At 31.4% G+C, this 288358-nt stretch overlaps 2 protein-coding genes and 1 long non-coding RNA gene across 6 annotated transcripts; 1 reads left to right on the top strand and 2 right to left on the bottom strand.

Moving 5' to 3' along the window:
- Positions 1-6061: 6061 nt before the first annotated feature.
- On the top strand, positions 6062-74928 carry LOC142320468 (proton-coupled amino acid transporter-like protein pathetic). 2 transcript variants are annotated; one of them, XM_075358280.1, is made up of 10 exons: positions 6062-6162; positions 33169-33333; positions 43974-44060; positions 46491-46641; positions 50234-50358; positions 54172-54256; positions 59901-60176; positions 64784-64959; positions 70329-70495; positions 74450-74928. In XM_075358280.1, the coding sequence occupies exons 2-10, from the start codon at positions 33245-33247 to the stop codon at positions 74692-74694; spliced, it is 1401 nt and encodes a 466-aa protein (XP_075214395.1). In that variant the 5' UTR covers positions 6062-6162; positions 33169-33244; the 3' UTR covers positions 74695-74928. The 2 variants fall into 2 exon arrangements, with proteins under 2 accessions (XP_075214395.1, XP_075214394.1); XM_075358279.1 differs by lacking the exon at positions 6062-6162 and adding an exon at positions 22940-23126.
- Positions 42968-66732, bottom strand: LOC142320469 (uncharacterized). The gene is made up of 3 exons (XR_012755397.1): positions 66484-66732; positions 52596-52786; positions 42968-43118 (listed from the first exon to the last, which is right to left on the bottom strand). It is a non-coding gene; the product is annotated as an uncharacterized LOC142320469 (long non-coding RNA).
- Positions 74929-95767: 20839 nt separating the features above from the next.
- LOC142320467 (proton-coupled amino acid transporter-like protein pathetic) lies at positions 95768-277901 on the bottom strand. Of its 3 annotated transcripts, XM_075358277.1 has the most exons (11): positions 277773-277891; positions 265748-265867; positions 166803-166967; positions 132485-132571; positions 130273-130423; positions 122093-122217; positions 112014-112098; positions 107248-107523; positions 103822-103997; positions 100515-100681; positions 95768-96310 (listed from the first exon to the last, which is right to left on the bottom strand). In XM_075358277.1, the coding sequence occupies exons 3-11, from the start codon at positions 166889-166891 to the stop codon at positions 96066-96068; spliced, it is 1401 nt and encodes a 466-aa protein (XP_075214392.1). In that variant the 5' UTR covers positions 166892-166967; positions 265748-265867; positions 277773-277891; the 3' UTR covers positions 95768-96065. The 3 variants fall into 3 exon arrangements, with proteins under 3 accessions (XP_075214392.1, XP_075214393.1, XP_075214391.1); XM_075358278.1 differs by lacking the exon at positions 265748-265867 and having other exon boundaries at positions 277773-277901; XM_075358276.1 differs by lacking the exons at positions 265748-265867; positions 277773-277891 and adding an exon at positions 258052-258349 and having other exon boundaries at positions 95769-96310.
- Between the last annotated feature and the right edge of the window lie 10457 nt (positions 277902-288358).

The following is a 288358-nucleotide window of genomic DNA, read 5'->3' as shown; positions in this document are numbered from 1 at the left end:
GTCTATTGATTCGACCCATAATACTTTTCTGAGCAAAACCAGTACCCCATTGGCTGAAATAAGTATAAGTATTTTAGTACAAAGTTATTGCCCATCCCAAACGTGTGCGTAGATGTAACTGCAAGGATGTGGAATTGAAATATTTCTTTGGATGAAGTTGCATTAAATGAAGGTGCAGTTTGCAAATTAAACTTCTGTAAAGGTACCTTAGGTAAAGTCACCGAAGTGCCTAAGAACCCTTAGTCTATTATAACGCTGCAAATCAGAGACTATTCAGATGGCAGGAAAAGATGTACATCACATAAATGTTAGCCAACTTTTAATTAATTAGCACAACTTTTAATCTACAAGCACATCCCATCATACGAGTCCAAACCAAAGGATTTCCTGTTAAGGTTTTCTTTACAATTTTATTAAAAGAAAAATAATTTTTTCTTACAAAAAGTTTAAGATAATTTCTCTTTTACTAAAAATATTTTCTTACTACAGTAAAAAGTCTTTATCTCTTTATAAATGGTTTTATGAACAAAGCAGGGTTGGCTTAGGGTGAACTAATGTTTAGTATGTTAAGTCTACCTTGGACTCAGGGGTGTTCACCTTCTTAAGAGTTAAAAGGAAGTTTGGATCTTAGATTGTGCAATGGAAGAACTGTCAATATTCTGTTACCTCGACTAAAGTTGTTGAGTCCTGCATCAGGTGTCTATATTTTCAAACTGCAGCTGATTTGGACAAAGTGTTAACATTTATTTTTAAAGTGTATTTCCTCTAACATAATGATATAAAAATTATAGCCAAGATTAATAATCATTCTGATAACATAGGTTGGCAAAAGTATATACAGAATTCATTCTCGGTCTAATGAAAAAACAATATTAGCAAAACATATATTGTTTTATATTTTAATTAGGTCTGATTAGGCCAAAATTCCATAAATGTACATAAAGTATTTCTGACCTCAACATTTCTATTGATTAAGTTTGTTTTCAGTGGCAACATTTCTGCTACAATCTCTAAACTTAAAAGGACTTGGTTGCTTATGTAGGTTAGTAGCCACTTCCTTTGCAAAACTACCATCATGCATAAAACTATTTTAACTGTGATAAGCGATTACATCTATAAGAAATTACTTTGCTCACAGGAGGGACAGTTAAGAAATTTAATTTATGCAAGACAAAGTGAAATGAAATGAAATTGAAGTAGATTTCAATATTAATTTATGGGAATTTTTGTGAAATATTGTTTGATATTTTGTATTTTTATGTATTTATTACTAATTTTTAGTATCAACATCATGATATATAGGTAAATACATTCTCACATGGATTTTATTCAAATTTTATTTGCACATATTTGGTTATTCATTATATTTTCAGAAAATTTCATAAAAAAAAGTTACATTACAGTATTAGAAAGTACTGTTCTGATTCACTTAGGTTAATCTGTTGCAACAAAATTAATCTTTGTTTATCATTATCACTTGTTCATTTTAATGCTGTAGATCAATAAATTTCAGTTAGGGAAAAGAGAGTTGAAACAGCTTCAATAAAATAAACACAACTAAGTAAAAATCATAAATTGGCAAAATTGATATAATTATAAAAATAAAAAAATTGGTTGTTTTGTTTACGTAAAGCAGATTAAGGTTAAATTACATCTATTTAATTCAAAAAAAGAATATATTTATGAACAGCAGCATTATTAATACTTTTGGCTTATTATTATTTAAATGAGTATTTTCTAAACATATCCCAAAATGTTATTCTTTATGGTAGAAATACGAGTATTCTATCTAATTTCAGAGGATTATTTGTATTTAAATAACTCTTCTGTTACTTGCTGATTCGCAGAAAAGTTATGATTTTTTTCAGTAAGAGTAATGGAAATAAGTTATACGACTGTGAGATAATGTATTTATTTGTACTAAAAAGTGTGTAGAGTATATTAAACAAAACGTTTCACTATACTACAGTAGTGTAACTATTTTGAACTATTGAACATTTATCCTCTTTATTATTTTGATTTTTTAATTTTTATGATATTTCAAAAGTTGCTATATATCTGTTGCACTAAGGACCCACAGGCATTGATATCCTTGTTTGTTATATCCTTGACCTAAAGCTTGTTATTACCATCACAGAACGTATTCTTGGAGCTCCATAAATGAGCTCCAACACTGCTGGTTCAGCTGGGAGTCAAAACTAATTACCCCACACATGGGAGAATCTATATATATATTTTAAACTCTTCAACAAGATACTTAAAACTTTAAATATTCTGTACTGGGTTATGTCAAGATGCAAAAAAAAAACCAGGTATAAAATTTTAATACAACTTATTATAAAAAAAGTTTTACATTATAAATAAAATTAAATTTATGCAGTTTAGTATTATTGTTACAAATTTATTTTCTAACAATACTGAACTGCACAAATTAAATTTTTTATCATGTTTAGGTTCTAGACAGATTCTCACCAACTCAGTTTCTTTGGTAGAAAGCAATAGATTCCACTTTTGCACCATTCCTTCCTTGGAATTAGAGGAGAAAATTAACATCACAAATATTAAATAGCATATTTGGAAGCTAAAGTTTCCAATATCAGAAAACAAGCAATATTGTTTTATGCCGAGGTTAACCATTCAGTTTCGTTATTTACGTTGACTTTTATAATTTGTCAAGTTTGTTGTATGTTAAATTAATATTTACTTCCTATTTTATGAGACTTGGATAATCATCAAAGACTACTTCAGCCTCTTTTTTCTCCATGCTATCAAACTATATATATTATATTGTGGCTGAATGTAAACATGTGCAGTGGTTGCATTGATATATGGGCAAACTGGATTCCAAAGAATCTCATATTTAAATAATAATCCTCACTCTAAATTAGGTTACAATTTACAATACAGACATGCCTTAATTATTATCAAATTTCTTAAATATTTTTATACAATAACCATATAAACAAATATAGAAAGATCAAAAAAAAATCAAGGGTTGCTGGGAAAATTATCCTTTCCCAGTAACAAAACTTTTTCATTACTACATAAATGTAAACAATTTTCTGTTCTTAACTTTTTTTGAATAAAAAGTATGGTATTACTTTTGGTTAAGTGGTGATGAAAATGAATTTACGTTTTGAGGTAAAGGGAATACAAAGATTCAGTTAATAGGGGTTTCTTATATTTACATGCCTATGTATAACTTATCTGAAGTTGGGCATGTGAAAATTTCATAAAGATTGGTTTTTAATTTGGTTGGTTACTAAGCAAGAATTTTTTAATTTTTGTATAATTTGATAGTAAAGATGAGTGAAAAGTAACTCCATAGTTACACAAAAATAACAGGATTTTCATCCCCATTATTTTTTTCTTGACCTACAAGTATTAAATCATTAAAACACTTATCAAAGAAAGATTTCTGCAGAAAGATTGCTTGTTGGTTATTATATTTTTGTTCAAATTGACATTCATCAACGGTTCAATACTGGCTAATACTGGAAGTTCCAATGTGGAAAGTATAATGATAAAGAAAACATCCATAACTGCAGAAATAGTAATTTTTATAATAGGTTCAGTGGTAACATGTTCAAGGAAATTAAATGGTAACTAAAGTAAAAAAACTAAGAAAAATTAAACCCAGAAAATAAATTATTGCTACTATAGACTTTATGCCTCAATATTTACAAATTTCTTTTTCAAGTTTTTTTTTGTACCCATACATACTAGTTTATTACTATTATACTTAAGTTTAATAATAATCCTTTACTAAATTTCAACATATTATGCGAATGAATTTCCCAAATAACGTCCTTTGATGACAGCTCTTGAAACTAACCTCAAAGACTTTTTCACGTACATGTAAACATTTTATAACTTATTCACATACACATATTCATAATGGAAATTAGTGAGCCCTATTCAAGCTTAACATCTACGAATCTTATAATAAAATTTTAAACATTCACTTAGACAAATAACCTAAATAAAACAACCTAACCTTGGTGACTACCACAGAGCAAATTAATAATACTAATGCAATAATATAAATTAATATTATACAGTAACACTAAGTTCCTGGTAGACAAAATCATCATAAACAAAAAAATGTTTATACTGACATTTAGAACTGTAACTATTGTAGTAATTAATTTGTTAGGGTGGAAAAAACCTAAAAGTGAAAGCTAAAAGAGAATTTCAATATTATCTGGTAGTAATATTTAATATTTTTGCTTTTTTTAATACTTCTCGTGATGTTGAAGAGTAAACAAAATAAAAAATTTAAACAAATCAACAAAAACATTAAATTTTATTATAATTAATTCGTTAAGAATAAAATTGCTTTCATTCAAACCGTAAAGATACGCACACTGATAAGATATGTCAACATTGATTGTATTTATCTCATGCAACATAAGATGTCAGGTTTAATGTGATAATTTTTTGGAATCTTACCACATAGAAATGAAATTAATTAAAAACTTAGCTGAGTTTGATGATTTTATAAAAAAATTCCATGAATAACACAGAAAAATGAATATAAAAATTTAACAAGGAGTAAAAAAACACTTTAGAACAATAAAAAGAAGTGCCAGAGAAATAATAAATAAAAATGCATATTGTTCTTCATTTAGTAACAATTAAAAAATTTATTTTTAAATCGCTATTTCTATGGAACTGGCTTCTATCCTCGGAAATGTTTAACATAAAATTAAAGCAGTTGATAAAGCGTACATTTATAAATCGATTTTAAAGAAAATAATTACATATTTTTTAGGATATTTAGAGTTAAATAAGAGAAAGATTGAAAGTGGAATAAAGGAACTAAGTAGATGGTACTAAGTATAAAAGATCAGTGAAATTTTCTCTAGCTCCATTGTTATATTAGAATGGATGATTTTAAAATATGAATGCAATAAACAGAAATTAGTTGCAAAAATTATTTTATCGTTAATAGAAAAAAAACTTCGTTGTTGAACAGTCTATTGCAGTGATTCTCAACCTTTTTAGCTCCAAGACCCCAAAAATTTTAAAAACTATGTTATAAATATTTCGCGAGCCCCCCAACTTCGACTCAATGAAACCTAGTTAAAACTATTTAGCTCCGCTGATAGCGATGCTTATGAACATGAATATATATAATGTACAAATATGAGCAATTTACAGGTTACAACTTGATGTGTACGTGTTCTTTATAATTTGGTCTGCTTGCAAATATTCGCTGTGAGAACGTCACGTTTGAACACAAAAAATTTAGATGGCGGTGTATATTCCAGAAGATAAAAATGATTTCTCAAAGAAATGGGTACTGAATCTATTTAGTGAAAACATTGTTGCAGCTGCTAAGTTGCCAGTTGAAATTCATAACCAGCTCATCCAAATGTCTACCGATAGAAAGTTACAACCACAATTTACTTCCGTTTTGGCTTGATCGTCGAAGTTAGTACGGAAATTTAGTCACAGAAGCATTGAAAATATTAATTCCTTTCGCCACGTCTTACCTGTGTAAAACGGGTTTTTCGTCTATGGTTGCGCTAAAAACTAAATACAGAAATCGTCTTTTATCACTTGAAAACAATTTAATTTTTTGTGTTTCAGACACCCATGTATGGAGAAATTTTTAAATGAAAAGCAATTGCAACCATCTCCTTAATTTTTTTTTTTTACATGCGTTGCTTTAAATGTAACTAAAATGTTTATAATTTTTTTTTTCTCATAAAATGATTTCATTATTGTTTACGCGTAAAGTTGTAAGCTAATTTTACTATTCCCCTTTCATATCACGTCAGTGATGAATATGAAATATGAATGATATGAAAGGAGCAGCATACATAGGTTATGAATTTTAATTTTTGTAAAAATCTTTTTGTAAACGTTTTCAATCATAAGAACATTAAATTGTTATGCCCTTCCTTAAAAGTTTGTTCAAAGGGGGAGATATCTCCACCCGTGAATCTTTTAAAGATTATTTTTAAAGTCTTTTATCTTGCTTGAGATAAGTTTCATCAACCCAATTTATAAAAGAAGAGTGTGCTAATTCTTAGCAAACAGTTTGAATTGAAGTTGTAAATGGTTTAGATGATTTTAACTTTATTAGGATTACCTAAAAAGAAGAGTTATTTCTATTTTTTACTATTCTTATATTAAAAAATTGTTTTATATTTCGTAAGTACTGTTAACATGTAATTTAATACGTTTATTATAATTCCCTTTTTTCATTTAATTTCTTACATTTACTTTTTCTACAATGCATACGAGTAGGTTTAGATTTTAAGCAAAACCACGATTTTTTCACGATTTTTGGAGAGCAATCTTTTATTTCAAATTATTATTTCAATAACCCTTTAGTAAGCTTTATCTGTTAAAAATTACGGTTCATACAATTTTAATGAAATATTAACTGTCTTTTTTTGTAGAATCCAATTTTTAGTGTAATTTTTAATACTTGTAGGAAATTTTCAAAAACAAAAACCAAGTAATTTTCTTCATTTACGTAACTTATTTTACGTTTATTTTAAATACAAATAATAATCAAATTATGTTTTAAAGAATCTGCTTTAACTTAACATGTGAATACATACATATAAGCGCGCACACTCCACATACACACAAACACACATATTGACTCAAAATATCGTTTGAATTCCAAGGAAGGTGGAGAATTACTTTAAAAGACATTCTTTTAAAAATTAATCATTCTCAAAATCTGGTAGCAATTTTCCAATTTTTTTTTTTAGATTTGATGATTCGAAAAATGGATCTGTAGTTTAAAGATAGGCCTAATCCTCGTTGATGAAGCTAAACATCTAGTGAAGCATCTTTGTAAATACAGAACAATTTTTAAGTCATTTTAATTAAAATAATTTGCACAATTTCATTTAATATTTGTATTAAAAAGAAAATAAATCAGATAGTTATGGTTTTAATAAACAAAATATTTAGAAGCTGATTATTTTAAATATACAACAGTTTATTATTTTGAAAGTGGAAAAAGTTTTTCTTTTTTTTTTTTTGCTTGTTTTTACGGGCATCGACTGCTAGGGTCATTAGCCCTCGTCACATTCTTTAAAATAAATTAGTATCACCATCTGGATCGTCATATGTAAGAGTGTAAAGGGCCCTTACATTTTATTTAAAAGCACAAACTTCACAAAATACATTATGACAAAAACAACAAAGACAAACACAGTGTTGTGTTTGTGTTTATCTTTTTACGGGGTGTAAAGGGACCCGATATTAAAAATTGAGATAAAAATCTCAATGAACATGAAATTAAAAAAAATAATGTTTATACAATACCATACCATATCATTATTCTACCTGTCTCGTTTATTAATTTGTTAAGCACCCTCGGGGCGACAAGTACCGCCGTGAAGCAGCATATTAGTCGCGCCAGGATGCCGTGGCAGTTGACTCCTTATAAACAGGCTACAGGCATCCATTGCGCTTACCCATAGCCTCGCGCCCTCAGTTTACCCTTGAGGGTCCCCCATGCCATCATTGGACACACCCCGACTCACTGCTCTTGAATGCAGACGAGCCAGGATGGCCTAGGCAAGAGGGCTACCTCCCGTCACTACACGTGCCACGCTTCGAGACTCCCATACACATAATGAATTCCACTTAGAGATTCTTTAACACAGCTTTAAAAATTTTTCAACTTTTACAGACTTCTAAGAAGTCCACTGGCGCGTAAAAATGCAACTATCTTTTCTTCATTTCCATTATCCAGATCAGCAGTAATGTCACTTCTTAGACGGAACCTTTTTCTGAGGTCCTCATATGTGGTACACTCTTCTATTAGATGCTTGATTGTCAGTGTTTTATTACAAACACCGCACATTGGTCTCACTTCGCCGGTTAACATATATAAATTTGTTAATCGCGTGTGACCGATTCTAAGTCCGGTCACAGCTACTTGTTCACGGCGAGTCAACTTAAAGTCGCTTTTCCATTTATATGGAGAAGTTTTCACCGAGTTTAATTTTGTATTTAAACTCCTCCAATCAGTATTCCATTTGTTTCTTACTAACTAAAAGTTATTAATTTAAATTAAGGAATATTGTGGTATAATACTGAACGCCATATCTATATAAATAAAAATGTAAATGTTCGTTTGTTCAAAATCTTAAATCTCCGAAAGTTCTTCACCGATTACTTTGAAAGTTTGACACAACGTTGCGTTTGTATATGCGCGTGTTTTATGCACCTACTATTTATATACCTAAAATTTCACACCCGTGACAGGTAAAAATATGCTTTTTTTGAAAAACAGCGTTCTCTGTTGGACGTAAAAGCAATATACGCTATACTAAATATTTGATTTTAAGATTCCATTTCAATGTTTCCGATATGTGTGTCCGCTATAGACTAAAAAACTACTGGACCGATTTACGCGTGGGGAAATGTGAGAAAGGGAAAATTGGAAAAGGGAAATCGGGAAAAATCGGAAAAGGTAAAAGGGAAGAAGGGGAAAATGTAAAAAAGAAAAAAGGGGAAAACGGGGAAAAGGAAATGGAAAGGGAAAGGAAACAAAAGAAAAGGTGAAGGGGGAAAGAGAAATAATGGACATATAAAAGGAAAGGGAAGGGGATAAAAAAGGGAAACGGGGAAAGGAATGGGGGAAATGGAAAGGGAATGTTGTAAAAATGAAAATGGGAAAAGGGGAAAGGGAAAGGTTAAATTTTGTGAAGTTCCGTAATTTTCATTTTGTTAATGTCTTATCAAACTTTCAATTGTGTTCATTTAATCTATATATATATATATATATATATATATATATATATATATATATATATATATATATATATATATACTCAAATCTAGCAATAGCGAAGCATTTCCGGGTCTGCTAGTTAGGAATAATAATAATTTATAATGTACTAATAATTTTTTTCCTGGCATAATTCTATTATTCTTATACAGTGTTAAAGGAAGGTATATAAGATCTGTCCAAAATTTTGATGTCAGGTTTTTTAGCGAATTTTGAAGTTTCACGAATTCCTGAGTTTAAAAAAATATTTAAAAAATCAAACAAAATTTCCGGAGACGTACATACGTGTGTTAGCCTGAATTTTGACTAGTATCTTGTAACTGACACAACGTAAATTCTTGAAAAATGGCTCAAAAAATTGCTAAATGTGAGATATTATTAGTTGCATTAATTTTTGGGTTTGGGAAAATTAAAAAAGGGAGAAGGAATAGTTTTTAATTTTGAACTTTTTGTATAATCTTATAGAAAATTTAGTTTTAGTTAGATGAAAGTACTTATTATATATTTAAAATTCCAAAATTTTAATTTTAAATTTAATCATTATTAAGGGTAGGAGGAGGATATTCACCATTATTTCTGAACGGTATTCACATCACGTCTCGAAAACCGGTTGATTAAAAAAGATAAAATTTGGTACAAATATCTGGCAAAATAAATCCCAGTTTTAGCTTGAATTTTAATTCTATCGAATAACGAGGCATCATGATAATCATTTTTTTCTCGACAAGTGTACCGGAGGTGTTAGCTAAACTTAAAGGACTGGATTCACATAAAAAGTTCATTTGAAAAAATCCCCTATCTTGCTTCATTTTCCCTCCGTTAATCATTCCCCCACTCGTAAATAGTTACACGGAGTTTTCTAGGAGATCTCAGTTAAACATAAAGGACTAAGTCAAGGCAACAAAATAAACAAGATGTTTCATAAAGATAAATTGTTCTAACTCGCTTTACTTTCCCCTGTTCAAATTTGGCGTTTTTTCAATAAAAATTTATATCTTAAATTTTAAGATATACATATTAAGACATTAGAATGAAATTTGATTTACATATACATAACAAATCTACAAACAAATTTAATTTGAAAACACCAAAGTGTTCCGCTCTCTGCCAGGACATATGCCGGTTCCACCGGAGTACCGGATCGGACCTCTAAGGTTAGTAGCCCTGGAGTGGGGGTGTACCCCGGCGGCTAGCCTTGCTACAGAAGGGATCAACCGTTCATGAATATTGAACAATCAAACGTGGCAGAGGGTGCACGTAAACACCCTCGTTTAGAATCCTCCGATTCGCCACAAGCGAAGAGGAAAAAGAGCAAAGAGTGTGACAAAATCAAGAAAGATGCTGATAGAATCAGTAAAGACTTACGTAAAAGCTTATTTGGCTATAGTGTACCTAAGCCAAGATTTTTAATTATTACAAAGGAGAATGGAAACTTCCAAAAACTTAGTCCATTCTTAATCGCAGGAGAAATTACAAATTGTGCTGGTGGTCCCGTTAAAGAAATTCGAAAGACTTTTAATAAATTGCACGTCGAAACTATCAACGACGTGCAAAGCCAGAAAGTCCAGGCGTTGAAGAAGATCGGTGAATTTGCGGTTTCTGTTCAACCGCATAGCACACTGAACTCATCCAGACGAGTTGTTGTTTGTCGCGATCTTCATAATTGTACAGAAGAAGAAATTGTACAAGAAATTTCGAGTCAGGGAGTGACTCAATGTCGCAGACTAACCATGCGAAGAAATGGTGAAGTTGTTCCTTCGGCCTTGCATGTTTTAACATTTAATAGGCCTGAAAAGGTACGAGCTGGCATCCATCGGCTTGATGTACGAGCATTTATTCTGCAGCCGATGAGATGTTTTAAGTGTCAACGATTCGGACACACAGCAGCTAGATGTGAAGCGCAGGAAATATGCATGTGTGGAGAGAAAACACATGAGGGGGACCCATGTAAAGACCCTCCAACCTGCATTAACTGTAAAGGGCATCACAATTGTCGTTCAAGAGACTGCCCAACATATAAATTAGAAACAGCGATTCAGGAAGTTAAAACGCTTCAGAAGGTCAGTTATCCTGAAGCGAAGAAGATTGTTAATCAACGTACAACACGACCATCGACTTCTTACGCAGAAGCAGCGGCTGCCCCTTCCACATCTAAAATTAATGTGGAGCAGTTGCTTAACACGATGGCACAAAGTCTTGCGACAATGATTGAAAGAATCATTGATTCAAAGATTGAGTCGACTCATCAGAGAAAACAAACTAAGATGAGAAGGCTCATCCCCGGACTGACGCCGTTGTCATCAGAGACGCACCAGCGCAGTTTAAATCACTAGCTAAACCTGCGATTACTGAGCCACCAACTGAAATAAGAATAAAAAATCTTGACTTATGTAGCAAAGAGAAACGGATCACTCCGTCGTCTAGTCACAAGCTTAAAGAAATTGTGACAAGAAAATCTGAATCTACTGAAATGGAGGTGCAAGTTATTATTGAGAAACCACCAGACGTAGAGAATACAAAACCTGTACCAATAGAGCCTCCAAAAGCGCAAAGATCAGCTTCGGTGAGAGCATCTATTTCAGCTGGACCCAGTACTGCAGTAGAGATAGAGTCCAGCTTATCCGCCGCGGAGAGTGCATCGCTTGTTAGTTTAGATTCCCTAGCAAAGATGCTAACAGCACCGTCGAAACTTTCATTAACTGACGTCAGCCGCAGAACGTCACTGGCATCCGAAAGAGAGGAAGACGATGCCATGTCTGAGGCCTCAGATACGCTGTCATCAGAGATTGAGGCCGTCAGAAGAATGGAGAAACGGTGCAACAAAGGATAGCCGAAAGGTAAGCCTAGAAAGTAGTATTCTGGATTCGAAGTTAGAAGAACGTAAATTTTTGATTCATAGAAATGTGAATAATTGAACCTTTTTTTATTTTTTTATTTTTCATTTATTATTTTTTTTTTTGAAGTGGAATGGGGCTAATGACCAAAGTAGTCGATGCCCCTAAAAACCTCAAAAAAAAAAAAAAAAAAAAAAAAAAAAAAAAAATAGTTATTAGTATTTAAAAACGCAATGTTGTATATGAAATAAAGATCCGTCAGTGAAAAAGCCGGAAAAGTTACGTATCCTTTACCAACCTTTTTAATAATAAATCAAAAAGTTAAAAATATAATCGGTTTAAATCGATTACGAACACAATAAAAAAATTATTACCGTAATTTAATTTTCTGCAAGCAATAAATTCTTTAAAAAAGTAACAATTAATAGATAATGACAGAATTATAAAGTGCAATGTCACAATAAAGCACAGCAATTCAAATAAATGACAGCAATAAAACTTAATAACAAGTGTATTTGAAACACGTACGTACGTTCTCAGTAATGAGGCAATAAAATTTAAGCTCAAATTTTACAGTTTAATATTAACATTAAATATTATTTTACATACTGAATTATATCAGCATTTTTATATTTTACTATTTTTCAATAACACTAGCTAAATAATTTTTAACACTAGCTAAAGTAATATATTAAGAGCAGACATCCGTCAGACAACTAATCTCAATAGACTTACATTGTATACTCAGAAAGGTAATATTAATAAAAATTTCTCAAAACTACAAATATACAACTTTAAATTGATTTAAATTAAAAAAAAATTAATATATGATATTATCTATATATATAAATATATATAATATATTTATATATTATCTTTTAGCTGCTGCTATTTCTTCATTTTATCAGTTATATTTATTGATGTTCGACTTAATGTAAGAATATTAATTACATTTATGTTTTAATCTATTTTTACTTGTTTTAATTTTGTTATATCTTAGCTTTGTCTATTACTTAAACGGTTTAAACAGACAAAACTAAAAAAAAAGAAATACGATTACTTTATATCACACCATTCAAAACACAACCGATGTGATTTTATTAATCTTCACTTTGAAATTATAACTCAATCATGACCTCATTATACTGAAAAAGTTTTTTAATAAAACCGCTTAATGCATCCATGTTGTGAACTAATGCGAGAAATAACAGAGTAAATTGTTGTTTATGTTTAGGCTATCTGAGGAATGTACCGGTCAGATATGATATCATACAGTAGCGTATAAAATCTACGTGTGTACGGTAGGTTTTTTTTGTATTCAGTCATTTGACTGGTTTGATGCTACTCTCCAAGATTCCCTATCTAGTGCTAGTCGTTACATTTCGATATACCCCCTACATCCCTAAAGATTTGTTTTACATATTCCAAACGTTTCCTGCCTGCACAAGTTTTTCTTTCAACCTGTCCTTCCAATATTAAAGCTACTATTCCAGGATGCCTTAGTATGTGGCCTATAAGTCTGTCTCTTCTTTCAACTATATTTTTCCAAATGCTTCTTTCTTCATCGATTTGCCGCAACACCTCTTCATTTGTCACTTTATCCATCTGAATTTTAACATTCTCCATTAGCACCCCATTTCAAAAGCTTCTAATCTTTTCTTCTCAGCTACTCCGATCGTCCAAGTTTCACTTCCAAACTTTTATAAAGCTACGCTCCAAAAATATACTTTGAAAAATCTTTTCCTGATATTTTAATTAGGTTTTGATATAAACAAATTATATTTCTGACTAAAGGCTCGTTTCGCCTGTATTTTACATTTCATAAAATTCTTTCCTTTGCATTTAATTACTATTGCACATAATTAATACAGGACAGTACAGTATTAGGGCATAATTACGTTAAATCACATAGACGAAATTATAAAAAATAAGCTGAGAAATTAATTATTTAAAAAAAAATTAGAGGGTCATTTTACCCGAAGAGTCGGTTGAACGTAATTCTAGGGGGTTCGGCGGTCAAGCTGGAGAGTCGATTAAACTGGGGACGGATAACAAGGGAACTACTGTATTGTTTATTGCTTTCTTTCTTTTTCCTGTTTAGCCTCCGGTAACTACCGTTTTAAATAATACTTCAGAGAATGAATGAGGATGATATGTATGAGTGTGAATGAAGTGTAGTCTTGTACATTCTCAGTTCGACCGTACCTGAGATGTGTGGTTAATTGAAACCCAACCACCAAAGAACACCGGTATCCACGATCTAGTATTCAAGTCCGTGTAAAAATAGCTGGCTTTACTAGGACTTGAACGCTGGAACTCTCGACTTCCAAATCAGGTGATTTGGGAAGACGCGTTCACCACTAGACCGACCCGGTGGGTTATTGTTTATTCCTATTCAGTTTGATTATTACGCTGTTCATCGGTTATCAAGGAAGTCTTGATAAATTTAGCAATAGTTTGTAGTCTAATGAGAAAACGTAGTGTCCGTAAAACACGGAAAGTAATGTTAAATACGAGCTCGTACAATCCGAGTTCGCCTACCCCTATTTTGTCCCTGTAAAATCTACCTCCGCCTTCAGAGTGCCGAAAGGAATTTTTTAATTTAGCGAACTTCCACGGTAAAGTTATCGGTAAGATTATTAATATGTTTTTACCAAATCCGCGTTTCTTTTATTATACAAAATAAGAGTTTTGCAAAAGGATAGATGAGAACAGTTTGCGAACCTAGTACCGATCCATCAGGTATGTAAAAAATTACCCTCACCTTTGAAATTAACTAACAGTTTTCAGCTATTTAAATAATTACATAATATCTCCACAGAAATCTAATAATACTAATAACACAAACACAATAAAAATAGAAGGAAGCAAGAAGAGGTCGTTAGAATATAAAGCAAGGGGAGACAAGCGAAAGAATTAGAAAATAAAATATTTAATTGGAAAATGGATTAAGGAAATATTTTGTTATAATAAAGAAACAAGAATATGAATAAACAAAAAGTGGTAATAAATTACTTTCTAACCACTACAAAAACAAAAATGAAAGATAAATAATAAAAGTTAATAATATATAAACGAAAAAGGTTATGTAGAAATTATTTTTAAGAGAAAGTTAAGTGGAAATACCTGTATTTCCTTCAGACTGTTTTTATTATAATTTTATTAATTACATTTTTTAATTTTTTTTTAGGAGAGCTGGGATTTATTGTCAGTTTAACAAAACAACTGAAGTCAGTTTTACTACATTTTATATTATACAGGGTCATTCACAGGAACCGGATGTTTTTAAAATAGTCATAAAAAATTGAATATTTACTTTAAAAAAGTTTTATTGGTACTGAAACACTTGTTAAATCAAAGCATTTGTTACTTACTCGTGAACGAAAAATTATGTTCGGCAAGTGATGTCCATTTTGGACAATACATTGTTGTAGCCTTTCACGGTAATTGGCCTCAATTCTTTGCAGCATGTCTACATCAATCTGGGTGACGTGAAGACGAATTGCGATCTTTAGTTCCTCCAATGTACGCGGTTTATTGCCGTACACACGCGATTTCAGAAACCCCCGCAGAAAAAAATCACAACTACTCAAGTCGGGGGACCGAGAGGCCAAGGAATGTCGCCGAATCTGAAAACGATCCGTCCCGGAAACAAGTTACGGAGAACAGCCATCGTTGCCCTCGCTGTGTAGCTCCATCCTACTGGAATAACACGTTTTGAAAATCGATTCCCCGGTTTCGTAAATCAGGGATGAAAAACATATTCAACATCGCAATGTAACGATCGGCTGTTACAGTTACGATAGCGTCATTTTCTTCAAAAAAATACGGTCCAATAACACCGACTTTTCCTATTGCACAGCAGTCACCTTTGGGATATGAAGTGGTCTCTCGTGAAGTCGATGCGGGTTTCTTTCTGCCCGATACCGGCAATTCTGTTTGTTGACGAAGCCATTCAGATGAAAACGGGCTTCGTCACTCATTAACAATAACAAATTTTCGTTTTCTTCAAAAACGGTAAGCATTTGTCGACAAAATTGTAATCGCTGCGTGAAATCTTGCTCATTTAACTGCTTCACGACGGCTATCTTGTAAGGATGGAAATACAGGTCTGTATGCAGAATTCGTCTTACCGTACTTGTGCTCATTTGAAGCGCTGCTGAATGCCTCTGAATAGAGAGGCGTGGGCTTCTGACAATTGCTTCCCTTACTCGTTCGATGTTCTCCGGAGTGCTAGCGGTTCGTCGGGGACCCGGTGGTTTTTTCTTCAATATTGAACCGCTTGTTCGAAGGTTGTTTACCCGTCGCAATATTGTGTTACGAGAAGGGACGCTTGCATTACGATGGATATTAAACTGACGGCAGAAATCTCGCTGAACCGCAGTTACGGATTCGTCATTTCGCACAAAACTGTCATGCGCGTACAGGCGTTGGTCTAGCGTCCACGGCTCCATCTCAAAACATCCGGTTCTCGTGAATGACTCTGTAGAATGGATAGAGGGAATAACTCGTCGCCTGCGTTCGCTCAACCCTATTAACAAAAAGATTTATTCACATTTCATAAGAAGCGAATTGACCAATTTTAATTTTGACCTCCAAGCATTAAAATATTCAGTGAGTAAATTTAACCATTTAAAACAGTTTACCATTTTGAGACCCAAATTAAAAATTTCGTGACATCACTTTGTATATACTAAGTATGTGCGATACCATTGAACAAAAAAGAAGTTGAAAAATATTGACTGAAACCGTTAGTATTGAATTTGAGAATAATTTTGATATTCTTTAATCTGAAGTACCGTTTGGTTTTTTGAAGTACGCACAATAACTCGATGTACGTCCCAGGTCTCTGGACGTATATGTATTTAATTAGTTTTTTAAAATTAGTATTTATTTATTACTGATTATAATTTTATCAATAAAACCATTCCATTTTACAGAGGAAATTTACACATCCATTTAGATTTGTATAATACGAGGTACCAACTGTTATTTAAATAGAATTTTTATTTACCTTTTAAAATATTGCTTCTGTGGCTCCAAATCAAATCATTTCTCTGCACAAGTTTTCTGCTTCCCAAAATTTTCTAATAGTACGTACACAAAAAGATTTTTTTTTAATCACTAACATCAACCGAAATATTCGCAGAAAAAATGAGATAATTGTGATAGGTTCCCCGTAAAAATTTATTTTTAGCCACTTAAGTTAAGAATTAAACCTAAATATTTCATGCAATTGATGCTCAAGTATAGAATTTTACAACCGGTAAAGTCACCACTAAGTATACAATATTTCTTTTTTTTTCTTTCTTTTTCAATTTTGTTGTAGTAGTGTCGGATTATCAATTATATGAAGCGATAATAAAAAATACGTTACGTAAGCCCCACATAATACACAAATTACGTTCGTTACTGTATAGATCTAGCGAACTTTAATTTCAGAGATTATAAGTGGTAGCGTCTCTGCCTTTTATCTGAATGACCGGAATCGAATCCCGGTCAGGTTATGGCATTTTTCATACGTTACAAAATTCCATTTTCATATTTTCAGGTTTAATGGCGAAATCATAAAGCATAAAAATAAATAAAATAAAAGGAGTTTTTTTATCAATCTCTAATTTAAGGACTATAATATATTTTAACGGTTACAGCACATTATCTCAATAAATGTTTTATTATTCTACTTATTTATGAGTTTATGAGTAATTGAAACCCAACCACCAAAGAACACCGGTATCCACGATCTAGTATTCAAATCCGTGTAAAAATAACTGGTTTACTAGGATTTGAACGCTAGTACTCTCGACTTCCAAATCGAATTGGGAAAGCATATTTGGGAAGACGCGTTCACCACTAGACCAACCCGATGGGTTTTCTTTGGTGGTTGGGTTTCAATTAACCACACATCTCATGAACGGTCGACCTAAGTATCTACAAGACTACGCTTCATTTACAATCATAGATACCATCCTCATTCATCCTCTGAAGTAATACCTTTTGGTAGTTCCGGGAGCTAAACAGAAAAAGAAAAGGGAGAGGTTTATTTTTCATTGTTGTTCCTGTTTTCTCAAAATTACGTATTCACGTCTTAATAGCCTATGCTGACGTTACACGATAGCGATCGCGAAATTCTCTACGCGCAGCGTCCACACTGTCATTTTTATAAAAAGCTTTGATGGCTAAAGCACGTTTGCCCACCTCTCCAAGAATCCATGATATTTAAACGGTAAGGTGGCGTAAGTTGACTTCTATAAGTTATTCAATGCTGCCACTCACCCAGGAATACAAACACAAATTTCTTCAAAATTTCATCGTTTTCCTGAATCACTGTTAAGGCAGCCAGAAGGTTCTGGTTCGAACCCCAGTCATACTTGCAGTTTTCATATGCTACAAAGTCTATCCAAAAAAAAAAAAATATAACTGGACGACAATCTTTAACTGTGAGCGTTAATAAGGAAGTAAATAATAATATACAATCAAAACAAACCCGTTGTTATATGCTTCTGTATCCTCAGATTGTAATTTTACAAAAGGAGATACGAGTTAATCGTTTGTGATAAAAATTAGTTAATAAGACAGGATTTCCAGCAAATAAAAAATATTTTTTTTTTTTTTACATTTTAATGATAATTTTACTGGGGTTCGGAGTCGTAATTTACCAACATTACCAACAAAATTATTTTTTACGGTAGATTTAAATAAAAATTAAGTAATTATAATAAAAAAAAAATATTTAAGTTATTATATATTAATTTCAAAATAAAATTAGATAGTACATTAACAACCAGCTACAAGAAATATTCCACGGAAAAATTATTCCTAGCTCTATGACTAATCTTATCTTTTCAATTCAGAAAATGTTTTTAGAGAAACAAAATCCTTTTATGATAGCAATAAATTACGTATAATCATAAAACAAGCTTAAAACAATAATTAAATTATACTAGACGCGTTTTATTACTTCAGTTGAGTTTGACGTTTAATAAATCTTATTTATAATAACGGTAAAAAATTGAGGATGGTCTTATTTTTCAAATCACTTTCTAACCTAAGAAATGTTATCTAATTATTCAAATTTTTCTTAAAAAAAAACTGAACCAAACAAAAGTTAAATATCCTTTTTAACTATTTTTTACTTGTATAAATAATTTGAATTTAAAAAAACCACGTAAAACGAGTAAAAAATTAAAACTACGCTTTATTAAGCACTTTTAGGGCCTTTCTTGTTGTATTTTTTCAACTAGAACGTTGTTTTTCAAATCAGTCGATGACATGATTAATTTGTAAAATAACTTTTTTTTAATTAAATTAAATTAAATTAAAAATTATGAATTATTTTTAAATTAGGAATTAGGAATGGTTATTTTTCTTTAAATTAAACAAACGAAATCTGATAAGTTCATTTACATAAGTAACAGATATTTATAGATATTATAAACAAAAATTATTCATTGCAGATGAAATGATGTTAGTAAAGAAAAATCTCTTAAAACGTTTGTACTAGTTTGGGCTACACGTAATCACTGTAATTAGAAAATTATTTTCTTATAGCAACAGCCCATAACAAAAATTAAAGAAGAAATAGCATATAAAGTGTTAATTGTCTATTAAAAATATCCACTCCTCAATTAATATCTTTTTATCGCAAAATTGCTAACTGTTGGTCTAAATATGTCGAAATTAGACGAGAAGAATGAGAAAAGATTTTTAATTAGGTATGGATATTTTGTTTTTACAGAGAACTATATTCAAATAATCAATAATCAAAACGAAAAAAATTTCTTGGGGTTTTCTTCAGGTTTCTTTAAAAAAGGATTAATATTAAAACTTTCAGTTTTTCTTTTAGTTTGCATTATGTATATAATACAATTAATGTGTTTAAACGTCAATTTTTTTAAATTTATTTGAAATTTTATCTCGTCTTTAGATTTATCATTCTTCTCTTCAATCTGATCGAATTTGTTCTCTATTATCATTACGTCAGTTTTACTATCGTTAAACACCTGTAAAATTATTTCATTTGTTTTCTTATAATATATTCGTCAACAGAATTTTGAAATTCTTAATCTTATTTAGTTATCGACAAAAATTTGCAACCATATTTTTATTTACCTCATGTCTGCCCGCTGTCACATCACCCGGTGTTTGTAAGTATCAGTAAGTTGAGCGTAATACGAGTAAATCAGGAACCTCAGTTTGTTTATTTCTTTAGTATTCAATTGTTATTCGGTGAGACTAAGGAACTGAGAACTCCCTTAAAAAAACTCTCTGCTAACAGGAGCGTGGTTAAAAGAATTTTTAATGCACTTTGTATATATGTGTGCGTTTGTATGTGCGCGTGCGTATTTTAATAAAAGCTTTTAAGTTACTATTTTTTAGGATAAATATGAAATCATTTATTTACTATAGAAGATACTACAAACAAATACGGTTTCAAATCTAAAATTTAATAAACCGTTAGATTTTTTTACATTATTACACAAAGTGATGTTATCGTAAAATTATGATTTTATGCTCTATTGATGATGAAATTAATTTTACATTGAGCTTTTGCTATAAAAAAAATAATAATAACTGAAGGTTAGATTCACGTTTATTTTACATTTCATTGAACTAATATAATATGAAACCGTCTTACACATGATGTAACCTATGTACATTAGATATTTATTATACGTCAAACATAAAAAACAGGGTTTTTACCCCAATTTATTGGTTCATCCCAAATTTCTCAAAGACCACCGGAAATACAGTTCTGGGACCTATTTCATTCGATTTCTGAAGTCAAAGAGAATAAGAAATTATTAATTCTTCTTCTTAATTAACTTCCTAGAAATTTCAGTACGACCTCATTTCACCGAAGTAGCTGAAATCCGAGCGAAATTTTCACTAACTGTAACTCGCGATCGAAGTTTTTTTTTATATTCTGAAAAATATATACAGAATGATTCAAAGAAACGGGAAATTTTGAAAGTTGTGTTGGTAGCCGTGGGCGATTGGTACTACTTGATAAGTGGCGCAAGCCTCTCCAACCTAACCTGCCATTTAGTTGTCATGGATCCTTGGAGTGGTGCGCAACGTGAATTTGCTATCAAAGCGTTTTACAAAAACAATGACAGTGTGGAGGGAGCGCGTAGAGAATTTTGCCGTCATTTTAATCTGGGACGGCACGATCGTGTTCCATCAGCACGTGCGATTAAAACACGGATATCTAATTTTGAGGAAACCGGTTCGGCAATGAAAAAGAAACCTCCAGGCCGTGAGCGAACCGTCCGTATACCACAGAATGTTCAAGCTTTATAAGACGCTGGCACATGAAGTCCACATCGGTCAATCCGTCGTCTCTCAGCATCTTTACAATCGCATAGTTCAAGTGTTCGAAGAATGTTAGCGAAGGTCACTTGCAATACCATCCGTACAAGTTGCAGATCGTCCAGGAACTGAAACCGAACGATGCGGTTGTGCGAGCACAATTCTGTAATGTAATGCTTCAGAAGATAAATGATAACGAAGAGTTTGTTCACGAACTGTGGATGTCAGACGAAGAGCATTTCCACCTCAGTGGATTTATTAACGAGCAAAATTTCAGATACCGGGCACAAGAAATTCCTATGCAGCTACACCAGCGTCCGTTGCACAGCCAGAAAGTGACTGTGTGGTGGGGCCCTTATTTTTTTGAGGATGACAACGGTCTTGCGATTACAGTGACGTCGGCTCGTTACGTAGCCATGCTTGAAACCTTTGTTGTGGAACAACAAAAGAGATTTCCACCGATTCTTAACACAGCCTGGTTTCAACAAGACGGAGCAACGTCACATACTGCACGAATATCGATGGCAGCTGTACGCCGATTTTTTGGACAACGTGTCGTTTCACGAAATTGTGACATTAGATGGCCTCCCAGATCGCCTGATCTCTCAGCTTGCGATTACTTTTCGCGGGGTCACCTTAAAAGCAAAGCGTTCCACAGTAGACCTGCTACAACGGAAGAACTGAAGGCAAAGATCCGAGAAGCAATTGCGGAAATTCCAGTCGAGATGTTACGTCAAACCGTGAACAATTTAAGGAAGAGACTTCGTGAGTGTTTACGTAGAAGAGGAGGTCACCTGGAAGATGTCATCTTTAAAAAATAAAATAAAATGTATATATCCTAAAATGGCAACATTTGTACAATTACATGAAATAAAATTCATTTTCTAAAAAAAAAGTTTCATTAACGTTATTTAATTTTTTAAATTTCCCGTTTGTTTGAATCACTCTGTATATATTTCTGAAAATGCTGACTTTTAATTTCGTATTTTCTCAAATTTGGGTAGTCTGCACACAAAATATTAATCCATTCAAGTGTTAATTTTTGTCCATCTGCTTTCAATTCTCGTTGCATGGCCTACCCATCGTTATTTCGATTCTTTAACTTTCATGATGATATGTAATTTCGTCTGTTCTCTGATCCATTTCTATCCCGTCTGGTACCTCCAAAAATATTTCTCTGTGCTACCCGCAACTTCTGTAATGATTGAACGATTAATTTTAAAGTTTCACTTCCATACGTAAGGACTGGTAGGATACGCTGAGCCAAACTTTCTTTTTAAGAAAAAGGGGAGTTTGTTCTTGAAAACAATGTGAATTCTCCCGAATGCCTGCCATCACTTAATTAGTCGTTCAACTTCTTTGATTGTATCACTCCCAGTTGACATCCGATGGCCAAAATGTATGTAATGATCAGACTTTTTTCCAGAGATAAAAATCTTTCTTCCCTCCAGAAATTTGTTGAATATAACCTGGTTCTATTAAAGGTTCATCCTTTTACCATAGGGCTCGCCAGCAACCTGCAGTTCCTATATGTTCTTCTGTATCTTGTGAGAAGAGAACTATATCATCTGGGATTTCCAGGTGGTTTAGATATGTGCCATTTGTTCGTATCTCTTCTTCTTCACATTCCAGCTTTCTAAATACCTTTTCGAGGATGGTTGAGAAGAACATGTGCAATGTAGTGTCGCCTTATTGTTTATCTTTATATATATATCAGTGAGAAAAGGGGGAGGAAGAGAGACATTAATAATTATGGTAACAATCATGTAAATTTTAAAACTATTAACAAAAAATTAATAAGGTAAAAACAATGGAATTATTTGTTTTTCTCGAAAATGTTTGATAACTTTAATCAATAATTTTTAATTATTAAAAAGGTACAATCTATTTAAAAAACAAATAAAATATTTGTTTCAAAAAAAAATCAATAAAAAAATAATATTAACAAATATTTATTAAACAGGTAGGCAATAAAGATTAATTTTATGGTAGCTTAAGGAGAATCATCTTCATAAATAATAACAATTTTTGAGTGCATTAATTAGTCTATTTAGCTCACACTTAAATTTTATGATGTCTCAGTTTCATAAAATCATATGCAGTGAAATATTATACATAAACAGCGAGAGGATTAATGATTCAATTTGTATACAACTATTTTAGTGTTAAAAAGACTGTGCAGCAAAAAAAAACTATTCACTATTTTTCTGGTTAGTATTTATTAATTTTTTAAAAATTTATATGTTAATATATTTTTTAGAAACCATTTTTAGAAATATATAGTAAAAGTTATAACTATTTCTTTATAGATTTTCAAGATGTAATCGATCTAAAAATTTCTACTTTCTTTTAATTTGGTTATATTAAAATTATATAACCGTAGAGCCATTGAAATAATTGGTAAAATTTTAATTATTTATAAAAAGGATAGAATATTGCTAAAATTAATTAGATATGACAGACATAAACTGTAACTTGACCTAGAATGAATTTATTTATTAACTAACGAGATCTCTAAATAAAGTAATGAGACTAGATTTTTGGCAGCCAAAGTGACAACACTGTAAACTTACTAGAAAATAAACGGTCAAATGAACAGTAGTTCATTTGACCGTATATTAATATTAGATATTAATATTTTTATACACGTGAGACGTAAACAAATTTTTCGTGAAACGAGTTTTTATTGTGCACTACAAAACTGAGTGATACTAATTATGATCAACGTTGTGCAGTCAAATGTTTATTTAAACTCGGTGAGAATGCTACCTTTCTTCTAACTTTCTTAAACTTCCTCAAAATTGAAAAAGGTGTATGGAGATGACGCTCTGTCACATGCTGAAGCTTTTAGGTAGTTTAAAGCATTTTCAGGCCGAGAATTAGTTGCGGAAGATCCACTCCCTGGAAGATCGTTAACGTCAAAAATGACGACAATGTTGAGCAAATCACAGACTTGATACAATACGACCGGCGATTAACTATCAGATAGATTGTAGAACAATTGAATTTGAACAATAACACAGTTCACATAGATTTGACAAACGAATTAGACATGAAAAAATTTTATGTAGAATTGGACCAAAAAAACTCACTGTTGACAGAAAAATAGCAGGGTGGAAGTGTGCTGAGATCTTCAAGGACGAATTGAAACCGATTCTGATTTTACTGGTGATGAGTTTTGGATATTTGAGTACGACATAGAAACAAAACGCCAGAGCAAGGAGTGGCACACTTCAGACTTACCACGTCCCTAAAAAGCAAAAATTAGAAATCAAAAATCAAAACCGTGCTAATTTGTTTCTTCGATAGTTATGACGTTGTCTATAAGAAGTTTTTACCTACAGGACAGACTGTAAATCAATATGTTTACCAAGAAATTCCAAAAGATTGTGGAAAAGAGTTGCCGGCGTGATTCTCGGCCATCTGAAAATGCTTTAAATTACAAAAAAAACTTTCGCAACTTACAGAGCGTTATCTCCATACGTGTTTTTCAATTTTAAAAATGTTTCAGTAGCATTCTCACCGAGTTTAACACAAAACTTGATTGCATAACGTTGCTCAAAATTAGTATCACTCGTTTTTGTAACCCACAACAAAAACTCGTTTCACGAAAAGTTTGTTTACGTCTCAACTGGCAACAATAGACTAAAAATATTAATTTTTTTTTGTCTTCAGTCATTTGACTGGTTTGATGCAGCTCTCCAAGATTCCCTATCTAGTGCTAGTCGTTTCATTTCAGTATACCCTCTACATCCTACATCCCTAACAATTTGTTTTACATATTCCAAACGTGGCCTGCCTACACAATTTTTTCCTTCTACCTGTCCTCCCAATATCAAAGCGACTATTCCAGGATGCCTTAGTATGTGGCCTATAAGTCTGTCTCTTCTTTTAACTATATTTTTCCAAATGCTTCTTTCTTCATCTATTTGCCGCAATACCTCTTCATTTGTCACTTTATCCACCCGTCTGATTTTTAACATTCTCCTATAGCACCGCATTTCAAAAGCTTCTAATCTTTTCTTCTCAGATACTCTGATCGTCCAAGTTTCACTTCCATATAAAGCGACATTCCAAACATACACTTTCAAAAATATTTTCCTGACATACCTAAAAATATTAATACCTAGTATAAATCAGCTGTTCATATAATCATCTGTTTACTAGTAACTTTACATTGTTGCCACTTTGGTAGTCAAAAACATTTACTCTCATTACTTTATTTACAGACCTCGTATATGTCCTAAAAAAACTTCGATTGCGAGTTACAGTTAGTAAAAATTTCGCTCGGATTTCAGCTACTCCGGTGAAATGAGGTTGTACTGAAATTTTTAGGACGTTAATTAAGAAGCAGAATTAGTTATTTCATACGGTCTATGACCTCAAAAATTCGAATGAAATAGATTCCAGAACCGTATCTCCAGTAGTTTTTGGGAAATTTGTGATAAACCATTAAATTTAGGTAAAAAACCCTGTTTTTTATGTTTAATGTACAATATCTAATGTACAGGTTACCTCATATGTAAGATACGGTTTAATATTACATTAGTTCAATTAAATGTAAAATAAACGTGAATCTAACCTTCAATTATCATTTTTGTTTAACAGTAAAAGGTCAATGTAAAATTAATTTCATCAAGGGCGTAAAATCATAATTTTACGATAATATTACTTTGTGTAATAATGTAAAAATTCTATCGGTTTATTTAATTTTAGAATTTAAACCATATTTGTTTGTAGCATCTTCAATAGCAAATAAATTATTTTATATTTACCATAAAAAATAGTAATTTAAAAGCGTTTATTAAAATACGCGCGGGCGTATTTTAATAACCACACACACACAAAAACACATACACACATATATATAGACACAGTGCATTAAAAATTCTTTTAACCACGCTCCTGTTAGCAGAGAGTTTTTTTAAGGGAGTTCTCAGTTTCTTAGCCTCACCGGATAGCAATTGAATACTAAATAAAGAAATAAATTGAGGTTCCTGATTTACTCGTATTACGCTCAACTTACTGATACAAACACCGCGTAACGTGACAGCGGGCAGACATGAGGTAAATAAAAATATGGTTGCAAATTTTTGTCGATAACTATATAAGACAAAAAATTTGAAAATTCTGTTGACGAATATATTATAAAAAAACAAATGAAGTAATTTTATAGATGTTTAACGATAGTAAAACTGATGTAAACATAATAAAGAACAAATTGGATGAACCCACGTGCATGTACTGCGAACAGGACGATGATTCTGAGCATACGTTTTTAGTATGTAATAAATGGATAAGACTAAGACACGACGCGGGTATTCATGGAAAAACGCCGAAGGAGACCGTGGATTTCATGCTCAGCAATAAGGAGAACTGGAGGAAGGTCACTGATTATATAAAGACAGTACTAAAACAGAAGAATGAAGATGAAAAAAGTATGGGTTTCTAGTATGTTAGGTTGGGTGGACAGCCTCAGCGGTGAGAGCCAGCATGCTTAGGTGTGCTGGTTTCAATGATCCGCTGAGGACTCCTTGGGGTGTGCTGTAGGGACAAGAGAGTATTATAAAAGATCCGGGGGTCACATCACGACTTGCAGGTATGATGTGGTTCCATAAAGGACATAATAGAGAATAAAAAATCTCAAAAGAGCCACCGGTAGGCCTGACCTGCCATGCCGGTATATAGCCGGTAGGCGGGGAGGGCCTATTAGAGTAACGGACACTCCCCTGGGTGGCGTAATACCATCAAGTCGGTCCGGCCCAGGGGAGAAAAAAAAATAAAAATAAATTAAATAAATTGACTTTTAAACACATTAATTTTATAATGTAAACTAAAAGAAAAACTGAACGTTTTAATATTACTCCTTTTTTAAATAAAGAAACTTATTGTAGATTCAGGAGACTAAAGAATCAGTTACGTTGCTGTATCTATCGTAAACTGATTGTGAAGTAAATCTATTAGAAAATAATTTTTTATTTAATTTCCATAAAAAGGAATTAGATCTCTGGGAAACTTATTTTTTATAAAGATATAAAAAATATATTTTTAAATAACGTAAAATAGTCTTTCATAATTAAAAATTTAATAATATTTTTGTTAGTTGTCCAATAAAAGAACAATAAACGTTAATTTTGCCAAAATTTTATTCAGCATAAAATATTTATTTACTACTAATTTATCGTAACAATGTACATAATAAAATGATAAACTAAAGATTAATTAAAAGGTTGATAAATTACTTTATAATTTAAAAATAAATACAGGAATGTCAGCTAATAAATTATCATTTAATAATAATTAATAAAGAAAAAACGTAATAATTTTGCGTATAATTAATTTAATTAATATAATTAGTAAACTGATTAGTATAATAAATGATTTTTGTATTCATACGGTTTATTATAAAAAATACGTAATAAAATCAAAAGGATGATAATGATATCTTCATATGTTCAAACTGTATATATCATTAATTATTATCGCTGTAATATAGAGATTAGATAGAACACGACTATTTTTATTGTCTATGATTCTTTCCGTCTGGTAGAAGCATTAAGGATGATTAATTTCTTTTATACAATGATCTAAATAAAATATTTTTTTAAATATTACTCCTTTCTCGTTTATTAATATTAATAATATAATAATTATTATTACAAACTGTACGCATTTTCAGATAACGAAAATGAATATTAGAAAACAGCGCTCGAATAAAATACTGTATTTATGGTTCTAGAAGTAATGAGAGAAAACTTTATTCAAATAAAAGTAATAGCGTAGTGTTAGATTCAAGTATTAAGCTTGACTCTAGTTTAGTGACAGGCAAGAGAAAGAAATAGCTTGTGCGGAGAACGGAATAATAGAACAAAATACAATTTTAATTTACAAAATTTCTCACAAAAAAATTTTTTTTTTGAATCCTCATTAAAATAAATTAATTAAAAGAACCTTGCCTAGGAAATTATAAGTTTTAATTCCATAAAAAAAAGTAGCAATAAAAAAAAAAACCAACAGGAATAAGGGTGTTTTTTTTTGTTTTTTTTACCGCAGTGTTTAATTTATAATCGGTTCCAATTTACCGGAACAATAAGTAAATATGAATATAAAAGAAAAATGACATGTAAAGAGGGGTTTCCATTGAAATCCCTCAAAGAACTGTAAATTTATATATGTATGCACATGTATACATTATACATTAACATATATTAAACATAAAAATACAAAATTTAGTCCAAAGAACATTGATGAAGTTCAGAACATAAAAAGCAAAGAAACACTAAAAGATAGTCTGATCAATCGCATAAAGAATAACTAATCAAACAAGGAAACGGTAAAATAAATCAAAGAACCAACAAAAGTAAGTGGAAAAACGAAATGAATAATTTTGACGATGCACAACATCCTAGGGTAACTGATGCCCCTGAAACCTCGTAGAATTTACAGATCTAATTTGCAATCTACTTAGGCGCCAATATCCTCCCTGTTATCCAGGAACTTAACCGCGAGCCATTTCAAATGTTTCTTAAATCACATTTTGTATCTTATTGAATCGCCTCTCGAACGATTGAAAACCCCGTATAATAATATTTCAGTGCTTTTCGTAAACCACGGTGCTTCTGTTTTATTTCTCAATAGTTTATTCTAGAATCGCTGTACGACTTCGATGTTACTCTACTATCGTAGAGTTAAGTAAAATTAAAAAAGTTAAAAACTAATTTTAAACAATATAAAATATATACAACACGTAAACTAGCATAACTTGGTGGCCATAATTGTTTTATATCTTCAAATATTGCTTTAAATAATTCGTTGTTTTTTGTTTCGAACAATGAACGGCATAGATGAAGTCCTACGCAAGAACTATCGCGTGAAAATAAACAAGAACAAAACAAAAGTAATGAAATGTAGTAGAAATAACAAAGATGGACCGCTGAATGTGAAAATAGGAGGAGAAAAGATTATGGAGGTAGAAGAATTTTGTTATTTGGGAAGTAAAATTACTAAAGATGGACGAAGCAGGAGCGATATAAAATGCCGAATAGCACAAGCTAAACGAGCCTTCAGTAAGAAATATAATTTGTTTACATCAAAAATTAATTTAAATGTCAGGAAAAGATTCTTGAAAGTATATGTTTGGAGTGTCGCTTTATATGGAAGTGAAACTTGGACGATCGGAGTATCTGAGAAGAAAAGATTAGAAGCTTTTGAAATGCGGTGCTATAGGAGAATGTTAAAAATCAGACGGGTGGATAAAGTGACAAATGAAGAGGTATTGCGGCAAATAGAAGAAGAAAGAAGCATTTGGAAAAATATAGTTAAAAGAAGAGACAGACTTATAGGCCACATACTAAGGCATCCTGGAATAGTCGCTTTAATATTGGAAGGACAGGTAGAAGGGAAAAATTGTGTAGGCAGGCCACGTTTGGAGTATGTAAAACAAATTGTTGGGGATGTAGGATGTAGAGGGTATACTGAAATGAAACGACTGGCACTAGATAGGGAATCTTGGAGAGCTGCATCAAACCAGTCAAATGACTGAAGACAAAAAAAAAAGAAAAGAGGCTACGAGTATTAATATTTAGTTAGAAATCTAACAGTTCCCTCTTCAATCCGCACTCCTTTATTTCAATGCGTTGCAGCCCCCTTCATCATATTTATTCGACTATTTGGTTGAGTGCACTTAATGAAAATTTATGAAGTTCTCCAACTGTTTTGCCATCATATATCTGAAATTCACACCAGATAATAAGATAAACTGCCACAATAAATTATGAATAACATCTAGTTTCTGGTGTACAACCTGCTGAGCATTATATACTCGTATAATGTTCTTTCATGATATATATACTACCGGAGACCCGTTACTAAAATATTCTCTAACAACATTATATTTATATCCTAGAAATAAGAATTATCTACTTCTACAAATACATTCTCCTTTGATTTCTTAAAACAGATTTTGCGCTAAATATACACAGACAATTTGTCCCGTCTTTTACCTTATGTTTATTCATTTTAAACTCACCCGACTAAAATTTCCCGCTTCTCTAATATTTTAACCGGCAGTAAACCAACAAAACAATCGTTTTTAAAGACTTTGTAGAGTACTTTGATGCCATGAACCTTTTTTAATTCGATCTCAGTTCTGCAACCCCTTACATCGTATTACCACGATTACTTTTGTCTGATACACTTTAAGTTATTTCGAGTCCATTATTGCACAAACGAGCATTATGAAGATTATTATTTATAAGAGGAATGTGACTGCTTTCTTACTAACGGGTACAGAGATGTGATACTTTAAAAAAAAAGAAACGTATGTTTAACATAACCCTCACAAGGAATTAATCATTTTACTCAGTAGTACAGTAGAAGTCCATTAGTCCGGCATCCAACAGTCCGGAATGCCCGATAGTCCGGCATCGCTCCGGAAAATTGTAAAAATTTTGGTTTTCTCCAAAAGTGTGTCTTTAAAGCAAATAAAAACGCTCGAGAGCTATTCGGAAGTTTTCGGGGTAGTTCGGGATCATCCGGAAGCGCTCGGTATTGTTCGGAAACAATTAGCGGCCGGCTAGTCTCAGCTGTCACAACAAATTCAGGTGCAGTGCAGCTCCGTTAATCAATCACGAAGCGTCTTCGCCATTTTTTTGTGCGTTGTTGTTTTGTGTCCTTTCACATCGCAGTAAACGTAACTTTTGAAACCGTTTATAAAAAAAAGTGATTTTCGTTCTAACCGTACAGCGACCGTGTTTTCAAAACCTAAGCCTTCGAGTTCAAAAGGAGAGAAACGAAAACACGTAACACTGACTCTCAATCAGAAACTAGAAATCATCAAACGACTAGAAAAAGCCGAGAATAGAAATATTTTAATGAATGAGTTTAATATTGGCTCATCGACTATTTATGACATTAAAAAACAAAAAGATGAACTAATGAAGTTTGCTTCTCGATCGGTAACAACTGAAAAATGGGCTTCTAGACAAACATTAAAAAAACCAAAACTGGAACAGCTAGATAGTGTATTGTTCAAACGGTTTAGTGCAGTACGTTCTGAAGGAAAGCCGGTAACAGGGCCAATGATTGTTGAAAGGCAAAGAAATTCGGCCAAGATTTAGAAAGTGACTCAGATTCCGAAACGGAAGAAAAGGAAAACATCAGCGGGCAGAAGCTGCAGAATCACTAAATAATTTTATCTCTTTTGCTGAGGCTAGTACTAGCTACAGTGCTTCAGAAATTATTGATTTCCAAATCATTAGAAATAAATTTTATACTAAACGCCAAAAGTCAAGAAAACAAAAAGACATTCGTGACTTTTTTAAATCTAAGTGAAATATGTTTTACAGTACGTGTACATACATTATATGAAACGTAAAATAAACTTTGTTGTATGTATTTGTAGTTTAATTATTAACCTAATTGTTCTTATAATTACCGCCCGATAGACCGGAATCTTCGGTAGTCCGGCACCGAGCCGGTCCCGAACGTACCGGATTATCGGACTTCTACTGTAGTATGTAAAAAAATTTAAATAATGTTTTCTAGTGACGGATTTTAATGTACTATAAATTATGGTTATCATTACAAAAAATAAATTTAAAAATAATTTAATTTAAAATTTTAATTATAAATTGATACAACAGATAATAACGTGTAACAAAACATTTCAGTCCATTAAGCTATGACGAAGGACTTGGCTTTTCATCATCGATAAGAACTTAACAAATTACAGTTGATATTATTAAGACCTACCTTTGTTTCATAAGAGATGTGTATACCCACTACAATTCTCACATAACATTTATGGATACATCAGTTCATATATTATTTGTAAATATAGACATTTTAATAAAGTTGTATACTGATGAAATAAATTAAAATATACAATATTTTCATTGCATAATAAAGGAGAAAAGATCTATGGGAAGCTCCATTACCTTTTAATTCTTACTAACAAAATCCAAAAGCTGACTAAAATTCATCAGTGATAATTGATAAAAAATATCATGGATTAATCTTTTTAAATCTTGTTAATTTTTTTTTTCATAATATATGTTTAATAAAAATCTGTAAACCATTTTATTTATAACAAAGTGAAGTGGACTTCAATTTTTAGATCACTTTTTTTTGGTTAATGGACTTTAAGATAACTGAATATATCCAATAAAAGTTATAAGTTGAAGAAAATATTTTTTGAGTTTATCCGGAACTTTCTAGCTTTATGTTGAGGAATTTAGGAGTTTTTTTTTTAAAAAAAGTCCTGTTTTTAAGACATAATGAAATATTTCAAACACGATATTATAATAAAAAAGATTAATTGTTACATCATGATATATTATGTTTTTAATTAAAAAATTAAAAAATAATAATTAATACATTAATAATTTTAATAAAAATTAAAAAAAATATACCAAAATGATTATTTAATCAATAGAAGACAGAATTTTCCATGTTTAGGAATTCATCATCATTTTGGTTCCCCTTTTAATCCATAATTCCTCAGATTGGGACTTCTACAAAATTTCTCCGCTTTCTTAATTCTTAATCCTTGAATCATCTGTCTTCCATTACTCTCACCACATACATCTCTTCTCTTACACACTTCCTCCATCATCGCATTTACCCATTTCATTCTCGATCTACCCGTTGGTCTTCTACCTGTTTCCTCTCTATGGAGCATCCTGTTTGATAACCTTACCTCATCCATCCTTTCAATTCGCCCAAACCACCTGAGCTTTGATCATCTAATCGAACCGACAAAGCTTCCCAATTTTAGTTGATCTCTAACCGTATTGCTCCTTACCCTATCCCTTCTTGTCTTTCCTAGCGTGCTTCTCTTGAATCTCATTTCTGCCGCCTTTACTTCCATACTTACCCCACCTATCCAGGTTTCTGCCCGGTAGAAAAAGATTGGCGCAAAGTAGATTTTCTAAATAACTCTCTTACATCGCAAACGTACCTCCTTCTTCCTTACCGGATTTCTTACACGCTGATAAAATCCACTTGTCTTCTTTACTCTTGTACTTATTTCTTTAACTATTCTCCCATCCTTAGAAAAAAACTGTTCCCAGACAAGTAAACGTTTTTATCCTTTCTATTTTTCTAATGTTCGTAGAAATAATTCCTAACAAAAAAAAAGAAAAAAACTGAAATTCTGAATTGACGGATTACTTTAAGATTATTATTTATAAAAATCCACATATAATGTACATAAAATAAAAATAAAAACTATACGCTATTTTATTTTCACAGGAGAAATAATGAGCGAAGGCGTAAAAGATTTAACGGAAAAATAAGGAATTCAATCTGAACAGAGCTCATAAAAAATATGACAACTATGGATCAACAGAAAACAACACAAACTGTCACAATATCTCAGTCAAACGGAAGTTTAAACGAATTTAATACATCAAGCACGTACGAGATTTATTTTAATACTGTATAGAATATATCAATGTGTTTTTATTTGTTTTTTAATAATATCCATTAATATTTGTAAAATTTATACCAGTTTTATTTAACAGATTCCTTTAGTGACAATTACAGTAAGGTAAAGTTTCAATAATTGGGGGGAAATTTAAAACCGATATAAAAAAATCCTGACTTTTAAAACAAGAATGATACAATTAATGTAACCGACTATTTTTTAAGCCTATAATTAATTGCAATCAATCTTAAGAAAATAATATAAAGATTGTGTCTACTTAACACAACACAATTTTTGTTAAAATTTAGACTTTTTTTTATTTCTAACGCTTTTAAATGGATAATATATGAAATCCTGTTAATTTTTTTTAATTATTCTTAATAATATTGTCATTTAATATTCCATCTAATGAGTATCGGTTTTGACTTACCAATTCTGAAAAGATGAACGTACACTATTTTATTATTATTATTAGTTTTAGATTAAATTAAGATTAAACTTTATATAATTTTATAAAAAAAAATTAAATATTAATATTATAAACAAAATATGAGCTTGTTGTTTTTTTTTTTTTGTTATGAAAGATCGAGCATCGACTGTTATGGTTATTAGTCCGGTTTAAATTAGTAGCGTATGAAAATATTCATGCTTCATCGGGATTCCAACCCGGGAACTTCACACAAAATGCCGAGACGCTACCTACTACTCGGTTAAGAAGTCTGGTCCTTTCTAAGGTTTAATTACGAGAATTAAAACAAGAAGAAAAGTATATCTTTATTAACATAAATCAAGATATCCCAGTATTCGTTGTATGTGTATAATTATATAGAAAATTAATATGTATGCGATGATGCTCCGAAAAAAATAAAGAACTACTGATCCGATTTAAATGATTCTTTTGTTAATACATTTTTAAAATAGTTTAAAGGGAAAACTATTTATACATATTATTCCGTCATTATATGAGCGATAAAACTTAACTAGGAAACTTGTATGTATTTCACATTGTTAATTTTTTTGAAGAAATATTTTGAGTAAACCTTTAAAGGTAGATAAAATTATACATAATTATAGCTTGTGTAAGGTTGTGAGGTGCGAGGCTTTGCTTTTGTTTTTAAAAGTTTGTTTTTCATTTAAAAGTTTCTTTATACGTGGATCTATATTAGAAACTCACAAAAGTAAATTGTTTTCAAGTGATAAAATAAGATTCCTCTATTTAGTTTTTAGCGCAACCGTAGACGAAAAACGTTTTTTCAGATGAAAAACGTGTCAGAAGGGATTAATATTAAGTAGTAATAAATTGTGAAAAAAAAAAAAAATTCTTTCGATTCCTACCGTTGTCAATTAACTTCAGAATCATCATTGTTGCAGAAATCTCTCGTAAAATAAAGCAGATGATATTATATCCTAAAAATTGTAATATTATAATATGTAATCATATCTTAATATATTTTAAAAGTAATATTATCTAAAAATTCGCTAATTATCAGCTTATAATGAAATATTCGGGGAATTATCTCCAAAGATCCGTTCCTTGTTTAAATCTTATTGCCTCTGATTACAATTAAACAAATTTCTATTAGAAAAAGTATAACGTTCTACTATAAATTAGCAGTTACGTAAAAAATTGTTCACGGTGATAGAACTTAATTAGCTAATTTTAAATATATCGAGGTGATCTTACTCATCAGAGAGACTACATAAGAGTTTCAGATTACAGAAAATGTGTGTAATTATTAGTCGCAATGTGTCTAAAAAAAAAGAAAAATAAATGTATACACATTGAGTAAGAAGTGAATCCTGGGTTCTTAAAAGAATTGAAGCAGTCAAAATTAGGTGCCTTCCAATCGATAAATGCTGTACAATACAACGTTATTCGGAAGGAATTAAAAGTTGAGTCTGTATATTGCTTAATAAAACAATCAAAATGAGTATAAGAACATGCTAAGAGAATGGATAAATTTGATTTCCTGAAGCATTTAAGTTTTATTGACCTGAAGGAAAGAGAAGTGTGAGAAGATTATGAAGTCGCTGCATATGAAGTCGGAAAGTGCAAATTGCTTACTGCGTATTTGTCAAGGTCAATGATCTACAAATTTGATTGAATTTATAATATCTAGAATTCTTCGTATTACTGGTTATATTGATAATAATTATTAAAAAGTAATTTATTAACAAAAAAAAATCATTGATATACGGAGGAAAAAGACGCTAGAGACGATAGTTTTTATTTTTTTGGCTTGATGTTATCTTCACATAAGCTTGAAGTTTGTGCGTGGGATATAAAAATGGAATATTTTAGCATATGAAAAATGACTGATCGGTATTCGAACCCAGGACCTCCGGATGAAAGGCCGAGACACTAAAACTTCGCCTCGTATTTCGGCGGCATGTATATATATATATATATTTTTAAAAATTATTTTATTTTCTTCTTATCGTTCCCACGCCCCAACACACACACACACACACACACACACACACACACACACACACACACACACACACACACACACACACACACACACACACACAGAGAGAGAGAGAGAGAGAGAGAGACACACACAAATATAAATATAAAAGAAGCATTGAAGGCCTTTTAAGGAAGTTTTACACATGCAAGCAGTTTTTGTGAAATGAAACATAAAAATCGTTCTAAATTTAATTGTTACTGAAAAAATTAAGACAACGCTAAATATTTCACTGCAGAAAAGGAAAATTACAACTTCTTGTGAACTTAAAAATTCACTAATTTAGTTAGTTTTAAAAATGAAATACATACATATGTTTCAGATACAGAAATTATCAATATACAGTCTTAATAGGTAGGTAGTAGACGGTCGTCACTTCGTGTGAACTAAATTTTTTTTCAATATTTTTAATCATCTAATGTATTGTAGAAAATTTATAAAAACGTTTCTATATATTCGTTTATGCAACAGAAAATAACGAAAAACATTAAAGGTTTTTTAGTATATGTACTTGAATATTCGTAATTTATAAGTATTCAAATTCCGTAAACATGAATTAAGCATTCATTCTGAGGTACAATAGCAACTATGGGAAATGCTTTCTCCGAAAGTAATGATTTGGTATTTTATAAAATGTCCCCGTAATGATCAGAGTTAATTTATATATGTATGTGGTCTGTGAAATCATAAGTTCTTCAACTGTTGATTTTAATCAGCAGTTAATCCCGCCACTTCATTTCTATAAAGAATCACCTCTTCATACATCCCAAGAAAAATAGGTATAATTTTAAAAGGATAAAATGTTTGTAGTGAATATCAACTTTTATAAGTCATTTATAAACTTATAAAGTTTTAAAAACAGACAAAAAACTGTTTTTTTTACTTTTTTGGGGAATTTAATGTTTTTCATTTTTTGAAAATGAAGAATCGTAGGCAATTTTTTACTGATGTACATACTACAATAAATTTTGTTTTCCTTTTAACACAGTAAACGTAGATAAATCAAAATGTTTTCTTAAGAAGTAATTTTAGGGGTGGAGGAACAGAAAAAAGTAAAAAAATAAAGATTTTTTATTCATTTTTTTTTGTCTTCAGTCATTTGACTGGTTTGATGCAGCTCTCAAAGATTCCCTATCTAGTGCTAGTCGTTTCATTTCAGTATACCCTCTACATCCTACATCCCTAACAATTTGTTTTACATATTCCAAACGTGGCCTGCCTACACAATTTTTTCCTTCTACCTGTCCTTCCAATATTAAAGCGACTATTCCAGGATGCCTTAGTATGCGGCCTATAAGTCTGTCTCTTCTTTTAACTATATTTTTCCAAACGCTTCTTTCTTCATCTATTTGCCGCAATACCTCTTCATTTGTCACTTTATCCACCCGTCTGATTTTTAACATTCTCCTATAGCACCGCATTTCAAAAGCTTCTAATCTTTTCTTCTCAGATACTCCGATCGTCCAAGTTTCACTTCCATATAAAGCGACACTCCAAACATACACTTTGAAAAATCTTTTCCCGGACATTTAAATTAATTTTTGATATAAACAAATTATATTTCTTACTGAAAGCTCGTTTCGCTTGTGCTATTCGGCATTTTATATCGCTCCTGCTTCGTCCATCTTTAGTAATTCTACTTCCCAAATAACAAAATTCTTCTACCTCCATAATCTTTTCACCTCCTATTTTCACATTCAGCGGTCCATCTTTGTTATTTCTACTACATTTCATTACTTTTGTTTTGTTCTTGTTTATTTTTTTCACGTATCATTATTTTTCCATTATACTTGTAAAAGGATAAATAACTAATGTCAGAAAAGTATAACAACTTTTATTAATAATAATTATTCAGACACTTAATTAATAGTTTGATGATTAGTGCTGTCTAAGCATGTTTGGGCTTTTCGGCCGTGAATTTAAGTTAATTTTATAAGGATCAACATGAAAAATGGTCCTAGCATCCGATGCAATTAAAACGATTACCTGGGCAAATTGCTTGCTATGTATCGGATAAGGTCAACGATCTATAAATTTGATTGAATTCATAGTATCTAGAATTCTTCGTATTACTGATTATATTGATAATAATCATTAAAAATAAATTTATTAACAAAAAATATATCATTGATATCCGGAGGAAAAAGAAGCTGGAGACTATATTTTTAATTTTTTGGGGTTGATGATATCACCGCATAAGTTTGAAATTTATGCGCGGTATATGGAAATAAAATTTTTTGCGTGTGAAAAATACCATGCCTGATCTAGATTCGAACCCCGGACTCCGGATGAAAGGCCTTTGTATTACAGTACAGTTTTTGCGAAGTGGAATATCAAAAACGTTCTAGATTTAATTGTCTCTGAAAAAATTCAGAAAAGCTAAACATTTCACTGCAGAAAAGGAAAAATTATAACTTATTGTGAGCTTAAAAATCCATTGATTAGTTAGTTTTAAAAATGAAATACAAGTTTGTATTTCAGATACAGAAATTATCAATATACAGTTTTAATAGTTAGTAAACGGTCGTCATTTAGTATGAACAAAGCTTTTTAATATTTAGAATCATCTAATGTATTGTAAAATTGTTTCTAAATATTCGTTTATCCAGTTGATTTTTTTTTTTGGGGGAGGGTGAAAAACGCTTTCGCGTTATCATCGCCCGGCACAAAACTATAACAAAACAGTTCCTTCTCGGATAATAAAAATATTAAGAGAATAAGATGAAAACTATGATAATAACAAGATTAAAACTAAAATAATAAAAGATACGTATCCATTACGATAAATTATACAACACGAATAACAAAATAAAATTAAAATTTACGGTCGGTTAAAATTAAATTTTACCAAGTACATCTATACTTCTTAGAAGATACAATACCCGGTCTAGTATATTCTTATCATTGATAGGATGCAGAAAAATCCCTCATTAATTTAAATTAACGACGTAAGGCCGCATAACATATGTAATCCACAAGGATGTGGCGTACAGTCAAATCGTACGCATCCCGTAAAAAATTAACGAAAACATTAAAGGATTTTAGAATATAGGCTTGAGTATACGGAATTTATAAGTATTCAAATTTCGTAAGCATTCATTCTGAGGTAAAACGGCTACTAGCGAGAGATACTTTCTCTGAAAGTAACGGTTTAGTATTACGTAACAAGTCTCCGTAATGATCAGAGTGAATTTATAAATATAAATGGTTTGTGAAATCGTAATAAGAACTTTTTTTAATGTTGTAAATTCCTTTCTTTCATTGTGAATTTAGGCTTTTCATTGATATCATATTCATGAAATACAGGATTTCAAATAGTATTTATCCGTAACGGAAAAACCTAGGTAGTACTTTGGCGAAACAACTGAAATAGTAAACTCAGTCAACGAAAAATACTTTACATAATAGATTTAAATATGTCTAAGTTCAATTTTTATTAAAAACTGAAAATATTTTATGAAATGGCAACGGTAAAACTTGTATGTTGCATGCTTAAACCAGAGGAATACCAGGAACCTTCCACTTATAATACTGCGTTAGAAGACAGACCTGGTTGTTCATTAGGCTACATCACAACAATGTGTGTGTAAGTGTGGGGCACATTAAACTTCGTACTTTTCTATCTTTTTACGAGTTTCAATTCATCTAAAAATCTTTCTAGAAATTTCGTCAAGTTATACATAAAAAATACGATATTTCTTGCCTCTTTTTGTAATACTGCAATTTCCACATTCATTAACTTTGTTAATAGGTTATATTATTTCAAATATAAGGTTTACATATTTTTTAGAAAAGAGGTTTATTTGTTGTTGAAGAATTTTTTAAAATTTTACCTGTTTTTGGTTTCAAAGATAATCAGATTAAATTGGTAAAGTTAGGGGTTTTTTTTGGTACTGAACTATGAATTCGAGTTTCAAAAACACTATTATAGTTTAAATATAATTTCAATTAAAAACGGGACGGTGTGAAATTATTAAGGAAATAACTGCCATTTTAACCTTCAACAATTGCTACGAAATAACACGGTCACTTTATAAAAACATAAAGTAAAGTATCGACGGTGAAAGGTTATTTCACCATTATGGACTCTTTTCTTTAATAACAGGAAAGCAATATCTCCAGCAGTTTTAATAAATTTTTTCCTTAGAAACAATTTTCAACTCATAGTTAAGTAAAATGATCTATTTATCTTCTTATCTTTGTTGAGATGTGCATTAGCTTTTATTACTACTGCCATACTGAAATATTGTTTTTTTTTTGTTTGTAATTCTTAAGTACCTATAAACCTGTGATTTTAAATTAATTAAATACTAATTTTTTCCGCTAAACTCTTAAAATATTTATACAATGTCAAAAATGCCCTACAACAAAAACGAGGGAAAATGACATAATTTTCACGTAAAATTTGCAATGATTCCACAAAAATAATTAACAAAACTTTAAAGAAATACATAGGAAAGGTTGGCCTGGATCCTAAAATCATAATTTTAAAACCCCAAAAATCAGTAATCCTGGAGACGTGCAGGATTGTACGAACTGTATTAAATGCACCACTGCACTGAATGAGATTTGCCCCAATGGCCTCTCATACTGAAATTCCGAATGTGAAACAAATTCGAGACATTTTAATAAATGATAATAATGCCCCGGATAAATCCAACCCCACGTCAATGCAGAAACATTTATGCACACGTCCGAGGCGGGCAACGACATGGTAGTTTGGTACCTATGTCGGCCAACGGGAAATGCTCTTGCTCAGGAACTCCTTTTGGAGTACGGGATTGACGGTCCCGAGCTATCCGCGCCGGTTGCGGTTGTGCTTCTCGGTTTTGCTGTTTGCAGCAGGGATGGGAGGCATGACCGTGATCCGTTTGCCGACGCTGGGCGGAGTGCGAACGGGGAGTGCCCATCCCTCTTCTCGGTTGTGGAGCCGGGTTGAGGATGACGGGCTGCTGTGAGCTTGATCTGCCGAAGTCTTGCGCCGTCCAGTGTGAGTCAGTCATTTCGACCTTCGGCAGGGATTATCCCACGGGTAAGGATATCGGAGCCCTTACTGCCACGTGCGAACCCTGGGATGTCGGTATCGTGGGTCAGGCAGTAGCTGACTCCCCGGTCCGGGTTAAACTTGTGGGAGGCGGCTGACTGGGGGAATCCAGGCAGGATCATTGATCCGGGGCACGCCCAACCGTCTCTCCGCTCGCAACTTGTGACATATTGACTGACGATATATAGGTTTATGGAAGCAACAACTTCCGTAGCAGAGGATCCACGTAAAAACCCCCGTTCTGGACAACCGCTTTCTTCGGTAGAGAAGAGGAGGAAAAGCGTGGAGTTTAGTGATAAGGAGGATTTTATTGTACTAGAAAGGAAGGATTGAACAATGCTTTGACCTAAGAGTGGAGGACCTATTCCTAGGAATAAAGAAAACGGATGGTGGTCTTTCTAAGATCAAAATCGTGCATAGCCGAACACCAAAGACCACGACATATGCACAGGTTGCTGCTGCTCCTGCAGCCACCGTCAAACCTAAGGACGTGGTAACAGAACTGGCGTCAGTCATAACTATGTTGGTAGAAAGAATCGTTAATCAGCAGTTAAGGAATCGAACACTTAGGGACAGCAGCCCGAAGTTGTCTAAAACAAAAGTAGACCTGCCAAAGCAACAGTCTTACTTCTCCGAAAAATGAGCCTTCAACTAACTCAAAGGCGACGCAAAGTTCAAAACAAACGAAGGAACCTGAAACCAAAGTTCAGATTGAACAAATCCCAATTCCGGAACCCGCGAAAATAGATATACCTATTTTAGAGGAAGATTTGAGGAAAGCTAAAATGGAGCCCACGAAATCACAGAGGCTTTAGCCGAGAGGGCGAGACATTCGATCGCCTCACGTGTTCTTGCAGCGAGCACATCCAGTCTTCTGGCTGTGCCACCGGAGCCGGTGTCATCCGATACCGGCAGCAGGAGATCCTCCACGTTTTCCACCGGAGGAACTGAGGGATCGATGTCGGATGTATCAGACAGTAGAATTTGACATCGAGGCCTTCAGGAAAATGAAGAAGAGTAAGAAAAAAGGATGGCCTAAAGGAAAACTAAGGCGATAAATTTCAGAAAGCGAAAGATCAATTATCTAGATTGAGATTTTTATAATAAATCAAATTTTAATTTTTAATTAATATAGATATTGAGATAATATAAAGGTGTTTTGCGTGTGATGTTAAATGTCAAGGGCCCTTTACCCTCTTTTCATGTTTTCGTTTAATAGATTTTATTGATGAGTATTTCAGTTAAATCACTGACAAGTTTTGTTTTGAGAGTTTTTGATTAAATTTCGTAAGAAACGAGTAGAAATATTTTAAAATGACAAGGGCCTTTACAACCTTGTAATGTTGTGTTTTTGGGGTTTTCATTAATCATTGATAAGTCTTTTTTAGATGCTCTTTTATTTTACTAAGACTAGTCGTTCACTATGTCACCTGAGTTTTTGTTTTTCGGGGGAGGAAAAGGTATTTTGTATTTTGACTATGTCGCTAGAGTTTTCGGTACTTATATATTAACGCCACCGCAGCTACAGCTTTATTTAAAAACAAAGTAGTCAATCGGATTTCGGTGGAAAATGGGCCGACATAGAGTTTAACATAGATTCAAAACAGTCTCTTTATTAATTTTTATAAATGGTTATTTATATTTATTTATTTTATAAATATAATTTAACCAAACTTAACCTACGGTCGTTAATCTTGACTAATTAACAGGAGTGTTTTGATTATTTAAATAATAAATAATTGCAATAATTACTGAATTTATTAAATAAATACTCAAAAAATTACGGTGTTAATTAGTCAAGGTTAGCGAGCGTAGGCTAAGTTTAGTTAAATTATATTTATAAAATAAATAAATATAAATAATCATTTATTAAAATTAATAAAGAGACTGTTCATTTTCCACCGAAATCCGATTGACTACTTTGTTTTTAAATAAAACTGTAGCTGCGGTGGCGTTAATACGTAAGTACCGAGTTTTCGTACTGGGAGGATATAGAATCTTTTTTCTTTTTCTTTTTTGTTGTGGAATGGGCCAATGACCATAGCAGTCGATGCCCCTAAAACTCCAAAAGAAAAAGAAATAATAATAATAATATTAAAAGATTTAAAGGAGGATAAAACTGAACTTCTTTTTATTATATATTTCGTAATTTACAACTTCTTAAATAGCGTTTTGTTTCATGATTACTATAACAATCATAATTGCAGAAGTACACACAATTCAGTATACCATTTGTACGCAATGACCAGAAACTTATCGTCTGAAACAAAAAAATCTTTTAATAAAATATTCAATTGTTCATAATCTATACACAAAAGTTTGCTAAATTGATGAAAAAAAGAAAAGAAAACATTCATAAATTAACAATAATTTATTAAACATAGCCTAAATAATCAGCTAGAGTAGATATATCCTAATTACAAATAAGGGTAAATAACACCAGTAACAACAAACTGTTCCAGAAGATAGTTCACAATTTGATTAAATGAAAACAAATATCATGTTATTGACCAAAGCGGTCTATGCACAGCTGCTGCTTAGGCTTAATGATTTGAACTAACTTACACAGTGTATATTAGAACTTATCATCAATTTAAAACAATTTGTAGCCATCATTATAACACCTTCGTGAAAATATCTTTCAATGGAACATATTTTCTGAATTACTCTGTGAATTAAAGGCGTGGAAAAAGGATAAAATGCCCAGCAAATTTACAGGCAAATTTAATAAACCCCCATTGATCACTCCAATGAAACAATAATGGATGCAGTTTTACTGTGCGCTATTGAAATTTAGTTGTAATTAATGACAGTAGCAGTTGGCGCTGACACAAATTTATAAATAACAAAAAAATATCTGATAAGAAATAATTGAACGGATACATGTAGTTGCATTCAGTTATTACTGCATCAACAAAGAAAAGATACATAGCAAATATGTTATTAAATTTATCTACTTTAACTTAAAAATATGTCACAGTTATTAAAAACAACCTGGTATTATTCCAATTTCTTATTAATATTTAGTTACTTCAAAATATTTCTGTATATGAATATTAAAAATTTGAAATTTATAATAAAATTTGTTGTTTTTTTATTAATTATTATTTAACAGAATTGAGCTTGCCACTTATTCCTCTCCTGAAAACAAACAAAAGGAAAATGAAGCGTATGACCAACGAGATCTGACTAAAGCAACATCGTAAGTATATAAATTAATCTTATTATAGGTACTTTGAAAAGAGTTCACTTATTAAGTTATTATACAATATATGTTTGTATTTTGACTAGGATTTGCCAAAGTGAAAGTTATGGTAATAGCAAGTAGCACTGCACAATCAAAGTCATCTGTTTATCAGTACACAAAAAATGTTTAAAAAACTCACATAAATATATTAATCAAAATCTTTTATAAATTAGTTTCATTTTTAAAAACGGTAAAAGTAATCTATCAGTTCTCTCTATTGTTGCTTTAATTCTCAAGCATAAATATTAAACATAATTCTATGAATTATGTATTTTTTCTGATTAGTATTATCACTTTTAGCTGTACTAAGTGATCATCTTGCAAATTTACTACTTATCCAATTAATGTGAACAACTGGATGTATGGTAAATTGGGTAATAGAAATATCTCTGTCTCTGCAACTTTGATAAATGTATTAATTTATCTTTTGTTAATTCTGTGATTTTATACATTCTTAAACCAAATTACGTTGCATCCATTTATAACCTCTTTTTTTTGAATATCAATTTTTGCAAAATTTCTTTTTAAATTTTGATAGTGATTTCTTTTCACATCTGTTTAATAACTTTTCTTTTTTTTTTAGTTGCATTTGTTGTTTGTGTTTTTTTGGTTGGTGATAACCTTTTTGAATGTTAGCCAATAAAAATTCATCAAATAAAGCTAGTTTTTTAAATGATGGTTGAAATAAGTGTATTATAATTAAGTTGCCTAACAAAGGGACTTTAACTCAAAGTTGTTTTGCATGACTATCTGCAAAAATTTTAATATATTTGGTCTTAATCATTCTTACAGTAGCGTATAAATTAATCTGAACACAGAGAATTTTTTTTTATATCTATATTGTGGCTGCACTGCTTGATCACACCCATTCTTTAAATTGTCTGTTTAATGTGAGATTAATGGTAAGTGAATATAAATAGTGTTTTGTGAAAGTTTAATTTTTTATTACAAAATCATATTTTTTTTATTTTTTGTTTTGTGTATTTTGAATATATATAAAAATGGAAATAATTTCAAGAAAACATTCAAAAATTATTTCTCTTTCTGAACATACCAGAATGACACAACAAATAGCTTTGGAATATGATGTTGGAATAGAGACAGGGAATGTTATTTTAAAATAATTTAAAGAAACCGGTTCCTTTTTACCTCAAAGGAGAGGCAAATGTGGCTGTAAAGAAAAAATATTCCAACACAGTATCAGTTAATAGTGAGAAAAAGTAAACCGATCCAAAATTATCTGCTTTGTACTTAAATTGAGAATTAGCAGCACTGGAAAAGATTTACATGTGAGAATTCTTAGATGCCAACTTCTTGCAGCTGGACAGAAAGCTTGTTGGACAGCTAAAACGCAGCTTTTAACACCGGCAGTGTTTAAAAAGTCACTTGTGGGCCAAGGGATGTGGTAATTAGATCAAAAACACTGGAAAATGTTATGTTTTCTAATGATTTACATTTTTATGTTCAGGGGCAAAAGGTTCAATATGTTAGAAAAGCATCAGATGACAATACATCACCAGCTCATATCCAACAATCAGTTAAACATCCCCAGAAAAAATATTTTGGGATTGTTTCACATTTAAAGGCTCTTGTTTATTATTTCCTGTAGACGGATGTTGAAAAGTGTATATATCAAAGATTCTGAATATAACATTGTAACACAGCTTCAAAACAAATTCCCTCAAGGTAATGGGGTTCTAACAAGATTTGGTACAGTGCCATACTGCCAAAAAAATAGAAAAGGTTTTTGAAGAATAAAACTTTAAAATGTTTCCTTGGCTATGCAACTCCCAAGACTTAAACCTAATTGAAAATCTTTGGGCAATAGTCAAAAAACAACTCTCAAAAATGAATTGTACCACAAAAATTAAACTCAGTAAAGCAATAATATCAATCGGTATGATTTCATGATGAAGAAATCAGGAAAATGTGCATACACATGTGTGTGTTTTAACTTTGCCAAATCATGTATGTGAAGTAATTAAGAATGAAGGAGGACATATTAATTATTAGATATTCACTAATTGTACAGGTATGATTTTTTTTCTAAATAAAGTTACTTTTTATAATACAATCTTTGTGTTTGGATTAATTGGCACAGTACTAGAAAATAAAAAATACACAGTCAATACACTAATCAAATAAATAAGTTGATTCTTGCTACCTCCATGCATGAATGTAAGTATAATTTATGTTCTAGTTTGAATAATGAAATTGAACATAATATTGATTAAGAGGCTCTTTTGTATTTTAGAATTGACAGGCGTCCAATTTTAGTCGTACCAGAGACATAAAGATCTTTATGACAATATTATTACTTCTGTTTGTCGTAAAATGAAATGAACATATATGACTAACTTAGTTTTCTAATTTTAAAATTTTAAGGGATGTTGGAAGTGTATTGCATGTTATTAAAAGCAGTCTTGGTTCTGGTATATTGGCAATACCTAATGGATTCTCACATAGTGGTATTCTGGTTGGAATTATAAGTACAGTTGTTGTTGGAATTCTTTGTACACACTGTATATATTTAGTGGTAAGTAATTTCTATTTTATATCTAACAATATTTTAATACAGTGACATGATTAAGTAATGTAATACAGTTTTTGTGATAGTTTTATGTTTTTTGTAATAGAGTTCCAGTAACTTAATATGTAAGGGTTTTTTGTTGTACGTAAACCATCATCACAGCTATGGCATTTTATGCATTACATAATTCCACTAACATTAGTACATACACATTTGTAAATAATATTTTCTATTAATATTTACGTAAACATAGTTTCTCATAGTTTACATAGTCATAGTTTCTCCGCTCTAAGAAAATACTTTTGAAGAATAGTGTTGTATGATCAGATTTCTACTTTCAGAAAGTGTACAACCATTAGAAATATTCTCTCGGATGACCAGAAAATACGGCAGTAGTTGCATGAACCGTGTGTGTTTTTACGTATGGGTGAAAAGTTTTAAAAGTGGACACAAAAGCACGAATGACAACCACTGGTCCGAGCGTCCGGTAACAGTGTCGACCTCGGCGTTAGATTCTCGTATTGATTCGATTATCCAAGAAGACCGATGACTTACAGTTGAACAAATTTCTGAAAAATACCCAATAAGTGGTGGCACAACTTATTCCATCATTTAAAACAAACTGAACTATCGTAAGACTTGTGCAAGGTGGATTCCCAGAGAGCTTACCGTTTATCACAAAGCTGAGAGATTTCGCATTTGTACTGAACTCAAACATCGTTTCAATAACGAATGTAACGCATTTTTGGACAGGATTTTAACCTGTGGTGAAACTTGGATAAACCATTTTGAGCCGGAGTCCAAGTGTCAAAGCATGCAGTAGAAACGCTCTGAATCTCCTGTCTGTAAGAAATTCAAAATGCAACCATTGGCTGGTAAGGTTATATTAACCATCTTTTGAGTGGCCCATGGTCCGATTTTCTGTGATTATTTGGAGGATCACCACACTATTAACAGCTTACCCTGGAACAGACCAATGTCTGTTCCATAATTAATTATTGGTCGTAATATAGCGACCATAATTTAGTGACAATGAAATGCAAATTGGGGTTTAAAAACCTGAAAAAAAGGTGTAAGATGAATTGGTAGAATTTAGAGAAGCTTGAGGAAGAGGAGGTAAAGAAGATTTTTGAGGAGGACATTGTGAGAGATCTGAGTAAAAAAAGATAAGTTATAAAATGTATAAGAAGAATGGGAGAATGTTAAAAAGGAAATTCTTATATCAGCAGAAGCAACCTCAGGTGAAACAAAGAGAACTGGTAGAAAACCTTGGCTTTCAGAGGATATATTACAGTTGATGCATGAACGTAGAAAATATAAGTGCTAGTGATGAAGGAAGTAAAAGGAACTATCGACAATTAAGAAATACTATAAACATGAAGTGGAAACTAATGTAAAAAGAGTGGAAAGAGAAATGAACATTGGTAAAACAGATGGAGCATACAGGAAAGTTAAGGAAAATTTTGGGGTACATAAATTAAAATCTAATAATGTGTTAAACATAGATGATACACCAAATTATAGTACGAAAGGAAAAGTTGATAGGTGAGTGGAATATATTGAAGAGTTATACGAAGGAAATGAATTAGAAAATGGTGTTATAGAGGAAGTTGAAGAGGATGAAAGGGGAGAAACAATACTGAGATGTGAATATAAGAAAGCATTAAAGGATTTGAGTGGCAGGAAGGCTCCTGAAGTAGACGGAATACCTGCAGAATTACTGCGCAGTGCAGGTGAGGAAGCGATTGATAGATTATACAAACTGGTGTGTAATATTTACGAAAAAGGGGAAGTTCCATTAGACTTCAAAAAGAGTTCTTTGATACCAAAAAAAGCAGAAGCAGATAAATGTGAAGAATACAGAACAATTAGCTTAACTAGCCATGCATCAAAAATCTTAACTAGAATTCTGTGAAGAATTGAAAGGAGAGTAGGAGATGACCAATTTGGTTTCAGGAAAAGTATAGGGACAAGGGAAGCAATTTTAGCACTCAGATTAATAGTAGAAGGAAGAGTAAAGAAAAACAAACCAACATACTTGTCATTTATAGACCTAGAAAAGGCATTTGATAACGTAGACTGGAATAAAATGTTCAGCATTTTAAAAAAAATTAGGGTTAAAATACAGAGATAGAAGAACAATTGCTAACATTTACAGGAACCAAACAGCAACAGTAATAATTGAAGAACATAAGAAAGAAGCCGTAATAAGAAAGGGAGTCCAACAAGGATGTTCCCTATCATCGTTACTTTTTAATCTTTGCATAGAACTTGCAGTTAATGATGTTAAAGAACAATTTAGATCCAGAGTAACAGTACAAGGTGAAAAGATAAAGATGCTAAGATTTGCTGATATAGTAATTCTAGCTGAGAGTAAAAAAGATTTAGAAGGAACAATGAAAGGCATGGATAAAGTCCTACGCAAGAACTACCGCATGAAAATCAACAAGAACAAAACGAAAGTAATGAAATGTAGCAGAAATAACGAAGATGGACCACTGAATGTAAAAATAGGAAGAGGAAAGATTATAGAAGTAGAAGAATTTTGTTATTTGGGAAGTAGAATTACTAAATATGGACAAATCAGGAGTGATATAAAATGCCAAATAGCACAGGTGAAATGAGCCTTGTCAGAGATATAATTTGCTTACATCAAAAATTAATTTAAACATCAGGAAAAGATTTTTGGAAGTATATGTTTGGAGCGTAGCTTTATATGGAAATGAAACTTGGACAATGGGAGTACCTGAGAGGAAAAGATTAGAAACTTTTGAAATGTGGTGCTACAGGAAAATATTAAAAATCAGATGGGTCGATAAAGTGAGAAATGAAGAGGTGTTGCAGCAAACTGACGAAGAAAGAAGCATTTGAAAAAAATAGTTAAAAGAAGAGACAGACTTATAGGCCACACATTAAGGCATCCTGGAATAGTCGCTTTAATATTGGAGGGACAGGTAGAAGGAAAAAATTGTGCAGGCAGGCAACATTAGGAATATGTAAAACAAATTATTAGGGATTTGGGATGTAGGGGGTATACTGAAATGATTTGATTAGCACTAGATAGGGAATCTTGGAGAGTTGCATGAAACCAGTCAAATGACTGAAGACAAACAAAATATATATATATATATATATAAAATGTTTGTAATTATATCTTAATAAGATATAATTAAGCTTCTAACAATTATCAGAAACTGATAATTGTTAAGAAAAATGAAGTAAAATGATTCTGAAATATTTATATACAAGTATTTTCAAGAACTATCAGTAGAAAGAAAAACCAGTAAAAAAGTTTAAAACATATGAAGAAATGGAAGTTCAAAGCAAAGAAATTTAGTAAAATTCATACTGAAATATACAAGAATTAAATAGATTAATTAAATTTATCAGCATAACCAAAAAGGGACAGCTCTGTGGAAAATTTTTACCGGGCTACAAAAAAAGAGATTTAAAAAATACAAAACATTTTTGTATCAAGTGAAAGTAGTAATGTAAATAAATGTGTTGTTACATTTTCAATGTAATTTAACTGTTTTTCTGAAATTAATTAACATACTGGAGGAATAATTTCATGACATGGTTTTATTTTTACTTTTAGGTGAAATGTGCTCAAGACCTTTGTTACATGCTCAAGAAACCTTGTCTCTGTTATGCAGAAGCATTTGAAGAAACATTCAATCATGGAGCTGGTGGTAGACTTCGAAAATACTCAAAACTAGCAAGGTATTTTACAATATGAATGTATTTACACTATGTATTAAAGTATATATATATATATATGTATGTAGTATTATTTCATATATTAACATTAGTTGTGATAGAAACTTTACATTCAGTCCTACTGAATAAGTACATTTTATAGAGGTAATTAATAAACAATCCTCCAACTCTGAAAAATTTTTTTCTTAAATTTTATTTCAACAGTGGTTGAAATAGTGGTTGGCACTTTACAACATACTCTGTGCAATAGTTGCATATTTTTGTGATAATGTTTTGGTTTTTCTCTTTAAATTTAATGATTCTGTAACAAGTTATTTTTTTCAAGTCTGTCAATATACTGAGAATTTAAAAATTAAATTAAATTTATAACTAATATAAAATTACATTTCTTTGATTATACTTAATATTAATTTTTATTTAAAAATTATACTAACAGGTTATTATGTGATTGCCAGTTAAGAATAAGTTACTATAGAAAAAGCAGACAGAGTGTTGCAACTCTTAACTAATGCTAATATGATGGTTATGCTTGGTTAAATGCATTATACTGGATAATTGCAATTTTCATTTTTAACAAATATTTATATGTAATTTATAACTAAACTATTAATCAATTAGTTTTTAATTAAGTAAGTATCTACTGAAGTTAGAACATTTCTAGTGAGGTGATATTAAAAAATAGTAGAAAGTTTTAAAAAAACAATTTTTTTTTAGAATTTCTCTGCTAAAGATAGCAAAGCTAATTTTTCATATGTGCAATAGAGGAATTAAATAATAAAAATTGATGTGTATGAATAATAATCATATCATTTTTTGTCAAAAATTGTGTGAGAAAAAGTTCTTCATAATATGCAACATAAAATAACTGAAATTGCACTTTTATGACAATAAAAACAAAAATATTTCAATATTAAACATAACTATTATTCTAAACTATAAGGTTTTTTTTTTATTTTTAATAATAAACACTTTAATACAAATAATATTTTGTCTTACTTTCTATTTTGTTTGGTATAGTATGGTATTTATAGTACAGAAAAGAAATAGATGTAGTAACAGGTTAAAATTGAACCCTGTAATTTAATTAACACTATAATAATTAACATTATGAAATAATTTCTATAATAATTACATATGTAAGATGATCAAATTTAAAATGAATGAATTAAAATTTAAAAAAAATAGTGAACTATAGTATGAAACCTAAAAGCTTATTTAATAATAAATACAGTAGAGAAAAACTACTAATTATAGGATTAGAAAAAAAGCCATAAGTGAACTTTCCTGTATAAACTATATTAAATCTGACATCAGAACTTTGCATAGTGTTAAGTCAAAATAATAAACAAAATATTAAGGTCAAAAAACAAACATCATAAAAAGCCGACAACACAATTGTAAGACTTTCCTGTCACGCGGCTTTTTTCTGATGCACAGCTTACATACACATACAACTTAATTTAAAATATTTATAGTTTTATTTAAATACAATATTTTTGTCTATAAAATCTGTCAAATAATATGCCGCCTTGGTTCAATACTTTGGTTAGGTTTAATTATTCTAAATATTTTATTATTCGCTAGTTCACTCAAATAAATAAAAGTCTTTAATTCAATTATAATATAGATTATTTTTATTATTATCTTTGAAATTGTAATTGATATTTATAACAATATTGTATTAATTAATTATACATTTGCAATAAACATATGTTGAGTCTTTGAAGGATGGAACGAAACTGACTAACCATAGAGCATTAGACTAATTCATTTAACAAGAGTAACAAAAAAAGTGAAAATTTATAAGAGTAAGAAAAAGTGAAAATTTTTAATTTTACAAATAAAAAAGGAGGAAATGAAACCTACTACATCATGTTTTTCTTTTTACTTACTTTATCACGCAGTAATCAAAATACTTTCAGCCCTGCTGTCTTATATTTCGTTACAAGATTAAAGCAGGATAAGATTGAAATAGTTTTTCAGTTTTTTTTTTTTCTGATGTAATACTTCAGTTCATTTCTTTACTCTGATTAAGAGAAAAAGTTTCGCGATCAGATGAATTATCAGTGCGGGGTGTAACATTATAATTTTCAGAATCAAGGATACTAGAAACATCAACTGACATGTCAGAATCAGAATCATCAGTTGTTAATATCACTTACATCAAATGTTGAATCTCAGTGTGAATTGTCAGAAAAATTTGGATTATCTAATATATTAGGAAATGAAACAGATCTTACCATCTCCTTGATCTCATCCTTCTTTCATTCATTAATTACATCTTCTGTGTGATGTAATGTACTGTAATGCAATCAATGACTTTCTTTGTTTTTTCTGTTGATTTATTCTAGCTTTTAATACAAATAGCAAACCATGAAAATCACTTGGTAAAAGCTTGTAGAATGAACACAAAAGCAGAAGTAGAGCCAACCTGTAAAAGCAGAAACACATGTGCTGCACATGAGAGGTTATGACAGCAGATTTTAGTTATAAACATTTACAAGGTTGTAGAAGTGCTGCTATCTAAAGACTAAATGTAGTATTAACACGTTTAAGGTTCTACCACATGATAATAAATATCTATTAAAACACTTGGGAGCCAAAAACTCAATTTTGAAAAGATGTCACATTCAAGGTTCTGGTTCTTCTCTTGATACACATAATGTAAAATATATATGTATATTTTTTTAATAAATCTTTTGTCTGCTATATGTACATATTGCTGTGTGTGCTCCTGTATTTATATATTTTGTTCTGCAATTAATTTCATAAATATTATATTAAAATAATGTGTTATTTTCTAAACTTTTTGGTGCAAAAATGCACTTATCTCCACTGCAAGATAAAAAATATCTTGTCTTTGAGTCTACATAACTTAGTCTAACCAAGACTACGTTATGTAGACTCAAAGTTCTTGTAGTTAATATACACTATTATGATACTAAAAATGAAGATGAGAAAACCTTTAAAGACAATAAAACTATGGTTATCTGTGTTTATTTGTTACACAGAAAGACTTAGGACTAAAGATACCAAGGCAATGTTTGAAATAATTGTGTCCTGTGGAAGGACAACATTGTGATTACTTGTGATTGATTAGACTGAGGTTGTAACTTATTTAATCAGCAAATTCACAGTTAATATTTAATAATAGTTTATTTAAATAAGAATAGTTTAGTAGTTTATTACTAGTTTGTTTTATTATTCTGATCTTGGGAAGAAGCATTTATACTTATTCTTCAATTAGGTAGATAAAATTAATGAAATTATAAGAAAAAATGAAAAACACTTTCCAGAGTTTCATAAAAAATCATATGAAGCAGTCGAAAAAGAACATTCTAATCTTTAAAATAGCTGTTTAGCAGTTTGGGTGCAGTTCAAAATTTGTAACTTATTTTAAGTTAATCAATTATTTTATTTATATAAATTACTCCCGTATGGGATGGGACTCAAAATATTGTCTATATAAAACTATTTTCAGGTATGTCTGTCATAAATTACACACTATCTGTTTCTGTAGTATAATATTCATAGGAGGACTAAAAAATGTCTGTTTACAAATATTATTAAATAAGAATACTCATAGTTTAGCAATTTCTTTTTTTACATTTGTTTATAAGCTCCTGAAGATAGTGAACTGGGTATCTATTTTGCGATTACACCTTTATAGTAGTGTTTGAACCTAAACATCAGCACTCTTAGTGCTATTAACAAATATTAGTAATACTAATGTGAAAGATAAGGTTCAGAGAGAATGTTTTGTCTTCCATTAATTTATTTAAAAATAATTGTGTAAAATTACTTTTGATTTTACAGGAAATTGCTTGATGTTTTTCAGTTCATTACTTATTATGGTTTGAATACAATCTACGTGATTGTTATTGCATCTTCATTTCAAGAGGTAAACTGATAATTTTGAAATAAACTAATTTATTTTAAAAAAAGTAGTGTAAAAAAGTAATTTAATTATACTGGTTTTTATTTTGCCAGTTCAAAGTTCTTTCAAATGAAAACTTAATGATATAATTTTAAAGATTGCCAATAAGTACCAGTTGACTTAATTTAAAACTAAATAAATTTCTGTCTATTCATTATCTGTCAATCAGTTTTTCTTTCTGTTCCTCTTAGTATGCACTTCGTATATCAGGTCCAGTACTGATTGTGGTTTCTTTTTTTTAAACTTTTGTTGTATGTTATAAGAAATTATTCATTTCTTTTTTGGGGGAAATAGTTAAAGCTGTTTAATTAAAGTTGTATAATTTTAATTAATACTGTGGAGGATGGCTGAGAGGGTTTGATGCAGTTATGGATATATAGAATGAGTAGTAACCTGGGTGGTTGAGCCCACCTGGATGCTTACTTCGCCAAGATAGGTGTTTTGGCATCGAGCCATGGTTAGCTGAGCTATTTATGATTAGACTGATAATTCTGCGATGGTGTACTCTGCACTCTGAACTCTGTGACCGTGTACTCTGGTGTAGAACTCTGCGGTGTGGGAAGGAGTAGGAATTGATCCTGCTCCCGAAAGGGGATGAGAGCAGAGAGAGATAGGGCATGTTTTCATTAGAAGTTTATCAAATGTATGAATTTGTTTCTTGATTTTTGATGACTTTGATGAAGCCTATCAGGGCTAGGAATGGAGGGGGTGGTGTGGTGGCCAGGATTATCATAAGGCAGGTGTCTTCCCCTTCAGGGGTCAGGATGTATAACTTTAATACCTGGTAGGTTTACCACTGACCCTGACTAAACTATATTTCCTTTCGTACTTCAACGTATACTGATCTGAAGTTTGATTAATTGTTATGCTGAAATTTGTTATACAGAGTAAAACAATTTCTGATCATTAAGATGTTTAAAATCAATTTTTTGTAAATTTTCTTCATTTTATACTTGGCAGTATTAGTTATTGTATTATTCTAATGCATAATACGGTATTTTGAATTTTCTCATAAACCGCTGGGAAAACCTTAATAACCTTTTGATCTGAATCATAAATTCATATTCCATTCTGGTATTTGTTTATAATTAAGTATTATAGAGTGTTTTGAAAATTGCTGCAGGCAGATAATTATATATACAGAGTCTTCCGGGAGGTATTAGCTGAATTTCAAGAACTGATTCAGAACACCAAAATGGGCAAAAAAGTTCTATTGACATACGTAATATTTTGCTTTATTTTCCTTCTAGACGCCATTTTGTGCTTTTCAACAAAAAAAAAGAAAGTTTTTCTCGGGAACGGGTAAACTTACATTGATTAAATTTGGCAAATCAAAGAATAATGTCTTGTTCTACAAAATAAAAAAATGTTAAAACATCATCAAAAATTACAAAATGGCGGCCATCTTAATTTTTTAATCTTTAATATCTTTTTAATTATATTTGTTTGATCAAATTTTTACTTATTATAAAATTTATTAAGCATTTTATTTTGAACAAAATTACCCCTTATTTATAAAAACCCGTTGACAAACAATCGAGTTATTGCAGACAATTAACCCGGCAGTACGGTTGTGCACCATAATGTAAGCTGATAATTTTTTGCCTGCTTTTTTCCACTAGATCTAATAAAAATTATTAATAATAAATAATATAGTAAATTAATAAATTATAATACTTGCATTATGGTGCACAAGTGTACTGCCAGGTTAATTGTCTGCAATAACTGGATTGTTTGTCAACGGATTTTTACAAATGAGTTGTCATTTCGTTCAAAATAAAATGTTTAGTAAATGTTGTAGAAGTAAAAATTTGTTCAAACAAATAATTACAAAGGTATTGAGATAAAGAAATTAGGATGGCTGCCATTCTGAAAATTTTGAAGGTGACGTTTTCAAAATTTTTTATTTTGTTGAAAAAGACACTAGTCTTAGATTGGATAAATTTAATTACAGTAAGTTAACCTACTGTAGAAATAATTTTTTTGTTGAAAATCACAAATTGGCGTCCAGAAGGAAAACAAATTAAAATAGTACTTATGTTGAAATGAACTTTTTTATTCATATTGATACCTTGAATTAATTGCTGAAGATTGGGAAATACGTCCGGAACACTGTATACATACATATTTTTTTGTATTTTGTTACCTTATTCTGCTTCTTGATTCATTTTAGTACAATATTACATAAGAGAATACATATACAGAATTAATATATAGATTAATTATTTTAGGATTAATTTATATTTTAAATAAATACATTCATATGAGATTTGATCAAAATTTTTGAAGCACGAATTTTCCATGTTAGGTTTTTTGTGATTTGGTGTATTTGTTTTTGATATCAGTCTACATATAGAATAACTCTGGAGGACATTTTAAATCTTATACTCGATCAAATAAGTTGGGTTACATTCAGTGATTTCATAAAAGGGTTAAATTAAATTGCATAAAAAAAATGAGTTAAATGCATGAACCTGTTGAATATGTTGCAAGAAGTTTTATCGAGTGTAATATGCAGGAACAGTCAGTTTATAAAAAGTACAAATGGTTGTAATGTGGTTATGAATTAGGTTATGATTCATGTGAAACAGTCTTTATTAATGTTTTGGAAATAAGGTGAATTGCAGGAAAATCTGTTTTGAAATTTTTAATTTCAAACTGAAATTGTATAATGAAAAAGATGAACTGAAAGCAATTTATTGATTAAAGAATCAAAATGATTAGTAGTGTAGTCATTGTATATGATGCATTTACTGGCTCACTAACTAGCAATCCTCTCTTACTATCATCTTTAACTTTTGATCTCGACCTTTTTGTACAAAGAAGCACAGGTAGAAGAAAAAAGGCTTAAGAGGAATATTTTCACAGTAATTTGATGTACTGATTTGTAAACACTGTCATTTATTTTATTTTGTACTTCAGTCTTAACACCAACACAGTTTGAAAATCTTATAAATTACTTCAAGATTTTTTGGTACAACTGTTGTAATAAAATATAACAATAATATTAAGTTATAGCTTTTGTTTACAAGTTATAATTCTAAGAGAATAATAGTTATCTTGTATTCAAAGAAATATAGCGACTGTTAATACAATTAATTTTGTTTAATTGTCTTAAATTTATGTAACTTGCAACAAAGGAGTTAGCATAAAGTTAGATCGAATTAATAAAACTCATAAATGAAGTGAACAAGTTAATAACTAAAGTGGAACACTGTAATAAAAAAATGAGTAATTACTTGTAGAATTTACTCAAATTAAAAAATTAAAGATAAGAAAAAATTAAAACTAACAATAAAATAAATAACTAATCAATACCCTACAAAACTGACAAAAGACCTCAGTAAAAATAAAACAATAAATAAATTTTAGAGAAAAAAAAGATTAACTGAACTGTGGCCAAAAATAAGTTAAAACACACGTGATCAACAATTTAGGATTACAAATTTAATAAAAATGATGCACAGTTTAACAACATTAGTAAGAAGTAAAAATAAAATAAAAATTACTCTTTTAAAAGACTCTACTAAAATCATTCCACTTTTCAGTTCTTTCTTTTTTTAAATTAATTTTTAAAACATTGTTATTATATTACTATTAATTACTTTAATTTTTCCAACCAGTTTTCCAGCTACTTCTAGGTCTGTGTGTGTGTCTGTGTGTGTGTGTGTGTGTGCGCGCGCGCACACACATATACACTCGGACCCAGAAAGAACACCAGTAGCAACTAACTGCCTTTTCAAGGATTTAAACCTTAGAAATCTTGACTTCGAAAATCTGCTGATTTTGCGATGATGACTTCTTTAACCAGTAGACTAACCCAGTGTGATACCATTATTTTAGTATGATTTTAAAAATTTCACTTCCCTTAGTATAGATTTAACACTATGTAGATTAATTAAAATCATTTCAGATATTTTATGCAATCAGAAAATTGATTTACTGCACCAGAATATAAATTAAAACCTCCACAAAATTTATACGGGAGGTAATAAAAAAAATCCATGGTGTCTGCAAATGTTGTGTAAAGTATAAATTTATAAATCATACAGCTTTTTAGGATTAAAATAAAGCAATAAAATATAAAACATAGCAATAAAATATAATATAAAATATAGCAATTTAACAAAAGTCCTTACAAATAAACATAAGAAACTCACTCAAAAAGAAGGCAATTAAAGCAATTGTTTTCTTTTCAGGTTTTTAAAAAACATAAAGTATGAAAGTTATATAATTTACCAATATGAAAAAAAGTCAGATAGATTTTTTAAACCATTAACATTCTGAACTAGAAGTCAACATTTTACTTGACAGAGTAGAAATATAAACCAGATTAATCTTATTAATCTTGTCTTTATGAATCCTTATGAGTTTCTGATTTGCATTGAAGAAAATATACTTGGGTATTGCCTGCAACTTCAGTTCGTTGTTAACTACATGTTTTTTGACAAAGTAAATTGGCTATATGAAATTTTATATCATATTTTGAATTTCACTAAGGTGATTTTTAAAGTTTAAAATTGTGATATGTTTTTAAGAAAATAATTAATGATGGAGTACCTCCAAAAATACCTTCACTGAAAAAAAAATTAGTTATTAACTTAAGAACATTTTTACTTTACTAACAGTGTATAAAAAGTCAAATGGTATTATACTCAAGTTAGTGATGTATACAAGTAAATATATATTTATACACAGTGAATTCTGGTTAGTAGAACCACTGGCTTGGGGCAGCCATTTTATTGGGCAGTTTTAAAATGACTTAAAATTCCAACTATAAGCCTCTCTAGTTCATATGTTTCTCTCTATTTTACTCATAAAATAACACCATTTATTAGTGATTAAGTTTATACACTATGTGGATGTTTTAACACATGTTTAAACACTATGTGGATGAAGGTCTCCTTAACCACTCGGAAAAAAATATTGTATGTGCTAGTCTGCAGAGTATGTAATTCTTTCAAGTTGTAAGGAAGTGATGATGAAATAACCAAAAACGTTACTCAAAAACTGGATGAATTTGAAGATGATGAAGACAAATCCAAAGTCAAACTGATCAACACAAGATGCAAAAAATTCAGTGATGGATTTCAGCAGTATTTTATGCAATAAGGTAGTGAATAAAGGCCGTTAGCTGAACTGTGAATCTGTGCCAAATTTGTAGAAAGCCAACTAATGAAAGGTAGATGACAGAAGAGAAGAGTCAACATATTTTTTCAACAACTTCAACCAAGTAAAAGACATTAAGTACATATTTTTCTATTTTACTGACCGTAAAAGACACTCGCCATTTTTATTTTTAATCAAGTTTTGTATTTTTATTAATGATGTAAGTTTGCAAAAACAATTTAATAATTTTGAATTTAATAATGTTGTTTAAATAATGAAACTTTAATAGTGAATTAGAAATAAAATTCTGAATAATAAGATGTGTTAGTGTATATTTCTTCATTTTTTATTAATATCGGTTAATAGAGGCAGTCTTTAATACAGGCATATAGTCCTGTAATGAAGTGATCCAATTATCTGGAATCTGCTGAATATATATATATATATATACATCACGGCTTTGAATGTGCTATTTAATTAAAATACTTTGATTTTTCAGGCACTAGAACATCAGTTACATTACCATCTTAACATTCGTTGTTATATATTAATCTTGACAATATTTTTGCTGCCTTATGGACAAATTAGACATATGAAGTATTTAGTACCATTTAGTGCAATAGCAAATGGTCTGCTAACGGTGGGACTTATAATAACAATGTACTATATCACTCAAGATTTGCCTCCAATTTCATCTAGAAAATTCACTGCACCTATAACAGAACTACCACTATTTCTAAGTCTTTTATTTCTTGCCATGGAAGGTATTGGAACAGTAAGTATTATGAAACTTATGCTGTTACTTTAATCATTATGGCTGTCACTAATTAGTTACCCTACAATATAATAGCATACAATGTACAAATTATAGTTTTATAGTTTCTACTAATTTTAAATTGAATTTATAAATTGACCTCTATAATAAGATTAGATTTTTTATGTGAAAATTTAGATAAATTGCAGAACATAACTGTCATTTGAAATTAATTTTGTAACGTTTAACATGTTCCGAGAACAATTTTACTGTGCATTAACACTGTTTTCTGAAGTAGCAAACTTGAATTTTTATTTTTGTAAATCGAACAGTATTAGAAGAAGAAAGCAATAAAAATTGGTTTACTGAAAGAAAACTGAAGTAAGAAAAATATTTAATATACAAGCCTGCAAAAGTTGGTTTATGGAATGTTTTTTTAACTTTCGATAACCTACTCCTATGTACTATCTAGCACTAATCCAAAAATAACCATTTTTTTTCATTGTCAGGAGTTTTCACAAATTTCAAAATTTGTAAACGGTTGAAAAATTGCAAAAATGTAATACAATAAAATAGACAAAATGTTTTTTTTTAACAATAAATTAATGTAATATATTCACTTTTTTACTATAATATGCATTATTATACTTATTAGTATAGGCTTATACTATGCTTATTACAACTAAACAGTTGATTGGTTTGAACAAGGGAGGAAGGGTTTGGGTTGAACAATACGAGACGGTGGGCTATCCCTGCCACTCATGCACCGTGCAACAACTATCAGTGCTGTTTCAACCATCAGTGTGCATAAATCGAGTTTATATCTGTCCTCCATGATCAAACCCTTCTTTGTCAGCGGAAATTTATTTTCAGGCCATAAAGCAAACTTTTCGTTTTCAAAATGGCTTCAAGAGGCTGCAAAAATTCTGTACTTATATACATGGCCTTTTGATACAATTTTACATTCCATACAAAGTACCAATTGGAGACTGTTTATAGATTCGTCCAAAAGGAAAGTCAAAGTTGTCCTTTTTCAATGTGGTAATATGTATCCGTCAGTACTCATTAGACATTCTGTCCATTTAAATGAGGGTTAGGATAATTTGGAATTCATTCTTGATAATATTAAATGTGATAATCATCAGTGAATTACGTGCAGCGATCTCAAAATAATATTGATGTTCCAAGGACAGCAGGAAGGATATACAAAGTTTCCTTATTTTTTGTGTGAATGGGATAGCAGAGACAGAGAAATTCATTGCATAAGGAAATACTGGCCAAAATGAGCTTCATTAGAACCTGCAACAAAGAATGTGTTCCAAAAAGTTCTCCTTCCATCTCTACGTATCAAGTTAGCCTTGATGAGGCAATTTGTCAAAGCCTTGCCAAAATAAGGTAAATGTTTTAAATAATCTGTGACAAATTTCCAGTCTTATCAACTGCCAAACTAAAAGGGGGTTTATTTATGGTCCTGACATTAGAAAACTTCTCAAAGTTGATAATTTTGAGGAACAAATGGAAATTGAAGAAAAAGAAGCCTGGGAAGCCTTTAAAGACAGTAACCAAGTCTCTGGGCAATAAGAAGGATCCAAACTTCAAATCGATCTTTGAGAACATGCTGCAGAAGTACAAACATTTACGCTGTCCATGAGCTTGAAGGTTTACTTCCTACACACATGTAGACTATTCATTCACATGTACACTATTTTCCTGAAAATGTGGGTGCTGCTAACAAAGGGATGGGCGAGAGATTTCATCAGGACATAAAAGAAATGGAAAGGAAGTATCAAGGAAAATGGACTGCTACAATGATGGCAGACTATTGCTGAATGTTACTCCAAGATGAACCATATAGAGAACATAGACGGAAAAGTCCAAAGCAGAGTATAAGCCGTCCAAAAAAACTTTGACGCATAGAATAAAATTGTAAGTATTTCACATACTTCGTCATTAAGGGTCGATAAAGAGGGAGAGTGGTTTCCAAAGGCATGACATATCTTATAAAAATTAATTAAAAAATGCAATTAAGCATAACACAGCCCCGGGAGGTGCCTTCAAGCATGACAGCTCAACTCTCTGTCATGCAAGCTGACAGGATCTTTTTCTTCATGTCCTGCCATTAACCTCCAGGGTGGGGTAACCAGGCCAGATTAAGTCGTTCCTGGGCCCCACCCTGGAAGTCAGGACTCGGTCTTTATGCCATTGTTTTTAAACAATCTGGGTATATTTTTCCTCATTCACGGCAGCCCTAACTTTCAGTGTGTAATATTAAACCAAACATTTAAGTGTTTATTATTGTACACTTTATTGTATATATACAATTTGTATATTACAATATTATGAATCTAAATTTAGTATTTACAGTGTGAATACAATTGGTAGACTTGTTGAAGGTTCAATATGTAACTAAATATAAAACAATATTTTTTTATTAATTGCTGCACTATTTCATTTAATATGAAAGTTATAAAAATCATCATTATCTGAATCCAAGGTAGATTTTACTCTAAATCAGACATCTTCATTCTGATTTCACTCTGCCTCTGAAACTGTATCTCAATTATATTCATTTTAGTATATTTAAAAAGCTATTTTTGTTTACCTAAATATGAATTTTTTAAATATTTTTTATACATAGTACATCTTGGATACTAAATCTATGATGTAAATCATAAATCATCCTATTATGACTCACTAAAGTCATCGTAGACCTTTATAATTTGATTCTGAATTAGTTCTTCCCTTAATTCTAATATGTTGATATCAACAAAGCACTATAAATGCCATGAATTTCACATTTCAGATTCATATTATTTATTCTTACATACTTAAGAACCAAATAAAGCAATATATCCTATCCATTTCATTGGTGCTACTCTATCTATTGTGTCAATCATTTTAATTTAATTACTTTTTTTACAAATTTGGCAAATGATAAAATTTTTGGTAACAAGTTTTACTCTTTATGATAAAAATTAAAAAAGGAAAAACCGAGTCATATTCAATGGTAACTGTAAAATGCACCACATTCACATTATTGTAAAAGAAGTTCTACACCTTCAATCTAAACATTAAAGGTAGTTCCTAATTTCTAAACAAATATATATCAAAACATCATATTTATATGTATTAAACAACATTTGTATAGAAGAAAAAATATTATTCCGTGCTCTAATCTCTTTCTAAATTTAAGTTTAAATGCATTATGAAGTTTGTGCAATAATGTTGAGAAATTTTGAATCAGCACGCCACGTATTTCAAACAGAATGTGTGCCAATCTAAAACATAAAAACATTGTATTGTTGTCTAGAAAAAATTGTAATTGCCAAATTTTGTTTTGTCATGGCATAATATCTATGTTGATGTTAACAATTTTAAGCCTGGTGATTTTTATAATATTTAAAACAAGTAATTTTCATTAGAATCATATGAAATTTTATACATTTTGTCAGGGGGGGTAACAACTATGTTGATACATAAGTTAAAAAAAATATTTGGAAATGAGGCTTTATGCCAACCAAGTTCAATTCCCAGTAGAGTAATAAATAGTAAAATCTTGGTCATTAACATTCAAAAGTAATAAAATTTTTACAATAGTTTTTCAAAAACGTTTTAAATAACCATGAGTTTTTAAACATTTAAAAGCTATGTAACACTGCTTCTTCAACAAATTCTTTTGGAATAAGGTTTTTTAGACTAACGTTTTAGATTAACTTCGGTTCTTATGAGTGAGAACATTTATTTTTTTATTGGGAAGAAGCTTAATACTTACAGATGCAATCTATTATTAGTTTCTGCTGAAATATAACATAGAAGTCAGTTAGTGGATTACAGCTGAGTTGTCAAAGGCTGCTATTTAAACAATGAAAGTTCAGAAATTGTTTTTAAAAATGTGTGTAGAGTAAGAACTGAAATGAAGTGAAATTTGGTAGGATGAGAACTGGAATGACATAAAATCAAAGATTTTAAAATTTAGGGTCACAGAAGAATAGTAAAGATTAGACAAGTATAAAAGAGGATCATGTGTACAACTGCTTTATGAAAATACAAAAAACAATAATAATATCTCTGACCTTTCTTGAACACTCTAAACAAATCAATGTACTCTTATCTAACTATTGACTGAAGTTGCAACCCATTTTGATAGAACTAGTTTTCTTTTTACAATTCATTTGCATTTTATAATAAACATATACATTTTATAATAGTATTATTAAAGCAACACTTTTGTTTACTTAACAAACAAACAAAAGAACAATTTTATGTGTTATTTTGGGGGATTTTTAACGATTTTCTTTTAATGAATTGAAACTATTTGAAAATACGAAGATTTAATATGATATATACTTGGATTTTTTCATCAGTAGTTTTAAAAAGGTTTTTCTTATATGATGAATAGTATTATATGTATTTGGGATCTTAGATGGTCTTGTCATTTGTCTACTTGATTAAACTTGTAATTTATCCACATTTGTATGTGCTTTTAACATTTGAAAATACTTCTCTTTCTAGGTTTTAAATAAATATTATGAAATTGCTATTTAGCAATTATATTATGAGACAGATATTTAGAACATGATTGTTTAATAACATAACTGAAAAGATTTTACATTAGTATTACTTTGCAGGTTATGCCAATTGAAAATGCAATGAAGAATCCACATCACTTTCTTGGTTGCCCAGGTGTTATGAACATATCAATGATTATAGTAGTATCTATTTACGTGATAATTGGATTTTTTGGTTACCTAAAATATGGTGATGAAGCAGATGGAAGCATTACATTTAATTTACCACATGATTGGTAAACTAATTTTATTGATTAATCATTGTTTGTTATGCTTAAAATAAACTGTTAATAAAATTGACCAACTTTTATATTTAATATTGTTTTAAAAATTGGACAAGATTTGTAGCATTTACAGTATAATCAAGTTAAACTTTTATTTTTGGGAAAAACAGAGAAGGAAGGCTATTGATTTAAATTTAGATTTACAAGAAAAATAATCAAAAATTATTTTAATAAACAAATCTTAAGGTGTTAAGTATAATTATGCAGTTAAAAGCAGACTGTAAACATGAAACAAGATAGGTAGGTTTGTTTTCCTTAGTAGTAAGTTATTGTTTTATATATATTATGATTTTTTTTTACTGAAATTAATTTGTTTAAATTCATATTATTCCTCTGTACAGTTAAATTCTATTAAATAAACCACACAGTACAAAATATTGAGATAAGACAATACCTTAACCCTTACGACCTCAAGCCTATTTTGTAAGTACTAGTTAAAAGCCTCAGGCACGTTTTTCAGAAAAAGTAGATGTTTGGTAGAAATGCCACAGAAATAACAACATACACGATAAAATTATGAAAAGAATTGTAATTACTCAGTAAACTATGTAGATTGTGGTGCTGCGATCCAAAATGGTGTTACACCCTTGATAATTTTTTTTTTTTAAATTAAACTTTTTTTCATTAAAGAAAAAAAAATACTGATTTCCTCTTTATTTGAAAAAAAATCCTTGCTATTTATATCTAATCTATCACTGTTTCTAAAAACTAAAATTATTTGTGAATAAAATAAAAAAAAATTAAATTCACTTAAAAATTCGTATTATTTACAGAGTTATTGAAATTTTTGTTGCCATTTTTTTGTAACACTTATGCTTTGAAATTTCAAAATAATTCTAAAATGGTGCGCTGAAAACATTTTACCAAACCAAGGGGTTGCCTGTGATGATACTGTACTCCAGTAATTCTTAAGAGTAGGTTTTCTAATTATCCCCATATTCAGTATGCAAGCTATAAAACCTTTCATTTCAGAAATGGTAATATTTTTCCATTTTCGGTATGGTTCAGACAGCCTATCTCTATTTGCATTTAAATATTGATTGGCTGATCTATTGGTTTCTTTCACAATCAGTTCAAATAAATTACGTGTAAATAATAAATAAAAATAAATTATGGGTGTGGAACCTAGATTAGGCATATGTTTTGGGCCGGGGAGTTCCAAAAATTGATGTGGATAAGGAACATTAAATTCCGATTCAATGATATTTCTGTATGCCTCATCTTCTTCTGAATCCCCATCACTATCGCTTGTGATTAATTCATCATCTTCTTCAGGCCCACTGTCACTAGATAATTCGAAATCGCTATCAGTATCATCAACAAATAAGTTATTAATTTCTGCATTGGTAAGACGTCTACTAGGCCCGGACTTGTAGAAAAAAACACCGAACTAACGAATAAATCTGAATATTTTACGGATCACGGTAACTAAAACTATAATTGAAACTCTAATTTCATAAAATAATATTATAATACCTATAAAAAATTCCTTATAAACGCACAGAGTAACCAAAACATAACCATGAATACACGAAACACACTTCTGTTTACATTAGAGATTATCGGAATTTTGAAATCGATTATTCTCTAAAATACGTATCGTAAAATGAAAACAACCTACACTAACGATATCTACGAATTGTAAGCTTTAAGAAAAGATACTACATGAGCGATGTACCGGTAACGCAAAGAAATATATGAACATAAAAACCGTACCAATATATCGTACGGGTGAGACTTTTAGCACAAGCACTCATGCACGATATATCGTTACCTTGAGGCTTTAAGGGTTAATTTTGCCATGAAAGCACTTTTCTGGATCACACATAAACATGATTGAAATAATTCTGTTACTGGGTAATAAAAATTAAATTAATGAAAATTGCATATTAATTTAAATAAGTGCTGCTATCTGTTGCAGATTTTATAGGATCATCTCCCACAAACATGAGATTTATTTTAACAGAATTTAAATATATATATATTTACTTGTACATTACCATGCATGATTGATTACCTTTGCATTCTTGGGAGCATTTTTTTATACAGATATAATTTTTTTAAGGCATATTTGTATTTTAAATAAAAGTAGTAAATACAGAATAAAATAAAATATACTATTAAAAAACTAAAATTTGCTAGAATGATAAAACTTATTTTAAAAAAAATTGATTTTATGAATCTATTTTAACATAGCATTTACTTGGCTGACACTTAATGTCAAGCCAAGCCAAACCAAGGTTTGGTTCTCTTAATAAAAAGTAGCATTTTACCATTTATTCACCAGGGTGCACTGTACAAAAAAATAATATGACAAAAAGTTAAACTCTTTTTGTAAAAAGTATTTAATATAAATCTCAGAATGTATCTTGGGAAAAACAGTTATAGGAATGTTCAAAAATTATAAATAGAGATTCTAGGTCTTTCTGTAAATTACTAAAGATGAATTTTAGTCAAACATAAATTCAGGTGGACAAGAATTAAAACAAATGCTATTTAAAATAATTTTTATACTAATTTTTTTTTTGTCTGGTTATATTTGTTTTGGGTTAAATGGTTCTAGGTAATAAATGAGTTCTGGTACAAAGAGGAACACCTTATAATTCAGCTTGAACTATCAGCTAGATAGTTCAGAATTATTAATCAATAAAACTCTGTATACTTGTTTTATTTTTTGTTAACACTTTCACACTGTAAGCAACTCATAAAAGGAATATAGATTGTTTAAAATAAAAAAGAAAATTCTTCCTGATTCTTTTTATAATCACAAATGATTTTAAATACTGGTGTATTGGGGAGTTGAGAACAGAAATTTATTAATTTTTAAATTATATTTAATGTAATATTGATTTTATCCAGTCATCATCTGCAAATCTTATTTTTTAATTTATTCTATTACTATTTATAAGTTTAATATATACCGTTTTAAGTGCTTGATTTCTAAATTTGCTAATTACAATTTCTGTTATTGATAAATTTTCTGAATTAAAAATGTTTTAATATGATCTGAATATGTTGATTTGTTTGTTTTGTTTGTTTAATTGTATGTGTACTGATATAACTTTTTAAAACTTCATTTCTATAAAAAATTTATTGCATTCTTTTTCATCCAGCTTTTTTTAAAATTTGTTTCATTTTAGTTGTTTGCTTAAGATCTATTTTATTCATTAATATATTTATTTTTGGCTTTTTTATTTCTGTTTTGAATTTGTCACATGTACTTACTTTTCATGATGAAGAGTATGTAGGTAAAATGTTTTATTTATTTTATTGTGTTCTTATTTTCTGTATATTTAAATTTAATTATATTGTTTAATTAATTTATCATTATTGTTATATTCTTTGTTAGTGATATATTTCATTAAATTCTTTACTTACTTGTTTCATACTACTTCCAGCTGTATAAAATATATTTTTATGTAAAACATATTTGTGTGTATATAAAATATACTTTTCCTTCTGCCGATGAAAATTGTTATTAATTATAGAATAATTTTGTTTAAAAAGTAAAACTTTCAATGATAAATGAACAAAATTTTATATCACATGATTATACAAAGGGTAATTTCCATAGTATCTTTTTCTGAGCTCAATCTACCAGCAAAAATAATGAAAAAAGGTTTATATAAACACGGGTACAAAAACGCTTAGTTAATAAGTTACAGCTAGTGAAAATTTCACCCTGATTCCTAGGCAAAGAGCAAAATAAAATCATACTGAAATTCTAGAATAAACTTGGTGGTTTCATACAGTCTTTTATCTGAAAAATTGGATAAAACAGGTTCCAGAACCATATCTCCAGTAGTATTCATAATATTCAATGTAAAACAGAAATATTTGTCTACAAACACGTTTTTTTACCTTTATAATACAAAAACTTTGTTAAATGACTGATAAATTCATAAAATCTATTATCAAAACTTGTAGAGAATTTAATTTTGAAAAAATGGTGTAAAATAGCCCAATAAAAACACACAGAAATCAGTTCATTGCATGTTCTGCATTACTACTGTGAATTGTTACCAGTACATTGTAGTTTAATTGGTGTCATGCTGCAGCAATATCTTTGTTATTCACAACTGAGGAATATGCCGATATGGTGTTTATCTTCAGGCTGTGTGATAGAAATGCCACTGCTGCTGCTGCAGAATAGTAAAAACATTTTCCTTACCGCAGAGTTCCAAATCTTAAAACAATTAGTGCAACATTCCATATTCTATGAGAATATGGTTACACTTCCCAGCATTAGTGCTCACCACGACCGTTCTACCCATCATAATGCTGATATTGATGAAACCGTTATTGTAGGTACTCCAAGCAGTCCGGCTGTTAGTACACAAAGCCTTTTCCAGCGGTTTGTTGTTTCCCAGTCTATGGTATGGAGGACTACTACGTAACAACAAGGCTGTGTCCTTACCACACTCAACAAGTACAAAATCTTCAACCAAGAGATCCTTCTCTTCATTTGCAATATTGCAACTGGTTGAATATTAACCGCCAATTGTACAGGTTTATTTTATTTACTAATGAAACTCAGTTTACTTGCTAGGGCATCAATTAAGTGTGTTTGCAACAAACACACTTGACATTCGTTCAAGGGAGAAACTTGAAACCATCATCCTTTAAGTTAGGTTTGCAGAATTTCAGTATGGTTTTATTTAACCCTTTGCCCAGGAATCAGAGCGAAATTTTTTGCTAGAAAAACTTGTTAACAAAGAATCTCTGTACCGATGTTTATCTGAACTTTTTTCAATATTTTTGCAAGTAGAATGAGCTTAGAAAGTGCTGGTAATACTATGTGAATCATTGTATATACAACATATAAAATATTCTTTTCAGTCTATGGTAGTCATTACTGACTCTCATAGGAAAAAATATAGTAAGTTTTTTTCGGACTATTTTTGTGCAATGATTTAATATAAATAACCAATGTTTCTTTTATTGGAATTTTATTTACTTATCTGTAATTTCATAAGAAACAAGTATATCACTTTCAATTATTTTCATTTACTTTAATTAGTTTCATTCATAAACATTTTATATTATATGTCATTTGAAGCTTTAAATTATTTTGAGTGTGAGTAGAAAGATTAATTTATGTAATTAAAAATAAATAATAGTTATAAAGTTATATATCTTCACTGGAATAAGCAATCTGGATTACAATATTGATAAAGGGAAAAAAGAAATAGTTTGTATTATAATGATTAATAATTTATCAAAATTTTGCGGAAGTGATAAATTTCAATAAATTACTTATTATAAATATAAAACAATAACACATCATGTTACATTAATGCTTAATGAATCATTTATTTCAGGTTATGTGAAGCAGTTAAAATCTGTATTGGTATTGCTATATATTTTACATATACTTTACAATTAACAGCTTCAATAGAAGTTGTGTGGAACAATGTAAAACATAAATATACATCTTGTGAAGATAGAGCTTACTATACAATTAGAGGACTACTTATTCTAGGGACAAGTAAGTAGTATATAATATACTTTTTTCTACTTTTTAAAGGCTGTATAGATTACTTTGTTGACTACTTTCTTACATTAATCGCTATTGGCATACTGAAGAAGGTCTATAATAGCAAGGAAGACTTTAAATGGAAGTAATATAGTGCACCACTTTTATTTTGCTGCTATGTAACTGATAACTATTTTATATATTTCCCACATCCACAATTTTTATTAAAAAAATTATTCCAGATTAAAAACTTAGAAAATATTAATTAAAATTGTTAATTTTTTAAAATAAAAACAGGTAACTAGAAGTTACCCGTTTGTTCTGTTCTGTGTAATACTAGAAGTAATTAGAAGTATTTTTATAAACTCTTCATATGTTTTTAAGAATGTTGATAGCCTTTCAAAATCGTGAACACCGGTATTCTTTGGTGGTTTAACCACCAAATTCTTTAGTTTTCAATTAACCACCCGTCTCAGGAGTGGTTGACCTGAGGCTGCACAATGCTATACTTCATTTACATTTGTACCTATCATCCTCATTCATCCTCTGAATTAATACCTTAAGGTGGTTTCAGAGGCTAAACAGAAAAAGAGAGAGAGCCTTTTAAAATAAGACCTTTTATTGAATAATTTGATGAAAATATTTTTAATACTGAGGCTACAAAAACTAAATCTGTGTTGAAATAATGTATTTAATTTTCAAAGTTAATAAGAAATACATTTAAATTACTTTAATGTCTTGCTTGCTAAGAAAAAAAACTTCATTAGTTAATTTTATCCTGTACTGAATTTTTTCTACATTAGTGTATTAAGTGGTTATTATGCTGAAAGTAGTCGATACAAAACCATTCAGTAAACCAAAGTTCTCTGAAAGCAAGTAATCAGATGCAATAGAAAATTTAGCATTAACCAGCAGTAACGTTTATATAAAAGGTAATGGGACATTTACAGTTTTTAATTGCAATTAACTACAGTACTTTGTTTCTAATTTTTTTTTTTTTGATAACTGGAAAATAATATTGTGTTTAATGCTAAATATAGTTTAGTTTTCTAAGAAAGAAATAATCAATCTATTATTTTGTATTTCCCAAAATGTTCAGTTACCTTTTTTTGTACATAAGTTTTTAATCATCTTTTTCCAATAGGGGAAGCATTTCTTTTACAGCCACCAATTTTGAGTCAATATTTAAACTTTCCACTTATAAAAATGAAATGGAAAATTAAACTTTATTCCATGTCATTCAGTTTTGTTCCATCGTAAGGCAAAAAAGACTTTTTTTTATTACAGAAAGGGATGAGTTATTGTATACTGTTAGTACTATATTTATGCGTAATTCTATATTTAATACTATTAAATTGTTGGAACACTAATAGTCCCAATCTTTCTGGCTTATTAAAGGAGACAAGTGACTTTGAATTTAAGTTTGTAATCAAGAGGCATAAAAACATAACAGAAACCAAAATAAAACCTGTTCTGTCTTATGTTATTTTATTAAAAGCTTTTTAAAAAGCCTTTTCTTAACTGCATTGCATTTAAAGAAATAAATTGTTTTTATGTCTTATTTAATGTAAAAATCTCTAAGGTCAATAACTGCAATAAAGAAAAAATTGGTAAAATATGTTACTACTATTTGTTTTATATTAAAACATAAACTTTCCATCTTTACAATTTTATATTAACTTCCACTATCTAAAGCCAGATCATTTCAGTGATTATTTTGAAAATAGTGACTGACTTTAAAAAATCATCCTCTATTTCCAGTTATCATATCTTAATGTTGTTTAAATTGGTAAATAGTTTTATAACAAATATAATGAAAATTATTAATTTGGATAAGTGGTCGTAAAGTCTCTATAAGATTATTAAGAACAAAAATTTTCTAAAATTCTTTGGTCTACTACTGGCTTTGTTGTACTAATGTAGCCTTTGGTATGGAAAAAGTACAATTACTGTTATTTAAACTGCATATATATGAAAGTATTAAATATTGATTCTACAAGCCCTTCGCCGTAATTTTTATGATATTTTTCACAATAATTCATCAAATAATTTTAATTTCTTTTTAATTAATCATTTCTATTATATATTAAAATTGGTATTATCATTTGATAACTGTAATTTTTCATTGGAGATTTTATGTATAAAATGTCTACAGTATTTATTTCTATGCAAATTAAAAATGTATTACATACTTCTAAAATAAATTAGTATTTATGTTTGTGTTTCAAGTAGTAATTAGTTTAATCAACTGAAAAATATATCTTGTCTTATTGAATACAGTAGGTTCTACACAAATATTTATTGATAAATATAGGATAGCTAGATTTGTAATGTTTTCTTACTCATTGAACTCAAAACAAAAAAAAAATTGATAAAAACTAATACTACTTAACAAACTGAACCATTATAAGAAAAACAATTAATGTATTTTACACAATACCAAACAAAACAGAGTTCTGATATCTAATTGAATTATATATTTACTATATCCAAAAGACCAGCTGTAAACAATAATAATAACAACAATAAAAGTCAGTATTAAAAAGTTATTTAAATTATAAACTTTTGAAAAAAGTTGGCAAATAGAACCAAATTCTAATATTACAATGCTTTTAATAACCCTCAACAAAATATTTCTAGTCACTAATGTCAATATCTTCAGTGTCTGCTGTTCTCCTTTATAGAACACTAACACTAAACAAAACAGATACAAAGTAACTGAAAACATTCAAGATGTTAAAAACATTGCATTTTTTAAAACTTGGTTTGATTTATAATTTTAAAAGTTCATAGATTAAAATAAAAGGTACTAGTTATACGTAAAACAAAATAATTGATTATTATTACAAAAAATATCTATATTTAACTTAAATATTGCTTTTAGTTCATGGAATTACAAAAGTGAACTAGTGCAATAGTTCATTATGGATGTCTTGTTGTTTTCATACACCCCTTAATGTTATTAGCTTTTTAGGGCATAATATCTATTGTTCTAAACAATAGCTGATTATTGCCTAGAAGACTGAACTATTAACAGAAAGCTGCAGTTATACAAAAGAAGCTGCAAAAAGTGTACAGTCTACTTCCTTCTACTCATTCGAAATAAATTAAACTAACAATTTTTGGAAACTACACAAAAATGTTTAAATATCCCTTTCTAGTTTTTTTGGTAAATTTTAATATAGTTTCATTCAAGCTTATAATTGGATTGCATTTACAATGCTGTTCACTTTTGTTAAAAGATTTTTTTGATACAACTGAAAGTGGAGGTATAATCTTTTTGACACGTAATTAATTCAAATATGAATTACAATTATGATAAAAAAATATGAAATTTTACAAAAGTTAAGATAAATGACCATATTTAAAGAATTGTTATCAAAATCACACAGTTTAGAAATGTACCAAAAAATATTCAGAATGTACTCAGTATGTAAAATCACAGAACAGGCTAATTTCATGTCCTTATTTATTATGTTTTATAAATCTCTTGATTATGAAATTATAACAGCTCAAATTCTGGTGTCTCCTTTTGTTAGTTGGACTACAATTACTTATCAGCTTTAATTAATCTCCCTTGAAGTTCAACAGTGGAATATTTATGAAATAAACAAGTAATTTTTAGAAAGTTCATTTAACAAATAAATGACATTTTAATAATTAAATCAAATGAAAAGCACTCTCAAGAGATTTTTCAAGTATTTTATTCATTTTTTTTTTATAAAGCAGTTATACATTTATCTTGATAAGCCTGTCTGGATTAATTAATTTTGAAGTGCTTAAGTCTAAATTATTAGATGTGTTAATTACATATTTAACTAGACGTAAGAGTTGCCAAATTATTTTGTCTGTAAAATAATTATTATCAATTATAGTTCTTTTTATTTGTACAGTCACTTGTCAGTTATAGTAGAGTTTAAATAAATACTGTATGGGTCTTTTGTGAATTTTATACTTTTTTTATAGTTCTTATAGCAGCAGCTGTGCCAAATCTAGCACCAGTTATTTCACTAGTCGGTGCAGTTGGATTTGCAACACTTGGTGTAACAATACCAGCAGTAATGGAAACAGTACTTTACTGGGAAGATGGTTTAGGACGCTATAACTGGAAATTATGGAAAAATATACTATTATTAATAATATCATTATTTGCATTGGTAGCTGGAAGTATTTCAAGTATTATTGAAATAATTAACGAATATAAACTGTGATTATTAATATCAGCTATAACTGTACAAATTATATTGTATTTTATTAAGTAACTTAAGAAATGGGCTGTTATTAGTTATAATAATCAGTGATAAGTTTGATTATGTATAAAAAAAATAAACATTTTGCTAGAATTATTTGTAATTATCATCTAAAGTTAATTTTATTTACTGGGTAAGTTATATTAGAATTATTTTACAACAGTTTAACGTGTATTGATAAACAGTAATGTAATAAATGACAAAGTAAATTATTTTTCATAAGTTATGCATGTATCCATTTATAAAAAAAAATTTTAAACAGTAAAAACTATATTAAATAATTTTATTACGATACGGAAGAATTTTTTTTGTGATTTTGTTACGAAAACTGTCAATGAGTGTGATCTGATGAGTCCCTCCTCAAAGTCTGATCTGATCTTACTAATCTCCACATATTACCCGTTTTTACACAGTGTAACATACTTTCTTCTGTGATCAATTTCTACCTAGCTTAAAGTTTCCAATTTTTTTGTTTAAGCTTATGTACAAAATTTAACTCTTTCAAACTACAGAATTTTTTCTTTCATACACAAATAGCATAACAGTAAGTACTTAGTAGCTACCCAGCTACTACAACATAAACCACCTAGTTGGTCTAGTGGGAATGCGTTTTTGCAAATCAGCTGATTTCAAAGTTGAGAGTTCTAAGGTTCAAATTCGAATAGTTACTTTTATATTGATTTGACTACTAGATCGTGGACAGCGGTGTTCTGTGGTGGTTGGGTTTCAATTAACCACACATCTCGGAAATGGTCGATCTAAGACTGTACAAGACTACACTTCATTTACACTCATACATACCATACTCATTCATCCTGTGAAGTAATCCTGACAGTGGTTCCGCAGGCTGAACAGAAAAAGAAAAAAGCACCTACAAGGTAATTTTTACATCAGTTGTGTTACTAGTAGTGCTATTGTTAATGACATGGGGATCCTTTAATAATGTAATTGTTCTATATAATAATTAAATTTGAAATCATAATAGAAAAGACCATCCCAGTTTTATAATGCACATGAATGATTCATACTAATTAAAATTTTTAATTCAGTAACATATTTTAGATATAAGAAGTTGTTTAGTATTGTGTTCCCCAAAGTATGTGCCACCGAGGGGTTTACAGCGATTCATTGTTAACTATTGTTTATTGGAAATGTCTGTAATTGCATTAAGATGTATTACATCTTTTAAATTTTGTAGCCTGACAACACTGCTCATGATTTCATATTTAAAACAGTACTGGAACATGTGATGATACAGTGTCTACATACTAGCTCAAGTATTGCGCATAGCTCAGACAATCTCTATTTTCAGAAAACATTTACTTATAAAATAGTACCCACATCGAGATCATACTTTGTAAGTACCTTGAATGTTTTTAAAATCCCCCCAAAAATTTCATTTTATGTAAAAATCTAAGAGACAACCTTCATTTATTATAATAGTAAATTTGTTATGGTTTACCTCTGTATGTGTACTTTCAATTAAAATATAGAAAAAGAATACATATTTACAAATAAGTATGCTCTTGCGTGTATGTGGACAAATGTGTGTAGGCATATAAAACGAGGAGTAATAATAAGTATACTGATTACCATTTATAGTTTCGGTTTTCCCCACTGCCTGCACCTACTTGCGTTGTTCTCTCACTGTTACCCAACTCTCTTACTCTGTGTGATCCTGTACAAGTTACCATGAAAACAGTGCCATGCTTTCACTGTGTAGTGTACATGTATGCTATAAACTGTACAGAAATTACACAGTGAGCAAAACATTGCTTACTGGTTTAAACAGACTGTGTGAGAGAGCATATGTCTATATGAACCAAGTTCCTATGGCGAGGACTGTATGTTGCACACACAACCCACCATCATTTGCATACATAATATATGCTCTCGATAATCCGGTTATCCGGTCATTCTCTTATTCTGAAATTCAGTTATATCTCCAGATATAATTGGTATGACCAATTTTAAAAATTCAAACAGCGTACCTGCTAGTAGTACAAGGGCTAATGTTAAAATCATGAAATAGAAATAAGAAATTGAAAAGATTAATTAAAGTACAGAAAAAGTAAAGAAAAACAAATAATAAAAATTTTTAATTACAGTAATTTTTTATATATGCAGTTAATGTGAGGCACGAAAAAATTAATTGTGTCTTGAAAAAATTTTCAAGACAATAAAAAAAATCGCAAATTTGGCTGTACCTCATGGAATGTATGGGAAACAGTTACAATTATTTGTAAAATTTTGGTGAATTTATAACTAAAGTTAAAATTATGTATTTTTACACGATTATAATAAACAAATTTTTTTTCAAAAACTGAATCTTCTTTTACGCCCCAAACAGCAGAACGAAGATGAGGAGCTAGATGGAGCGATAAATGCGGAGCATAATTTGCGTATCGATAAATGGAGCTAAAGCTAAAAAATCACTGCAATAAGTACATGGCGGCGAAATGCTAATACTTATTTTCTTAAAATATTTCAGTAAAATACTTAATATTATTACAAACATGAGGTTACGAACGTGTCGAGGGTCCAGGAGGCAGAGTCCTCTGGCTAGACGGTCGGGCGAGCAAAGCGAGCCCTGACCGGCTAGTTAAAATATGGATTTTATGGCCAATCTATTACTGCTTAAGAGAGATATTACCTTCATGTAGGATATATTATCAACTTAGTTTTGTAAGACAAAAGATTCATAAATTGAAGAAAATTATGTTTGAATACGTTTTTTAAATTAACATTAAACCAAATAACAAAACTATTTTATTTTTTACACTGCATAAAACTTCTCCATTTAAAAATGATCCTTAGCATGATTCACTTAATTTTTTAATGAATTACGCAATAATATAAGATATCTTCCAAACAATTAATTTAAAAAAAAATATATATTATGTAGAAACAGTATTAATAAAGTACTTTTGAAATATTAATTAGATACTTAATTTTCTGCATCTTTGTTAAACGTGTACTTAATACGTGCTAAATGTTTAGTATTAACGTCTTCAAAATTATAATTTTGTTCTACATCAGTTTTATTTATTTGTTAGCAGTCCCGGCAATGCTTCGCTATTGCTAGATTTGAGTACATACGAGGTGTGATAAAAAAATACGGTGAATGAATTTTTATAGCGGCAACTGCCGACGCTACATCCATATACTGTGATTTGTCCAATAGCGTGATCAATTGAGACAGGCAGGGACAAGATGTAACACGTTAGAGCTTGCCAATCAGCTGCCAGAGCCGCTAGAGTGAGGTTGTGTTTATCATGTCTGTCGCGCAACATGGATTTTGAACAACGCATTAACATTAAGTTTTGTTTTAAGTCGCAAAAGAGTGCCAAAGAAGCTCACGAAATGTTAGAATCGGTGTACGGCGATAATGTGGTACCTTTGAAGACTGTGTACGAGTACAAGTGGTATGACCGATTTAAAAACGGAAATGAGTCTGTTGAAGACGAGCAGCGTGCGAGCAGTCCAGTAACCTCAAAAACAGTTAAAAATGTGGAAACAATGGTTCGTTCGAACAGGCGAATGACTACTCGAGAGCTATCGGAAGACCTTAACATCTCGTACGGATCCGTTCAAAGCAAATGAGACGCAAAGCATAATGAATTGCAAATGAGACGAGCGAGTGCAAAATTTGTTCCCAGACTTTTGAGTGATAACAGAAGGAAAATCGTGTGTCAATTTGCACGGAGTTGAAGGGTAGTCTTCATGCAGATCCGGACTTCATGGCCAAAATTGTAACTGGAGATGAAATTTGGGTGAATGGCTGTGACCCTGAGACCAAAATGCAGAGTTCCCAATGCAAAACCAGTTCATCTCCTCGCCCTAAAAAGGCACGTCAGTCAAAATCCAACATCAAGGTCATGCTCGTTGTTTTTTCGATAGCGAGGGCATAGTGCGATCAGAGTTCGTTCCAAGGGAAACAACTGTAAACTCTGAATTTTATAAGGGTGTACTGCAACGTTTGCGAAACGACGTACGAAGAAAGCGACCAGAAAAATGGACCAATGGCTTCCTTCTTCACCACGACAACGCGCCGTGTCACACCTCGCTTCTCATTCGCGAGTATATTTTTCTTGTAACATCAGTTACAATTTGCACCGGGAAATGATCGCTTCCATGCAAATCGTCTAAACATGGAAGCTGTACCTCGGTGCTATCGATCCGCTTATCAGTGCAAGATCTATACAGGACGTCGATCCATCTCTGACATTGAAAAAGGTTCCTGACCCATCGTTTAAAAGCAAAGTTCAGAATTCATCAGGAACCTTTCCAATTCTCTTCCACGGGGATCTACTCGGTGCGATCCCCAAAGAGAATTATGAGCATTAAAATCACCCACCAGTAAAATAGGTGGGGGAAGCGCAGAAATTAGTCTCGCTATGTCATCCTCCTTCCAATCAAAATTCGGCAAGTATATGCTGCAAACAGTGACCTGAAGTGGACGCTTCATTCTAATGGCGACCGCTTGCAGGTTTGTATTTAGATCAACAGCTTCGGCGGTAGCTCTGGTCGATGTTAGTATGGCTACTCCACCTCTAACTCTTATATTTGGCGGTTGATCTCGCCGAAATGTATCATATCCTTTTAATTTAAAATTTTCATTTCGGCTGAAATGTGTTTCTTGCAGACATATACAAATCGGGTCTACATCATGTACCAAGCGTTGGAGCTCATGGATGTTTGATAAACATCCATTGATATTCCATTGTACTATCGACTCGCTGATTTTAAATTAAATTGTAGCCTAGGTTTTCCTTTCGGCCATCCTTTTTTTCTCCATATTGTGAACAGCATCGTGTTCGCGGAGAACGTCGACGCCCGTATAGCTTCCAGTCTTCGAATCGGAGACAACAGAAGCCGCCGAGGACGACGGGCATGGATCGGCGCCGATTGAGAGGTGGTAACCTTGCCAACCCCCAACACGGGGATAGCACCAGTCACCGTCTGTGGAAGGGGGAACACTCGCCCCCCCCCCCCTGTATGATGTTTTGTGGCCTGTGAGGTTTAGAGGCCATCTCAGTTGAAGGAGGCTTGGGAGCCTCCATAACAGAATCTGTAGCTGTAACTTTCTTTTTATCGTCAATAAGTATCTCAGTTAGACGGACTTGGTATTCTGGTTTGGCGTCCGTTTTCTTCTCTACAGGAACAACTTTCATTTAACTGATTTATCTTCGGGTGGCTGTATTACTATCTTTGGCTTGGCAGCTTCTTTACTGCTGAAAGGCTTCAACTTGTTTTCAATGATCCTCTCAATCATGTTAGCCAAAGTAGGCGCAAGTTTACTGATGAGCTGGCTTTCAGCAACAGGAGCAGGAACAGCAGCCGCAGCCTGAGCATAGGTTATTGTTGCTCTAGGTCTGCGGGCATTTACAATCTTCTTTGCTTCGAAGTAGCTGACCTTTTGCAGGGTTTTAACTTCCTGCACAGCTACCTCGTCTTTGTAGACAGGACAGTTCCTGGATCTACAAGAATGTGTTCCTTTACAATTGATGCATGTGGGAGGCTCTTTACATGGCTCTCCCTCATGCAACTCATGGCCGCACACGCATATTTGCGGTCACTCACATCTTACAGCGGTATGGCCAAAACGTTGGCACTTGTAGCATCTCATTGGCTGCGGTACAAATGCCCGCACATCCAATCGATGTATTCCCGCTCTTACTTTCTCCGGCAAAGTAGGCCGGTTAAATGTGAGAACATGAGATGCTGAAGGAAGGACTTCGCCATTCCTTCTCATGTGCAATCGGCCAGACTCTATTACTCATTGTGCTGCTAGTTCTTCAACAATTTCCTGCTCTGAACAGTTTAATAGATCCCGACAGACCACAACACCCCTTGAGGTGTTGAGTGTGCCATCAACACGTACAGCCAATTCTCCTATTTTTTTCAACCCTAGGGTCTTTTGCGATTGAATATCATTTGCAGTTTCCACATGAAGTCCTGTGAAGGTTTTTCTAATTTCTTTAACAGGGCCTCCAGCACATTTATTTATTTCTCGAGCAATGAGGAAGGGACTCACCTTCGAGAAATTACCGTCTTCCTTTGTGATTATCAAATATTTCGGCTTCGGAATGTTGCTCTTGAAAAAAGCTTTTTGCAAGCTTTTCCTGGCCTCAACTTCTATTCTTCGAGATTCTGCACTCTTACGACGTTTCGCCTCGGGCGAAACAGCCGGTTCTAAACGAGGGTGCTTTAGTGAACCCTCTGCCACGTTTGATTGTTGTTCAAAGCATGTGGACAATGGAAGGGTCTCTGTTACACCTGCAATAACATTGACCCCGGCCGCCACATCACCAGCTCTAAATATGGTGTGAGTCCATTTCCAAATCATTAGTAGTACATATCCTGCAGGTGGCCATAAATTCCAATCCATATGGTGACCTGAAGGTGAAAACAGGTCATAAGAAAAGCATATCCAAGGAAACTACTCGGAGTCCCGTTAGCCAGCTATATGTATTGTACATAGTACAGCTGTTGCCGCCCTGGACGTGGAACGTAGATGTTGTGTTCCGGACGTGGGGATTATCTACCTCAGGGCTATATGTAATTATTATTCATACGTAACCTTTTCATGATATGTACCCATTTCATTAATATGTAACCTCTACACCATTTTTATTGATATAGTGTTGAAGTTAGTTTGTTATTACAAATTGCAAATTTATTTGTGTAAAATGTAATCTAGTGGTAGAAAAGGATATATATATTTATATATATATACATGTATATAAGTTACCCTACTTGGTTATTTAACATTTTTTAAATATCCAATTTTAGCAGTTGTTTACTGTTAAAAAATATCTTTTGTTTTATTAATAATGTAGAATATCATTAAAATAGCTTAGATATCAATAGGTAAAAGGTTGGAAATACAAGTAACATTATTCCTGAGCGTTGATTATGTTCTAGCTGATCAATATCGGCTATTATACTACTCTTAGTTATGGCTACATATTTTATTACAACCACGATTTTGGTAGTTTTTCTAATTACAGAAAATGAAGAAAACCGGTTAAATTTTTGGAAGAGCTTATTGTAATATGAGAAAATATAAATGCCCAAAGTATGGTAGTGATGATGGCCCTAAGAATCATAGTATTTCATTGTAATAAATGTATAATAATTATTGTGAAGCATAACTGAAAGAAAGTATGAAAATGCTGCAGTATTAAAATTTCACAATTAAGACATACATGGTTCAAAAATAATAATTTTCCATGTAAAAAAGTACGTCATTTTGAGTGCTTTTATAGCTGCCATGCAGGATTTAATCTGTAGCAAGCTCAGAATGTCTAGTGGAATCTGCATTGAACTAGTCTAACTTTTGAAAGGTGTGCCTTTTTGTAGTACAGCAGAACATTTTGAATCTAGGAGGACCAAGTAAGATAATTGAGGGGTATGAAACAAAATTGGACAGCAAGTTATAATCACAAAGATTTAATTGAAGGGAAGTGGGTGTTTTAATGGAACAGAATAAGACAGTAGAAAATATTTTCTAATTTTTAAACATGGCATCAATACATTGCTTTTAGTTATCAAGGAACACATATATCCATGTACAACTATAATCAGTAACTTCTGGCAATCGTAAAATTTTCTCAATATAGAAGGATTTACTTTCTATAGCATGAACTGTAGAATAATATTAAGGGTCCAGATACAATCCATACACAAAATACAGAAATGCTGTGGTACAAGGTATATACAAATACACCCCATTTTAGAATCATAAACACCATTAATTAAAGCATTTAGCAGAATTTATATTTACAATGATCTATAATAAACATGAAACATGTATTTATAATATTTTTACAGTATTATAAAGTTTGTAACAACTATATCAGTTTAAATAAACTGGGCCTCTGATTTTAACATTTTGTTAGTACAGAATAAAAATACAAAATATATTAATTGCTTTTCTGAGTCTCTCTGAAGTTGTTCACATTTTTCTCAATGTGTGGGAGTTTTTGATCCTTTTTGATAAAAAATATGAGGACGTGTCAGGCGCAAATTCCATATGAACTTTACTTTGTTGTCACCTTGTAATCAATGCCCTGTCAGTGCCTCTTTAAATGGCCCAAAAACAAAAAAATTGCAGGGGGATAAATCTGGACAGGGAATGTTCTAAGGTTTCCCAGTAAATTTCAGCCAGTTCATTCAGAGTGCTAATGGCTGTGTTAGGCTTAGTATTGTCATGAAGGAGAAACACACATCTCTCATTGGCTGGCATTAGCTTTTATTTCTGTCAGTAGCTTTCACTTTCTCTAAGAGCTGACAATAAAAAGCAGCATTCACAGCGCGACATTTGTGGAAAAAATCAATGAGCAATACAATTTTCCAGTTACAGAATTCAGTTGGAAGGACTTTTCCAGCTAATTGACACATTTTAGCCTTTACAGGTCGTTTGTTTACAAGGTCAGGGCTCTCCACTCTATGCCATTCCATACTCTCAGAGTTCAACTTGGGAGTGTAGTGATCCCCAAGTCTAAACATGGGACTATTCAAGCAAAAAAAATTTCCCTCTTGTCAAAATCAATTCAGGAGCCTTTGGGCAAATTTCCTGTTGAGCCTGTTTCTGATTTTGTGTCAAAAGTCTTGGAACCACACAGACTTTGTAGAAGCAAAAATGCTTTGTAATAATGGAATGGGCACTTCCATGACTAATATACACTTCCAAATAGATTTCATCAATGAGCTAATTGCCTTAAATGAGACAAAAATTTTGTGCGAAATTTTTTATGTTGTGCAACCAAAAATTTAACTTCTTACTCTGACAAGTTACCAAAGAAAAGTGAATCCGCTTTCCACATCACCACTGTCAGTATCCCTTCATGCCAGCCCGCTTATATTCGCATGCAAGCAGTGAAGACATAGTTCCTGTTTCTATCTGACTTACACTTATAAAATTACCCAGTAATGTTGGAATTTATCCCGCATAACCTGCTATCATAGACAGCTGTTTCTTCCTCAAAAAATTCCAAAACAATGGTTTCCTCAACCTTTAAAACATTAAATCTTTAATGTACCAATTAGTAGGAAAACAAAATTTGATGTGGCATCCTGAATAGTAAATAATTACTTCATTTTCTTATGTTACTGTGTCTAACTTTAGCAGTGTGCCTTTCTTTTGGCTTTTTCAGTATGTTGTTTAGCTTTTCATTCATTATTATCCATTTATAGTTTTATGTAACTTCATAGTCATAATATGACAACTTATTTACTAATGAATAATTTAATGGCATAACTAAGGTAGTTAATATATTCTTCTTAGACAATTAATTTTTATTAGTATAATGGGAGAAAAAAGAAAACAACATTCTTAAAAAATTCAAGAAAGGAGATTTTGAAAGAAAAATATGAAATTTTTAAAATAAGAGAATCTGATGTGAAGTTAAAGGAAATAGCCATAAAATGTAAATTATTGTGTGTTAAATGTTTGGAAGAACTAATACGAGATATAGAGGAATGGTCAAAGGATATAAAAAAATTGTACCAGACAAAAATTTTAAAAGAATAATGATCACAAATTCACTTTTTACAAAGGGATTCTCAGCATTTCAGATATTAAAGCAATAGAACTGTTAATCTCCGAAAACTTTTGGCAGCAGAGAGATGGTTTGATTCATTTAGAAGACAAATCTGATTACACAACATAAACAAAAGTCATTGCATGTATGGTTGTATGTAGGTTTGTTTCATATCTCTTAAACCACAGGACTGATTTCAATTAAACTTGAAACAATTGTTACTTACTAACTGAGAAAAAATACTGTACGTGTTAGACTTCTTTAATGCAATTGCTGCGGGAATTGGTGAGGGGGAGAAACTTCCTAGAAGTTTCTATAACATTTTGATGCAGCCTAGATCGTTTTAAAACATTTGTAACAATTTTGAACATGATATAAATTTTTGAAAATAACAGATCATTCTACATATCTCTATCATTCTGTGATAGTATAATTTTTTTTTTTAAAGAAAATTCTGGAACATTTTGGAATATTATATTGTTAATGCAATTTAGATTCACAGAAAATTTAAATGTACCAGACTCTTAGAGTGAAATGACTGTTAGCTAATATCATAGAAGCTACAACATTAACAGGAAAGAAGAAAGGTCAGGATATGTTCATTCCTCGGATACCATTAGTTCTAACTGATTACAGTTTCTTGTTTTTTTTTGCTGTGTGATTGCTTTTGCAATCACAATATACTAGGCCCCGAGGACGATCAGTCAAGTGGTGTGGTATTAACTTAGAATCCCTGTGTTTTTTTTCATGTTGAATTTATGTAAAATCACCAAAACACCTCTTTATCTGAGCTCCAGGAGGAAAGATAAAAAAAATGCTGTTTACATGCAAGCATTGGATTAGCCTAAGTCGTTACAACCTTGAACTTTGATGTGTTGTAGTTTGAAAGATGTATTTATTTAAATGTATATTGACAGTTTGTTTAGTTGCATTAGTTATTTGTATGTATATGTCTTCATGTACAACTTATGTCTGTCTATAGCATCTTTCTCGATGCTCATGGTAGGATTAATTAATTTAACTAAATTAAATTGTGCATACTTGTGTAGTTGCATTATTTACTGTACAATATATTGTTTGAAAGGTTAAAATACATACTTATTCTTCAAAACTCCTTTCATATTCATTCAAGCCATATTATTGTAGGGCAATAAACAGACTAGATTTGAGAGGTTAAATTCGGCAAGAAGGAATGAAGAAGATATCTATATTTGTTGTGGAAAGTTAGTGACAATTTTTATAAAAAAAAAAATGAGAGAGAGATTGATGAGCCTATGAAGAAATTATGATCCCAAGCAACACATTTTATGTAAGTTAGTATTAAAATAAATCTATTAATTTTAGATGTTTCACTCGCTGATAACTATCCTGACATATTAACCAAAGTAACAAAGGTGAATAGTTAGTTCATTATCAGTAATTCAAGTTATTTTTGAAAATACCTTGGCTCACTGAAATAGTTAAGAATGGATTGTTTTTTCTCATTGCAATTAACTCTTTAAATTCACTCTGTTCACCACAAGAATTGGTGTCATAGTGCAAAACTGGATCATAGAGCATAAAACAAAGAATTTATATACCTGTTATTATTGTGAAATAATGCAGCATATTTAAGGTATGGCATTTACGGCATGGGCATTTTTAAACAATAAACATTTTAACAGTAAACATAGAAAGATTAAATTTAACAAACATAGCGAAATCATTTTATTGAGTACATCATGATACTATATGCTATAATTCCACTATGAATTATAATACAGATACTCACATTTTATTTGATTCATGGATTATAATTATGTACAATGTCTTACAGCAAGTGTTGGAATTGTCCACCATTTACCTGAAGGCAGGTCTGAACCCTTCGTACCATATTTTTTGACACCCTTCATAGAATATCAGGGCTAATGGAATTCATCTCAAAAAATATGGTGGAAAGGACTCGGACCTGCCTTCAGTAAAATTGTCATTTCCAACAGTTGTACATAATAAATTACATTCCAAGAATCAAATCAACTATTTGTTTGTATTACAGTCCATAGTGTACTTATCTTGTATTGTATCATAATGATCTCGCTATACTACTACCTCAAAATTATCCATTTTTCGATTGAATCTACCTCATCCCCAAGCCGTTTCAGAGGGAGAACTCAAAAATTTTAAATCTAAGGGTAGATTTGTAATACACCATTTTTCATAAAGAGCATTGAACAAAAATGTCAATGTAAAAAACTTCAGTCTGTGACAAAATGGAAGCGATTTAATATTAAAATATAGCATACAGTACATTCCAGGTAGCTGTCTCATACCAAAAATATATCACTTTGAGGTAGGAGCATTTCTAATTCTATTTTTGAAATTTCACTGCTGCGTAATTTGTTTTAAAAATACTAGAACCATTTTTAAAAGTAGCAGTGTAAAGCATTAATTAGCAATTATCTTTGTTAGGGTTGTCTGATGATTTCTATGATTGCTAATGATTTCTAATTATTACTTATATGTATTTTTTTGTTTTAGGGAATTTATTGAGAAATAATATGTATCATTAAAGAAAGAAAATCAAAAATTTCCTTTCCTTATTAGGGAATGAAGTGGTATCGAGCATGTTGTATGGGCAAGATATGGTAAGTTTGTTAATTTGTTTAAAATATCTTGAGTTAGAGAATGTATGAAAAGAAAACTAAGTAAAATAGAGTTTCTCTTAATTGAAACAGAACTGAACCTGTACCGCATCAGTTATGCCAAGTAATTTATTAAATTATTTATTGTTACAATCATAATTGTTTTGTATTCCTTAGTAAAATTATTTTTTCATGAAAGCTTATGTTGTTTTTAATTATTTATCTTCTTTGTCCATCCTTTATAATTTTAATAACTATAAAGGATATAGTTGTGTAAATAACATTGTAATTACATTAGCGTATTAACTTAATGGATGTTGGCACAATCTGTGAGTAATGACGGATTAACAGTCATGTGTGGTTTCAGTTAAAAAAATAAAAGGTCACTATTCCGAGAATTACCTTGGTATTAATTTGTTAAATTTTGTTTATAAATTATATGATTAATGGTGGAAATACACCATTTACAGACAGTATAAAATCATCACATATAAAAGCTACTGTAATAAGGTTTGATGAATGGGAGGGCATATCACACACTCATAAAGAAATCACCCAAGGAATGCAGCATGTAGTTTTTCATTGAGAGTTGTGCTGTATGGCTTCTGGCACCCTTCTCCTGAAACCACCCTTTCACTATATTCCAGTTGCGATATCTCAACTTTCATAACAAGAAGGTTTCCACCATACAGTTAAAATAAATATTTGGTGTTCACTGTCATCACCCTCGAAAATGTAGGACATAATAATTCCCTGTGTTGAAATGGTACACCACACAACAACCTTCGGACTAGCGGCTGCTTATGTTATTGGTGTGGATTTGTAGACATCCGATATCAGAAATTTTGTTTGTTATATCCATTTAGTGAGAATTTTGCTTCATCATTCACGATAAGGAACTTCTCAGGTCATCAGGTGCGTGTTTGTGTGTGAGATAAAGCTGCATAATCTGTTGCCAACAGTCGACGGAAAGCGCTTTGTACATAACAGTTAATGACTGTAAAATTTTCAGTTTATACAAATGAAAATGCAGATCATTATGTAAAATTTTTTCCGCATTTCTATACAGCAAATTCAAGTGTTGTTTTGCCACACTGATGGACATGGACTCCTCGCACAGGTTGTTCTCATTCGCTCTATATTTTCAGGCGACCAGATGGTGTTTCAACACGTATGGGTTTTATTCTGTATGGATCTAGTCTTATGTCTTACCTCTTGATTGATTATTTTTCTTGAATGTGCAACCCCATGTTTGTTGATCATCACTAAATGTCTCACAAAACTTTCACTGTATGGGTACAATCAAATTTGCTTAATACAATCTGTGTTCTGCATAAAACCAAACCATCACTGTTAACAATCTACCGCAACCCACATAAGCAGTATCGCCAACTCAGAACGGGTAAAATTAAATATTGTATGCTATACAGTAAAGTGAAATTTGTTATACCAATTTTCATTTTTACTGTTGCATAAAAGGTGTTTGTTTTTATTTATTGATTATTTGTAATTTTTTTCTTTTTTTTTTGACTATGGTGAAGAAAAATGTGTACTGTTAAGTTTCCTAGAATAAGACTGTGTTTATGATGATATCAAAAAATAATCATCGAAACTTAATTTGATAGGATATAATTATGTAAATCTGTATTATTTTATTTTATCTACAAAATTCTATATTAATTTGTTACTAGTATTTGTATTTATTTTACTTAATTAAGGTTGCGTCTATGTGTGTAGAGTAATAAACATTAGTCTGATTAAATTAAATGAGTATTAATGAATTATTTGTCAATTTATTTACATTATAAAATATTCCTGTATAACAAATTAGGTCTTATAAACAAATTATCTTTTGTTAGTATATATATCATATAAATTAGATTAATAACCTTGTCATATTACTTTGTATTTAGAAGTTAAATAAAAAAACTGTCTTATATATATATATATATATAGATATAAAATTTGTTTCTTGTTGTGGATAATTATCTTTCCCAGCTCTAGCGATATATCCTCTTATACAGAATTTCAACTAAAAGAGCCCCATCAGTTAGTTTAGTCTGTAAATAATAGTTTATTACCAAAAATTTACATGATAATTTACAGGTGTTGAAAATGACGTACAGATTATTCCTATAAACAATTATTTTAATTAACCCCATAGAAAGAATCCTGATTTAGTCAGATCAGATGTTGGTGGTCACAATCCTTTAGAAATGATTCTTCCTCTGAAAAACTTTTGTAGCATCAGGGCCAGGTAAACAGCCAGTTAGTCTGTGCCCCAGCTTGGAGTAAAAAAATCAATGGGTGCAAAATTGCCAAAACGAAATGAAAAAAAAAATCGCAACTTCTCTGAATTAATTAGAAAATTTTCTGAAAAAAATTCTAAAATACAATAAACGTATTTTAAACCAATTTGATATTTTACTTAATAGGAAATGTGTATGTGTTTGTGCGTGCGCGCATGTGTATGTATATAAATATATAAACTTTTGAACTGACGGTGGTTTTGGAGTCTGGGGAATGTGAAATGCGAAGATATGTTAAAATTTTTCGAAGTTGAATCATGGTACCCATCACAATAGGTAGCTTTCTTATGAAATCTACCCAACATTGTGGAGGAAAAACAGAAAATACCTGAAATGTACTATCTATTATTACTTGCAACAGTAAATAATTCCGATATTGTTAATTTTCATTAACAAGTTTATATTAATTACAGATTTAATAGGTAAGTATTATTCATCTAAACAATAACAATAATTATTACCTGCAAAGGAATAAAAATATTTAAATTTATTATTTTTTTTTAATATATCTACTTTTCAATAAGAAAAAATAATTTTTTTAAATTTTAACAGACGTTCTGAATATCTTTATATTGTGAAAATTTGTGTCTGCATTGCTTCCTTAAATAAGGCAGTATGTATATTTTCTTTGATTATCCATAAAATAATAGTTAGGGGACCACTAACGTTTAAAATAAAAGTTATAAAAAACATTACTGCTAGATTCTTTAATGCAATAAATCGATTTTAAGTCTATTTTTTAAAAATACATTGAAACAAATCTTATTTAATGCACTGATTGTAAGTGGTTGAGTACATCATAAATAAATTGAAATAATGAAAGATAGAGTAATTGTTATCTATATTGTTAATTTATCGCTTAGTTATAAATTGTTTTTATAACCGCATAAAAAAAATTTATTTCCAAATTTCAATTAAGATATTTTGTGAAAAAAGAAAAGAAACAAACAATTTTTATTATGTAAAATTCAATGAAAAAGTCTCTTTTAATTTTTTTTTTTGTTTTGTCATCGAGTGTGTTAAGTAACTGTAGCAAATTTTTGCTACAGCAAATTTTTGAAACATTATAATATACTAATAAATGTAATTGTAAAAGCCGTAATAATAAGCATGTTAAACTTGGAACAGAGAAAATTTTAATTTTTCACATCTTCACTGTAGTAAAAGGTTAAATAAAGACTGGTAAATAAAAGAACAACTTCATTACAGCATCATAAAAAATGTAAAAAAACAAAATTTAATTATTGATCAAAAATATTTCATTTATTGTGGTAATTAATTGTACTATTTATACAGTAGTTATAACAAAAAAAAATCTATAAAATTATATAATAAAAAACTAATGTAACCATACTCAATGTGAAGAAACTTTCATAAAAGGAAGAAAATCATTGTGTTGAAAAATGATTAATAAATGAATCATCAATAAATAAATAAAAAATGAATTTAATTGAACATAAAACATTTTCATTACATAAAATGCATATCCTGACCCTGTAGGGGAAGACACCCTCCATATGGCAGATATCCAAAGTAGTTTTCTCATTAAATGATAAATTATGTTAATTATTAGTAAAAAAACATAAAATAAATAAATTTAAAATTTCAGTAACATTGCCAAATACGAGTATAAACTAATTCCATGTTCAATCACAGATATTAAATTTATTCTATTAAATAATTCAGATTATTGAAGAAAGAAATACAATTTCTTGTAAAGATCTATTTAACAGTAAAACAAAATTCAATCAGTGTGTAATAAACTTAAGATGAGTTCAGGTTGGACACCAAAAACTTAGTTGCTGCAGAAAAAACTGCTGACAGATTTGTAATATTTGCTGTTCACAATAGTTTATAGTCAGATTTTCTTGTAATTAGCCTGCATTTTGAAAAATATTATTGAATTACATAATAACAAATATTTCATTAAAATATTGAACATTTTCTATATACATTCATGTATTTAAATGTAGTTTACTGTAATTATTCATTGTACTTTTGTTACTATAGTTGCTGACGAAAATGTATGTTTCCTTATTTGTTCCAGTAAAAGTAAATAATTTTATTCATTACTACGATACAGACGTATTCAGTAGTCACTACACTTTGGTATCATAGGTGCTCACAAAAATGTATGTTTGCATTGTCACGTTTGAGAGATTTTATAATTATTTAGGGCAAGTGGTTTTAGATACAGCATAGCCCCTGAATCAGGATTTTTTAATATGGAGATGTCATGTCATTCAGAGGGGATATATCTATACACAGGTGGTGTCTTAAAGAGGTTGTGCTATTTAATAGATTGTATTCCATAAAACGAATATAAAAGCTCAACATACTAAGTCAGTGTTTTAAAAATTTCTAAGAGTTGAACTCTTGATTATTTACTGTTAGTTATTACTCCTCATTTTATATGCCTACACACATTTTTACACGTACATGGATGAGCATACTTATTTTAAATACATATACTTTCTATATAGTTTACATTAAAGAACACATACAGAAGTAAGTCATGCCAAATTTACTGTTATAATGAATGAAGGTGGTCTCGTAAACTTTTATGTAAAATCAAATTTTTGGGGGAATTTAAAAACATTCAAGTTACATGATATAATATCACTAATCTTTTACTAGCAAATGTGTTTTCTGAAAATAAAGACTGTCTGAACTATGCACAATTCTTGAGCTAGCAAGTGGACACTGTATCATAGCATATTATCCATATACAGTACTGTTCATCTTATTGCCCAGAAACTTGGTTACTACATCTTTAAAGGCTACCCAGGCTTCTTTTACTACTACTTCCATTTGTTTTTCAAAATTACCATCTTTGAGATGTTTTCTACTGTCAAAATCAATTAAGATACCCTCTTTTAGTTTGGCGCTTGATAAGACTGGAAATTTGTCCTTACCTTCTTTGGGGTAGGGCTTTGACAGATTGCTTCATCAAGCCTAACTTGATATGCAGAGGTGGAAGGAAAACGTTATTCGGATAACCATTCGTTGACATTTTACATTCCAGGTTTTAATGAATCTATTGTCCAGAGAACGACGATGCCGAACATACGTTGTTCATATGTCCAAGATGGGCCGTTAACAGAGGTCAAATAGTAATTAATGGTCTTACACCAGAAAATCTCATAAACTGGTTGGGGTACAACAATGAGAACTGGGAATGGTTCTGCAGGTTCGCCGGGGAGGTCCTGCGGGCTAAAGAGGATGAAGACAGAAGAATGGGAGTATAAACAGTAGGGTAGGGCGGACAGTCACTCCATGGAGGGCCTTGGTGTGCGGGTACCTGAGAAGGGGGTGAACTCCAGGGGAGTTTGAGTTTGGGTTAAAATAAAAGACCAAGTCCCGGTCGGCGGGGTCGTCCCTAGAGCCTAGGCTCTTTGTGGGGTCGGCGCTGTCGATTAGAGGCCAAAGGCGTAAAGACCGAGTCCCGGTTCGCTGCTGAGGCGCTGGGGGACGGCATAGCCGGACCTTGGCTCTAAAGCGGGGGATTAGAGGCAGGCAATGTAAAACAAAAGATCAGAGACCGGGGAGGCCAACCTGCCGTGCCGGACGTATAGCCGGCTGGTAGGGGACGCCTCCTTTGAGAGTAAAAGGACACTCTCCCCGACTGAGTATACTTAATTGGATATCCGGTCGGGGAGAGTAGGGGGGAACAAAAAAAAAAAGGTTTTAATGAAGCTTTTTTTGGCCGATCTATCCTCATCCAGTGATTTTCTCTGTCTCCGCTAGCCGATTTACACAAAAAACAAGAAAATTCTGTGTATCCTTCTTGTTGTCCTATAAGTATCGATATTATTTTTAGAGCGCCGCACGTAATCCACTTATGATTGTCATATTTAATTTTATTGAGAACGAATTCCAAATTATCGTAACTCTCTTTTTAATGGACAGAATGTCCAACGGGTATTGACGGATATGTAGAACGTGAAGGAAGACAACTTTGTTATCTTCCTTCAGAATTTTAATATTTAAAATTTTTTACAATTTATACAATTTTATTTTATATATTTTTTTTTACAATTTTTAATATTTTTGTTTCTTTTGGACGAATCTATGAACAGTCTACAATCGGCACTTTTGTACAGATTGTTAAATCGTGTCAAAAGTCCACGAACATCAGTAAAGAAGATTAATTCTCTTTCTTCCGAAAAATATGAAAGAAAATACTTTTCGCTAAACCTGAACCACGAAAGTGAGGCGCCAGCTGCTAGCAGGTTTTTCTCTTTAAGCCTCGAACCAAGTAATTCTGAACTTTCTTTGGTCAGATGTAAGTTTAGAAATAAATTATTTAGTTCAAACCGTGAATAAAGCTGTGGTACACAGCTATCTCCAGGTTCGTACTCTTCAATATTATCTTCATTTAAATTACTGGTAGAACAATCTAGTTCAGGTAAATTTTCTGATTGAATTGGTACTGGTAGGTCTGGACCATGAGGAATCAGGCGTAAAGCTGATGACATATTTGGATAGACGATTATTTTTATATTCCTCAAATTAAAACTGTAAATATCAGTCGAAAAAAGTAACAATCATTGGTGTGATTACGTGGTTCTCTCCACACCATTGAAGCTCCAAATCTGAACGCTTCTTGTTCACCCTTTGACCACCATCTAAGTCTTCAACACATGTGTAGCAAATGTAGTGGGTACCAAAGTTTTGTCATGATCTCCTATATTCATTTCGAAATACCTGAAGTGCACTTGTGGAGTAAAACTTGATATTTATTTTTACTTCTTTGTACAAAGTAAAGGAAGAATTTTGATCGTGAAAATTTTGGGCATCTATGGATATTGGGAAATATCCATTTTGGGCATCTCCCGATCCATTTTGACTAGTTTCGGCGTGACGTCTATATGTACGTACGTATCTTGCATAACTCAAAAACGTTTAGCCGAAAGATGTTGAAATTTTGGATTTAGGACTATTGTAACATCTTGTGCATCTTTCCTTTTGATTGCAATCGGCTGAACCAATTGCCAAAAAAAGTCCAAAATTAAAAAAAAAATTGAATTACTTTGCAGTAATAAGCCCTCATTGAGAGCTTTTTAATGATATATTATAAGTGGTACTTATTTTCATTGGTTCTAAAGTTATAGCCAAATTAAATTTTAATTAATGAAATATTTGGATTTTACAAGGGGAAGGCAAATCGGTTCGAATCAGACTTTATCTCTTTTTTTTAAATACTTTTTTATTTTTTTATTTAAATATATATTGATTTACTAATGATTATTAACCTGTGATAAAAACAAAATTCACGATAAATAATTCATTAATAGTAAATAATAATAATTCATTAACAGTAAAAAAAAAAAAATTGAAAAAATTAAGAAGTTATTAATGAAATAAAATTTTATTTACTTTTCATTAAAAAAAAAAATGTGTATATGTAATTTAATAGGCATACAAGGAAGTCATGTGTCCACTCAGATTTTTTGCTTTTAACTCGCCACAAATGTTACAAAAAGAATCTGCAGAATTTTTGCAGCCTCTTGAAGCCATTTTGAAAACTGAAAATTTGCTTTATGCATGAAAATAGATTTTCCACCAACAAATACGCGTTTGATCATGGAGGATGAAGAAAACTCAATTTATGCACGCTGCTGATAGTTGAAACGGCACTAATATTAGTTGCACGGTCCATGGGTGGTGCGGATGGCTGCCAATAAACATGTTAAGTATTGTTCCCCCCTCCGCTTGAATCTTCAAACGACTCAACTGTTTAGCTATAAGAATGCATAGTATAAGCCAAAAAAGTGAATACAATACAGTAATTTATTATAAAAAAGAAGTTTTATGTCTGTTTTATAGCATCACATTTTCTTATTTTTAACTTTTTCCAAATATTGAAATTTGCGATTTTCGAAAACTCCTGACGATGGAAAAAATGAACGTTATTTATGGATTCAGCGCAAAAAAATACATCGAAATCAATTATTATACGTTAAAAAACATTCCATAGCCCAAATTTTATGATGCTTGTGTTTGGTTAACCATAAATGACTGGCACCCCTTGGTGTCACATGCTTTGGGAAACACTGCTCTAAACAAGTGCTAATAGCTAAAATATTTGACTGAATTAAAAATTTTAAAAAAGTAGTATGAATCATTCACATGCATAATAAAACTGTGATGGTCTTTTTATACCAAATTTAAAATTATTACATAGATTGACTGTATTAAAGGATTTCCCATGTCATTAACAATAGCACTCTATTAGAAACATAACTGAAAAAGTTATGTTGCAGTAGCTGTTTTTGTAGCTCCTAAAATATTTACTGATGCTTTTTGTCTATGAAAGGAAAAATTTTGAAAGAGTTAAATTTTGTACACTAGGTTGAACAAAAAAATGAGAACTTTAAGCTAGGTAGAAATTGATCACAGAAGAAGGTAGGTTTCGCTGTGTAAATCAGAAGTAGTAACATGGAGACTGGTAAGATCAGATCAGATTACTTATTAGCTACAAACTAACTGACTGTTTTCATAATGAAATCACAAAAAAGTTCTTGTATTTCGTAATAAATAATTTAATATAGTTTTTACTGTTTAAAATGGTATTTTATAAATTGATACATAACTTAAAAAGAATAATTTTCCTTAATTACATCACTTTTTAACAATACAAGTTAAATTGTTTTGTTCAATAATTATAATATAACTTATCCGGTAAATAAAATTAACTTTAGCCGATAATTAAAAATAATTCTAGACAAATGTTTATTTTTATCTTACATAATCGAACTTATCACTGATTATTATAACTAATGACAGACCATTTCTTAAGTTACTTAATAAAATACAGTATAATTTGTACAATTATAACTAATATTAATAAATCACAGTTTATATTCTTTAATAATTTCAATAATACTTGTAATACTTCCAGTTACCATTGCAATTAATGATATTATTAATAATAGTATATTTTTCCATAATTTCCAGTTATAGCGTCCTAAACCATCTTCCCAGTAAAGTACTGTTTCCATTATTGCTGGTATTGTTACACCGAGTGTTGCAAATCCAATTGCACCAATTAGTGAAATAACTGGGGCTAGATTTGGCACAGCCACTGCTATAAGGACTACAAAAAAACAAAACAAAAATAAAATTCACAAAAGACCCATATAGTATGAAGAATATCTTTAAAGTAAAGACCGCTGGGAAATTTCTCTTTATGGTTGGTGAACCTGTGTAGTTCATTGTAATGCTAGTAATGTACACATTGCATTGGTGTCTGTAAGTTGTCGCGTTGTAGTATCTTTGATTATGTGTGAGTTATTACGTCATAAAATGGATAGGATAAGTTTTTTAAACCATCAAAACGTTAAGCCGGCTGAAATTTATAGGCAGTTTTGGTATAGTGCTGATTGATTTCATGCCACATGGAACTATAAACACAGAACCTACTGCAAAACTCTACGTAAGTTACGGCACGCCATTCAAAATCGGCGACATGGGCGGATGACCAACGCGTTGTACAGATGTCAAATGTTGCAGGTCTGAAACATGAGAACATTTGGACGGGAAATTTACGATCATCCACCATACAGTTTGGACTTAGCTCCTTCTGATTACCAATTGTTAGGGAAATTAGAAGAATTTTTGAGTAGTACGTAATTCGCTGGTGACGATGAACTTAAAAATGCTGTTAATCAGTGGCTAAATGGACTGGCGACAGAAGAATACAACGAGGGTATATTGAATCTGATGTATCTCTACGATGTCTTAATTCATGTGGTGAATATGTACAGAAGTAGTATGAGGTATGTAGTTAAGAGAAATAGAAAATATTTATAAAGTTTTCAGAATCAATTTTTTTACAATGAAATTATCTTTACTTTAGAGATAACTTCTAGTAGTTATTTGAACTGTACTGTAACTGACAAGTGACTGTAAAAATAAAAAGAACTGTAATTAAAATTAATTATTTTGGAGACAATTACAGGTTATCATTTAGTGACATGCCAACTCTAATTTCTAGTTAAAGATATAAATAACAAATCTAATAATCTGGAATTAAGCACTTCCAACTCAGTTAATCCAGACAAGCTTAACTGCTTTATTTTAAAAAAATAAATAAATGAATGAAAATCCTTGAAAAATCTCTTGGGAGTGCTTTTCACTTGATTTAATTATTAAAATGTCATTTATTTGTTAAATCATCTTTCTAGAAATTACTTATTTCATAAATGTACCACTGCTGAACTTCAAGGGAGATTAATTAAATCTCAGAAATTATTGTTGTCCAGCTAACAAAAACAGACACCTGAATTTGAGGTGTTATAATTTCATAACATAGTTATTTATAAAATATAATAAATAAGTACATCAAATTGGCCTGTTCTTAGATTTTACCTACCAATTATTCATTAAGAATTTATTAAACATGGAAAAATATATTTTTTTTCCTTTTTTGGTACATTCAATTTCTGAACTCTGTGATTTTTATAACAATTCTCTAAATATGTAGTTAACATATGGTAAAATACGGTCATTTATCTTATTTTTTGGTTCATAATTGAATTGATTATGTGCCAAAAAAGTTATACCTCCATTTTCAGTTGTATTAAAATAATATTTTTTTACAAAAGTGAACAGTTTCATAATTGAAATCCAGTTATAAGCTTATGACTGAAACTATATTAATATATATCAACAAATCTAGAAAGGGATATTTAAATATTTTTTCATAGTTTCCAAAATTGGCTAGATAGAAAATAAGTAACTCCAAACTGCACACTTTTTGCAGCTTCTTTAGTGTAACTGCAGTTTTATGTTAACAGTTGTAGCCTTATAGGCAATAATCAGCTGTTGTTTAATATATGAAAATACTGGCATCCATAATCAATTATGGCAGTATTTTTCTTCTTCTACAAGAAGAGAAACATTTTAAAAAATATGAGGAGAGTTTATAAGAGTACTAATTACAGTTCTGTTACTAGTTTTTATTAAAAAAAATTAACCATTTTAACTAAAATTGATATTTAAGTAAAATACAGGTATTTTTAATAAAAACAAAAGTTTTTTTTTAATATTAATCTTGACCAGTTATTTTGTTTTACATACTTTTTATTTTAATCTCTGAACTTTTGAAATTATAAATTGAACCAAGTATTAAAAAATATAGTGGTTTTAGTATCTTAGAATGTTTTTTCAGTTGCTTTGTATCTCTTTTGTTTAAGTGTCAGTGTTCTATAAAAGGAGAACAGCAGGGTCTGAAGATACTGACAATAATGAGTGTAGAAACATTTTGATGAGTTATTAAAAAGCATTGTAATAATAGAATTTGGTTGAATTTACCAACTTTTTTCAAAAGTATATAATTTAAGTAATTTATTATCACCGACTATCATTATTATTATTGTTTATAATTGAGCTGTTGGTTGAAGTAAATATATAATTCGGTTAGATATCAGAACTATGTTTTGTTTGGAATAGTATAAAATATTATTTTTCTTATAATGATTCAGTTTGTTAAGTAGCATTAGTTTTTATCAATTGTGTTTTTATTTTGAGTTGTTTAATATACAATGAGCAAGAAAACATTAAAAACCTTGTTATCTATCCTATGTATATCAATAAATATTGTGTAGGACCTACTGTTTTTAATTAGACAAGATATATTTTTCAGTTGTTTAAATTAATTACTACTTGAAACACAAATGTGAATATTAATCTGTTTTAAAATTATCAAATAGATTTTTAATATGGGTGAATATAATCGCTGTAGTCATTTTATACATAAAATTACCGATGAAAAAGTACTGTTATCAAATGATAATACCAATTTTAATATGTAATAGAAATGATTAATGAAAAAAGAAATTAAAATTATTTGATGAATTATTGTGAGAAATATCATACAAATTATGGATAATGGGCTTTTAGAATCAGTTTCTTATACTTCCATCACTGAACCAAAGGCTACATTGGTATAACAATGCCAGTAATAGACTAATGAATTTTAGCAAATTATTGTTCTTAATAATTTTACACAGACTTTACGACCACATGTCCAAATTAATAATTTTCTTTATTTGTTATAAAACTATTTACCACTTTTAAATAACATTAAGATATGATAACTGGAGATTTCATTTTTTAAAGACAGTCACTGTTTCCAAAATAATCACTGAAGTGATTTGGCTTTAGAAAATGTAATTCCATGTAAAATTGCAAAGATGAAAGTTAGATTTAATATAAAAAAATATATTTTACACACTTGTTTTTTGTTGAGGTTATTGACCTTATAAATTTTTACATCAAATAAGGACATAAAAATAATTTTTTCCTTAAATGCAGTGCAGTTATTTCTGTTTGAAAAGCTAATTATACCTTAATTACCATAAAATACAATAAAAAACAACAGCTTTATTTTGGTTTTATTATATTTTTATACCTCGGTTATAAAATTAAATTCAAATTCAGGTGTTTACTTTCATAAACCAGAAAGATTGGAACTATCACCCCTTTCTGTGATAAAAATGTTTTTTCACCTCATGACAGAACAAAAGCTGAATTCATGGAATAAAATTTAATTTTCCATTTTATATTTATAAGTGGAAAGTTTATAAGTGGAAATACACAATAATGGGTTGATTATTTCTTTCTTAGAAAACTAAACTATATTGATCATTTAAAAATATTATCGTACTGTTATCTTATTGAACAAATCCACTAAAAAAACACGATTCGGTACAGAATAAAATTATATAATGAAGCTTTCTATTTTCTTAGTAAGTAAGAAATTAAAGAATTTAGTGTATCTTAAAAAATTTTATTATTAAATTGAAAATTAAATACATTATTGCAATACAGATCTAGTTTTTGTAGTCTCAATATTTTCCCTTTAATTAAAATAGTTTTATAACCAACAAACATTTTAAAAATTTAGGAAATGGATTATTTCACAAAAATTATTGAAAAAATATCTTATTTTAAAAACTATCAAGATTTTTAAAAATATGTGGAGTTTATAAGAGTACTTTTAATTACAGTTCTGTTACTAGTTTTTATTAAAAAAAATTAACCATTTTTATTAATATTTTCTAACATTTTATGTAATAATTTTTTCAAATAAAAATTGTGGATGTGGGAAATATACAAAATAGTTTTCAGTAGCATGGCAGAAAAAAAAGATGGTGCACTATATTATTTCCGTTTAAAGTCTTCCTTGCTAATATAGATCTTTTTCAGTACGGCAATAGCGATTAATGTAAGAGAGCCATCAGCAAAGTAATTTATACTGCTTTTAAAAAATAGAAAAAAGTATATTATATACTTACTTGACCCTATAATAAGTAGTCCTCTTATTGTATAGTAAGCTCTGTCTTCACAAGATGTATATCTATGTTTTACATTGTTCCACACAACTTCTATTGAAGCTGTTAATTGTAAAGTATATGTAAAAAATATAGCAAGACCGACACAGATTTTGACGGCTTCAGCTAACCTGAAATAAATAATGATTCATTAAGCATTAGTAAAGCAATATGTGTTTTTGTTTTATATTTGTAATAAATAATTTATTGAAGTTTATCACACCTACAGAATTTTGATAAATTATTAATTATTATAATACAAACTCTTTCTTTTTTCCCCCGTTATCAATATTTCAGTGCACGTTGCTGATTCTGTTAAACATATTAATATATAAATCACGGTATTATTAATTTTTAATTACATAAATTAATCTTTCTACTCACACTTAAAGAAATTAAAAGCTTCAAATGGCATGTAATATAAAACGTATTATGAATAAAACTAATTAAAGAAAATGATATACCACTTAACTTCATAACTCACTAATAGAGCATTTTCAGACCTGTGTTTACATGAACTTTTTTCATTATTTTCATTAATAGAATGAGCTCAGAAAGCTACTATGTGAATCACTCTGCGTATGACTGTGTAATATAAAATTAAGTTGTTTAATTTTCTTCAGTTTGTCATTGAAAGTTTATATTCTAGTTTTTTTTTATACTTTTTAATCAATATTATTTTTTATTTAATAACAATTTTCATCGGCAGAAGGATCAACAATAGGGTTAAGTTGTGTAGCGCCACAATTACTTATAGAATACAGAAAATAAATTATAGGTCATAATATTAAAAATACATATAAAATAAAACTACGGTTCTGATATTTTTGTAATTTAAAATAAGCAGATTAATTTTCAACAACATAATAATTAATAAATTAAATAGTTTCTGCAAACATATAATAAATTCTTTAGAAATAGAAGCAGTGCAGTAAATGTTTTAGGTTAGCATAAAACGTAAAAATACGTGTAAATTGAAGTTTATAAAAGACCTATATTACTAAGTACAGTTAATTGTAACTTGATACATCCATTTATAAAAAAAAATTGCAACCTACAGTAACACAGTTAATAGAGTATAAAGTATACAGTTAGTTATACTGATCAAGTAAGAAACTGTGGAAGTAGTATGGAACAAGCAAGTAAAGAATGTAATGAGATATATCATTAGCAATGGATATAACAATAATTATAAATTAATTAAACAGTGTAATTGAATTTAAATCTAATGTACAGTAGATAAGAACACAACAATAAAATAAATAAAATATTATAGCTACATACTCTTCATGTAAAATAAACTCATGGCAAATTCAAAACAGAAATAAAAAAAATAAATATAGTAATTAATAAAAAATAGATCTTCACCGAATAACTAAAATGAAAAGGATTTAAAAAATAAAACTGGATGAAAAAGGATGTGATAAAAGTTAACATACAGAATTGAAGTTTTAAAAAAGTATATCAGAATATGTACAATTAAGCAAGTAAACATTCAAATCAGACTATTCAGATCATATTAAAAACAATTTTTTTTGTAATTCAGAAATTTATCCATATCAGAAATTATTAGCAAATTTAGAAATCAAGCACTTAAAAAAATAATTATATAGATATTAAACATATAAATAATAATATAATAAATTAAAAAATAAGATTTACAAATGATGGCTAGATAAAATCAATAATACAGAAATATAATTTAAAATTAATAAATTTCAGTTCTCAACTCCCCCCAATACAAAAATAGTTAAAATCATTTGTGATTAGAGAAAGAATGTTGTAAATTTTCTTCATTATTTTAATCAGTCTATATTATTACATTACTTTGATGAAGTTGTCTATACTGTTGTCTATACAGTAAGTTGTCTATACTGTTTGTCTATACTGTTGGCTAACAAAAAATAAAACAAGTATGTAAAGTTTTATTGATTAATAATTCAGAACTATCTAGTTGATACTTCAAGCTGAACTATATGGTGTTCCTTTTGGTACCATAACACATTTATTATCTGGAACCATTTAATCCTAAAAATGTAAAAAAAGGTATACATAATGACAATAATTAATGTAAGATTATCACAGGTAGTTGTTTTATTTGTTTAATTATTAGGTCTATTATTGTGAGAAAATTATTACTTAATTTGATACTAGTTTACAATATTAGAATTATCAATAAATAAAAACACTTAATATTTAATCAAATTGAACTAAAGTGGAAGACATGAAAATAGACAGACACAGAATTACATCAACTTTCTGCCATAACTTTGCTATTTGTTGACCGATTTAAAAAAAAATAAGATGTCATTTTGTTCAAAATAAAAGACTTAATATTTTTTTAAAAATAACATAAATTTTGATAAAAGTAATATTTATGGAGATTGAAAAATAAAAATGGCCGCCATTTTGTAATTTGCAATGGTATTTAAGTCCTGATGTTTTGCTAATTTTAAAACTTTATTACAAAGACGCTTACAAAATATTAATATGATTCCTCTATCCGATCTTGAGGTATAAATTTTTATATAAAAATAAAATGGCGGACAGGGGGAGAATGAAGGAGAAATTGCCATTTTTCCTAAGGATATTTTTTGATTAGTTTTACAAGTAGAATCTGAAAAAGTACAGCCAGCCTACCATTTTAACCCACTGGGTTGGTCTAATGGTCCAAATCAGCTGATTTGGAAGTCAAGAGTTCTAGCGTTGGTCCTAGTAAAGCCAGTTATTTTTACATGGATTTGAATAATAAATGAGGATACCGGTGTTCTTTGGTGGTTGGGTTTCTATTAACCACACATCACAGGAATGGTCGAACTGAGAATGTACAAGACTACACTTCATTTACACTCATACATATCATCCTCATTCATCCTCTAGTAGTATTATCTAAATGGTAGTTACCGGAGGCTAAACAGGAAAAAGAAAGCCTACCATTTTAGAAACACTCTGTATATAATACAGTAACTTAATACTAAGGAAAACACTCCTATCTTGTCTTATGTTTACAAACTGCTTTTAATTGCCTAATTTAATTTAACACCTTAAGATTTGTTAATTAAAATAATTTTTGATTATTTTTCCTGTAAATCAATATCTATATCACCTTCTTTCCTTTTATATTTTTCTAAAAATAAAAGGTTAACTGTATTCTAAATGCAAAACATTGTGTCCAATTTGTAAAACAATTTTGAATACATAAGTTTGTCAATTTTATTACCCGTTTATTTTAAGCATAACAAACAACGATTAATCAATAAAATTAGTTTACCAATCATGTGGTAAATTAAACGTAATGCTTCCTGCTGCTCCATCACCATATTTCAGGTAACCAAAAAATCCAATTACTATAAAAAAACCTACTACTACACTCATTGATATGTTCAAAACTCCTGGGCAACCAAGAAAGTGATGTGGAGTCTTCATTGCATTTTCAATTGGCATAATCTGAAAAATAATACTAATGTAAAATCTTTTCAAATTTGTAGTTGTTATTAACAATCATATACTAAATATCTTGTCTCAGTTTTGTAATATAAATTAATCAAAATACTACACATATTGGGCTAAATATTAATAAATAACATGACTTCAGTACAAATTAAACAAATAGCATTTTTTTAAATATTTATTTTTATTTCAATTCTAGTAAGAGAAGAACTTCAAAATATTAAAAGCGCATACAAATGTTGATAAATTACAAGCTGAATCAAGTAGACAAATGACAGAACCATCTAAGATCCTCAATACATATTATAATACTATTCAATATACAAAAAGGCTTTTTTTTTTTAAGAATTGCATATTAGAAACTATTGATGAAAAAATCCAATTTATATCATATTAAATCTTGACTTTTCATATCGTTTCAATACATTTCAAAAAAATTTGTAGAATCACCCAAAATAACACATAAAATATTGCTCTTTTGTTTTTTTCTATGTAAACAGTGTTATTTTAATAACATTTCTACAGAATGTATATTGTTTCATAAATTCAAAAAACAATGAAAAAGTGTTCTAAAAAGCAAAATTAGTTCTATTAAAATGGGTTGGAACCTCATCCAATAGTTAGATAAGAGTACATTTGTTTCATAGTGTTCAAGAAAGATCATGATATGCAGTTGAAGACATGAAAACCTCTCCTTTTTTATATTTGTCTAATTTTCACTGTTCTTCTGTAACCCTAATTTTTCAAATCTTTGATTCTTTGTCGTTCTAGCTTTCATCTTAGCAAATTTCATTTAAATTCAGTGCTTACTTCATAGAAATCTTTGCAAATAATTTCTGAACCTTTATTGTTTAAACACCAACCTTTGACAACTCAGCTGGTATCTACTAACTGATTATTTTGTTATATTTCAACGGAAATTAAAATAGATTGCATCTGTCAGTATTATGCTTTTTCTCAATAGATAATAAATGTTCTTCACTCATAAGAACTGAAGTTAAAAGTTAAACTAAAAAATCTTATTCCAAAAGAATTTGTTGAAGAAAACTATGTTACATAGTTTTTTAAATGTTTAACAACTCTGGTTATTTAAATTTTTTTTTTAAATAATGGATTGATAAACTATTGTAACGTTGTTGTCAGTTTTGAATGTTAATGATCAAGATTTTACTATATATTGTTATATTGGTAATTTAACTTGTCTTAATGCCTCATTTTGAAACATTTTTTTACCATATGAAAGATATCAACATAGGACCACTCCCCCAAATGGACAAAAAGTTTCATATGAATCTCATGAAAATTATTTGTTTTAAATATTATAAAAATCACCAGGCTTAAAATTATTAAGTGTACAAATAGCGCAGCATACAATAATAAACACTCAAATGTATAGTTTAATATTACTCACTGAAAGTTAGGGTTGCCATGAGTGAGGAAAAAAATGTATGCAGATTATTTTTTTAAAAAAATGCAATGACTGACCAGATCAAATTTTTTAATTAAATGTCATAAAACTCAGTGACGGATTTACCATAAAGCAAAACAAGCAGCTGCTTGAGGCCTCACTTTGACAGGGGCCTCGAAGTAAAAAATTTTGAAAAATAAAATTAACAAAAAAATAAAGAATATATTTATAATACTTTATGTATTACTTTTATAACATATGTATAATTGTAATTGCTATCTTCAATTATGTAAAAGCTTCATTTATATTTATAGCGTAGATTATAATGTCAGTATATTTTAAAATTAGTTTGTCATGCAAACCATTTTTTCCCACGCGTCATTTCCATGTGTAACAAAAAGATGGCGCCTTGGTCAAACTGGTCTTTGTCTAAACCAGCAGAGATTCTTGAAGCATCTTGTTTCGTTGCTTAAGTCAAAGATACAAGGTATGTATTCGAATCACACTATTTTAAAATTCAAACGAAAAATTAAGATCAATAAAATTCATTAAAAAATGCATCAAGTTGTGTCTGATTATTTCTGTTATCATAACCTATATGTTTATCAAATGAAATTTTGTAGGATAATAGGCAATTGGAACTTCCGGGGGGCCTCATTGGGGGGAGGGGGCCTCAAAAATATCGATTTGCTTGGGGCCTCGTCCAAGGTAAATCCGGCACTTATAAAACTTTCATAATACTTTCAAAATGAGTGCAAAGATAATTGAAAACAATTTTAATTGTTTTTAAAAATATTTTTTAATAAAACTGGTTTAGTTTGTCTTTGCAAAAGTTTGTATTTTTAAACGAACATCATTATCAACCATCATGGACAAAATAATTGCCAAATTACCTTGTTTAATTTATTATAATATTAACTTTGTCATTTATTTTTACATTTTTTAGCTATTTAATTTATAAAATAGGAAATTTTACTTTATACAAAATAAAATTTGAACTATAGAGAAATATTTTGATTAAAAATACCAAATCTTTTCGAAAAAAAGTTAAAAGATCAAAAATTGGGATTCTATCATATATCTTGGCTAAAATTATAGGTATTATAATATTATAGGTGTGCATCAGAAGGTTAAATTGGCACAAAGAGGTGTGACACTAACAGATATATGGCAGTCAACTGTTTTAATTGACCAAGCAGAATGACGTCCTTCATCTGTTTGTGATTTAATAGCACAGCTACAGTCATAAATGTTTTCCAGTTATGAAATTTTGTGAGGTTTTCTGCTGATTGGCGAGTGATGTATGTATAATGAATTTTACACAAATTTTAATGATCATTTCTATTTAATATCACAGCAATTATGCATATGTCATTTTTTGTGTTTTATTCCATCTTTAAGTCTAAAATTTGCCTATGAGGCTGTCCTCTTCTAGTGTTGTATAGAATTGTATCTTTCTCAACATAATAATTATTATTAAATACTATTTCTTACTTCAGTATTCAGTAAAACTATTTTTATTGCTTTTCTCTTTCGACCCTGTTAGATTTACAAAAAGTATTCATGTTTGTTATTTAGAAAACAGTGTTAATACACAGTAAAATTGTTCTTGGGACTCATTAAATGTTACAAAATTAATTACAGTTGACAGTTTTGTTCTGCAGTTTATCAAAATTTTCACTTAAAAAGTTTAATTTTATTGTAGAGGTCAATTTGTAAATTCATTACAAAATGAGAGAATTGTAGAACTACTTACATTATATGCTTTTATATTGTAGGGTAACTAATTAGTGACAGCCATAATGATCAATAACTTAGCATAGATTTAATAATACTTACTGTTCCAATACCTTCCATGCCAAGAAGTAAAACACTTAAAAATAGTGGTAGTTCTGTTACAGGTGCAGTGAATTTTCTAGATGAAATTGGAGGCAAATCTTGAGTGATATAGTACAATGTTATGATAAGTCCCACTATTAGCAGACCATTTGCTAATGCACTAAATGGCACTAAATACTTCATATGTCTGATTTGTCCATAAGGCAGCAAAAATATTGTCAAGAATAATATGTAATAACGAATGTTGATATGGTAGTGTAACTGATGTTCTAGTACCTACAAAATTAAAGTATTTTAATTAAATAGCACAATAAAATCAGTGGTGTGTATGTATATATATATATATATATATATATATATATATATATATACATACACACCACTGATTATATATATATATATATATATATATATATATTCAGTTCAGTGGATTCCAGACAATTTGACCACTTCATTACTAGGACTATATGCCCGTATTAAACAAGTTACATTATTAAATTATTTTTGTAGTCACATCATTAATAAAAAAATCAAAGATTGATAAGAAAAGTGGTGAGTGTCTTTTATAGTCGGTAAAATACAAAGATATGAACTTAATGTCTTTTACTTCATAAAATTATTGAAAAAATAGTTTGACTAACCTGTTTTGTCATCTTCTTTTCATTACCTGTGTTTACAAATTTGACACAGACTCACAGTTCTGTTAATGACCATCATAGAAAATAGTACCTTATTGCATAGAGTACTACTGAAATCCATCAATGAATTTTTATGCATCTTGTGGAGATCGGTTTATCTTTTTCATCTTCAAGTTCATCCAGTTTTTTTGAGTAATCTTTTGATCTCATCATCACTTCTACGCAACTTGAAAGAATTACGTACTGTGCAGACCAGTTCATACAAGTATTTTTCTCCTAGTGGTTAAGAAGTTACATCCCTCTCCATAATGTTTAAATATGACTTAATCACTAATAAATTAATGTTATTTTATGAGTAAAGTAGTGAAAAATATGAACTAGTGAGCCTTATAAATGGATTTTGGGCTATTTTAAAACTGCCCAAATAAAATGACTGCACCAAGCCAGTAGTCCTAGTATATACGCATATATATATATATATATATATATATATATATATATATATCTCACTGACCACTTAATTTTATATCTACTGTATATATGTATATATAGTTTTGTTTTTAAGAAGTAAGAATATACTTAGGTTAATAACTAATTTTTTTTCAGTGAAGATATTTTTGGAGTTACCTCTTTGTCATTAGTTATTTTGATAAAAACATACAATTCTAAACTTCACCAATCAGTGTAGTTAAATTCAAAATATTATTTAAAATTTCATACAGCCATGTTACTTTGTCAAAAAACATGTAGTTGACAACGAACTGAAGTTTGAGGCACCACCAAAATATTTTCTTCAATGCAAATCAGAAATTCATAAGGATTCATAAAGACAAGGATAAGTTAATCTGTTTGTATTTCTACTCTGTCAAGTCAAATGTTGACTTCTAGTTCAGAATGTTAATGGTTTAAAAAATCTATCTGACTTTTTTTTCATATTGGTAAATTATGTAACTGTCATACTTTATGTTTTTCAAAAACCTGGAAAGAAAACAATTGTTTTAATCTGCCTTTTTTTTGAGTGAGTTTTTATGTCTATTCATAAGGGCTTTTGTTAAATTGATTTATTTTGTTGGGAGGCGTAATAAGATGAATAATTTATAAATTTATATTTTATACAATATTTAGCAGAAACCTAGGATTTTTTTTATTACCTCCGATACAACTTTTGCAAGATCAGCTGATTTTCAAAATTGAGAGTTTTAAGACATTGATAGTTCTTATACAGGCAGTTCCTTTTATGAGGATTTGAATGCTAGATTGTGGATACTGGTTTTGGTGGTTGGGTTTAAATTAACCACATGTTTCAAGAGTGGTTGATATGAGTCTGTTCCAGACTATACGTTTACTAGTACATTTACACTTATATTGCATTAAAAATGCAGCTATGTCAGGCCTGGCAAGTCGGTAGCAGCAACTGCATTTGCCTACACACACAGGCACGTGCACGTGCACACATAGAGAGAGAAGTCTATAACTTAATATCATTGTTGTATTTTATTGCAAATGTTATATCAAATAATTGAAACAAAAAAGAAAATTTAAATACTTTATAAGAATTTTCAAACTGTGATATTCTTAGACTGAATGAGGCTCAAAATAAAATAACTGCAGTGTTAAAAATCAGTAAATAAAATATTGCTGTTAAGCCATTTACTACTGCCTGTGCTTCTTTGTACAAAAAGGTCAAGATCAAACTTAAATATGATAATAAGACAGGATTGCTAATTACTGAGCCAGTCAGTGCATCATACAATGACCATAGCACTAATCATTTTGATTCTTAAAATCAACAAATTGCTTTCAGTTCATTTTTTTCATTATACAACTTCAGATGGAAATAAAAAAATTCAAAACAGATTTTCCTGCAATTTATCATGTTTCCAAAACATTAATAAAGACTGTTTCACATGAATCATATGAGGTACAGATCGCTGTAACTGTTACAGTAATTTGATGACTGTTTATCCTAAATGTTTCCAACTTAACCATCATCTTCAACTAATTCATAACCATATTAGAACCATTTGTACTTTTTATAAACTGATTGTTCCAGCACATTACACTCAATAAAAGTTACTTACAACATTTTCATCAGATTTATGCATTTAACTCATTTTTTATGCAATTTATTGTGAACTCTTTGATCTTATTATGAAATCACTGAATGTAACCAACTTATTTGCTCGAGTATAAAATTTAAACTGCACTCCAGAGTGATTGCATATGTAGACTGATATTAAGGACAAATACACCAATATCATAAAAAAATTTAATCTGGACATTTCCTGCCTAAAGAATTTTTATCAAACCTCATATAATGTATTTATATGAAATATAAATTAATCCTATTATAATTATTCTCTATATTAATTATGTACATGTATTCTCTTATGTAATATTGTACTAAAATGAATCATAGAAATAGAGTAAGTTGAATAAAATATAAAAATAATATATAAAATTATCTGTGTAATAATTTTAAAAACTCCCTATTATACTTAATTCTAAACATGTAAACAGTAAAAAACTACCAGAATAGAATATCAATTTATGAGTGATTCAGAGCTTAAAAATTGGTAAGGTTCAGAATACCATATTACGCATTATAATAATACAATAGCTAATACTGCCGTAGAAAATGAAAAATGTTTATAAGAAATTGAGTTTTGAACATCTTAATTATCAGGAATGATTTCATTCTGTATGACAAATTTTAACATAACAATTAATCAAACTTCAGATCAGTTTACATTGATGTATAGTTTAGACAGGATCAGTGGTAAATGTAGCAGATATTAAAGTTATACATCCTGGCCCGTGTAGGGGAAGACACCCACCTGCCTTGTGGGCTTTACTGGAGGTTATCTTTTAGACCCTTCTAAACTTCATAACACATCACAGTCATCGTTTAGCCTCTGTCAGAATGCCACCGATGCAAATACCTCGGGAAGCATTTACATCACTGTATTTACACTACTTACTATCTAACATCGACCACCTATCATAACTTATAATCTTCAACTATCAAATTAACCATTCATGGAAGCATGATCTCCTTTAACATGGAGAAGCTTTATGCTTCATGGAAGCATGAGCCTTCCTCTAAAACTGAAGATTCTACTTAAAAATTATTCTCATATCTAATGTTAAATATAAGGCTATGGACTCAAATCATTACATGATTAAGTCTTTTAAACATTAAAAATACTATTCTCATACCAACAAAACATGTGTTGATTGCAACAGCAACAATTGCATTCTATAATTCAGCCTATTCAAATTCTTCTTGAATTACTCAAAAATCAAGAAACAAATTCATACATTTGAAAAACTTCTAATGGAGACATACCTTATCTGTCTCTGCTCTCAACAACTTTCGGTTCTCTTTCTCATCAACTGTTATGTTCAAATCCCTCCCACACAACACAACAATCACAGAGTTCTCAGCCTAACAGCGAAACCTCAGCAAACCAGGGCTCAATGCCAAAACATCTATCCTGGCAAAGTAAGCACCCAGATGAGCCCCTAGCCACCCAGGTTACTACTGTATCTATATATCCATAACAGCATCAAACCCCCTCAGCCATCCTTCGCAGCATTAATTAAAGTTATATAACTTTAATTGAACAGCTTTAACTATTTCCCTAAAAAATATAAATGTGTAATTTTTTTTAGCACTTAATCAAACTTTAAAAAAGTTAATCACACTCAGTAATTTTAATAAAAACTGGACATGATATGTGAAATACATACTAAGAAGAACAGAGAGAAAAACTGATAGATAGGTTAATGAGCAGACAGAAATTCATTCATTTTTAAATTAAGTCGACTGATACTTTTTGGCAATTGCTGCAGTGATGTTCCAGAGCTGCATCACAAACAACTAGAAAGGATATTTCTTAAATGACTGGAATGGATTCAGTGATAGTGGCACTACTCCATTCCATGGACCAGATGATCACCTCCATTGACTAACTGGGTACAGAATCTTTAAAACTTATATCACTAAACTTTCATTTGAAAGAACTTTGAACTTGCAAAATAAAAACCAGTATAATTAACTTATTTTTTTATACTACTTTTTTTAAAACTATAATAAATTAACTTAATTCAAAATTATCAGCTTACCTCTTGTAATGAATTTGCAACTAAGATCACGTAGATTGTATTCAAACCGTAATAAGTAATGAACTGAAAAATATCAAGCGATTTCCTGTAAAATCAAAAGTAATTTTTCAAAATTATTTTAAAATAAATTAATGGAGGACAACAATCTCTCTGAACCTTATCTTTCAAATTAATATTTATTAATAACATTAAGTAGGTGCTGTATTGCTGATGTTTAGATCAAGCAATACGAAAGTGGTGTAAACACAGAGTAGATATACCTGGTTCTCTATCTGCAGGAGCTTATAAACAGATATGAAAAAAAAAAATGTTATACTGTTAGTATTTCTGTTTAATAAAATTTGTGACCTGCTGTGCATCGTATTTTATAATAGAAATTATGCATATAATGCATAATTTCTGACAAACATACCTGAAAATAGTGTTATATTGTTACTATTTTAATGTTACATCCCATATTGGAGTAATTTACATAAATAAAATATTATTTTATTATGAATTGCACCCAAACTGCCTAAACAACTAATTTAAAGATCAGAATTTTTATTTTTTTAGGGCTGCGTCATAGAATGATTTTTGATGAAATTCTGGAAAGCATATTTCATTTTTTCTTATAATTTCACTAATTTTATCTTATTAAAGTGTATGTGTAAATGTCTCTCTCCAAAATCACAATATTAAAATAAACTACTAAACTATTCTTATTTAAATAAACTATTATTAAATTGTAATTGTGAATTTGCTAATTAAATAAATTACAATCTCGATCTAATCAATCACAATGTTGTCCTTCCACAAACACAATTATTTCAAACATTGCCTTGGTATATCTTTAGTCCTAAGTCTTTCTGTGTAACAAATAAACACAGATAACCATAGTTTTATTGTCTTTAAAGGTTCTCTCACCTTCATTTTTATTAGTGTATATTAACTACTCTTGAACTTTCTTTGGTTATACTATAAATTATATAGACTCAAAGACAAGATATTTTTTATCTTGCAGTGGAGATAAGTGCATTTTTTCACCTAAAAGTTCAGAAAATAACACATTTTATTTTAATATATATATCTATGAAATTAATTGCAGCACAAAATATAAAAATACAGCAATTTGCATATATAGCAGACAAAAAATATTTATTAAAAAATATACATAAATATTTTACATTATTTGTATTGATAGAGAAGAACCAGAAGCTTGAATGCGACATCTTTTCAAAATTGAGTTTTTGGTTCTAAAGTAAAACATGATATATAGAGGAAAGAAAGAATATGAGGAGCATGTTGGGTGAAAAATTCCTGCTGGAAGGGTAATACAAGACATTATTTTGGTATTCCAGAAGAAACCAGAATGAACAGACAGATAATTTTGGAAACACATGAACTGGTGGAAAGAAACAGATGTTTGTTATTTCTCATGTAAATCTTGTTCCTACTAAAAGAAAAAGACCAGAAAGTAATGGTCATCATAAACATAATTTTATTTACCATCTAAAAATTAGAAGTTTGTAAAATTATGTTCCTAAATAAATTTTCCCTGGGTGAATGGTTTGTTCATATTTGGGTCAGAAACAGTCAATGTGGAATATTGAGAAAACCTAACTTGTCAGAAAATATTGGCAAACAAAGTCAAAAGTGTGAAAAACAATTTACTAAAGATTTTTTGAAGTTACAGAGATGCTGCCATTGCAGTACGCAAGAAAATATACTTATAAATTATATCTTGACCACTTCTTATGAAACTTAGAAATTTTTTTTTGCAATTTTACTTATCATTTAATTGCAACTTAAGTGATAAGTTTGCTGAAAGTAGGTATTGCTTGGAAATATCAATGAATAAACTGAATATTTCTATATTTAATCTCAGAAAAGAAGATGTGATATTTGTTGAATGTAAGAAACCAAAAATATTTCCATCGTGTTATATAATAAACATTAACAAGATAGCACAAACAGAAAAAGATAATGGTAAAATAGAATTAGTAGAGGGTAAATGAATGCTTGTAAGAGTTGATGTAGAAGGCATGAAATTAGTACCTTCCCTTGCCGCCAGTGCATTATATTTCAAGAAAAAATATTATATTCATAATTTTACAATTTATGATCTGAACACCCATCACACCAAGTGTCACTGGTAGGATGAAAGTGAAGGAGAGTTAATTGCTTCTATTTTTGCATCTTGTCTCTTGAATTACATTCAAAATTAATTTTTGATTTTTTAAAAATTTCTGTTTGGAGTGATAGTTGTTATCAAAATAAAAATGCAATTCTAGCTAATACTCTTCCTACTTTATCAGACAAACATAACATTAAATTAATTCAAAAGTATCTTTGTGTTGGACATCTCTATTCATGCTGCGGTTAAATTAAAAGTAGAAAATCACATTTTATATTTGCCTTCATATTATATTTAATCATCAGAAGAAGCAAGAATAAAACCCTCTCTGTTTAATATATATTAATTACTATTCAGAGCCCCCCAGTGCATTTAAATATTTTTGCTCAAGGATAACATTTTCTTATTGATACAAGACCTGGTGAGAACTTAATCATTAAACAACCTTAAATGCCTGCTATTTCTACAACATGAAAAAAATATTTAAACAAATTAAAACTGTCTGAAAGTTGATTGGTCACCCATTTTATTTGATTTAATTAAACACTGCGTAACTATGTTTAGTCCTTTATTTCCATACCTTGTTTTCTTTTTTTTAGTTCAGTTTAATACATTTTTTTAATTTTTTTGGCAGTCCAACTGGACTATGGTTTTAATTGTTTTAGTAGTAATTGTGTATTTTAACTTACAAATTTTACAAAATATTTTTTACAACTTTATAATGTTCTATATCTCTTTTTACAACTTTGTGTCAATAAATTGCCATTTATTTCAATAAATTATCATTTTTATTATAACTAAATCACCCTGCCAAAACCTCATATTATTATGTGACACTTAAAACTAAGTTTTAATAAACCTCATTAAGTTACTTACTTCATAAGTTACTGTAAAATTAACTTTTTACTTTTCTGCATCATTTCTTATTTATAATTATGCGTATATGAAGAAATTTGTCATTTAAAAACACAAAATACACTTAAAAAGTAGTTTATTCCCTCGCCTATAAAATCACCAATTGTCACAAAAGAGGTTCTGGTTCTTCTCACTCTATGAGAAGAACCCCCTCTATGAATCATGAGACCTTGCCGATGGTGAGGGGGGCTTGAGTGCTCAGTGATACAGAGTAGCTGGACACCAAAGGTGCAACCATATCAGAGTGGTATCTGTTGAGAGCCAGACAAAGGAATGATTCCTGAAAGCAGGCAGCAGTTGTTAAGAGTGTAGATTGGGAAGACTTAAACGGCCATATCAACATCTGTCAATCTTCTGTGCAGCTGAAAACAATGGAAAACTACAGCTGTTTTTTCCCAAGAAAATATAGTTCTTTCCATTTTCATGTGACAAAGATGCTTTCCTTTGTAAAATACTCTAGAGGTAAACTAGTTCCTTGATCAGATCTACAAATGGGGACTGCTAAGGAAGGAGTCACCAGAAAATTAAAAAAATAACTTTCTACGAGTTGGAGCGGGGAATGTTAGAAGTTTAAAAAAAGGATGATAGATTAGAAAATTTAAAGAGAATGGGCAGGTTAAATGTACAGTAGATGTAGTAGGAATTAGCGAGGCTTGGTTGGAAGAGGAAAATTTTTTGGTCAGGTGATTTTAGAATAATTAACTCAAAACTGGGGAAAAATATGAAAAAGAGGACCGGCTTATTAAGTTTTGCATGAAGTATAATTTAGTAATTGCCTACACCCAATTTAAAAATCATAATAGAAGAAAAACACATAGAAAAAGCTGGGTGATACTGCAAGGTACCAGAGATTATATCATGGTTAAGCAAAGATTTTGAAATCAACTCATTGACTGCAAAGCATGTCCAAGAGCAGACATTGATAGTGACCATAACTTTGAGATAATGAAATGTAGATTGGGGTATAAAAACCTGAAGAAAAAGTGTAAGATGAATCGTTAGAATTTAGAGAAGCTTAAGAAAGAGTAGTTAAAGAAGATTTTTGAGGAGGACATCGCAAGAGGCCTGAGTAAAAATGATAAGGTACAAAATATAGAAGAAGAATGGAAGAATGTTAAAAAGGAAACTCTTAAATCAGCAGAAGTGAAATTAGGCGGAACAAAGAGAACTGTTAGAAAACCTTGGATATCAGAGGATATATTGCAGCTGATGGATGAGCGTAGAAAATATAAGAATGCTAGTGATAAAGAAGGACCTATCTATAATTAAAAATATTCCAAACAAGAAGTCCAGATTAGCGAAAGAAGAGTGGATTTATTAAAAGTGTACAGAAGTGGAAAGAGAAATGATCATTGGTAAAATAGACAGAGCATACAGAAAAGTTAAGGAGAATTTTGTGGTACATAAGTTAAAATCTAATAATGTATTAAATAAGATGCTACATCGATTTATAATACAAAAGAAAAGGTTGAAGTGTATTACTGAGGAAATGAATTAGAAACTGGTGTTATAGAAGAAGAAGAGGATGAAAAGAGAGATATAGTACTGAGATTTGAATTTAATAGAGCATTTAAAGATTTCAATGGGAGAAAGGCTTCTGGGATAGATGGGATACCTGCAGAATTACTGCGCAGTACAGGTAAGGAAGCGCCAGGTAGGTTATTCAAACTGGCATAAAATATTTATGAAAAAAAGGAAGTTCCGTCAGACTTCAAAAAGTAGTATTGTCATGAAACCAAAAAAAGCAAGAACAGATAAATGTGAAGAATATAGAACAGTTAGCTTAACTACTCATGCATAAAAAATGTTTAACTAGAATTCCATACAGAAGAATTAAGAGGAGAGTGGAAGAAGTATTAGGAGAAGACCAATTTCATTTCAGGAAAAGTTTAGGGGACAAGGGAAGCAATTTTAGCACTTATACTAATAGTAGAAGGAAGATTAAAGAAAAAAAAAACCAACATACATGGCATTTATAGATTTAGAAAAGGCATTTGATAGCATAGATTGGAATAAAATGTTCAGCATTTTAAAAAATAAAGGGTTCGTATAGATATAGACAAACAATTGCTAACATTTACACAAACCAAACTGTAACACTAATAATTAAAAAGCAGTAACAAAAAAGAGAATCAGAGAAGGATGTTCCTTATCCCTGTTACTTTTTAATCTTTACATAGTATTAGCAGTTAATGATATTAAAGAACAGTTTAGATTCAGAGAAACAATGCAAAGTGAAAAGAAGATGCTACGATTTGCTAATGATATAGTAATTCTAACGCAGAGTAAAAAAAATTTAGACGCAACAATGAATGGATGGATGAAGTCTATGCAAGAACTACCACATGAAAATAAACAAGAACAAAATGAAAGTAACTAAATGTAATATAAACACCACTGAATACAAAAATACGACATGAAAAGATTATGGAGGTAGAAGAATTTTTTATTATTTGGAAACGGAATTATTAGATGGATGAAGCAGGAGCAATGATATAAATAAAATGCCAAACAGCACAGGTGAAACGAGCTTTCAGTCAGAAATACAATTTGTCTACATCAAAATAATTTAAAGTAATACAAAATCCATTTTTTATCGTCGATAACAATTGAATTAAGGAACTGATTACCTTTTTCTGTGTAGTTCACCAAAAATTCCAAAGTATTTCCTTCGGATTTTTTGTGACGTTCCGTTAAGACGTGCGGCACCCAACATACACAAACCTTTATGAAGCCTAAATGGTCATGAACGATACGACCAATAACAGGTCTTGAAACATCAGTAAAAGAAAGGCCAGGTCGGAAATCGTTAAGCGACTATCTTTTCTAATTTAATCTTCGACGCGTTTCAACAAGTCCTTGGTGATTATCGAGGGCTTCCGCGACGTTCTTCATCAAACACATTAATTCTGTTATTTCTAAACCTTTCACACCATTTTCAGACGTTTCTTTCATTCATTACATTATCACCGTACGGCGGCAACCAATTGCTGAATGAATTTCAGACGGTTCAACGTTTTGATGCTTTAAAAAAGGTGTAATTCCACATTTTTCACAGTTGGTGGCAACATACATTTTCCAATCAATTTTATGGCGTAATAACTAACACGTAATCAAAGATACAACGCGAAAACTTATATATAACAATGCAGTGTGTACATTACTATCATATAGCCATATCGACACAGGTTCGCCAACCTTAAGAAGAGAAATTTCCTAGCGGTTTTTTTTTTTTTTTAACTCCGAGTCCACAGTTAAGCATTACTTCAGAGGATGAGATGAATGATTTGTAGCGTTTGTGAAAATGCCATGCCTGACCGGGATTCGAACCCGGGACCTCTGGGTGAAAGGCCTTTACTTTAGAGATATTCTTCGTATTATAATTGAATTACCCTGCCAAAACCTCATATTATTGTGTGATACTTTTAAAGTTATTATAACCATAACTTCATAAGTTACAAAAAAAAAAAAAATGTGAAATTAACATTAATATTATTTTTTTACTTTTTTGCATCATTTCTTATGTATAATTATGTGTATATGATCAAGTTCTGTTATGTAAAAACACAAAATACACTTAAAAAATACTTTATTCCCTCTCCTGTAGGATCACTAATTGTCGTATACGAGTTTCTGGTTTTTCTCACTTGATATAACATACAAAGTATTGAAGTACATATTCCTTAGTGGTATATTCATATTTTTTTATATGGAAGAATATTTTTTGAAGGGTACATCCATTATCATTTCTTTCATAAAAAATATTTCATATTTAAGAATAACATGACTTAATACAAAAAAATGTAAGTTTTAAAACATCTGTGTTATTTTACAAAAAATTTATACTTGTATGTAACTAAATTGAACTACCAGTAGTTTTTTTAAACAGTATGTATTTAATAGTCTTTAAGCATTTATTTGCTTGCTATTTTAACTAGTTGTTACTTTTTAATTTATTTTCTATATTTTTGTATGTAGAAGGTTTATTATTACTTTGCAGTTCATAAGTAAAATTTTTGTTTTTCATCAAAAATATTTAATTTATAACATGAATTATTTTTGGTTAAGGATTATAAAATATCAAAATGTTATCTATAGATCTTAATTGTATTACATTATTTCACATGTTTTTCATTTCATTTACTATTGTTTTTCAAAATTTTGCATTAATATGTATTACAGACATGATAGAAATACCTGAGGTCAGATAAACTGACAGGTTGTGTTTAATATTTGCCATTACATGAAGTAATTTTGATTACACTTGTTTTAATTATTGCAATTGTGTTATCAAAAATATTTCTATGATTATTATTTAATTTTCTGTTTTTAATAATTCAAAAAATTTGATTTCACAGATTGAAATGTTGGCATGCATGATTCCTGTATTATAACGAGCCATTGTAATTTTCATTCAGAAAGGATTCAAAATGCAATGTTTTTTTTTTATTTTACTATGGTATTTACATTATATATGCATGATTTGAAAGAGAAAATTTGAAAGATTCTGTAACCTCTGATTTAAAATTTGTGTGCTACAAATGTGTATATCCTATATTAATGCATTCTTGCAGATTATGCTTAAAATTGTCCATACGTTGAAGAGTATATTACATCAAGAATATCAAATTACTTTCATTTATGAAGAATATCAGATTATTACTTTTGTGGCGGATATTCTTTTTTAGTTATTCATTTAGTTTGTTTATTTAGTATGAAGTCTGGTCTTAAAAAAATTGACTTTTGAAATATCCCCATAGAATAACGTTATTGACAGAAATCTAGGGGAGCAAGCTGGTCACCAAATATCATTGAAACAGGGGATAAGATGACCTAGAAACAGGTTACATAAAGTAAATAAACTCTGTTGAGCATTGTGGGTCTAGCACCATCTTGTTGGAACCATAGCTTTTGGTGATTCTCTATTTCTTCAAATTGATAGGTGTAAACTCCACATCTCAAAGTAATAATCATCTACAACAATTGCTGCTAGTCAATCAAAACTTCAAAGAAATGAGGACCTATGATTTTAAACACTGAAATTATGCAACAGACCCTTGGGTGAGTTGAGCAACTTTTTATGGATAGCTGTGGATTGTTTGTAGCCCAGTATTGGTGATTTGTTTATTCATGTCCCTGTTAAGATAAAAATTAGCATTATTACTCATAACATTTTTTTTTTTAGAAACACATGAAATCACATTTTTCAATCCAAAAAACATTTTCCAAAACTCTAGTGGGTTATTTTTATCCATAGTCTCTTAATTCTTTCATGATTGCTATTTTGTGTAGGTGCAGTTTCAATGTAGTGCAGTTATAACATACACTGAACACTAGGATCTGATAATGTAAGGACCTAGCTTGTTTTTAACTGAATGTCTAACATTCAAATCGACTGATTCCTTTATACAAACAGTGTTTTGAGGTGTTCTAATACATTGTGGTCTTTAACATCTAAAAATGAGTTAGAAGAATAACATTTTTTACCCATAAAATAATTGAGTTACAACTAGATGTACTGCAGTTATGAAAAACTCAACACAAGGACATGATGATTCGTATTCCATCAATCCATCCTGATGATTGTTGAATGAGACTATTAATAATTAATGCCCATATCAGTGCTTTTGTCTCTACTTCTTTATAAATCAATCTCAGCAATCTTACTGAAATTACACTAGAAAAAAATTTATCAGTTCTTTTTAACCGACTATATTAATGGCTTATAAGATTTTTATTTACTCTGTTAACTCTTAACCATTTTTTTATATTGTATTTATTTTTTTGACCTCAGTAGATTATTATTTGACTTAAAACTATACAAAGTTCTGTTGTCAAGTTCATGCAGACATGTTCAGTTTATTTATTTTTTTCTAATCCTATAATTAGACTTTTCCTTCACTGTATTTATTATTAAGTGTTATTTATTCGAGGGAATGCCATATCTGGTGCACCAATTATTATAGGTACTAGTCAGTTTCCAAATCCTCCAATTATAATTGGTATTACCATAAAGAAGATTATAATGAATGCATGTAAACTTTTAAGTTACATATTGTAGTTGACTATTTTTTTTTAATTTTTATTTATTAATAATACTGTTCATCATCTTATATTTGTAAATTATATAAATTATTTCATAATTTTAATTATTATAATATGAAGTTTAATTATTATAGTACAATATTTAGTTTTGAACTGTTACTATATCTATTTATTTTCTTTACTGTACATACCACACAATACCAAACAAAATAGAAAGGACAAAATAATATTTGTATTAAATCACACATTTTTTATTATTAAAAATATAAAAAAATACATTTTAGAATGTGATTATTATTCATACATATTGAATTATTTTATATAATTCCTCTATTGCATAAATGATTAATTTTTCTAACTGAAGGGGAGAAACTTAAAAAAATTACTTTTTTTAAAACTTTACAATTTTTTAATATCATCTCACTAAAAGTGTTCAGCAGATGCTTCCTTAATTAAAAACTGATTGTTTAATAGCTAAATTATAAACTGTATAGAACTATTTGTTAAAAATTAAAATTACAGTTACATTTGACCAAGCATAACTATTATTTTAGCATTTATTAAGAGCTGCAACACTGTGTCTGCTTTTTATTGTAACATATTTTAAACTGGAAGTCACATTATACGGTACTTATACAATATAAAGTCTCAAAGTAATGACCACTATACATGAATTTTTAAATTCTCAGTATAATGACAGACTTGAAAAAGTAACTTGTTATAGAATCATCTAACTTAGGAAGAGAAAAAACAATCTCAAAACAGTATCACAAAAAATGCAATATGCAACTATCGCACATGGTATACTGTAAAGTGAGCAACCACTATTTGGAAATAAAATTTAGAAAAAATGTTGGGAGTTGGGAGAATGTTTATTAATTACCTCCATAAAATGTACTTATTCAGTAAGACTGAATATAAAGTTCCTATGGTAGGTAACTGACGTTAATAAATGAAAGAATACTACATATAAATACATACTTCATTTCATATTGTAAAATACCTTGCTAGTTTTGAGTATTTTCGAAGTTTTCCACCAGCTCCATGGTAGAATGTTGCTTCAAATGCTTCTGCATAACAGAGAGAAGGTTTCTTGAGCATGTAGCAGAGATCTTGAGCACATTTCACCTAAAATCAAAAATAAGACATCATTATTGCTCTATTATATTAATTAATCCCAAAAAAAAACAGTTAAATTACATTCAAAATGTAACAACACATTTACATTTGCACACTGTTTTCACGTAATACAAAAATGTTTTGTATTTGTACTTCCTTGTATGAAGTAAAGGAAGTATTGGGATTGTGAAAAATTTTGGTTTTCAGATTTCAATGGAAGTATCCATTTTGATCATCCTTGAATCCATTTTGATTAGTTTCGGCGTGACATCTGTACATACAAATCTCGCATAACTCAAAAACGATTAGCCATAGGATGTTGAAATTTTGGATTTATGACTGTTGTAACATCTATTTGTGCACCTCCCCTTTTGATTGCAACTGACAACTAAAAGTGTCCAAAAAAGCCCAAAAATTTTGATTTTGGACATTTTCTTAAATGCAGTAATAAGCCCTGATTGAGAGCTTTTCAACAATATATCGTAAGTGTACTTATTTTCATTGGTTCCAGAGTTATAGCCAAATAAATTTAAATTAATGAAATATTTAGGTCTTACAAGGGAATGAACATCTGTTCAAATCAGACTTCATCAACTTTTTTTCTTTTAACTTTTTTTAATTTAAATATATTGATTTATTAATAATTATTAACCCATGATTGTAAAACTTTTTTTCAATAAATAATAATTATTCAATAATAAAAAAAGAATACAAAAAAGACATCAGAAGTTAGTGAAATAAAATTTTCACACACACACTTTTAAAAGTGTGTGTATGTAGTTTAATATACATATACATATGTGTATATATAATGAATTTGGTGAAACATCTGATTATTTATTAGTAATTGAAGTTAACTACAACGTGACTGAAAAATAGACCCTCACTAGAACAACATATACACTGAGGCATACATGATGGATCTTTAAAAATTGCAGAAAAATTCTTTTTTTTTGTTCATTACTCTTTTGATATTGTTGGACAATATTCTTCCTAGTCTGAGTTGATCATTTCATTTATTTGTTTTTTGTTGCCAATCACTTAATCACTCTTTGGTTTGATACAATTCTTCAGATCTTAATCTGTATACACGTTCTCTAGTTTTCAAAATTTCTCTCTCTATATATTCATCATCCTCTCTTAATCTTTTTATTCTTTTCTTGGTTTTAATGTTTTCTTCCCCTTTATATTTATCATCTTCTCTTAATCATTTTATTCTCTTTGGTTTTAAAATTTTCTTCCTCTTTATATTTATCATCTCTTAATTTTTTTATTCTTCCCTTGTTCTTAACATTTTCTTCCTTTTCATATTCATCTTCTTGTCATTTTTTTGAGATATATTTCTTCATGTTTTCTTTCTTTTGCTGTATGATTGTTTCTGTTTCATTTTTGATTATTCACCAATTAATCCATTAATAAAACTGAATATTTTACACCATAAGGTCGAGATTAACATTTGTATCCAGTATACAGGAGTTTACTAAACGAAATAGTTTAATTATTATTAACTTTTATTTATATGACACACCACAAATCTGAAACTTTTTTAATCAGCTACTCATGAAGATACAAATAATACTGATCTAGTAATATGAGTAATAAAGTGACTTTTACTCTGTCGTAATAGTTCATGTAAGATTGTTGGATTATTAATTGTATAAATATTTGATGTTAATAAAAACTAATATTTCAGCAATTGTATAACTGTTCACTTTATTAAAGAATTGGAGAGTCATATCTCTCATGTTCAAATGAAATAAGTTAAAATGAACTGCAGCAAAAAATGTATATTTGTAATATAATAGGCATACAAGGAAGTCATGTAGTGTCCACATCAGATTTTTTAAATCTGATTGCTTGTAGGCAAGTAAAACCTTCTTCAAAGCCATACCTTTTTATTTATGCTGATAAATTTAATTAAACTATTTAATTCCTAAATATCTCAGTATGATTTTTGTGCATTTGAGTTTCCATTTCTTCATATTTTTTGCCTGTTCATTCTACTGATAGTTTTTGGAAATATTTGCATAGAAATATTTCTTATTTAACTACTTTTTTATATGACTACCCAAAAAGGAGTGTAACATTTTTAGGTTGTATATATGTATGTTTGTTTGTTCCACTATAGCAGCTCAATGATTGAACTGATTTAGATGAATGACCCCGCATTTGAATCCTTATGTTTCCGGGAGTGTCATAGACTATATAAATATTATTATTATTATGCATTTATGGCCAACATGGGACCACTTAAGTCAATTTTAGTTAGATCTTTTCTGAGAAAAGCGTGTTATTTTACCCTTCTGAGCTGCCCAGTATTTATTCATCCGTTCTTTCTTTTCTTCATCTGTAAACACCCTCTTCGTTGTATTTTGTCGTTTGTCTGTATTTTGTTTAAATCTAATGTTTTTGTCTTTTAGCTTTGTAATTTTTCCAGTTTTATTCTGTAGTTCAGTCAGGGAAATTCCCAATTCTTTCATATCTTCTCTAATTTCTTTGATCCATCCTACTTCTAGATTTTGGAACCAGAGCTTTTCAATGATATTTCTTGACAGTCTTGTTTCCGGTGTCCTTATGAGATGACCAAAGAAAGAGATTCTTTTTTTCCGCATAGTATCAGTAACAGGCTCTATTTCTCGATATAACACCTCATTTGGCACAATCCACCATTGGCCTTGTTTTCGGTGTTTTTATTGATACACGTTCTGGCAATTCTTCTCTCTATTTTCAGAATTTTATCAATTCGGTTTTTCTGAGTGATTTTGAAAAGGGTCTTGGTTCTGTAGGTGACTTCTGGCTGAACTACAGTTTTATAATGTTTAAGTTTTGTTTTATTCAGTTTTTCGAAAGAGATATGAAGCTCTATCTTTTGTGCTAGGTTTTGAAGGCTCATGATTTGTGTTTTGGCTTCTTGAATATTATTTGCTAAAAGAGCGAGGTCATCTGCAAATCCCAGGCAATTTAATGTGATGGAGTTTTTCTTAGTACCCATTTTTATATTTTTGGGATTTATTTCGTACCATTTTCTCATGACACATTCGAGGGGGCAGTTAAAAAGGAGTGGTGAGAGGCCGTCTGCTTGCCTCAATCCAGTTTTTATGGAGAAGGGTCGAGAGAGTTCACCTCTGAATTTCACTCTGGACTGGGTATTGGTTAAAGTTAATTTTATCATGTTTATGAGTTTAGGGTGAAGGCCCAGGTTTCTCAGAATATTCAGCATGGATGGTTTAATAGGCCCTTTTAAAGTCTACATATATACATATACATATACATATATAAATATTATATATTTATAAAAATATATGTAGTAATGGAGATTTGCCGGTTGAAGCACAAACTTGAATGAATTGAACTAATAAAATGTGAGCCTCTATTACTGTGATAGTTGGGTTTGAATTGATTGATTCAAATCAATCGAATGAATCAAATTTCAAAAGAAATAGAATTAAATTTACATTAAATAAATTTAAAAAAATTCTGTTTAATAATAGTTGGCTTCCCATGGGGACTGCATGTGAGGCTAGAGTGGTGAGGTTTTGCAAGCAGCTTGTGCAAGGTAATAATAATCACCATCAACCAGAAACAAAACAAAACTATTTTGGGTGGTGCAATATGGTGCTTTATTATATCTCTGCAGACAATCATCTGATTTTCAAAATTCAAATGGGCTATTTGTTAGTTAACACAAAATCATGGTAGAACCAAAACAGAACAAAAGAGCAATGTTTGTCAGTAATTTTTTTTTTGGCAGTCGTGATTTTTAATTTTTAATATTCACTTGTTCTTAATAATAATCAGTTTCTTATAATTGTTGGAAGATTAATTATATCTTTTTAATATATAAGAAATATTTTAAACACACATACAAAAAACAACACATATTGTCTTGTATTGACATATCTCTTGTCTTGATATTATAATTTACATATCTCTATTATTAAAAGGGAGAGGGTTTCTGTTTGTTTGGGATAAAAAAAAAACTACTTGATCAACCACAAATAAATTTTTAACCATGTTTCTTGGCATAACTAAGAAGGTTCTTAGATACATTTAATATCAAAAAATCTCAAAAAAAAAAACATATATATATGTAGTAGTGGAGATTTGCTGGTTGAAACACAAACATTAGTGAATTGAATTAATGATCTCTGAACTGTGAGTCACTGTCACTGTGTGAGCTCTCTCTTTTTCTTTTTAGCTCTGGAACCACCTTAAGGTATTAATTTAGAGGATGAATGAGGATGTTATATAAGAATGTAAATGAAGTATAGCCCTTTTCAGACTCAGGTCGTCCAATCCTGAGATGTTTGGTTAATTGAAACCCAACCATCAAAGAACACCGGTATCCACCATATAGTATTTAAACCTGTTAAAAGAAACTGCGTATACTCGGTTTGAACTGAATGATTCCAATCAATCGAATGAATAATATTACATAAATAATACAATTAAATTTATGTAAATAAAATAATATTAAATAAATTTAAAAAAATTCTGTTTAACAATATGCCCTGATAGCTTTTGAATTTTAGCCTATCTGTCCAGACTGGTGCTGCATATAGCATAATTGCTTTACAGGATACTCAGTAGAAAGCAGATGTTTCCCAAGAAAAGAACTCCATAAAGCCCAAAAATGAGCCTATGACTAGTACTCAAGTTAAGCCAACTGAAAAAATGCCTGAGGCAACTACTTTTAAAGTAAAAGTGCAGTTCAGAAAAAAAAACCTTTTCAGGAAACTGCAAAACCAGATATAAAACTGTTAGATAAAGAGAATAAAGAAAAATGGATCGTCTGAAGGCACAGAGCCCTCTAAATGAGAAGGTGGACCCTTCGGCTGCCCAAAAGCCTTAGCGGGAAGTGCATATCAAATCTCAACTCTGATACACTGCTGACTCTATATCTGAATTGGTATTAGGTTAGGTTAGGTTAGGTGCTTCTGCTGACTCTGGCAGCAGGAGATCCTCCATGATTTACTATCGAGGATCAGAAGGATCCAACTCCAAGGCATCAGAATCTTTCGAATTCAACATTGAGGCCTTCAGGAAGATAGAAAAAAGAAACAAGAAAGGATGGTGTAATGGTAAACATAGGTGATAGAACTTAAGATGTTTAGTTCTTAGATGTTTAGATGGTTAGTAATGTATTTTTGATAACTAAGTGTTTTAACTTATTTTTATTTATTTATTTTTTTTGCAATATTTTGATAGAAATGGTTTATATGTTTTTTAGTGTTTTTTATTAGATTGAAGTGTTTTTATGTGTTAATTTTAAGCATTTTTAGGTGGCAAGGGCAACCCCACATCCGTGCAATAACATCTACGCACAGTCCAGGGTGGGCAACAACACGATATTTTAATACTTTCTCATATGTCCGCCAACAGGGCAATGGTTTTGCTCAGGAGCTCACCTGTAGAATACGAATTACCAAAACTGAGCTCTCCAAACTGATTGCGGTTGGCTGGCTTCTCAGTTTCACTACTTGCAGCAGAAGTAGAAGTCATATGACTGTGATCTGTTTTGCCGCTGCTTGGCGGACTCAGTTGGGGAGTACTCATTCCCCTTTCCAGTTGTGGAGCTGAGTTGAGGGTGGGCTGCTGTGAGCTTTCTCTGCCAAAGTCTTGCGCCACCCAGTATGAGTCAGTCACTTTGGCCTTTAACAGCTGACTGGGAGAACCCAGGCAGGATCAATGATCTGGGGCTCGCCCAACCTCACACCTTACAACATATTGACTGACAAAACATAGGTTTATGGGATTTTCTACTTCCACAATTTCTGTGGGAGAGGATCCACGTAAAAACTCTTGTCTTAGAGAACCTCTCCCTCCAGAGGCTCTACAAGCGAAGAGGAAGAAGAGTGTAGAGTTCAGCGATAAGGAAGAGTCCAGATATCTGGAAAAGAAGAAGAAAATGACTAAATCTTGCCTGAAGGATAGAGAATCTATACCAAAATATTTAATAATCAAGAAGAAAGATGGTGATTTCTTGAAGATTAGTCCTTTTATGATAGGTTGTGGCAGCATGGAAGTTGGTGGAAGACTAGTTAAAGAGATAAGAAAAACTGCTGTTGGACTGTATGTAGAAACTGTCAACAACATTTAATCATTATGGCTACTCAGTACCAATAAGATCGGAATCTTGGATGTTAAGGTTGCTCCCCATATCACCCTGAACACCACAAAGTGTATAGTCATGTGCAGGGATTTGTTAAACTGCAGAAAAGAGGAAATCGTAGAGGAACTTTAGGAACAAAGAGTTGTTGCGTATTGTCGCCTAAAAACAAGACACAGTGAAGCAGTTCTACCCTCTGTATTGCTCATGTTAACTTTCAGTAATCTGAATTGTCCAGAGAAGATAAAAGCTAAAATTCACAGGTTGGATGTATGCCCAATTATCCTGAGTGATTTGCATTGCTTTCAGTGATTCAGATACACAGAAGCACGTTCTAAGAGGAAGCAAATCTGTGTATGTAGTGAACCATTACATCCTGATGACCCATGCAGGGATTCTCCTATTTGTGTCAATTGTCATAGGCACCATTCTGCAAGATTTAGGATCTCTTGTATAAGAGATCAAGACAATGCAGAAAGCATTGTCTTAACGTTAACGAATAATTGTGCTTGGCAGAATGCCAAAAATTGCATCATATGCACAAGTTGTGGCCACTCCTGCAGCTACCTTTAAATCAGATTACATGCTCTTAGAATTGTGATATTTTTTGACATACAACTATATGAGAGCACATGTAAGAAACTATGCTCATCTTATGCTTAAGAGAGGTATATATTTCAAAGTTAAAGAGGATTATCTATTTTGTCTAATTATAATAATAATTATGTAATTATTAGTTTAATTATATTAGTATAATTATGATTATCTATTTTGAGGATTTTATCTATTTTCCCCAACTACTAGTAGATGCTAATTTTGAACTGCTTTGTCAATTGATAGACGAGCTGTGGTTCACAATATTAGCCCATTAATCAAATATTCTCAACCGCCAGAATGACTTAAATGTAAGTTTGCAAAGTAAAACAACAAATCAATTTACAATAGACAACAAAATAAAGGCAGTTATTAAAAAATTGTCAAAAGATGAGCAATAGTGTTTCAAATAAAAACCTGCAGTCTTTCTAAATTTGAAGAATTTTGTGACAGTACAAAAAATTGAAATGAAAGATGATCTTATCAATTATATGAAACGCCATTGCCTAATGCTTGCTGACACTTTTGAAGACTATTTTAAAGAAGCCTATTCTGAATTCCTATACATACAGAAAAAAATAATACCTTTCATACTGGATACCATTATTCGAAATCTAACAATAAAACAGAATATATAGTAGAATTACCTGGCGTTGGAGGTTTGAAACTGGAAATTGCTAAATTAGAGTGATGATTTAGCTGAAGGTTAAAAATGAATATCCACCCCTGTCTAAGAAAGAACTGTTAATTTTAATCCCATTTTCTACCTCATATTTCTGTGAAACCGGGTTTTTTGCTATGATAACAGTAAAAAATAAATTTCATAATAAATTGAATCTTGATCTAAATTTTCATTTAGCTAGGTAGCTTAGTTGTAACTACTTTTAATTCAGTTGATTATGGCAATATATGATTTAACATATAATGAAGATAAATGACTGCCTGAGGTAATTTTTAAATAATAATTTTAGATGATTAATGGATTTGAAAAATATATGCATAAATTGGTTAGAGCATTGGTCAAACACTGAGTTTGCTTTTATTTTGATGTATTTATGGTTAGTTTTTGTTGTTAGTTATTGATTACAACACAATGGACAACATGTTTAATAAACTTATACTTTTATTTATTTGTGTACATACTAATGTTTTAGTGATATCTTATAAATACATAAAATGTCGTAGCTGTGAGGGATTATACAAAAAATAAAAATAAAAAATACATTGTACTGGAATTATATTAAAAAAAAATTAAAAAACAAAAAAAACTATTAAAAAAAACTCTATTACATGTTACTAAATCATACATGTTACTGTACTAATGCGAGTATATTGTTAGATGTAAAACAGAAATTACTTACCACTAAATATGTAGTGTGTGTACAAAGAATTCCAACAAAAACTGTACCTAAAATTCCAACCAGAATACCACTATGTGAGAATCCGTTAGGTATCGCCAATATACCAGAACCAAGACTGCTTTTAATAACATGTAGTACACTTCCAACATCCCTTAAAGTTTTAAAATTAGAAAACCAAGTAAGTCATATATATGTTCATATATCATAATACAATAAACAAAAGTAATAATATTGTCATGAAGGACTTTATGGCTCTGGTGTGATAAAAATTGGAAGCCTATCAATAATAAAATTCATTAAAGCCTCTTTATAAACCGTCTGTACAATTTCATTGTTCATTATAGAACATAAATTATCCATCCTTACACTCATGCATGCACTTAACAAGAATTAACTTATTAAATAAACTTATTTATTTGATTAATGATTGAACTGTGAAGAAACATTAAGATTGTTTCACACTAGTATGCCAATTAAACCAAACACAGTCATTATTTAATAAAAAGTTATTTTATTTAGAAAAAAATCATACCTGTAGAATTTGTGATGGCTAGTAATTAATAAGTCCTTCTTTATTCTTAATCACTTCACGTACATGATGGCATGGGGTTAACAAGTGTATGCACATTTTCTTGATTTCTTCATCATGAAACCATACTAATATTGCTTTACTGAGTTCAATTTTTGTAATACAATTCATTTCTGAGAGTCCTTTTTTGATTATTGCCCAAAGATTTTCAATGGGGTTTAAGTCTGGGAAATTGCTTGACCATGGGAATACTATAATGTTTTATATTTTGAAAAACTTTTCCATTTTTTTGACAGTATGGCATCTCACTAAATATGGTTAAAACACTCCATTGCCTTGTGAGAATTTTTTTTTGAAGTTGTGTCTCAACCCTTTCCTTCAGAATCATGATATATCCACCACTTTTCAATATACTATCTACAGGAAGTAATGAACAAGTGCCTTCAAATGTGAAACAACCTCAAAAAATTTTTTTCTGGGGATGTTAACTGATTGTTGAATATGAGCAGGTGATGTATTTTCATCTGATGCTTTTCTAACATATGGGAACCCTTTGCTCCTGAACATAAAATATAAATCATCAGAAAACATAACATTTTCCAGCCTTCTTTGGTCTTGTTAACATGTACTTTACCCTCAGGAGCCTTTTTTGTATATTGCTGGTGTTAAAAGCTGCTTTTTAGTTGTCCAACAAGCTTTTCATCCAGCTGCAAGAAGTCAGCATCTAACAGTTCTCACATGTAAATCTTTTCCACTGGTTGCTAATTCTCGATTTAAATCCAAAACAGATAATTTTGGATAAAATTTATTTTTTCTCATTAATAACCGATACTGTGTTGGAGTAGTTTTACTTTTACAGCTACATTTGCCTTTCCTTTAAGGTGAAATGGAACCAGTTACTTTAAACATCATTTTAAAACTATATTTACTGCCCCTACTCCAACACCACAGTGAAACTATTTGTTTTTTCATTCCGGTATGCTTAGAAAGAGAAACAATTTTCAAATGCTTTCTTGGAGTTATTTACATTATTATATATTCAAAACATGCATAAAAAATACAAAAACATAACCTTGTAATAAAAAATGAAATAAACTTTCACAAAACACTATTTATAACATGAAAATTCCTAAATAACCAAATAACAATAATTCCGTAATACACAGACAACTTAAAGAATGGGTGTGGACCAGCAGTGTTGTCACAACATAGAAATAATCAAAAAAAGCCCTGTGTTCAGATTAATTTACATGCTACTGAGAATAATTAAGATCTTATATATTAAAATGTTTGCAGATACAGTTATGTAAAACAACTTTGTGATAAACTCCCTTTTTTAGGCAACTTTATTATGTTATACCTATTTCAACCATCATTTATTAAAAAAGTTTAAAAAAATTAGCTTTTATTTGATGAATTTTTATTACCTAACATGCAGAAAATTTATCAACAATAAAAAAAAAAGCAAGCAACAAATGCAACTACAAAAAAACAACTTATCAAACAAATTTGAAAAGAAATCATTATCAAGATTCAAAAATGAAATTTTGCAAAAATTGATATTCTAAAAAATCAGCTTTTAAGTAGACCTAACAACTTTCACTCTGAAAGATCTTAGTCAAAATACAAGCATATATTAGTGAACTTTTTCAAAATATCTATAAGATTAATTTATATACTTACGATGTTGCTTTAGTCAGATCTCGTTGCTCATACGCTTCATTTTCCTTTTGTTTGTTTTCAGGAGAGGAATAAGTGGTAAGCTCAATTCTGTTAAATAATAATTAATAAAATAAACAACAAATTGTATAATAAATTTCCAATTTTTAACAGTCATATATAGAAATATTTTGAAGTAAATAAATATTAATAAGTAACTGGACTAATACCAGTTTTTTTTTTTTTTTTAATAACTGAAATATTTTTAAGTTAAAGTAAATAAATTTAAGAAAATATTTGGGCTATGTATCTTTTTTTGTTGATGCAGAAATAACTGAATGCAACTATATGTATCTGTTTAATTATTTCTGATCAGCTATAATTGTTACTTATAAATTTGTATCAGCACCAACTGCTAATAAATTTCAACAGCATGCAATAAAATGGCATCCAATATTGTTGCATTAGAGTGATCAATGGGGGTTTATTAAATGTGGTTGTAGGTGCTGGCATTTTATCCTTTTTTCACACCTTTAATTCAAAGAGTAATTTAGAAAATAGGTTCTCTTGAAAAATATTTTAACTAAGGTCTTATAATAATGGCTATAAAATGTATTAAATCGATAACTTGTAATATAATGCGTGTAATTTAGTTCAAATCATTAAGCCTAAGTAATAGCACAATGTCTGTTCCTTTATTTCTGGTGGTAGTCTCACATAAAGATTTAAACTTTTAATGAGATACCTAACCACATTTCCATTTGTTGAATAAAAAATTTAATTTTACTTTATTTACTATGTATAATACAACATTTCTACTTTACATTTTAACATTTGTACTACTTCTTAGTATAACACTGTATTTCAAATTTTTATTTTTCTATAGTATACTATAGTACATATTATACTTTACTATTGTACACTTAAACAATTTTTATTTGTGTAGAATTATGGAAATGAATTGAATACAGGCTTTTAGATATTGAACTTTCAAAATATTTTTGAAAGAAAGAATCTGATTTTATTTCTATTTTTCTAAACAAACTTTTTGCACAGTTTTTTAATGGGTAACCTTTATTTACAATTATGTTTAAAAATAAACAAGTCTAATCTCAGATAGACAGTATATTCAAGGATTCCTCTAGTACTGCACATAACCACTCCAGAGTTTGGGGATCTTTTACTCAGTATGGAAACATCATATATTGGTCAACAGGTTTTTTCTGAGTTGTAGGGTTCCTAAACAAATACTTTTGTTCATCTCCAGAGATGTGTGAAAGATTGAAAATATTAAATTAAGTTGCTGTATTAAAAATATATTTTTTAAATTAGAAATTATTTTTTTTTATTATTATTGTTTATTTTGTAATAAGTTTCTTATGTGCTTTAAAATACATATAAAATTTTTTTACAATATCTTTTAAAATCCTATATTTGAATGGTCATATAGCCTGAGAAGGCATCATCCAAACGATTATATAAAAACGAATGTCCCCCACTACAGTTTAACGAAATCAATGATTTTATAGAAACACAAAAAAGGCATAAGGTATCCAAAAATAACAATAGTAATTACTGTCAGTAACTTAATAATGCAGAAAAAAACCAGATTAAGAGGTTGCATAGGAACTTACAAAACAGTAAAACATTGATGAAATTAAAACAAGTTCGGTCAGTTTTATTTTGTTGGTGTTAATTATTAGTTGTTAAATGTTTTCTTTAATATTTTCGATTTTAATTTTTTTTTAAATGTGTATAATTCTGCTTTGAAACATGAGAATAGTAGTAGTAAATTCTTACTTAATAACTATCTTAGTTTACAAGTTTTTGTAATAATTTTCCTGAATTTTTAAATATCAGAATAACATTATTACGATTGGAACAGGTATATATGTATGGGTATTACTCATTATATAGGTATTATATAAACATATATATATATATATATATATATATATATATATATATATATATATATGTGTATATAATGTGTCTCACAAAGAGGTATACGCTTTTGATTTAGTATCACTTGCCCATTCCCCCCGTCCACCACCCGAATACTATTTAAACTTTACAGACCTTTCAATGAAGATTCTAAAAATGTTCTGTGAAGATTTCAACTTTGTAGGATTTATAGAAACAAAATGGAGGCTTTCAAATAATCAACCTTATTCAATTCTTCATTAGTGTTAAGGTTATAGAAGTACACATGTACCTTTAAATAACCCCACAAGAAAAAATAACATACAGTAGGGTGTGGCTGGTGACCTGGACCAGTCCAAGAATTCACTTTCACCACCAGTTCAACTACCCTGAAGGTGAGTATTTAGTAGCAGCTTAACTGGGTTTGCAATATGTGGTGCAGCTCTATCTTGCTGAAAAATAGCATATCTCATTTCTGGAACAGTAAAATGAGGCATTATGTGTTGATTTAACACATCTAGGTATCTGTTTTTATTATTATGTTTTATTTTGTAATAAGTTTCTTATGTGCTTTAAAATACATATAAATTTTTTTTACAATATCTTTTAAAATCCTATATTTGAATGGTCATATAGCCTGAGAAGGCATCATCCAAACGATTATATAAAAAGGAATGTCCCCCACATGTCTGATATGACCATTCTGATATGTTGTATGATAATACACCATTGACAGTAACAGCTGCCCAGACAGTAAAGCCTTTTGATTTAAGCTGCTTCTGCTCAAGAATAAGAAGGTTTTTGGTGTTGTAGTAATTACAGTTATGCTTGCTTATCATACCGTTAAGGTAGAAAGTAGATTCATCTGAGAATGCCTATCTGGAACAACTTCATAATGTTCCAAAATAAATAACAAAACTCTTTTCTTATTGGGGTCATCTTCTAAAATATTATGAACCAGGTGGATTTTAAAAGATTCTACTTGATTCCTTTTTGCAATTCTCTGGACAGTCGATTTTGACACACAAGTATCTAAAGAAACTTTTCTCACCGAATTAGGTTTTCCTGGAGATCACAGTAATGAAGGACGCACCATTTTCTCTTTTTCTTCATTAGTAGATCAACTTTATTTTTTCACTATACTGACAGTTTCCAACAACAAAAACTTCCACTTAGAAGTTGATATTTTGGTTGGTGGATCAACATCAGGAAATTCAGCTCTTAAATATCGTGTGGACTCTGCTGGTAGATCGTCAAATGCAATGGCCCATGCCCAACAATTAATTAGTTAACAATTAAATGTGTATACAGGAAAGTGAAGCAAGGTTATGACTAATTATCAACTTGTTTTATTGAACAGCTGTTTAACAATGCAATAAAATGGAATTTATTTAGTTACACTTTGTACAAGTTAACTACATATAATACATTTTGTTTTAATGTTTTTTACCAGCTATTTTGTAATGAATAAAATAGTTTGTTTATTTGAAACTGATGTTTTTATTTGAAAGCCATTTTGTTTCTATAAATCCTAGATGGAAGAAATTTTTACAGGACATTTTTAGAACCTTCGTTAAAGGGTCTTTAAAATTTCAGAAAATCGATGGGGGAGTGGGCGAGTGATACTAAATCAAAAGCATATACTTGTTTGTTGGACACTCAGTAATGTATGCATATACATACATATATATATATGTATACATGTATTTATATATGTATATATATATATATATATATATAATATAAAATCTTTCACTTAACTTGTGTGATACTAGAATGTACAAAGGGACAATAAGAAAAACTTCCTCAACAAAACTAAAGTGGGATTTTCAAAATAGGTTCATTTGCAGTAGAGATTACGGGTTGAACATAAAAAAAATATGTATGGATCAAAATTAAATCCTGCTACTTTATTGAAATTCAATTTAAAAAATTACAAATAAACATTTTTACAATTGAATAAGAATTGTAATTGTCGAAACAATACTGCCTTGGTAGTTGGGCGGTCACGATTTCATATACAACACGGTATATTAATTTCTTCTTTACTTAACTTGTTTAGGATATCTGCTTGTAATGGCCATTTCTTCATTGTAATGTAAATAATGTAATGTTAGGTCGTTAAATGTGTGTATGGACCCACTATGGCCAATAACATGACATTTGGTTTTCATCTGATCAAATTGTGAACTATCTTCTCGAGCAGTTGATCATTATTAATGTTTACTAATGCTTACCTTTATTTGCAATTAGACTATGTCAACTGTAGCTGATTATTTAGCATATGTTTGTTTAATAAAGGATTGTTAATTTATGTATGTTTTCTTATTCTATTAATTTTGTTCTTCAATTTAGCAAATGTTTTTATGTATAAATTATAAATGATTGAATATTTTATTAAAAGCTTCTGTTTATTTTTTTCAGACAAAACATTTGTTGTCATTTAGTAGAAATTGTGTGAACTTTTGTAATTATGATTATTATAGTAATCATGAAACAAAATGCTTTTTTAAAACATTATACTTATGAAATACATAATAAAAAGAACTTCAATCTTATCCCCGATTAAATCTTGTATTATTATTGTTATTATCTTGATATTATAAATTTTGTATGAAAATTATATCTCATTTTCCCTCATTTTTTGTTGTAGGGCATCTTTGATATTCATAAATATTTTGAGAGTTTATATTTACAAATTACTATTTAATTATATTAAAGATCAGAGATTTATAGGTAAAAAAAAAACAAAATTTCAGTGTGATAGTATTAAAAAAACTATTTCGGATCTCAACAAAGATAAGATTTTGTTTTTGCTTTAAAGTGTTTGTTTTAATAACACTATTATTATAAATACATGTCGCTTACCTGAAGTGACTGTATTCTTTCATAGCTGTTACTGAAGGTTGAAGACCTGTTAAAATGGCAATTATTTCTTTATAATTTCACACCGTCCCATTGTTAAATGAAATTATATATAAACTATAATAGTGTTTTTGAAATGCGAGTTCATAGTTCAGTACAAAAAAAAAACTATAACTTTACCAATTTAATATGGTTGGTTTTGAAACCAAAAACAGGACAAATTTTAAAAGAATTCTTCAACAACAAATAAACCCTTCTTTCTAAAATATATGTAAACATTATTTTTGAAAAATGTAATCTATTATCAAAGTTAATGAATGTTAAAATTGTAGTACCACAAAAAGAGGCAAGAAAGATGGATTTTTTATGCTTAACTTGATGTAATTTCTAGAAATCTTTTTAAATAAATTGAAACTCTCGAAAAGAATGTAGAAAAGTACAAAGTTTAATCGGTTATAAAATTGAGTTGTTTCCATCAGATGGTTCGTAAGATGTAGTTATTTTAAAACAAACTTTTTCTTTCGCAAAAATACTAATTATATTATGTCCTACAATGTTTTTGAAAGATCAATGTGCCAAGGTCAGACACTGTTACTCTTTTCATGCTGTTCCTCAATCGTTTTTACGTAATAAAAGGTGTGATGTGTTTTTCCTTTCAAGTAATGGTTTTATGTAATACGCATGACATAATTTCCAAAAGGGAATTAATTATGATTTAAAATGTAATAATTAAATTTACTATTGAATTATATAAACTGTACATTTCCTATTAAAATATTATTAAAACATAGATTTTGATGTATTTACGCATTTAAAACAAAAAAAAAAAAGATTTTAGAATAAAAAAAGCAAATAATTTTTTTACTGATTTTTAATATTTACTTTTTATACAACATATTTGTATTTGTTTAGTTTAATCAAACAAATAGGTTAAAAATTGTAATGGAAAATCATAAAATTTGAATTTAATATTATAAAAATGATTAATTCTGTTTCACTTAATGCATGTAGTTATTAAAAAAAATATGTAGCCCACCGGGCTGGTCTAGTGGTTAATTCATCATTGCAAATCAGTTTTTTAACAGCTGATTTTTGAAGTCAAAAGTAGTGAGGTTCAAATTCTAGTAAAAAGTTAGTTGCTTTTACGAGTATACGGATTTGAATACTGGGAAGATGATGATTACTGTGTATTTTGGCGGTTGGGGGTTCAATTAACCACACCCCTCATGAATGGTCAGCCTGTGTCTGTACAAGACTACACCTCATTTACATGTCATACATATCATCCTCATCTAATAGGGTCATAGGAAGGGGTTGCTTATTGTTCACTAATGTATAGCTTATTATTAACTTACACATTAAAAAGATTGAACAATCTTTTTAATGTGTATAGCTTGTGTTATAACAATATATAGCTTATTATTAATGTACACATTAAAAAGAATGATGTAAATTAAGAATTTATCCAGGTTTAATTAATTTAATACTGAAGGTATTTGATAAATATTTAAAACTGTTGAGAAAGACAATTATTTATAATGTAAAATATAATAAATATCTGAATGTTAAAATATTATTGCAGAACAGAAAGAAGGTGAAGGCAATGCCAAACTTTTAACTAATTGATTACTCTAAAAAATTAAAAATAAATAAGAAAAAGAAATCAATAAATGAAAATTTTAATCTTTTATTTAGTATGTAGAGAGCATCATCTATAAGTTCAGGAAGAGCCTCATCGGCATAAACAATATTATAATCCATTATTATTAATAATAAAAATAAAAAAATGAAATCACAACTACATTATAAACCACCATATACATGAGAATAAATTATATAAGATTATTAAATTAAATTTACAAGATTATTATTAATAAAAAAATATATAAACAAATAAAATGAAAAAGAAAAATGAATCAGCCGTATTGTCAGAAGAAGAGCTATGAAATCGAGGAGCGTCAATAAATCCTGAATAAAAATGTTATCTTATGTTCAAAACAGTTTTTCGATTAACTTTTTGTTACTTCGTTGTACGAAGTAAAGGCAGTGTTGGGAACACGAAAAATGTTGGTTTTCAGATTTCAACGGAAGTATCCATTTTGACTATCTCTGAATCCATTTTGAGTAGTTTCAGCATGACGTCTGTGTGTACATATCTATGTATATATGTTTGTGCATATGTATCTCATATAACTCAAAAACGACTAGCCTTAGGATGTTGAAATTTTGGATTTAGGGCTGTTGTAACATCTAGTAGTAGACTTCCCCTTTTGATTGCAATTGACCAGACCAAAAGTATCCAAAAAAACCTAAGGAAAATATTTTTCTTTACTACAGTAATAAGCTTCTCAACGATATATCATATCTGGTACTTATTTTCATTAGTTCCAGAGTTATATAGTTAATACAGTTTTAATTAATGGAATATTTGGATTTTACAAGAGAAAGACAGATCGGTTCAAATCAAACTTCATCTCATTTTTTTAAATTTAAATATGTTGATTTATTAATAATTATTAACCCCTGATTATAAAAAAATTACAATATATAATAATAATAATAATAATAAAATAAGAAAAAATATCATCAGAAGTTATTAATGAAATAAAATTTTATATACTATTCATTTTAAAAATATGTGTATATGTAATAACAGGCGTACAAAGTCATGTGCTGTCCACATCAGATTTTTTTTTATTTATTGGAGTGCATTAAGGTTCCTCAGTAACTACTATAAAAATATTGAGAAGTGATCCGAACGAGATCAGCTGATACTAATTGGTCAAGAACGGCTCAGGAACGACTCAACCAACAAATTTTGAAATGCAAATCTAAATTTCAATGAAATTGATGTATTAGTTTGGAGATTTTTGAACCTCAAAATTTTATATTTAGATATACGAGTATATATATATATATATATATATATATATATATATATATATAAAATACATCCCGTCAAGTATTTTTCATGATTTAATATTTACATTGAACTGTATACAGCCATGCTTTTTCAAAACAGAATTTGCCTCCGAATTTATTTTTAAAATTAGATATCATTCTTTTTTTTCAAGAAAAAGATTATTTAGGAGTAAGAATATTTATTTTATTTATTTATTTTTTTTTAAAGACATCGAGGATCCCCATTTACGGGTGCCTAGGCAGTGTCGGACTCGCTAACAGGTTCCGTTCGGGAAGATGGTATTAAGTACGTATATGTGCTTGCGCACTATCGGCTAAACCTCACCCCAGGCTAACCATCCCTCCACCATTGATGTGGCATTACTTCACAAGAGGGGTATAATGCCCACACACCCATATAATCGGACACCACTAACATAAATGAAAACCCATACAATCAACAACACAACACACCCGAGGAAACAAGCAAAAACCAAAAATATCACACAGACAGACCTCTATCAAAAAATAAAAACATAGAACAAAAGCAAAGGAATCACCCGCAGCAATCACAAACAAAAATCACTCCTCATACAAATCCCCACCCAGCAATTTACACAAAGTTTTACCATTTACAGCTACTATCGTTACATCGAAGACGCGGCGAGCACACCATCGGGCTTCGGGGGAGTGCCCGCGGCCTCATCTCACCAAGGCTGAATGCCTTGAAAACTTCCAGATGCTCAGGAGACCCCCTAGGCAGTCAGCCGTGATCCTGTCATGCCCGGCACTCTCCTCCCGTGCGTGTAACTTCTCGTTTACCTTCTTTACATACAACTCCACTGTCTTTTCATCACTGTCCACGGTCCTCTCATCAATACAGACTGTGTTTCTTCTGGCCGTAACATGGCCTCGACACCAAGGGTGGCCAATATTTCTTCATGTTCTCTCCCAAAACGTGAGTAGCAAAAGTACACATGAGAGGGGATTTCCTCTTCTGCGCATTCAGAACATATATCCGAAAAATGTCTACAGAATCTGAACATAGACGATCTGTAGTCTCCATGACCCATCAGGAACTGCGTTATACTGTATCCCAACGACCCGTGGGTTCTCCTTCACCAGCTCCTGTTGTCTCTGATTAAGCGGTACATCCAACGTCCCTTCGTTCCTCTCTCCCAAAGCTCTTGCCAGATTTCCATCAACTCATCTGTGATCTCAGCCGTTAATTGCCTTTTATCAGCAGGGAACAAAGGTCTCTGTTCTCCTGGTCTTTTCTTTTGCATGATTATCAAATCTATAAGCATAAGCCCCGCCAGGGTCGCCCGCTTCCTTGGAGATTGTGCGATGTGAGGATATTATCTTTAAACAGCTTCTTCTTGCAATGCCTCTAATTTGGCATATTTAATCACACTGGCCCATATCTCGACCCCATATAGCATTGTATGCCGTCTCGGCCATCAACCTACTCCGCAATTGTGAGAGCCCTCTGCAATAAGGAAGGAGACCAGCTATCAGTCGTATAGTCTTCTCCGCCATTCGTGCAGCCTCTTTGGCCTGCCTCCAAACCTCAATCTTGCATCCACCCAAACACCCAAAGACTAAGGTAATTATCGTTGGTCTTGAGATGATCCTTCTGCTTTCGACCGGTGTTGAAGTTCACACATGAAAACAGAAGTATCATTTCAAGACCGGCGATAAAATACCTTGGTCTTTGGGTGGATGCAAGGTTGAGGTTTGAAGCCCAGGCCATAGAGGCTACAAGTAAGGCGAAAGGGACTATGAGGCTGATAGCTGATTTCCTTCCTAATTGCGGAGCACCCTCTCAATTGTGGAGGAGTTTGCTGGCCAGTACGGCATACTCTACGATGATATATGGGGTTGAGATATGGGCCAGTGTGATTAGATATGCCAAATACTGCATAAAGCATGACTTTGTCTACATGGAACTGTGCGAGCAATTCCATCTTCAACTCCATGCAAAAAATGAAATCAAAACATATTCTTTCAAGCTTAAACTTTCATTCGATCATTTTCGTACTACGTGAAGTTTCTTTTATATTCAATATAAGACATTTTTTCTATATACAACTCTAGCCTAAACATATTTATGTTGAGCTAATGTCTTTTGCAATTTACTTATACATGAGATCTCAACGAAAGAGATGTGATAATCAAAATATATGACAATTTATTTTTAAATAATATTCTTAATACTGTTTTGTATTTTACTGAATTCATCCTGTAGAATATGTTGCAGGACAGAAACAATATGTCTCATATTAAAATGGGATCCCTAAAGAAAAAATGGAACGATCAATAATTATGTTTAATTTATTAGACAGTTGTAATGTTCTAAATATATAGAAATTATTCAACAAAACAAAATGATAAACAAAATACGTGGTCTGGACCTATTACCAAAAACATAACAATTTGATAAACTAATATATTGTAGAATGTGATTGTTATTCAAAATATTGTAAAAAATAACTGATGTGAAATTTTTTTAAGAATTGGCCAAGAGAGATCTCTTGTGAGATGGAGTCAGTTGAGAGAGTTAAAGGATAATAAACACTGTATTTTTTTGAATAGAAGTACCTCATAAATTATTTTGAATTCTCTCACCGTCATAAACTGCACCTTTATTAAAGGGTGCCATACTAAAACCTCGAGTTCTAAATTACCTCTTCTGTGGCAGAGTAAAATCGTAAAATAATATTAATAACATTAACATAAATAACATTAATCAAGCTTAAAATGAAACAAAAAAATCAAGTTATCCTATTAGTACTACCTGAGATAAATAATTTTTAAAATCAGGATAAGAATCCATTATTACACAGAAATCTTTTTAATATGTGACATTATCAAGCCTTTGACCATCTACTTGTAATTGTATACGTTAAAAATTTCTTTATCTTGTAAAAAATAAGAATTTAAATTTAGAAATATTTAGTCTTAGTTTATTTTTAACAAACCATTCATTGATAATATTATTTAAGTCAATATTGTAAGAGAATACAGTCCTTAACAGAGTATATTGATGTATAAAGTTCCACATCAATAGCGAAAACAGAATTTTGGAACTTGAGTTAGTCAGGAAGATCATTAATTATAAAAAGGAAGAGAAGTAGATTCAGCTATGGCACACCAGAACTATTTGTAAAGTGACAAGAGATCTCATATCATTAAAGACTATACATGACATCCTGTCGATTAAATAAGAATTAAAAATTATAATATTTAATCATCTTAAAAGTGTTTAGCTATGTTTGTAATAGGACACAAAAATTTATGAATATAAAGTTTATCTGAAATCTAAATTAATAAAAGCAGTTCGATCCATGTATTTAACTCTGGTGAAATAAACTGAGCAAGAGAAAAAAAATTAGAATTCCTACCATAACAATGTATTGAAAATGGAAATTTCATATTTAATGTAGTCAAAAAATCTTTTTATATAATAAGAATTCAAAAATCTTTGCAGCAAAGTTTAGAATAAGAATAGTCCAAATTAAATATAATCTGGTTACCTTTTTCCCCCTTCCTTGAGATGGATCCACAGCTAAGTATAACTCAGCCCAGGGCAGTGTCCTTTAACACTAACAGGACGTCCCGTCCACCAGCTGTACGTCCGGCAAGGCAGGTCGGCCCGCTGGTTGGATCTTTTTTATTATGCCAGCCTCTAACCCTCAGCGAGGAGACTCCGTATCCAGCTAAGCTGCAACCTTTATCCCTGCGCCGAAGGCCGGGTCTCGCTCTTGTCTGTGTCTTATGCCTCAAATGAGGGGTCCCCAAGAAGAATCCCCACCGAGACTCTAGTCTTAAATCTCCCCTAGTGGATGACGGGTTCTGAAGATCTTCATCACAACAAGGAACTGTCACCGCTAGGATGACCGGAGGATGATCAGCTGGGAACTTCATACATGTCATGTACGGAGTCCCCAACTGTTCGTTGGAGTTGGCGCACCAAGGCGTACCAATCCTCACCGTTGAGGCTGTCCAACGCCCCCCATTAGAAGCCAGTCATGTGAGTCTAAGGATGCAACTGTCAAGCCGGAAATCTCTGTACGAACCCTATATTACTCCCATTCGGGACACTGAAATAAGGTGTGTTCAACAGTGTCGTGCTCTGTACAATACGGTGTAGATAGCTTCCAAAGTTCCCATGGCTTGTGAACATTTGTGTAATGTAATTGTCGAGGTTACCAAATTTTTAAACACCACAGTTGCAGGTCTGGTATCAGGATCCTCGTCAAGGTTGCCGTCTCAGCCAGCCACTTATCTTGCCAGAGATTACAGATCACAACCCAAACCAAGTCAGCCGATATCCCAGCACACCTGTCGGTCCTCTCCTTAACCAGTAGATCAATGGGTGGAACACCAGATAACACGCAGTCAGCATTATATGATGTGGTCCTATTTGCTGCATTTTTTTTTTGTTACCTTTCTTTTCCTGTTTAGCCTCCGGGAATTACCGTTCAGAAGATTATTACTTCAGAAGATGAATGAGAATAATATGAATCAGTGTAAATGAAGTGTAGTCTTATACAGTTTCAGTTCGACCATTCCTGTGATGTGTCGTTAATTGAAACCCAACCATCAAAGAACACCGGTATCCACGAGCTAATATTCAAATCCGTATAAAAGTGACTGCCTTTACTAGGACAAGAACGTTGGAACTCGACTTCCAAATCAGCTGATTTGGGAAGACGCGTTCATACTAGACCAACCCAGTGGGTTTTTTGGTTATTACCTTTTTTTTTTTTCTTCCCTCCCCTCCGGGTCAGATCGACTTATTGGTATTTCACAACCCAGGGGAGTGTCCATTATACTCTAACGGGCCTCCCCGCCTACCGGCTTAATATCCGGCATGGCAGGTCGGCTCTTTTGAGATTTTTTACTGAAATTGATGACCTCACGTCATACCTTGATCTATCGCAACGTGTGTCATAACATTTCTTTTATTTTTATTTTTTACCTACGCTCCCTTGGATTCCCCAGCGGATCACTGAAATCGGCACACCTCAGTATGCCGACTCTCACCGCTGGGGCTATCCACCCTTCCCTATTCTACACTAATAGCCCTGTAGTCTTTCATCTTCATCCTTAGTCTTTAAGATTCTTTTGATATAGCCTGTTACTTCATTCCATTTATCAATTTTGGTTGTTACCTGATAAGCCTTAACTTCACGGTTATTAACAACTTTAAGGTTGTTACCTTAGTCTTAACAATTTCCATTTATTGGAAAGCCTTTAGTTTTTTGAGCTATTAAAGATAAATTATAAGGGCTTCCAAAGAATGTCTTTATATCCTTTAATAAAAATTGAGGTGACTTTAAGAAGTCACTTCATCTGTTGTAATGTGCATAATATTTATTGCGGAGTAAATGGGGTAATAATATTTTCATACAGAGAGATACAGATATCGCTAAATCAATGGATTATCATTATTATTATTACTTTAATAAGTAGAAGAAATATAGTTCGCAATGGTCTGCTATAGTCGGTGAATTAACATGCGTTCAACTTAAAACAATCCGTTTCCAATTAAAATTTCTTCTTGTTTGTTACTTAGTTAAAGAAAGGTTTAATAGTTTAATCAACTTCACTTTGCAAGTTGCAAATGTAATCCCGAGAGTTATGCATCGGCCCTTTCCATCGGTCTAAGAAAATCTCAATTTTGGTTAATGCCTTAAGTATACTAATTTAAAAATGTGTAGAGTAGGCTTTCTGAAGCATATATTTATATTTCAGTTTTATTATTTTAATAATATTTAAACTGAATCGGATATTTCCATTTAATCACTATTTTTCAAAAAGAAATGCAAGGAAAAGACTTATTAGTAAATAATAATTCTAATTCAAAGCCAAATCAAAATTTCGAAAAATCATACAGTTTATTCTAATCATAATTTCTAAAAAAAAAGATAAAAAATCATAGAAATTGGCTTTCTTAAATTTGTAATTGTTATAATTATAATTATAATTAATATGTAACAATCGTTGTTTTTCTAAACATAACAAAAAGTTTACCCATAAATTTCGTTATACGTAAAAAAATATTGTAGAAAATATGAACTAGACTGCTTCAAATGGTTGTCCATTTTTGATATGGTATTTTCTTTTGTCATGATTTTATAAAAAAGATCCTGCCACTTCACTGAATATAAACACTTTGATCGGCTTAAGTTTACATCCTCTCTATGTTAGCTACGATAAGGAATTCTCGGCTGCCGTCATTTTATATGAAAACACTTTTTACGAATTTTGGTTACTTGACAAAAATATGGTATTTAAACCGGTCTATAAAACTTACTTTAAATACGTATTATTAGAATGAACAATTTGTTTTAACTGACGATGAAGTTTTGAAAGACTCTTTTAAAAACTGTATTTCAAAATTCAGAGATGACGACTTGATTAATAAACGTAAATTTTAAGTAAATATTCAACTTCATTTTATAAATATAAATATTTAAGTGCGCTGATTTCATAGTGGGTATAATAATGAATAAGTAATAAATAATTTTATCCATCTACGAACATCTGACTCAGTTATAAACAGATATTTAAAATAATGTAACAAATTAACGTAGCATTAATTACCTGCTGTGTTATTACTTTTAAATTTTTATAATAAAAAAGTAACATCTTACAAGTCAAATGGAATAGCTTGAAAACAATAACGGTATTATATGAGTATTTAAAATTGTTTTTAAGTGTAACAAAACAAAATCTTTTAGTTTTGTATGCTCATTAGATTAAAAAATACACCTTCTTTCTTTTGCTGTTTAGCCTCCGGGAATTACCGTTCAGGTATTACTTCAGAAGATGAATGAGGATGATATGTATGAGTGTAAATGGAGTACAGTCTTGTACAGTCTCAGTTTGACCATTCCTGAGATGTGTGGTTAATTGAAACCCAACCACCAAAGAATACCGGTATCCACGATCTAGTATTCAAATCCGTATAAAAGTGACTGCCTAGGACACGAACGGTGGAACTCTCGAATTCCAAATCAGCTGATTTGGGAAGACGCATTCACTACTAGACCAATTCGACGGGTTAGATTAAGAAATACACCACGTATCTTGAAATATGTATATCTATTTATTGTATTAGGTAAACATAAAATATGGTATTTAAATCACTCGCTACATTAAATATTAGTGTTTTAAGTTAAATATTATTTATTTTCATGGAGTATATTTCCATTACTATTAATTTTTTTCCCTTTACTTATAATTATAGGTAATTCCGTTGGATTAATTACATGTTGCACGAGTGATAAAATCAACTCCAGTTAATTCAGAAAATTATTCAAAAAGACTGTGTAAAAAGCCGACTTATACAAATTCATTTTTTAATCGTATTTTAAAAACTCTGATGTGAAAACTACATTACTTCCTTGTACGCCTATTAAATTACATATACACATTTGTTTTAAAATGAAACTTACATAAAATTTTATTTTATTAACTTCTGATATTTTTTCATTTTTAAAATTTTTTTTAATGTAATTGAATTATTATTTATCGTAAAACGTTTTTTAAATCAGAAGTTAATAATTATTAATAAATCAACATATTTAAATTTAAAAAAAGAAAAAAATAGTCTGATTTGAACCAATTCGCTTTGTAAGATCCAAATATTTCATTAATTAAATTTTTATTTGGCTATAACTCTGGAACCGATGAAAATAAATACCACTTATGATATATCGTTCAAAAGCTCTCTAATGAGGGCTTATTACTGCAATTAAGAAAAAGTCTAAACTCCAAATGTTTTCGATTTCGGGCTTTTTTTGGACATTTTTAGTCCAGTCTATTGCAATCAAAAGGGGAGGTGCTTAACTAGATGTTACAACAGTCTTAAATCCAAAATTTCAACATCCTATGGCTAGTCGTTTTTGAGTTATGCGAGATACATACGTACGTACTGACGTCACGCCGAAACTAGTCAAAATGGATTCCGGATTGGTCAAAATGGATATTTCTGTTGAATTCTAAAAACCGAAATTTTTCGTGATCACAATCACAATCAAATTTCGAGATTTCAATCAAAAATCAAACTTTCGTTTGATTTTTAATTGAAATTAATAACTTAATAAATAAAAAAGATGTAATTTTTTTTCTTGGAAACCTACCTAGTTATATATTTCAGCACTTACTTCAGGTGTTAAGATATTTCCGTTTTATTAAAAAAAATATTTATACTCTCATTAAAAATATAAATTGAGCAATACAATGTGTGTTCTTTGTAACCTTAATTTTTTTTTCAAAAACATGACTCACTTTTTTAACATGTGTAATTATAAGTTTCTAGTTTGTAATTTCTTTAAAAAAAATAAATGTTGATACACAAAATGCCAATTTCCGTGGCGGAGTAGTAGCGTCTTGGCCTTTCATCCGGAGGTCCATGGTTCGAATCCCAGTCAGGCATATGGCATTTTTTATTTTTTATTTTTTTGTCTTCAGTCATTTGACTGGTTTGATGCAGCTCTCCAAGATTCCTTATCTAGTGCTAGTCGTTTCATTTCAGTATACCCTCTACATCCTACATCCCTAACAATTTGTTTTACATATTCCAAACGCGGCCTGCCTACACAATTTTTTCCTTCTACCTGTTCTTCCAATATTAAAGCGACTATTCCAGGATGTCTTAGTATGCGGCCTATGAGTCTGTCTCTTCTTTTAACTATATTTTTCCAAATGCTTCTTTCTTCATCTATTTGCCGCAATACCTGTTCATTTGTCGCTTTATCCACCCGTCTGATTTTTAACATTCTCCTAAAGCACCGCATTTCAAAAGCTTCTAATCTTTTCTTCTCAGATACTCCGATCGTCCAAGTTTCACTTCCATATAAAGCGACACTCCAAACATACACTTTCAAAAATCTTTTCCTGACATTTAAATTAATTTTTGATGAAAACAAATTATATTTCTTACTGAAGGCTCGTTTAGCTTGTGCTATTCGGCATTTTATATCGCTCCTGCTTCGTCCATCTTTAGTAATTCTACTTCCCAAATAACAAAATTCTTCTACCTCCATAATCTTTTCTCCTCCTATTTTCACATTCAGCGGTCCATCTTTGTTATTTCTACTACATTTCATTACTTTTGTTCTTGTTTATTTTCATGCGATAGTTCTTGCGTAGGACTTCATCTATGCCGTTCATTGTTTCTTCTAAATCCTTTTTACTCTCGGCTAGAATTACTATATCATCGGTAAATCGTAGCATCTTTATCTTTTCACCTTGTACTGTTACTCCGAATCTAAATTGTTCTTTAACATCATTAACTGCTAGTCACATGTAAAGATTAAAAAGTAACGGAGATAGGGAACATCCTTGTCGGACTCCCTTTCTTATTACGGCATTTTTTATAGGCTACAAAATTCCTTCTCTATATTTCCACGCACAGAAGCAAAAAAAAAAAACAAAAACGGTATTGTATTGGGTTAGTTATGTAATTAATACTTAATACACTGTCTGGTTAGTGTTTGCTTTATGAATTGTATTAAACGATACATAATAATGCGTAATGCACATACAGCTCACTTTATTGTTTCATTTTATTACAGCCTCTCATTTTCTGTAGAATTTTGGAATAAATGTTACAGATCGTCAGTTTGTAAAGATATTTATCGGTCGATCAATACTACGGATTCATAAATTATGATTTTTTTAAGTTACCGGTCCATTAATTTTATTTCTAACTAGCAGACCCGGCAATGCTTTTATATATATATATATATATATATATATATATTAAATGCACACAATTGGAAGTTTGATAACACAAAATGAACATTACGGAACTTCACAAATTTCAACCTTTCCCTTTTCCCCTTTCCCCTTTACATTCCAAAATTTTCCCCATTTCTTTTCCAATTTTCATTTTTACCATATTTCCTTTTCCTTCCCCCTATTTCCCCTTTCCATTTATTTCCCCCATTTTCCTGTCCCCCTTTCCTCATTTTATTTTTATCCTTTTCCGTTTCCATTTCCTTTTTCCGTTTCCTTTTTCGATTTTTCCCTCTTCCCCTTTTTCCCCGTGCGTAAATCGGTCCAGTAGATTTTTGTGTATAGCGGACACACATATCGGAAACATTGAAACTGAATGGTAAAATATTTATTATAGCTTGTGTTGCTTTTACGTCCAATAGATAGCGTTTTTTTTCAAAAAAAGCATATTTTTACCTGTCACAAATGTGACATCTTAAGTATATAAATAGTAGGTTTATAAAAACGCGCGCGTATATGAATGCAACGTTGTGTCAAAATTTCAAAACAATCGGTGAAGAACTTTTGAAGATTTACGATTTTGAACAAACGAACATTTACATTTTTATTTATATAGATTTAAAGTAAAAATAAATTAATAAAAATTGTCATGTATTTTAAAAATCTATTGTGTTCTATCTCTAACCATCTCAAAATAATGTTTTTTACATGTTTTAAATAACAGAATAAACAATAACGGTGGCAAATCTACAACCACACTTACAAATATACTGCTTATATTAACGACGGGTGGCTGGAAATTAATTTAATCCTAGGGCAGAATTTTGTTTAAAATTTCTATAAATTGTATATTTTTATTTCTTAAAATTTCATTATTTTAATTTCATAAAATGATCACGGATCATAACATGATTAATGACTACGGGTGATCATCGACTTTATAATCAATTTCATAAAATAAAATTTTATTTTATTTTATTTAAAATAAAATTACCGTAATACGTGGAACTCGTATAAAGAATAACAAACTGTAAATACTATTTTAAAGTCGAGAAAGTTTCTTATTGGTTTTTTTTATTATTTATCTTTTAACTAAATTTATCTTTAATTCCTGTTATTTTACATCTCATATTTTATAAAAAATATATGCATCATGTGATAAGTGTTGTTTAATTATTTACGTGTGATAATTAAAAAAAAAGAAAAAACTATTATACTGTTAGATTGTTGTATTGTCATAACCTACTAACAAAGATGACTAATAAGAAAAAACATTACTTTTATTATTTTATCTGGTAAAATATTTTGCATTCGTATAATCCTATAATTAATTTTTAAGTATACACTATTATGTAAATAGTTGATTATTAAAAATTGATTCATCTTTTCAAGAAAAAAAAAATAGGTTTTACATCCTTTTACACACAATATTAAATTTGCTTAGAGACAACACCTGAATGACTGTCATACATAATTGTATTTTCTCTTTTTAAACTTAATGTGCGTCTCTAATTTCTAATTGTAAATTAATATATTATTTACTTATACTGTTTTTTTAAACTAAACAAATATTAGTTTTAATTTTAAACTTTCCGCTATTTTGGTAATATAATGCACATAATTACCAGATAAAGTAACTCAATATTTATCTTTCTAGAATATTTCTTTACCGAGTGAAAAGATGTGAACAGAATTCTTAATAGAATAATACTTCCTGTCCAATTCAAATAGTTTTGGAACTTTTATAAGTACAAGTTACTTAACTCATGATTTCTCTATAAATTAATTCTTTTTATTAATCATGCTCATAATTCATGTTCGTAAATAACGTGTGAATAAAGTGGGTCAGCGGTTAATTAATGAATAACAAACAGAATTTTGCCATTTAATTCAATTATTAGGTTAAATTTAATAACATATTTAATATTCTTGTACTTAAATTTTTAAGAATACGATTATTAAAAGTAATTATATTTTTTATCCGTTTTAGTTTGTAGAATTAAAAAAAAAATACTTTAACTTAATACATTAAATACTTTAATAAATACATTAAATGTGAAGAACACAAAACAATTAGTTTAACTAGTCATGCATCAAAAATCTTAACTAGAATTCTATACAGAAGAATTGAGAGGAGAGTGGAAGAAGTGTTAGGAGAAGACCAATTTGGTTTCAGGAAAAGTATAGGGACAAGTGAAGCAATTTTAGGCCTCAGATTAATAGTAGAAGGAAGATTAAAGAAAAACAAACCAACATACTTGGCGTTTATAGATCTAGAAAAGGCATTCGATAACGTAGACTGGAATAAAATGTTCAGCATTTAAAAAAAAATAGGGTTCAAATACAGAGATAGAAGAACAATTGCTAACATGTACAGGAACCAAACATCAACAATAACTATCGAAGAACATAAGAAAGAAGCCGTAATAAGAAAGGGAGTCCGACAAGGATGTTCCCTATCTCCGTTACTTTTTAATCTTTACATGGAACTAGCAGTTAATGATGTTAAAGAACAATTTAGATTCGGAGTAACAGTACAAGGTAAAAAGATAAAGATGCTACGATTTGCCGATGATATAGTAATTCTAGCCGAGAGTAAAAAGGATTTAGAAGAAACAATGAACGGCATAGATAAAGTCCTACGCAAGAACTATCGCGTGAAAATAAACAAGAACAAAACAAAAGTAATGAAATGTAGTAGAAATAACAAAGATGCACCGCTGAATGTGAAAATAGGAGGAGAAAAGATTATGGAGGTAGAAGAATTTTGTTATTTGGGAAGTAGAATTACTAAAGATGGACGAAGCAGGAGCGATATAAAATTCCGAATAGCACAAGCGAAACGAGCCTTCAGTAAGAAATATAATTTGTTTACATTAAAAATTAATTTAAATGTCAGGAAGAGATTTTTGAAAGTGCATGTTTGGAGTGTCGCTTTATATGGAAGTGAAACTTGGACGATCGGAGTATCTGAGAAGAAAAGGTTAGAAGTTTTTGAAATGCGGTGCTTTAGGAGAATGTTAAAAATCAGACGGGTGGATAAAGCGACAAATGAAGAGGTACTGCGGCAAATAGATGAAGAAAGAAGCATTTGGAAAAATATAGTTAAAAGAAGAGACAGACTTATAGGCCACATACTAAGGCATCCTGGAATAGTAGCTTTAATATTGGAAGGACAGGTAGAAGGAAAAAATTGTGTCGGCAGGCACGTTTGGAATATGTAAAACAAATTGTTAGGGATGTAGGATGTAGATGGTATACTGAAATGAAACGACTAGCACTAGATAGGGAATCTTGGAGAGCTGCATCAAACCAGTCAAATGACTGAAGACAAAAAAAAAACATTAACTGGAGTGATCATAGATGACTTAAAAATCTCTTATATTAGTGTAAATATTTAAAAATGACTTAAATTTCCCATTAATTTATTTTATTTAATAAACTCTTCTCTTAAAAATATAATAAAAGTAAATTAATAATGATTATTAAGAAAAACGACTGAATTAACTAATTTATTTATCTCAATTCATTGGAGATATTCATTTCTGTTAAATGTAGTTTTTACTGAAGTGTTCCGAAAATTGAATGTCAACGAGTGAAAATATAGCTATTTTAATCATATACGTTATTTTTACAATTCTTATATTATTCGAATAACTAATATTATCAGAATTAATTAACAAAATTATCGTGAAATTTGCCTGCGTGATATTTTACGATCAAAACAGATGTAACCATTTGTGACAGACTTCTTTTCCTTAGTTTCAAATATTTATAAAAAAAGGAAATTTTTAGAATACAAGGTAACATATATATGATCTTATTAGTTTTTCCTATTTTCTGTGAAGCATGTAAAATATCTGAAATATAAACGACATCAATTAGAACTGTTTTCTTTAAAAGTAACGATAACTACACCAGTCTTTGCAGTAAATAGAGAGAAATTTTTCCTTTAGAATTAAGTATTACCTGAATTTTGAAGTTCTTGTTATTTAAAGTGCGGTACTATATACTAAATTCAATAAAGTAACATCAGGAAACCACTTCATCGCTCATTGTCTTAGTAAACCTGGCATTGTATTCTTCGTAACGACTATTTCATTTTCGAGGGTGATTAATGATTCATCAAGTCGCATTCAAACGTTATGGTTATAACGATTGTATAACTTTTGCTCAAGTTTTTATATTTTAACTTTTAAATTATAACAATTTTAACAAAATTGTAAGAAAATTCAACATTATTATGTAAGAACCAATTCTTAGAATAAATATTATATTTAAGGAGTTTATTTAGTGCTATAATACAATTTTAAACTTCTCTGTCTTTATAAGACCCTATGAAGATAAGAGACTTTGATGTTTGGCCAATTTTTGTTTGGTCGTTTACGTTCCTGTAATTTCAGAAATGCTTCACTGATTTTCTTGTGTTAAGTGCCGCGTAAAATAATATTTATACAACCTTGTGACTTGAATTACAAATGAAAACACCTTTTTCTGAGCTATCATTAATTGGCAATTTTTTTTTTTAAATTTATACTAATTATCAAATTAAAATCAGTTCTTCTACATTATTTAATTTATAATTAGTCGTTTAAATTTTTATAAAAGCTCGATTTTTTTCTCCTTTTTGTAATTTTACTTCTAACCTTTAAAAAATTTTGAAGTTACTTTGTAAAAATTGTTATACAATGCCTAGAATGAAAAAAAAAAATATATTTTTTATCATTTTTACTATCGCCAAAATAAAGATTAAACTTCGTTAACGTTTATGAGATTTATGGTAAAGATATACAAATTTACATATGTTAACTATAGCTATTCATTCATTTTTATTTTTTTAAATCTTCTATTGTACTGTGTAACAAATCCAACACAAAAGTAAACATGGAGTCAGCGATAACAAAAATGGGAGTAAAAATCTAACTACTCAGTGTTCCTCCAGGAATGAAATTTTATTTATTGCCCGTAAAGGGAAACTATAATAAAAATTCCAAAATATATTTCTTAATAAAATTCTACTTAATACTTAATAATTCTTGTTCTGAAATCTTTTTAAAAAAATCCCCTTCAGGTTTTAAGTAACTAAAACCTATCCTCACAATGCGAAAGATTTCTTAGAAGATTTTACTTTCTCTTTCAATATAGCTACTCTAGTTATAGTAAAGAGGAAAATATAGTGGTCATGTCAAAAATAGGGTATCACTTCTGTGCAAATGTTTACTTTTTACGATCCAACTAGTTCATCTACACCAGCGATTCTCAACCATTTTAGCATCACGATCCCCAAAAAGTAAAAAAATATATACAATGGATATTTCACCAACCTCCCCAACCTCACCCCAATGAAATCTAGTTAAAACTATTTAGCTGCGGCTGTTTGCTAAACTACGCGACGAAGTGGTCGAAAAGGAAAAATCTCTTCTTTTCTGACAGAAGACAGTTGGTTATCGCGGGGGAAAGTGTTATAACAAGATTATTGAAATTATGAGATGAATTAATAATATTTTTCCAGCATAAACAAAAGCCATTCTCAATTTTTTTACAGAATAATGAGTAAATGTTGCTGTTGGCTTACATACCTTATGGATTCATGCATTTAAACGACTTGCATGTGAATTTATAAGGACATGATAAAAACATTTTATCAATGTCAGATCCTTAATGGTCACGCTTTCATTAAGAAGCTTTATATCTGGATTATTCGCATTCAAAGCAAAGATTTTGATGTTTCCACTCATTTCCGGTTATAAAGAGAAAAATTTGGATCAAGACACTATTCATCACAGTTTGGATATAATGAAAATATATTTGCGTGAGCTAAAAATTCAATTGGCGGAGTATTTACCGGAAGATAAAAATGATTTCTCGAAGTGATAGCTACTGAAACCACTCAAAATCGGGTACTAAAAATCGGTCCAACCGTTTTAAACAAACACATTACTGCAGCGCCTCCTAGTGGCTCTTAATCGTAAAGAAATATCTAAGAACCTGCTCTGAAATGATACCTATGTTAGGTAATGCAAAAAACCCATACAAATCGTCCCACCCGTTTTAGAGAAACACATTTACTGCGCCTCCTGGTTGTCTAATCCGTAAAATATTCTTAAGAGCCTGATCTGAGTGTTATCTACGAGGTGCGACAATAAAGTAATGCGACTGATTTTTCTTTGCAAGTTGTGGCAACCCTGCAGCTTGCGTAGGCACACCATCTTTGACCTTGGTCTACAAGCTACTTCTAGTCCAAGCGGCACATTGATGCAACTGCTCGGTCGTGAGTTGTGCTGTAATAAGTGAACACGTGTTTGTGTCTCTCGTCACAGAAATGAAACCGCAAAATATTGCGCAACGGTATGCCATTTGCGTTAAATCGGATGAAAACGCGACGAGAACTTACGGTAAGCTTCAGAAGGCTTTTGGAGAGGAGGTTATGTCAAGAGCTCAAATTTTTCGGTTGCATAAAATGTTTAGTGAAGGCAGAACGAATGTTGAAGATGAACACCGCAGTGGACGACCATCAACCTCACGGACAGATGTCAACTTGACCAGGGTGCGTGAAATCGTACGATCTGATCGAAGATTATCCGTGAAAATGATCGCAGAAGAACTCAACATAGATCGAGAAACGATTCGTCTAATATTAACTGAAGATCTTGGTAAGAGAAAGATTTGTGAAAAAATGGTCTCCAAAAATCTCACACAACAACAGCGAGAAACACGGAAAAATGTGGCAGCCGATCTGTTAGAGCAAACGGAAATCAATCCAGATTTGTCGAGCCGTGTTATCACTGGTGATGAAGGTTGGTTTTTTCAATACGATCCAGAGACAAAACGACAAAGTTCGTAACGGTGCTCAAAGGAATCACCCAGACCAAAAAAAGCTCGCATGTCAAAGTCAAAAGTGAAATGCATGCTTGTGTGCTTCTTCGATTCCAAGGGAATTGTTCATAAAGAGCGGGTGCCTCCTGAACAAACAGTTAACCGATATTTCTACAAAGAAATTTTAGAAAGACTTCGTAAACGAGCTCTTCGTGTCCGTGCCAACATTGCTGATAATTGGATTCTGCACCACGATAATGCGCCATCCCATACTGCTCTGTCAGTACAGCAATTTTTAACCTCAAAACAAATTTCAGTATTACCACAGCCACCTTATTCATCAGATAACGCTCCGTGCTACTTTTTTCTATTTTTAAGAGTCAAAATGGCGGTCAAGGGACACCATTTTCAAACAACACAAGATGTCCAAAAAGCTGTGACGAGAGTCTTGGAGGATATTACAGAAGATGAGTTCCAGAAATGTTACCGTCAATGGCAGAAGCGCTGGAATAAGTGTGTGCAATCAGAGGGGAACTTCTTTGAAGGAGACAACACTAAGCATGACTATAACGGTAAGCAACATATTTTTTCACATCAGTCTCATTACTTTATTGTCGCACCTCGTATGTAATGCAAAAAACCGCATCGAAATCGATAATTTTTTTTTAGGAAATGGTAACAGATACACACACACACACACACACACACACACACACACAACCTCTAATCCCAAATTATATACGTCTCCGTTCCGCCGTGGATAAAAAAAAGTAACTGTTTACGTACATAATATCTTTAAAATGAACTTCTGTCATCAAAAACAATAAAGATGAAACTAAATCCGTTGAAAGAGCAGGCTTTTATAATCGATTTGTAAATATAATCGCAACTTAACATAATTAGAACAAACTAAAAGAAAAAGTTTTGAATTGAAATAAAGAAGCATATGGCTGATTTTAAATACAGAAGACAAAATAAATCGGGTTTCGTCTGATATTGCTTGCAGACACGTCACAAATTAATAGAAATTATCATTTAAAAAATGTGAATTAGAGATGGGAAAATTACTTATCAATAGTGATAAAGAAATTTCATTGTTTAGTAACTACAACAGCAGCAATACGCGCAATAGCTTTTCTGTATTTTAAATGTACTAAATATTTTTTTGTGGAAGTTTTCAATCTTAAAATTTAACTGTTTTTCTCTACATTAAATTCTGTTTGTGGGTGAGGATATCTATTTAGATGGTTGAGGTTTATGCTATCTTTCTCTTTCTGTATTTAGATTTTTATTTTATCAAACCTAAATAAGTGTCTTGCATTAGGTCGTGGTGAATTATTTCAATTAAAAATGATCAGTAATTTAAATATTTTTTAGCGTCGATTTTTATTCCATTACCTAAAAACAACAGTTATTTGTGTTACTATTTTTCTAAAAATACTGGTGGCAGTACTTGTTTTATAATTATTTTACTGTTAATAGATCATCTATTTATTTATTTTTACATCTCTTTTCCGCTTGTCTATTGATGATTATTTTTGTTCAACAGTCAAAATGGGCATTAATTTTAGAATTATAATCGATTATAGAAGTAAAATATTTATAATCGATTTTAGAAGGTAATCGTTTTAATTGCATCCGATGCTAAGACCATTTGTCATGTTGATCCTTATAAAATTAATTTACATTCATGGCCGAAAAGCCTAAACATGCTTAGACAGTACTGATCATCAAACTATTAATTTAGTATCTGAATAGAGAAACGTACAACTATGTATAAAATATCTTCAAGTTCCTGCTATTCTCCTTTCAGTCAAGCAGAAGAAACATCAAGAGTGTATTTTATTACCCGCTCTACCGTGTAGCAGGAGTAATTTTATTTTCTAAATTATATTATTAATAGTTTGTATTTAGCCATTGTTTAATCAGTATAAGCAACTGTTATTTAATTTTTAATTCAATTCTATTAGAGTTACTGATAGAATTACATATATTTAGTCTCTGCTGCTTGACTAAGATCGTTTAAAAACTACATCGAAAGAAATATATTTACATATATAAGAAAAAAGAAGACTTGTAAAAGAAAAAATCCACAAATAAATACAGGATTAAAAACAACACCGACAACTGCAGAATTTGAAGGAAAGAGAAATACTATCAGCAAAAAAATTCTTACTTGAAATTAAATAAACTCAAGAAAAACAAGAATTATTATAGATAACAACAAAGAAACAGATTAACGAATAATACCGAAAGGTATTTATACAAAAGGTGATAACTTTAATAAATAATCATAGGATTGGAATGCAAAGTTGGCGGGAGTTAATTTCTCCCTACTTATCGCAGAACCTGGACAGAGTCCCTTGCTGCTGGATGATTCTAATCGGGCGTGTTTTTTTTAAAAGGTTTATTTTTAAAAGGCGGGTCTAATTTTTCAAGTTTTGTTTTGTTTATTTAGTATTTTAAGGACAACCCACCGGGTTGGTCTAGTGGTGAACGCGTCTTCCCTAATCAGCTGATTTGGAAGTTGAGAGTTCCAGCGTTCAACTCCTAGTAGAGTCAGTCATTTTTACACGGATTTGAATAATAGATCGTGGATACCGGTGTTCTTTGGTGGTTGGGTTTCAATTAACCACATATCTCAGGAATGGTCGAACTGAGACTGTAACAAGACTACACTTCATTTACACACATACATATCATCCTCTGAAGTATTATCTAAACGGTAATTACCGGAGGCTAAACAGGAAAAAGAAAGAAAGAAGAAAGTATTTTAAGGACGGATTTAATTGCATTCCAATCCGTTGTTAAACCAGCGTTATCGAACCCATTTCATGGGCCGACCGCGGAAGGCTAGGCTTATGCAACCTGTCCTCCCGACGTAATTCCCCTTCAGACCGTCCACTGAAGTCCTTTCGGTGCTAACGCTTCATAGGCTAGCAGGAATACGCCACAACGGGGCACTAACTATCAGGAGGGAGCAATGCGACCCCTACTCCGGAGGAGTCGTAATTGCTGGTTTATTTTATTTAACTTGTAAGTTTTAAAGGAGAGGTTGTGTAGAAGTTCTTCATCCACTTCTGTTATGGCTGCCTTCCAGGAAAATATTAATAGTTAACATGGTTGAGCCATAACCGTAATGGTGGGGTGGGACAAGTGCGTAGGGGAGGGAGGTGGGTCCCCATCTCAATTTTTATATCGTCAGGACATCAAAATTTAAAATCTTTGTAAAATATTGTAATTTTGAAGATATTAAGTTGAAGAATAAAATGAATTCCTTCTGTTATAAAAAAAATTTAATTATTGATAATGAATTAATGATTACGGACGACATATTTAAATATGCCCTCACCTCGTTTTTACAAATTATGAATACGATCTAAAAGTGTATGCCGGCTACCTACTACTATACTGGGATGAAATGCGTTGAATTAAATATTTTATCTCACGAAGAAAATAATGGTTGGATTATCACTTTTTGACATAAATATTTATAAAACAAATTCTCACACTCAAAGTGTGTTACATTAAAGAAAAAAAAAATTTTTTTGGTTATTAACGACGTTAAAATTATTCACGTATGTTAAAAATATTTTTTGACTTAATTATCGTACATTTCGTAGTTGTAATAAATTAAGAGAAAAATTATTACCTGTTAATTAAAATGATTAACTATAATATATGTTAAATGACTAATTAACTAATACGACTTAACTATGAACATATTAGTTAATTAACTATTATTTCTGTAATTGATTGTACGATATTATGTTAAAGCCATGATGTTTAGCGTACACAAAATCAGAAAAATATACTTAATAAATTTTAATTTTTGTAAATTTTATGAGTATTTTAATATTAAATGACTAATTAAATATAAAAATTATGTAAAATCAACAAAAACATTTCACTATGATTTTTACTTTAGAAGTGGCATCAAATTAAAAAAAGCCAACTGTTGATTTAAAAAATATGATTAAATAATTATAAAATAATTACAAGAATCTACAACGTGATATTCACTTTAAAGTATGGTAGTTCATAAACTGAGCATGTCAAACTATTCTTTACGATTTTAAAATTACATAGCACTTGAGCGGTAAAGTTTTGCCCGATTATTGATTTTCCGTTTTCAGGAAAATAATTAATCTTTTCTGTTGACATGTGGGTGCTGATTCAAATTTATGGTTTTAAGGTTGTCTAGAATTTATTTAAATCTATTTTAAATAATTATTTAAACTGATTTTAGTATTCTATGAAACAATTATTTTCACACTTTTTGGTGTAGTTTTAATTAGAACTCAAATACAACTCTCTGAGGATCTCCACTAACAGACTCCCGAAGAGTGCTAATTCTAGAAGCTAAAACCTTTAGTGAGCTAATTGTGATTGCCTAACCTTCTCAATTTAATTCGCTAATTTAGACCGCTAACCTTCTCTACGAAACTAGGAAAATGTTATACTGACATTATTCTGGTAACAGATTACATAATGTATAAGACTGGAATATCTGAACCGAGGTTATTATTAGAAACCATTATGAATGAACTATCACTTTTTTGAGAAAAATATTCATAAAGTAAATTATCACTCAAAGTGTGTTATATTAAAAAAAAATCCATTTGTGTTCATTATAAACGAGGTTAAAATTATTGACGTATGTAAAAATATATTTTGACTCGATCTATAACGTGATATTCACTTGCATAATTCTTCATCATTCCACTGTAAAGGATGGTCGTTCATAAACTGAGCATGTCAAACTATTGTTTAAGATCATAAAATTACATCACCTTGAAATTATGAAGATAATTAATAATATAGATTAGATTAATTAAATTTAGTAATTAGATTTTTTATACTGGAAAATACAAAAATATGATGGAAAAAATGTATGTATAATCGTATGTTGGAAAAGAAATCATTGTAATACGTACAACTAGTAAAAGATTGCCTACGATTTTTCATTTTCAAAAAATGAAAAACTCTAGTTTAACCCTCAAAAAAAGTAAAAGAAACAGTCTTTTGGCCTTCATAGGCTATTAAATAGCGCATGACTTCATCCAAGGTGAGCCAAATAAACCAGATTGCTACTCCCTCACGGCCACTGCAGATCAAGAAAGGCTGATTGCTGAGTACGACCGCCAGATGCAAGGGGCTAACGAGGTATCCAAGCTTAAGTTAAGTAAGGTAGCAGCTTCTATGTCATAGCCGTCATGCCCGTTTTCCATCGGGTTCTGGTGAAAGCATGTTCCATACACACACATACATTGATGTGAAGCCGTAAGACCAGGTTTATCATCTAACGCAATAGTAGAAAAGGAAGGTTTAATTATGTAAAGTATTTTTCGTAAAAATACTACCCAGGTTTTTCCGTGAAATGCTGTATTTCATGAATGTGATATCATTGAAAATTCTAAATTCATAATAAAAGAAAGGCATTTACAACATAAAAAAAAATAAATAAATAACAGTGTATATTAATAAAGTTAAAATAAAACACAGAACAATTATATATACACACAACACTATTATACTAGTAAATAAGTCACGAAAACTTAAAATTATTTGAAAGAAAATCTGACGACAAAGTTGTTATACGTTTCTGACATTAGTTTATCCTTTTACAAGTATAATGGAAAAATAATGATACATGAAAAAAATTAAAAAATAGTTTTTTTTTTTTACTTTTTTTTGTTCCTCCACCCCTAAAATTACTTCTCAAGAAAATATTTTGATTTATCTACGTTTACTGTGTTAAAAGGAAAACAATTATTGTAATATCTACAACAGTAAAAAATTGCCTACGATTCTTCATTTAAAAAAATGAAAAGCATTAGTTAAATTCCCCAAAAAAGTAAAAGAAACAGTTTTTGGGCTGTTTTTAAAACTTTATAAGTTTATAAATGACTTAAAAGTTGATATTCACTACAAACATTTTATCCTTTTTAAATTATACACATTTTTCTTGGGATGTATGAAGAGGTGATTCTTTATAGAAATGAAGTGGCGGGATTAACTGCTGATTAAAATCAGCAGTTGGAAGAACTTATGATTTTACAGACCACATACATATATAAATTAACTCTGATCATTACGGGGACATTTTATAAAATACCAAATCATTACTTTCAGAGAAAGCATTTCCCATAGTTGCTATTGTACCTCAGAATGAATGCTTAATTCATGTTTACGGAATTTGAATACTTATAAATTACGAATATTCAAGTACATATACTAAAAAACCTTTAATGTTTTTCGTTATTTTCTGTTGCATAAACGAATATATAGAAATGTTTTTATAAATTTTCTACAATACATTAGATGATTAAAAATATTGAAAAAAATTTTAGTTCACACGAAGTGACGACCGTCTACTACCTACCTATTAAGACTGAATATTGATAATTTCTGTATCTGAAACATATGTATGTATTTCATTTTTTAAACTAACTAAATTAGTGAAAAATTTTTAAGTTCACAAGAAGTTGTAATTTTCCTTTTCTGCAGTGAAATATTTAGCGTTGTCTTAATTTTTTCAGTAACAATTAAATTTAGAACGCTTTTTATGTTTCATTTCACAAAAACTGCTTGCATTTGTAAAACTTCCTTAAAAGGCCTTCAATGCTTCTTTTATATTTATATTTGTGTGTCTCTCTGTGTGTGTGTGTTGGGGCGTGAGAATGATAAGAAGAAAATAAAATAAATAATTTTTTAATATATATATATATATACATGCCGCCTATCTACGAGGCGAAGTTATAGTGTCTCGGTCTTTCATCCAGAGGTCCTGGGTTCGAATACCGATCAGTCATTTTTCATATGCTAAAATATTGTATTTTCATATCCCATGCACAAACTTCAAGCTTATGTGGTGATAACATCAAGCCAAAAAAATAAAAACTATCGTCTCTAGCGTCTTTTTCCTCCGTATATCAATGATTTTTTTTTTGTTAATAAATTACTTTTTTATAATTATTATCAATATAACCAGTAATACGAAGAATTCTAGATATTATAAATTCAATCAAATTTGTAGATCATTGACCTTGACAAATACGCAGTAAACAATTTGCACTTTCCGACTACAAAAGCATCATCAGCGGCTTTATAATTTTCTCACACTTCTCTTTCCTTCAGGTCAATAAAACTTAATTGCTTCAGGAAATCAAATTTATCCATTCTCTTAACATGTTGTTCTTATACTCATTTTGATTGTTTTATTAAGCAATATACAGAGTCAACTTTTAATTCCTTCCGAATAACGTTGTATTGTACAGCATTTATCGATTGGAAGGCACCTAATTTTGACTGCTTCAATTCTTTTAAGAACCCAGGATTCACTCCATACTCAATGTGTATACAGTTATTTTTGTTTTTTTTAGACACATTGCGACTAATAATTACACACATTTTCTGTAATCTGAAACTCTTATGTATTCTCTCTGATGAGTAAGATCACCCCAATATATTTAAAATTAGCTAATTAAGTTATGTCTCCATGAACAATTTTTTACGTAACTGGGAATTTACCGTGGAATGCCATAGTTTTTACAAGTAAAATTCGTTTAATTGCAATCAGAAGCAATAAAATTTAAACAAGGAATGGATCTTTGGAGATAATCCTTTATTATAAGCAGATATTGCAAATTTTAAATATTTTTATTTTTTATAAACTATAAAGATATAATTATATTACGACTTTTTAGGATATAATATCACCTTCTTTATTATACGGGAGACTACTGTAAAAATGATGATTCTGAAGTTAATTCACAATGGTAGGAATATTCTCGAAAGTAAATTTGTTTGACCTTTTTTATTATTTAATTATAATCTCTTTCGCCACGTCTTACTTGTGAAGAGTATTTTTCATTTATGGTTGCGCTAAAAACTAAATATGGGAATCCGTCTTTTATCACTTGAAAAAAAATGTTCTTTTGTGTGTTTCTAACATAGATCCACTTATGAAGAAACTTTTAAATCAGAAACAAACGAAACCACTTCATTAATCTATTTTTTTTTTTACATGCATACTTATTAATGTAAGAAAAATTTTTATAATAAATGATTTTTTTTCTTATAAAATGATTTCATTATAGTTTACGTGTGAAGTTGTAGACTAATTTCACAAAACTCATTTTATATCACCGCGTTCCCCAGGTGGAGAAACGTTGATCTAGACTAAAGAAATGTAACCCACCGGGTTGGTCTAGTGGATAACGGGTCTTCCCAAATCAGCTGATTTCGAAATCGAGAGTTCTGAGGTTAAAATCCTAGTAAAGCCAGTTATTTTTACACGGATTTGAATACTAGATCGTGGATACCGGTGTTCTTTGGTGGTTGAGTTTCAATTAACCACACATCTCAGGAACGGTCGAACTGAGAATGTACAAGACTACACTTTATTTCCACTCATACATATCATCCTCATTCATCCTCTGAAGAATTATATAAACGGTAGTTACCGCAGGCTAAACAGGAAAAAGAAAGGTCGTAAAAAGACTAAAGAAATCTATATATGGGGAGTCACTGATCATAATTTTTCAAATTTCGTTAAGGTGGTAGGGGATATTGTATTTTATGCAGACACATTATAGATAAAACTTTATTAGAGTTCTATCTCCTATTTTTTGCTCTACTCCTTTCGGTTTATATATTAAAATCTTTTTTTGAAAGTTTATACCTCATACGTACAACTACCAAGAAAAATCTACAATTTTTTAAAATTGTAGACGCCGGACCTAAAATGCCGAAAATTTTTTGATTTTTTTTTTAATTAGCCTCTGTTGAAGGTATATTTTTAAAATGGGCATATTTGGATTTTTTGTATATGATCGCTAATTTTTGTTTTAATTCCTCCGGGATATCATCACAAATGATTATTTCATTATGCGCCACTTGAAAAAGATGTGCTTAAATGTTTATAAAACAAAATGTAAAAAATCGCAAAAATATTAATTTTTTCTCCTATTTCATTAGATAACTCGATAAATGTTAATTTTAGAGAAATGATTAGATAGATAGATAGATAGATAGATTAGATAGATAGATAAAGAGAGAGAGAGAGTGAGGGAGGTTTTGTTATTAAATTTTACGCACAATATCATCGGTTGAAAATCAAAAAATATGTTATTATTGATGCAAAAGTAGAAATAACTGTCAAAAATATGAAGAAAAAAAACAAGATGGTACTGGGCATTTTTTTCGAGTACTTATATTACACATAAGAACTTCAGATTTTGCCTCAAAGAACCTTTTGATATGATAAAATAACACGCCAAACTTCAACAAAATCTGTGCGACAGTTTTTGCACTATAATTTTGTACCCAGATTTTTTAAAAAATGTGATTTTTCCAAATTGTGAAGAGTTTGAAATAAAGTCTCTAGATGCTTGTAAATTTAATCAAATATAAAAGAGCACTCAAAATGTTAAATGCAATTGGGCTTTTAGAACAAAAAAACCCCACCGGGTTGATCAAAAGGTAAACTCGTCGTCGTAAATCAGCTGATTTCGAAGTTGAAGTTCTCAGGTTCAAATCCTATTACAGGTAGTTTGTTTTTATTCGGATTAAATACTAGATCATAGATACCGGTGTACTTTAGTGATTGGATTTCAATTAACCACAATTCTCAGGAATGATCGGCCTGGGTTTATTAAAGACCACATATTTACCGGTACAGTTACATTTCACTAATAAGTCGCCAATTACTTTAATAGTTGATGCGACTATAAATAAAGATATTTAAAGAAAAAAAACATTCAAAATATTAATAAAAGTTTTTTTTTAATTAGACAATCTTTTTAATATTATTTTCTTCAGATCGATTGCAATCAAATAAGGTTTATAAATAATTGGGTCATGTTAATTGTATCATTCTTGTTTTAAAAGTGAGAATTTTTTTTATATCGGTTTTAAATTCCACCCCGATTATTGAAATTTTTACCTTACTACAAATGTCATTAAAAATATCTGTTAAATAAAATTAGAGTAGATTTAAAAAATATCAATGAATAGACTATTATAAAATAAAATCACACACATAGACATATTCTATACAGTATTAAAATAAATTTCTTACGTGCTTGATGTATTAAATTCGTCTATGCTTCCATTTGACTGAGATATTGTGATGGTTCGTGTTGTTTTCTGTTGATCCATGGTTGTCATATTATTTATGAACTCTGTTTAGATTGAATTCCTTATTTTTGCGTTGAATTTTTTACGCCTTCGCTCATTATTTCTCCTGTGAAAATAAAATAGCATATAGTGTTTATTTTTATTTTACGTGCAAGAGTATATGTGGATTTTTATAAATAATAATCTTATAGTAACTTGTCAATTCAGAATATCAGTTTTTTTTTGTTGTTTATTAGTAATTATTTCTACGAATACTATAAAAATAGAAAGGATAAACGAGTTTACTTGTCTGGGAACAATTTTTTTTTAAGGATGGGAGAACGGTTAAAGAAATAAGTACAAGAGTACAGAAGGCAAATGGGTTTTATCAGTGTGTAAGAACTCCGGTCTGGAAGAAGGAGGTACGTTTGCGATGTAAGAGAGATACGTATAAAGCCTACTTTATGTCAATTTTTACTTACGCGGTAGAATCCTGGCCGGGTGGCAGAAATATGAAGGGTCGAGTACAGGCAGCAGAAATTAAATTCAAGAGAAGCATGCTAAAGACGACAAGAAGGGGTAAAGAGTAGAATGTTTAGAGAGAAACTGAAATTGGAAAGCCTCGTCAAATCAGTTGGAAGATCAAAGCTCAGGTGGTTTGGGCGTATTGAAAGGATGGATGAGGAAAGATTATCAGACAGGATGCTGCATGCAGAGGAAATAAGTAGAAGACCAACGGGTAGACCAAGAAGAAAATGGATAAATACGATGATGTAGGAAGTGCGCAAGAGAGGGGATGGGGTAAGAGTAATGGAAGAGAGATGGTTCATGGATCGAGTTAGGTGGAGAAATTTTGTTGAACCGGAGGAAAAACTTGGATTAAAGGGAACCCAAAATGACGATTTCTTAAATATGGAAAATTCTGCTTCCTACAGATTAACCAATAATTTTGATGTATTTTTAATTTCGATTAAAATAAATCAATTAATGTATTAATTACTATTTCTTTAATAATTATGAAATTTTAATTTAAAAAAATAGTTTATCATAATGTTATAATTATTCTTTTTTATTATAAAATCGTGTATGAAATATTTCATTATGCTTTAGAAACGAAACCTTCACTATGAAACAGATGCAAAATGGGGCACAAATCATATCTTATCTTACCTCGATATTATTTAAATTGATACGTTTTATTGAGTAAAATTATTAATTCCTAGTGAGGGGCATGTTAAACACATATTGTTTTTGTTTTTAAAGTATGATATCTCTGTACCAGTTAGTGAGAAAACAATCAAATTCTTCCCGTAGAAAATTATCTTCATAATGTTTATATGTGTAATAATGGACTCGAAGTAACTTAATGTCTATCAGATAAAAGTAATCGTGGTAATGCGATGTAACGTGTTGCTGATATGAGATCGGATTAAAAAAGGTTCATGGGATCAAAATAACCAGCCATACGTCTCTACAAACGATTGTTTTACTGCTGGTTAAAATAGTAGAGAAGTGCGAAATTTTACTTGGATGAGTTTAGAATGAATGAACATAAGATAAAAGGCGGGAGAAATTATCTGTGTATGTTTTGCGCAAAATCTGTCTTAAGAAATCAAAGGAAAATTTATCTGTAGAAATACGTAATTCTTGTTTCAAGGACCTAAATATAATGTTGAATACTTGTAGCAATGGGTTTTCGGTAGTATATATCACATGAAAAATAACATTATATATGCTGTTAAGCAGGACGTAGACCAGAAAGTAGATGTTATTCATAATTTATTGTAGCAGGTAATCTTATTATCCGGTGTGAATTTCAGATATACGACGGTAAAATACTTGGAGAACTTCATAAATTTTCATTAAGTGCACTCAACCGGATAGTTAAGTAAATATGGGGGGGGGGGGAGGTTACAAAGTATCGAAATAGAAAGAGGGCGGTTTGAAGAGGGCACTGTTAGATTTCTATTTATACAAATACTTGTTGCCTCATCGAAACGAAACCAAAACAACGAATAATTTAAAGCAATATTGGAAGATATAAAACAATTATGGCTACCAAATTACGCTAGGTTACGTGTTGTAGTATAAATTTTATATTCTTCAAAATAGGTTTTCAACGTTTTACTTCCTTGTACGAAGTAAAGGAAGTACTGTGACCGCGAAAAATTTCGGTTTTCAGATTTCAACGAAAATATCCATTTTGACCATCTCTGAATCCATTTTAACTAGTCTCGGCGTAACGTCTGTACGTACATATGTATCTCGTATAACTCAAAAAACGATTAGCCGTAGGATGTTGAATTTTTGGATTTAGGACTGTTGTAACATCTAGTTGTGCACCTCCGCCTTTTATTGCATTTGACTGAACCTAAAGTGTGCAGAAAATCCCAAAATCCAAACAAAATTGGATTTTGGACTTTTTATTAATTGCAGTAATAAGCCCCCATTGAGAGCTTTTCAACGATATATCATAAATGGTACTTATTTTCATCGGTTCCATAGTTATTGACAAATGAAATTTTAATTAATGAAATACTTGGACCTTAGAAGAGGAAGGCACATCGGTTCGAATCCGACTTCATATACATATACTTTTTTTAATTTTTTTTTTTAATTTAAATATATTGATTTATTAATAATTATTAACCTCTGATTGTAAAAAAATATTTACAATAAATAATAATTCAATAAAATACAAAAATTTCCAAAGTTATTAATGAAATAAAAATTTATGTACTTTTCATTAAAAAAAAAAAAAATGTGTAAATGTAATTTAATAGGCGTACAAGGAAGTCATATGGAGCCAACATCAGATTTTTTAATTTCATTTAACTCTACAATTATGGAGTAACATTGAAGTCATAAGAATAAACTATAGAGAAATTAACAGAAGCGTCATGGTTTGCGAAAAGCATTGAAATACACAATTATATGGGATTGTTAACCGTTCGAGAGGAGATATGGAGATTCAATACAAGATATGAATAAACATGTAAACTGGCTGACGGTTAACAATCTGGATAACAGCGAGAACGTTAGGCGCCTATGTCGACTGCAAATTAGATCTGTAAGTTCTCCGAGATATGAGAGGAGTCAGCTACCCTATGATATTTAGCATCGTAAAAATTCATTTCGTTTCGCCACTTACTTTTGTTGGTTCTTTCATTTGTTTCACTTTTTCTTTGCGTGATGATTGATATGACTATTGTTTTTTTAAATTTTCTTTGCTTTTTATATTTTGAACTTTATCAATCTTCTTTGGACTCATTTTTGTATTATTTATGTTTAATATATATTTCATATATATAATATGTACATTTTCATATCTGTACATATACAGTTCTTTGAGGGATTTCAATGGATACCCTCTCTACAAGTTTTTTTTTTTTGTATTCATATTTACTTATTTTCTGGTAAGTTGGAACCGATTGTAAATTAAACTCTGCGGCAAAAAAAACACGCTTATTTCTGTTGTTGTTTTTTTTTTTTTTATTATTGCTACTTATTTTTATATGGAATTAAAATTTGTAATTTCCTAGGCAAGGTGTCGTTAATTAATTTATTTCAATGAGGATTTTCAAAAACAAAATTTTTTTTATGAGAAATTTAGTTTATTAAAAGTGTATTTTGTTTTATTATTCCGTTCTCAGCACAAGCTATTTCTTTCTCTTGCCTGTCACTAAACTAGAGTCAAGCTTAATACTTGAATCTAACACTACGCTAATACTTTTATTTGAATAAAGTTTTCTCTCATTACTTCTAGAACCATAAATACAGTATTTTATTCGAAGGCTGCTTTCTAATACTCATTTCATTAACTGAAAATGCCTACAGTTTGTAATAATAATAATAATAATAAAAACAAGAAGAAGTAACATTTAAAAGAATTTATAGATCATTGTATAAAACAATTTAATTTTCCTTAATGCTTCTATCAGACGGAATAAATCACCCATAGTCATAAGTAGTCGTGCTCTAATCCCTGAATTACAGCGATAATAATTGATGATACATATAGTTTGAAGTTATGAAGTTATCTTTATAAGCCTTTTGATTTTCTGATGCAATTTTTATAATAAACAGTATGAAAACAAAAATCATTTATTATTCTAATCAGTTTAATAATTAAAGTAATTCCTTATTAATTATACGTAATAATTACTAATTATTACGCTTTCTATCTATTAATTAATTTTCCCCTCTCCACCGAATCGGATTCCACAGTGAAGCATAACAAAATCCGGGGGAGTGTTCTTTTATAAGCCGGCCGGATCTTATCTACTAATGCCTGCCTCTAACCTCCCAGAATAGGGTTGGTTACCAGGCCCGACTATGTCGTTCCTGTTCCCCCACCCTAGGAGCCGGAACTCGGTATTTATGCCTTTTGCCTCATACGAGAACACCCAAAGGACCATTCCCGCCGGGACTACGTCTTTTCTACAAGAGGACGAAAGAGTCCCCGCGCCTCATCACTGCTACCCGTCTGCGCATGTACAAACGAATATCACCTCAGCAGGGAGATGTCCCTCAACCCTTTATTACCTTCATTACCCTAGCAGCCCTATCCTTTTGTTGAACGATCCGTGTGATAAAGTCAGATATAGCACGGAATTCGCCAATATACGGCCCACGATACTCTCCGCCGTAAGTGGCCCAGTAATCAACTAAAATTGCAAGCGCTCACTGTCCCAGGTCCGACAGGCGAACACGATATGCTCCGGGTTGTCGAGCTCCCCGCAGGATAAACAAAAGGGGTCATCAGCCCGCTGTCGTGTATTCAAATATACCCGGAACACGACGTGGCCAGACAGGAACTGGGTCAACCGAAAGATCTCGCCAAACCCACGGCTGATTCGTGGTTTTACCTGTGAAATCGGTCGGTGACTCCACCGCGCGGTGAAGGAACGATCCCAACAAGCCGATCTTGCATCTCAGCCTTACCAGCCCCTTGGAGTATTAATTAGTATTAAGCGATAATTTATCAACTGATATTACTGTATTTTATTTTGTTTTATTTTAATTTACAAAGTAATTTATCAACCATCAAATTAATCTTTAGTTTATCATTTTATAATGTGTTTTGCTACAATAAATATTTTATGCTGATAAAATTTTGGCAAAATTAATGTTTATCGTTCTTTTATTAGAAAAATAACAAAAATATTACTAAATTTTAAATAATAATAATTTTTGTAATAACTTAATTTCACAAAGAGATTACAATAGATACAGATCCTGTACTTATAATAAGTTCTTAAGTTTTCATAAGTTGTTTTAGTTTGTATTATCTGGGTTATAATACAATTAATATACTTAAACATCATTTTTTTCCTATCTAACCCCCGTTAGGTATTGCTTCAGAGGATGAGATGAACGATTTGTAGTGTGTGTGAAAATGCCATACCTGACCGGGATTCGAACTCGGGACTTCCAGATGAAAGGCCGAGACCCCTAATTTAATTTATTAAAAATGTTATCTCGTCGTTACCTTTATTATTATTATTATTAGTATTCTCTTGTTGCTTTCTATTACGTTTACGTCAGTTTTACTACCATTAAACATCTGTAACGTTACTTCATTTGTTTTCTTATAATCCACTCTTTAATAGAATTTTTAAAATCTTTGTCTTATTCAGTTATCGATAAAAATTTGCAATCAATTTTTTTATTTACCTCATGTCTGCCCGATATCACATCACTCTGTATTTGTAATCGGTAAATTCAGCGTAATAAATTAGGAACTTCAATATATTTATTTATTTTTAGTATTCATGTGCTATACGGTGACGTTTAGGAACTGAGAACTCTATTAAAAAAATCTGCTAACAGACCGGAACTCGGTTAAAAGAATTTTAGTACTTTTTTGTTTTATGCCACCCAAATATTCTTGCCTAAATCAATTAAAAATCACTCAAAAATAATTATTATGTTTGAAAAAAAAAATATTTAGTTGAGAAAAAGGTAAAAAAGATTTTTTCAATTTTTGAAAAGATTTTTTTTTTGTCAAAAATGTTTTTTCGATTTTTTTCTAATTCTTTTGTAGTAGGGAATACAATGATTTTTTTTTGTATATTTTACTTTGCTCAGCAGTAAATAAACATAATAATAGTATCAAATGATAATTCCGTATCTTGTAACCATGTATTATTGCGTAAACCAATTTCTTATCGACAAGTTCATCTTTTCCATAGCCATCTATCACATCCATTTAAATTCAATTTCATTAGATGTACTCATTCAATATAACCATTTATATTTAATTATTTTATAAATATAATTTAACCAAAATTAATCTACGCTCGCTTACCTTGACTAATTAACACAGTAATGTTTTGGGTATTTAAAAAATAAATTCAGTAATTATTGCAATTATTTATTATTTAAATAATCAAAATATTACTGTTAATTAGTCGACGTTAGTGAACAAAGCGAGCGTTGACCTACGCTCGCTTTGTTTTGTTATATTATATCTATAATTATAAGCAATAATGCTTATAACATTTTGAATTGATTTGGGCAAGAATTTTTGTGTGGCATAAAACGAAAAAGTACCAGAATTTTTAATGCATCTTTATATATGTGTATGTTTGTGTGCGTGTGAGTGTGTGTGATTTAATAAAACAATTTAGTTTACTACTTTTTTTGATAAATATGAAATCATTTATTTGATACAGATACATACAAATATGGTATCAATTCTAAACGTAATAAACTGATCAATTTTTTACATTATTACACAAAGTAATATTATCATCAGCAACAAAATCATAATTTTACACTGTTGCTGATGAAACTAATTTTACATTGATCTTTTACTGTTAAAAAAATAATAAAATAATAATTGAAGGTTAGATTCATGATTATTTTACATTTCGTTGAACTAATAAAATATGAAATCTGATGTTAACAAAATGAGATGTAATCTGACTAGGAGAGATGACTATTTTAGAAGAAAAACTGAGTGTCCTTCAACACAAAAAAAAATCGTTGACCTTAGAAAATTTCCTATCGATTGTGGTTACTACTTTGTTAAATACCGAACTATCTCAAGAACAAATAAACGTTTCCTTTCCTTATTGCAGTTTCGATGAATGAATTTAAACTAGCAACTAAACCGTCTTGTTTTTTTTTTTAATTTTTACAGCGCGTTTATCAAACCCCCTTTCAATCTACACTTCAGTCGGTAAATATTATTACTAAAGAAAACAAACCACGAGCAAATGCGTCTAGAATCAACTAGTGATAAAAATTAGTTGATACAGGAACACAGAGAATTGAAAATAATGTACGAAGCATCTGTGACAATGAGAGAATTTTTCCAGTCATATAACAATTGGTTTTTTCTGATTTTTTATACTGCTAAAGTTATTTTTTTAGCACCGGTTGTTATACTTTATTAATAACTATTTAGCCTACTTTTAGTTTCCTTAAAACTATTGAATGATTTCTTTTTTTCTGAGCGAGCGAAGGGAGATCCTCCCTTTTTTACTTCCTTGTACGAAGTTTAGAAAGTATAGTAATAGCGAAAAATTTCGGTTTTCAGATTTCAACGGACCATCCCTGAATCCATTTTACTAGTTTCAGCGTGACGTCTGTACGTACGTACGTATGTATCTCGCATAACTGAAAAACGATTAGGCGTAGGATGTTGAAATTTTGGATTTGGGACTGTTGTAACATCTAATTGTGCACCTCCCCTTTTCATTGCAATCGACTGGACTAAAAATATCAAAAAAACCCAAAAATCGAAAACCTTTGGATTTTGGACTTTTTGTTAATTGCAGTGGTAAACCCTCATTGAGAGCTTTTCAACGATTATATGGTACTTATTTTCATTGGTTCCATAGTTATAGCCAAATAAAATTTTAATTAATGAAATATTTGGATCTTACAAGAGGAAGGCCCATCGGTTCAAATCCGACTTCATCTCCTTTTATTTAATTTAAATATATTGATTTATAAATAATTATTAACCTCTGATTGTAAAAACGTTTTACAATAAATAATAATTCAATAATAACAATAAAAAAGAATTAAAAAAATGAAAAAAATATGAGAAATGATTAATGAAATAACATTTTATGTACAATTCATTTTAAAAAAAATGTGTTATGTAATTTAATAGCGTACAAGGAAGTCATGTGGTGTCCACATCAGATTTTTTCTGTTTAGCCTCCGAAACCACCGTAAGGTATTACTTCAGAGGATGAATGAGGATGATATGTATGAATATAAATGAAATGTAGTCTTGTTCAGTCTCAGGTCGAACATTTTTGAAATATGTGTTTAATTGAAACCCAACATCAAAGAACACTGCTATTCGTGATCTAGTATTCAAATCCATGTAAAAGTATCTGCCTTTACTAGCATTTTCTTAGAACTCTCGACTTCGAAATTAGCTGATTGAAATGAGATCCTTTCTTTCTTTTTCCTGTTTAGCCGCCGGTAACTACCGTTTAGATGATTCTTCAGAGGATGAATGAGGATATCAGGTGTAACTATAGATATCAGGTGTAACAAGGAGAAGTTAGCGAGGGTGCATAGGAGAGGGCTCCTAGATGTGGTGGTCGCGTATAGGACAGTGTCCCATGAAGCCCTTTGTGTTCTCGCCGGAGTACTGCCGATAGACCTCATCGCGAGATATAGAATCGAAAGATCGAAGGGCAGAGCAGATCAAGAGGCCAAAGATGAAGTCAATACTACCTGGCAGGAGAGGTGGAATAATAGCGGTGTGGGTCGCTGGACAGGGCAACTCATCCCGGAGATCGAACCGTGGATAAGAAGAGGTTTTGGCGAGATGGATCACTTTTTAACGCAATTTTTCACCGGGCATGGCTCACTTAATAATTACTTAAATAAAGTAGGAAGGAGAACAGAGGCAATCTGCATGTATTGCGAAGAGATCGACGATGCAGCACATATTTTCTTCATATGTGAAAGATGGGCCGCCCTCAGATTTGACATGGCGATCGTCGGGATGACTCCCGAAGCTATAGTACCTTTTATGACTAGACGGGAATCCAACTGGAAGAAAATAGCGTGTTACACCAGACAGATCTCATCGCAGAAAAACATCGACGAAAGGAGACTGGGTTTTTGATTTAGGCTAGGGAAGGGTGGACAGCCTCAGCGGGGAGGGCCGGCATGCCGAAGTGTGTCGGTTCCAATGAGCCGCTGGGGACTCCTGGGGATATAGTTTAGGGAATAATAGAATAATAAAACACAAGATATAGAGAAAAGACCTCGACACCACATCACGACACTCCAGGTATGGCGTGGTGTCTGAAAGGGGCATATAAAATGAAAGACCTCAAAAAGAGCTACCGGTAGGCCGACCTGCCATGCCAGTATATGGCTGGTAGGCGGGAAGGCCTATTTGAGTATAAAGACACTCCCCTGGGTGGCGTAATACCAACAAGTCGGTCCGGCCCAGGGGAGAAAAAAAAAAAAAAGGATGAATGAGGATGATATATATGAGTGTAAATGAAGTGTAGTCTTGTACATTCTCAGTTTGACCATACCTGAGATGTGTGGTTAATTGAAACCCAACCACCAAAGAACACCGGTATCCACGATCTAGTATTCAAATCTGTGTAAAAATAACAGGCTTTACTAGGACTTGAACGTTGTAATTCTCGACTTCCAAATCAGCAGATTTGGGAACTGCGCGTTAACCACTAGACCAACCCGGTGGGTTGAAGTGAGATCCTGGTTTAAATCTACCATACGTATTTCGTCTGAGTATTTATGTCGCAGTTATAGTCAAACGAATTTTATAATTTTAAAAAAAATTGTCAGAAATCCTGACTTATTATCAGGTATATCGATGTAACTGTAATGATTTTTCATGGAATATTCCGTTTCAAAATAGTGATCTGTAAAATTATTGACATTTGTCCTTACCTACTGAATCAACTCGCATGTGCTCTTACACACTAATAATTTCAATAAACAGCAGGTCTAGATAATTTTGTATTTAATGTAATAAATTAAGGTTTATGATGAAATTGAATTAATCAAACGATAATCAAAATAAATTAAAAAAGCCGACAACACAGTCGGACTTTCCCGCCACGCGTTTTTTTCTGATTCATGGCTTACACATATATACACACACAACTTAATTAAAAATATTTATCTTTTTACTTAAGTACAATATTTTTTGTTTATTTAATTCAGTAATTCCAACTAAAGGGCTTGTACATACCGTATATTTCATTCGCGACCACTAATATACTTTTTCACACTTTAAATATTATCCATTTATTTAATTCTACCGCTCACGTGTGACGTTAAAACCCAGCTGGGTGCCAGAAGCTAAACAGAAAAAGAAAGAGAGACGACTACAGCAGCTGTATGTCAATTCTACGCTAGCGTTCCTTGTGGTGAAAGGGGATACTAATAACACACTGTACCCATTTAGCCAGTAGTTTATTTAGAGAAGTTTTGGAAGTGGAAGTGGGATTTTGCAAAAATTGTTTAATTGTTAATAAATGTGCCTAAGAAAAATAAGACCTTAATTAGGCGAAATCTCGAGATACTGAGGGTGACATTGCTCTACAGCCTCATCCTCTTGACACCCCGAACTCACCACGTACATACGATGATACGGAAATTTTCCAGCCAGTTTTTTGGATTCCTTAGGTGCCAAAACGTAAATATCTTCTGATATGCCAAAATTTGATCGATACCATACTTGTACCTTTTAGAGCTATAGCTCTGATATAGCAATAGGCGGGAAAATAAAAATTGTATTGTCGATTGTAATTGATTGTAAAAGGTTTAAGAAGTGTCAAAAATAATATTTCTCTCTTAGTTATATACTAAAAATTGTTTATGGAAACACCAAACATTACTTACTGATAACTACCGAGAAGGAATGTCCAACATATTTCTTTATTTTTCCTCTTAATGTTACATTATTTCCTTCTTTTTATAAATAAGGTTTCGGAGAGGAAAACCGAAAAATAAAGTTCGGAAAACTACCGTAAGATTTAGAATTAAATAGTGCATTAAGAAAGGCAAGATACATAAAGTAGTAGGAGGACAGTCTCAGAAACAAATACTGTAGGCTTCTATGTAGTACAAATTGTTATACAGTGAAATATCTAAGGAACATTATCTAAGACAGATTGCAATCTGTGGCTGACATCAGGAGCAGATAGCGTTAGGAGGGAAGACCACAGAATTCAGACTGTCAAGATCCGTTTCACCAATTCAGCTTACCTCTCCATCTAAAGAAAAGTGATTTTTTATTTTCTTTAGAATAGAAAAGTCAGTGCACTTTTAGAAAAGAAAAGCAGTAACATCCATTTGAAATGGCCATTTTGAAATGGAAATATTATGAAAAATCTATACACATAAATTATTCCACCTAATAGTATGAAACCTTAAAATTACTCAACCTAAAACGGAAAACATATTGCATTGTAAATTAGAAATACAAAAAGTTCAAATTACAGCGGGACATCTCTTCGATCGATCACTTGATTAAAGCTATCTCGATAGTACGCTTCCAAAAAAAGAAAAAAAATAATAAAAATGTTTTTTGTCATGGTAATAAGATCTACATTTTGAAAGATTTCAACAAAAATGAATTTCTTAAAACATCAAACATTTTTTATTAAGTACATCATTCTCATAATATTTATTAAACGAGGATCAATTATAAAAGGCATAGAAAGAATGAATAAAAAATGATTTATTGCTTATTTCCAGCTATAGTTTAAAATAAAAATACAGAGGTAAATACTTTTGATTTTTTTAAATAATAAAAAAGTTTTGAAATTCAAAGTACTGAGAACAGCAGTTGTTCCAGTCATTTAAGTAACTATGGAATTGGGGTTAAGTAATATTAATTCCTGATTTATCAAATGAAATTATCTATTTTACTCAAATACCTTGGAAGAAAACATTCGTAAAACTGATTTATTTTTATTTTGACCAGTGTAAAAACTTGGTTTATATGCATAAACTTTGTTTTTTGAACAGTATGAAAGATCTAAAAATCTAAAAGTATGGGTTTATAGAAAATACATCTTATTTAGTTATTTCCCTAGTGACATTTACCAACAAATCTATTATTATTTTATCTTGACTATAAAATGAGAAAACTGATTACTCTACTTACCTCTGGTGTGTTTTGATGACAAGCTATTAATTATTACTCAAGTTTACAGTTAGGGAATATTGTGGTGACAATTAATTAATTATTATCAGCTCTGTTTTGCTTACTTGTTTAACGAACCATTAACAATTAATTAATTTCCTGCGCTGATTATTTCAATAAATATTTTACTTATTAGGCAAGATCCTATTTTAACTTTTTACTCTTCTAATCTACTGTAGAATGATAGTATTTTCAAGTGGTATTTTTGGTTAGTCTCTCGAGAACGGGTGTACTGATTTTCAATAATAGATAATTATATAACACTACACAATTTACTCTGAATATAACCGTATTTGAAGAAAATTAAATGCGGGACGAGACATTATTTTCTGTAAAGTAAAATTTAAACTTTTAATTAAAATTTTTTTTTCTGATTTATTTCCTTACATATAATAATTTTTTACTAATATAACTGTAATGTATTGTTACATAACTGTTTTTCATTCTCCGTAGTGGAGTGTGGTAGCGTCTCTGCCTATCATCCAGAAAGTTCTGGATTCAAATCCAGGTTGTCCTTGACACATTTTTCAAACATTACAATTTTCATTTGTTATTATAAAAAAAAAACAACAGATAAATGCCTGCAGAAGTGAAGAAATAAAATAAATAAAGCTAACTTTTTTTTTTACAAAAAAAGAGGACAGAGTTATGCTTTTATATTTAAATATTATTAATTTATTTTACTCTATCATTCACCTGAGACATCACAATGTATCAGTAGTTTAGAGAATTTTTTCGAGTGGGGATGAGATTTTGAAATTTTTTTTTGTAAATATTGTTATATTTTAATTGTTAACAAATGTTCCTAAGAAAAATATGACCTTAATTAGCCAAAATCTTGAGACACTGAGGGTGACCTTGCTCTACAGCCTCACCCCCTTGACCTTTTATGTAGAAAATTAAGTGGCATCAATGTTACATAAGTAGAAGTAATCTGGCCAAGTTTGGTCAAAATCGGTCCAGTAGTTCTGGAGATATAAGGTGATTTAGACACCAACACCAAACACACACGTACATACAAACATTAACATCTGGAAAATTTCCATCCGGTTTTTCGGTTTGTTATGTGTCAAAATTACAAGATCTTGTCAAAACTACATGTGCCCAAATTGGACCGATTACAGTACTTTGCCTTCTAGAACTATAGCTCTGCTGTAGCGCTATCTAGACGGGAAGTAATTGGACGATTTGCTAAATTTGTAAGAAGTAACTTTTTTTTTCATGTATAAAACTTTCTTTTGGTATATTTAAAGCATGATTCTTGTATAAGTTTTTATTTGTTTAAAAATTGTTAGAATGAGGATTGAGCGACTAGTTGGTTTAGTAAATCATCATTCCAGTTTCCAAATGATGTGATCTCAAGTTATATTGCTGGAAAACCAAACTATAATATCATTAATTTTTCATCTTCTTTATTAAATATTTGTTTAGAAAGAACACCTAAGATCGGATTTATTTATTTTAAAATAACATATGTTATTAAATAAACAGGTAATAATTCTAGATTAAATTATAGTTTATGTTTGTTATAACTAATTAATTTTACTAATATTTCAACCCTTTTAAAATCATAGAAGTTTTACCAATTAGCGCAATGGTAAAACCATTGTGGGGTTATATAATTTTGATAAAATCCAATTAACAAAAAAGTACAGTTGTATAGATCAATCAACTTGATAATCTATGAAAAAATAGTTATGACTTTTACAATATATTTTTGATTTCTGAAAAATATATTAATAGTAACATATAAATTAAACAAATATTTTAATAAATACTAACCAAAAAATATATTGAATATTTTTTTTTGTACTGCACAATCTTATTAACACTAAAAAAGTTGTACACAGATTGATACATTAATCCTGTTACGGTTAGGTAATAATATTTCACTGTATATGATTTTATGAAACTGAGACATCATAAAATGTAGGTGTGAGTTAAATAGACTAATTAACGCACTCAAAAATTATTTTTATTTATGAAGAATTCTCCTTAATCTACCATAAAATTAATCTTTATTGCCTACCTGTTCAATAAAAATTTGTTCAATATTATTTTATTGGTTATTGATTATTTTTTTTATAACATTGATATTACCAATATTTTATTTATTTTTGAAATAAATTGCTTCTTTTCAATAATTAAAAATTAGTGATTAAAATTATCAAATATTTTTGAGGGAAATATAAAAATAATTCTATTGTTTTTAAGTTATTAATTTTTTGTTAATAATTTTAAAATTCACATAATTTTTGCCATAATTATTATTCTTTTTCTTCTTCCCCCCTTTCTCATCTCATATATACGCATATACATATATATTTAAAGGTACGACAAGGGGACACTAAAACACTCATGCTCTTCTCAGCCTGCCTCAAGGAGGTATTTGGAAAGCAGTAATGGGAAAAAGAAGGCATACAAATAAATGGCACATCTCTAAACTACCTGAGATTCACAGATGATATAGTTCTCTTCTCACAAGAACCAGAAGAACTATAAAGACACATACAGGAACTGCAGGTGGCTGGTGAACCCTATGGTCTAAAGATGAAATAAAAGAGTCAGGTCATGTTCACATTTGCCAAAAGAAGAAAGATTTCTGTCTCTGGAGAAGAACTCAAACAGGTAGATCATTACATATATCTTGGCCAACAAATGTCAACTAAAGGTTGACAAACAATCAAAACAATCAAAAAAGTTGAACGAGTTAAGCATGGGTGGCAGGCATTCGGGAGACTTAACAATATTTTCAAGAACAAACTCCTCTTTTGCCTTAAAGAGAATGTTTTTGATCAATGTATCCTACCAGTCCTTACCTATGAAAGCAAAACTTGGCCAATAACCATTCAATCATTACAGAAGCTGCAGATGAAACAGAACTATGGAATGATGTGTACTTGAAGTTATCAGACAGGATAGGAAGACCTATGAATGGATCAGAGAACAGATGAAAGTATATGATATCATCATGAGAGTTAAAAAATTAAAATGGTGGTGGGCAGGCCATGCAGCAAGAAGAACTAATAGCAGATGCATAAAATTAACACTTGAATGGTTACCACTAGATGTTAAACACCCACGAAAAAGTCAAAGGTTTGTTGGCTTGATGAAATTTTCAAGTACATTGGACTGATTCGGCAGAAGACACGCTACTGCATTAGTTAGAAACAATATTCCATAATTAAAAACCATTTCCCATTTGGATCTCCAATGAAAACTAAATGAGAAATTGTAGCAACCACTTGCTAGAAAGAAATCAGCAGGAGATAAACAGAAGACATGGGAAAGCTCATGGAATGTAAGAATACTTCTGGAAGTAGGCAAGCTACAAATATGAAAAAATAAAGAAATTGAAAATAAACTGATTGGATGTAATTTGGGTAATTAAAAAGGAAAAGAGAAAAAAAAAAGATGGAACCTACATAAAATCACTATGAGGTGAAAAGAGATGTTAATTGATTATAATTACAAAAGAAAGTTTTAGAAATGTGATAAGTGGGCAGGTTGACATGTGCCAGCTTATGGCAGGAGAAATAAATGTTACATTGAAAGTTAAAAGAGAGTAGATAATAGCTAAATTGAATCTGGAAAAAATAAGAATAATCAGAAACAAGAAACTAGGCGAGAGTTAGGTATTGAAGAGAAGAAAAATTATGAATTCAGTTGTGTAAATAATGAATTTTTGGTTGAATATGAGATACTCCATAAAAACACAGCAAAATAGGAAAACTGGTCTCATTAAGAGAAGGAAAATAAAGAAACCGCAGGTTAACATGGAAAATTAAGACAAATCGAACATAGTAGAAGGTACAAGAACAGGAAGAATGGAAAAAAATTAAAGGCTGTATGGAAAGTTGAACAATGAATTAAGATCAACACAAAAATCCAAGTAGAAATGGCTTGTAAGGGAATGCTCAGAAATAGGAATTCAGAATGAAAAAAATACTATAATTTAATGAATAAAAGAGTAAAAATAGTAAGGCATGTTAAGTGGAAAAAGAGTATAGGGAATAAAGAAATTGTTGCTTGAATTAGCAGTGTTATTCAAAGGGAAAGTTATACTTAATAAGTGTTAGGAATAAATAGAGAAAATACACTTATCTTCCTTCCTACAGAAAATTAGGTTAAAATGAAAAAGATGAAACATGAGCAGGAATCTTACAATTTTAAGTTATACAAGCAGTAAAAGAAATTTTAGAGTAGAAAATGTTTAGAAATAGATAAGGTGTCAACAGAAGTGATAAAAGTCTTAATGAAGAAGAATTATGAGAGATCATAAAAAATGCACTTCTCCCCAATCATCCTACAAATGATGTGGCTAGAAGACTTTTTAAAACAACCACAATTCAATTCCCCAAGAGCATGATAAACTAAAGGGTCAAGATTACATCATAATTCAATGGACAGTCAAAAAGATTAATCTGCTAATTCTGAAATGAAAACTGAGTAATAAATGGTTATAGAAGAGAAACTAAATTTAGGAAGGAAAGGGGGAGAATATATGTGATTGGGTAAATAAGAACTATTGTTGATGAGAGTTAAATAAAAAGAGGTAAAGAATAAGCTTCTATTTTATCGATGTAGACAAAGCATTTGATCATGTCAAATGGTAAAAACTAATATTAAGTGATCAAAAGGTAAAATATTAAATAATGAATGTACTGATTCAGAAAAATATGTGATTGGGTAAATAAGAACTATTGTTGATGAGAGTTAAATAAAAAGAGGTAAAGAATAAGCTTCTATTTTATCGATGTAGACAAAGCATTTGATCATGTCAAATGGTAAAAACTAATATTAAGTGATCAAAAGGTAAAATATTAAATAATGAATGTACTGATTCAGAAAAATCTATACAAATAAATGATGCTCAAACTGAGTGTTCTGATCTAAGAAGAGGAGCAAGGAAATGTAATTGCCAATCCCAATGTAGTTTCGTATGTAGGTTGAATATTAATCAAAATGTTCTCGCAGGTGAGGGAATTGATGGAGGAGAAAGGAGATACAGTTTGTTTGTGACAGTTTTTTATAGGCGATAAAGTAAAGTACATTGAACAGATGGTCTCATGATTAAACATAAAATCATCTGTCGAATATCATATCTTCTGACAGTACAAGAAACTATGATAGAATAAGGAAAGAAATTGAATGTAAGCAAAACTAAAGTAATAATGATAGGAAAAAATAAGCCAATAAATTTTGTACAAAAGATAAGGAACTGAATAAGTAAAGAATGCAGATATTTAGACACACTGCTACCAAGAAGTAACAATAGTAAAAATTAAATAAAAACAAGTTTACCAATGCCTGAAGAAGAATTTAACAGAAAGAAACACTTATTATGTAGTAAGATCGAGTTAAAGTTGAAGAAGCCTGTATGGATGTAAAACATGGACACTAGAAAAAAGGAAAAATAAATTTTAGAGCATTATAAATGTGGGCATGAAAGAGATTGGAGAAAATTAAATAGACAGTCAAAGTGAAAAGTAAAAAGATAATCAGAAAAATGAACCACAAAAGAAGCTTATTACCAACAATTCAGAAAAGAAAAACCAATTGGCTTGAACATACCATAAGATTAGAAGGATTGATGGAAACAGTGCTAGAATTGGTAAAAAAAAAGGTTGAGAAAAAGTAAAAGTTAAAGATTATCTTTGAATGCAAATGAAAACTATCAGGATCTTCAAACTATTGCTAGGAGTAAAGAATTAATAATGATTTGATGAAAGTACCTGTCACAGAGCAGAAAACATGATAACGATGTTGAATAAATGTGGAGAATGAGGTATTACATTGTTATGATAGTCCATTATATTTTCTGAATACAACATTGAAAAAAACAAATAAAAATAGACACAAAAGACAAATTTTCACCATTTGGATGTCAGTTATTAGGAGGAAGTACAAGGAACTAAGCGCAAGGTATAGTGTATCCAGAAATCTAAAATATACTAAGGGAAAAATGTAGAAATTTCTTTATATACACCAAGTCATTGACTGTTCACAACGCCATTAATAGAATAATTTTTTTTTTTCTGTTTAGGCTCTGGAACCACCATAAGATATTAGTTAAGAGGATGATATGTGTGAATGTAAATGAAGTGTATTCTTGGTCAGTCTCAGGTCAATCATTCCTGAGATGTGCAGTTAATTGAAACCCAACCACTAAAACACACAAATATCCACAATTTAAAATTTATACAAAAGTAACTTAAAGGAATTGAAACATAGAACTTTCAACTTCAAAATCAGCTAATTTGTGATGACAAGTTCACCACTAGACCAACCCATGGGTTATTAATAAAATAATTTGCAATCATATAGCTGCGCACTGTAATTGGTTAATATCTTGAATTTACAACCAACTAGGTTAAGCAAATTCTTGTTTCATAATATGAACTCATTGTAGTAAGCTGCAATTCATTCTGTCTTGTGCCTTCCATCCTACTATAATGCATTCAACTAATTGAGATGACATAGGTACTTCTAAAGACTAAGACAAGAAGAAAAAAGAACAGCCAGAGATTTCAGCTTCAGTAGTAGACCTGATTCGATAGACATTTGAAGAGATACTATTAGGGCTACAGCATGCATCTTGCAAGCCTGTACAGAAAAAGCACGGTAGATAATATGGTAGTCATTTACAATATCCTGGGAAATAAAGAAAAATTATTTCAGTCCAATAGAAAGCCATGAAGAACCAATAGAAAGCCATGAGCAATAGAAAGCCATTATTTAATTAGGTCTAATTAAATAAACATTAGACCTATTTTCACTGCTATAAAAAGTTCATATTCTAACTAATATGAGTATATGGGCAGTAAAAAGTTTTAAACTTACTAATAAAAATTATACAAGTATTTACATATTAGATGCTAATTAATTGAACTGTTGTGAAAAGTTTCATTGTAGTTTCTCTATTCTTAGTTTACAATTTAGTTTCTAAAGGTTTACTTAAAATATTTGAATATTTAAAAGAAAAGTTGTTTAATTCTGTTAAGCAGAATAAAAACAGTTTAAACTTGTAGCGTTAAATCCTGAACATGTTGACTAATCAATTAAAATCATCCTTAAAAACCTCTGCTTTTTCAAGTACATATAAAACTTTACAATTTTTTTCCTTTTTTTGTATTTAGCTTTTTTATTACAAAATTTGTAATAAATTTGTAAGTTACTGGTTTTATTCTTGTTTATCAATGTATAAAATTTTCTTATCACTTGCTTTATATGCTATTTTGTTATCAGAGAATAAAGTCTTTTGTGATATTTATACTAAACATTGCCAGTGTTCCATATCAAACAAGGTGCAAGTTGTATTACACCTGTATCTTATGAGTGCAGGTGTAGTATATGTACATACATTATTTTGATGATGATATTGTAAATGTTTAATGATTCTGTGAATAAACAAATTTCCCCATCTCTCTGTTATTGCATTTTTTATTTTTCTGGATAAACTCTATTAAATTAGTAATGGCTGTTCACTTTGAGACATTAACTGTTTGGTAGAGGATTTTTGTTCATCCAATCTGTGATAGCACTTGTAGAATAAACATATTAATTTGTTTAGTGCTACTAATTAATATGTTTGCTATTTCTTTAGTATCAGTTGTTAAAAGTAGCAGAAGTGTTTGCAATATGCTTTATCATGCTACTTTTAGTTTCTATTGAAGTAATTCTGGTAAAAAACAAAGTATGATCTATGTTTATGTAGTCAGGTTAAATGGCTAAATGGGAAAATGTTTGAATGCGGGACTTTTTCAAATCTGGTATAAATCCTACTTTTTGTTTTATTCTACAATATTATTTTCTTCGTAGCAATTGAGCAAAAGAATCTTTTAAATTAACACTGAATTATTTTTTCTTCTGTCTAGTTATTCATTATGTTGTTCATTAAAAAAAAAAGTGAGATATTATTTTTGTTTTTTAAATATGAATTTTTGTGTATTATTATGATTTATATTTTTGTATATGATTTCTGGGTTTATTATATTACGTGTATTTATGTGGTGATTCCCATAGTAACAGTTCCTATGTATTACTCAGAGTGGAATTCTCAGTTGAAATTCCAAAAAAAAACAAAATGTTTATGAAAATTGCTTAATTTTTTTCTCTCAAATATTAATAGATATCTGCTTTGAGTAAATCAAAAACATAATTCTCACTAAATGAAAGGAAGTATTGTTTAATATTTCAAAAATATTTCTGTTGAAAGTTCTTAAAATTCTAATGACTTTTATTTTCATAGATAGAAATTTATTACTGAAATTCATCCTCAGATAATAAATATAAAAAGTAGTTATGTAAAGGAGATTACATTCATTCATTCAAAATTAAAATAAAAACTTAAAATTTTCTTTGCAAATTTTACACTGGTACGTTAAAATCTTTTACTAAAATACATCCAAAATGTGTAAATTAAACATATTTCAACAAAAGGGAAGTGGGTTAAATTTTTGGTGAATCACATTTTATTGGCGATGTGCTTCCACAGCGACTAAATGCAAAACATCTTTTTATGCAACTGCCCAAAAAGGAGTATAATGTATTTAAGGTGTGTGTATGTCTGTATGTTTGTTCTAACTTAGCAGCAGAACGGCAAAACTGATTTAGATGTATGACCCTGCGTTGGAATCCTTAATCCTTATGTTACCAAAAGTGTCATAGGCTACCTAAATATGCATATAAATATATACATACATATATATATATATATATATATATATAAATATATACATATATACATATATATATATATATATATATATATATAGTTGCGAGGATTTGCCAGTAAAAGCACAATCTTTAATGAATTGAATTAATGAACTGTGAGCCTCTATCACTGTGTTAGGTGGGTTTGAACTGAACGTTTCAAATCATCGAATGAATAATATTATAAAAATAATAAAATAAAATTTATGTTAAATAAAATAAAATAATATTAAATAAATTAAAGAAATTATTTATTTAATAATAATAGGCTTCCTGCGGGGACTGTGTGGGAGGCTAGAGTGGTGATATGATGCGAGTACCTTGTGCGAGGATAGACCAATCATCACTATCATCTGGTAACAAACGGGGTACTCCTGGGGCGCTATTTTGAGTGGTGCAATGTGGTGCTCTTATAATATTTCTGCAAAAATTTGTCTGATTTTAAAAATTCAAACTAGGTATTTGTTAGTAGGTTGAAGGCTAACTTTTACACGCATCAGGTACACTCTCTATCTTACAGATCACAGTTATTCGGAAACATTGTTATAATTTCGCAACCGATATTCCGATTCTCAAAATTTTAGCAGGGTATTTGCTAGTATAATACAAAATCACGATGAAACCAAACCAGAACAAAAATTAATTGATAAAGTTACTCAGAAAAATTGATAAGTCTGCGCTACGCCGAGACCAATTTGAGCACGGCGAGATCCAAAAACGGTCTTTGTAGAGTTTTATGACAGTATGATTAGAGGTAATCCTATCTGCATCGGATTGAGGATCGAACCTACTATTGTTGAATTTGATGCTTTAGGGTGAGAGGGCAAAGTGGAATGGCGTATTCTGCCATTAATATTGTGCTAGATTTTGATGGTGTATAAACTACAAGGGACTATTTTTTTTTTTTTTTTTTTTTTTTTTTTTTTTTTTTTTTTTTTTTTTTTTTTGTTTCCCTACTCTCCCCGACCGGATATCCATTTAAGTATACTCAGTCGGGGAGAGTGTCCTTCTACTCAAAGGGGGCGTCCCCAACCCACCAGCTTTACATCCGGCACGGCAGGTTGGCCCCCCCGGTCTTGGATCTTTTGTTTTATTTATTTTTTGCCAGCCTCTAATTCCCCGCGTTAGGGCCAAGGTCCGGCGATGCCGTCCCCCAGCCCCTCCGCAGGGAACCGGGTCTCGGTCTTTACGCCTATGCCTCCAACCGACGGTACCCACCCCACAAAGCGCCTAGACGCCCGCAGGGAGACACACTGCCGGCTGGGACTCGGTCTTTTCTTTTATTCCCATCTCCCCTGGAGTTCTCCCCCTTCGCAGGAACCCGCATACCAGGGCATACGGGCCCTCCACGGAGAGACTGTCCACCCTTCCCTACTTAACTTAATCACAGTCTACCGCCCTCTTCTTCCTTAGTTCTCAGGATCTCTCCAGCAAACCTTCTGAACCAGTCCCAGTTCTCTTGATTTTGTACCATCCAATTAATTAGATTATCCGGTGTTAATCGATTTGTTATAATTACCCTCCTGTTTTCAGCCCATCTAGGACATACAAATATAGTGTGCTCCGCATTATCTGTTTCCTCACAATAAACACATTGTGGTGTGTCCCTTTTTCCAACTCTGGCTAGGTACTGCCCGAAAGATCCATGCCCCGATAATAACTGTGTCATATAGAAGTCAATGTTTCCGCGTCTACTTCCATACCACCTACCTATATCAGGGATTAGTCTTCTAGTCCAATCCCCGACTCTTGAGCGTGACCATTCCAACTGCCATTCTTGCTCCAATTGAGCCGCTATCTCGTCTTGTGGTAGTCCCTCATATCTAAGCATCCTGCTTTTAATCTGCAGGTCTATTGGTAGAACCTCTGTTATTACGCAAAGCGCGTCATAGGACACCGTTCTGTAACTAGCGGCCACCCTTAACAGTGCAAGTCTATGCGCGCTTCTCAATTTTCCTTTATTCCGTTTAATACTAATTGTATGTCCCCAAACCGGGGCCGCGTATAATATCATTGATGTTGTTGCAGCAGTTATTAATTTTCTAGTTTCTATTTTTGGTGTTCCATGGTTCTGGAAGAGTCCTCTCAGAGCTTTGACCATTGGAGTGACCCTACTACATATCATATCGATGTGTCGATAAGAGTAATCGGCCTATATCCATTATTTACCCCCGCCTTGGGTATAAAAACCGTCCTGGCTGCTGGAAAGCAGCCAGGAAAATTACAGTTTTGTAGACCATAACTAGGCAGATCCACAATTTCCCAGGGTATTATTCCTGCTATTGTCTTGATGATGGCTGCAGGTATGCCATCTGGCCCTGGACTTTTAAGGTTTTTCAACTTTTTAATGGCCTCCATTACCTCTTGTTCTGTGAATCTGCCACCTTCACAAACAATTGTTTCCCTATTCAGATTTTCAGGTCTAGGGAAAAGAATCCTAACTTGTCGTTCCGCTTCCTCCTTACTCAACGTTGGCACCTGTCTACCTAGCCTTTTGGTAATTATCTTAAAAGCTTTCCCCCAAGGGTCAGTGTCAAGTTCGTTACAGAGCTCTTGCCATTTATTCCTCTTAGATTGCTTAATGAGAAAGTTAAGCTTTTTCCTGGCCTGTCTATAGTCTTGGGCAGCACGTCGACTTTCTTCATCGTTACTATTCCTTGCTCGCGACCTCTGAGCAGTTCTTTTGTGACGCTGCATGATTTTTCTTTGGTCTTCGATTTCTCTGGTCCACCAGTACACCAGATGATATCTATTACCGGACTGCGGTATGTTAGCAATTTCCTCTTTGATTATTTCTTGAAATTTCTCCGGTTTTATGTTTTCACAGTTCCTAATCCTATTTGCCGCATTATTTGACTTCGGTGTATCTGGAAATCCGTTAATCTAGAGATAATATTATCCTGCCTTACCCGCCTTGGACAATCTCTGATGTTAACCAATACGGCCTTGTGATCACTACCAGTTTCTTCGGTAAGGACAGCAAACTCGACGGTATCTGCTCTAAACCTACTATCCAAAATTACCAGGTCTATTGTTGATTGGTGACCTCTTGCGTTGTATGTAGGAGCCCCATCATTTATACAGCAGCCACCCGTAACCTCCAACAAGTCCTCGAGAATTCGACCTCTAGCATTTGTAGAATTGGCACCCGCTACAGTAGTTTTACAATTAAAATCTCCAAGCACTACCACTCTTTTCTGCGATCTGGTCATGATCTGCTGTAGGTTAAATATCTGGTTTTGATAAAACTCTATAGTACAATTGGGGCTGATGTATGTACCCACAATAATCGTGTCACTTAATTCAATAGCTATTATTCCGTCTTCTCTGCTGTACAAGTTATAATCCACTCTATCGAGTATTCTTCTGATGGCCACAGCCCCATTCCTGTCGGGTATCCATTGACCTCTGGCAGCCGAATACACATTAGGCTCCGTAGACACCAGAAAGTCGACATTGTATCTTGTGGCTATTTCCAGCGTCAGGTCTCCTGATAGTAGGCTTCTATTATTATTACTTAATAATATTTTAATCATTATGTTTATTGCAGCTCATACTCCCGGTTCTGTGTTCTGTACTTCTACAATCGAGACACTTCATTGCTTGCCTACAGTCTTTGATGAAATGCCCCGTATTACCACAGTTGAAACATAAGTTGGTGCGGTCAGGGCCCCTGCATTCTCTTCTACCGTGCCCCATCCTCCAGCACCGGTAACATTTTTCGTTTTCGATGCGGATATATGCCCTACAGCAAACCCAGCCTACTCTCAGTCTTGCTGTTATTAACTTTGTTGCGCTGCGTTGAGTAGTAATTACTGTAGCATTTTTGGTACTACCGTATGCGTCTCTCATAGATGTTATTTTGAATCTCTTACCCGTTCCTAGGACCTTCTCAATTGCCTCTTTTAGCTCACCTTCCGTAGTATCTCCAAGCATGTGCTTAATGTGTACAGCTGTTCTACGGTCTCCCTTGTTACGTATATCGACCTGAAGATCCTCTGCTCTATCCTTCAGCATTGCAGAAAACTCCCCTGCCTTCTGTACTCCACTTACCCTAACTTCTAGCTGTTCATCTCTACCCTTTCTTATAGAAAGAATTTCTCCAGCCTCCTCTACTTTAACTTTCTCTTTCATAGTTTTTAATAGATCAGCGTATGTTTTCCCTTGTCCTTGTAAAACAATGGTTTTACTCTCGGCGACCGGTGGGGTTCCTCGTCTTACAGACGCCGATCTGGATCTTGGTCTCGCATTGTCACTTGGATTGGGGAGGACCATCCTTGGTGTCTTCCCCTTCCTTAAAATATATATTACTATTTTCCTAATCAAAATGCCTGGAGGGCCATTTGGTATCAAGAAAACTGAAGACTCAGAGTTACCCACTACTCTTCTTAGTGCCTTAAGTACGTATGACGCCATTTCCTTATCCCCGCAACTGGAGTCATAGATGACTGTGTTGCTCCTGCATATATGCTGTTTGGTCTTATGCCATTCAAGTCTACAAAGTGACAACTACCCTCTCCAGGTTTTGCTGCGTTAACCTGAGTGATCCTGTTCATCACCCACCTTGACCATCTGGAGGGCAGTCTCTCTATCAATTGCTCGTCTGATAGATCAACATCCAAAATATCCGACATCTCGCTGTTATAATGACCTTCAGTCTGAGTGGTCTGATTACATGTCTCCGCTTTCTCTTCACACAGTCTTTGTAAGTCTTCATATATTTCTTTAAGTTCCCTTTCATGGGCTTTGATTGCAGTTTGACTCCCCTTGCCAGTCATGTGTCTCAGTTGTGTGATTGCATTACCTAATTTGTATGTAATTTCCACAAGAGTAGGAGGGGTTTCTTCCTCCTCCGAAGAACCCGCTCTAGGTCTTTTGGCTACTCTGCCCTCGGTTTCCCTCCATTTATACTTTTCCTGGGTGCTCACCGTAGTATCCATACCTTCAGAGTCCACTGTGCCACACTCTCTCCTTCCAGTTGCTCCCTTCGAGGGTCCAGCCCCTTGTGAGGCTGTATCCTCAGATGGGAGGAAGCTACGACGTCGCATGTCTCGAAATTGTACTTAGGGGACAATTCCGCATCCGTTGATACCAAAAAAAAAAAAAAATAAATATATATATATATATAAATGATGACCTTGATGAACTAAGCTACAGCAGTCTATCTTTTCAAGAGATAACAACAACCGAAATTAATTAAATTAATTCCAATATCAAAAGTTTATCACTTGAATAATAATAAACAATATTATCAGTCGATGCCAGTTACAATTGTCTATGCCATCCACTACAGATAAGTTACACCCGAATTGAAAACAACTCAAGGTACACCACTAGTAACTCACACTAACCACTGCGACCAGCAGTCAACTATGAACCTTATTGCCAATAGCAATAAGGCTACTCAGATAAAAAAATTCAATAAAAAGGTCAGTCCGAAACCAAAAATCACCAAATTATATTAAAACACTTCCGAAAATCTTCCACCGTCGATTCCCAATTCCAAAAATCAGATATAAAACCGTTAATCCGAAAAAAAAACAGTATAAGACAGAACGCACAACAATACGTCCGACCGCAACACAAGCTTCCACTCGACTCTAAGGGACTACCCTAGATAGAGCTATCGTAGATCTGAGCACTCGCATTTGCCAAGGGTCAGGCCTACGTAGCACTGAGTCGCGTCAGACAATTGGACAGTTTAGCTAGTCATTAGTTGTTTAGATCCGAGAAAATTGCAGTATGTTCGCACGATAAAAATTCTCTCAACTCAATTGCCTGAGAAATTTGTAAGTTTAGATTGGCATACGCCAATTAAATAAATAAATTGAAATGTTTACAGCTTCCTCACTTGGATCAGACGTTAAATACATTATAACAATAAGTTTTCGAAACATCAATTTTTCTCGATGATCACTAAAAAGTATTAAAGAATAAAAATAATTATAAAAACTAAAAAACACGATTGCCAAAAAAATAAAATAAACAAATTGAACTAAAAAAAAAAAAAAAAAAAAATGATAATAAATCGAACTTAAAAAACGAAACCAAGGAAAGGAAATAAAGGACTAAACATCGTTATACAATATTTAATTAAAATAGAGGGTGATCAATCTACTTTCAGACAGTTTTAATTATTTTAAATATATCTTTAATTTTGAAGAAATAGTAGGCATTTAAGGTTATTTAATGATTAAGTTATCACCAGGTCTTTCATCGATAAGAAAATTTTGTCCTTCAACGAAAATTTTTAAATGCAGTCGGGGGGACACTGAATAATAATTGTCCTATATTAAAGAACTCTGAATAGTAATTATTCTATATTAAACAGCCCCCCGACTGCATTTAAAAAGTTTCGTTGAAGGACAAAATTTTCTTATCTATGTAAGAAATGGTGAGAACTTAATCATTAGACAACCCTATTTTTACAACACGAAAAATATTTTAAACAAATTAAAACTGTCTGAAAGTTGATTGGTCACCCACTATTTCATTTAATTGAATACTAATAACGATGTTTAGTTCTTTATTTCCATACCTTATTTTTCTTTTTTTTTTAGTTCGATTTGTTGTTTGTTTTTAGTCTAATTTATTTATTTTTTTTTTATTTTTTGGCAGTCGTGTTTTTTTAATTTTTATAATTGTTTTTATTGTTTCAGCAGAAAACAGTAAATTAATAAAAATTTCAAGTGAAAATATCAGAAAATTGTAATCGTCTTCATTGCTAGTTTAAAAAAAATTTCATTCTGCATGTATCTTAAAAGAACTTTTTTTGCTATTCACATAGTTTATTAATACATAAAATGACATAAATCAAATGATGGAGTCAAGTTGAAATTATGGGGTTCACTTCAACTTTTTGTAGAATGCCAAGTTATTATGAAAATTAAATGCATTTTTAGCATTTCTAAACTATCACTTCAGATTCTGTGATGGACTGATAGCATTTATCTCTTTCATCCGAAAGATTATTGATTAAAAAATCCCAGTGTGGGATGTCATTAAAGTTTTAAAAAATCATCTTTCACAAGTGCTTGTAGTGGGTGGTTAGTCTGAAGGACTAAACTTAAATAAATTAAACTTAAAATTAAGTATACAGTATTCAGACTATGTTCGTATCGACCATCACTCAACCATCTTCGAAAAAGTAGAAAAAAATCAAAATGTTTTAATAAATACTTGATATCAATAGATGATAAAAATCTTTTATCTAATATAAAATACAAATATAACTTTTAATTTCATATATGAGATCCAACCAATTGTCTGTAAGAGAATGCCACTTATTAGACGATTCAGAATCACTACATAAAGAATCGCTATAAAATCATGCTAATAATTTAAAATACATTGTTGAGTTTAAAATACAACTAATCTTGAGTTGTTTAGAAAACTTTTCCCGTATATCCTCTCAAATTAATGTTTTTTATTTAAAATATAATAGAAAAGAATTCTCTGGTTTAAAACTGGAATTTTCTGGTTTAAATTGTACCAGTATTTAGTTATTTACGAAAAGTAATTATTTGCTACCTAACAATATTATAAAATAATAAATCTCTTTGCTAAATCCCTGATATCATAAGAACATATATTGATAAATGAATTACCCAAATAAAATTCAGTCACTTTTATCATTTTTACTTTGCGGAAATCATACAGTTAGTTATCTCTTGCTGGATGTTATTTAATCATCACTAAGAACTTAAAATATATATATATATGTTACGGTAAAACCACGAATACCGGTAAATTTTAAGTTTTACCGGTAAACCGGGGGTTGTACCGTAACATATATATATTTAGATATATTTATATGTATGCAAGAATTATGACCCTGTAAAATATAAACACTTTCAGTTTAAGTATATATATATATATATATATATATAAATACTAGCTCTACCCGCCACGCTTCGCTGTGGCACATTGTGGTTGCATGGATGAGAAATGAGAAACAAAACTAAGCATACGTTTCATAGAAGTTTAATTTTGCAATACTTGTGGATATACAAAATATTTTTGTTTTTCCACTGTCTGCGTAGATATAAAGGATATATAGATATCTGGTTTGCCGACTCGGGAACACGCAACATACAGTTGCCCATGTGAGAAGCTATCCGTATCTAAATCTAAACAATTCTAAAGATTGACCTTGAGCTTTATCGATTGTGATTGCAAATGCCAATCGAATTGGGAATTGCAATGTTTTAAATTAAAATGTGTTATCGGTCGGGATTATGGGTATTCGAGGAATGAGGACATCTTCACCTTTGAAAGGCCCCGTTAAAATCGTTGCTTCCACTACGTTATTCATCAATTTCTTAACTGCAAGTCGCGTGCCGTTGCAGAGTTTTGGCCGATTAATATTCCGCAGCAGGATAATTGTCATTTTTTGATCGAACCGTTGCTAGAATCGATCTAATGAGGAATGTTTTCCCAGTTCCTCCTGGCGCATCCAAAAAGAAGGTCCCCACAACTCCGTCATTTATCATTTCCATTATGCGATCATAAATGCCTTTCTGTTCACGCGTTAATTTGGGAATGTTTGATCGGACATATGACACATAAGATCACCGATGTTGTAACTCTCTTCACGGCGTAAATCCACATCAAATGAAGCAATCGCAGCTCGGGTGGGTGCTGGCATTCCCGATTGACTAAGAACTTTATTTGCAATAGCTAAGCGCTTGTCTTCAATATTTATCAATGCTTCGTTGTAAATGCCTTCTGTAAATTCCACGATCATATTGGTATTTTCTAGGCGTACTCTATGCAAAATATCCTCAGACATATGCGATCGATATCTTTCACATAACTCTGTGGGAGATGAAGGGAAGCAAGCGGTCAATATAATTGCGAATAATGCGCGAATTTGGTTTGGATGTGCAGTGTTGCACGCGTCATTAATACATATATCTCACTGTTGGTCGTTTTTTAATAAATTCAGAGCTTGGTGAAAGGCGCAGCTCAATCACGACACGATCACACAAAAGTACCTCGATTAAAGTGAATATTTAATTCAGATTGTATAATTATCTGAATCAGATGCAAGTGGATACGTTATTTTTGTTTTTTTGTTAATAAACAATGTAATTGGGAACAGGTATTGTTTCACATGTGACTGCGGTTGTCGTCAGCTAGTATGGCGAGTGTTCCCCTCGCTTCCGACAGATACTGGTACACAGCTGACCGTTAAAAAAGCTGTTTTCTCGCGGTCGCGGGTATGTGATTGATGCGAAAAATAGATAAAAACAATCTTTGATGCGGGTTATATATCGTGCTAAAATTTGAGCTCAATCGGTACAGAACATTTGGGTTTTTGAAGCGTACACAAACGAACTTAACATTTTTATATATAAAGATGCGCGCGCGCGCGCACACACACACACACACACACAGATATATGTGGTTACGGTTTATCCAAATAACTTTATTGTTACTGGGTTACCAATAAAGCTTAAACTGTAAACATATCTTATTTTGCAGAAAATGTCCTTGTTTTTATGCAAAAATGTAATTAAAACATTCGATAAATGAAATTTAGAAAAAAATTGCGGACTTAATTTGGTACTTTCTCATACTTGGATAGTCTGCTCTCAAGATAACTACCACGATTTTATGTAGGTAGGTGAGTGATCTAATTTTACTTAGCGTTGCTATTTGTCTAAACACAATTAATGTTACATTTATAAATAATTGCTAAGATTCGATTTGCAAAGATTTTTTTAAAATTCTCGATATATAAAGCACAAGACAAATTGGTTCACTTTCTTGGTCAATTTTTGCACATTATCTCAATTTTATTTTATTATTTATTAACTAGACGTACCAATTTACATTACTATAATCCAAGATTTTCTTTTTTATCTCTTAGAAGTGTTTATTTATGAGATCATTTCTTTACGAAAAGTGTATTTTTATATTTTCTTCCTCAAGATGGACTTAATTAAAAAAAGAAAAGATAATTTGTTCAGTATCACCATCTATCCTTTATTAATTTCAGTTATTTCACTAACATTAACAAGCATTTTTTATTGAAATAGAATATCTTATTCTTTGTTATTATAAGGGGGCAAGTTACTTGTACTGCGGTAATGACTGCATCAAATGAGTCAAAGGGAATTAGAGGCCGCCAACTGAACTCGTAGGAATAACTTTCTAAATGCTTACGGGCTAACTAGCGATTTGCTTTATTGCACCATTTCATAAACTTCCGTAAACTTTCAGCTGTTTGCGTGTACATAACTTCCTGGGGGTGTGCAAAATTATAATTATTATTCTCTTTGAACGGTTGAATTCATCTGTTAAATTTTGTTTATTATAAAGGCATTCCATGAATCACAATACGTTGCCATTCTCAGCTTAATATTTGATACATGAAGTAATTCATGTAGCATAAGTAAATCGTAGCATCTTATGCTACGATTTGATGATGAATAGTAATTCTAGCCGAGAGTAAAAAGGATTTAGAAGAAACAATGAACGGCATAGATGAAGTCCTACAAAAGAACTATCGCATGAAAATAAACAAGAACAAAACAAAAGTAATGAAATGTAGTAGAAATAACAAAGATGGACCGCTGAATGTGAAAATAGGAGGAGAAAAGATTATGGAGGTAGAAGAATTTTGTTATTTGGGAAGTAGAATTACTAAAGATGGACGAAGCAGGAGCGATATAAAATGCCGAATAGCACAAGCTAAACGAACCTTCAGTAAGAAATATAATTTGCTTACATCAAAAATTAATTTAAATCTCAGGAAAAGATTTTTGAAAGTATATGTTTGGAGTGTCGCTTTATATGGAAGTGAAACTTGGACGATCGGAGTATCTGAGAAGAAAAGATTAGAAGCTTTTGAAATGCGGTGCTATAGGAGAATCAGACGGGTGGATAAAGTGACAAATGAAGAGGTATTGCGGCAAATAGATGAAGAAAGAAGCATTTGGAAAAATATAGTTAAAAGAAGACAGACTTATAGCCCACATACTAAGGCATCCTGGAATAGTCGCTTTAATTTTGGAAGGACAGGTAGAAGGGAAAAATTGTGTAGGCAGGCCACGTTTGGAATATGTAAAACAAATTGTTAGGGATATAGGATGTAGAGGGTATACTGAAATGAAACGACTAGCACTAGATAGGGAATCTTGGAGAGCTGCATCAAACCAGTCAAATGACTGAAGACAAAAAAAAAAGAAGTAATTCTGGTTAATAATAATTTAACTTCAATTATTATATAATTTTTCATAAAGAATTCTAGATATTTTAGCCGTTCATTTTGACGTTTAAGGATTTGTTACTAACTTCTTCACAAGAAGAGGTTTATTTTTCTCAAGAGTGAAACTAATTCAAAACTTACACATTTCTCCAGGATTTTCAAATTTTATGTTCAGGTAACGTAAATGTGGACGAGTCGATAATAGTAAATTATGAAATCTCGGATGGATGGTAACAATATCCTTACTATTTTTCCACCGTCACTGAAGCATAAAAAGTGGTTGTTGTTTTGGATATTTAAAAGCTATTATTCTGAGTAGATATGTAAAAATTAACAACAAATAAACAGAAATTATATAAGATAATTACTAACAACTGTAAAAACAAAAATGTTCCATCTGTTACAAAATTTACATCTGCATGCACGGGAATTAATTTACGTAGATGGGAGGATAAATACTATACGTTACATCCTTCCATTTTGATTACATATATTATACAAGCAAATTCTTCTCGGTTGTATAATTCTACTTACGAAAATCGAGTGTCGCTTTGCTCGCCTTTCCCACCTAGCCAGAGGACACTGCCACCTGATATCCGTTGTATTCATTAAACTCATGATAGTGAAAATTGTAAATACAAGTTAAAGCATTTCAATTTATAAGAAATATCAGTATATTGTAATTCCTTCACAGCAACAGTTTCGTCAATACAGGACCCAAAACTTTGAGGAATGGAAGAATGTGGGTTTCAAAACAGTCATCCGCCATCTTAAAAATATTTGTTATAACTAGTTACCCGTATTTCGTACGGATAAATACGTATTTTTCCCGTTTCTTAGCGTTACCCTACAAACACTGCAAGAAGGTTACCACCGTACTTTGTTTCTCACTTTAAAAAAAAAATTTATAACTTTTATTTTATATTTTTTAGCCAAGTAGCTGGAGGCAGGTGTAGCCAGTCGCGTCACTCATACAGTAACAGTGGATTTGTTACTTGAGCCGCAGCGCCGTAGACCGTCGCACCCATTAAAAATCGAAATTAATAAACCTCGAAAATAGTTTTTAGATATTTATCTGAAAAGTATTTTCAAACTGCAATATAGAAAATATCTCGTTTAATATAGTCGAAAATTTTCAAGAATTTCTCAAATTTTTTATTTTTCTTTAACCCTGTCAAGGTCGAATTTACAAAAATCTAGAAATTGGTTTTTAAATATTTATATGAAAAATATATGAACCAAAATTCAAGTCGATGTCTTCACTTACTACCGAGAAATTAAAAAAAATAATAATAAATTTTATTGTTACTCCATTTTAACCCTTTAAATTCGGAATTTAAAAAAATACTTTCTTAGTTGCACTTACACCGTAAGAAGAACATATTCAAAAATTTTCATCAATTTTCTGTTACTCCATTTTAACCCTTTAAATTCGGAATTTAAAAAAATACTTTCTTAGTTGCACTTACACCGTAAGAAGAACATATTCAAAAATTTTCATCAATTTTCTTTAGTAGTTTTTGCTGGGCATTGATGAATTTTTGAAAAAACAAGTTTTTTTATAGGTACAGTTATTATTATTATTATTATTATTATTATTATATATATATTAGTTTGTGCTAAACGAGCCTTCAGTAAGAAATATAATTTGTTTACATCAAAAATTAATTTAAATGTCAGGAAAAGATTTTTGAAAGTATATGTTTGGAGTGTCGCTTTATATGGAAGTGAATCTTGGACGATCGGAGTATCTGAGAAGAAAGGATTAGAAGCTTTTGAAATGCGGTGCTATAGGAGAATGTTAAAAATCAGACGGGTGGATAAAGTGACAAATGAAGAGGTATTGCGGCAAATAGATGAAGAAAGAAGCGTTTGGAAAAATATAGTTAAAAGAAGAGACAGACTTATAGGCCACATACTAAGGCATCCTGGAATAGTCGCTTTAATATTGGAAGGACAGGTAGAAGGAAAAAATTGTGTAGGCAGGCCGCGTTTGGAATATGTAAAACAAATTGTTAGGGATGTAGGATGTAGGGGGTATACCGAAATGAAACGACTAGCACTAGATAGGGAATCTTGGAGAGCTGCATCAAACCAGTCAAATGACTGAAGACAAAAAAAAACCATTAACTGGAGTGATCATAGATGACTTAAAAATCTCTTATATTAGTGTAACTGGTTCGATGCAGCTCTCCAGCATCAAACCAGTCAAATGACTGAAGACAAAAAAAAAAAAAATATATATATATATATATATATACAGTGTTTCATTTCAATAGCCTCAGGCGATTTTCTCGTAACTACGCAATACACAAAAAAATGACCTAATCAAAATTTACTCAAATCTAAGAGTAACACTTCACTGTAACCATGGATTTGATCTTGACCTTGATTTATTTCAAGGTTAACACAATTTTTTCAAATGGAATAAACTATTTTTGACTCCATCAATGAAAAGAGCAAAATATTTTGCATTGAAATATGTGGTCACACATATGACCTTAGAGCGATTTTGTGATACTGTCATATGAGTTATATGTTTTTGAAGGTCATTCAACAATATTCCTGGCCATTTATCTCGCAAACTATGGGAAAGAGTTTAAAAATGACTTTACAGAAGTTATATTGATAGGGAAGGGATATACAACGGTGAACTTTACCATGACCTTGAGGTCCCATTTGGATCTCAAGATCGTTAAGGTTTTTCACATACCTTTTTCGGTAGCGCCAATGGATAGAATGAAAAATATCACGTCGACATACTTAATCTTAGTCATGACGTTTTATGAAAACGTTTCATTTTTCCAGTTTCTTGAAGTTCATGGTTTAGGAGTTAATCACATACGGTATCTGATTAACAAAATTTACTGATTTAATGCAGTACCCGAAAACAATCCTCTTCTTACAACTTATCACGACAATATCTTGTCGTCTAGTATCTATAACACTTCTTACAACAAATATCTGCGAAAAGAATCCAGCACCCGTATAACACTGTTGATGGTTAGCTGTATGATCTTTAAAAAAGTTCCAAGGTCATATATGTTACCACATATTCCAATGTAAAATTTTCTGTTCTTTTCATTGGTGAGGTAAAAAAAATCATTCCGTTTGAAAAAATCGTGTTAATCTTGAAATAAGGTTTAAAGCCAAATACAAGGTCACAATGAGGTGTCCTCTTTCATTTTGAGTAGCTTTTGTTTAGATAATTTTTTTTATATTTTGCGTAGTTTACGAGAAAATCGCCCGAGGCGATTAAAATGAAACTCTCTCTCTCTATATATATATATTTTTTTTATCGCAGAATGTGGTTTCCTTTTTTTCCATCAAGGAATCATTCATTAGAGCAGATTAAGCGAATCCTTTTTTATTTGAATTTTTACAATAGATATTACTTGATAATTTACGTCATTAATATATATATATATTTTAAATTCTATCTTAAATGAGAATTAATTACACAAAAAATGTAGACAACCTATTGTGTAAATTACAGTAATTATTTTATACCAGATAATAAGTTGATAATTTACTATTTTGTGAACAGCTCATGAAGGTCATATGCAAGAAAACGTTTCTCATACTTGACTGAAATAAATCTTAGCAATTAAAAGAATAAAATACTATTGTTTGCATGTAAACGTAATTTTTTTTTTTGTTTATGCAAAGTGTTATATTCTATTTTCAAATATATCTAGTTTAATTATAATGTATTTTATGCTTAAACAAAGAAAAAACCTATTTACTAAACGGTTGTTGCGTATAATATCAACAATTGTTGTTTTAAATTCGTACCTTGTTCATTGTGTTTATGAATAAAACATTTAGTTTTCTTAAATTTTTATTAAAACAAAATTTGAATGGAGTACTTATGTTTTTAATCGCACTATCCATTACTAACATATTTCCTTATTACAATTTGAATTTCATTTCTTGTTAATTGTTCAAAATTAGTAATCTAGTTCGAATGGTTACTTCTTAAAAGACAAAAATTGGAAAATTAATTCAAAAACTCCAGAAATGTAAGAGAATACTGAAAAAATGTAATCGATTATAAAATTTAAGCGCATTTTAAACATTTTTATTCACGTTTCACCTGATCATAAAATCATGTTTTTCAGTTTTATAAATATAAAATGTACAGCAATTTAATAAAACTGCACAGTTTAACAAAAAAATTATTGAGAAATAAAAAATGAACCATCATCCATTTTTTTTACAATTATTATGAAGCGACTTATTAAACGTCCAATTCATCGGCAAAGATGAATCGTATACCGAATGATTTAACCTAGCATTAAACACAATTACTTTATAAAGTGTTATTATCAATAATAAAAATCCCGTTTGGCACGCCGGAAAGCGGAGGTAGATTCACCGGAGCTAAGTATGTGATAAAAAAGATTTCCACCTTAAAGTTAAGAAAATCTTCAAATTTACTCAATACGACAATGATTGCATGCGAAAAAAAAGTTTCACATGTTTAGCATACGACAAGTCCAAACTTCTTGCAATTCCAGCAACATTTTGGTCTACCTTTACCGTAAGAGTTAGTCATATCAGAAATTGTTTCAGACAAACGTTTTAGGTAATGTTTAGAGGACTAACGATCCCTTTAAACCAATTCCATACTGTGCCTATTAAGGGAGGTATGATTTTTTTTGTCTTTGAAATCCCATTTTTTCCATCCCCTGAGGCAGTGGTTGGTGATTTCAAAAAGCTTTATTTTGATAAGTTTTAGGCCTTTATCCAAAGAAAAGTAGGAACTTTAAAGAATTCGATATTTTAGTTAATAAGAAAGTTATAGTGATATTTTGCTTTTTTCGAAAATCTTTCAACCCCCATGGTCCGATTTTGCCCATTAACGAACACGACCGAGATTTCGGGTCGTTATATTTTATGTATTAATTTGAAAGTGATTGGCCCAAAATTACGGCAGCTGTCGCGTCTACAAAGAAATGAAATATATATATATATATATATAAACGTTTGAACTGACGGTGGTTTTGGGATCTGGAGGTTGTGAATCGCGAAGATATGTCGAAATTTTCCGAAAGTCGAATCATGGTACCCGTTACAATACGTAGCTTTCTTATGAAATCTACCTAAAAAGCATCCCATGCCAGTTTTACTTGGAAAATTGAGGAGTTAATTAATTTTCCTTTACCATACTCTTGCAAATGAAATGCAGATAATATTTAGTCCTACAAGTGACAAATACATTCTTATCACTACAGATATTGGCTGATGATGATGACATTAAACAGATATTCACAGATAATTGTGATGATCATTACACTCACAGAAAAGATCTAACAAATATTCTGGCCCCTCAGATTTTGTAGAGTAAATCTAAATTTTGTAATCGTATTTTCGCACAGACTGGAAGAGGTATTTTACAATGAAGTGAGGAAAATATATTCATCTAACTCAACAATGATGCGAATGGGAATGCGTTATTTTTTTAACGTGTTTGTACCTTAAAGAGAGATGTATCAAGCTTAAGTATGATTTCAAATAAAATGAATGGCCGTTATTTCTTTGCCGATGAGTTTAAAGTTTAATAACGTATTTCAGAAGATAAAGTTAAATGGTTGAGAAGAGTCTTATTTTTTCCTTGTACAACCTTAATAATTTAATAGTTCTTTTATATTCCTCAAATTTGAGGATATAACCTGAAGAAAACCCAAAGTAAAGTTTTTAAATATTGAAAAACATGTTTTCATTATTGATTATTTTAACTTGAATAGTTCTTTGAAGAAAAACCAAAAATTGCCATTAACTAATTAACATTTTTTTCATTTTTTCTCTATTTGGACTTTTTTAGACTAAGAATGTATTAGTTTTTGCAGATCGCAACGTCATTTTGCGATCTTTATTGAAAATATCTTTATTGAAGAGTGGCTAATTTTAATGTATCAATTAACACTTTATGTATCATTTCCTCATTAATCTTTGTTATGGACTGTTGGTAAGAATAATTTTTTAATAACCGTGACTCAGTGTAGCCCGCACTATTACGAATTTTTTAAGACATTCTTCTATACTAACATCATTTCATCTGAAATGAATAATTTTTGTTTATAATATCTTTTACTTATGTAAATGAACTTACCAACCAGATTTTGTTTAATTAATTTAAAAGTTACATTCCTAATTGAAAAAAATATTATTTGACAAATGAATCAAGTCATCGACTGAATTGAAAAACAAGCAACTAATTGAGGAAAGATAACATCTAAAAGTACTTAATAAAGCGTACTTTTAATTTTTTTACACGTTTTATATGGTTTTTAAATTAGATTTATTTATACAAGTAAAAAAATAGTCAAAAAGGACGTTCAACTTTTTGTTTAGTTCAGTTTACTTTTTTAAGAAAAATTTGAATAATAATATAAGATTTCTTAGGTTAGAAAATGATTTAAAAAATAATACCATCCTCAACTTTTTACCGTTATTAAAAAGATTTGTTAAACGTCAAATTCAACGATAATAATAAAACGCGTCTAGTATAATTTACCCATTGTTTTAAGCTTGTTTTATGATTATATGTAATTTATTGGTATCATAAAAAGATTTTGATTCTCTAAAAACATTTTCTGAATTAAAAGATAAGATTAATCATAGAGCCAGGAATAATTTTTCCGTACAATATTTATTGTAGCTAATTGTTACTGTATTATCTAATTTTAATTCAAAATAAATGTGTAATAATAATTTAAACACTTTTTTTTTGCTATAATTATTTAATTTTTATTTAAATCTACCGTAAAAAATAATTTTGTTGTAAATGTCGATAAATTATATATAATTCACCTAAGCCGGTAAATGAATTTTCATTAAAATGTTAAAAAAAAAATTTTATTTGCTAGAAATCCTGTCTTATTGACTACTTAACTCGTACCTCGTTTTATGCAACAACTACGATCTGAGGATAGCAGCAGATGACAATTGGTTTGTTGTTGTTTGATTATTATTTATTTATTAACGCTCACAATTAAAGATTGTCTTGCAGGTATAAATTTTTGTATAAATTTTGTAGCGTGAATTCCACATCTGACTTGGGTTTAAACCAGAACCTTCTGAATGAAAAACAGAAACGCTGCCTTAAGAGTGATTCATGAAAAGAACGAAATTTGGAATTTGAGTTGGTATCCCTGGGCGAGTGTCAACTCTGAATAATTTATTGAAGCCAGTTTACGCCATCTTGGATTCTATGGGCAACCGTGCTTCTGCCATCAAAGATTTTTGTAAAAAAGTAATGACAATATGATGGCCTAGGTGTAGAGAATTTCGCCGCCAGGTTAATTTAGGTCGCCGTAATCGTATAAACGTCAGCACAAGCAGTAAAGACGTGAATTTTGAAAAAAAAAACAGGTTGAGCAATGAAAAAGAAACTTGCATGCGGTTTGTGGACCGTTGTGCGCCAGTCGATAACGAAATTGGTTGACCTGCTGTCAAACGAAGTCCACACTGTTCAGTTCATCAATATGCAGTATCTTTACAGTCGATTATTCAAGTGTTCGAAGAATACTGTTTCAGGAATTAATTTACCATCTGTACATATTGCAGATCGTCCGGTAACTGAAACCAAACTATCACATAATTCACTTTTGTGAATTCATGGTTGTAAACCGTGAATTTATAATTTTTTGATTGAATGGTTGTAAAGATAATAGAGGACAATGATGTAGTTAATAAACTGCGGATATCGGACAAAGAACATTTCTATCTTAACGGATTTGTTAATAAACAAAATTTTATTTTTTGACACAAAATAAATCGTTTACAGCTACACCAGCGCCGGTTACACAGAAACAAGGTTACCACGTTTTATCCAGTGTCATCGTAAGGCATAATAAGCCCTTAACGTTTTGAAAACGAGGGTGACCTCACGAGTACAACCACATCAGATCAACACGTCGCCGTCGTGAAAACTTTGTTGCAAAAATACTATAGACGTTTACATAAATTACTGAAAACGCTCGGTTTTAATAAGATGGATCAATAACATACACAACACGAATATCAATGGCTTCTGTAGCCAGTCGTTTGGCAACCCTATAATTTCGAGAAACTGTGACATTCAATGATTTGTTGGTATCTGATTTATTCTTGTGGGGTTATTTAAAAGCAAAGTGTGTAGTAGTCGATCTGCTGCGACAGAAGAACTAAAAGCAAGTTCTGAATAGCAATTACTGAAAATTCTCTTAAAATATTGCGTCGAACGAAGCAGGGTTTCATTACGAGACTGCAGGCTAGGGTGGGCCACCCACCGGGTTGGTCTAGTGGTGAACGCGTCTTCCCAAATCAGCTGATTTGGAAGCCGAGAGTTCCAGCGTTCAAGTCCTAGTAAAGCCAGTTATTTTTACACGGATTTGAATACTAGATCGTGGATACCGGTGTTCTTTGGTGATTGGGTTTCAATTAACCACACATCTCAGGAATACACATCTGAGAATGTACAAGAACTTCATTTACACTCATACATATCATCCTCATTCATCCTCTGAAGTATTATCTAAACGGTAATTACCGGAGGCTAAACAGGAAAGAGAGAGGGTGTGCCGAAAAATAAAAAAAATAATATTTTGAAGTGCTATACCACGGAAAACTTGCCTTTAGAACAGTTATGTGTAAATAAAAAAGGTAATTATATTATCTTTCACCTGGTGGTAGCGCATTAGCCTGAAACTTTGAGAAAATATTCAAATTTCGTACTTTTTCCAAAAAAATAAAGTAGAGATAGGAACTACTGATACAATCAATTATCGGCTCATTTTAGTAGGACATGTAATAAGAATAAATAAATTGAAAAATAATACATTTTACTTCATTTTATTAGTACATTAAACTCCAATCACAACATAAAAAAACAATATTGAAATATTTTAAAAGAAATAAATAACATTTTATCTTCTGTCACTTGGAATGTTTAATTTACAAGGCAATGAAGTCTTTTACTTGTCTTATTCACGTAGTTTGAATGTGGATTTGCTTGAAAGTTTTGACATTGATGATCTTGAAAGAAGTGTCGTTCTTATAGAACCATCTCTTGAACTAAATCCAACCACCTTTTGAGATGCCTCGGTGATAAGCTTGATGCATATGTTGAAAGTTCACTCGCAGATAACTGTATTGGGTGACCGAATAACGGACAATTAAACTCGCTGCGAGTAATTTTATTAGTCACAGTTATAAACAAATACGCTTATCAGTTATAAACTAAAATTATTGAAGCAAACACTACTAACACACACATTCACGCTCATTGTCTAACTCAACACTGACACATATTGTTGTGTCACGGAGGTCACAAATGGTGGGAGGCGCGCGCGCTTTGCATTGTATTGTGGGTAAATTCCATAGCGATGGTGTGGTGGAAGGGGTGCAGTACAGGTGCAGAGCGACAACCGAAACTCTAGAAGTGGTGACGGGCAACAATAGACACCGTTGCGCCGCCGCATACGGTTCGTAAAACATACGTTAAATTACAGATTTGTGATGCTTTGCGCTATCCAGAATAAAGTAATTTTTATAGTTATCTTAATCCAACGGGTTTGTTTGCATTACTTATAAAGCTTTTAGCAATTTTTTATCTTGGATTTTTAAAACCTATAAAACTACAAGATAAAAATATCTTGTTTTTTTATAGGTTTTAAAAATACAAGATATTTTTATCTTGTATTTTTATAGTTTTAAAAATCCAAGAGAACCTTCTATTTTTCAGTAAATTTCAAATATTTAAGCACAATGCGCTGCCGATAGATGTGATATATTTTTTTAAATTTCATCTGCGTTTTACTTAGGTGCTCTAGAGACAAATTTTCAGAATAAAAATATTATAAAATTCCGCCCATCCTACGGCAGGCACATATACGGAGTTCACCTTCGATATGATTTTTAAAAAGTAAATTTTATGTGAATATTTATTCATAAATGACATGTTTTTTTTAATTTTATATTTGACTGCTATAAATAAATTTAGTTAATATAATATTTTCATAACAATATTTAATTTTCAAAATTTCCCATTTCCCTGAATCGCGTTATGTAATATACATAATATTTTATACTAAGTGGTGTACTATAGACTGGTGAGTTTAGTTTAAAGATACCGTGCTAAATTACCTCTCCCATATTTATTTTTAAAGGTTCGATAATGTGTGTGTGAGGAAGAGAGCATAGGTATTAAATTACACGTTCCTAAAAATAAATTTGTTCATTAAATATTAAAACAGGGGAATTCGATATGTTTTAAATATAGTAAAATAAATTCTGATAAAAGCAAAAATAAAATTATCCGAAAGAAACGTCATTAAAATATAAAATTTACATTTTTTCTATCACCTGTATAATTTTAAATTTTGTTAAATTGACATCACATAATAAAAAAATCCCTGTCGGCACGGTGGAAGGCGGAGTTAAATTTCACCGGTGCTAAGTAGGGAATAAAAAAGTTTCCATCTTAAAGTTAAGAAAAACTTCAAATTTACTCAATACGACAATGGTTGCATGTGAAAAAAAGTTTCACATGTTTAGCATAGGACAAGCCCCATCTTACAATTCCAGCAACATTCCTTGTCGTAAAGGTATCAAAAATTGTTTCAGACAAATATTTATATATTATTTAGAGGACTAACGACTACTTTAAACCGATTTGATACTGTGCCTATTGGAGGTATAATTTTTTTGTCTTTGAAACCCCATTTTTTCCACCCCCGGGCCATGGTTGGTGATATAAAAAAACTTTACTGAGATAAGTTTTAGGCCCTTATTCAAAGAATAGTAGGAACTTTAAATAATTCGATACTTTACTTAATAAAAACGTTATAGAATTATTTTGTTTTTCCGAAAAAGCCCCCCGCCTTCCATTTCCAAGCCCACGGTTAGATTTTGGCCGTTAACGAACTCGATTGAGATTTTGGGACGAGTTATTTTTAAGGAACAATAAGAAAGTGGCTGGCGCAAAATAACAGCATTTATCGTGTCCACAAGAAAGTGAAATATATATATAAACTTTTGAGCTGACGGTGGTTTAGGGGTCTGGGGAATGTGAAACGCGAAATATGTTGAAATTATCCGGAAGTCGAATCATGGTACCCATTACAATACGTAGTTTGCTTATGAAATCTATCTAAAATCTACCAGGCATTTACTAATCTTTATTTAGGACCGGTTTTAAAAATAAAAATTATATGAATCACTTTTTTAATAAATTATTAAATAACACGATTATCTGATTAAAACTATTAAATAGATTTAACAATAAATTAATTTGTACCTTTTAATATTATTTGTTTTTAATTACGTTTTTTAGACAATTTTATTTTAAATTTTAAACATGGATAAGCCTGCAAAAAATATTGACATAGGAAAAAAAAATACTTTGGCAAGAAGTTTTGGTATTGATTAAAATGAATTCATAGAAACTACACAAAGTGACCTACAGCTCTCTAAAATGCGGCAACATCTATAAGATCGTTTTATTTCTACTTTTTTTAGTTACTCTTTTTTTCGCAAGAATTTTTAAATACCTGAATGGGCATCAGGATTATCTTCTTACAGAATAATAATCCAGTAATAAGTAATGATGATGAAAAAAATATTTTTATATTATGTACAGAATTTAATTTTCGTTACGAAATACGTCGACTATTTATTCTAAAACTTACAAAAGACCATGAAGGAATTTACTTCCCTTCTTCTTCTAGATGAGTGTTTACAGTTATAAGGCCGTTTCTCTCATCCCAACCACCATACTCCTTTATCCCGCCAACTTTCCTCCTCCAGATTTCTTCCCATGTGGAGTTGTTAGTCTCCCATCGGACGTCTCCCCAAATTGAAGATAGGGGAATACTCATTAGTTGTAGAGGGTACCGGGGAAAAAAACCCGGGTACACAAAAACTAACACTGTTGCCTTGCTGTTTGGAGTTGGTTCTCCAAAGGCTAGAGGAAGAAGACACATATAGAAAATTCCTAGTATTCCAGATTGGGGGTTGAGGCGTTGGGCTAGCACTCCATTCTCATAAAAGGTTTTTTGCGCTAAAAGTCCTAATAGAAAAAAGCCGGACAGAATTATTCGAAAAATAATTTCGATACGTCAACGAACGAACTTAGAAACTTCCCTCTCTCTCCAAAAAAAATAACCAGTCGATTAGGTAAGAATACATAAAAAAATAATAATTTATGTCAAATTAAGAATCTGCTCCTTTTATTGAAGTCCGTTACAAAACGAAGAAATATTTTAAAAATAAGTTGGAAAAATCTTATCTCTGTGTAATAAAAAAATTTATACATTTTTTGTTAAGTCCCAAAATATTATGATTGAAACTCAGCTGACACATGAATCACAACCACACTTACTATAAATAAATATTCTCAAGAATAGTAGGACATATTCTGCGGTTACTTGGACAATGAGGAATGAAATGTTTGCCCGTTCCCTTCTTCAATCAGCTGATAAAGCAAATTAGCATTCTAAACCCATCGTAAAAATAAGATATTCAGTCATGCCGATTTCCGTGGCGGTGTGGTAGAGTCTCAGCCTTTATCCTGAGGCACCGGTCGGGCATGGTATTTTTTAAACGCAACAAAATTTAAATTTCAAATTCTCATGCTCAAGGTTTGAAGCTTACATGGTGAAGTAATCACCCAAAATATAAAAAAAAATAGGTAAATATATAAAGCTGATTCTTTCTGTTCTCCGGAACTAACTACACGAGTTTAATGAAAATTACTACTAAGAGAACACAAATACTGGTGCTATTGAAATTTACGTGAATGCTTTATATGCGCATAGCTATTATAAAGAACGGAATATATTGCATACATCAACAGATTAATGTACCGCATTTTGTTGCCAATTAATAAATGAGATGTTTATTGAACTCAAATCATATATAAGTAGAGTAATAAAACACGTATCGAGATAATGTGCTATAATCGTTAAAGTATATTTTAGTCCTTACAATAAAGATTAATACAAAAATTCTACTTATTTTTTGTCGTATTTATTTTTATGTTTGATGTTTTCGTTACAAAGCTTGTGTCTGGGAATATGAAAATGGAATTTTGTAGCGTATAAATAACGGCATACTTGACCGGGATTCCAACTCGAGATCTCCGGCTGGAATGCCGAAACGCTACGACTTATAATGTCTAAAATTAAATTTCACTGGATGTATGCAGCAATAAAGTACTATTATTTGGTTAGCATACGTAGTGTAATTAACGCAATTATTATCACTTCATATAACTGGCAACCCGACAATATTAAAACAAAAACGAAAAAGAAAGTAAACAAAAATGAAATATTGTATAATTAGTGGCGATTTTACCGATTGTATAAGTCTATAGTTCGGCATCAATTGTAAGAGAGATTTAGGTTGAATGCTAAACTTAAATGAGTTAAGTGGTTAAAAGTAAATTTTATGGGGAGCCAATTACAATTATTTCATTTTTGTCGCGAATATTTTGGTTAATGTTAATCATTAAAATAAATTCTTTTCGTGTTCGTAATTATTAAAAACTTTTGGATAAAGGAAAACGTGTACACAAAAATTATTTGATTTTGAGGCTAAAGGACGTAATCATTTTGAAAGATAAATAAAAATTCTATCCAAATAAAAGTTTTAAATAACAATACGGTATCTTGTATCATATAAATTTAAATGACTGTGTAAACTGCCTTTGTAGAACGAAATGGTTACATTGTTAAAATTACGATTGTAATTTTACTGTAATTACTGATTAGTAATAAATAAATACGGTACCTCGGATGTACATCGAGATGTGCGTACTTCAAAAAACCAAACTGAACATCAAATATTAAAGAACGTCAAAATTATTTTCAAATTCAAAAATAACGGTTTCAGTCTACATTTTTCAATTTATTTAAAATTTATTGTTTTGTATTCAGTGGTGCTGCACATACTTAGTACGTATAAGGTGATGTGATTAAAATTTTTAATTTGGGCCTCAAAATGATAAACCGTTTGAAATGGTTATATTTACACAATGAACATGTTTATGCTTGGAGGTCACAAGCGATAAATATTAAAAAAAACATAACTGCCAGTGAAAAACAAATTGCTGACAAACAATTATCTTTAATATAGGAAAATTACTAACACAGGAAATTAAAGAACATACGGGCGACAATATTGTATATAGTAAATATTTTTTTTTCAAATATGTTAATTTAACCATATATATATATATATACCGTATGACACTCCCGGTAACGTAAGGATTCCAAAGCGGGATCATACATCTAAATCGGTTCAGTCATTTAGCTGCTATCGAACGAGTAAGGGAAGCCACTGTCAGAAGCCCACGCCGCTCTATTCAGAGGCATTCAGCAGCGCTTCAAATGAACACAAGTACGGTAAGACGAATTCTGCATACAGACCTGCATTTACATCCTTACAAGATAGCCGTCGTGCAGCAGTTAAACGAGCAGGATTTCACGCAGCGATTACAATTTTGTCGACAAATGCTTATGGACAAATGCAAATGGAACATACATACATACATACAGGATCATTCACGGGAACCGGATGTTTTTGAAGTGGGTTGTACTCAGGCGTTGTGGTGGGAGGGGCACGTAGCTGGTGTCTGAGGTTTCCTTTGATCATAGCATTTACATTTTAGTCGTTGAGATGGAGCCGTGGACGCTATACCAACGCCTGTACGCGTATGACAGTTTTGTGCGAAATGACGAATCCGTAACTGCTGTTCAGCGAGATTTCCGCCGTCAGTTTAATATCCATCGTAATGCAAGGATCCCTTCTCGTAACACAATATTGCGAAGGGTAAACAACCTTTGAACAAGCTGTTCAATATTGAAGAAAAAACCACCGGGTCCCAGACGAATCGCTAGCACTCCGGAGAACATCGAACGAGTAAGGGAAGCCGTTGTCAGAAGCCCACGCCGCTCTATTCAGAGGCATTCAGCAGCGCTTCAAATGAACACAAGTACGGTAAGACGAATTCTGCATACAGACCTGCATTTCCATCCTTACAAGATAGCCGTCGTGCAGCAGTTTAACGAGCAAGATTTCACGCAGCGATTACAATTTTGTCGACAAATGCTTACCGTTTTTGAAGAAAAAAAAATTTGTTATTGCTAATGAGTGACGAAGCCCGTTTTCATCTGAATGGCTTCGTCAACAAACAGAATTGCCGGTATCGGGCAGAAAGAAACCCGCATCGGCTTCACGAGAGACCACTTCATAGCCCAAAGGTGACTGTCTGGTGTGCAACAGGAATGGTCGGTGTTATTGGACCGTATTTTTTTAAAGAAAATGTCGCTGCCTTAACTGTAGCAGCCGATCGTTACATTGCGATGTTGAATACGTTTTTCATCCCTGAGTTACGAAACCGGGGAATCGATTTTCAAAATGTGTTAATCCGGCTGGATGGAGTTACAGCGCACACAGCGAGGGCAACGATGGCTGTTCTCCGTAACTTGTTTCCGGGACGGATCGTTTCCAGATTCGGCGACATTCCTTGGCCCCCTCAGTCCCCCGACTTGAGTAGTTGTGATTTTTTTCTGCGGGGGTTTCTGAAATCGCGTGTGTACGGCAATAAACCGCGTTCATTGGAGTTGCTAAAGATCGCAATTCGTCATCAAGTCGCCCAGATTGATGTAGACATGCTGCAAATAATTGAGGCCAGTTACCGTGAAAGGCTACAACAATGTATTGCCCAAAATGGACATCACTTGCCGGACATAATTTTTCGTTCACGAGTAAGTAACAAATGCTTTGATTTAACGAGTGTTTCAGCACCAATAAAACTTTTTTAAAGTAAATATTCAATTTTTTATGATTATTTTAAAAACATCTGGTTCCCGTGAATGACCTGTATATACACATTAAATACATTACACTCATTTACTTATTGTAGATATATTATACTCATTTTTAAGCAGTGGTGTAAAAATTAAATTTGGTCAATACGCTTATAATGAAATGTGATCTTTTTATTAATAGGGATGTGCTTACGTTGACAAGTTATTCCCTCCATTCTGTTTACGGACTTCTTGTTATATGTTCGAAATATTCGGTTACTATGCGCTCTCCTTTGCTGATATTTTGTAACAAGCAAAACGTCTTGTTACCGATAATTTTATGATTATTTAACAGGACATAAAAATATTAATACAAACAGTAAGCTTTTAGCAGTAAGCAGCTAATTAAGTTGATTCCGACTTATAAAAGTTGAATTTAATGGATTTATATTAAAGAACAATAGAAAATTTAATTTTTTTTAACCTTTATATTTTATTTCATATTTTTTTAAAGTTTTTTCTTTTATTTGTTTTATCAATCAGAGTTAACAATGATAGAATTTATTTAAGTTGATATTTGAAAAAGTAAAACATACTGGAATAATACAATAAGTTATAAAAAAAAAGATAAATATGTGTCTACTTTCTTATCCTCTATTAAAGAAAATTTATAAATTTTTATTTCTTCTATAAGCTATCAATAATTTTTTTTAATGTAATGTAACATTTGCAGTCATTTAATATATATATATATATATATATATATATATATATATATATATATATATATAGTCACGTGTTCGGGGCGGCTTGATCAGGATTGAGAAATTGACAATTGAAAATGTTTATATAATTACAATTTATTAGTTTAAGAAAAATCTATATTTATTATTTTAAAATCTCCTATTTTAAAATAGTTTAAAATAAGACAAATCAATAATAACAATGATAATAAGAATAATAAATGACAATAATTAAATAATAATAAATGTCAGTAATAAAGAAATATTAATCATAGTAATCACAATAATAACAATAAACTGTAATTACATACAAAACAGAATCTAAAGTAATCGTCAGGATTTATTTACAGACAGTTAAATACTGAAAACCAGAATTTAGTCCCATTGACAAAAGGTATTAGCATGACCGCTAATTTTAACACTTTTAACCGCTAGTCTTGTATTAACAACAATAGTATAATAGATAAGACAAGTATGTGTTCTTTCACGCAGAACACATTTGTGACCAGCAAACACCTTTGCTGTTCACAAATAAAACTACCGTAAAAATGTATGAATAGAATTTAGTACAATATGTCTTTCACTTATATTGTAACAGTAACTCATCGAACCACTTCTTGTTTTCATGTACTGTAATTACCTGTGACCTCACCTTAATCGCGTCGAACATGTAAGGACTAGAAATTCGCGTCTTCTCTGACTCGTCGACCTCCTTGCAGGATATTTTCGCTTCAAACTCATATAATAACGCCTCGCTTAGAACTCTCTCATAGAACTCTATCGTAGCACTCTCTGGCAGACTCTCCCCATAGACTTACGTCTCGCTGAACTGACTGTCAACTGTCTTCCCCAGAATATTTATATTCCTATCCTCTTTACCTGCAGGACCGTATCCAACTCGAAGCGTAAGAATGATCGTCCACCCTCACATTTGCCCATGAGATTCCTACCTTTGTCCGGTAACCCTTCTTACGGAACAACATCTGTTTAGATGTGTCGGTGAACAGTATTACAAAGAACAATTGTTAAACTGACCTGTTAGCTTCACTAAAAGGATTTCTTTTAGTCCTTTTCTGGATTCCTTTCTTTATTATATTTTCTACTACTTTCTTCTTAATTGGCAGGAATCCATTACTCAGTTCCATTATATCGGGCTAACTCCGAAGTGACGGTTAGCGGTAAACATGGTAACTAAAATTATCGGTACTATAGAAAGGGAGATCAGGGAACGGGACGGCGAGTAGGAACTGTTAGGTAGGAAATTCCGAGGACAGCCCCACTCAGGTGATTGCAGCTCGCCGAGGTGGGCCGGTTTTGATGAATGACCAGGGACCCCTCGTGTTCGGGGAAAACAAAATATCGAGTCCGGCTGGAGCCCAACCAGGGTGACGGTTAGAGGCATGGCAATAACAAAGGACCGAGTTCCGGCCGACCGGAGACCTTCGTGTGACACGGCATTGCCGGATCCTGCGGAGTCCCCGGGAGGTTTGAGGAAAGTCACCCGCTGTGGATGCGCTAGAAAGCAGCATCAACCTCAGCGGTAAGGGGCGGTGAGACAGGAGTTTTAGTCGGTAGGCTGCGGGCACGCATAGGCTCTTAACAACATCTAGCCGAACCCGTGCGAGTACGACACTCCTCCACTTGTGGGGGGTACGTAAATGGTATTTTTCCTACTCATCGAGAGCAAAAAAAAAGTTTGGTTATACCGGTTTTGTTACAATATAATATAAGGATGAGAATAAAAATAATATTTCATCTAAATATCTATACGTGTAAATATTTTAATCAGAATTTTTTTCGTCGTGTGGTGTACGAATATTTTTTCACTTTTTACGAAAAACACATATGTAACTAATTTTTATTGTCACCTTAACATACAATTGTGATAGTAATATTTTTTCTATATTTTTCGCCGCATGTATGTATGTATCACATTTCGTCAGTCTTGCACATAGTTAACATTATATATTAAAGTATATAAATACAAAAATGGAGCAAAAATGTCAGGTTACCCAGTATAAGTTTAGCCTTGAACCGATTAAAATTTTTTTAACCTTTATCTTTTATTCCCAGTGCAGAAAATATTTTATCAAATTAACATTTATTTGTACATTTACGAATTTTGAACCGAGCGATATTTTGTTTTTATATATTTGTAAACTTTCCCGTTTATTCCTATTATAGCCTTTATTGTAAACTTTTATCTTCATTGTTCTATTAATTGTATTACATTCATGTCCCTTATTCAACGTATGACGTGCATAATTTAATTTTTCTGGCTAATTCAATGTTACAAGCAGTATGTTGTTTGTAATTATTTTTAAAGTTTAAAAGATAGGAATTTCCACTTAACCTTTTTCTTAAAAATAAATTCCACTTAACCTTTTTTGTTTATTTATTATTAACTTTTATTGTTGTTTTTATAGTTGTTGGAACGTTATTTTTAACTACGTTTTATTCATTCATATTCTTGTTTCTTTATTATAATAAAGCATTTCCTTAACACTGCTATCCATTTTCCAATTACCTTTTTCATTGTTTAACTCTTTCTTTTCTTTTCCCTTACTTTATATTATAACTACTTCTTGATTCCTCTTATTTTTATTTTGTGATGTTAGTATTATTAGATTTCTGTAGATATATTGTGTAAGTATTTAAGTAGTTGAAAACTGGTAATTCATTTCAAAGGTCAGGCTACTTTTTTATTTATCTATGCATCACTACTAAGTTCACAAAATATTCTCATCTATCCTTTTTAAAAAAAAAATTCTTTTGTATAATAAAAGAGACATGGGTCGGTAAAAAAAATATTATGTTATCGATAACCCACCGTGAAAATTCGCGGAATTAAAGGAACACAACGATCGAACTGCTTTGGATGGTGATCGGTGGACTGAATTTTATAAAAAATTGGTACTATTAATACAGAATATTATTATTGACGGTTTAAGTGTCAATTTAATGATGTTTAAGATAAAGGATAATATTTTAATAGGCTGCGTTTCATTAAATCCAAAGTGGAAATTATTTTAAGACAAAGTTATGTGGAAATTAATTTATAGTGAATTCAAAGTGAGAATTATCTTAAGAGAATTTAAAGTGAGAATAATTTTCAATTAAAACTCTCTTGATGCTTTAAATCATTTGCCTTACTGCTACTTACTTTATAGAACATTGTACTACAAAGAATATTTGTTTCATTTTTATTTTATTTTTTAACTCTCGTAGTTTTTTAGTTTTGTCTCTTTAAAAGCTTAAAATAATAAAAAAAACCTGTAAATGTAATAAAATTAAAACACGTAAAAGAAATTAAAACATAAATGTAATTAATACTCTTATATTAAGTTGAACATCAGTAAATATGACTGAAAGGAAGAAATAGCAGCAGCTAAAAGATAATATAAACGTGATCAAATATTAACTTTTTTTTAAAATTTCAATCAATTTAATTTGTAGTTTTAGACATTTTTATTGACACTACCTTTCTGAGTACGCAATATAAGTTTATTACTTGTCTAACGGATGTCTGCTCTTAATATATTATTGTAAATTATTTACCAAGTGTTATTGAAAAATAGTAAAAGGTAAAAATGTTGATATAATGAAGTTAGGTTCAGTATATAAAATTATATTTAATGTTAATATTAAACTGTAAAAATTGAGCTTAAATTTTATTGCCTCATTACTGAGAACGTACGTACGTGTTTCAAATACACTTGTTATTAAGTTTTATTGCTGTCATTTATTTGAATTGCTGTGCTTTATTATGTATGACATTGTACAATTCTGTTATTATGTATTATTATTGTCACTGTATTAAAATTATTTTTTTTTTTTTAAGAATTATTTCTTGTAGAAAACTAAATAATGTTAGTTATTTTTTTTTTGTGTTTGTAATAAATTTAATCAGTTTATATTTTTTAACTTTTTGGTTTTTATTATTAAAAAAGTTGGTACGGATACTTAATTTTCCCGACTTTTCCACTGGCAGACGTTTATTTCAAATACAACGTTGCGTTTTATATGTAAATAAGCCTCTTGTATATTTCCCTTATAAGGAAATATCTAATATAAATTTTTTGTGTAAATATACAATGTGTTTATTACTATTAGAAAAAAAGTATATAAATGTGAAATCGGGTATCACTTTATCCTCTTGCCTAAGGGATGCAAACTGCAAAAAAAATTATGGAATCTGACAATTTTATCCCTGTTTTCTGACATAATTTTTGTATCTTTACAATAATATCAGCCGTATAACATCTGTTTTTAATTGGTCTTAATAAATAAGATACCATTTTTTTCATAATAAAAAACTAAACAATTAATTTTCCATATTCAATAAAACCAATACTTATGAAGTTGTTAATAATTAAAAATTTAAATAACCATCATTTTGGTGTTTCAAACTAAATTTATTTGTAGATGTTGGGTATATGTAAACCAAATTGAATTAAAATGTCTTAATCCGTTTTTAAGATATAAAATTTTATTGAAAAAAAGCAACATTTTGAACAGAGGAAAATAAAGCGAGATATAGCAATTTATCTATATGAGGTTTATAGCTTACTTGATGTTTTAATTCAGTCCCTCGTGTTTGGCTGACATCTAGAACACTCCGTGTAGCTATTTACGAGAGAGGGAAAATGGCTTACGGAGGAAAAATGAACCAAGATTAGGGGATGTGTCAACATGAAAGTTTTTGTAAATCAGTCCCTTAAGTTTAAGCCAGATATTTTTACATGGATTTGAATACTAGATCGTGGATACCGGTGTTCTTTGGTGGTTGGGTTTCAATTAACCACACATCTCAGGAATGGTCGAACTGAGAATGTACAAGACTAACACTTCATTTACATTCATACATATCATCCTCTGAAGAATTATCTAAACGGTAGTTACCGGAGGCTAAACAGGAAAAAGAAGAAGAAGTCCCTTAAGTTTAGCTAACACCTCCGGTACATTTGTCGGGGAAAAATGGTTACCGTTATGACTCATCTCAAAATCAGGCCCCACCGGGTTGGTCTAGTGGTGAACGCGTCTTCCCAAATCAGCTGATTTGGAAGTCGAGAGTTCCAGCGTTCAAGTCCTAGTAAAGCCAGTTATTTTTACACGGATTTAAGTACTAGATCGTGGATACCGGTGTTCTTTGGTGGTTGGTTTTCAATTAACCACACATCTGAGGAACGGTCGAACTGAGTATGTACAAGACTACACTTCATTTACAGTCATACATCTACTTTCAATCGTTCAAGTGTTCGCGGTTTATCGCTGTAGGCTTTTTCTTTGAGGTAACCCCGTAGAAAAAAATCCGCCGCAGTCAAATCTGGAGATCTTGGTGGCCACAATCCTCGACCGATAACACGATTACCAAAGAAAGAATTCCTCGACGAAATCAGAAGTTGATCCTGCGTAGTGCGATGTCGCACCGTCATGTTGTAGCCGGCAGTGTCTGTCTTCCTCTTCCAAGAGTGCGATGAACTGAAATAAAATATCCCGATATCGATCTGCATTAATGGTATACTCGAAAAAAATAGGACCGATTATTTTCTTCCGCGATATCGCGCACCACACGCCCAACTTCTGCGGGTGTAATTGTTTTTCGTGATAAACGTGGGGATTTTCAGCACTCCAAATTCTACTGTTTAGGTAGCCATCCGAATGAAACCGTGCTTCATCTGTGAAAAATAACGAATCCATAACATTAATTCCCTCGCGCAGAAATCGACGGAACCGTTGACAATATTGTAGACGTTTTTCTTTGTCGGGCTCAAGAAGTCGATGAACCGTTTGAATGCGATAAGCTCGTAATTGTAATCGTTTGGTCGCCCGATGAACAGTTAATTTAGACAAATTAATTTCAGCAGACAAACGTCTGATCGATTTATTTGGCGAGGCGAGTAATCGGTCTTTGATTTCAGCGACTGTATCTGTATTCAACACTGACGCAGATCTTTTGTGTTCCTTGTTATTAACAGAACCGGTCTCTCTAAATTTTGCGACTAACCTTAATATTGATGTTTTGTTAGGAGCCGGTTTATCTGGGTATTTATAGCGAAACAAATCTTGCACTGCAACCGCTTATTTCGTACTGAAGTACGACTCAACAATGAAAACACGTTCATCTAGCGAAAACACCATCTTGTCTCTAGCAATACACTGAACGTTATGATCGCATTGTTGTTACTATCGATAGTGTTCTGCTGCGTCGCCGGGAAGTTCAGATGTTGGACAAGTTCATTTCAGTAACGAGTAGGGGAGTAAGCTTGACTTTTGAAATTTCATGGATGAGTGATTGATGGGTTGCGTTTTATATGGGACACCCTGTATATATTTCTAATATCTTATTTATAGTTTAGTAAATATCAGTATGTACTAACATAAAAAATTCTGCCATTCATTGATGCTTTAGGCTTGTTTGCTGGAGTGAGCGAGTTGAGCGATAGAAAAGTACTGAACGTTCAATTTAGATATTAAGTGTAGCCGGTCTCCGTGGCGCAAGTGGTAGCGTCTCGGCCTTTCATCCAGAGGTCCCGGGTTTGACTCCCGGTCAGGCATGCCACTTTCACACACGCTACAAATCATTCATCTCAACCTCTGAAGCAATACGTAACGGTGGACCCGGAGGTTAAAAAAGAAAAAAGAAGATATTAAGTTAATTGGAGAAGGTAGACACTATATATTTTATTAGCCCCAAAAAGTCAATTATTGTATATTTCATTAAAATAATACTAAAGTGATTCTCGAAGACAAGCATTCCTAACAGAACAATCCAATTTTCAATCTCATAATGATGTTGTTTATTTTAAAGACATTAATCCAATGAATCATAAATATTAAAGTCATGACAAGAGCTTTTATTTATCTGTAAATTTCATTTTAAACATGACTCTCAAAAATTTATCTCAAAAATATTCTAAAAGTTATTGACATAAACTATATTTCAGGTGACCTATGTATGATAGTAATTTTTAGATTTCTGAAACTTTGTTCATATAAATAACGTGATTTGCAAAAATTTATCTTGTATATATTTTTTAATTCTTCCAAGTTATTCTGTTTTCAACAAGTAATATCTTTCAAAACTCGACTGTAATCTGTAGGAAAATTTAAAATCCTTAAAAAATGACTCATAAATTTGTTAATTTTATTTGTGTGTGTGTGTGTGTGTGTGTGTGTGTGTGTCTGATTTTTGTTTTCTTACTTTATAGTTTGATAAATTTTTTTTTTTTTTACATAGAACTGTTTAATGGTCTAATAATGTGTAGTTTTCTTTAACTATGTTATTTATACGCTTTTAAATTAGAAATCAGTTCTCTGATTTTTAAATATTGACCTACTGGGTTCTTTCTTTTCCTGTTTGGCCTCCAGTAACTACCGTTTAGATAATACTACAGAGGATGAATGAGGATGATATGTATGAGTGTGAATGAAGTGTAGTCTTGTACATTCTCAGTTCGACCATTCCTGAGATGTGTGGTTAATTGAAACCCAACCACCAAAGAACACCGGTATCCACGATCTAGTACTTAAATCCGTGTAAAAATAACTGGCTTTACTAGGACTTGAACGCTGGAACTCTCGACTTCCAAATCAGCTGATTTGGGAAGACGCGTTCACCACTAAACCAACCCGTGGGGCTTGATTTTGAGATGAGTCATAACGGTAACCATTTTTCCCCGACAAATGTACCGGAGGTGTTAGCTAAACTTAAGGGACTGATTTACAAAAACTTTCATGTTGACACATCCCCTAATCTTGGTTCATTTTTCCTCCGTAAGCCATTTTCCCTCTCTCGTAAATAGCTACACGGAGTGTTCTAGATGTCAGCCAAACACGAGGGACTGAATTAAAACATCAAGTAAGCAATAAACCTCATATAGATAAATTGCTATATCTCGCTTTATTTTCCTCTGTTCAAAATGTTGCTTTTTTTTCAATAAAATTTTATATCTTAAAAACGGATTAAGACATTTGAATTCAATTTGGTTTACATATAACCAACATCTACAAATAAATTTTGTTTGAAACACCAAAATGATGGTGTAGAGTAGACCAACCCGCTGGGTTGGTCTAGTGGTGAACGCGTCTTCTCCAATCAGCTGATCTGGAAGTCGAGAGTTCCAGGGTTCAAGACCTAGTAAAGGCAGTTATTTTTATACGGATTTGCATACTAGATCGTGGATACCGGTGTTCTTTGGTGGTTGGGTTTTAATTAACCATACATCTCAGGAATGGTCGATCTCAGACTGTTCAAGAGATTACACTTCATCTACACTCATACATACGAGTATAAAATCTTCATTCATCCTCTGAAGTAATATCTGAACGTTGATTCCCGAAGGCTTAACAGGAAAAAAGAAAGTTTTTTAAATATTAATTTTTTTGTTATTTTATTAAATAAAAAGGAAAACCATATTATGAAAAATTCGTATATTTGTTTTATTTTTAATAAAATATTTTTTAATTAAAAATTCTTTATATAACATAAATAAATATATATATATATTTTATTATATTAAAATATAATTTTTTATTTTGAAAAAAGGCGATAGCCAACTTAAGGTCATGTACTTTCTCGTATGTATAAATTTTTTAAAGAAAAAACTGATACATAGCTTATAATATAACCGTTTTTTTTTTGTTTTTTTTTTAAATTCTATTGTTCAATATAATTTATACTTTAAGTAAAATAAAAGCGTAAATAATTTTAATTTCTTCTGGCAGGTAATCAATTTTTCATGTAGTTGTACATGAAGTATAAATCATGTAGGTTACATTACACGACGTAACAAGTATAATTTTACAATAGCAAAAAATCCTTTATTGAAAGGATATATTCCAGCATACTTCTCAAGTATGTGAGAGAAGTTTAATACTTATAGGACGAGTATAATTGAAAAGTTGTGAATTAAAAACAAGAACAGAAAAGAATATAATTTTTAGTCCTAAAATATACATATAAACAGTGTATGCAGTTAAATAATTTTAAGTTTGTCAATGTTCTACGTAACTCAAGAAAATTTAACTCTTACATTTTGGAAGGAATTTATATTCACACCGTCGTGTAAAAGTTTTCCTCAAATATATGAAGTTGATGCGTTAAAAATTAACATTAACCGAGCGAGTGAGTTAATTAAAATATTATGATATCTCAATCGGTCGTTTTTCATTTTTCCTTACATCTAATATTAGTATTTTGGCGGGAGTTTATCGGTGATTTGTTAACTGCCATGTCCATCATTTCTATTATTTCTAACATTTTTATAAGAAATTTTACTAATTCATAAAGTAAGTAATGAGTGATTTGTAATCAACAAATTACCCAGCAAAAACTAAACAAGATAAATTAATTAAAATTTGTATATTCGTTATTCATACTGTATAAGTAAACATTAACGAAGGATTTTTTTGAAATTCTGATTTTCACACGATTTTTAGTTTCTGTAATTTTCATATAAAAACGAATTTCTAATTTTTTTTTAAATTCCAAGTACAAAAGGTTACATTGGGGTAACGTTAAATTTTACAATTTTTTTTTTGGATTTCTCTAACAAATATCTTTATTTGTTATCTTTATCAACTTGATTTTTGGTGTGTGTAATCTTCATGTGAATATCTAAAAACCAGTTTCTAAATTTTTGAAATTTGACCTTGAAAGGAGCGAAAAAAGTAAAAAAAATTCGAAAAATGATTGCAGAGATTTCCTATTTACTATACGAAACGATATGTCGATTCGATTTAGGCTTGCAAATACTTCTCAGATAAATCTAAAAAAAACGATTTTGTTTTTTTTTTTTAAATTTTAATATTTTAAGGGGTAAAAATTGTTTTTTACAAGTTTGCCGTTTTATGTTATCACTATTGTTTCAATATTTATGAAATTCGATAACTTTGTGAGGATAGTTGATGTTTGTATTTCTGATTTCGTAACTGCTGATTACGAGCCGCGAAGGAAAATTTAAAAACCAATCAGCGATTCCTTTATTAACCAAACTATTGGTCTGAAGAAATTACAATACAATTACAATTAAAATTGAGTTTTTTTTTAATTGAGCAGACTTTATTTGTATTCATCATTATTATTCTCAGAAGCATAGTTTAATGAACACAGAGGAGTCCAGGGGACAGAGCCCTGACCGTATAAATATCTCCTGACCACAACGAGAAACGCAGGTAACCATTTAGCGTGGGAGAAGCTGCGATAGGGATGCTAGTTTATTTATAAAATTAAATAAAACATTTACTATTAAAATTAAATAATTATTCACTCACTTATATAGTAAGTAACTCCATATATTTCCTCATTAACGGTACTGGACTTACTTGTTTGTAAAATTATTTTTTAACATTGTAAAATAACAATAATAATAAATAGTTAAACTGATTTAATTATTAATAATAATATTATTTTACTCTTATAATAGGTTAATTTAATTTATTTTTTTTATTTTTTGCATTATTTATTTTACAAAAATTTACTAGAATTACATTAAAAAATGGACAACCGTGACTATTTATTTATTTTTTGTATTTCATTACCATCTTTCTTGAAAAATCAATGCAACAGACGCAGAAGATAAAAATAGAATAAAATAAAAAAAAAAAAACTTTGCTCAGTATGACCTAAATTCTTGCAAATACATTTAAAATTATTCTGTACATTCTGTCTGGTTTTCAAATTCAAGGTAACCTTCTGTAGCAATATATTTTCTTTTTTCTGAATAAATAACCTAATTGAGAACTAATTTATATTATTATGAAAGAAAACGAAATTAAGTATATTAATATGTATTAGTTATCTATTAGCCATGACATAGTTAGAATATAAGTTAGCGGAATGACAATTTCAATGCCTTATAAAACAAACAGGGCATTAAGTAATCGTGATCAAGTTACGTGTTTTATATTGTTTACATAGATGCTTAAATAGAATATTTATTACATTTTTAATCTACATAAGCAGGTGAAAAGATACATCATGTTTTCATGAAGTTTGAGTCTCACTAACCTTATTAAAAATAAATTCAATACTAGTTTCAATCTATGTACTAGATCAAAAATTAGATTTACACTATATCTCCTGTATGCCTAAATTGAAAAAAACATCTTAAAATGCAATCTTCCGCCCGATGGGTTCGTTTCTATTGACACCGACTGTACGTATGAAAAAGAAGTATAATAGTAAGAATCGCTAAGGAAACAGCTGCAGAGGTAACTTTTTTTCTTCTTTTTTTTCAACAGACTCCCGACTAAAACGACCCCCTTTGGAGTAACCCTACGCATCCCGGAATCACCCCGAGGCATTACTTTGAGATGTGTAGGCCCCTTACGAACTACGACTTAGGAATACATAGATAGGTAGATATATCGCGACTTCAATAGCAGTCTGCGATCCAACATATTTCTATTAACGTTAATTATTAATAAAACCTTGCCTTTTCCTCGGTTTTATTTTTCACTACTGCCCTGATAAATGTGGCCACGACAGCCCAGGACGTCTCACTTCTCAACATTATCTCTCCGATACTGTCCGGGAAGATTGGATCCACATCTTGGACTACCTGCATTCTCAGGAGCTCCCATCTAGGGCACACAAAAAATGTGTGCTCGGCAGAATCGACTACTGCCTTGCAATACACGCACTCACGGTTGTCTCTCCTCCCCCTCTCAAACAAATAGGAGTTAAAACACCCGTGTCCACTAAAGAACTGGGTGAGATAGAAGTCCAACTCCCCAACCCTCTATCCACCCAGTTTTGGACGCTAGGCGGCGTCTTCTTGTCCATCGCCCTTTTTGGGAATCCTTCCATCTACTCTGCCAGCAAACCAACAGATCTCGCCGAGTCTCGTTACTGTTTTTGCCCCCCTTCCTCTCCTTTCTCTCCTTGGCTAGCAGGTCGAGAGGAGGAAGCCCGGCAAGGACGATAGCTGCCTCAAACGAAACGGTACGGTAGGCTGAGACCACACGTATCGCCATTCTTCTTCGTATCCGCTCCAGGATATCCCGGCCTCTGGCAAATACACAGCCCCGCCTCCCACACCGCAACGCCATACAGCATTATAGAATCTACCACCGATGCCAACAGACGTCTCTTCGACTGACGTTGCCCTCCGATGTTTGCCGTAATGCGGCACAATGCCGAAGCTGTTCTTTCGGCCATGCCGGCGATTTCCCTGATGTGTACCTGGTACGTCAGTCTCTTGTCTAGCCAGACGCCCAGATACTTTACCGCCGGAGCCGGCACCACGACAGTGCCCCTAACCGAAAGTGTCACATCAGCAAGTCTCCTCCTCTCGGCAAAGACAATGGCTTGCATCTTATTGACAGCCACTTGCAATCCGCTGGCGTCGAACCGGTCCATGATTCTGTCGATTGCGTCGGCGGCTTTGGCCATCAGTTCCGCCTCCGTACGAGCAACCACCAGTAGGCCTAGGTCATCGGCGTACGCTATGGTTTGTATCCCCCTGCAGAGGTAGGTAACTGGTAGATAGATAAACTCATAAGACACTCAATACAGCGCAGTTCAAATAAACATTTTTATGGTCAATCACCAGTGTAAGTCACGTATAAATTTCTTCTTGCATTAACTATCCACTTCGGATTTTGGTGACAAAAATGGCGGTACCGTTTTAACTGTAGCAGTCCATACGCCCTTCAAGTGGCATTATACTAATTTATCCTTTCTTATTTGTTAAAAATCTGTTTTTTAATTTCATAAAATTAATTTGTACAGCTGATAAGGAATATAATTTCCTCACATATCTCTAAGCAGCTCTCTCTGATCAGGTATTGCAAAGTATGTTTCGGTTTCTCAGGTACATATATCTTAGATCTTCTATTTACATCCTCTTCTACGCTTACAAAACACAAATTGGTAAATAAGATATCAAGAAAGAGAAAAAAGAATTTATGGTTTGAAAATATAGTTTGCCCTCTGAGATATTACATCAAAAAACAAACACACTGCCAAGAAAATACTGTTCAATAATTTAATCTTGTAAAAAAAGGCATAATTTTTAATAAGAAATAAAATTTAACGAGAGTATATAGAGCATATCTATAAAATAAGTTGAAAAAACTTTACTTTTTGTAAAGGGTTAGAAGTAGAATCAAATACTTTGCTTGTCATTTACACATATTGATTCACGAAGAATGTGAAAAGTTTCAAGTTGTGTTCAACTGGTGAAAAAAAAAGAAAATTCATATAAACGTAGGTTCGGAAATGCATCAGTAAAAACGGATTGCTGACGAAAGATTTCGCTTTGATTTCTACGCCTTCGGTAAAATTAAGCCAGACTCTTAATTGCAGAGACCCAAATTAAGCGGTAAATTTATGGTTTATGTGAAAATAAAATTGAAAATAATTCATCCGAGAACTGTAATTTTTGTATTTTTGAGAAATCGTGGTAAATTTCAAAAAGATTTGGGTCGAAAGAATTTTGAAATTTATTAAAAACAAAATATATAAAAATATGACTAGATATTAAACAAAAAAAAAAAAAAAAAAAAAAAAATATTGCTAAACAAAATATAAAATATTTTAGAAAAATGATCAAACAAAAATAAAATAAAACAACAGATCAATAAAATAATTTATTATTAGACATCTTTAAAACTAATTAAAAATTAATTACATATCTTTTTTTATAACTAATTTAAATTTGACGATACTAACAGCTCGTTGAAGCTTTTCGTCTTCTGGAAAATTTCGACATATCTTCGCGTTTTACAACCCCCAGACCCCGAAACCACCGTCACCTCAAAAGTTTATATATATATTTCACTTTCTTGTGGACACGATAACTGCCGTAATTTTGTGCAGTCACTTTCAAATCGGGTGGGTTTTCGAAAAAAATAAAATATTGCTATAAAAAAAGATAATAAGCCTGATGTAAAAGGGTACACATATATATTTGTTGCTGTATATTAGTGGATACCAGTGTTCTTTGATGGTTGGGATTCAAATAACCACACATCTCAGGAATGGTCGACCTGAGACTGTACAAGAAAGACTACTACATATTTAAATTCATACATATCATCCTCAATCATCCTGTGAAATAATACCGTAGGGTAGTTCCGGAGGCTAAACAGAAAAAAAAAGATAATAAGCCTGATGTAAAAGGGTACACATATATATTTGTTGCTGTATATATTCTAATATCGACATACTGTGTACACTTTTGTAGGAAGAGAATTCCTCATCAAAGTCCTGCGTTGACAATTGATGATAATTCAATACAATATAAAGACAATGTAAGATATTTAGGATTAGTATTGGATAAATCCCTTACATGGGGATTACATATACAGGACTTGAGTGATAGATGCAAAAGAGCCCTAAACATTATAAAATGTTTATCGAACTTAAATTGGGGCTCAGACAAAGAGATATTATTGAGATTGTATAAAGCATTAGTTCAATCTAAACTAGACTACGGATGTATCGTATATTCATCCGCTAGAAAGTCGCACTTAAGAGTTAGACGTAGTTCATAATAGCGGAATAAGATATACAACAGGCGCTTTCCGCACAAGTCCGGCGGCTAGTCTGATGTCTGAAGCCGGAATAATGCCACTACATTATAGAAGAGAGATCCTTTTACTAAGATACGCAGCAAATATATGGGCTTATCCTGCCTATATAAATAATAAACTTTTCAACAACCATCCTATGGCTGCATTATACGAACGTCGTGCTACCTATTCCAGACCAGCCGGAATTAGGTACCACGAATTAAGAAGTAAATACGAAATTGCCATTCCAGATACATTGGCAATTTCTACTAGAGAAATACCGCCATGGCTCTTGCCAACGGTAAATACAAGGTTGGATCTCTCTCAAGGAGAAATAAAAAAAGAAACCAGCAGTGATCATCCAACGGGAATTTTTAACAACCGTCGGTAGTTACGAAGAACGTATTAGAATTTATACTGACGGTTCTAAAACCGAACTTGGTGTTGGATGCTCAATATATGTAAATGGAGAAGCCCACTTTTGGAAACTGCCAGATGTGGCCAGTGTCTACACGGCAGAACTCACTGCAATTCAGCAAGCTCTTCGCTACACTGAACACTATTGCGAAGAGAGAGTGTTAATATGTTCCGATTCTTTAAGTGCACTTGTCGCAATTCGGAACAAAACATTAAGGATGTCCTAATTGCAAACATCCTGTCCATTTTATACGTTCTAAAACAACGAAGACAGCGATGCGTATTTGTATTGACTCCGGGGCATGCTGGTATTACAGGTAATGAAATCGCAGACGAAGCTGCCAGAAAGGCAACAGTCTGCGATGATTTAGATGCATTTCCTGTAAGAGTGGCAGATGTTAAAAACCGTCTAACAAAGATAGTAAAAAACAAGTGGAATGCTGAATGGAGGAGTTTAAATACAAAATTAAACTCGGTAAAAACTTCTCCTTATAAATGGAAAAGCGACTTTAAGTTGACTCGCCGTGAACAAGTAGCGGTGACCAGACTTAGAATCGGTCACACGCGATTAACAAATTTATATATGTTAACCGGCGAAGTGAGACCAATGTGCGGTGTTTGTAATAAAACACAAACAATCAAGCATCTAATAGAAGAGTGTACCATATATGAGGACCTCAGAAAGAGGTTTCGTCTTAGAAATAATATTAGTGCTGATCTGGATAATGGAAATGAAGAAAATATAGTTGCATTTTTACACGCCAGTGGACTTCTTAAAAGTCTATAAAATGAAAGTTTAAAGCTGTGATAAAAGAATCTCTAAGCGGTAATCTTATATATATATATATATATATATATATATAAAGAAAGAAATGGTATTGATAAGTTGAAATTTTAATTTCATGGTCTTTTGATTACCTTATCTCAAATTTTAATATTGGGGCCCTTTACACCCCGTAAGTGTTTGTGATTGTCCTTGTCTTTTATGTCTTAATGTTTATTGTGAAGTTTGTGTTTTTAAATAAAATGTAAGGGCCCTTTACATCCTTACATATGACGATCCTGATGGAGGTAATAATAATTTATTTTAAAGAATGTGACGAGGGCTAATGACCTTAGCAGTCAATGCCCATAAAAATTAGAAAAAAAAATACCTTACGGTAGTTCCGGAAGCTAAACAGAAAAAAAGATAATAAGCCTGAAGTAAAAGGGTACACATATATATTTGTTGCTGTATATATTCTAATATCGACATTACAAAATAGAATTATAAACGAGAGTTCCGGTCTAAAGTAATAAAAATTATTATTGCATTTGCTAATTAAAATTTAAATTGTCTATTTAAAAATAAAAGAGATAAAACATTTCATTTAATAAAACGTAATAATATTAAAAATGCCTATCTTATAAAAACAAAATTTATTAAAAAAATACTAATAATACACGTGTAATGACACGCTTATAATAAATTATAAAATGAAAAACAATTTAAATTTAATATTATATTATAATACAATACGAATAGGATAAAGCAGCTTACACTTTAATATGAACGCATCACTTTATATTTAAATGACTTGAAAATAATGACGTGCTATTTAATAATTAAATGTCCGATGTTTACTCTAATATAAACGAGGTCGTGGTTTTAAATGGACTTTTATTAAAAATCAGTAAAAGATCTTCAATAATTAAAAATAAATTATTGTATTTGCGATATGATATTTAATTTTTAAATACGTTTTAACTTACTCTATTTATAGATCAATATATTTAAATCACTTTCATTAAGTATTCATTTTTAAATAGTATTTTATTCTTTCATTTTGCTTAACTGAACGAGCAAAACGTAATCTTGTTTTAAAACGAATTTTTGCGACGTAGTTATAGAAAAATGAATTTTCTGTTTTTTACAGATTTCCATTAAGATTTCTATTTGTAACGCATAATGACCTATATGTAATGACTTTTAGAAATATTCTACGCTTCAAAACGGCAGTCCGTTTTATGCAAATTAATCCTACTTTGTGTAAAGTCACAAAAGTTATAAATTTATTCTTTGTAAATGGATGTAACTCGCTCCATAACCTGTCGTATTTAAAATTAAATAAACAAAACTAACTGTTTAATTTAAATTAATTTTTTATTATTATAATTTCATTTTAAAAATAAAAATAAACATGTAAGTTTTTGTTAAAAGCTAGCAGAGAATTAGTTATAAAAGGCGTATTTTTAAAGTAAGATCCTCTTTGAATTGACGCGTATACCCAGTATTAAAAGATGACGCTTGAGTATCTCGATTCTTTTAATCAATAATCAGCTGTTAGAAACAATAGTTTAGTCATTTTTTTTGTTAGTTGTTTATATGTACCCATTTACGTATAACGAGAACAATTCCTGATCCGTCAAATATGAAGTACAAGTAGTTATCCGATTTTTGATGGCAAAAAACAATTCTGGGGATTGAAATTCACGGGAAAATTTGTGTCGATAAATAAGATAGTGAATTTTAAAGTCTTTTCATAAATGTCCTGTGCTTCCTCCTTAAACCCTGTGACATTTATGAACCTTATTTAATTTATTCCCCTTCCTTCTGCACTGATTCCGTCACCTTCTTTTTCGTTTCTCCCACCCCAAATGTTTGCAAGTTTTTCACCCGGAAATAACTTAAAACTGCAGGAAATATTGATATTACAAACAACCAGGTTGGAGAAATAGCCGGCCTCCGTGGCGCGAGTGGTAGCGTCTCAGCCTTTCACCCGGTAGTCTTGGGTTTGAATCCCGGTCAGGCATGGCATTTTTCACACACGCTACAAAACACTCATTTCATCCTCACTGTCCGCAATCATTTCATTGATTGCGGACCGGGAGGTTAAACAAAAATAAAAAAAGGTTGGAGAAATAACCCAATATCCCGATATGACGACCAGTAGCAGGAAACTGATATTAAAAATAATCCATAAACTTTCAAGTTTTTCACCTGAAAATAACTACTCATTTAAAAAATACTTTATATTGACATTATATATTAAAAATATAAGCATGTTTGCTGATTTATATAAAATATAAATATAATCTAATCAAACCTAATCTACGCTCGCTTCGCTCGCTAAATAACAGTTATATTTTAATAACTTAAATAATAAATAATTGCAATAATTACTGAATTTATTATTAAATGTTCAAATCATTACTTTTAGTTAGTCAAGGTTAGCGAATGAAGCGAGCGTAGGACTAGCAGACCCGGAAATACTTCGATATTATTAGATTTGAATATATAACTGTATATATATATATATATATATATATATATATATATATATATATGTAGATTAAATGAACACAATTTAAAGTTTGATAAAACATTAACAAAATGAACATTACGAAACTTCACAAAATTTAACCTTTCCCTTTTATCCTTTATGCCTTTTTCCCTTTCCCACTTTTTTTCCCCTTTTCCATTCCCCCTTTCCTTTTCCCATTTTAATTTTTACCATTTTTACTTTCCTTTTCCACCATTTTCCTTTCCCCGGTCCCTATTATTTCCTTTCCCATTTCCATTTCCTTCCTCCATTTCTCTTCCCCTTTTCCCTCTTCCCCTTCGTATTTCCCTCGTTCCCCCTTTCTCTATTCTGCTTTCCCGTTTCCATTTCATTTTTCTGTTTTTACTTTTCCCCTTTTTTCTTTTTCCATTTCTCCCTTCTTTCCTTTTACTTTTTCTGTGTTTTTCCTTTCTCCCTTTTTTCCCGCACGTAAATCGGTCCAGTAGTTTTTTAGTTTATAGCGGACACACGCATTGGGAACATTGAAATGGAATTGTAAAATATAGTATAGCATGTGTTACTTTTACGTCCAACAGACAGCACTGTTTTAAAAAAAACATGTTTTTACCTGTCACAAGTGTGACAGCTTAGATATATAAATAGTAGGTATATAAAAATACGCGCGTATTTGAATTCAACGTTGTGTCAAAATTTCAAAGTAGTCGGTGAAGAATTTTCGGAGATTTAAGATTTTGAACAAACGAACATTTACATTTTTATTTATATAGATAAATATAAATGGTTATATCGAGTTATTGGGTTATTTCTCCAACCTGGTTATTGTTAATATAAATATTTCCTGCTACTTTCAGTTATTTTCAGGTTAAAATATGCAAACATTTGGAGGGGGAGAAACGAAAAAGTACCCATCTTCTTCTACAGGATTTTTTAAATTATATTTTTGACGTAAATATTTGGTACCCATCTTCTTCTACAGGATTTTTTAAATTGTATTTTTGACGTAAATATTAAATAAGGTTAACCAGTTACCCGTGTCATAATTCTTTTTTTTTTTGCAAAACCTCGATTTGATCGTACCTAATTTCTTTTAGCTAACAAATATAGAGTTTTTTCACAGAAAAAATACAGTAAAACTATTTTTGACGTTGGCTGAGCTTTCCATAATCAAGTCTCCATAATTTCTTTTTGTATTTTATTTTAATTTTATTAATTAATTTTCGTTTGCGAGTTCATTTTCAATGTTTTAGAAATAAGAGAGCTCTACTGGTCTTCTAGCAATCTAGTTATACGATGAGAATAACAGTCAATAGAATACGACTATACAATAAAGGCCTTGACGAGCATACATTTGAGAATAATTAATATACATTGAAAATGAGCTGTTATGAAAATACAGTTGCTTACTAAGTAGTTTTTTAATGTTATAATTATACAAAATATAGTTATAATTTTCTTAAGTTGGTATTGGAAGCAGTTACATGGGATAATACAGATCATACACCTTATTTATTTATGGCTGTGATTAAAAAAAAAATTCAAAACTCCGTAGAACTCGAGTTCGATTCAAGAAATATCTATATTCTACAAAAAACTGTGTATTTTTTTATTAATAAACAAAGGCGTTACCTTAATGCAGATAGTTGGTTCCTATTTATGTCATCAGTTGAGAAACTGTTTCATCAAGATGAAGAAACGTTATTGTTTCAATATTGTGTGTGTGCTAATGTCAGAAGGGTTACTGTCTCCCGAACCTTTTGTTACCATTAGTTGCTATAAAAGATCTAGGTAACAATTAAACATATTTTTTTTTTTTACAGAATGAAGCTACTTACCAGTTCCTTGTGTATTAAAAAAAAAATGCACATTAAAAATTTGTGTATAAGCCAGAAAAAAAATTTGTTACAGAATTCATTATCTCATTAATTATCTTTATAATACGTAACATAAAAGTATGGTAGAATGAATAAGAGAAGTTCAAATCTATAGTAATGCTTGTCTTTGTAAATTTCTTATTAATTACTTTCTTAATAGAAAAAGTTGAGTTTAATACTGCACTAAATTTGTTATATCTGCTTCATTAATGTGAGTTGAAATTTCAGAGAATACTGCAGGAATTATTCAATAACAATTTTTCTGTTTCTTACCTTTTTTCTTACTGAAAATATAATGTTTCACATTATCATTAAGAAATTACGTGATAGTACATTATACGAGCCTATAATGATAGCCATTAATGCACAAGAGCGATGTAAGGAAGTAAACTTGATTGATTCAAGAGTAATTAATACGTAATTCGCAAGAGTGAATTAATGGCCATTATAGATTTGCATACCGTATTTTTTTCTATTGCTGAGAAAATATTGGGATAATTGTTTTAAATCAATATAGAATACATTGTTTACAGAATATTTTTTTTTTAATGTTAAAAAACACATTAAACAATAGACCTCTGTGGCAATAGATTACTGGTCATAAACTGCGTTTTTTTTAATATCGATCGGTGTTAATGACATTTCTTCTTCAAAATCCAACACAATTAACAAAGGGATTAACAGGATAATATAGAAGCTTAATTATCTATTCGTGTACTTCTTTCAAATTAACATCTGCTTGCTAACTACTATATCGGATTAAAATCAAAGTAAAAAACAAACTGTTGATACATTAAACAATATCAATTTCTGATTGGTTAAAAAGAGTAGGCTTTTGATTTGTTGAACTTGATTGGTTGAGAAGTAGGCTTTTGATTGGCTGTATCATTGCGAAAATTTATTTCGTAATGATTCCCATTATGATACAGGTTTCAGCTGCATAATTCAAACGTATAATGCAACCGTAGAAAAAAAAACCCTTTTCAAATGTATTCAATCAATAACAAAGATTTATATGGAGTTAAGGTACCTAAAAAATTTATTTTCAGTCGTTTAATATGGTACCCATATAAAAATAAAATCTCTTTAATCTCTCAGGAAAGATAATTTAATTTTATTTTAACTACAATTAAAAAAAAATTGTTATTATTACATAAGCAATTACCAGTTATTCATTTTTTTTTCTTGTTTTTGTCATTATTTAACTGACCTCGTAAAAATATTTAAACCAAATTTATAAATATACTTAAATACTCGTTTTTTTATAATATTGTATATTAACAGAATTATGGAACCTTGAAAATTGGGCTACTAGCGAGTACAGATTAAAAATTTATATTTTTAATGAGAAACTTTTCGTAATTCCTACAGGTTTTCTTAAAATAAATTATATTTCACGACAAAATATTATAAAATTCCATTTTTTCATTAAAATATTTTTTATATATATTTATATTAATGAATTTACGAGAACATTAAAAGATTTAAATGGCAGAAAGGCTCCTGCAATAGACGGAATACCTGTAGAATTACAGCGCAGTGCAGGTGAGGAAGCGATTGATAGATTATACAAACTGGTGTGTAATATTTATGAAAAAGGGGAATTTCCGTCAGACTTCAAAAAAAGTGTTATATTCATGATACCAAAGAAAGCAGGGGCAGATAAATGTGAAGAATACAGAACAATTAGATTAACTAGTCACGCAAGAAAAATCTTAACTAGAATTCTATACAGAAGAATTGAGAGGAGAGTGGAAGAAGTGTTAGGAGAAGACCAATTTGGTTTCAGGAAAAGTATAGGGACAAGGGAAGCAATTTTAGGCCTCAGATTAATAGTAGAAGGAAGATAAAAGAAAAACAAACCGACATACTTGGCGTTTATAGACCTATAAAAGGCATTCGATAACGTAGACTGGAATAAAATGCTCAGCATTTAAAAAAAATTAGGGTTCAAATACAGAGATAGAAGAACAATTGCTAACATGTACAGGAACCAAACAGCAACAGTAGCAATTGAAGAACATAAGAAAGAAGCCATAATAAGAAAGGGAGTCCGACAAGGATGTTCTCCATCTCCGTTACTTTTTAATTTTTACATGGAACTAGCAGTTAATGATGTTAAAGAACAATTTAGATTCGGAGAGAAGAAAAGATTAGAAGCTTTTGAAATGTGGTGCTATAGGAGAATGTTAAAAATCATATGGGTGGATAAAGCGACAAATGAAGAGGTATTGCGACAAATAGATGAAGAAAGAAGCATTTGGAAAAATATAGTGAAAAGAAGAGACAGACTTATAGGCCACGTACTAAGGCATCCTGGAATAGTCGCTTTGATATTGGAAGGACAGGTAGAAGGAAAAAATTGTGTAGGCAGGCCACGTTTGGAATATGTAAAACAAATTGTTAGGGATGTAGGATGTAGAGGGTAAACTGAAATGATACGACTAGCACTAGATAGGGAATCTTGGAGGGCTGCATCAAACCAGTCAAATGACTGAAGACAAAAAAAAAAAAAAATTTATATTAAAAAAATCTGCTGCGCAAATAGGTTACTTGTGACGAGCAATGTAGTGAGGCAGTTTTATAAGCTTATAAGTTTATAGATTTTTAGAATCTAGATTAGTTATTCTTCTTATATAAAAATTTTATATAAACACAAATGCGCTATTATATTATTACTTTTGTTTACTTTTTAAAAAAGTGACTATTGCTACGTGGATAACGTAAATCAGTAACAACGTAAATGTCGTTATATAGGAATAATATAACTTTTATTACTATAGTATTGGTTAAATCCCTGCAACCATTTTCTCCAGGCTAAAGAATTCACATGATTTACTTCCTGTTGTTTTTTGTTTATTTCTCTCCGCTTCTATTACTCTATATCTATAGATAAGTTAATATTTTTCAACCTTCAACTGAAAAAGTTTCTTTTTTTTATTTATTTATTTCTTTTTTTTTATAAAATATTGCACGTTCGTTATAAACAAAGTTTGTACATAATCAATCATCTATCATTCAACTTCACCGTTCACTTTACCGTAATTTCTTTAATTCTTGTCCTTCCTTTTTTTCTTTTTTTTACTTTGATTTATTCCTACATATACTTTTAAATCGAAATTTTAAATATTTAAAAAAATGTAAAGAAAAGGACAAAAAACAGATAATATGCAATATTGCTTCCACAGTATACAACGTAAATTATGTTATTACACCTAAAAAATAATTTGTTATTTATTATTACATTACCAGTCGACCCGGCTATGCTTCAGAATCTTTACAGCAGTTCAGATTTACCATCTTAGTACTATATAAATTATTTTTAAAAAACCTATAGATAAATAACCTAAAAATTCTTTTATTAAATTAACTAGCAGACCCGGAAATGCTTCGCTATTGCTAGATTTGAGTATATATATATATAATTAAATGAACAATTGAAAGTTTGATAAAACATTAACAAAATGAACATTTCAAATCTTCACAATATAACCTTTCCCATTTAAATTTTTACCATATTTCCTTTCTCCCCGTTTCTCTTTCCCATATTTTCCCATTTCCCCTTTTCTTTTTTATGTTTTAGCTTTTCCATTTACTTTTCTCCGTTTTCCCCCTTTTTTTATTTTCCCCTTCTCCCTTTTAACCTTCTTTCTTTTTACCTTTCTTGATTTTTCTCTTTTCCGATTTTTTCCTATCTCCCTTTTTTCCCGCGCGTAAATCGGTCCAGTAGTTTTTTAGTCTATAGTGGACATGCATTAATGAAACATTGGAATCGTAAAATATTTATTATAGCGTGTGTTGCTTTTACGTCCAACAGATAGCGTTGTTTTTTCAAAAAAAGCATGTTTTTACCTGTCACAGGTGTGACATCTTAGGTATATAAATAGTAGGTATATACAAATTCGCGCATATTCGAATGCAACGTTGTGTCAGAATTTCAAAGCGATCGGTGAAACACTTTCTGAGATTTAAGATTTTGAACAAACGAATATTTACATTTCTATTTAAATAGATGTCGTTCTATATATCGGGAATATCGTTAATATCGATTGTTATTGTTTATATCGATCGTTGAATATGTCAATATCGACTTTCTCAGACAGGTATTATGTTATTAAACTATTTATTACTAAATATTATGGAACTTATATGTAAACACTCCCGGGAGAAATAAAATAAACTGTGAAATTTTCAGCTAAATCGGTATAGTAGTTTTTGAGTTATTAGGGCACACACAAAATGAGAATTGTGTTTTATTCATTTAGATACACGACACTAAAACCTTAATTATGTTTGTGTGCGTTGACTACTCTTATTAAGATGTAAATTAATTAATTAATTAATTAAATGTAATTAAAATAGGCTGTAATCGTAATAGATATACAAAAAAATAAATAAATAAATTACTTTTACTGTTAGATTAACGTACAAAATACAAAAAATAACAAAAAAAAAGAATCATTTCCATTTCAAAGTGCGTATTTAATTGTTAACCGAAAACATAAAGTGTTTATACTTATAATAGACAGTTTAATAATCATCAAATGTGATCATTTTTATATGCGATATGCAAATAAACGAAACGTTATAAAAAATGAAAGATTAAATTATAAAATTTTCATTAAAAAAGTTATATTGTTTTCAATTAAAAACAATAATTAACCTCCAAACAAGCGTGAATAATGTTGCATGTCTTTATGTTACAAGGCGAGTCATATTTTTATTGTTTTTATATCAAATAATAACAAATAATTTATAAAAATTGAATCAATCATTTGATTCTTTTTTGACACATCTTATTTTTATCCCAAAGCAATATTGTATCATACAAAATACTCTTGTTCAAAACATCTTAAATTATTAAATAATATTGTAATTTTCAAATAATGTGATTAAAAATTCCTTGATTTATTATCACGTTTCGGAATACCTCAATTCTCCAAACTACTTTTAGCACTGAGTCCTCCTGAGTTGGAATCGTCGCTAAAATTAAAAATACAGGAAATAATTAATGAAAAAATATACATTCAACCCGATGTATTATTTAAAAAATGTAAAATGTTAAAGTAAATAATCAGAAGGATTAGTTTCAAGAAATTGTATAAGAGTGTAAGGAATAAAACAGAAAAGGCCATGACAGTAGTGATGGGGGGTGGTAGGAGGAGCTTAACATTACTATTTTTTTGACGATCCCAACTCAGAAAGATTCAGTGCTAAAAGTAATTTTGACAATGGATGTACTCCGAAGCGCGTCAAGTACAAATGTGACTTTAGTAGGAAGGGAATAACAATCGATTCGATTATGATAATTCTAGTGCGAATATGAAATATTACAAAAAAAATTAAAATTCCCTTTTTCAGAAGAAGAATTTTCTCGTATTCATTTACTATATCTACCGTACTATACGCGATATAAATTTTTCTGAAAAACATTGATTAATTACTTCAAGAAAAAGATTGCATGCCAAGTAGTTGTGCCCACAAACTGGAAATACTCGTAACTAGTGCAGGTTTTTAAATCTATCTAAGATTCTGAAGTTAAAATAAAACGTATCTTTACACTATTTTGAACTGAAATTCCATCTCAGCATATACAAAAACTCTCTTGGATATATTTAAAATTTTTAACAGCGAAATCATATTTGAAATTTACTACATTATATTTATATTTTTTTCTTTTGTTTGTCTTCATAGTATATGTATATGTAATGATTTCCTTTTTACAAATCATGAAATCAATTTGTTATTCTTTTTCTGTGCTGCTCAATCCAAAGACTGATTAAAAAGCAGCTCTAAAAGTACTCTTTCTAATGATTTTTCACGTAATCCCTTACAGCATTTAGATCTTAAATATTTCACAATTTTTTGGATGGTAGACTTATCTCCCTGTAGATTTCCTTCCTTTAACGTAGTCTTTTATTATTATTAGTTTTTTTTTACCCTGTCTCCCGGAACCAGAGCCCTGATTAATATTGTATCTACAGGGACACAGGGATACAGGGATACACAGGGATATGAAGACGGTTCCGAGAGATGCCTTCAACTGTAGTGGCCAGATGAGGAGAAACGCCAGGTTCGGTTATGCCGTTCCCCTCCTCCATCATCCAGCAACCGGGACTCGGTCCTTTGTGCTTCGTCTCTAACGGGGACATCCCCGAAGGAAAAGCTCTGCCGGGACTCAGTATTTTAGCTCAGGAGCTCGAGAGTCTCTGCACTTCATCACTACCGCAAGCCGTGCAAGCACACGGGCGAACGGCAGTTCTTTACGGAACTGTCCTCACCCTTTCGTTACCCGATATTTCATTTGAAGTATTCGCGACACAAAACCCATTATAGTGTCGAAGTCCGCGGGACTGCGTAATATCGTTCCAACGATGGTCCCTAACTCGAGATGTCCAGTTACGGCAGCAGAACCGAGATCGTGACGCTACTGGTGGTGATTATTATTATTATATTTAATCTATCATGTGCACTTATTCATTTCACCTTTTTTTTTTAAATTTTCCCAAATTTTTTTTTCCTTCATTATCATTCCCAGAATTTCCTCGTAAGTGACTTTATCATATAATTTATTTTCCATTTATAAGATCGTATATCAAAGAATTCAAATCTTTTTTCTCCTTCCGTACTCACGTCTCGCTTGTGTACAAATCTATACTCCAGACATTAATTTAAAATAATATCTTCCATACTGATATCTATAAGTGGAAGAAATATATTTCCAATATCAGTGAGATGTATTAGTTTATAAGAAACTCTTTTACAACTAATTTTATAATAAAACCTGTTCTTTTCTCTCCATTAAAATCTTCTACATAATATTGATATACGAAACGAGGAAACATTCTTAGAAGTCTATAATGTGATACAAGATGCCTTATTAATGAAATAAATTGTTAATCTTAAAATTGTATTTTCCTTGACAATAAAAATCTTTTCATTCTCGGTCGGTAATACTGAAAAGGGACATTATTATTATTATTATTATATCTCCATTTTTTCGTAGAAAGAAGAAAATTAAAATTACATATACACAACAGCTTCATATAATATGTACAAATTTTTAACTATTAGCAAAGTAGTGATACCAAATTAAGCCAGTTTATTTTTATTCGTTGTTTAAAATATTTATAAAAAATTTATAGCATATTTTTCAAAACTTTTAAAATTGTTTGTGATTTAAAACGTAATAAGAATTTCTCTAAAATGAAATTAGATATCTAATACGTGATATAATACACATGCTAGATTTGTGATATATATCACCGTGTTAGAATAATGTATTTAATTTATCATCGTATAATATAGTAATCCATTATAAATTATATACACCAGATGCTACTTTTCAACATAAATCAACGACATTTTTATAATAAATATTATTTGACAGTAATCCTTTGGAATTTAAAGCTAATATTTTCACTAAGTACATTTTAATGAATTATTCGTATTTATTTGAAAAGACAATGAAATATATTTTTTCTTTACTTAATAGTAATTCATATGTTATTTGAATATTTACTGAATGAGTGTAAACTTGTAATATGTGAACAGGTGTGTGTATGTAACATAACATTGCATATGTAGTTATCGCATCGAATATGATGCTTTTTTCCTTGTACAATTGTTTTCCTACTTCGAGTTTATTGACTTACATTTTCTTAAACAGGAAAATACCATCAGTAAATAGGACAAAGGCTTGTGCATTTTATAATCCATTAACATTTTTTTTTTCAGGCGAGTCGGAGAAATCCCGTTTACGAGCAAAGTGTCGGACTCGCTAATAGATTCCGCAAGAATAGAATGTGCGTATGTATGCCTGCGTCCTACCGACTAAACCTCCTACCTCACCTACTCCTCTCCCGGGCTGGACCAGAACTTTGGCATAACACAGCCCCGGAAAGTGCCTTTGAGCATGGGGGATCTAGAGTCCCCGTGCTTCCTCACCGTCGCCTATCCGTGCTTACGCGGACGAACGCCGGCTCTACAGGGAGCTGTCCTTAACCCCTTCGCTCTCCGGTCCTTTTCTTCACCTGCACCAGGACTTTTCTGAAACATTATGTTCTTTCTAACGCCTCCAGGCTTCCTAGTCCTTTTGTTGAATCACTTCCGGATCGCTACCACGATTACGCTACACGATACCAGGGGAGTCCAAGGGTATCTCATCATCGCCACCCGTCCAGGCAAGCCCGGACGAATGGCAACTCCGCAACAGGCTATCTCATACCCTCGCGCTTCTTAATCCTTCTGTCGTAGTGTAGAGGTCACGAATCCCGACACCGCCGCAAATCTGTAGGAATCAATATACATTCAATCAGATTGTCTGGATCATACGTCCCGTGATTGCCGTGCAATTCCGTCTAGTCATCTCCCACCTGCTACAATGGAAGTTAATATGCTCGGGATCATCAAAATCCCCGCAATAGGGGCAACCTGGATCATCAGCTATTCTCCTTATGTAGAGATAACTACCAAACACTCAATGACCGATCAGGAATTGGATGAGCCAATAATTTAGCTCACAAAACCTCCTCCCGGCTCACGGTCCGATCTTCCGGATCAGCCTGTGTGTCCAACAGCCCTTGATTGTTATGTCCCATCGTCTCTGCCAGGTTTTTAACGTCTCAACTCAAGCTACATCACGATCCACTAAGTTTCTGATTTCCCCACATAGTACCGCCAGATTTTGGAGCGGCATGACCCCAGTAATCACAAGTATCGCTTCTAAGGTTACCGACTAATACGCCAACGCTAATCTTAGCGCGATTCCTCGCGCTATGCTCCTTCTAAGAGTCGCCGATTGTAGTCCCTTGTTATAGAGCTGTCCCACACTGCGTATGCGTATGTCAGGATCGACCACGTACACATATAACTACGGTCGGGAAGCATGTGGTCCCGCATTACTGCCCAACAACCGTTCCAGGAAATTAGAATCTTCTCTACTTTTGTTCGCGTTTCTCTTGCATGAGCGGTAAAGTATCTCCTTCGACTCAACCAGGTGCCCAAGTATTTCACTGTCTGTAACATCTGAATCGGATAGCCTTCAACCTTTACCGGGATGGACCCTATCTTTCATCTACCGGTCGTAGCTATCATCTTGATTTTTTTCACGGGAGAGTTCTAGTCCTCTTCTTCTCAGCCAAGTTCCCACCAGTTGAATGATCTGATTAGCTGCCATAGCCAGCTCTTCCTCTGACTTTGCCAACCCCATGAGGGCGAGATCATCGGCGAACGCTATTGGGGCCATACTATCCGGAAAACGCAGCCGCTACACGCCATCGAAGACAGAGGCCGCTCCAAAGCATAGGCCCTAGCGCAGACCCCTGAGGAACCCCCACACGACACGCGAAATTGAATTTCCTTCTCTCCCAGCTGGTACACAAGATTCCGACACTCCGGATAGCGTTGCACCATTTTTGGAAGATGGTGCAACGCTACCTGATATAATTCACTACACCTCTCTCCTTTAGTTCCTGAAATACGGATTCCCATGACAGCGAATTAAACGCATTATGTACGTCTTGAATTACTACTACTGGTATTTGGCGTGTCCTCCATGTACCAGCGCAGCGTTATACACAAGTCGCATTACTTCACCCACTGCGTCCGTTGTACGATGGCTGTCGCCAAACATTTAAGAAGTTTGGAAATAAATGGAATGACAGATTTTAAGATTCTTAGAAATCGTTTATTTATCGAGTTATTAATCGAGTTATATGTTGCAATTTATATAATTAAAACTAAAAATACAATCCCACTTTATTTAACATTTTTATGTTATACAATAATTAATATAATATAAATTTTAATTCAATGACAGAATTGGGGTTGATGAATCGAAGCGATATTTCCTATGTTTGGTTTGAAATTTGTTAAACTTAATCGATGATCTCAACGCTTTTCAATATTCAGTCGATTTCGATAGTAAATACTTAAGCCTGCTAAAGCCGTATTCCACCAAACAGCTACTCTGAAAACTTCTATTTTTTTTTATTATAACGACACAGCAACTTTTCAATCTGTTCAGCAAGATAATTGAACAATAAGTAAGTAAGATCTATTTGAACTAACATTAAAAAGCCACAAACCCAGCGGCTTATGACTTAGTAATGAAAAAGAAGAGCACTCTGTACGGCCAGACGATAAAGTCATCTAATTGAAACGATAAGAACATTGTTCCTTAGCAATCTTGAAAAATCACTGATCGTGTTATCTAATAAATTGACCGCCAAATAATTCCGGTGCCGATCCAAACGATTTTGATACCGTTGATTGATCAGAGAGCTTTTCTGCCGAACGGTTCGCAACTTAAGATTAGGCTATTGATTATGTACCAGGCTATGATGAACATTTCCCACAGTGTTTATGTCTGGTAGCGTTCAAGCTATGTCAATACTGAAGTTGCATTGCCGTCCCTCACAATTCAAGCCCGTAAGTCCAAACAGGCTTCAAAACTGATTTATAAATCGATAATTTACTTTCTGCTGAAAGCCGAGATCGATGTCCTATCAGCCAGTACATGTGTTTAAATTTGAGATCCAACTGTTTCCGCTTATATGTGATTTGTTTTGCCCAAGTAAGTCGTCGTCGATGAAGATGAAAACCCAAATATTTACAATCTTGAGATCTCGGAATCGGAACATTGAAGATAGAAACAGGAGGACAGTGTTCCTTACGAAGGGTGAACGTGACGTAGTCGGAGAAAAAGATTGCTTTCTTCCGGAGGATAAAACATTTATTTTATTTCTGGACTAATTAAAATCGGAGAGTGGAATCACTTTGTATATCTATATAAGTGTTCATGGAGTTCTATACCGACTTTTATTCAACCTTATTAACACACAATTTAACAAAATAAAATAAATAAACATTAGTTTATATTCAAACCGCAGTTCCTCAAAATAAGATAATTGATGCGAGAGGGATTCTCTGCAAGTAATACAACCCACTGGTGCAGCCATTCTTAAATGGGTTGTACAGCCGAACAGTTTCGAACGATAAGTTCACTCACTGTTCATATCGGTAAAGTTTGGCTAATCAGATAACAAACTTGTGCGTGGCGATTAAATTGCGGGTAGATTTATTTAAAAACACTTATCATGTATGTATTTAATATTTTAACTGAGGTTGGCTATTGTGTTTCTTTAATCCCGACCAAGGACTCATTTTATTTTGAAATATTTCATGGCCTCCTTTGAAAGTTTTTGTGGCCCCCAGTTTTGAAAAATTTTCCTATGGCTTCACAAAAGTTTTTTTTTGGCTTCCTTTCTTTCTTTCTTTTTTCCTGTTTAGCCTCCGGTAACTACCTTTCAGATAATACTTCAGAGGATGAATGAGGATGATATGTATGAGTGTAAATGAAGTGTTAGTCTTGTACATTCTCAGTTCGACCATTCTTGAGATGTGTGGTTAATTGAAACCCAACCACCAAAGAACACCGGAACACCTTTGGCTTCCTAGAGGGCCATATGGCTGAGGTTGGGAAATCTGCTCTAAGTGGCCTATAATTTCTTAACTTTTCTACAGATTTGTAACAGATTGTTTTTATTAACTCGTTAATTTTAAATTCAGTAATTAAGTTAATAGTTCTATTCAATTTACCCGTACATGTTTATTATCGATTTTTTAACTAAGAAAATTAACTCGAAATTTCTTAACTCGAAATTAAGTTATGTCATAATTATATTTTTTTTCTTTGTTTATTTAAATTTTTAATTTAAACTACTGATAATTATTTGTGGGTGTAGTTTTTAATCATTTTAAATTATTAAATACTAAAAAATACATAAATATTATTTATTTATGCATCTTGTGTAAAAAGAAGTTGTAATTATTTGTATTTGAATAAAATATTATTCTTAAAGAAGTGTATACGTAATTAAAACACGCATGCATTCATGTACACACATACACACACACAGACACACACACACACACACAATTACATACATATGTAGAAAATAATCGTGTACATACTCAATCTCATACAATGATACGTAGCAAATAACAAAAACTAACTTTACTGGGCTCTTTTCACACGTAAATTTAAACGTAATTTCATTTAGATGAAATTACGTGTAAAAATGGAGTACATTTTATTTATCAATTTGTATTGTTTTAATTTTTATGTTATTGTCTTCTGACCTTCCTTTCTATTTTCATATCTTTTTTCTCACATTTTTCACAACGTTAATACAAAATAATATTTTTTTTTTTGCAAGTAAATTAACTCATACAAGGGCTTAACGTACAAGTATATCACTATTGTGAGCATGTAAAAAAATAATTTCTATTAATATGTTATAGAATAGAATAGAATAGTTGTTGAATTAGAGGAATCAGAATTTATAAAGCTTTGTAATTGTTATGTGTGAAGTTAATTCAAAAGGAATATTTTAATATATGTATATATATATATATATATATATATATATTACGGTATTCATATAGTTATTACAATTATTAAATAATGCGAACAAATATATATATTTCAAATTCATTTTCCAAAATTATATGTATATATATATATATATATATATATTTTTTTTTTTTCGTTATGGTCTCTTTGAACCGCGTTGAACTTTTTGCACAACAGATGTCTTCCGTCTGTTTTCCCAGTACAATTTCATTTCGTCTCGTTTAACTTGTTTTTGTTCATCGATCCACTGCCTCTCGGTTCTAGTCTTATCTGTAAGTTTCCGGAAAATGTGTTTATTAATTTTATCTCTAAACTCAGTTCTGTTACACTCATCGCCTTCGTTCAGTTGTAGTTCGCTGAGGTCCTTCTTAACTTCGACGACCCGATCCGTAGTCGCTTTCATATTTCTTAAAAAACTAAAGACGCGCTTCGTTAACCTATCATCCGACATCCTGAGTATATGACCTTAGAACTTGACCCTTTGTTTTCTCACTGTCGACGTCAGCGGTTCGTTGTTCCCTTTATAAAGTTCTTCATTACTTCTTAGTCTGTAAGATCCGTCTTCTAGTTTTCTTGGTACCAATATTTTCCTCGAGATTCTTTTTTCACGTATTTCTATTTCCTTCAGTTCATTATTTTTCCTGAGTATCAAACATTCTGATGCGTAGAGCGCCTCTGGTTTGAGCACGGTAGTGTAGCGTCTTATTTTTGATCCGTATGATATACTTTTTTTGTTGTAGATATTCTTTGTTATCCCGTATGCTCTTTCTAATTTCCTGGTCCTTTCCGCGTTAGCCGCCTCATCGAGTCCATTAGCTTGAATAATTTCTCCAAGATATTTGAAACGATCGACTCTCCTGATATTCCCTCCTTTTGTTTCTATTTCTTTCTCCTTGTGATATCGGTATTCCATGCATTCCGTCTTCTCGAAGATATCTGTAGTCCTGTCCTTACGGCTATTCCTCTAGCAACTCTATCGATTCTCTAGCCTCTTCAACATTTTATGTAATTATTGCTATATCATCTGCAAAGACCAAACAACCCACTTTTATTTGGTTTTTACCAGCTCCTAGTCGTATTTCTTTTAATCCGTTTTCCTCTTTCTTCTTCCGCCATTCCCTTAAAAATATATATATATTTTTTCTATATCTAAATAAATGATATTATTTTATAAAATTTAACAGTCTACACAATTTTTTTATGTGGAGTAAGTTTAAAATGTAAAGAAGAAAAAACGAAGTTATTCACACTACCAGTTGAATATTTATAGGAAAAAAAATTCAATTAGGAAGGTAATTTAATTTAGGATATTAACCTTCCTAATTGAACAAAAATCTTTAACTTGTAATGATTATTTTCTGCCCTCTTTGATATTTGAATTAGGGGATTTTTCTGAAAATTTTCACATGATATTGGGGGAGTCAAAAATTAATTATTGTTAACAATTTTAATAAGCATTTCCAAGTAAAATATAATTATCTGTTTTTAATTTTTTTTAATTAAACGGCTGAAAATAGATTATTTCAGTTTTTATTTTCATGCCCAATTATTAAAATAAAAATTTTAAATTAGTTTTAAATACTAAAAATGATTGTCAAAAATTCTTTTTTGTAATAATTGTTCACAGACCACGCTCATCGCTTTTTTATTCGTGAAATGAAATTGTAGATGCATATTTAAAAAAAAACAAATTGTTTCTATTAACGTAGAATAATTTTATAAATATAATTTTTAATCCCTTGTTTCCATGAACCTTTCTGATTTACATAACTAAAGAAATTTCATACGTTAATTTTATTTATCAATGATGAATTTTATAAAGATAAAGATTTAATGTTTTGTTTGTATTAAATTTAACTGACGTTATTTTTCTCTTTTTAATACATAAATTACTTGATACATTATAAGTAAAAATGTGTTTAAAAAAGGTATTATAAAATCTGTTTAATATATTGGTTTTTTTTTTCGACACCGGCCACTTTAGGACCACATATAATAGTAAACTTCTGGCTAGTTTACTATTAACTTTAGTTCTTCAATACTCCTTTGTTTTTTCATTGAGCCACTTCCTCCTTGCATCCGACCGCTTTAGTTTAGCGCCCCTTGAATCTTAAGGTTAGTTTCCTAAGCAATCTTCTAATGTTAAAATTCTCTTCGTAAGTCTGTTTGAATCCAGTCCTGTCAGATGTTCGTAGAATACTAGTCTTCGCTTACTTATTGCTTCCGTGATTGTAACTCCCGGTAAATCTTCTAATTCTTCTTTAATTTTCACCCATCTTTAGTTTATCCGGGCCCTAGAATTTTTCTTAGTGTCCGTCTTTAAGCAAGTTCCAGTTTATTTTTTCCCCTTCGTTCAGAATTACGCATTCTGCCATCTATAAAATTTTATTAAACAATTTCGTCGTCAGCAATATTTTTAAAATTTTTTGTAAACGGTTTTTCATCTTTATGAAAACACCTGTTTTACGTGTTTAATTTTGTTTTGTAAAATCATCAGTATTATAAACTAAATAAAAACTAAATAAAATAAAACAAAAATCTGCTAAAAAATACCCCGACTTAAAAATTTCATTGTGGAAAGTAAAATGAAAACATTTTTTAAAATTCTTCTTTAATTTTCGATTTAAATTCTTTCATTTTCGCCCGGAATTCAAAATATCAAAAATTAATGAATGGAAAATATTTTTTACTTTTTAATATGGGATTTTTTTAAGTAGGATTGTCTTTTAAATAGATGTAATTTTTTAGTATATTGTCCCTACCATAAAGATACAAAACCCTTTAACAAAGTTATAGCCCCTATAATAACTTATAAGTTAACCTAATAGAAAAGTTGTAGTAAAGTATAATAACTAAGTATAATAAGTGTAGTGTAATAGTATAGTATACATTAAGTGTAATAAGTAAAGCATAAAGTATAATAAGTTACCAAATACAGTAAAGTATAATAAAGTACCCTATAATAAAGTTACAATAAAATTTTAAATTCCCTACAATAAAGTTTACTTAAAAAGAGAGAGAGGAAGAGAGTGTGTGTGTGTGAGCGCGCGCATCTCTCTCTCCTCTGTGCATACACGTGCGCACGCGCGTGTGTGTGTGCATATATTGACTTCTATTTTTGTTTTATGTTACAGAAAAAGTTTAACCTAAAATCAATCACAAATTGAATAATTTATTTTTAAGAGAAATGAACATTGGTAAAATAGACGGAGCATACAGGAAAGTTAAGGAAACTTTTGGGGTACATAAATTAAAATCTAATAATGTGTTAAACAAAGATGGTACACCAATATATAATACGAAAGGTAAAGTCGATAGATGGGTGGAATATATTGAAGAGTTATACGAAGGAAATGAATTAGAAAATGGTGTTATAGAGGAAGAAGAGGAAGTTGAGGAGGATGAAATGGGAGAAACAATACTGAGATCTGAATTTAAGAGAGCATTAAAAGATTTAAATGGGAGAAAGGCTCCTGGAATAGACGGAATACCTGTAGAATTACTGCGCAGTGCAGGTGAGGAAGCGATTGATAGATTATACAAACTGGTGTGTAATATTTATGAAAAAGGGGAATTTCCGTCACACTTCAAAAAACGTGTTATAGTCATGATACCAAAGAAAGCAGGGGCAGATAAATGTGAAGAATACAGAACAATTATATTAACTAGTCACGCAACAAAAATCTTAACTAGAATTCTATACAGAAGAATTGAGAGGAGAGTGGAAGAAGTGTTAGGAGAAGACCAATTTGGTTTCAGGAAAAGTATAGGGACAAGGGAAGCAATTTTAGGCCTCAGATAAATAGTAGAAGGAAGAGTAAAGAAAAACAAACCGACATACTAGGCGTTTATAGACCTAGAAAAGGCATTCGATAACGTAGACTGGAATAAAATGTTCAACATTTTAATAATTAGGGTTCAAATACAGAGATAGAAGAACAATTGCTAACATGTACAGGAACCAAACAGCAACAGTAACAATTGAAGAACATAAGAAAGAAGCCGTAATAAGAAAGGGAGTCCGACAAGGATGTTCCCTATCTCCGTTACTTTTTAATCTTTACATGGAACTAGCAGTCATCATTAACTGCTAGTTCATTAACTGCTTAAAGAAGAATTTAGATTCGGAATAACAGTACAAGGTGAAAAGATAAAGATGCTACGATTTGCCGATGATATAGTAATTCTAGCTGAGAGTAAAAAGGATTTAGAAGAAACAATGAACGTCATAGTCCTACGCAAGAACTATCGCATGAAAATAAACAAGAGCAAAACAAAAGTAATGAAATGTAGTAGAAATAACAAAGATAGACCGCTGAATGTGAAAATAGGAGGAGAAAAGATTATGGAGGTAGAAAAATTTTGTTATTTGGGAAGTAGAATTACTAAAGATGGACGAAGCAGGAGCGGTATAAAATGACGAATAGCACAAGCGAAACTTCAGTCAAAAATATAATTTGTTTACATCAAAAATTAATTTAAATGTCAGGAAAAGATTTTTGAAAGTGTATGTTTGGAGTGTCGCTTTATATGGAAGTGAAACTTGGACGATCGGAGTATCTGAGAAGAAAAGATTAGAAGCTTTTGAAATGCGGTGCTATAGGAGAATGTTAAAAATCATATGGGTGGATAAAGCGACAAATGAAGAGGTATTGCGACAAATAGATGAAGAAAGAAGCATTTGGAAAAATATAGTGAAAAGAAGAGACAGACTTATAGGCCACATACTAAGGCATCCTGGAATAGTCGCTTTAATTTTGGAAGGACAGGTAGAAGGAAAACTTGTGTAGGCAGTCCACGTTTGGAATATGTAAAATAAATTGTTAGGGATGTAGGATGTAGAAGGTATACTGAAATGAAACGACTAGCACTAGATAGGGAATCTTGGAGAGCTGCATCAAACCAGTCAAATGACTGAAGACAAAAAAAAAATAGGGGATGATACTACTAACTCTTTTCCAAAAGAAATAAAATATAAAGGATAAAGGTGTTTCATAAAGGGTAGATACATCGCCAAAAGGCTCGAATTTATGAAAATTGTATTAGTGAATTTCTTTTTAACTTATTCTAGTCGTATTGTTTTTTATTTCATTATGCTTGGTTTTTGTGGACTATGAAGGTTTGACAGTAATATTTGTTTAGATTTAAGATTGAACTTTAAGATTACTTATAATTATTATTATGAATTGCTTATTTTGGGAATTCCTTAAGAACCCCTATCATGTTCTTCTTGTCAAGCGACTTACTTATGGCTTCACTTAGGGAGCTGATTGTAAATGAACTTGTTGTTGAAAAAAAAACCTTATTCAATAAATAAAATATATATATATTACCCGAACAGGTCTCGCTTCACTCACCCTTCCCGCCTAGCCAGGAAGTTCTTCCCTCTGGACCTCCCTGTGCCGATTAAAGTCATGCTTAAGAGAATAGTAATGATAAATATAAATTAAACCCTGTTCAACTGATAAAAACTATCGGTATATTATAATTTCTTCAGAGAAAATGTTTGATCAGTATAGGTCCCAAAACTTTGAGTGATCTGAGAAAATCTGTTTTCAAAAAAGTGGGGCTTCATCTTAAAAAATAGTTGTTATGGTTGATTTACCGGTCCTTTGTAGTTAAAATGTATTTTTCCCGGTTCTTAGCGTTACCCGAAAAACAACATTAGGAGGTGATCGTACTTCGATTCCCATTTGTTTTTAATAATTTTTTAATTTACTTTATTTTATGTTTTTTAGTCAAATAACAGAAGGCAGGTTCAGCCAGTAGCGTCATGACAATACAAACTGTAACAGTGGCTAGTGATGGTTGAGCTGCCACGCCGTAAATTATCGCACCTCCATCGAAATTCAAAAAACGCGAAAATGGTTTTTGGATATTTATCTGTTAAGAATATTTTGATAGATTATACAAACTGGTGTGTAATATTTATGAAAAAGGGGAATTTCCGTCAGACTTCAAAAAAAGTGTTATAGTCATGATACCAAAGAAATCAGGGGCAGATAAATGTGAAGAATACAGAACAATTAGTTTAACTAGTCATGCATCAAAAATCTTAACTAGAATTCTATACAGAAGAATTGAGAGGAGAGTGGAGGAAGTGTTAGGAGAAGACCAATTTGGTTTCAGGAAAAGTATAGGGACAAGGGAAGCAATTTTAGGCCTCAGATTAATAGTAGAAGGAAGATTAAAGAAAAACAAACCAACATACTTGGCGTTTATAGACCTAGAAAAGGCATTCGATAACGTAGACTGGAATAAAATGTTCAGCATTTTAAAAAAATTAGGGTTCAAATACAGAGATAGAAGAACAATTGCTAACATGTACAGGAACCAAACAGCAACAGTAGCAATTGAAGAACATAAGAAAGAAGCCGTAATAAGAAAGGGAGTCCGACAAGGATGTTCTCTATCTCCGTTACTTTTTAATCTTTACATGGAACTAGCAGTTAATGATGTTAAAGAACAATTTAGATTCGGAGTAACAGTACAAGGTGAAAAGATAAAGATGCTACGATTTGCCGATGATATAGTAATTCTAGCCGAGAATAAAAAGGATTTAGAAGAAACAATGAACGGCATAGATGAAGTCCTACGCAAGAACTATCGCGTGAAAATAAACAAGAACAAAACAAAAGTAATGAAATGTAGTAGAAATAACAAAGATGGACCACTGAATGTGAAAATAGGAGGAGAAAAGATTATGGAGGTAGAAGAATTTTGTTATTTGGGAAGTAGAATTACTAAAGATGGACGAAGCAGGAGCGATATAAAATACCGAATAGCACAAGCTAAACGAGCCTTCAGTAAGAAATATAAGTTGTTTACATCAAAAATTAATTTAAATGTCAGGAAAAGATTTTTGAAAGTGTATGTTTGGAGTGTCGCTTTATATGGAAGTGAAACTTGGACAATCGGAGTATCTGAGAAGAAAAGGTTAGAAGCTTTTGAAATGCGGTGCTATAGGAGAATGTTAAAAATCAGATGGGTGCATAAAGTGACAAATGAGGAGGTATTGCGGCAAATAGATGAAGATTGAAGCATTTGGAAAAATATAGTTAAAAGAAGAGACAGACTTATAGGCCACATACTAAGGCATCCTGGAATAGTCGCTTTAATTTTGGAAGGACAGGTAGAAGGGAAAAATTGTGTAGGCAGGCCACGTTTGGAATATGTAAAACAAATTGTTAGGGATGTAGGATGTAGAGGGTATACTGAAATGAAACGACTAGCACTAGATAGGGAATCTTGGAGAGCTGCATCAAACCAGTCAAATGACTGAAGACAAAAAAAAAAAAAAGAAAAGAATATTTTCAAGCGGAAGTCTAGTGGTTTAGAATTTAGTATAGTTGGATATAAACAAAATTTTGCAATCGCTGTTCAAAATATGTTTTCCTTTTTTCACCCCTTTCAAGGTCAAATTTCGAAAACTCTAGAAATTAGTTTTTACATATTTACATGAACATTACACACACACAAAATTAAGTTGATATCTTTATTTGTTATCTAGAAATTAAAAAAAAAAATAGCTATGTTTAAAAAAAAATTAAAAATCCATTTTAACCCTTTAAACTCGGAGTTTCAAAAATTCTTTCTTTGTGTGCACTTCTACCGTAACGAGAACATGTGTATAAATTTTCATCAATTTACCTTGAGTAGTTTCTGCTGGACGTTGTTGATGAATCAGTCAGTCAGGACAAGCTGCCTCATCGGTAGAGATATCAGAAAAGCTATTGACATCTTTTTTATAAAAAGATTTTATTCAATAAAATTATTTAAATATAAAAAAAAAACACAGTTTAACCGCTCGAATTGAAAATTTTTGGCCGTAGTTTTTTAATAAATAAGACTACTATTAAAGGTAGGAAAAGTTGTCAATTCTTATTAAAGGGAGAATAAGCAATGCACTCCCATTCAAGAAACCCCTAAAGAAATAGAGCTTTTATAAAGCTCTTTTCTTAATTTTCCAGCTAATGCACTTGAAGATCTTTTTAAAAGTATCTTTATCTAATTGAGTCATTACCGCTTTCAGGAAAAATTTTAAAATCTTATCTTTTGGAGGGGATAATGAATTCTCCTATACATCGTTTATGATGGAAGTTATACAAATTTTTTACTGGTTTTTTTTTTCATGAAAAATACATATTATTTACACCCAAGTAATCCATTAGGTTGGCATAATTTTCACTTTAACAAAGAAATACTATAGAACAAATATTTTCACGGTGTTAACGCCTCTCCCATCATCGTCCTGCAATAATTACAATCATTGTTTTCACTGTGTTGAGAATTTTTTTTCTCTCCCCTCATTTGGTCTTATAAAACAAATTTAAGAAATCTTTTAATCAGTTTAATAACTGATTATTAGCGTGGTAATAATCTTAAAATAATATACATCGGTTACTGAAAAATCGTACATCATAACTTTAAAGAAAAAAATTTACGTAAAGAGCATATATTAAGGAAAAGAGGAAATATTCATAAGGAAAATTTGAATTAAATTTGTTTGTGAAAAAACAGAAAACCAAGAAAAAAAATTGATGAAAAATGTTTGCTGAAAAAAAAGGAGCAAAGAGGTAGAAACATCTAAAAAATGTGAATGATTTGAATAACGGTTCTCTTAGAAAAAAAGAACAACGAAATAAGGTGGAAAATGAGTAGAAAATTGGATGAAAAATCTTGGTGTAGAACACTTTTTGAAAAAAGCGAAAGAATAAGCTAACTATTAAAAAGCTAACAAGTAATGAGGGGTCATGGGAATGCGTGGGGGATCGAGGACAGGTATAAGTCCATCTTGACGCGTGTAGGGACCAGGGAGGCAGCCTCTATGCCTAGGATGTTCGGGCCTACTCACGCGCAAGAGTGGGTGGGTTGGAGCTCCCCGATGATGGCACGGGGGACCCTCGAGGTGTGCACGGGGGGATGCGTAACTGTGAAGGGCAAAAGAAATGTGTGTCTTGATCAGGTACAATAGGGACTGGAAGGGTGCTCTCCTGCGGAGAAAAATTCTGATCACCGGAAGAGGTGATTAGTATGTTTTCGAGGAGGCACGGGAAACCCCGATGGGATGTCCGAGTTCGGACGAGCTAGGGAGGGCAGAGTGCGCTGCCATGAAACCGTGAGGCGACTGTGTTAAGTTTTTTAGCGTGGGCTGGTCGTCTTGGGGGAGTTTAAAAAAAAAACTATTAAAAAGAAAAACAATATGTCCAAAATAAAAATAAAGAAGCAATACCTATAAAATGACTTCATTCATGTATAAAAAATATATTAAAAAACTACATAGTTATTGGAGCAAGTGATTGTAACAAGCAGAAAGAGAAAGCCGTAATAGTTTTTTAAATTAATATTTTTTATATACTCAAAAATACTGTGATCTAAATATTCTTTTAATTATACTTTGAACATTAAAATAATTAATCTTCACATTAGATTGGATTTTAGATAACTTTTTAAAAAAAAATCAGCGTTAAAATTTTAATTTTAAAATAAGGTAACAATAAATTTGAAAATAAATAAGATTGAAAGAATTTTTATAATTTTAAAGTTTTATCATCGAAGGAGGATTTAATTTCGCATTTTAATTAAATTAGAATTAAGTCAATTAATAAACAATTGACTAGAAATTTCCCCTACATCTTTTTATCTTTTATAAATTCGTCCATTACAGAAATTTTTTTTTTTTTAACTTTACTTGTTTAAATAATATTTTATTCGTCAGTACTGAATACGTCATTTCTTATCTTAACCTACACAATTAATTGAAACTAATGTAAAAGTTAATATTTTGAACGGCTAGAATAATAATCAACATTAAGCAGTGTTACAGTGGATTATTAAAAGTGTTATGAACTATTATAACTATCGTCAGTATATTTTTTTTTACGGGATATTACAATTCTTTGTACTTACAGGAAATTGCGGTTTCTGATCCGTGAAATGCTTTTTACTAATAGTTTTTAATATGTATAGCTGAATTTTAGGTTAGTGAAATTTAATTATATTGTATTATATAAAATAAATATTTTATAACTAAAATATCAGGTTATAAGGACAACTAACCTTAATTAAACAGATCCATTGATGTTTTAACTTAGTAGACTATTTTTATTTCACTTAGTAAACGTAGATTTCCTACAGATATCCGGCCGGTGTCATATATGCAAATGTAGTATAAAATACTATATATACACACACACGTATATAGCAAGTAGAATTTCTTAGTATTTAAAAAAAAAAAATACAAATTTTAACAAATTCACAGTTATAACACTTTACTTTTTAATGTTTGTGGTAATTACACACAGAACGTTCTCACTGTAGTAGAATTTACATTGAATTAGAATATATAACTTAGATTCACCTGGTTTTTCTTTCGCGAGCCTTCACAATGCTGGCTCATCCCCACTACATACATCAATTCATCTCACTCCCCCCTCATCAAATACTATGTAACAAGCCACTGATGACATGCTGTGATACTGTTGTACACATTTATTAAATTAATAAATATTTGTTTCGTTATTGTTTTGTTATAATAAAGATCACGTCTTGATCCGTGTTATTGTTTTCATTCATTGACATTTTGCTTATTTATTATAAAGTACTTACAGACAATGTATAAAAGTAATAAAAATAATAGTAGTTATAATAGCTAGCGTAATGGATATAGTATACATTAATTTTATAAATGTTATGGTTTGTTCGAAAAAGTCGTAAAATTAATTTACAGGCCGTAATTTAATTTCTCGTATTCTCTGTTTTATAAAACTACAGTTTTATTAATTTATTAATTTTATGAATTGCTGTAAAGCATAGAAAACGGATGCAATAATATGTATTACAGAAGAAAAAAAAATTTCTTTGGGGTGTTATAAAATAACATCGTATTAATCGGTTGTTCACAAAACAAGTGATCCACTTCTTTACTTCATAATTCTTGTGAGTTATATATATTTAATAAAAATAAAAACTGTGGGAAGTAGGGTTAATATAAACACATAGTATACCGTCTTTTAACTGTTTAAACAATAGTACACATTCAACGTTTCATAATTTCATAATATAATAAAACATTGTTTAAATCATCATTTTTTTTTCGACCGAGGAGGGAATACCTTTTATAAGGACCGTGGGATCTCGAAACCCATGTTAGTGGTAGAACTGTCCCTTCCGGGTCTACCCGTTAAAATCTTCTCGCTATCTACAAAATGAGATGGTGGCTCATCTTTTGATATTTATTAAAATGTTATCTTATCAAAAGGTTTCACCTTTTACTTATCACAGAACATTTTATTTTTTTCTTATTTCATGTATACCCTCCAGGAATTACCGTTCAGGTATTACTTCAGAGGATGAACGAGGATGATATGTATGAGTGTAAATGAAGTGTAGTCTTGTATAATCTCAGTTTGACCATCCTGAGATGTGTGGTTAATTGAAATCCGACCGCCAAAGAACACCGGTATCCACGATCTAGTATTCAAATCAGTATAAAAGTAACTGCCTTTACTAGAACTTGAAAGCTGGAACTCTCGACTTCCAAATCAGCTGATTTTAGAAGACGCGTTCACCGCTAGACTAACCCATTGGGTCGCTTATCACAGAACTACATGAGTCTTGTCTCCTTCCACACCACCACTGCTGGCTCCACGCCTCAAACCCATCCGGGTTTTTTATTTATTTTACTTAGACTTGGGGGCCGGAAACTTTATCTAAAGGAAACTCAGAGGGAATTATTCTCTCTTTGACTTCTTTCGCCGTCTTTTTCGGATGATCTTAACCAACATCGTAGACAGCGCGTACCACGTTCGTTCGATCTGAAGCATAGTCCCAATGATGTTCTCTGGGGTAAGTATGCCGAATTCTCTTCGGTATGCGACTCTACGCTGCAGGAACCGATCGCTTAAGAAATATATTTGAGAACATTTAAATACATTACCGCATGAAGGAGGATACCATAGATAATATACGTTTAAGAACAAAACACTATCATATTTAAAATATTTACAAATAGCTGGTTTTCGAAATGGTAGCCATTAAAATGGGAAATTTTGACTTCTGTAAAATAGGGATTATTGTTTTGTTCTGAATTAATTGTTTTAATAAAAATCTATTACGGTACAGCCAAAGTACTAGCAATTGGCTTTCCTGCTCTGTTTCATTCTGATTACGCTTTTTTTTTGTCTTCAGTCATTTGACTGGTTTGATGCAGCTCTCCACGATTCCCTATCTCGTGCTAGTCGTTTCATTTCAGTATACCCTCTACATCCTACATCCCTAACAATTTGTTTTACATATTCCAAACGTGGCCTGCCTACACAACTTTTTCCTTCTACCTCTCCTTCCAATATTAAAGCGACTATTCCAGGATGCCTTAGTATGTGACCTATAAGTCTGTCTCTTCTTTTAACTATATTTTTCCAAATGCTTGTTTCTTCATCTATTTGCCGCAATACCTCTTCATTTGTCACTTTATCCACCCGTCTGATTTTTAACATTCTCCTATAGCACCGCATTTCAAAAGCTTCTAATCTTTTCTTCTCAGATACTCCGATCGTCCAAGTTTCACTTCCATATAAAGCGACGCTCCAAACATATACTTTCAAAAATCTTTTCCTGACATTTAAATTAATTTTTGATGTAAACAAATTATATTTCTTACTGAAGGCTCGTTTCGCTTGTGCTATTCGGCATTTTATATCGCTCCTGCTTCGTCCCTCTTTAGTAATTCTACTTCCCAAATAACAAAATTCTTCTACCTCCATAATCTTTTCTGCTCCTATTTTCACATTCAGTGGTCCATCTTTGTTATTTCTACTACATTTCATTACTTTTGTTTTGTTCTTGTTTATTTTCATGCGATAGATCTTGCGTAGGACTATGCCGTTCATTGTTTCTTCTAAATCCTTTTTACTCTCGGCTAGAATTACTATATCATCGGCAAATCGTAGCATCTTTATCTTTTCACCTTGTACTGTTATTCCGAATCTAAATTCTTCTTTAAGCAGTTAATGAACTAGCAGTTAATGATGACTGCTAGTTCCATGTAAAGATTAAAAAGTAACGGAGATAGGGAACATCCTTGTCGGACTCCATTTCTTATTACGGCTTCTTTCTTATGTTCTTCAATTGTTACTGTTGCTGTTTGGTTCCTGTACATGTTAGCAATTGTTCTTCTATCACTGTATTTGAACCCAATTTTTTAAAATGCTGAACATTTTATTCCAGTCTACGTTATCGAATGCGTTTTATAGGTCTATAAACGCCAAGTATGTTGGTTTGTTTTTCTTTAATCTTCCTTCTACTATTTATCTGAGGCCTAAAATTGCTTCCCTTGTCCCTATACTTTTCCTGAAACCAAATTGGTCTTCTCCTAACAGTTCTTCCACTCTCCTCTCAATTCTTCTGTATAGAATTCTTGTTAAGATTTTAATGCGTGACTAGTTAAACTAATTGTTCTGTATTCTTCACATTTATCTGCCACTGCTTTCTTTGGTATCATGACTATAACACGTTTTTTGAAATGTGACGGAAATTCCCCTTTTTCATAAATAATACACACCAGTTTGTATAATCTATCAATCGCTTCCTCACCTGCACTGCGCTGTAATTCTACAGGTATTCCGTCTATTCCAGGAGTCTTTCTGCCATTTAAATCTTTTAATGCTCTCTTAAATTCAGATCTCAGTATTGTTTCTCCCATTTCATCCTCCTCAACTTCCTCTTCTTCCTCTATAACACCATTTTCTAATTCATTTCCTCCGTATAACTCTTCAATATATTCCACCCATCTATCGACTTTACCTTTCGTATTATATATTGGTATACCATCTTTGTTTAACACATTATTGGATTTTAATTTATGTACCCCAAAATTTTCCTTAACTTTCCTGTATGCTCCGTCTATTTTACCAATGTTCATTTCTCTGATTACGCATCTAGTACTATTTATTCTAAATTATTTAATTTTCATTCTGTCTGTCCATTTAATTTTCTCCACTCTTTTAATACCCACATTAAAAGTTCTCCAGTGCTTTTTTAATGTTCACGTTTCCCATTCAGAAGAAGTATTACACCCAACTTATCACGTCATAAAATACTTCCTTATGTCTAGCTCTATCATAATTAATAATAACTGTTTTTTCAGTTAATTGCTTTCTTAGCCATTGCTGTTCTCGTTTTAATTTTTCCAATCTTCTATTATTAATGTAATTAAGTAATAGCATCTGTACTGTTTTCCTTATTCATTCTTTCCTCGTTTTGTGCAGGGTTATTTTCTGTTTACATGCACGCGCGCGCGCACACACACAAAACAAATGTTGAAATTATATTAAAGAAAACAGTGAAAATTTTTTTAACAATGAAACAGATATACTAAAAGTATAATTGCCAACATTGTAATTTATCCGTATGTAAAGCAGCTGTACTCTTTTCTAACAGACAGGTGAGATTACCGTCTGTTTAATGGAAATTTCCCTTTTCTTTGGATCTGTGTTTCCCTTTTTTGTGCTGTTGTTAATTATAATTATGAAACTATGCATGTACTACGGAAACATATAATTCTGTGTAAAACACTAATCCCTATTTTACAGCAAATCAAAATGTCAGCATTTTAATGGTTACCATTTCGAAAACCAGCTATTGGAAAACATTTTAAATACAATAGTGTAAAATAAGGGGGAAATAAAAAAAAAATGAAACAATAATAAAGCTATATTCTTTCATTAAATTAATTAAAACTTTATTACAGAAAAGAACAAGGTTGAATATTTTCTTAAAACATTATTTTTCTACTTATTGAAAATTACGTTGGTAATTGATTGTGGAAATATTGTTTTTATTACAAAAAAAAGTATTCGATACTTATTTGGCTAAATAAAAAATAAAATAAAATAAATTATTTTCCTAATGTGTACGTTGCAATGTGTTCAACTAGTGAATAAGCAACTTCCGGACGGCCCAATGAGATGAGCATGATACGTACGACAAGTAATAGTTTTGTACAGACTTAGGCCGACCATTCCCTAGACGTACGGTTAACTGAACTCTAACCACCAAAGTCAGGGAAAACATACATAGAATCTGGCAGGAGAGATGGGCGAAGGCTGGATGGACAAGAACCTTAATTCCAGAATTAACAGGATGGATAAACAGGCGGCATGGAGAAACTGACTATTGGATCACCCGGTTCCTGACGGGACATGGGTGTTTCAATGGTTATCTCCATAAGGTGGGAAGAAGGAATGAACCCACGTGCATGTACTGCGAACAGGACGATGATTCTGAGCATACGTTTTTAGTATGTAATAAATGGATAAGACTAAGACACGACGCGGGTATTCATGGAAAAACGCCGAAGGAAACCGTGGATTTCATGCTCAGCAGTAAGGAGAACTGGAGGAAGGTCGCTGATTATATAAAGACAGTACTAAAACAGAAGAATGAAGATGAAAGAAGTACGGGTTTCTAGTATGTTAGGTCGGGTGGACAGCCTCGGCTGTGAGAGCCAGCATGCTTAGGTGTGCTAGTTTCAATGATCCGCTGAGGACTCCTTGGGGTGTGCTGTAGGGACAAGAGAGTATTATGAAAGTTTCGGGGATCACATCACGACTTGTAGGTATGATGTGGTTCCATAGAGGACATAATAGAATAAAAAATCTCAAAAGAGCCATCGGTAGGCCTGACCTGCCATGCCGGTATATAGCCGGTAGGCGGGGAGGGCCTATTAGAGTAACGGACACTCCCCTGGGTGGCGTAATACCATCAAGTCGGTCCGGCCCAGGGAGTAGAGAAAAAAAAAAAACCACCAAAGTACACAGGTATTCACTGTCTAGTATTCAAATCCGTGTAAAAGTAACTAATATGTACTACGATTTCATCTTCAGAGACTGATTTCTTCAGAATTTAACGGCTGTTAAATAACTGATTTGTGACATCGAGTTAATCACTATACTAGTCCGGTGGACTAAAAATGAATTAAACACAATTTACGTATAATATTTTAACATTGTTTTTTCGTAAGTAACTTCATTAAAATTTTTTATTTTCTGAATTTAATATTTTTACAGAAAAGTTTATGACAAGAGGACTAATACGGAACCGTAGAGCGGGAAGGATAAATACCATAAGTGGTATTTATTTAGAAGCGACTTGCTAGAATGGCAAGTTGCTTCAGGTATCAAAGGAAACTCATATAAAAATAAGTTAGCACACGCAGAATGGTTAATGAGTTTATTAAATGCAGAAAAAAATTAAAAGAATTACTATCCTAGCAGCAATTCTCATAAAAACTGAGCAATTTAATCCTTTATTTAAAATAATTATAGTTTTTAATCCTTTTACTTTATTTATTATTTTCGCCCTTAAAATATGAAATTAAAAAGAGTCAAAAAACTAATTACTAATGAGAGTTTAAGCAAATAGAATTGCTCGAAAATTCAGCAATGTCAGCTTTGTGTAATACGAAATTTTCTATTAAACATACGAAAGTTGGAAAAGAATATTAAAATAAAATTGACCGAATAAATTCTAATAAGTTATTCGTGTTATTGGTATAATCGTATATCAATGTGAACCGATATGCGGTTCAAATAATTCACATTGATTATGTCATTTTAACAGAAATACTGACAAAGATAAAGATCATGATATATCTTGGTAAGACTCAAAGTAGGCCAAAATATTAAACAATAGCTTACCCCAGGGATCTGTTATGGCCCTTTTGTAGTTCAATCTATACATAAGTGACCTACCCTATTAGAAACATGAAATTAATGTACGCAAATTATATTGCTCTCTCTTTCTCTGCCAATGTAAAACATTCACGGAGTATGAAATAGTGATTGATGAGAATCTGAGATTGCTTGGTGTGGACTTCGATAATTGGGATCTGAAACCTAACCCGACTAAAACACAAATAAGTTACTTCTATTTAAGCAACAGAGATGTCAGAAATTCTCTACAGGTCTCATTTGTGGGAAAAAACTACGACATCATGCCTGACCGGGTTAGAATCCCGGTCGGACATGGCATTTTCACACACGCTACAAATAATTCATCTCATCCTCTGAAGCAATACCTAACGGTGGTCCCGAAGGTTAAAAAAAAAAAATCGGGTGTGATGACAGAACCCTAACTGACAAGCCACATATCTTGAATATTTCTGCAAAATTTAGAACTGAGTAACATAATTGATAAGCTGGCTGGAAGCACTTAGTGAATATAAGAAGAATATTTCGAATATCAACATTAGCCTTGTCATATTCTGTGGCTGAGTACTGTGCACCTATGTGGTTAAATAACTGCCATACTGGTAAGCTAGATATTGAGTTAAATAAAACCACGAGAACAATTATATGGTACAGTCTCTTCTACCCCGATTAGATGGCTTCCAATACTAGCTAATATACCTCCCCGTCACATCTGAGGCTCAGAATTCCCTCGTGCTACTCCAGAAAATGATTACCAATGCGGTCGCATCAGTCAACACGGCAGTTAGTGGATTAACTAATCGGGGCTTGAACTCTCGGAATCTACATGGGAACTGACCCAGAAGTTTATAAAGGAGGACTTTAATATCATATAACAATGGCAGATCTCGTAGGACGATAAACTTTGGCTGCCATTGATAGAAGCGGATCCATCCGCAATTGCCGGACTTCAGTCTTCCAAAACAATTGTGGTCTAAACTTAATCACTTAAGAACTGGACACGTTAGGTGTAATTACTTTATGAATTAATGGAGTATATAACTTACGGCTGATTGTGAGTACGGTGAGCACTCCAAACTGTTGAATATCTAATTAAGTAGCCAACAGCTAGCATAAAAGAAAATCCACAAGTTGTATATCGTGTTATCCCACCTGGTTTCAAAAAGCTGAAAACAACTGGGTGTTAATTTGTAGCCATAGTTAATTGTAGAAACATGTAATTGTAACTAAGTAAATATTATATATATTTTGCTATTATAATTATTTGAATGTTTAGTATCAATATTTGGAACCCGGCACTGTATTTGTACCGCACGATAAATAATTAAATAATAAATATCTGATCTACTGGTCTAATCGTTTGTGGTTTAGAAATAGCTAAATGGAGAAGAAATAGATTAAACAAATGCAGATCATTCTACTACGCTAATTACCAATGTCCCTGTTCAGGTATAAGTAACATCGGCTTATTCTTGGCGGTTGATTAGTGACTCGAGCGAGCCTATTAAAACAAATGAATTATTTCATTCGTACAAATTCATCAGCAAAGAAATCTCATTTTTAATTCATCTTTTAATTAAAACACATTAAAAATAACGCATTCACGATATCATTAGTCTAAAAAGCGTCATGATTATCAATTTTTAAATTATTAAGTATTAATAAACAGCAGACCCTTTTTCGCTATTGTTAGATTTGAGTATATATGTAAACTAAATGAACACAATTAAAAGTTTTATCAAACACTAACAAAATGAATATTACGGAACTTCACAAAATTTAACCTTTCCCTTTTACGCTTTTTCTCCCTTTCCCCCTTTCATTATTCCCTTTTTCCCCCTTTCAACCCTTTCCCTATTTGTCTTTTCCAGTTTCCTTCCCGTTTTCATTTCACCATATTCCCTTTAACTTTCCCCAATTTCCCCTTCCTCCCGCGCATTTCTCTTTCCCTTATTTCCATTTCCACGTCCTCTTCCCGCTTTTCCCATTTTTCTCATTTCCTATTTCCATTTCCTTTCCCCCGTTTTCCCTTTCTTTCCTTTTACCTTTTTCAAGTTTTCCCTTTTCTAATTTTCTCTTTCTTCTTTTTCCACGCGCGTAAATCGGTCCAGTAGTTTTTTAGTCTATAGCGGACACACATATCGGAAACATTGAAATGGAATCGTAAAATATTTAGAATAGCGTGTGTTGCTTTTACGACCAACAGATATCTCTGTTATGCAAAAAAAGTATGTTTTTACCTGTCACAGATGTAAAATCTTAGGTATATAAATAGTAAGTAGATAAAAAATCGCGCGTATTCGAATACAATGTTGTGTTAAAATTTCAAAGCAATCGGTGAAAACTTTCGGAGATTTAAGATTTTGAACAAATGATAATTTATATTTTTATTTGCATAGATTAAAATTTTTGTTCAAGGTTTTATAATCTATCCGGTTACTCATCTACTAATTATTAATAGACTAATCGTCTCTTCTTAGTTTTTTCCAAAGAAATCGGAAAAAAATGGTTAACTTTTATTTCACATAGCCGCAATTTATACTGTTACCTTTAGCAATCTTAATTATCAGAAATAAATTCATAATTTACGGGTTGATACGATACCTCAAACCATCCGATTGAAATTTAGACATATAACGGGTTGTGATAGTTCTTTTCATTCAGGGTAGATAGGAAGATAGCATTTTTTTAACCAGAGTGGTGCTTTCCTGGGATCCTCTTTTTCCTGTTTAGCCTTCCGGAATTACCGTTCAGGTATTACTTCAGAGGATGAATGAGGATGATATGGATGACCGTAAATGAAATGTAGTCTTGTACAGACTCAGGTCGACCATTCCTGAGACATGTGCGTAATTGAATTCCACGGTCTACCCGGTATTCACGATCTAGTTAGTATTCAAATCCGTATAAAAGTAACTGTCTTTACTAGGACTTGAACGTTAGAACTCTCGACTTCCAAATCAGCTGATTTGGGAAGATGGCGTTCCCCACTAGAGCAACCCGGTGGGTTCCTGGGCTTCCCCTTTTTCTTTCTTCCTTTCTTTCTTTCTTTTTCCTGTTTAGCCTCCGGTAACTAACGTTTTTAGATGAATGAAGATGATATGTATGAGTGTAAATGAAGTGTAGTCTTGTACATTCTCAGTTCGACCGTTCCTGAGATGTGTGGTTAATTGAAACCCAACCACCAAAGAACACCGGTATCCACGATCTAGCATTCAAATCCATGTAAAAATAACTGGCTTTACTAGGACTTGAACGTTAGAACCCTCGACTTCCAAATCAGCTGATTTGGGAAGATGGCGTTCCCCACTAGAGCAACCCCGGTGGGTTCCTGGGCTTCCCCTTTTTCTTTCTTCCTTTCTTTCTTTCTTTTTCCTGTTTAGCCTCCGGTAACTAACGTTTTTAGATGAATGAGGATGATATATGTATGAGTGTAAATGAAGTGTAGTATTGTACATTCTCAGTTCGACCAATCCTGAGATGTGTGGTTAATTGAAACCCAACCACCAAAGAACACCGGTATCCACGATCTAGCATTCAAATCCATGTAAAAATAACTGGCTTTACTAGGACTTGAACGTTAGAACCCTCGACTTCCAAATCAGCTGATTTGGGAAGATGGCGTTCCCCACTAGAGCAACCCGGTGGGTTCCTGGGCTTCCCCTTTTTCTTTCTTCCTTTCTTTCTTTCTTTTTCCTGTTTAGCCTCCGGTAACTAACGTTTTTAGATGAATGAGGATGATATATGTATGAGTGTAAATGAAGTGTAGTATTGTACATTCTCAGTTCGACCAATCCTGAGATGTGTGGTTAATTGAAACCCAACCACCAAAGAACACCGGTATCCACGATCTAGCATTCAAATCCATGTAAAAATAACTGGCTTTACTAGGACTTGAACGTTAGAACCCTCGACTTCCAAATCAGCTGATTTGGGAAGATGGCGTTCCCCACTAGAGCAACCCGGTGGGTTCCTGGGCTTCCCCTTTTTCTTTCTTCCTTTCTTTCTTTCTTTTTCCTGTTTAGCCTCCGGTAACTAACGTTTTTAGATGAATGAGGATGATATATGTATGAGTGTAAATGAAGTGTAGTATTGTACATTCTCAGTTCGACCAATCCTGAGATGTGTGGTTAATTGAAACCCAACCACCAAAGAACACCGGTATCCACGATCTAGCATTCAAATCCATGTAAAAATAACTGGCTTTACTAGGACTTGAACGTTAGAACCCTCGACTTCCAAATCAGCTGATTTGGGAAGATGGCGTTCCCCACTAGAGCAACCCGGTGGGTTCCTGGGCTTCCCCTTTTTCTTTCTTCCTTTCTTTCTTTCTTTTTCCTGTTTAGCCTCCGGTAACTAACGTTTTTAGATGAATGAGGATGATATATGTATGAGTGTAAATGAAGTGTAGTATTGTACATTCTCAGTTCGACCAATCCTGAGATGTGTGGTTAATTGAAACCCAACCACCAAAGAATACCGGTATCCACGATCTAGCATTCAAATCCATGCAAAAATAACTGGCTTTACTAGGACTTGAACGTTAGAACCCTCGACTTCCAAATCAGCTGATTTGGGAAGATGGCGTCCCCCACTAGAGCAACCCGGTGGGTTCCTGGGCTTCCCCTTTTTCTTTCTTTCTTTTTCCTGTTTAGCCTCCGGTAACTAACGTTTTTAGATGAATGAGGATGATATATGTATGAGTGTAAATGTAGTGTAGTATTGTACATTCTCAGTTCGACCAATCCTGAGATGTGTGGTTAATTGAAACCCAACCACCACCAAAGAACACCGGTATCCACGATCTAGCATTCAAATCCATGTAAAAATAACTGGCTTTACTAGGACTTGAACGCTGGAACTCTCGGCTTCCAAATCAGCTGATTTGTCCTCTATGTCTTTTCTGGGGACTCTTACATCTTTTTTCAATTCTGGGTTCTCCCATATTAGTATTGTTTTTATTATAATTCAAATTTATTTTCGTATAATTTTCTTGTTTTGAATTATATTTTTCATTTATCTTAAGTATTTCTTAGGTTTAAAATTATATATTTGTTTGCTTATAATAAAACATATTTAAAGTTAAAGAACCAATATTTATTTTTCAAAAATTATTTCCTTACTTAACTAATTAAACTTAAAATATTTTCGGTTTAACTTCCTGATATAATTACAAAATATTATATTACTTTTCTCTTTTCCTACTACAAAAATAAATTACATGTACTTTATCTATATAGTTGTTTTTGATATTCTAACACTGTAACTGAGTTTGTATTTGGATGTTGAAGACAACACATCGTGTCCGTAAATGAATTTGTTTATATGATCGCGATTTTGTTTTACTACAACATTTGAAAACTGTAAGTTTAGAGTGTATCTGGTCAAAATGAAAATTTGTGAACCTATCCTTTTTTTTCAATACATATAGTTTTAAAATTATACTAATTTTAAGAAAATTTACATAGTTTTATTAACAACAGGAAAGTTACGATACAAAAACGCGGTGTAGTTCATTTATCTCTGTTGCACTTTGAAGGTCATTTGGTTAGCTACTTACAAAGTTATTAAATACAGTAGTCATTATTTAAATTGTTGTTGTATAGTCGAAGTATCACTGAAGTAAAATTAAATATTAAAGCTTTATTATTTATTCAAACAATGACCTATTAATATTGCTGCGCGTAATTATTACTGATAACAATTACTAAGGTAATTTTACGCGTAGACCTTTTCTTTAATGTTTCGTCTAATTAAAAATATTAAATATAAATTAAATAATTATTCAGTATAAATGTAGCGAACATATAATTTAATTAAATCATTATTTTATACAAAGAAAAAATTTCGGTAGAAAAAAATAAATACGATTTTAACAAAACTTGAATTATTTATTAAAAAAATGTGTTAAAAATAATATCGATTCTAAGTTTGTGAATGAAATTATTAATTAAAGTAAGGAGATGGATAAATCACAAGATTATTTTATGTTATTAGATGAAACGAACAGAAAGTATACATTGTTATATTTGGCATTCAGTATGACTTACATAGATCATTAACAATAATAATTAAAAAATATCTCTGAATCTATTTTTAAGTCAATTAATGATTGTTATATTGACGATGCTACAAGATTAAATACAGGAAATGGTAATATCTCAATCATAATAATGCTGAATTCAATGTAGTAGTAAAAAATATTTCAAATATAAAAATAAGAAATCTGTCACAAAAGCTTAGGATAAGTTTGAAGAAACAATCTTTTGTATTTTATGCATTATAAAGGAAATGAGGATAAGTTTATATTCATATCCGACTATTTACTAATTAAAGGATATCTTTAATTTTTAAAAGAAAATAACACGATCAGAAGACAACCAAATGAATCTAAATAAACGACGAAGGAATAAAGAAGGTTTTATATCTAGATCTAGGATATCAGAAAAACGGTATGTAATGATTTACTGAGAAAATAGACAGAAGAAATTAATAAACAGTTTAGATAGATCTTTGTTTAATAATAGTGAAGAATGGATGGGGGAGAGTAAACTGGCATCTCACATCTTAGTACTGAGGGGAAACAGCAATGGGTGCAGCTAGCGAAAGACACGGGGGAACGGGAACGCGGGTATGATGATGAAAGGTAGAATCTGAACATGGAAAGCTTAAATAAAGTACAATTGAGAAATTATGAAAAAAATATAATTAAAAATTAAATAAAAACATTATGAGCGATAAAATTTTAATACACTATTTGGGAAGGAACGGTGATTGGAATTATATCTTAAAATAAATTAATAATGGGTCAAGTAGAAAAGAGAAGGAAAAAATTAAAAATTATATAGATAGGCTCGAAACAATGTTGCAGAATTCAGACCGATATGGAATACTATTTATAGTGAATAACAAATGGAAAGGGTAAATTACGGAATTCAAAGAAGTTAATATAATAATATGTGTATTAAAAATATGCCCATCTTTGGTGAAGTAGTTGCTTTTCAGCTTCTCATCCAGAGGTCTCCGGTTCAAATCCCGTTCAGACAGCGCATTTTTCATACGCTAAAATTTCCATTTCATATTTCTAAGCACAAGCTTCAAGCAAGCGATGAATAATTTTTAATAATCTTTAAAATTCTTCTTCGTATTTTGTTTCTATGGTTTTTTTTCACACCATTTTACATAGAATCAATTTCTCTGGAATTGTTGTCGAAAATTTTTGTGTCTATTACTCATTTAACAAAGTTATTATGTGCTAAATATTAAATAGTGTGATTTTCGACCCTAAATTTTTGTGTTTTCCCCCAAACTTTTCGAAAACTACTAAAAATACAGTTCCTGGATCTATTTTTTTAATTTTTCAAGTTAGATTTCATATAAAACCGCTAAATATGGTCTCTACAATTAAAGTCTCGCCTAATTTTTCTGAAGGCATTGAAATCAGAGCGAAGTCGTTCGCCAATCGAGACTCGCTAACGACGCGTTTCCGAACCTATGTTTATATGTACTTTCATCTTTATTTTCGCCAGTAGAATATGTATTGAAAATTTGTTTCATTCTTCTTGAATCATTTATACTACTGAACTCTTATAATGTTTAAATAAATTTAAAATAGAAATATTGTTTCAATTTGGATTTATCTAATAGGTAATATAATGTTAATTGTCAGTTGTTTATTGCAATGCATTCAACATGATGTAGGATTTTAAAATTAAATCAAATATGAATAAAAATGAGAGTAAATATTTATATTCACATAAAGTTAATGCTTTTACTTTTAAAATCAATTTTGTTCTTTTTCTCCTTATCCTTACCACTGAGTATGGTCGTGCGGCCTCAGCCAGTGCCATGGCCTCTAACCCCCAGGGTGACCCCGTGAGATCTTGTTAAGCACCCCAAGGCAACCAGCCTCCGCCTGTTAAGACATAACATGGTCGCCTTGCAGTGCCGTGGCAGCAGTCTCTGCCCACCCTAACTGCCTCCTTACGGAGGATCTCCCGCCGGGGTCTCCAAAGCCTCTTCGGGGGGAGCCAACCACCTCATTCGGGCAGCTAACTCTCCCCTCTTCAATGGGGCTACCCTCCCCGTCCCTATCCTACATGTAACCGGCACGCCTTCCGCGTACCGCTACCTCTACGCGTTCCTCTCATACCTGAGGGTCCTTAATGCCATCATCGGGGAGCTCCGACTCCATCATATGGGGCCAGAACACCCTAGGCAATAAGGCTACCTCCCTGGTCCCTAATCGTCGCCACGATTCATCCCCAGCCTCCAGAATTTTTTGAGGCTTTTTTTTTTTTTTTTTTGACCCCGTGAGATCTGGCTATACCGTGCCTCACGGAGGATCACCCCGTCGGCCGGGATTCGGTCCTTTAAGTTGCCACGCCTCTAACCATTGCCCTCCGGTGAGAGACAGCTCCAGCCGGGGCTATGGTCTTTTATTTCCCCAGAGCAAGAGGGATCTTCGGTCACTCATCAAAGGCGACTCACCTCACCAAGTCGCCTTCTCCTGAGTACGGCTGCTCTCAAAGTCCCTACCTATCATACTCCGTCCCACTCCATAGCATCCCGATCTTTAGTTTTGAGGATGCGTGTTGCTAAATTCAAGACTGACTCCCACTGTCTCATTCCACGAAAAGGTTTGTTCTTCTGAACCTTAATCTGTTTCTGAATCTTAATTTACTTGTTCACTTTATTACGATTAGTGAATTTGTTAATCTTACTTTATGTAGTTCCTAGTTTGCAGTACACTCAGTGAAACAGTAATAAGATACAATATTCTTTAACAACATTATTTACTGAAATTGCAAGCTATTTTTGGAGTAAAAAGGAATTCTTGTGTACTTCTGAGGAAGACTATTCGTTATTTTATTCTGAATAATATTATTTGTGTAAATATTTTGTGTACTTTTTTGCGCAAGAAATATACAAAAAATAAATTAATTGAGAAAAGTAAATTAAGTATTTTTTTACGTAGTTTTTATTTAATATAAAAATGAATTTTCTGTTTATAAGAAAATTACATTATTGTAACCGTAATTTTATGAAATAATTAAAAATAACGCGTAGACTCTACACACAAGCATCAAGTTTAAACTCACTCATAACTGTAAATCTCCTGGATAAGCGGGTATGAAAAATACACCAATACAAAGTCAACATAACCTCAAATTGAGATTAAGTTGTTTAAATCGATAATTACGTAGACTTTAAATCGATTCAACAAATTCACAAAATCTTCATTTCACAACTTTCAATTTACTACTACAACATATATAAATTTCAAAGAAATTGCTACAGTAGCTTTGGAGATTTTTGAGCCACAAATTTTATACATAGTCCTATAGTTCTATAGTTCATAGTTCTATATATATAAAAATACTAGCAGACCCGGCAATGCTTCGCTATATATATATATATATATATATATATATATAGAGAGAGAGAGAGAGAGAAAGAGAGAGAGAGAGAGTTTAAATGAACACAATTGAAAATTTTATAAAAAAAATTAAAAAACTGAACTTCACAAATTTTACCTTTCACTAATCCCCTTTCTCCTTCCCTTTTTCCCTTGCCAACTTGTCCCTTTCCCCCTTCTCCCTCCCCCTCTTCCAGTTTCCTTTTCATACTTTCCCGTTTTCCCCTTTTCTCTTTCCACCTTTTTCCCGTTTTCCATTTTCCCCTTTTTCCTTTTGCCCGCGCGTAATTCGGTCTATTAGTTTTTTGGTCTTTAACGGACACACATACGAACATGCCTTTTATATATATATATATATATTTATAGAATAAAAAAGTCTGTTTGTATATTTGTTTGTTTGTTTCGTAAATATCTCGACACCGGCCCCACCTAGCGGGTATAGTTTTTCCAAAAATATTTCTTTTCACGTAACTAATATTCATATTCTGAATATGAACCAAATTGATCCATAAATATAATTTTTCTAAATATCTCGACACCAGTGCCACCTAGCGGGTCCAAACTAATTCAGAAACCTTCCGTGGCATGCGTCCAACCATTCCCCAAAGTTTCATCGCTATCGGATGAACGGTTTAAGAAGGTATAAGAGACATACAGACAGACAAACATTCATTTTTATATATATAGATATATATAAGGAGATTAAATTTCAAATGAATGGTATTTTCATATTCCTTATACCACAAAACGTAAAGAAGATTCAACAACAATAACCCCTCACACAATCATCATAAGCGACCGAAAGAAACAATATCGAAACAAATAAAGAAACAATATATATATATATATATATATATATATATATACATGTATATATACAGTGATTCAAACTAAACGGTAATCTCTCGGGAGCTGATTCTATAGCTAAAAAATAGGACAGAAAGTACATATAAACGTAGGCCCAAAAACGTTTTGTTAGCGAGTTACGGCTAGCGAAAGATTTCGGTCAGATTTCAGATATTCAGGGAAATGAAGACTTTCTGAATTTCTGGGAAGTTAAATTAAGGAGCGAATTTAGTTGTTTCTGATGGTTTTCAACTTGAAAATATTAGAAAAATAGGTCTCAGAACTGTAGCTACATTAATTTAAAAAATATTTGATATAAAACACAAAAATTGGGCGTAAAAAATAACACGATTTTTGGATTTAGAGATGCGGTTCATGTATGACGGAGGACCTCCTCATTTTTTAAATAAGGATCATTGAAATACATACGGCAGATAATGGATCGGTCGAAATGGACCATTGAAATGTCCACCACCATCCCCAGGCCAATCGCTATCAGACTTTTTTCTACGGGGTTGAATGATGTCAATTGTTTATTCAAAATAGATTAACACACAAGAAAAACTCTAAGGAATCGCATAATAGAGGCTGCAGAAACTATTAGGAATAATTTTAACTTTTTTAAACGCGCTAGAAAAGAATGGATTCGTCGAGCGAAATCATGTATTGAATAAAACGGGGACCACTTCAAGCAAATTTGAAGGCAATTAATAACGCCTTCCCTAATTTTTAATGTCATTTTTCCGTTATTTTCAAAGTTAAATTACATTATATGTTAAAAGCTGTTTCTAATCTCTGGACAAAATTAGTTTTTTCATGCTGTTAAATTTTTTCCACAGTTCAGTCTGATTTGTTTTTTAATAAAGATAAATTTCAATATCCTGTATTCAATTTTTTCTCAAGTAATTTACATGAATCTTTTCAGAATTAGAGTTTCTACAATACTAGTTGAAATAAATATAACTTAATTAACCATTTAACCAATTTTTCTTACGGTAAACCCAAAAACGTGTTGGTTTTACCCACAATTTTTATGTTTTACGTCAGATAACTTTAAAATTAGTTTAGGCACTGTTTTGGGATTCATTTTTGTAATAATTTCAGGTCAAAACCCTTAAGAAACAACTAAATTCGCTCCTTAATTTACCTTTCCAGAATTTCAGAAAGTCGTCATTTCCCCGGGCTATCTGAAATCCGACGGAAATATTTCGCTAGCCATAACTCGATAACAAAGCGTTTTCGGTCCTCTGTTTATATGATATTTTCCTATTTTTTGGCACTAGAATAAGCTTCCGAGAGATTGCCGCATAGTTTTGAATAATTCTGTATATATTAAATATAAATATTGTATTAAAAAAAAAAAAAACTACACATATACTCATTGAAATAGAAAAATGGTTTCAAACATAAAAAAATATTCTAAAAATATTAGATAAATTAGGAGATTAAACAACTATAAAATGTTTAATATTCAAATATTTCTGTAAAACCTAAAATGTAAGAAATAATTAGGTTTTACTTTCTTGTACGAAATAAAAGAGGTATTGTGAGCGTGAAAAATTTTCGGTTTTCAAATTTCAACGGAAATATCCATTTTGACCATCCCTGAATCCATTTTGCTGTTTTCAGCGTGACGTCTATAAGTACGTATGTATATAAGTATGTACGTACTTATGTATCTCGCACAACTCTGAAACGATTAGCAGTAGGATATTGAAATTTTGGATTTAGTACTGATTGTAACCTCTAATTGTATATCTCCATTTTTGATTGCAATCAACTGAACCAAAAGTGTTCAAAAAAGCCCACGATCCAAAAAAAGTTTGATTTTGGACTTTTTCTTAACTGCAGTAATAAACCCTCATTGAGAGCTTTTCAACGATATATCGTAAATGGTATTAATTTCATTGGTTCCAGAGTTATAATCAAATGAAATTTTAATAAATAAAATATTTGAATCATACACGGGGAAGGCACATCTGTTCGTATCAGACTTCATCCCATTTTTTAGCTTTTTTTTATTTAAATAAGTTGATTTATTAATAATTATTAACCTTTCATTAAAAAAAAAATTACGATAAGTAATAATAAAATATATATATATAAAATATCAGAGGTTATTAATGAAATAAATTTTTATGTACTTTCCATTTAAAAAAAAAAAGTGAATATGTAATTTAATAGGCGTACAAGAAAGTCATGTGGTGTCCACATCAAATTTTAAATTTATTAGTTATTACTATTTAATTTATTAATTGTAATTTATTTAAGTAACAAAACAGGTTAAATCATGTAAGAATTTACGTGGATATATCCACATATTTATATGTAAATATATATATTCATACACACGCAATAGTTAATTTTTTTTGAAAAAAAAACTTCTTATATAACAAGTTGCAAGTTTCACTTGTGTTCTACTAATTCCCCTAAGAACTAGGTAACAGAGAACGAGTTAAATATAATATTTTTTTTTTTTAATTATTATTTTCCAGTAAAAACTATTAAAATTAAAAGAAATGACAATTCAAGCAAACGAACGGTTTGAATTGTCAATTAAAACAAGGATTTCAATTTTAGGTTAGAAACATGAAAACATCTTTTCAAATTTTGTATTCTGTTTAGATATGTTAGATCCCATAATCGTAATAGTTTAACAGACGATCTGATATGAAAGTATCACTCAAAAAAAGGCATAAAAATTACTAAAATAATTGACTGAAATATCTCTGTAAAAAAATGGACTGTAAATAAAACCATTTATAATAATAGTTTATAGGAAATATTTAACTATTACTACTACTTACTTGTTTTTATTCATATATAATTAACCTGTTTCGGCTGCCAAATCAAAATATATACACAAATTTTTTCCCCGAGTCTCTTATTTGACTTTTCTATTTGCACTGTAAGTTTGTTTTTTTTTTTTTTTTTTAGAATAAAATTTTTAGAAAAGTCATACGTTTAACAGAACTCAATTAAATTATACAAACTGCATCTGAAAATCTGCTGTTAAGCTGTATGAAAATGTTTTTTCAACCAGCTATTCCGTAACAGTATAATTTAACTTAGTTGTTTATATAATATATAGCTATTATGTGGTATATAACCGATAGTTAAGCTATTTAGAATCTATTTATCTAATACGTTTATAGATAACAAACTGTTTATAGTAATTGTACAATCAACTGTGCAACCTTTTAAATATTTAAATAAGAAAGTTCAACTAAATTCTTCTCTGCGAGTCATATCGCATAATAGATAATTGATTATTATTTACTGTTTTATTTTCTTATGAATACTCCGGAAGTCTCCAGATGTTCCATACAGTTTTCTGGATTCGGGGTCCGTAGGTAGCCGTGTCCGTTGTTCGTAACGTGAGAGCGAGGTATAGACTGGAAACGACTAAGGCCGACATTACCTGGCACGCATTGTTAATTGAAGCCCAACCACTAAAAAACACCAGTATCCAACATCTAGAATTCAAATTCCAAAAAAGGCAACTTTACCTTTATTAGGATTAAACTGCGTATAATTTAAACGGTACATTTAAAAAAAATCTTAATAAAATTTTACGAGTATTACCTGATTCTACGTTTCATCGCGACATTAATAGAACATTTGTAGAAATTAACTTTATGTATTTATTGTATAGAATCTGCAGAATATATTTGAAAAATAATTCCTTTCGGCACACTGGAAGCCGGAGGTAAATTTCACCGGTTCTAAGTAGGGGGATAAAAAAGATTTCCACCTTAAAGGTAGAAAAAACTTCAAATTTACTCGACACGACAATGGTTGCACGTGAAAAAAGTTTCCCATGTTTAGCATACGACAAGCTCCATCTTCTTACAATTTCAGAAAAGTTTTGGTCATCCCTTGCCGTAAGGGTTGGTCATATCAAAAATTGTTTCAGACAAACATTTTAAGTAATGTTTAAAGGACTAACGACCACCTTAAACCGATTAGATATTGTGCCTATTAAGGGAGGTATGATATTTTGTCTTAGAAATCCCATTTTTTCAACCCCCTGGGCCAATGGTGGGTGATATCAAAGAACGTTACTTAGATTAAGTTTTAGGCTCTTATTCAAACGAATTCTAATTCTAGGAACTAAAATTAATTCTAATTCTAGGAATTCTTAATTTTAGGAACTTAAACGAATTCGATATTTTACTTAATAAGAAAGTTATAGCGATATTTTGTTTTTCCGAAAAGCCCTCCCATTTCCACCCCCATGGTCCGATTTTGCCCATTAACGAACTCGACCGAGATTTTGGGTCGATATATTTTATGTATAAATTTGAAAGTGATTGGCAGAAAATTACGGCAGTTATCGTGTCCACAAAAAAAGTTAAATATATATATATATTTCATTTATATATATATATATATATATATATATATATACAAATGTATATATAAACATTTGAACTGACGGTGGTTTTGGGGTCTGGGGGATGTGAAACGCAAAGATATGTCGAAATTTTACGGAAGTCGAATCATGGTATCCATTACAATAGGTAGCTTTCTTATGAAATCTACCTAAACACTTATTTTTCCTTTAGTGATAATCTCTAACTGATAATTTAAACTTACCAAAGTATAATGCTCTTGAAATAAATTTAAATAAATTATTTTTCCTTAATCTTAATATACATTTACTTATTTCATGTTACATCATACTGTATAATTTATCTAAGTTTGTAAAATATTTAATTAATAAGATAATAAAAGTATTTGATTGATAAATCTTTATCTAAGTTTAAATTTTTCATTTTATTTATGATTCATCTTTTTGATATTATTAACTAAAATTATATATGCATGTACAAAAATTCAACTTTACAAAATTAGACAGAAAGAAAAATAAGGATAAAAAAATGGACGTTACATTTTTGAAAGTGGTAAATAAGATATACGAGGTGCGACAATAAAGTAATGAGACTGATGTGAAAAAAAATGTTGCTTACCGTTTTAGTCACGTTTAGTGTTGTCTCCTTCAAAGTAGTTCCCCTCTGATTGCACACACTTATTCCAGCGCTTCTGCCATTGACGGTAATATTTCTGGAACTCATCTTCTGTAATATCGTCCAAGACCCTCGTCACAGCTTTTTGGACATTTTGTGTTGTTTGAAAATGGTGTCCGTTGACCGCCATTTTGACTCTTGGAAATAGAAAAAAGTCGCACGGAGCGATATCTGGTGAATAAGGTGGCTGTGGTAGTACTGAAATTTGTTTTGAGATTAAAAATTTCTGTACTGACAGAGCAGTATGGGATGGCGCATTATCGTGATGCAGAATCCAATTATCAGCAATGTCGGCACGGACACGAAGAACTCGTTTACGAAGTCTTTCTAAAATTTCTTTGTAGAAATATCGGTTAACTGTTTGTCCAGGAGGCACCCGCTCTTTATGAACAATTCCCTTGGAATCGAAGAAGCACACAAGCGTACGTTTCACTTTTGACTTTGACATGCGAGCTTTTTTTGGTCTGGGTGATCCCTTTGAGCACCGTTGCGAACTTTGGCGATTTGTCTCTGGATCGTATTGAAAAAACCGACCTTCATCACCAGTGATAACACGGCTCAACAAATCTGGATTGATTTCCGTTTGCTCTAACAGATCGGCTGCCACATTTTCCCGTGTTTCTCGCTGTTGTTGTGTGAGATTTTTGGAGACCATTTTTGCACAAATCTTTCTCGTACCAAGATCTTCAGTTAATATTAGGCGAACCGTTTCTCAATCGATGTTGAGTTCTTCTGCAATCATTTTCACGGATAATCTTCGATCAGATCGTACGATTTCACGCACCCTAGTCAAGTTGACATCTGTCCGTGAGGTTGACGGTCGTCCACTGCGGTCTTCATCTTCAATATTCGTTCTGCCTTCACTAAAAATTTTATGCCGCCGAAAAACTTGAGCTCTTGTCATACCCTCCTCTTCAAAAGCCTTCTGAAGCTTACCGTAAGTTGTCGTCGCGTTTTCACCCGATTTAACGCAAAAAGAAATGGTATACCGTTGCGCAATATTTTGCGGTTTTATTTCTGTGACGAGAGACACAAACACGTGTTCACTTATTACAGCACAACTCACGACCGAGAAGTTGCATCAATGTGCCGCTTGGACTAGAAGTAGCTTGTAGACCAAGGTCAAAGATGGTGTGCCTACGCAAGCTGCAGGGTTGCCACAACTTGCAAAGAAAAATCAAGACACCAATTTGTAAATTAATTTTAACTAGATCGATACATTTATTAGTAGATTAATAAACAGGCATAGATAGTATCTCAGTTCAATTCGTATGTTTTTTTTAAAAGTATTCGCAAGCCATTCATTTTTATTGATTAGAACAATTTCAATTGTTATATATTATTTAATTTTCGCAGAAATTTTTCTACAAAAACATTCGTAATTGATGCGTTTTGGAGTACCTACAGTCTCAAAACTGCTTTTGGAACTGAATCTTCCTGAGTTGGAATCGTCGAATAAATTGCAATGTTTAGCTCCTCTCACTCACCATCCCTACTTTTATAGCTTGTTCTGGATTGTCCCTCCCGGTCTAACGGATGTACAATTTATTAAAATTAATCCTTGTGAGTCTTTATTTTAACAGTTTAAATATTTTTATATATTACATGGGATTGAGTGTTTATTTGTTCATTAATTATTTACTTTTTTTTTTTTTGTCTTCAGTCATTTGACTGGTTTGATGAAGCTCTCCAAGATTACCTATCTAGTGCTAGTCTTTTCATTTCAGTATACCCTCTACATCCTACATCCCTAACAATTTGTTTTACATATTCCAAACGTGGCCTGCCTACACAATTTTTTTCCTTCTACCTGTCCTTCCAATATTAAAGTGACTATTCCAGGATGCCTTAGTATGTGGCCTATAAGTCTGTCTCTTCTTTTAACTATATTTTTCCAAATGCTTCTTTCTTCATCTATTTGCCGCAATACCTCTTCATTTGTCACTTTATCCACCCGTCTGATTTTTAACATTGTCCTATAGCACCGTTTTCAAAAGCTTCTAATCTTTTCTTCTCAGATACTCCGATCGTCGAAGTTTCACTTCCATATAAAGCGACGCTCCAAACATACACTTTCAAAAATCTTTTCCTGACATTTAAATTAATTTTTATTGTAAACAAATTATATTTCTTACTGACGGCTCGTTTATCTTGTGCTATTCGGCATTTTATATCGTTCCTGCTTCGTCCATCTTTAGTAATTCTACTTCCCAAATAACAAAATTCTTCTACCTCCATAATCTTTTCTCCTCCTATTTTCACATTCCGGTAGAATCACTGTATCATCAGCAAATCTAGCATCTTTATCTTTTCACCTTGTACTGTTACTCCGAATCTAAATTGTTTTTTAACATCATTAACTGCTAGTTCCATGTAAAGATTAAAGAGTAACGGAGATAGGGAACATCCTTGTCGGACTCCCTTTCTTATTACGGCTTCTAATTATTTACAGTACTTTTAATTTTAACTTTAATATTTCCATGTTTTCTAGTATATTTACCTCTCCTTTTTTCTTCATTATGTAATATTTTCATGAATTATGTAACTTCATATGTATTGCATAATTTGAATCTTTTTTCTCGTATATATATAGATATATATTTATACGAGTATGTTCATGTTTTAAATTTTCGTCTCGTTTGTCTACACATAATCACATCTCATCTGGTATACTCCATTTTTGTTGTAATTGTCTTTTTCTTCTATTCTTCTACATTATTTATAAATTTATTCTTGGTAGTATTATTTGTAGTATGCTATATTTATATATTACTCAAAAATAAAGTTCTTTATTTTAGATATTTCTTTCCCCATGATTGTAAATTCTGCCCATTTACGTTTTTCTTTTTTTGGACTATTGTTCCTTTTTTACTTCCATGTACGAAGTAAAGGAAGTATTGTGATCGCGAAAAATTTCGGTTTTCAGATTTCAACGGAAATATCCATTTCACCATCTTTGAATCCATTTTGACCAGTTTCGGCATGACGTCTGTACGTAGGTACGTATGTATTTCGTATAACTAAAAAACAATCGTACGATATTGAAATTTTGGATTTAGGACTGTTGTAATAACTAGTTATTTACTTCCCATTTTTAATCGAATCGACTGGAAAAAAAGTGTCAAAAATAGCCCAAAATCCAAAAATTTGGATTTTTTCTTAACTGAAATAATAAGCCCTCATTGAGAGCTTTTCGAGATATATCATAAGTGGTACTTATTTTCATTGGTTCCAGAGTTATAGCCAAATAAAATTTTAATTAATTAAATATTTGGATCTTACAAGGAAAGGCACATCAGACTTCATCTCCTTTTTTTTAACTTTTTTTAAATTCATTTTTGTTAATTTAAAAAAAAAAATAAATATATTGATTTATTAATAATTATTAACCTCTGATTGTAAAACAATGTGTATATGTAATTTAATAGGCGTACAAGGAAGTCCCGTGGTGTCCAAATTTTTTTTTTTTGTATTTCGAAATAATCTCCTTGTTATTCCTTTATCGTAATCATTATTAGCTGCTATTTGAAATATAATATTTAGTGTTTTTTTTTTTAATATTCTACTTTAAGTAATTACTCTATTGAACATATGTCTAAACGCAACTAATTTATGTTTCCGTGGATAGAACTTTGAACAGAAAGAATTCATTTCTTAAGGAAAAAGTATATATGTCTAGTCTTAAGTGAAATTATTAATAAGAAATGTACGGAACCCATTTAAAATAAAAATGCCTTATTACCCGTGGGACATTTGGCTAGAACGGGCGCTCTCTGCTACGAGGCAGTCTTCTACTATTCTCTTAATAGATATCTATCCTCTATCCTCTCAACGGATAGATTGTCCGTTGAATCAAATATAAGAATATATTTGATTCCGTTTTTCTCATATTTATATTTTTGGATGTAATTTAATGTAAGGCACACTTTCCATAGCCATAATAAGAATGTCAGAATATATAGAGCAACATATTGTAGAAGCAGTTTAGGACTTTAAGAAAGAAATTGAGAATGAAGTAACTATCTGAAAACAATGAAAAAAAGGCAAAAAATCAAAATTAATTAAAAGAAATCCTGAATGTAATGGATTTATTCTTACTTATTAAATTACATATATACATTTTTTGCTGCACTTCATTTATACTTATTTCATTTGAAAGTGAGTTACCATCCTCCAGTTCTTTAATAAACTAGACACACGATTACATTGTAGTGGACACCACATTACATCACATTTTTTTTTTGTGGTGTTCGTATCAGCATTTTGTATTTGTTTATATATAACGTGTCGGATATGTAACCATGGACGTATCAGTTTGAATCCGACTACATCATATACTCGTTCGTATATTTCTTTTTAATTTAAATGTATTGATTTATTAATAATTATTAACCTCTGCAAAAATTTTTGAATTAAAATGGAAAATACATAACATTTTATTTCATTAATAACTGTTCATTTAAATTTTTTTTTATTATTGAATTATTATTTATTGTAAAACTCTTTTTACAATTAGATGTTAATAATTATTAATAAATCAATATACTTAAAAAAAGTAACAAAAAAAATATATGTATATGAAGTCGGATTCGAACCTTCCCATTGTAAGATCCAAATATTTAATTAATTAAAATGTTATTTGGCTATAACTCTGGAACCAATGACACTAAGTACCACTTATGATATATCGTCGAAAAGCTTTCAATAAGGGTTGATTACTGCAGTTAAGCAAAAGTCCAAAATTAAACTTTTTTGGATTTTGGGCTTTTTTGAACACTTTTGGTTCAGTTGATTGCAATCAAAAAGGGAGATGTACAACTAGATGTTAACGACAATACTAAATCAAAAATTTCAACATTCTACAGCTAATCGTTTTTCAGTTATGCGAAATTCATACAAACGTACGTACATACAAACGTCACGCCGAAATAGTCAAAATGGATTCGGGAATGGTCAAAAGGATATTTTCGTTGAAATCTGGCAACTGAAATTTTTCGCTATCACAATACTTCCTTTACTTTGTACAAGGAGATTGAAGCAAAGATTATGAAAAATAACACATTAAGAAATTACATATTAAGGATGAAAAAGTAAAAAAAATAATTGTTTTTTAAGTAATCAGATTACAAACAATGGACGAAATATAAGTATCAAAAGCAGGTTGGTACAGGCAACAATAGCTTTCATGCCAAAGAATTCTGTTCGTATCAAATTAATTCCGTTTCATCCTAAGAATTAGGATTAAATTGTAGATGATATTTATATGAACTTGTAGAGTAGGATAGCGATTTATGTCAACGTAAAACGAAGAATAGGAAAATTAAAAGGAAACCCATGGAATTAAAAGGAGGCACTTGAAATGTGGTAGTACGTGAAGAAGTTAATTTGGTTAACTGGCATTTCTCCCACCACCACCCCATTCGGTCGCCCTAGAGCATAGACCAAATGTTCCGTGCCAAGAACGGTTACTGTGCCTCGAATTGGTTTAGCGACCCAATATCCTAAAAGCTCCTAGTGAGCTACCTAACCTGCGTGAGCGAATCAAGCAAGGTGCCGTACACCACCCGCTTAAGTGTCCCAATCGCTCACTTGTCCAACATAAAACTAGATCGGGTAGGCGCACCCCTTGTAACAATTTAAAACTATATATCTATCAATAAAAGACAACAATTTTGGCTGCCACGCCTCGGTCGCTGTATGCCAGCTAGTACCTGTCCACCATTTAACAGCGCTTGGAGCTGATTTGGCTGATGGCCAGCCCTATTCCCAAGGTTGGTTTCCAGCAGCAGAGCTGTAGGAGTCCAATTGCATTTACATTTAATAATCCCTTAAATTTACCGATGACGGTTGAACATAGCAACCTCATCGAGGAACTCCCATACGGTCCGACAGTGCGGCTCTCGCCACACTGCCTCGCCGCTTGTGAGCGGCCAGGTTTCCCCCTGACCTCTAAGTTCCAGGGTGGCTCGGTCTCTGGCCCCCCCAAGAGCAGGGCAGTCGTACATCATATGTACATTCGACTGGACCTCCCCGCAGACGCACAACTCATCAGCCACCAGGCGAAACCGAAACAGATATTGGTTTAGATTCACATGGTTGGTGAGCACCTGGGCACCCGACGCCCTTAAAAAAGAACTCGAGGCATCCCATTCCCCCAAATCCTGTGTAAAATTATACAAAAATCTACCCTTAGTCGTGGTGTGCCATTCAAGCTGCCATGCCTACATCGCGAGGCTTTGTAGCCTTTTCCGCAGACGGGAGATGGGCAACTGGACGAAATTTTGCTCCGGTGCATTGTGATCACCGTTCCGCTCCGGTTCTGGCCCGGCTCAAAACCGCATCCCAAATGCCTCGGCCTCCCGACCTCTTCGCAACTTCCACATGACTGCCCGAATTTTCACCACTAAATCGATTGGGAGAGCCTTTCCCAATACAGTAGTAGCCTCGTAGGAGGTTGTTTTAAATACGCCAGTGCATACTATCATGGCTCTGCGTTGGGCACTGCTTAAATTTTGATGTAGTGCTCCGTTCCTATCCAACCTATGCGCCCAAACTGGCGCCGCGTATGCGATCATACTTTCGAAGACGCCTCGGTACACCAAGTACATTTGGCGGCCCGAGAGCCCGTAATCTTTCCGAGCAATCCTTCTAAGTTTGTGCATCACAGAGACAGCGTCCGCCGCAACTTGTTTAATATGGTTACTAAAAAGCAACTTGTCATCAAACTAAACACCTAGGTACTTATGAACCCTTACTCGGCTGATTACACAGCCTTTATACTTAATGTGGGGGTTTCGACTGCATGATAATTTGTCTGCGCCCTTTAGAAGCATAAACTTCGTTTTGGGCACAGAAATCTTTAAATTTTGCATGTCCATCCAGCCTTCGGCGGTTGACAAGGCCGCCTGCGCTCTGCTTTCTAGCTGTGGTCGTGAATCTCCACGAACTAAAAGGAGACAGTCATCGGCGAAAGCCTGGGCCGTGACTCCTTCTGGGAAAGTCAATCCCAGAAATCCGTCAACACCAGGTTCCACAGCAGGGGACCGAGAACGGAACCTTGCGGGCTTCCCCTGGTGACGGATTTTTCCACAACTAGGTGCGCATCTTTAAAGAGAGCCGTACGGTCAGACAAATAGTCTCTTACCACGGCCTGTGTGGCTTCGGGAATATTGCGGCGTTCCAAAGCATAGAGGACAGAACTCCAACACAAGGAAGGAAATGCTGCCTCTATATCAATAAAAATAGCCAAAACGTATTTGCAGTCGGCGCTTTCCACATCGGTAAGAGCATTTAAGATGCAATCCTCGGTGCCAACCCCTTTCATGAAGCCGTACTGGCCTCGATTTAGAATACAGTTCATATCGATGCTTTCTTCGAGCCGTTCCACAACCAGCCTTTCAAGCAACTTGCCGAGAACCGGCAAGAGGCTGATGGGTCGATAACTGCCGACCTCACCAGGATCCTTTCCAGGTTTCAGGAGTACCCTTACCAAAGCCACCTTCCAGCAACCCGGAAAGCAGCCCCAGCTTAGGCATCCCGTGAACAGTCTGCCGAGAGGCTCCCTTATGACAGGCAATAAATGATGGAAAATATCCGGGTCAAGTTGGTCAATCCCCGGTGCCTTCTTTAATGCCATTCGAGAAACCACTTGGTCTATATCTTCGGGTTCCACGGTCCGAACGCCAGGGAATGGTGTTTCACCTGCCCTAACGCCGATTTCCGCTTCACCCTCCGGAGCATCTGGAAACAGAGTATCCAGGAACGCCCGGTAAGTCGCCACAGATGTTAACGTGTGGTCACGACCACCTAACCCGCACCAAACACTGGACAACACGTGTAATGGCTTTGGCTTGTAACAAGTCTTTGCGAGCTGCCAGGGATCGCGCTGCAATTTGCGCATGGAGTCTCTCCAAAACTTGAGTTTGGCTTCCTTGATGGCGTGAACATATGTGTTACGGGCACGCCGGTAGATCCGAAGACGCTCAGCGTGCACGTGGTTAACGATAATCCCCGTTGGGGGGCAACGCTGGTACCTTATTCGCGCGGACTCTTGCGCGCAGCACGCTAAGGTCAGAGGACCACCATTTCTTGCCGGTCCTCCGTCTGCCTTCCACAGACGACCCCCCGGAAAATGGGGTCATGACGGCTCCAGGCACGCTCAGATCAGCGGACTGGCTGCTTGTGACGGGTCCGTCCATTGGCCTAGGCCGCCGTAGGACCACGTCGCAGCCAGTCTTGATGGCTCGGCCGATTAGCTCCGCCATCAATTCCACCTCCTCCCTAGACTCCATGCTCCACTGCAATCCCTGCAATGCAGCATCGCATACCCGTCTCAGCCTGCGCTGATCCAGGCCCCTTAGGTT

The sequence above is a fragment of the Lycorma delicatula genome, chromosome 2 (assembly GCF_047948215.1).
Source record: "Lycorma delicatula isolate Av1 chromosome 2, ASM4794821v1, whole genome shotgun sequence".
Taxonomy (NCBI): Eukaryota; Metazoa; Arthropoda; class Insecta; order Hemiptera; family Fulgoridae; genus Lycorma; species Lycorma delicatula.
Note: the sequence above shows the minus strand (reverse complement) of the source record. Positions and strands in the feature narration are given on the sequence as shown.

Bases quoted from the DNA above. Each gene is read 5' to 3' on its own strand.
- LOC142320468 (XM_075358280.1), top strand. From the start codon at position 33,245: ATGACAACTATGGATCAACAGAAAACAACACAAACTGTCACAATATCT. The intron at 54,257-59,900 runs GTAAACTGATAA...TTGATTTTTCAG, and splicing joins TTGCATCTTCATTTCAAGAG to GCACTAGAACATCAGTTACA. The intron at 64,960-70,328 runs GTAAACTAATTT...CATTTATTTCAG, and splicing joins TTTAATTTACCACATGATTG to GTTATGTGAAGCAGTTAAAA.
- LOC142320467 (XM_075358278.1), bottom strand. From the start codon at position 166,891: ATGACAACCATGGATCAACAGAAAACAACACGAACCATCACAATATCT. The intron at 132,572-166,802 runs GTAAGAAATTTA...ATTATTTAACAG, and splicing joins GAATTTAATACATCAAGCAC to AATTGAGCTTACCACTTATT. The intron at 100,682-103,821 runs GTAAACTAATTT...TATTTATTTCAG, and splicing joins TTTAATTTACCACATGATTG to GTTAGCTGAAGCCGTCAAAA.